The following is a 286,537-nucleotide window of genomic DNA, read 5'->3' as shown; positions in this document are numbered from 1 at the left end:
GCAGAGACTGAGCTAAGCAGTGACTATGATACAAGCAATATTCCGCTATGTTGTACATAGTGGTGATGCCCTATACTGTGTCTAGAAATGATCTGGACATGGGACCTAATGTATATGTTGAACAGGGGAGATAGGGTTCAAGGTTTTAGCTTCACTTGCACTCACTGCTAACTTAAAAATTAAGTCACTAAACTCCTCAGAGCAGGGGTCTTCTCTTATGTGTGCTGGTGGATGTTTTACCCACTCTTGGGTGCTGTTAAAACAGTTAACAATAATGGTAACCAGATGCCTTTTGAAATCCAGTCTTCAGCTCTGCGCATCCCCATTCATGGAAGTTGAGCTGGTGCTTAAACTGAGAAATGGGACCAGGGGAATTACAGACTCTCACAGATGGGGAGAAACTGAATTTCCATTTGGGATCCATGTTCTGGAGCAGTCTGCAAGGAGACTTAGCCCTGGTCTACACTGCGGGGGGGGGGGGGGGGAGGGAATCGATCTAAGTTATGCAACTTCAGCTACGTGAATAACGTAGCTGAAGTTGATGTACTTAGATCGACTTACCATGGTGTCTCCACCATGGTGAGTCGGCTGCTGCTGCTCCCCTGTCGACTCTGGGCAGCGATCGATCCAGCGGGGACTGATTTATCGCGTCGAGTCTAGACATGATAAATCGATCCCCGAGCGAGCGCCCATCGACTGCTGTACTCCGGCGCCGCAAGAGGCGCAGGCAGAGTGGACGGGGGAGCGGCAGCAGATGACTCACTGCGGTGGAGACACCACGGTAAGTAACCCAGTTATTCACATAGCTGAAGTTGCTTCACTTCAATTGCTTTGCCCTCCCCACACGGCGTAGCCCAGGGCTCGGACTGGAGCTCTTTCCTATTGTGAAGTAAAGGTTGGTTGAACCTTTATTTTTTTTCTGTTCTTCTTACAGGAGGCTGCATCTTTGCAAGAGGTGAAGGAGTCGATGAAAGATTCAGCCATGGAGCCCGTAAGTAATCTCCCAAGGCCTGCCTGGATTTTGTCTCTGCTGGAGCTGCACCTTGTGTCCATGTCCAGATGGCTAAGCAGGAGCTGGAAGTGCTCCATCAGTTCCAGGGCATCTCTCTCCAAATAATCTGAAGAGAGAAAATCAAGGCCTTTTGATCCCTAAGCCTTTTGCTTAGGATCCTCCCCTTTCTATTGTTCAATGTGATTTCCCAAAGAGTGTGGAGTCAGATTCAGCCCTGGGGTGACTTTTCAGTAGAGTTCCCCCCCGGATGCGTTTGTTCCATTAGCATTTATAAAGCAGTTCATTCCTATCTGCAGAGAATTTGCCTTTGTTGTGAGGCTCTGTGTCCCTCCTTCCCCATTTTGGATTTTAGTTTCTAGATCACTGAGCTAATGAAATCATTTCCCCCAGCTAATTAGCTAATATGATGCTCTGACTGCAACTTGGTGTCGTATTTGACTTCCTCCTCTCCATCATTCCCAGCTGGGGCACCTTGTTGGAGGTAGGGGAGCCTGATTTGTATCTTCCACTGGAAATGGGTCTCTCTTTCTCTCTCTCTCTCTCTCTCTCTGTCTAGTAACTCAGTCTCTTTCATGCTTGATTGTATGGTGCAGGCTTCCAGTGCTCATCATTTTTAAAAATCAACATTTGCCAACAGTTATCACTCCCTGGGAATGAAAGGCCACCATTTCCCCCCCTACTTAACAGGAAATAACTATCGTATCACACACCACCAAGTAGTAACTCTTGGCAAATGCTGATAGTTTAATGGCACTGTTAGTCTCCCACAGAAGGGAGCTTCGTGTTCTGGAAACTCTGAGATGAGCAGTTGGTATTTAAATAAGGACCAAATCACGATGTTCTTACCCAGACAAGACTCCCAATGAGTCACAGAAAGTTCTGCCTAAGTAAGGGCTTCAAGATTTGGCCCTAAAAACAACCCCACCAATGATTAGATTTGTTGTTAAAAAAAAAAACATAAAGATGACAAAACACATTTAGTTTCCCTCTCAACCTTTGGTTCACACACAGCTTCCAAAATGCCTTTGGGAAGCAGCAGTTTTCAGTGGCTGCACATTATACAGATTTACTGTAATTTAGGCATTCGTTTTTACTACAAGAAAATGATCAGCCTGTCAGCTGTTTACGAAGCCATTTCCTCTGTGGTTCTATTTTTTTAATGAAGGAGCTTGACAAACTTGGCCTCTATGAAACAACCACCCAAGAAATAGAAGATAAAGCTGCCACAAAAATCCAGGCTGTCTACAAGGGATACAGGGTAAGAGAGACAGTGAGGAGACTGAAAGAACTAGGTCAGGATGCAACAAACCCCATGGAAGAAATCTAATGTCATTAGACCTGCCAGTGTCATGATTTCCAGCCTAGATGCAGGTGAATGAATGGCTTGTTTGTCAGTAGGTTTATTTTTGTTTAATAAACATCACATTTTCAAAATGCACCTGAGCACTGTGTGATTAATTTTTTTGAGTCTGTTTGCAGAGCTGCTCGCTCAGTCTGTCATCGGCACAGACTCGTTTGGATGGGTAAACATTGAACTTCTCTAGCAAGTTGGCTGTGATCTGGTAAGCCACAGAGAACTGACTTTCTGCAAATGTTAGTTCTAAAAGCAAAAAGTCCATTGCCTGTACCATGTCATTTATTGGCTGCGTGTCAGGGTCACTGTTTCCAAACTGTCCCCAAAGGATGACAGAATGGGAAGGGGGCTAGGGGAGCAAACACCAAAGATGTGTTCTGCATCCCGTCACTTCTGCTCTGCTCCACCTTCTCCAGGTGTGCTCTTGCCCTCCGTCCTCAGGTCTAGAGCACAGGGACTAGACCTGGGGTCTTCCGCCTCCAAAGACTGGGCTGGACAATGGATTCGGTCTCCCTCTGGCCTGATGACTCAGTATTTGTCCACAGCAGAACAGTCATTGGGCTAGAGAGACTGAGTGGGAATGACTGTCCTCCAGTGATTTGGGCTTCCATCTAGGAGGTGGGAGATCCCAAGTCCAGTCCCCCTGCTGTACTCACTCTTTCATTATTTATCCAGAGTGCAACAGCTTCAGCAGGAGAGAGTGGGGGAGCCCCGCATCCGAATATCCCATAGCTCAGTGGTTAGAGCAGTGGTCTCCAAAGTGGGGTGCTCAAGACCATCCCTGGGGGTGCGCAGGAGGAGGAGCGCCGCTGAAGGAGTGTTGCTGGAATGGTGGCAGCAGTGCTCCTGGACCTTTGATTCTTCGGCGGCACGCCGGTGGCAGCTCGGCTTCGTAGTGGGGGGCTCTAGGCAATTAAACTCTATTTGTAAAGTAGCTCGATATTCCTGGTTGAAAAGATGCTTTAAAAGTACAACATATTATTAGTTTTATGCCTGGGAAAACAATGAAGAAAATCAAGAACAAACGACTGTATTCAATATTTGTGAGGACTGGGAAGATTCAGGACTGGTAATGCCATACACAAGCTTGATTCTGCACTTCTTAGCCCTTGTGTTGTCACTTAACCTGTGTACAAAGCGGGTATGAAATGTTACCCAGTGGAATGTTGGCATTTTGCACCCAGTTTGCATGGCACCTGCCCAGCGTGTGAGAAGCAGGGGTCAGGTCAACGTCCTTTCTGTTGGAGCTCACTAGTCTGAATCCAGGCCAGGTGAGCACAGCTGATTAATGTATAGCTCTTTGGGTCCCTTTGTGAATTGATTGGGTCAATCTCAGTCCAGGTATTAGAGGTTTAACTGGCATGCTAGGCTGATGGCTAAATTCTGTTTATTCTAGTATCCTTCTTAAGTACTAAACTTAGGTTTATTTATTTTTTTTAAGGCAACTCTTCTGTTGGGACAGAACCTGACAGAATTCAGCACTGAGGCTGTTACTTTGTCTTGAATCAATAGTTTAGAAATATTGTAACACAAAACGGAAAGTAGTGATTGAAGAACAAAAGCTCCCTGCCAGCCTCCCCCCTTCCTGGGGTGGAGGATTATCTCATCAGTTGGGATCAAGACACTTTTTAATGAAAACTTAATAAATTGGCCCCAATAATTGGGTGTTATTTCCCAAGGTCCCTGCAGTTATTATAATGGCTCACCTGAGACTTCTTACTCATTGCTCAACTTTTTAGGATAAGAATGCTCGTGCGATTGTCTTGAAAGTCCCTGCCGGAGCGTCTGAAGGAGGAAGAAAAGATATGTAAATGTGCACATCTCTAGATTATATTTAATGATCTATTTTTAGTTTTCTTGTATCCCTTGAGGTTGTCACAATTTAGTACAGATCCCTGCTTGAACGAGGGATGTGACATCTGCTATCATTACAAACCCCATCAATATGCTGGTGGGGGGGGATGACGACGAGGGGCAAGGCACTGTGGTGCTGCAGTTAACATATTTTACAATCTCAAAGTAACTTCTAACCATCTTGTTTTGATGTGCTGGGTAACACATGGCTGCTTTGTTTCAGTGAAATGCCAAAGGGGCATCCATTCATGTGAGTGAACTTAGCACTTGATTGATAAAATTAAATGTTTCAATGTACTAAACTAAGTTCAATCTTATTTATTGTACCACTCAACATGAATGCTGGAAAAAACATACCCCAACCACTGAAAATTAAGCCATAGCATTGAGTCTTTAGGTCTAAGGCTTCAGTACGGGAGATGGTGAACAAAGCTGCATTGAATTCAGTGGGGTCACTCCTGGTTTTCACTAGTGTATGTGCAAGTAGAATGAGCAGGCCTGATTCCTCTTGCCTTGCTCCTTGGGTAGTCATTCAGTGGTGTAAAATGCTACCAACCCAGGATATCTCACTCATGCAAGGCTGTGGAGAATCTCTCTCTGGTACATAAACGCTCTCCGTTCCCATAGTATTTGAGCACCTCACAAACTCTAATGTATTTATCCTCCCACAGCCCTTTGAGGCAGGGGAAGTGCTATTATTCCCATTGTACAGATGGAGAACTAAGGCACAGAGGGACCATGGCCTGGATCCTCAAAGCTACATGGGCTCCTATTGGAATCAGTAGGAATTAGGTGCCCAAGTACCTTTGAGGATCTGGGCCTAACTCAAAGTTCCACAGGAAGGGCTAGATCTACAAAGGGATTTAGGTGCCTAAGTCCATGCTCAGCTGCCCCCTAACCTGAAGAGTTTCTGTCAGTGAGTATATGCACAGGTGCCTAAGTCCTGATGCCTGGAGCCTATCTCACAGCTAAGCCCCTGTGGGGTGCTCAAACAAAGCATGGCCCTGCCCACCTTGCCTGATCTGGTAGGCATTGTCAGAGGTCACCTAACCGATTGGGCCCTACACAAAACACCGCTGGAGGAGGCCTCAGCAGCAGCCCCCTTATTTTATTACCTCTTGCCCAGTGGTCAAAGCGCTCACCTGGTACGTGGGAGATGCCTGTTTCAGATCCCCCGCCTTAGGAGAATGCCCTAGCCACTGGGCTATGGGATATTCTGAGGTGGGGGTCTCTCCTAGTCTCTCCTGCTGAAGCTGTTACTAGAACAGGGTCTTGACGTTGGGTCTCCCCATGCCAGGTGAGTGTCCTGACCAGTCAGTTACAGAGTCAGGCACATGCTGTCTCTGCCCCAGGGACATAATTATTCATACCAAATGGAACTCATGGGTGGCAGGTATAATAGGCCAGGGCACACTCTACCTCCCCTGGCTCTGCTGCTGCTGCCGGACCCCTGGTTGCAGGGTTTTGGGGGGAAGTTTTTGCTTTATTATGCCCCTGCAGGTTTTGGGGTGGCTGAAGAGACTGTATATGCTACTCCACTTCCTGGGTTCATCAGTAATCTCCTTGAACTCCAGAGAGATTACTGATGAACCCAGGAAGCTGAGTAGCAAATACGGCTGCCTCAGCTGCCCCAGAACCTGCATGGGGCATAGCAAAAACATCTTTGGATGAGAGTGAGAGACTTTTCCCCGCAGTGGCTTGGGGTCTGGGGCATGGCTGCGGTTGGCCTGGGGCTCCTTCAGGCTAGTTGGGGGGTGGCTCGGGGCACCTCTGGGCAGGTGGGGTGGGGAAGCTTGGGGCTTCGGCTGGCCCGGGGCTCCTCCTGCCGTGGGGGTGTGTGTTCAGGGCTCCTCCAGGTGGGGATGGAGAGAGGACTCGTAGCTGTGGCTGCGGGGGAGTGGCAGGGGCTAGCCTCCCCTAAGGGTGGCTCCACCCGCCACCCATGATGGAACTCTTTCAACAAGAGAGATTGAGGGAGCCCCCCATCAGAACATCCCATTACACAGGGACCAGGGCACTCTCCTGAGATGTGGGTTCAAATCTCTTTTCCAACGCCATCAGCAGGGATTGAACCTGGGTCGCCCACCTGGACAAGGGGAGTGTTCTAACCTCCGTGCTAAAGGCCTTTTTGGGGAGAACTGCACAGCCTGCTCTTCCATCGCCACGTCTGATTTTTTCAAGAAGGGGCACAAGCCCCTAACTCCAGGAGAGGGTTCGCGGCTGCAAACCCAGCGCAGAGATAGACCTCCCTCCTCCCGCTGGCATTTTCTACTCGCTGGTTTAGGCAGCGATACGCTCAGCTTGCTGGCTCTTGTGGATCCCATTCTTCGATGCCTCACTCCCGGTACGTTGCAGAGGGAGCGTGGGTGCCTATCTTGGGGCTGTGACTTCTACTAGAAGGCAGGTTGCCTAAAGTTAGGCTTTGTAATGCTGAGTCTAAGTCTTTGAAGCTCTAGGCTAAAGCCTGTGGCCGTTCTCCCAAGTACCAGGTTAGTGCTCTAACCACTGGCCCGTCCTTCCTCCGACAGCCCATAAAAGGCACAGCATGCGCACACAGTCTAATTTATTGTAGATATAAGCAAAGAATCACTGAGACGTCTCTTCTCTCCACTGCAAATCCTTTCCTGTCACTGAGGTGAGTGGATTTAACAGTATCAGAGACGGGCCCAACAGGCCCCAAGCCTCCATCCTGCATCCCCTCCCAACCCCCACCCTCCCACAAGCAGATCGACAGACTTAATCAGCCTGAGTTTTCCTTCAGTGGGTTACACTACCGCAGAACTGGTAGGATCTGGTAGAGAATCAGGCCTCCTACTATTTAAAGGTGCCAAACACAGAAAACTAAACGGGAGCTACACCCACGGCCAGGGCTTGTCAGCCCCCAGCTGTCATTGCTGATGGCAGGGGGAAAACGATAAAAGCAGGGAGGAAGAACTGAGTTGGCGTAACCCTCCCTTTCTTCCAGCACAGGCAATGCTCCCGCTAGCAACTCTGACTCTGGCCTGCTAGGTTTGCCTGCTGTCATGTTATTTGCTGGGCGGTGAGAAAGCTGTTTCTGAAGGGCTCTCCCCCAGCTTCTTCCAGTGCTGCTGCCTTAGAATCATAGAATATCAGGGTTGGAAGGGACCTCAGGAGGTCATCTAGTCCAACCCCCTGCTCAAAGCAGGACCAATCCCCAACTAAATCATCCCAGCCAGGGTTTTGTCAAGCCTGACCTTAAAAATATCTAAGGAAGGAGATTCCACCACCTCCCTAGGTAACGCATTCCAGTGTTTCACCACCCTCCTAGTGAAAAAGGTTTTCCTAATATCCAATCTAAACCTCCCCCACTGCAACTTGAGACCATTACTCCTTGTTCTGTCATCAGCTACCACTGAGAATAGTCTAGAGCCATCCTCTTTGGAACCCCCTTTCAGGTAGTTGAAAGCAGCTATCAAATCCCCCCTCATTCTTCTCTTCTGCCGACTAAACAATCCCAGTTCCCTCAGCCTCTTCTCATAAGTCATGTGTTCCAGACCCCTAATCATTTTTGTTGCCCTCCGCTGGACTCTTTCCAATTTTTCCATATCCTTCTTGTAGTGTGGGGCCCAAAACTGGACACAGTACTCCAGATGAGGCCTCACCAATGTCGAATAGAGGGGAACGATCACGTCCCTCAGTCTGCTGTCAATGCCCCTTCTTATACATCCCAAAATGCCATTGGCCTTTTTGGCAAGAAGGGCACACTGTTGACTCGTATCCAGCTTCTCGTCCACTGTCACCCCTAGGTCCTTTTCTGCAGAACTGCTGCCGAGCCATTCGGTCCCTAGTCTGTAGCGGTGCATGGGATTCTTCCTTCCTAAGTGCAGCACTCTGCGCTTGTCCTTGTTGAACCTCATCAGATTTCTCTTGGCCCAAATCTCTAAGTTGTCTAGGTCCCTCTGTATCCTATCCCTCCCCTCCAGCGTATCTACCACTCCTCCCAGTTTAGTGTCACCTTCAGTTAGCAGCATTCTCCAGTCTGTGCACGAGTGAATTGCTGAGCAGTTTGGCAAGTAGGGGGCATAGCGAGCAGATCGAGGGATGTGATCGTTCCCCTCTATTCGACATTGGTGAGGCCTCATCTGGAGTACTGTGTCCAGTTTTGGGCCCCACACTTCAAGAAGGATGTGGATAAATTGGAGAGAGTCCAGCGAAGGGCAACAAAAATGATTAGGGGTCTGGAACACATGAGTTATGAGGAGAGGCTGAGGGAGCTGGGATTGTTTAGCCTGCAGAAGAGAAGAATGAGGGGGGATTTGATAGCTGCTTTCAACTACCTGAAAGGGGGTTCCAAAGAGGATGGCTCTAGACTGTTCTCAATGGTAGCAGATGACAGAACGAGGAGTAATGGTCTCAAGCTGCAGTGGGGGAGGTTTAGATTGGATATTAGGAAAAACTTTTTCACTAAGAGGGTGGTGAAACACTGGAATGCGTTACCTAGGGAGGTGGTAGAATCTCCTTCCTTAGAGGTTTTTAAGGTCAGGCTTGACAAAGCCCTGGCTGGGATGATTTAACTGGGAATTGGTCCTGCTTTGAGCAGGGGGTTGGACTAGATGACCTTCTGGGGTCCCTTCCAACCCTTATATTCTATGATTCTATGATTAGCACCACCTCAACCACTTGAACTCAGCCCTTACAACCGCCCCAGCACTGGCATGATTTACTGCAATTTAGGATTTCCTCCCTCTCCAGTATCTCCCTGAGCCTCCCCCCCAATCTACATAGAATCATAGAATATCAGGGTTGGAAGGGACCCCAGAAGGTCATCTAGTCCAACCCCCTGCTCAAAGCAGGACCAATTCCCAGTTAAATCATCCCAGCCAGGGCTTTGTCAAGCCTGACCTTAAAAACCTCTAAGGAAGGAGATTCTACCACCTCCCTAGGTAACGCATTCCAGTGTTTCACCACCCTCTTAGTGAAAAAGTTTTTCCTAATATCCAATCTAAACCTCCCCCACTGCAGCTTGAGACCATTACTCCTCGTTCTGTCATTTGCTACCACTGAGAACAGTCTAGAGCCATCCTCTTTGGAACCCCCTTTCAGGTAGTTGAAAGCAGCTATCAAATCCCCCCTCATTCTTCTCTTCTGCAGGCTAAACAATCCCAGCTCCCTCAGCCTCTCCTCATAACTCATGTGTTCCAGTCCCCTAATCATTTTTGTTGCCCTTCGCTGGACTCTCTCCAATTTATCCACATCCTTCTTGAAGTGTGGGGCCCAAAACTGGACACAGTACTCCAGATGAGGCCTCACCAATGTCGAATAGAGGGGAACGATCACGTCCCTTGATCTGCTCGCTATGCCCCTACCTATACATCCCAAAATGCCATTGGCCTTCTTGGCAACAAGGGCACACTGCTGACTCATATCCAGCTTCTCGTCCACTGTCACCCCTAGGTCCTTTTCCGCAGAACTGCTGCCTAGCCATTCGGTCCCTAGTCTGTAGCTGTGCATTGGGTTCTTCCGTCCTAAGTGCAGGACCCTGCACTTATCCTTATTGAACCTCATCAGATTTCTTTTGGCCCAATCCTCCAATTTGTCTAGGTCTTTCTGTATCCTATCCCTCCCCTCCAGCGTATCTACCACTCTTCCCAGTTTAGTATCATCCGCAAATTTGCTGAGGGTGCTATCCACACCATCCTCCAGATCATTTATGAAGATATTGAACAAAACCGGCCCCAGGACCGACCCTTGGGGCACTCCACTTGATACCGGCTGCCAACTAGATATGGAGCCATTGATCACTACCCGTTGAGCCCGACAATCTAGCCAGCTTTCTACCCACCTTGTAGTGCATTCATCCAGCCCATACTTCCTTAACTTGCTGACAAGAATACTGTGGGAGACCGTGTCAAAAGCTTTGCTAAAGTCAAGAAACAATACATCCACTGCTTTCCCTTCATCCACAGAACCAGTAATCTCATCATAAAAGGCGATTAGATTAGTCAGGCATGACCTTCCCTTGGTGAATCCATGCTGGCTGTTCCTGATCACTTTCCTCTCATGCAAGTGCTTCAGGATTGATTCTTTGAGGACCTGCTCCATGATTTTTCCAGGGACTGAAGTGAGGCTGACTGGCCTGTAGTTCCCAGGATCCTCCTTCTTCCCTTTTTTAAAGATTGGCACTACATTAGCCTTTTTCCAGTCATCCGGGACTTCTACATTATTCTAAGCATTTCCTCCCTTAAATTCCCACTTTGTGTTTAAGTTCTCCTAAAACAGATTTAGTCTGGGAACAGAAGGGAGGACTAGTGGTGGAATTCGCTGCTGCTAGCTTTGTCTCTGCCCTAGAAAGGAGCCTGAATCCTGTTGCTGGCTGGATGCATGGGAACTTCCTCCCCCAGTGCAGGCCAGGATGAGGTCACTGTTCTTTTATTTATACATTTGTTTGCTGTTGCTTCTGGGCTCTTTAAATACATCAAAACAGCATGATTAGTCCGTCAGTTAGAGACTTGCCATTTTAAATGACTAAGGTGTGAGTTCTGCCCTGCTAGCTGTCTGAAAGCCGTGATAAAACAGCTTTCCCTGTGCTCACCCAGCATGGGCTCTGGTAGATTACTGGACAGCAAATGTTGCAAGGCAGAGGTTCTCAGTTGAGCATGCTTTGCAGCTGGTTCTGCACCATAACCTTCAAGAGTGGGCAGCAAAGCCAGCCCAGCAGAGCTTCATTCCCAGAAAAGACCCAGAGGAAGAGACAGTCTCTCAGCCCATTGGGTGCTAGACTGCTCATTCCCCAGCTGGGCCCTGGAGCACTTGCTGGTGCATTGCAGACTGATCACAGGTTGCTGACTCCACCTTGACTCTGGTTCATGAATGCACAGAAGAGCCTGGATGCCTGCAAAAGCAACTGGTGGGGTGGGAGGAGGACAGTGTCTCGCTAATAGCCACTCCTGCATCAGAGGAGAGGAAACAGAAGACTGCTGGCCAAAGGCAGACATGCACCCCTAGTAGCAAGTGCAGGCAGAGGTCCCATAATCCCTACGCCTTCCTCCTGATGCTCCCCTCCAACTAGCACCATTTCCATTTTGGCCAGGCAGAGCATCGGCAAGTCTCCTCATCTCTGTCAGCCACCGGGAAAGCGCAGGCTCTAGGGTTTGGGGTCCACACTAAGGTGATGGTGAGCTAAGTTTCATCCACATTAACTGGTGACACTGCAGCCCCAAATGTCCCCTGTTGCTGTTAGCAGTGGTACTTTGATGTCCACGGGGATGGCAGAGAGCAGTGACGGTGCATGCATGGGTTAGTTATACTGCATGTGGAGTTCAGACTGAGAGGGAGATTACCTGGCTCTATTACTGCCTCTACCTGCATTAGACCCATTCCCTTTAGTCACGGCTAGTTTGTTGGTCCTTTCCTGCTTCCTGGAAGGGGCAGAGAAGGTTGGGAGGGCAGGGGAAGATAATGGGATTAATAGCCAGTTAAAACAAAGTAAGAAAGGGTACAGCCGTGGGTAGGAGAATGGCTATAAGGAGGAAGGGCAGTGTGGATACCAGTCTAATTGGTCATACTGGCTGTAGAATGACCGTGCCTAATAGGGTACAGAATGTGAGTGAGGCCAAACAGCAAAAATGAAGATGTTTGTACACCAATGCGAGGAGCCTTGGTAACAAAATGGAGGAACTAGAGCTACTGGTGCAGGAAGTGAAACCGGGTATTCTAGGGAGAACAGAAACAGGGTGGAATAGTCGTCATGACTGGACTACGGGTATTGAAGGGTATGTGCTGTTTAGGAAAGACAGAAATAAAAGAGAGAGGTGGTGGAGTAGCATTGCAGATCAATGAGGAGGTAGAATGTAAAGAAATAAGAAGCGATGGAATGGATAAGACAGAGTCCGTCTTAGCAAAAATCACATTGGGGAAGAAAACTATTAGAGCCTCCCCTGGGGTAGTGCTTGGGGTGTGCTATAGACCGCCGGGGTCTAATTAGGATATGGATAGAGCCTCGTTAATGTTTTTAATGAAGTAAATACGAATGGAAACTGCGTGATCATGGGAGACTAACTTCCCAGATATAGACTGGAGGACGAATGCTAGTAATAACAATAGGGCTCAGATTTTCCTGGATGCGATAGCTGATGGATTCCTTCATCAGGTAGTTGCTGAACCGACTAGAGGGGATGCCATTTTAGATTTGGTTTTGGTGAGTAGTGAGGACCTCATAGAAGAAATGGTTGTAGGGAACAATCTTGGTTCAAGTGATCATGAGCTAATTCAGTTCAAACTGAACAGAAGGATTAACAAAAATAAATCTGCAACTAGGGTTTTTGATTTCAAAAGGGCTGACTTTCAAAAATTAAGGAAATTAGTTAGGGAAGTGGATTGGACTGAAGAACTTATGGATCTAAAGGCAGAGGAGGCCTGGGATTACTTTAAATCAAAGCTGCAGAAGCTATCGGAAGCGTGCATCCCAAGAAAGGGGAAAAAATTCATAGGCACAAGTTGTAGACCAAGCTGGATGAACAAGCATCTCAGAGTGGTGATTAAGAAAAAGCAGAAAGCATACAGGGAGTGGAAGATGGGAGGGATCAGTAAGGAAAGCTACCTTATTGAGGTCAGAACATGTAGGGATAAAGTGAGACAGGCTAAAAGTCAAGTAGAGTTGGACCTTGCAAAGGGAATTAAAACCAATAGTAAAAGGTTCTATAGCCATATAAATAAGAAGAAAACAAAGAAAGAAGAAGTGGGACCGCTAAACACTGAGGATGGAGTGGAAGTCAAGGATAATCTAGACATGGCCCAATATCTATACAAATCCTTTGCCTCAGACTTTAATAAGGCTGAAGAGGATCTTGGGGATAATGGTAGCATGACAAATGGGAATGAGGATATGGAGGTAGATATTACCATATCTGAGGTAGAAGCGAAACTCAAACAGCTTAATGGGACTAAATCGTGGGGCCCAGATAATCTTCATCCAAGAATATTAAAGGAATTGGCACCCAAAATTGCAAGCCCATTAGCAAGAATTTTTAATGAATCTGTAAACTCAGGAGTTGTACTGTATGATTGGAGAATTGCTAACATAGTTTCTATTTTTAAGAAAGGGAAAAAAAGTGATCCGGGTAACTACAGCCCTGTTAGTTTGACATCTGTAGTATGCAAGGTCTTGGAAAAAATTTTGAAGGAGAAAGTAGTTAAGGACATTGAAGTCAATGGTAAATGGGACAAAATACAACATGGTTTTACGAAAGGTAGATTGTGCCAAACCAACCTGATCTCCTTCTTTGAGAAAGTAACAGATTTTTTAGACAAAGGAAATGCAGTGGATCTAATTTACCTAGATTTCAGTAAGGCGTTTGATACTGTGCCACATGGGGAATTATTAGTTAAATTGGATAAGATGGGGATCAATAGGAAAATTGAAAGGTGGATAAGGAATTGGTTAAAGGGGAGACTACAATGGGTCCTACTGAAAGGTGAACTGTCAGGCTGGAGGGAGGTTACCAGTGGAGTTCCTCAAGGATCAGTTTTGGGACCAATCTTATTTAATCTTTTTATTACTGACCTCGGCACAAAAAGTGGGAGTGTGCTAATAAAGTTTGCGGATGATACAAAGCTGGGAGGTATTGCCAATTTAGAGAAGGACCGGGATATCATACAGGAGGATCTGGATGACCTTGTAAACTGGAGTAATAGTAATAGGATGAAATTTAATAGTGAGAAGTGTAAGGTCATGCATTTAGGGATTAATAACAAGAATTTTAGTTATAAGCTGGGGACACATCAATTAGAAATAATGGAGGAGGAGAAGGACCTTGGAGTATTGGTTGATCATAGGATGACTATGAGCCGCCCAATGTGATATGGCTGTGAAAAAAGCTAATGAGGTCTTGGGATGCATCAGGAGAGGTATTTCCAGTAGGGATAAGGAGGTTTTAGTACCGTTATGCAAGGCACTGGTGAGACCTCACCTGGAATACTGTGTGCAGTTCTGGTCTCCCATGTTTAAGAAGGATGAATTAAAACTGGAACAGGTACAGAGAAGGGCTACTAGGATGATCCGAGGAATGGAAAACTTGTCTTATGAAAGGAGACTCAAGGAGCTTGGCTTGTTTAGCCTAACTAAAAGAAGGTTGAGGGGAGATAGATAAATATATCAGAGGGATCAATACCAGGGAGGGAGAAGAATTATTTAAGCTCAGTACCAATGTGGACTCAAGAACAAATGGATATAAACTGGCCACCAGGAAGTTTAGACTTGAAATTAGACGAAGATTTCTAACCATCAGAGGAGTGAAGTTTTGGAATAGCCTTCCAAGGGAAGCAGTGGGGGCAAAAGATCTATCTGGCTTTAAGATTAAACTCGATAAGTTTATGGAGGAGATGATATGATGGGATAACATGATTTTGGTAATTAATTGATCTTTAAATATTCATGGTAAATAGGCCTAATGGCCTGTGATGGGATGTTAGATGGGGTGGGATCTGAGTTACCCAGGAAAGAATTTTCTATAGTATCTGGTGGTGAATCTTGCCCATATGCTCAGGGTTTAGCTGATCGCCATATTTGGGGTCGGGAAGGAATTTTCCTCCAGGACAGATTGGAAGAGGCCCTGGAGGTTTTTCACCTTCCTCTGTAGCATGGGGCACGGGTCACTTGCTGGAGGATTCTCTGCTCCTTGAAGTCTTTAAACCATGATTTGAGGACTTCAGTAGCTCAGACATCGGTTAGGGGTTTGTTACAGGAGTGGGTGGGTGAGATTCTGTGGCCTGCATTGTGTAGGAGGTCGGACTAGATGATCATAATGGTCCCTTCTGATCTTAGTATCTATGAATCTATGAAAATATGTAGAGGAAGGTTCCTCAGGTTTCAACAGATTATTTCAAACAGAACAGCAATATCGGGATCAACGGGAAGTGATTGTTCACACAGTCACCATGAGTAATGCAGTACGAATAAAATGCATCTCCGGGAACAGGATCATCATTATATTAAGTATTAGCAATGTTCTGGCATTTGATGTTCCTCCTCTGCTAACAAACAGTGCCATCGGCATCCTTGCAGGCCATGCAGGATTTGGTGGCTCAGCTATGTCACTCAGGGTATGTTTACACCACAACGGGAGGCATCATTTCTGGTTTGGGAAGCCACACCCGCCCTACCTCTGACCGAGTGAGTGTTCTTAAAAGAGCAGCGTAGCTGTGATGATGCAAGCAGCAGGTCGGGCTAGCTGCCCTGACTATGAACCAGTCTGAAACCCTAGAGATGTACTCCAGCAGCTAGTCCATCCCATTGTTGCTTTACACTATTGAGGTAACAGAGGTCTCCTCAAGCTGGAAATTACATCTCCAGCGCCAGTGTAGCCGTATCCTCAGCAGGTGTCTGCATCAGGAAAAAGGGTGGATTTTTTTTTAAATCAAGTGCTAGCTAACATATAGAACATAAGAACAGCCATACTCGGTCAGACCAATGGTCCTTCTAGGCCAGTATCCTATCTTCTGACAGTGGCCAGTGCCGGATGCTTCAGAGGGAATGAAGAGAACAGGGCAATTTTGAGTGATCCATCCCCTGTTGTCTAGTCCCAGCTTCTGGCAATCAGAGGTTTAGGAACACCTAGTGCATGGGGCTGTGTCCATGACTATTTTGGCTAATAGCCCTTATTGATGTATCCTCGATGAACTCATCTAACACTTTTTTGGACCCAGTTATACTTTTGGCCTTCACAACATCCTCTGGCAAGGAGTTCCGCAGGTTGACTGCGCGTTGTGTCAAGAACTACTTCCATAAGTTAGTTGTAAACCTGCTGCCTATTCATTTCATTGGGTGACCCCTTGCTTTTGTGTTATGCGAAGGGATAAAAAAACCCTTCCCTATTCACTTTGTCCACATCAATCATGATTTTATAGACCTCTGTCCTAGCAGTAGTCTCTTTTCTAAGCTGACCAGTCTGTGCTTTTAGTAACTAACACATGGTAACATCCCATCGTGGACAAGGCAGGTTGTAGTTTTTACACACATTAGAAGGGCAAGTGCTCACTTTGACCTGCTCCATGATAACTACATACTACCTTGTCCGCACTAGGATGTTACCACGTGTTAGCTAGTGCAGTAAAAAAAACACCTTTTTTTCCTAGTGAAGACAAGGCCTTGGCCTCTTCCTCTGCCTCCAGTGGGGCCATGATACCTACTCATGTAAACACTGTGTTTGTGGCAGAGCAAACCCAGATAATCATATATTGTAGTTTAAGGGAGTTTGTAGAAGAAAAGGGTCCGGCAGCTCCGATGCACTGAACTATGCCAAATGATCCTTATGGTTGTGGCCCAGAGATTCCAGCTCAAATGTGCTCAGTTTACAAGTACAACTAAATTCTGATCTCAGTTACACTAGTGTAAATCCAGAGTAACTTCCATTGGTGTAAATGAGATCTGACTGCTCTGTGTTTTTACTGACTGCTGTCCTGCAAACTCAGACAGGGAATGAGAGTCAAGCTGGCTCCTTTCTGGCTTGCCAACATGGAAAATCTGCGACCAGAATTTGGTTCACAATCCTGTTGATGATGCATGAGCTGGAACAGAATCCAGCTCTTTCCCTCTTACCTGTGCTATTTCTGCAGGGCCAACAGGAGGAAAAAGCAGTTAAAACGTATCTTTGTTACTAGAACAAAGAACTGTTACTCTGATACAGGGAGCAAATCAGCTGAGAAGGAAGTTCAGTTTTAACATAGGTGCCTGTGAGTCAAGCTGAACTTCAAACTGGCCCCACTTCAGGATTATAACAGCTACCAAGGGGAATTTATCTGGTGAATCAATCCAGCGCTTGACAGATCAAACAATGCTACATCTAAGGGTTTAAAATGGTCACGACCCTCAAGATTAACACTGAAAAGCAGCCCCGGCAGACCTGGAGGAGTTAAAAGCATCTTCACTTAATAGAGTTTGAATTTTTTCCTTCCCACTGCAAAAGCCCTAAAGTAGGATAGACACACTGGGCCTGAGTCTGTTCTACTTCCCCCACTAAAACTGGTGACTGTGAGAGGAGGATCAGGCACACGTCCTGAGTTTGACTCATTGGCTTGTGTAATTTAGACACAGGCACAATAATCACGTGGATTTTGTAAGTGAGAAGTGTAATTTGCCAGCTAGCGTAATAATTCCCTGGGGGAAGGAGAGGAGAGGGATGACATCAGAAAAAGGGGTGTGGCTTATTCAAATAAGTGGTGGTCACCCTGTCAGGTAGTAGCAATCATGCAGTGTGTATAGTGTCTAGAAGAAAATAGCCCCACTCCCAGTTTGACTCTGGTGAGCTGCTGTCTCCCAGGCAGGGTCCAGGGTCCAGCCCAGCTCAGACACTGCCGTTTGCAGCAGGTGGCTATGGAGCATCTATTACAGAGGCAGGATATAGTATAATTATTAGCTGCTTATGGTGCAGTTCGACTCTGTAAAGTGACTGTGTTGCAATAGCATCATCTTACTCCACAGGGGGGCACGCCCGTGTATTCAGGGGCTGATCTCCTGCCCCTAATGACACAGATAAGGTTTTTCTGCTTTTTACTCTTGTGTGCATTGCAGAGCCAGCCTGGAAGAGAGAGCTGGGATCCATTTGGGCATATGCATGAGCAACAGAACAGTGAACTAAGGGCCAATTTCAGGGCCTTAGTCTGCCCATCCTTGTAGGCAAGGGGGGTCGCATGGGAATAGTTTGTCCTGCAGAATGTTAGTTACAGGTGCTGATGTGTGAGAAAAAGAGAGCCCAGAGTGAGTAGGAAAAACAAACTTTTTACGCATACATAGGGAAGAAGTGATCTGGAGCCCCTACTAGACAATAAACATGGGACCCCATGTATCACAATTGCTATCTCACCCTGAGGAGTAGCCCCAAAGTGGGATTTGCTGTTTGAACAAATTGTGCAAACCAGCCTCCCCCCAACCAGGAACACACTTATTTAACACCAGTGAACATCACGGGACTCTCATTTGCAACGGAGGAGCCCTTTAAATGTTCAGTGTACATTGTGATTGTACGCTATTGAAAGGCAGAGTTGTCATTCTGTTCCCAGGGGCCTGCTCCTGTAAATTCTTGCTGTCTGCTCTGGAGACAGCTGGGAGGCAGTGGCCATTTTGTGTTCCAGTTCATAATGTCACAGGGTGAGTCACACATTTGTGCTCTCTCTCATGGAGACTTTACTTTTGTTCTTCGTTTCCCTTAACCTGATGTAAAAGCCATTTGAGCAACAGGGGCAGGTATTGTAAAGAACAAAGAGCTCAGAAGAGGTGGAGCAGCTTTCTGGCTCAAGAGAATCAAAAGAGAAAGGAAACATGGCTTCCCGCTTAGTGAAAGAGGAAGGCGATCAAGCCTTTATTTAGAGGCTGGAAGAGGATTTTAATGTAAATGCTATTGGAGGCAGTGGTAAGAGAAGAGCTATTTTTTCCTAACACTGGTGGGAAGAGTGACATTTGCAGTACTCAGAAGCTTATGCCTGCCAGAGGAAGCAGGTGCGATGGAGTGTAAGGACTCAAGAGGTGCTTCAAAAACAGTATGTTCCAGAAACAAACTTTCTGCTGAAGTTCCAGGACAGAAACCACGTGGGTGGAGAGGATGTTGCAAAATGTCTACTCTAAAGAAAAGCTTTCCACTACCTGCTATTTTGCTGACCTTAATAGTCTTCGAATACAAGCAACTCTGGGCCCTGGGGATTGGCGCTGGCTTCGGATGCTAGCAATCCTGGGTTCAAATCACGAGCGTGCCCTGACAGTTGGAGATAACAACTATGGCTCCTTTAATTTTGATCATAATGGCCTTAAAATCTATGCATATTTGTCGACTTATGTCCCCTCTTAGCTCCAGTCTACATTACAAATGCAGCTATGTCAGGGAACCTGGTTACACCACTGTTGCTCACTAAGCCCATTACAACCATGGGGCCAATCTGTAGTGTAAACTGGACCTTTGTCATTTGAACCTTGGCTCTTCAATTCTAGTGTGTAGATATCATGGTGATAAATGCTTTATTTAAAAATCCTGAGCTAGGTAGCACTCAGCAATGGTTCATAACCAAGCTAAGGACTTGGTGTGACGAAGCAGAGTGGCCCCGCACTGGTACCGCAGGGGTTAACCCTTCCTGCCTGGCAGAGGAAGCCCCGCCCCGGAAGCCCTGCTGGGCGTGCTCCAACTGGAGACGAGGTATAAAAGCCTGAAGAGCTGCTGAGTCTGGGCTGACCACCGGAGGAGAAGGAGGCGCAGCTCCCACGGAGGGACAGCCAACGCGCCATGGGCCAGCCAAGCTGGGACGCACCCGGCCTCCCAGACAGAGGTCTCGACCAGAGGACCCCGTCCCCCAGAGGGGAGAACACAACGTTGAGGGTAGGAAGTGACCCGGGGAACTTTAGCGACAAGCGGTGTTAAAGCTGCACTGACGCTCAGCGTGTTGCAGACAGATCCCCGCCGAGCTAAGCGCAGGGGGGAACCCTGCCAATAGGTGAGCCCTGGGTCAGGACCCAGTGGAGAGGGTGGGCCCGGGTCCCCCTACCACTCCAGCCATTAGGATACACTTCCCCGTCTGAGACGTGGGGCGAGCTGTATGGACTCTGGCCGCTGGGCCACGCTGCCCTGAGACGTGGGGCGAGCTGTATGGACTCTGGCCGCTGGGCCACGCTGCCCTGAGACGTGGGGCAAGCTGTATGGACTCTGGCCGCTGGGCCACGCTGCCCTGATACTTGGGACGCGACACATGGACTCTGACTGTTAGGGCCCTTTACCCCAACCGAGGGGCGAGCACGGAGAAACCGGCCATTGGGCCACATCGGGACGCCCTTAAAGGGACGGGCGTGGGAACTTAAGAGTGGCGAGGCTCCGACACCCCATCCACCCCTGCCACAAAGGGGCGCTGCAGTGCTGGACCTGTCATACTTGGTCTGACCTGAGGTCTAGTCTTCACTACACAGGAATCCTGTGTGGCACGGAGGTTCCCTGAAATGGTTGTATTGTAGGAGAGGAATAACTTTTGTGCTAAAGGAGCAGAAATATATAGGATGGCACATGAGGGCAGAACTAGTAGTTCTGAGCTAAAATTAGGAAAGGAAGCATCTGGGTTGAATGTTAGAAAAGTTGTCCTTACTGTGCGATAGATCAGGCTGTGGAATTGCCTTCTCGAGGGAAGGGGGAAATGCACCATCCGTTAGGACTTGTAAATTCAGACTGCTCAACGCACTAGAAGGTGTGCTCTAGCGAGCAACTCTGACCTGGCCCTGAGGAGATGGGCAGACTGGCCTAAGTGATCTCTTCTATTTGGGATTGGATGGCCTGTTGACACCACTTCTCTGCAGCTTCCAAAAAGCTATGGCTGAATCCATCTCACCCAGAGATCACTCCTGTCTCTTCCAGCAGATACAGTACTGCACAGATCAATTCTCCCAGGAGAAAATGCGGCACTGATATGTCAGGATGTGCTAGACAAGGACCAGAGCCTGCAGGAGGGAAACATCTAGCATGGCTGCTCATAGAAGGTGATCCTGGCAGTTACAGGCCGGTAAGCCTAATTTCAGTAACAGGAAAGCTGCTTGAAACTGTAGTAAAGAATAGAATTATCAGACACATAGACGAACACGATACGTTGGGGAAGAGTCAAACAGCTTTTGTAAAGGGAAATCATGCTTCACCAATCTATTAGAATTCTTTGAGGGTATCAACAAGCATGTGGACAAGGGTGATCCAGTGGATGGACTTTCAGAAAGCCTTTGACAAGGTCCCACACCAAAGACTCTTAAAAGTAAGCAGTCATGGGATAAGAGGGGAAATCCTCTCCTGGATCAGTAACTGGTTAAAAGATAGGAAACAAAGGGTAGGAATAAATGGTCCATTTTCACAATGGAGAGAGGTAAATAGCGGGGTCCCCCAAGAATCTGTCCTGGGATCTGTGCTGTTCAATATATTCACAAATAATCTGGAAAAGGGGATGAACAGTGAGGTGGCAAAATTTCCAGGTGACACTAAATTGCTCCAAATAGTTAAATCCAAAGCAGATTGGGAAGTTACAAAGGGATCTCACAAAACTAGATAATTGTGTAATAAAATGGCAGATGAAATTCAATGTTGGCAAATGCAAAGTAATGCACTTTGCAAAACATAATCCCAACTATATATACAAATCATATGGTCTCAATTAGCAGTTACCACTCAAGAAGAGACCTGGTGGATAGTTCTCTGAAAATATCTGTTCAATATGCAGCAGCAGTCAAAAAAGTGAACAGAATATTAGGAACCATTAAGAAAGGGATCGGTAATAAGACAGAAAATATCATAATGCCTCTATATAAATCCCTGGTGCGCCCACACCATGAATACTGTGTGCAGTTCTGGTCACCCCATCTCAAAAAAGCTATATTAGAACTGGAAAAGGTACAGAGCAGGGCAACACAAATGATTAGGGCTATAAAACAGCTTCCGTATGGGAAGAGATTAAAGAGACTGGGAATGGTCAGCTTAGAAAAGAGACAACTAAGGGGGGATAGAACAGAGGTCTATAAAATCATGACTGGTGGAAGAAAGTGAATAGGGAAGGGTTTTTATCCCTTCACATAACATTAGAAGCAGGGGTCACCCAATGAAATGAATAGGAAGCAGGTTTACAGCTAACATCCAGAAGTACTTCCCACAATGCACAGTCAAGCTATGGAATTTGTTGCTGGGGATGTTGTGACAGTCAAATGTATAACTGGGTTAAAAAAAGAGCTAGATAAGTGCATGGAGGACAGGTCCATCAATGGGTATTAGCCAAGAGGGTCAGGGACACACCCCATGCTCTGGATGTTCCTAAACCTCTGGCTGCCAGAAGCTGGGAATAATAGCTTGATAATTGCCCTGTTCTGTTCATTCCCTCTGGGGCACCTGGCATTGGCCACTGTCGGGATCCTGGGCTGGATGGACCATTGGTCTGACCCAGTCTGGCCGCTCTTATGTTCTTATCTCGCTTCACTAGCAATGATTTCCTTCCATCTCAGAGTTCTTAATCGGTCAGATAGGCACAGTCCCACCCTCTGCTGGAAGCATTGCATGGGGGGTGGGACAATACTAAAGAAAGGAGAGGATGAGCAGCATCTGATGACAGAGGTGTGAGGGGGCAGGTATATGTTTGCAAAGGTGACCCTGCGGGCACCCATGGCAGAATGGAAATAATTCTAACAGAGGCTGTCATCAAAGAATGATGAAGGAACAGCAGCCCTCAGGGAAGAGGCCACGTGGCATCCCCCAGGGGCCAGCATATAAACCAGGTGAGTGTCTTGTGGTTAAGGACCTTAACTGGTATTCAGAAGCCTTGGGTTCAACTCCCACAGACTCCTTGTGTGTCCCTGGGCAGGTCATTTAATCTCTCTCTGCCTCAGTTCTCTGCAAAATGGAGATTAGATTCCCTTATTTCACACCTTTGTCCATCTTCTCTATTTATGGGGCAGGCCCTTTGGTGCAGGGCCTGTCTCCTGCTCTGGGTAAGTACCCAAAAGGGTCTTGATCTCAGCTGGGGGCTCCAGCTGCTACAGAAATATAAATAATGCATAATGGTGGTGACTCTGATACCTGGGCCCAAGGGATTCCCGAAAAACTAGTCCCATGTATCCCTGGGCTGTGTACAAGAAGGGCCAAAAAACAGCAGCACATGGAGAAGGAGAATAGGAAGGTTGCCTAGCAACTTCCAAACTGTATTTTATGGAAGAGAAAGCTAATGCAAGCTGGGAGCTGGGAGCTCTGCATAGAAAACACATAGTAAAGCCTGGCTAATTTTCACCCCCTTACTTAGTTCTCAGACACAAATCCAGAAGCCTCACCCCACTCCCTCTGCACAGATCTAATAGCAGGGACAACACTGCAGTGAGGTTTCATGTGACTAAGGTGTTGTGACTTTATATAAACATTCCATACAACAAGTGATGTTCAAAACATGTTAAGGTTGCAAAGCAAAGCACCCTGCCGGCAGCAAACACCAGTGTAACCTTAACTCTGCCCTATTGTGCTAATACATTATTACACAGGGAAGTCACTTAGGGCTAGGCTTTGGGAGCTGTTGGTTGTTAGAAATCTGACCACTCTCCTCTCTGTGCCTCAATTCCCCTATGTAAAACGCACATAACACTTCCTATAGTTCAGAGGGTTGTCCCCTCAGTAGAAGGGGGACCAATCTCCCTGGGGACAGGCTGGCTAGAGTAGTCAGGAAGCAGTTCAACTAACAGCTAAAGAGAGGGAAGATCTAAGCACTCAGTGTAAAATTGAGATGTTCAGAACAAAATTAATTAGGGAACCAAAGGATATGAAAAAAAAAAAAATCTTGAATTGCCCGTACACCAATGCTGGGAGCCTGGGTAACAAACCAGACAAATTGGAATTGCTGCATTTAGGAGCATAAATTCGATGTAGTTGGTATTACTGGTGGGATGATCCACGTGACTGGAACATTAAAAACAATGGTTATAGCCGATTTAGAAATGATTGAATCAGCAAATGGGGACAGGCAGTGGCATGACCTGTTTAAAATAGCATGACCTGTTTCCGAGTCACTGATAACACAGAAGAAAATGGTCTTGAATGCTTATGGATCAATGTCCTAACAGATAAAGCACGAGATGGAGTATTGGTGTCTGCTACAGACCACTAAATCACACTAGGGAACAGGATGCCGCCTCCTTACGCACCCATCTATAATGTGTAAGGAAAAAACAGTGTGTGATTGTGGGTGACTTCAATCTGAGTGACCTATAATGGAGGTCCCATGCTGCCAGTCCTAAAACTTCTTTGGAATTTCTATATGTTATAGATGACAATTTCCTAACTCAAAAAGTGTTGCAGCCAACACAAGGAAATTCTATATAGGACAATGTCCTAACGGATAAAAAGGAATGATCACAGGACTAAAATGTAATGGGAGCTTCGGGACAAGGGAGCGCGACTTGACCACATTTATAACGTGCAAGCAGAATAAAGTCAGACCAGTAATGTCTCTACTTGGAGCTTTAATAGGGCCAGTTTCACAAAGCCAAAACCAATTATGAGCTAAATCAGCAGGGAGGAAGAATTTAATCAGAAAAATATAAATGATAATTGGGAATCCTTTAAGAACACGACACTAGATGCCCCAAAAGCCACAATTGAGGAAGGCCATGCTGGTTAAAAAAAACTGTCCTGGTTTTAGAGGGGAAGTGACGGAAGCTATAACAAATAGTCTTAAAATATACAACAAGTGGAAGAAAAGGGAAGCTGATAGTCATGAATATGTCAGAAGTTAGGAAGTGTAGAAAATTGATAAGGTAAGCAATGTTACACAAGAAGAAATCTATGTCCAGCAGAATTAAGGGCAATAAGGAGGAGTTTTTAGAAATGTATTAGGAACAAAAAGAATCCTGACAATGGTATTAGTCCATTACTAGACAGAAAGGGTAGAATTATCAATAATAATGCAGGAAAGGCAGAAGCGTGCAATACACATTTCTGTTCTATATTTGGGGGGAAAACATAGATGTTAAAGTCTCATTCAACTAGTATCTCTGGAGCAGTGGTTCTCAACCTGTTTACCACTGTGGGCCGCATATGCAGCTCTCTACATGTTATATGGGCCGCATCCACACCATATATATCTTACCTATACGGCCCTGAGGCTATCACATGGCCTCAGATGTATGCTGATTGAATCACAAGGGGCCTGCTGGCCGTGGGTTGAGAACCACTGCTCTGGAGGATGTTATACAGAAGCAACTAAAGATATGTATGCAGTGTCGTAGCTGTGTTGGTCCCAGGATATTAGAGAGACAGGGTGGGGGAGGCAACATCTTCTACTGAACCAACTTCTGTTGGGGAGAGAGACAAGTTTTCGAGCTACTCAGAGCTCTTCAGGTCTGGGAAAGATACTTCGCGCTTCCCAGCTAAATGCAAGGTGGAACATATTGTGTAGCATAAGTAGTTAGCACATATTCTAAGGGACCGTTCAAGGTTGGTAGAGTAGCCCATTGTCATCTCTGCAGTCATAGGACAAACAGGGGGGTTAGTAGGTTATGGGTTGTTGTAATAAACCAGAAATCCAGTGTCTCTGTTCAGTCCATGATTTTTAGGGTCTATCAGAATGATAAATTTAAAGTCCCAGACTTGTCTTTTGAAAGGATTGTGCAGGTTTCCTTTGAGGGTAAGGATTGAGAGGTCAGATATGCAATCGCTCTGTGAAAAGTGGTCACCCACAGGTGATAGGGTGCTTTTGTCTTTTGTCATTTTCCTGTGTGAGTTCATTCAAGAGTTCACTCACAAAGCGATCACTCGATATCAATATATGAGGTAGGCCATACGTACAGGATGGGGGACTCTATCCTGGGAAGCAGTGACTCTGACAAAAATCTGGGAGTTATGGTGGATAACCAGCTGAATATGAGCTCCCTCTCCCAATGCAAAGTGGTGGCCGGAAGAGCTGACGAGATCCTGGGATGCATAAACAGGGGAATCTCAAGTAGGAGTAGAGAGCTTATTTTACCTCTGTATTTGATACTGGTGTGACCTCTGCTGGAACCTGTGTCCAGTTCTGATGCCCACAATACAAGAAGGATGTTGAAAAATTCCAAAGAGTTCAGAGAAGAGCCATGAGAATGATTAAAGGATTAAAAAACCTGCTTTATAGTGATAGACTAAAAGAGCTCAATCTATTTAGCTTAACAAAGAGAAGGTGAAATGGTGATTTGATCACTGTCTATAAGTATCCGTATGGGGAACAAATATTTACTAATGGGCTCTTCAGTCTACCAGAGAAATTTATAACATGATCCAGTGGCTGGAATTTGAAGCTAGACAAATTCAGACTGGAAATAAGGTATATATTTTTAACAGTGGGGGTAATGAGCTATTGGACAATTTACCCAGTGTTTGTGGTGAATTCTTCTTTCCTGACAATGTTTAAATCCAGACTGGATGTTTTTCTAAAAGCTCTGCTCTAGGAATTATTTTGGGGCAGGTCTCTGGCCTGTGTTGTGCAGCAGGTCAGACTAGATGATCACAATGGTCCCTTCTGGCCTTGGAATCTAGAATCTTTCTCAACTTCTCCCCTTTGTCTGTCTTGCCTATTTAGACTGTGAGCTCTTCAGGGCAGGGATTATCTGTTACGTGTATGTACAGTACCTAGGACAACGAGGCCCTGCTCTCATACGGGGACTCAAGGTGCTATTGTAAAACAATAATAAGTTTCTTTCCATGGCGCCAAAAAAATAGCATTCATTGTTTTTATTGTAATATAATCTGACAGCATTTTGGTGCAACTCTAAGTTATAAAAATGGCACCATGGATCTCCATGTTTATTGTGACTCCTGAGCAAATATAGTCAGTCACAAGTAAAGTGATGTTTGGCCTGGCTTTCTACTCTGTGAATGGAATTATACCAGCCTCAATCTGTTGTAGCAGAATGATGAATCAGGCTGTTGTTTCTAACTCCCCCAGCCCAGCAAACTCCCCCAGGGATCCAAGAGTCATACTGGGGTCTTCCTTTCTCATGCATTCTCACCAGCAGTCAAGAGTTTGCAAACCAAACTATGCCTAATACCTGTTGAACCCAATGACCTTCTGTGGGTTTGTTTATGTGTAAATGACTGGGAATGGTGAACCACTCCGTTATGATGCACAAAAGGAAGAGACGCCAGCTCCCCTCGACAAAGACAGCAGGAGTACAAAGCCGAACCAAAAATAGGAATCTGAATACATACAGGGAGCAGATTTGCTGAGTCAGATGGTGCCATTTTTGCACAGTCACTCTTCAGCACAGAACTACTTTTTGGTGTCGAGTCTAGCAGACGCCTGTGAGTCAGCGCACGTGCTCTGAACCATAGCCGTATTTAGGAATCTACTATAGCCATAACGAATCACTTACTCGCCGATCACATCGGGACATGCGAGAGGGTTTGAGAGAGTTTCTAATTCATTGGCGGCTCATCATCCGAAGGAGAGCCGCTTAGCGAGGATGAATGGAGTCCTCAGCAGTGCAAACAACATCAATGCAATAGAAGAGCAGGTTTGGGAACCTGGAGGTCTCATTGCCTTACAGCTCTAGTTTTCACCACATAGAAACTTCCTTACATTTCCTTCCATCCAAGCACACCCCCCACCCCCTGAGCTTGCCTCTGAGCTCCCACATTTGCTCTCTTCCAGTCCTCCCTCCAGTACCCCCCCATCCCATCTCCCAGTTTGCAGTGCAGAGAGCAGCCAAGGGCACAGAGTGCAGTGTTGTTGCAACAGAGGTAAGTTCTCTACTAGTAAACCCCAAGAAGTGGCTCACAGAGAGAGGCAGCCCTATATCCAACAGTGGGAGCTACACTAGGAACCCCTTCAGCGCCTTCCAGCACAGCTCCCCTCTTTTAGCGCCGGAAACACTCATACTGAAAACCCATCCAGGCCTCACTGCACACGTTAATAGGATAGGATAGGCCACCACTGGGATTTCCAACCCCAGCATTCAAAAATCATGAACTAGGCTTAAAAATCCCGAGATTAAATAACGATAATAATCAGTTTGGGGTTCTTTTTATGGAATCACATGACTCCAGGAGCTGGTGATTTAAGCAAAAGATCAAAGTTTAAAGGGGTTGGCAACACTGTCTCTTCTCCCTGAGCCGGCTGAGCAGGTGACTCCTCCTCTCTATTAACCTCTGTGATGCTCTAGGCACAAGTTCTCAATCAGTCTGCACACCAATGGGAGCTAGGCACCCGCATGCCTTTGAGGAGCTAGTTCCTTTGGGTGCTCTGCTTTTTGCCTGCAGCAACTGCTCTGAAAGTGGCTTCCTTTCCCTCGGTCTGTTCGGAGCCTTCAGCTCCTTTCTCTGCCGTGCTGGGCAGTCCTAGCAGCACCGCCTGTTGTGAGAGCTGCTCCAGCCTGGGCCGAGGGAGGAAAACAAACCCTGCCATCTCCCTGCAGGGCAGTCGGCTGTGCCCTCCTCTCTCTGGAGTGGGGGTCCAGCCAGTTCTGACACTGGATTGAGATGTGGGCAGCAGGAGTGTGGCGATCTCAGAGGCGAGCATTTCATCAGTGAAAGTGCCAGGTGACAGAAGACTGGATGCCATAGCCAGCTGCAGTGACACCAATGGCCCTCCCTCGTTCAGGACCTGCTAGCCCAAAGTGCAATCTCCCTATTACACGTCCCTCCCCTACCTACTCCCGACTGCTCCCCAATCCCTTCCCCCAGTCTCTTCACCTGCTCCCCCCTCACACTGCCCCCCACCCACTCTGCACCTCTCTGACATCCCTCCTCATCACACACTCCCTGCAGGGGGTCTCCCAGACCTCCCCCCATGCCCCGGCCTCACCGTCCCCCAGCAGAACCCCCCTGCCCACTCCTCCATCAGCCACCCCTTCCCCAGCACGCAGCCTCCCCTCTCACATCTGACACCCCTTCCCCAGCACGCAGCCTCCCCCCCATCCGATACCCCTTCCCTAGCACACAGCCTCCTCTCCCCTGTCTGACACCCCTTCTTCACCACTTCAAAGGGGGAATGAACTATAAAAGTGAGGGACAAAACACCCCAAGTTTTCTCTTCCCTCTCCAGATCTCCCTTTTCGTCTCAGAAGACAAAAGAAACAGACGTTAGACTTTGGGAGCAGATCCTGGCCTGAGAGTTTGGTTAGCAGTAGCGCTGGAAATGTGGTAAGGGGACTTAACTTTGAACCAAGTCTAGTGTGTTACGGTTAGAACGCGTTTTATCTTTATTTTTCCTGCAGCCTTTTCTGCTTTTAGTTCTGACACAAACCGCACTGCTGCATGGGACGTGCTGAACGTTGCAAGGTTGCATGAGGGCGCCATCCATTTATGCAGTGAGCAGCCTTGCAATGGCTTCCTTGCTTCAGTGCAGACACACAGAGTACATGCGCGTCTGTATATCCCTCTTTCTGTATCTCTCTGAATTCACGTCCCCGGGTGGGAATCTAGTGGGGATCCGTGTCTCGGGGGTCTGTGAGCAGGTGTGTCTGTAGCAATGCATCATTGGGTGAAGTGCTGGATTAAAGAATTTTGGGGCCCTGTTCACTATGGCAATTGAGGGAGACACCCACCTTCTCTACCAGGTCCTGCCTCCTGGGGGCTGGGAGGCATGGGGCTGGGGACCTGTCCCAGGGGTAGGAGGCCCCACGGGGGGAGGGGTCTGTCGGGGAGTGAGGCTGCGATTCATGTCCTGTGGCAGGGCTGGCTTGGTTCCCCACTCCAGCCCATTGGCCCTTGCCACAGCGTGCAGCGGGGGCCCTTCCTCTGCGATGCCTTGCCCTGCCCCCTTCCTGGCCTTGGGTTGTTTTTGTTGGGAGGGAGGTCTTTGGGGGCCCCCTCGAGATGGGGGCTCTGTTCAAATGTATCGAGTGCACATTAGTTAATCTGGGCCTGCTTGTGTGTCTCCCAGTGTGTTTGTGACCCTGGTGTGGGTGTACTGTTAGTTGTGGGGAGGGCTGTGTGTATTGAGGGTAATGATGTCTGTGTGACTAGTGCTCTAGGTGGGGATAATTCTGAGTTGGGGGTATGGTATAGCCATAGGTGCTGGAACTAGGGGTGCTGGGGCTGTAGCCGCACCCCCTGGTTTGAAGTAGTTTCCATCAGATCCAGGACTTACTCAATGGCTCTCGGCACCCCTACTACACAAATTGTTCAAGCCTCCCTGGGTATCTCTGTGCTGTGTGTGGGTGTCTGTGTAAGTAGGTCAGATGCAGTTTGCTGTGCTTCATTGTGTGGGCAAAGTTCAGCTTCACAAGGCTCGTTGAATGGGTGGGTGTGTTTGTCCTGATTTTGTGGTTTCAACGCACCAAAGGATTTAATGCTCAATTTAGTTTAAAAAAACAGTTCTGGAAAAGGGCTGTGTCCCTCTCCTAAGAGCCCAGCAGTTAGGGCAGGTTTTACACCTCCAGCTTACTCCTGCTCAGCTCTTCTTTCACAGTTCTGTTGGTGACACCTCAAGAACAGCCTGTCTTGTGGCTTGAAACTTTGGTGATTGCCAGATAGCTAGATGTGTCGCAACAGCCAAGAAGCATCAGAAGCTCTGACCAGAGCAGGAAGAACACAGGTGATAGGATTGTGACGAATTCCCTCTGGGGTGCCACCTGGAACTAGGGTACCACTGCGCCCCCTCACCCACCAGCCTGTGTTCCCTCTCACACTGTACTGCTGTGACAAGCTGTGACAAGCTGTACTGCAGACAGCCTGCAATTTCACCAGCACACATACAGGAAGGGACACACCCAGCTGCAGTTACATGCAGGCTGTCTGACCAGCCCCTGCAATGAACCAACAATGGAAAGGCTACAGCTAAGGCAACTCCCAAATCCCCATGCACCCCCCCCCTCCCCCCGGAGAATAAAACCAAAATTATACCATCTTGCGCTGCACAGGGAACTGTACAGCGTAAGCTCATAAAATTCACCCCCTTCCTCAATGTGAAGAGGAAATGCAACAGCCTTTCCCCCTGAGTTATGATTCCCACACATTTCACTCCAACTCACAGGTTTAGATAAAGCAAAATCAAGTTGATTAATTAAAAAAGATAGATTTTACGTGATTATAAGTAATAGCCAACAGATCAAAGCAAATTACCTAGGAAATAAAGAAAAAAAAATGCAAACCAAGCTTAATATACTAAATAGATTGGATATGAATAGCAGATTCTCACCCTAAGAGATTATACAAGCAGGCTGCAGATTCTTAAGGGGCAAGCTGCACTTGCTTTACAGAATCCCTAGGTGTTCCATTCACAGGCTAAAAATCCCTTTAGCCTGGGTCCAGCACTTCCCCCAGTTCAGTCTTTTTTCCTCAGGTGTTTCCAGGAGTTTTCTTGTAGGGAGTGAAGAACACCAGATGATGTCATTCCCTGCCTTATGTAGCTTTTGCATATGGCAGGAACCCTTTCTTTCAAAGCTTGTTCCCAGACCAGTCTGTGGAAAAATACCGTCATCCCAAGATGGAGGCTAGAGACATATGGTCACATCATGTCTTTGTAGAGTCCTAGCAGCCATTAGTTGGAGGCTGTCTGTAGAATTTCAGGAAGGCTCCCCAGGTGGGAGATAAGCTTCTCCTAAGGCCTATTGTTTTGTCCTAGTGGCCCATTGCCCTGAATAGGCCCTTCCCCACCCGCTATCCAGATTGAAAGCATCTTGTCTAGTGGGCGTTATCCAGGTGTAATTACATCTGAAATACAGGTACATAGTCAATATTCATAACTTCGGATACAAAAATGATACATGCCTACAAATAGGACGATAATATTTAGCAAATCATAACCCTTCCAATGACCCCTCACATGACTTATCTTGCATAACATACATTACAATTATGTCATGATCATATCCTAATATCCCTGTGAAGAATATAAGGTGCAGTGTCACAATGATGATCTAGCCAATATCCGTGTGAAATAAGAGAGATGGCCCTTAATGTTTCCAGGCATTAAGCCTATGGATGGGAAGTAACTCCCCTCATGGGATTTGAAGCATCTGGCCCCCGCCCTGTTAGGGACAGGAATGGGGCTGCTTGGACCATAGCTTTGATCTGAAATGGTGATTCCTGTGACCTTGAGGTGATATATGGGAAGCTACGTTGTGTAAATGTACATTTCTCCCCCTGTTGCTATTAGGTTTCACAACTGTATATCAGTCTAATCTATGGGGCTGCTTTTCCACTCACCCTGAGGTCAGGCAGGAGTAAGTCCACTAAAGTACATGTAGTTACTAGGCTGACCAGATGTTCTGATTTTATAGGGCCAGTCCCAATATTCGGGGCTTTGTCTTATAGTGGCGCCTATTGCCCCAAACTCCAGTCCCGATTTTTCACACTTGCTACCTGGCCACTGTAGTAGTTACACTGACATAAATTCAGTGTAAGAGAGAAGAATCCAGCTCTGTCTACTCTTCTCTTCCAGATCTAGTTTTACAGCAGATTGGATCAGACTGGAACAAACTGAAAGCAGAGAAGCAGAAGGGCACACATTTACATGCCCTAATGACAGAGAATCATAGAACTTTCCATGTACCATTAAATATTTGATACTATTTGGTCTGCGGGTGTATTTATGGTGTATTTATAGTGTATTCCAGGCTGCGTGTCCCTTTAAGTATTTAAAGTGTGTTAGAAGCAAGGGGAGTTGCTGTGAAATAAACTGGAGAGGAGGAAAAAAAAAAAAAAGAAAAGCATGAAGAGAACTGGAGCTGTGTGAGTAAGTCTGATAGGCTCGGCAGCCAGGAGGAACTGGGTTACGTAGGCAAGAGACTCTGTTCAACTTGAGCACCTGCAGAAGGAGCTGATCCGGAGAGAGCAGGGCAAAGCCAAGTTACAAGTGGAGCAGAAAGGCAGATCCTTGCCGTCCCATTGCTTAAACCTCCAGTTGATTGGAAAGCTCCTAATCGGATTGGCGCCAGGGATGGACTGCTGCAATGTATGTACAAGCCTGTTTGCTTTTTAATCCAACAACAAAAAAAAGGCAGGTTACTAGTCCCTGTTGCAAAGGGCTGAAATCAAGGTGCCCTGGTAGAAGGGGTGCAGGGTCTGTTGCCATTGCTGAACTGTTCTCAGCAATCTAAGGGTGCAGACACACCTTCCTTTCTCTAGGCACTGAGGTGTTTGTGGGCAGGCGGTGGGGAGTTCTACACTAGGCATGTTACACTGTTACATGCACATGCTGTGACTAGTGGCATGGAAGCAGGCTGATTTGTAAAAAGCATGAGGCTGTAGACTGAAATGTGTCTATTTCATTTTCAAATGAGTTGTTTTAGCAACCAGCTCTAGACTCTTAAATCTGCTCCACTGCATGGCAGGGTAGTTTTTGTTGCGAGGTTTTTGAACATGAAATAATAATGGTACCAGCTGAAAAGCTAGTTTGTGTGTGGGAGTCTCTCTGCTTATTTCTGTTCCGGCACTCAGGAGAGGAAGAGAGCTGGGAAAACAAAGTCCTTTCCCATGGTGCTGGGGGAAACAGCAAGTGCCACTTAAGCTGCCTTTTATTTATTTATTTGTTTATTTGTTTTTTGAAAGGAAAGCCACCAGCCCAAACCTGAAACTCTGAACTTTGGGCAACCAGACACCTTTTCCTTCTGAGCACTTAGGAGAATTGCACTTTCTAATGACAAAAGCAACTAATTAATTGAAGCCGTCTGCAGTTAGATCAGCATTTAGACAGAGATGGGGTTCATTCAAGAAGGATAGTGATAAATTGGAGAGGATACAGAGAGGAGCCACTAAAGTAATTAAAGGATTAAAAAACCTACCTTGTTGTGATAGACTCCAGGAGCTCAATCTGTTTAGCTTAACAAAGAGAAGGTTAAGAGGTGACTTGATGAGAACAAATATTTAACCATGGGCTCTTCATGATCTAGTGCGGGTGGGAGGAAGCTGAAGCTAGACAAATTCAGACTGGAAATAGGGCACACATTTTTAACAGTGAGAGTCCTTAACCTTTGGACCACTTTACCGTGGGTTATGGTGATTTCTCCATCAGTGGCAATGTTGAAATCTAGACTGGATGTTTTTCTAGAAGCTCTGCTCTAGGAATTGATTGGGGCAGTTCGCTGGCCTGTGCTCCGCAGGAGGTCAGTCTAGATGATCACACTGGTCCCTTCTGGCCTTCGCATCTATGCATCTTTGAAATGTAACAGGAAGCCCCAGCAATCTGTGTAGCTAGCTGATGCTGGGTTTGCAATGCTCGCTCCGTGCTGTAGTACAGTGGTAAAGTGGAATTATCCCATTACCCTATTAGCAAAGCTGGGAGATGTTGGTATTTGACATATTACCGCTTCCCATAGGACTAGGTTGTTTTCAGCAGCTTCAGTTAGGAGAAGGCAGATTCCTCTTTTAATGGACTAAATGGGATCAAAACCCAATGCACTTGTGTCAGAGCAGCACTTCACACCACCCTGGTGTATCCAGGGCCTGGTTGTTCCTTCTAAAGCCACAGCCCCTTTTGGAGACGGGGATGCTGAGTAGAGGGACATTTCCTAGAGTCTTCGTGCCTACGGAGAGCATGGAACGGAGAGCAGGCAGGAGTAGTAACTGCTACACCTCTTTGAGAGTGTAATAGGTGTGCTGGTCACACAGCTGATGCAAAGTGAGTGGGGTCCTGGCCCTTCCCCTTCTCCGTATGGGGTGCTTGTCTCCACTAGGATCTTGGACACTAAGGGACGGGTTCTGCTCTCACATACACCAGAGTAACTCTAAGAACTCCAGTGGAGTTACTCCTGATTTACAGTGGGATAAGTAAAAAGGGCTTTTGGCTGGCTCCTGCGGGAGAAGAACCCCCCAAGGCACCTATGGGAGAGCAGCCCATGTCCGCTGTGCAGCGTGAAGGATGGATCTGGAATAAAACACTAGTTCACAACTGATTCAGGCTTGTGAGTTTTGAATGGTGAGTCCTCAGAAGAGCTCAACTGGCCAGAACATAAAAGAGTTCCCTCGAATCCTCCCAGCTCCTTTCTGTGCCAAGCCTTATTACTAGTTGATAGATGCTGAAACTGAGGTCGGAGGTTAAGTGACTTACCCAAGACCAGGGAGGGAATTGTGTGGGATCCAGATCAGAGTGCAGGAATCCCTGAGATCTAGTTCTGTGCTGATATGATAAACTATGGCCACAGACACGTTCTGATGCCCCACAGTTATTCGCTAAGGTTGGATTTGGAACCTTCAGTCCCAAAAGCTACTCTCCCCTGAGCTCAGGGAGAACTCTGGGTGTAAGCAACAGACTTCCCCGGGGACTGGGGCCAGCCGCTAGAAGGAGACATGAGGTCAAACACTAGGCGAGTCTATAACACCCAGCCCTCTGGACACTGAGCCATCTCTGACTCCTGTAACGTCACACATTGCATAGTTCATGTTAGAGCACCCTGATTTTGTAAAGAACCCTCCATTCAAACCAGACCCCAAAATAGCATCTAGAGCCTGCTGTGGTGTAACTGATAGAGTATCTTGTGACATTTAAAGGAAAGGATGCTGCAGCCAGAAGATCACTGACAAGGAGACATTAAGAGGCATAGGTAAGGGTGGAGAGGGATGATTTAAGATGAGATTTGACAATGATGGGAGGAGCTGAGATGGGGAGATGCAGAGCAGCAGCTCCAAGTGGTGGGGGTGTGGTGAAGAAGACACTCCAGGGCCCATGGACTGGGGTGTTGAGAGACGGCTGTAATACCCCTGAAGAAGGTCATTAACAGGATGCTCTGCACAGGGGAGAACCCCCTCTAAATGTGGTAGCTATGGCTAGGGTTAAACAGCCAGATTCTGAGGTTTAATCCTTTCCCCCACTTCTCTAGGCTCCCAGTGTGAATGCTGCACCTTATCATGAGCTGTGGTGGGGCCTCTGCCCAGCACGCCCAGCCAGTGCTTTGTGCCATAGCCCCACTTCTCCCAGGCCTCCCTGCGGGGAGTGCAGAGACTGTGACTGGGGCTTCTGCGTGGGATCAACACCCTTTTCCCCCTTCCTGTGCTCACTGCAGTGGCCACATCCCATCTGACCCTCAGTGCACCCTGCACACACCCTGTCTCACACCCAGAAGTGAATTAGAGACAAGGGTCCTCTGCTAAGGTGGCTGCCTGGCACCCCCAGGTATTCAGATCCAGAGAGGTCCTCCCTGTATGCGATCAGCCCTTAGATATGCCAGCTGAAATCAGGGCTCTGTACAAATACACAGCGAGAGACATGCCTCAAACTGCTCACCAGCTATACAGGCATGAGAGAAAAGGAAAGATTTGTATCTCTCTATTTTATTGATCCAGAATTGAGGTCCAGTGTGACTTGCCCAGGATCGTGCAGCTGCCCTAGTTTAGCACTGAACTCTGATTTCCTGAGTCCCTGCTGCATAATTTAATCACGGAGCTATCCTAGGTTAAGCTCCCTGATCTGCTTCTGACAGGCCAATACTTGACATTTGGGACATCTGAGCGTTTCCTTCCATGACCCACCTTGCCAGCCTTGCTAACGAATGGAGCTCAGCTGTTAACCTGCGGGAGATGGATGAACAACATTCTCAGCGGGGGACCTCAGGTCCTGGAATTCCATCCTTCAAGACTCTTCCTGATTTCCTTTTCTCACCACCTTCATCAGTAAAACTGGCCTCTTTCAGCACAACAGCAGCGGAAAACACGGAGGAATGCTCAGCGCACAAGTCAACCATTCAAATATAGATCAGGCTAGAGCAGGGCCTTTCCCTTCCGGACAGAGGCCAGCCCATTGTGTTGGCAATGCAGAATCAGCACTTTAGGAAGGAGCTCTTCTAAGAAGAGGTCACAAAGGTAGTTTATTAGTATATGACGAACCTCATGCCTAGTGATACACTTCAGGTGCTCAGCTGTGGTAGCGGTGGGCAACATGTTTATGACAACGTGGAGTTCTGAAAGCTGTGAAGTCTAGTGAACTCTGTGGGCTCCTATTGAATGAGCTATCATAGACCAAATAACTAAAATGGTAAATAACCCAAATAGCGTCCAGCAGTGCTGGTCTGTACAGAAAAGGTCCACAGCTGTGTGAAGGCATGATGGTAAACTGGTCTTTCAGCATTGCAAAACCTTGCTGAAATTTTATGTGCAGGTAGGCATGAACATCTGAAACATGAATGTAGAGATTAAAATGATAAATGCCTTTAAAATCAATTAAATGTTTGTGACCAGGCAGATGCTAAAGCAAATAGTCCATTCATAGCACGAAGATCTCTAGGAACTGCAGGAAAGGATGTGTCATTTTAAAAGTAACTTTGAGCAGAGCATGTATGTGATAAAATTTCAGGAATGAATGTCACATACATCCTTATGAGTAAGTATTGGTTAACAGCTCTGTTGGCAAGTCATGCTGGCAGATAACCAATTATCACATTATGGTGTTTAAGAAACTTCAGTTTAGTCTTGTCTTTACTCTCATTCAGCTAAGACTCGGAGTGAATAAGAATCCGAGGTAAAGTTTGGGTTTGGTCTGGGTTATGCAGGTGTGTATTGAGTATACCCCAGCTTGGGTTGGTAGTCTCTGGATATGGCTTATGTCCAGTGAGCAGGCTAAGGTGGGTGATGGGTAGACCCATGACTAGCTCCACCATCCCTCAGGTCTGGTCTTTTCTCAGTGATGTTCCTGCTTTGGTGGTGAAGTTCTTCTTCGGTCTGTTAGTCTGGACAATGGATGGCGGGTAATGGAGGCTGGGCGAGGCTAAGCCTCCCCAAACCTCCACTAATGTTCCCTGCCACAGCCCTGGAACCCAGGCTCAGGGCTTGGCCCTGGCCAGCTGGCTGTGGTTCGGGGCTCCTATGGACTGCTCTGGGTGCTGGAAGGCTGGATGGCATTCGGGGCTACTCTGGGCGCCGGCAAGCTAGCCTGGGCTCGAGGTTGCTCCGGGCACCAGTGGGCCAACCAAGGTTCAAGGCTGCTCTGGGCACCAACTGGGGTTCAGGGCTGCATCGTCGGGCTGGCCAGTGAGAACAGGGGGCTGAAGGGGTGGAGCAGGGCTGGGCCTTGGGCTGAAGATGTGGGGCAGTGTGCAAGCCTCCCCAAACGGGGGTGCATGCACTGCCCATAGTCTGTACATCAAAGGCTTGCTTCTCCAATGTAGCTGGTTTCTCAGGTGCAGCATCCTTCTCAGGTACATGGCATCTCAGAGCCTCTTGCTGGTCACAGCTGGTCTCTGACTCTTCAGGAATCAGTTATTTGAGCCCCTTCTCCTCCTAGGATATTAATAAACCCTCTGCAGTTCTGGAGAGAACAGTTCTGTCTCTCTCTGTTATTCAAATAATATAACGGTTTCCAGACCCTCTTAGTTATTGGTCACTAGGAAGGACTTCTAGGGCTCCCTTCTTGCTGAAAGCTGTTTTCCATAAGTCACAAAGATTATACTTCTCTGCCTTTCCCAACTGAACTGGTACCTTTGGTAGAACTTCCTCAACACACCAGAGTTACTGCTGCTAGTTGTTACAATTTCAGTTCAAAGACTTCCGAGGAACTATATTAGTGTCAGTGAAGTGTTTATAACCCCCCTCGACCCCCACAATGAGACAGACTGATGCCTTCAGGTCTCTGTCCAAGATGGGTGCAATCTTGGAGGCTGTTTTAGCCTCTTTATAGCGCAGTAGCAGTTGCTCCATAGTGTGATGTATGGGTCAAGTGTGGATTTTCCTCAGAGCTTTTTGATTATTTTTTTTTAAATAACCAGAAATTAAAAAAGATGTTTAATTTCTTGTTCCCCCTCCTATTTTGGCCACTGGAGCAAAGAGCATCTGCCTCTTAAATATCTCTTTTGCTGCTCCAGTTCCTCTCCCAGTTTGTGCTGTGCTTTGTGTCTCCTCATTTGCATCTCTTGTTTACTGGGTCTGTACATGATGAGTCTGCCTTAGCTTTGCATATGTCATTGTACGGAGTCTGCTTAGTGTCAGGGCTGGCCCCAGACCCAGTGGCTCCCCAGGCGAGAAGCGTCTTCAGCGCACCCCCTCCACTTGTTAAACTTTTGAATACCTCATTTTCTATTGCATTTGTAGCTCATTTCACAACTTGGATGCAAGATTTGCCTGCATGATTTATCCCTGTCCTATAAGACAATAAATTTGCACACTAGGATCTGTAAATCTGTATTTATTCATGCCGTATATCTGTGAGGGCATGGCTGACAACATCCTAGGAGGTTGGAGGAGAATGTCGTTCTCAGAAAGTCTGGAAGGTTCCATATGATTCTACAAAGGCCCAGAACATTCTAGGACGTTAGTGGAAAACGACTCCACATAAAGAATACCTGAAAGATTTTACTTCAAACCTTCTATTTTCTCCTTTGTCCCGAACAACAAAAACAGCCCCCCGAGCCAGCTCCCCAAGCCTAGCATGCCAGGTGGTTGCCTGAGGGGCCTGCCCCTAAATCCGGCCCTGCTTGGTGTCCTAGTTCTGTGTGGGGATCCAGAGCAGTCCAGTTTGTTCTTCTGGGTGACTTGCCGAGGGGTGTCTCAGGCATTGTTTGAGTTTCACTGGAAAAAAATCCCAGCTCCAAACAAATGTCTTTTGATAAGAATATTTCTGTGTTTCAGCTGGCTCTGGTTTGGGGCGAGATCGCTCGCTTGTCCCTCTCGTCAGGCTGGTACTGTTGCAGCCTGGGAGTGATGTTACCTGGGAGCAGGTGGCCCTTTCATTTGAGTGGCATCCTGGATCCTTTACTGCTGTGCAGGAGAGGGAGGGTTTGCTGTATTGGCTGATGGGGCACCGGAAGCCATATGTATCCTCTGTTCTGCTCTCCCAGCCACTGTTGCTGGAGTTCCTGTGACCACGGGAATAGCTGCTGAAGGCCTGCAGATGTGGCGTGTCATCCCAACTAGTGAAGATGGCTGTTAAGGTTTGCCCCCGGATTTCCTTCCCATGTGGTAGAACGGATTGATATACTACTTTAGCAGCTGTTTTATCAGAGGCTCTCAGTCGAGTAGTTTCTTTAATGCTTAGAAAGCCTGCAGTTAAGTTCATGCAGTTAAGTTGTAGCCCCAGTCAAGCTCCCTGAGCATTTATTATGAGAGCCTGGTATATATATAACTTAGTTCCCTTGTCCCTGTAACCAGATGCTATAGAGATGCTGGTGCTTTCAAGTTACTGATGCTTCTCTTTTCTGTTGTCTTTGCTTACATCCTCTTGATGCCGTTGGTTTCAGAGGACACAGAGTTTAAGGCCAGAAGGGACCATCAGACCATCTAGTCTGACTTCCTGTATATAACAGGCCACCAGCATCACCCAACACCCGCACACTAACCCTAGCAACTGAAATGAGACCACCCGCCCCCCCAGGAGACTGGACTGTTCTGTGCCACAGGCAGAGAATTGGAGGGACCAAGGCACGCCAGGCCCAAGGCCCTGTCACGACAGTTAAATGGTTACATGAGAGAGACCCAGTTAATCCTGGCAGCTCTAGGCTTTTGCTAGCTCTGTTTTCACAGATTCTCAGCTTGCCGGGAAGGGGAACATCCTCCATTATGTCATGCAGATAGCCAGGATTGTACAGGTTTGGAACAAAACAACTGAATAACTCTGCTCTGCTTTTGTGAAAAGATCACTGGTATTTCCTAGCCTTGTTCCTCTAGCTTGATAACTTTAGACAGATCAAGCTGGGTGGTAGGAGGAGAGTGAATGTTATTGAAGAGGAACTGAAGGTTGCGAGAGGCTTTTCCACATGACCCTGGTCATGTATTTTTTTTTTTTTCTTTTTCTGGGCATAACCTGTAGACAGGAGCAACACCTAGGAAATAAACTGGTCAGCAAGAGACTCAGGCTGAACAGAACTTGCTGCTGTTATACTTGGCATGTAAACAGAACTGCACCACAGCTGACAATAAGCAGCAATCTGGCATCTCCCACTAATATTACAAGCTTAATACAGCTCACTATAAGGAAAGGGTTTTTTTTTGCAGATATTCAAAGGATTCCCACATTTTCCCCCTTCTTAATTTCATCCCATTAGTTGTAATTGCACCCTCACTCCCCAATTCTTTCACACACACCTTTCAAATGCTCATATGTATTTATCATATATTCCCTTCTACTAGTGGCTGAGATGCATCACATTAAAATTCATGCTTAACTTGCCAAGCTCTGTCACCCTGGGTCTCTCGTAACCTCCCTACTTTCTAGGATTTCCCCTAGTATAGGATTACAACAGCTGTGCTTATTTGCATTTGTCCAGGGTGATTCTGTTTCTTCCCATCCCATATAACTAACCACTCTAGGTCCCTTTGTGTTATTTCTGCCTTCAATGGTGTTTGCAACACCTTCTAATCTGATACAAACTGTGACTTTCATTAAGAGAATTTAGGCCCCATCCACATTCAAATGAGGTTTAAACCAAGGTAAATTGGATCAGATTCAACCACCAGACAGTTTCTCAGCTGGTGTCAAACCATTAAGCTATACCTGCCGGGATGCTGGCCCCATAAGCTCTTTGGGCAGGGACCATGTTCTTGTTCTTTGTATAACTGCATAATGGGGTGTGGTCCAGTGCTTGTGCTCCTAGGTGCTATCACAATACAAATAATAAATTAGTTAATCAATGCTGGCTTGTGCATCGGGAAGGATAGGGTCTAATTACACTTTGTTTTTAACATGAGCAGCTATAGGAATTTGTTTTGACCAGTTACTATATTAGGAATATTTGACCAATTAATTGGAGCTGGAGACTATTTGGAGCTGTAATATCATAGGAATTTCCAGACCAGATCAGATCAATGGGCCATCTGTGGAACTCATTGCCACAGGAAGTCATTCAGGCCAAGAATTTAGCAAGATTCAAAAAGAGATTGGACATTTAGGTGGGTTACCAAGAATATGTAAAGTATCATCATTAATTATGATACAGTTGTGGAAGGGCTATTAAACCTCCTGCTTCAGGGCTTAAGCCTATTAGAGACCAGGAGAAGGTGGCCACTCATGTGTTCCTGGAATACTGGACATTCCATCACATCTGGGAATGGCATGACCCCGCTGCCCTAGCTGGTGTGATGGTACAGTACGGAGGGGACACATTTTCAGGAGTGCCCCACCCTGCCCCGCCAGCTTGACCTTGCATGCACAGCATGGGCAATGTCATGCCACGTGGGGGAATGCCATTTTCAGGAGTGCCCCAGTGAGGTCACGCCAGCAGGGGCGGAGCAGCATGCTCTTCAAAATGGTGTTCCCTGTCCAATACAGGACAATGCCATGTCAGGTTTTGTCCCAGTACTGGATGGGGGACAAACCAGCCAAAAATAGGACCGCCTGGTATGAAACCAGATGGGTGGCCTCCCTAGACCAGCATGATCCCTAATGTAGGGGAAGATTGCCCTGCCTCTGGGAAAGGAGGTAAATAGTGAGGTGGCAAAATTTGCAGATGATACAAAAGTACTCAAAATAGTTAAGTACAAAGCTGACTGTGAAGAGCTACAAAAGGATCTCACAAAGCTGGGTGAATGGGCAACAAATGGCAGATGAAATTCAGTGTTGATAACTGCAAAGTAATGGACACTGGAAAACAATCCCAACTATACATACAGAGTGATGGGGTCTAAATTATCTGTTACCACTCAAGAAAGAGATCTGGGAGTCATTGTGGAGAGTTCTCTGAAAACATCCACTCAGTGTGCAGCAGCCATCAAAAAAGTGAACAGAATGCTGGGCATCATTAAGAAAGGGATCGATAATAAAACAGAAAATATCATATTGCCTCTATATAAATCCCCGGTACGCCCACATCTTGAATACTGCGTGCAGATGTGGTTGCTCCATCTCAAAAAAGATATTTTGGAATTGGAAAAGGTTCAGAGAAGGGCAACAAAAATGATTAGGGGTATGAAATGGCTGCCATATGAGGAGAGATTAATAAGACTGGGACTTTTCAGCTTGGAAAAGAGACGACTAAGGAGGGATATGAGCGAGGTCTATAAAATCATGACTGGAGTGGAGAAAGTGAATAAGGAAGTGTTTACTCCTTCTCATAACGCAAGAACTAGGGGTCACCCAATTAATTTAAATAGGCAGCAGGTTTAAAACAAACAGAAGGAAGTATTTCTTCACACAATGAAAGTCAACCTGTGGCACTCTTTGTCAGAGGATGTTGTGAAGGCCAAGACTATAACAGGGTTTAAAAAAGAACTAGATAAATTCATGGAGGATAGGTCCATCAATGGCTATTAGCCAGGATGGGCAGGGATGGTGTCCCTAGCCTTTTTTTGCCAGAAGCTGGGAATGAGCAACAGGGGATGGATCACTTGACAATTCCCTGTTCTGTTCATTCCCTCTGGGGCACCTGGCATTGGTCACTGTGGGAAGACAGGACACTGGGCTAGATGGACCTTTGATCTGACCCAGTATGGCCGTTCTTATGTCTGCTTACTGCTTCCTTTGTAGCAGCTGGTACTTAGGAGACAGAGCTAGATGGGCCATGGGTCTGATCCAGTCTGGCATTCCCTGTGTTCCTAGTCCAATATCCTGTCTCTGATGGTGGCCAGCCAAATGGTTCAGGTGAAAGTGCAAGGAACCCCCTAATGGGCACTGATAGTTTAACCTTCCCCTACAAGAAGTTCCTTCCTAACCCAGGCAGTTAGTGTTTGGCTATGCCCTGGAACATGAGGGGTTTACCCAGTACAGGTTTTGTCCCCTATCTGATGTAGCTACCTGAACACTGTTTATTGTCGCCAACAACAATAGGTACTGTAGTGAGATTTGTTTAACTCAAAGTTTATTTTTATAATGCCACTTTTTAGCACCTTTTCACTTTGTATTTATAACTTCTTTGGGGCGGGGCTGTCCATTACTGTGTATTTGTGCAGCACCTAGCACGGTGGGGGCTGACCTGGTTTAAACCACAAGAGAAACATTAAATAATAGAAGGTGAGACGCTCAGCACAGGCATTTGGGTCCGATTCACTGTAATCGGGACAGCGGCAGCATTGCAGTGCAGTTATTTCCTCCTCTCTCCCTCACCACCTTTTAAAATATTCCGGCAGTTCTTTCTTCCTCCCCGAAACCAAAGAATTTTTCCACACGTCTCTGGCAAAACAAAACAATCAAGTGTAATGAACCTATTGCTAATTGCAGTTTGAAGAGACGGTGGGCTGACGTTAGTCAAACTGTAATTAACTTAGCACAACTCAACACCTTATGGAAGATTCAGAAAACAATTGTTCATTTCTGTTTGGTTTCCTGTTTTTCAGTTGCAATGTGGTAATCTTGGCCCCGATTCTAATCTCAGTGCCAGTGTAAAGCTGAAGTAACTCTGCCGATTTCAGTATAGTCATGCCAGGTCTCTGTTAGTATAACTGGGCTCAGAATCAGGCGAATGGCTGTCTGCTGGAGCCAGCCTGCAATGCCAGCCCGGCGATGAGAGAGTGAGCTGGGCAGGTCTAGGACTGGGGCACTTCTGGAACATCAGCTGGTTGTCTACTCCAGCAGTTCTCAAACTTCATTGCACTGCAACCCCCTTCTGACAACAAAAATTACTACACAACCATAGGCGCTGACTTCCCCTCTTTCCCCTGGGTGCTCAACCCCCCTCTGCCCCTGGCGCTGCTCCCACTTCACCCCTTCCATGAGGCCCTGGCCCTGCCTCTTCCCCGCCTCCTCCCCTGAGCGCGCCACATTCCCACTCCTCCCCCTCCCTCCTGGAGCGTGCTATTGCCGCCAAACAGCTGTTTGGCGGCAGCTGGGCAGGAAACGCTTGGGAGGTAGGCAGAGGAGCGGGGACGCAGTGTGCTCAGGGGAGGTGGAGGAGGAGAAGGAGATGGGCCGGGGGGATGAGGGGAGCTTGGCTGCCAGTGGGTGCAGAGCACCCACTAATTTTTCCCTATGGGTGCTCCAGCCCCAGAGCACCCATGGAGTCAGCGCCTAAGTACACAACCGCAGGAGGGGGGACCGAAGGCTAAACCCGCACCAGTCCTGCTGCCCTGGGCTGGGCGGGACAGGGGCGGGGGAAAGCTGAAGCCCTTGCCTGACCCTCACTGCCCCAGGTGGTGGGGCTCGGGCGTCAGCCTCAGCCCCGGGCCCCAGCAAGTCTAATGCCAGCCTGGGCAACTTCATTAAATCAGGGTCGCGACCTCTCAGTTTGAGAATCACCGGTCTACTCCATTCCAGATCGTCACATGTGTGCAGGCCCGCTGAAGGCAATGGGACTGTGCCGGTCCCGTGGGCCCTACAGACATAGGAAGGCAAGAGGAGTTGCACAGCTGTCTTGACGGGAAGAGCCTCGCCTGCAGACCCTGTAGCGCTCGTGATGTGCGAGGAGGAGTGAGGCTGAGATCCCAGGGGAATTTGCAGGGCAGGCACTTACAAGGTTACAAGCTGCTTTGTGTAAACTGAGAGATGATAAAGGTGGAAGCCAGTGACGCCATGCTTCCCGAGTCACTGTTCATCACAGAGCTGCCTTTCAAGGGGATGCATTGCGAACGTGTCTAGCATTGGCTGGAGCCCATGTCGCAAGCCATAGCAAGCAAGGAGCCTGTACAGAGTCCAGCCCCGGTGCTCCAGGGAGCTCCCCGGCTGGACAGAGGGAGTCCTCAGGCCTCCGTGCAGACGTGGGACCGGGTGGTATACTACAGGGCAGGGGTCTCCTGTTTTGCTCATGGGTGTGAGAACCCTCACCCTAACCCAGGCCTCCCCACACTGTGACCCCCTCTGTCTCTTCTCTGTGATCTAGCCCCCTTCCCCCGCTATCGGGACCTTCCTATCCCCTCCCCTGTGGTAGAACAGCCTGGTGGCGTACAGCCCCCGTGTGTGTTGTGTTGACTCTGGCTCTGCCTCTGTTCCAGGAAGGGGCCTGCACCAAGCTGGACGAAGACATCTTGGATATCCCGCTAGACGATCCTGACGCCAATGCAGCAGCAGCCAAAATCCAGGCCAGTTTCCGTGGTCACATGACTAGGAAGAAGATAAAAGGGGGAGAAATAGACCGCAAAAGCAAGGACCCTGAGTGTGCGAGCAGCACCCGTGTAGGGGACCTACGCAACGGAGACTAGACAGCCAGGTGAGCTCCCAACCACGCTGGCTGCTGTCCCAGGGGCTGGAGCGGCTTGGCCTGCCATCCTCCCCAAAATGGGTACATCAGGAACGCTGACCTGCACATGTGTGCTGTGGGGCAGTGACCTTCAGGGCACAGAGCCCCCTTGACTCCCAATGGGCCAAATCCTGACATCCTTGTTTGAGCTGATTCCTGGACTTAACAGCCCATTGACTTGACTGGGACTGAAGGGTGCCCAGCACCGAACCCCAGGCAAGCTGCTGTAACCCAGCAGAAAACGTATACAGCTTCCCCGCCCACCACCAGCCTGTTCTCTTTGGGAGCAGCGGCATGGGGGTGATCTCCAGGACAAAATGAAAAATGGGGGTTTCCTGAGCCCTCATACAGCACTTTCCCTCCAGGGCCCCAAAGGAGAGGCAGGATCATTATCCCTGTTTCACAGAAGGGGAAACTGAGGCACACAGGGGCAGTGACTTGCCCAAGGTCACCAACCGGGGCTGTTGCAGAGCTGGGAATAGGGCCTAGATGCTCTCCGGACTAGGGATGGAGAAGTCTGTTTGGGTAAGGTCAGCTGGCTGAAGCCTTCACCCCACCCTGAACGTGTATCAAACCTTCCAAAGTTTGAGAAAGTTCAGCAAACTTTCTCTGTACGAAGTTTTGGCTTTGCGCTGCTGCCAGAGCATTGACTGGTCCCGCCCTGGGCACAGAAGGGGTCAGAGAGAGACAGTTTCCATGGAATTTCTGACCTGACTGAAAACAGCAAGTACCAGAAAGTCATGGGTTCTGGGAAATTTCTAGTTCAGGCTTGTAGAGCAGAGAATCCTCTGGTTCGGGACATGTCGGGGGGCTGATCTGAACGGTACCTCCAGACCTGAGACTGTCCCATGCTGATCTCAATATAACAGACGCTAGTGTCTAGCCAATGGGGTCATTGATAGTCGGGCTTGCTGGGGATGTCTGCACTGCAGCTGGGAGCCTGCCTTGCAGCCTGGGTAGACAGACGAGCGCTTGCTCGGCTTGAGCTAGTGCGCTAAAAATAGCAATGTGGATGTGGCGGCACGGGCTAGCCACCTGCGTACGTGCCTGCCCCACCTCCTGGGTCCACGTGTGGGCGGCTAGACCGTGCCGCCAAGCTGACAGTGTTATTTTTAGCACACAAGGCTGAACGGAGCTAGCTCATGTCTATCTACCCGGGCTGGGAGGGACACTTGTTGTGGCCCCCCACGGGAAGGAATAAGGGGTCTCTAGCGGAGGCTATGGAGCCTGGCTCCCTCTCCTCCTGCTCCAGGCAGATCAGCAGAGCGGGGGCCCTGGTTGAATCCGTGGAGCCTCTGCTGCCCTGTCCCTGGCTGCAGGTGCCCCTGCTTGGCTGGCCTGGCAGAACGTGAACGTGGGACAGGAGGTGGGGAACCTGGGGGGAGGGGGGGGGAGCCTAGGCAGTATAGGGTTGAGGCTGACAATCCCCATCCCTGACCCACGCAGACAGATTGACACTCCTGGCAGGGCAGAAAAGTTTGACCCTCTCTCTTTTCTGTTGTGCTAGACATCACATCAAAAGCAAGATTTTCTATTTCCCAGGCCCCCCCACTGCTCCCCCACCCCCATTATCTCCCTTTGCCAGGGCTCCTCTTCCCCACAGCAGCTTTCCACGTGGAGGGGTTTGGGGGAGCAGCGGGGGATCGAGAGGCAGCACTGGCTGGTGAAGTGAGAACCAGCCAGGCAGCTTGAATAGAAGCATTCTCGCCTCCCCTAGTGTCCCTCTCTCCAAGCAGGATTTGCACAGGCCAGGCTCTGGCTTCCTTCCCACCAGACGCAAAATGGACCCAGTGACTGGGTGGCTGCGGAGCAGGGAGGTGATCACGGGCCAAGGCCAATGTTCAGGCCATGTTCTCCAAGGCCTCCCGCCCACTGGGGTGTCACCTTGTCCCCCCACGCTCTTGTACCCCTCCCCTCATTGAAAGAGCGACTGGTGTTTCCTGTGTCTCTGGGAGGGGCCCAAGGTGCTTCTCTGCAGGCTGCCAGGTATTGCTGTGGGCTCCCCAGGCTGCAGGCTGCAGTAGCCGCCTGTCTTCCCTCTGCAGGAGCGTGTGCTGTTTGCTGGCACCATTGCACGGCCAGACCCGGGCGGCACGGCCCCCTCCTCACCAACGGGAAGAAAAGAACAGTTGCTGGGAGGAGGGGTGCAGAATGAGGCAGAGCCAGAGTGACGCCACCAGGCCAAGAGGGGTCGTTAGCTCAGCCCGACCACCACGAGGGGGACACTGAGCGACATCGGGCCAGCCGTGCGCCCCGTTAACAAAATGGCCGGATGGCTGCAGCGCGTGGCCACCCAGATGCCCCCGCCCTGGGCTGTGCAGCCCAATGCCGATGGGACGGGGCTGTGTGTGCAGGGACATGCCATGTGCAGTGTGCCAGACCAGGCTCTGGGGAGCTCGCTGTCTGCCAGAGGGGCACAGAGACAGCAGGGGGCGTGGGGAAGCCCAGCGCCTGGGGTTCACTCAGTGCTGTTTTCGCCTTTTCCCCTGGCCTGCTGCTTCCCTCTTCTCCTCTATGCTAGGTGGAGAAGGGACTTGAGTGAGGCAGGCTGGACTTTGCAGGCTCCCAGGGCCAGTAGGGTGTCAGGAGGGTTTGAATGAGGAGGGGGTTCCCTGGCAGAGGGCAGTCATGCCCTGCATGTGGGGGCCCAGAGGAGAGAGTGGGAGATGGACATGAGTGGGGTGCTGAGGCTGCTGTCGCTGGGGCGAGAGTGGGCAGAATGAGAAATGAGATCCCAGCTATGGGCTGTGATGGAGGGGGATGCAGTGGGGGGTTTGGCGGAGGCCTTCCAAGAGGGAGGGAAGTGATGTGGTCTGATTGACTGTCACCTCCTGCGAGCTGCCTTTCATACTACCCCTCCCTTGGCACTCTCGGCGTGCATGGCCCGTGTGTGTCACACGCCTACCAACTGCCAATATAATGGAAAACAACCTACCGTGCTCCCTGTTCCCTAGGCAGTCTGTATCTTACGCCACCAATGCACTTGGCCCGAGGTGACCATGGAGCTCGCCGAACCCAGCAGACTTACAGCAGGGATGTCTGTGGCTCACTGTATGTCTCCCGTAGGTGTGCTCCTGGCTCTGGTCCCAGACCACCCCCTTGCTGTCCCCTTCTGGCCTGGTTTGTCCTGAGCCTGCCTGGGCACTTGCCCCAGTTGTGTTATGTCACTCAGACTCGCTGTGGGGACCACAGTGCTTTTGCTGTTTCTAATGTAAAACACTTGCCTGCAGTGGGTGCTGAGGGGAGGCTGCGTTTCAGAGGGGTGGAGGGATCCCTGTACTGTAGTACGTGGTTTTTAAGCATGTGGGGTCTGAAGAGTGATCTAAATGCAAGCTGGGATTGTTGTTGATTCTGCATATGAACTAGGCAAGTTATCCACTTCATGCCCGGCCCTGCAGGGAGACCATGCATCTGCCCCTGGGACCAACCTTGATGGGTATCAGAATTAGGGCAATGAGCCATCCACCTGTTTGGCAGCTGGCTCCCTCTGCCCACTTCCTTCCTCTGCAGAGCACCTGCCACCCCCTCCAGCTCCTCATATGGAGCCTTCCCGCAGCTCTGCCTGCTTGCCTCCTGCCAGTTCTACCCGCCTACACAGCACCGCAGGGGCCAGCTGCTTCTGCCTCAATTCCCAGTCTCCCCCCTGACCTGAGCACTTCTGCTCCCATAAAGGCCATTCTGATTCCCTGTGTCTCCAGCAAATCAGGCTCACCAAACATCATGAAATTGGCTTAAAAATCATAAGATTATGTAAAAATAACAGATTTGGGGTTATTTTTAGTTACCTTCTGCTTTTTGAGCCTTTAGGGTGCACCGGGGTCACCTTTTGAAGCTTTCTCCACAACCATGAGGACGAGAAGCTTCATTTTTCTTTAAGAATGAAGGCTGAAATCATCACGTATCCACCTAACTCCAGGAGTTGGGGCTTTAAGGAAAACAATTATCATGAGACTCGTGACAAAATCGTGAGAGTTGGCAATACTGCATTTTACTTCTGTTTAAAGGCTAGTTACTTTCCAGAAGGCTCTTAAACACAACACTACAGTGACTGAACTGTGGTTCTCGCAGAAGAATATTTAAAACCAAACACCAAGAAAATACTATATTGTAAAGTTGAGAAAAAAACAGAGACGTCTGAGGTATATGAGGGCCACGGCAGGCAGGAAAGGAAAATAAACAGGCAGAGGCGCTCCGGACAGCTCTTCCTTTAGAAAGAAAGTTGGAGGGTCAAATCTTCTAGTCCTTAATCAACTAAAACTTTGATTGTCATCAGTGCCTCCACTCAGAGATATAAACATCACAGTGACTGTGTGATAATATGTGCGGTCAATAATGATACGTCATACTTAAATATCTGAGCCATAAACTATCAGGGTGGGAAGGGACCTCAGGAGGTCATCTAGTCCAACCCCCTGCTCAAAGCAGGACCAATCCCTCATTTTTGCCCCAGATCCCTAAGTGGCCCCCTCAAGGATTGAGCTCACAACCCTGGGTTTAGCAGGCCAATGCTCAAACCACTGAGCTATCCCGCCCCCCGATATCTTTGAGGACCTGGGCCTTAGAATCCTATCGGGTATAGCATGGGGTAGCATAGCTTCAAAGAGTTTGTGAGCCCACTCTTGGTGCTCTCTGGGTTTGTTCAGCAGGAAGCCCGCCGGGACAGCATTGTGTGTGTAACTAGACCAGGCCAGTTGTGTGTCATTAGGGTAGCTGGAGCCCATGGTGGCCGTATGATTCCGGCATGTTACACTCATGTAAAGAGCGAGAAACACAAGCTGGCCTGTTGGCAATGGGATGGCTGAGCAGCTGAGGCTGGCTTGCACGAGCGGGCGTGGAAAGCAGCTTTTCAGCTGACTCACTAGTGTATTTGCACCGGCAACGGTGCAGCGTGCACGGTTACTGACGCTGCCCCCCTCCCGCCCACCGCTGCTGCAGCGAGGCCATTAGCAGAGCCCGCGGAGGCCCTGGCTGCGCCTTTGGGAGCTAGGATCCCTCCAGTGTATGAATGTGTTGAGACAAATTAACTTCACTCTGCACCTGCCAATACATTTTACAGCAGCTTCATTTTGCTGGGACTGGTGCCTTGGGCAAGGCCTGCGTACCCCACCCCCCACACACCCACACACACACCCACACACACACCCACACAGAAAGTTTCAAAATTTCTAAAACTAGCTGATTGGCTTCCCCTCCCTGAACGGCTCCTCCTGGAGGGATTCAACCCTTAGTGGCTTCCGCTGCCCCCCCCCCCCCAAGAGAAACAGTCTAATCAAGGGGGGAGGGATAGCTCAGTGGTTTGAGCATTGGCCTGCTAAACCCAGGATTGTGAGTTCAATCCTTGAGGGGGCCATTTAGGGATCGGGGGCAAAAATTGGGGATTGGTCCTGTTTGAGCAGGGGGTGGGACTAGATGACCTCCTGAGGTCCCTTCCAACCCTGATATTCTATGAAGGGGCAGGAGCAGTAGCTGGTGACTGATGTGACCAGATCAGGCTACTGGTCACTTAATTCTCTCTTGGGTTTAGAAACTGGGATTATTCATCCCACACTGACTGCAGGGCATTCCGTGCCTACCCAGGCAGGGCCTGATCTTCAGGACCAGCTGTGTTTGGATCTGTTATTCTGGGAACATAACCTCTGCTTGTGCACGTGGGAATTGGCATCTGGAATAGATGACCACACTCCTGCAAGTGTTGTACGCCGATATGGAGTCTGCAAACAAAATGACTTCTGCGCAGAGCTCTGGCTGGGGTGGTGGGGGCAGGGCTGGCTCCAGGCACCAGCTTTCCAAGCAGGTGCTTGGGGCGGCAATCAGAATGGGGCGGCCGGCCGTGTGCCGCGGCGGCCATTCGGCGGTCGCTCCGCCGCTCTTCTGGGGGTGGCGGCAATTCAGCGGCGACTGCTTGGGGCGCCAAAATTGGTAGAGCCGCCCCTAGGTGGCGGCCCCTTTTTTCTGGCTTCTGACAAATGTAAATAATATTTCACGTAAAAGCACTTTTTTGGTCTCTGGCCCCTGGGCCAAATCTCCTTATTCTGAACTGGGAACACACTCCAGCCCTGAGAGAGAGACAATAAACTTAGCGGCTGTAGGGGGACATAAAATACGAGTCACTTACTAAAACGGCTTTGTCCCTCTTTATTACTTGTGTTACCTGGGAGCCCCAGTCATGGAGCGGGACCCGTTGTGGCAGGCGCCGTACAACCACAGAACAAAAAGACAGTCCCTGCCCCAAAGAGCTCGCAGTTCACGTTACGGTGTGTGAGGCAGGAGAAGTTAAACAACGCTATTCAGACCAGCCTCCTGCCGCGTCATGGGATGTGGGACTGTTGCCTTGCAGCAGCTGGGGCTTGCAAAGCAGGGGGGTACACAGCAGGCTTCAGGACTGAGGCCTTGGCATGGACTTTAGAGATGTTAAATGCATCCCGCTTCCAACACACTTTCAGCTGGGGTTCACGCAGTCTCCCAGGGAGCAGAGCCGCGGGGTTTGTGAATTGGTTAGATGCGCTAGACCAGCCTCCATGTGACACACAGCACAAGCAGATTTCTGTGCCCTGCTAGCAGGTTGGGCTGCAGCTTTCTCTTGGGGTGTCTCACTTTTATTCTCCCCACCTGGCTGTGTTTCTCAGCAGCACCCACGGGGGGGCTGGCTGCTCAGTCACAAAGCCAAAGGTTTGCCTAGAGAGGGTTTCCTCATACACTTCCCTCTGGGGCCCTAGTGCAGCCAAGTTACCAAAGCTGTTCGCACCTTCGCAGCCGTACCCCAGGTCACAGCCGGGTTCCTGGCAGCTGGCTGTAGATTCTATCCATGGTACTTACCTGGCCTCTAGTACCCCTGCATCTGGGCACTTCACAATCTTCAGTGCACTATGCACCAGGGCAGGGCAGTTACCCCATTGCACAGGTGGGAAACCGAGGCACTGAGTGACTGGCCCAGGGCCACGCAGGGGCAGAGGGGCTCTGTAGCAGAGCAGAGAATTGATCCCAGCTCTCCCATGGCCTAGGGTAACTAGGCTCTCCTACCCTCAGTGCTGCCCTTTGCAAAGGCCACTCTCCTCTCTGGCTTGCAGGACGCTGGCTTCCTGTCTCATCCTCCCCAGTGTGTCCGATCTGTGTCCCTTGCTTGTGAGAGACAGGCTCATGGTCTGCTGGGGTCCTGCACCCGCTTCATGCTCTGATGCTGGAAGAGGTTCCCTGGCCGGATTCTCCTCTCACGCCAGTGTAAATCGGCAGTAACGTCAGTGCAGCCAGCAGCAAGCTTTGTATGCCCGGGGAGGCCCCCGTACAACCTGGTGCTTGTACACTAGGGCCTGAATCCTGTTGTCACCACTGTAACTCCTGCCGTACTCCAGTGATCAGAGCAGAATCGGGCCCAGCGGGTCTGGTCCGAATGCGAGAAAGGCCAGAGCCGCATTCCCTGCTCTTCCCTGGCTGAGTTAGCGGGGGCGGGGGGTGGAAAGGCAGCGGGGGCAGCTGCCTGCTGCTAGTGGGTGTGGGAGGGTTTCTGTCCTGCAGGCTCTTGCCCGCTGCACCTGAAGTCAATCCAAGGAGGAGGTGCAGCTCTACGCCCTAGTTTTGCATTGCAGCAGAGTAGCAGTTCGCATGGAAACCAGTCGTAACTCCCGAGAGGTGGCAGAGGCCCTCGATTGGAATTTAATTTCTCCCTTAGCAACACCGTCCTAACTGCCTCACATCAGCCCATGCTATTTTTAAAAGCCGGGTTACAGTCTCCTGGCAGGAAAGGTAAATATAATGGAGACAATTAGAGCCGGCTGCAGTGGGCTCAATCTTGCCCTGATTTCCCGGGCTGCAGCCTGCCGCCTTCAGTGAGGTCCCGTGAGGGGCGCTGACTCAGACCCGGTGCCGCCTTGGTTTCAGGGTTAGTTTTAGTTTGTAAATGGGGCGGGCCAAATTCTGAGCTGTTCACTGCTGTAACTCCCCGGCTGTCCACGGCCTTGTCGTGGATTTACACCACTGCCCCTGAGATCAGACTCTGGCCCTTGGCGGTGGAGCCGTGTGCCATGGGAGTCCACAAGTGAGCACTGACTCTGGCTACCCCTATACAGATGGGTGGGGGGTGGGAAGTGGGGAGTTCACGGCACACCTAGACAGTGGCAACCAGACTCTGGTGCTGATTGTAGGGCATATCACCTTCATAGGCAGGGGTAGTCACTGACTGCCCCTGGATTGCTACACTCTGCTTCACTTCGTTATTATGCCACTTAGGGAAGCAGGGGCTAATTTTAGGCAAGTGCACCCTGGCTGATAATGTAGAGTTTGCCTCTTCTTGGGTGTGTTTTTTTGCTTCACAACTGAATTAAGCAGTGCTAGCTGGTGACTTTGCCATGGTAACGGCCGAGATGGGGAAAGAGCGCAGGGTTGCGAGAGAGAGAGAGAGAGAGTGTGTGTCTGTGTGTGTGTGTTTGTGTGCAGGGTGATGCGAATGCAGGGCCTTGGGTTGTGTGATAATAAATAAAAGATGAACAACGAAAGGCGAAGCTGCAGCTGGGTATCCTGCTGAACGAGGCAGGTTGTTTCGAAACTGGAGTTGAGCAGCTAAGTCAATGCCCTTCCCCTGCGGCAGGCGGGAGCGTTGTGGAGGGCCTGCCCTGGTGGGCCTGGGCTATGGGAAGTTTGTAGGGTGACAAGGAAGGGGAATTGCTATGCTCATGAGCCAGTCGGTGCGTCAGGATCATGAGTACAGTGCTGGAGTTGCATGTGTGGGGCGCTGGTAATTGCTTATTAAGAACAGTTTTGATCCCTTCACTCCCGGGGGGGCCAGGGATGGCGGCGGAGTTTCTCTTGATTTGTGCTGGTGAGAGAGCAGGCTCATGCCCAGGGCCACAGCGAAGGAGCAGAGAGTGGAGTGGGCAATGCGGAGCTGTGCGGCCCTTGACACTGGGCAGAGGAGTTGTCTGCGGCTTTGGCCAGTGGCAGGAGTAAAAGCTGGCCCCTAAAGAGCCCCCATTCTATAAGTGGGGGAGGCAGGAGCTGAAGGAGGGAACAAATCCTTACCCAGGCCAGCTGCAGCAGGGCAGAGCCAGGCTGGTAGCCCCTTTCAGACTGCACAGAGCCAGGGGACTCACCCGGGAAATCTTTGCACTGTTGTCACTCAGCCCAGCCCTGTTCGGAACGTCTGTCCCCACTAACTGCCCTGGTGGGATTTCTGCTCTGTGGGCACGCTCACACCTGCCCCGAGTGCTGCAATAGGCCCTGCATCCCTGCCAGGGGTGTGTAGTACCTGGGACACCGAGAGGATGCTCCAGTCTGAAAGGAATGTGGCAGGGTGGCTCGGCCCCAGAGCATCTCTCCAAGGGCCAGGAAACAAGCATTCCAGGTCATGCAAAGTGTCACGGTTCTGCGAGCTGTTTTTCTTTCGCTGAGGAATGAAATAGAGAGTGAGTGCGAGCTGGTGAGGACTCCCCCGCCTCGAACGTTGGCTGATTAGGGCCCTCACGTGGGCTGTGGCAGACTCGAGGTCAAGTCCCCTTCTGCCCCAATAGACAGGTTATAGACACAACCTCCCTCTCCTGTTGGAGCTGGTCCACTTTGTATAAATCATTAATAGTCATTGCACCAGAGATGGAGCCTGACCAGGCTACAGCATCTCTCTGGGATTCGATGAATAGTTAATTATTTATACAAAGTGGCCCAGCTCTGACAGGAGACACTGACTGACTCAAGCGCAGGGTGGCTCACCTGGGACGTAGGAGGTTCAAGTCCTTGCACGGCCTATGCATCACCGGCTCTTAGCTATTCTGGGGTGGGCCCCTCTCATCTTGGCCAGAAATTCCATCCTTGGCTTGAGCATCCTCCCCAGGGAAAGTTCTGTCATAACCGCAGGGCTGGCTCCAGCCACCAGCGAACCCAGCAATGGCCCGGGGCAGCAAATGTAAAAGGGCGGCAGGTCGTTGGACTCTGGGGTGGCAATCCGCCCTCGGCGGAGGCGGGACGCGACTCTTCGTCAGTCGCCAGCAGCAATTCGGTGGCCGCACCATCACTCCGCCTCCGTGTTCGGCGGGCAGGATTCTGCCTCCCCGTTCGGCGGCAAGTTAGGGGTTTTTTTTTTTGCCACTTGGGGCGGCAAAAACGCTGGAGCCAGCCTGCAAAACCACTATGTTTCTGGGAAGGTTTAGCGTTGATGAATCGGCATTTTGCAACCCCCCCCCCCCCCCCAAAAAAAAAAAAAAAACTTTGGCAATTGGGCTCCCTAACCAATCTAAGTGCCTGACAGCTTGGTGCTCGTTTCTCCAGCTCGTCACAGCAGTGAGGTGCCCGGAGCTGAATGCAGGGTAGCGATCCGGCCACTTCAGAGCACTGTAGATCAGAGGCCTGAGGCCTGAGTCCATAGGCTGGAGCTTCATTCAGCACCTCAGCTGCTGTAAATCAGCACAGCTCCACAGACATTGATGGAGCTGGTTTACACCAGCTGAGGATCTGGCCCTGTTCCTGGAAAGCGTCCCATGTCCGTCCCTGCAGCACTGCCAGCAGGTGGTTGTCTGAAAGCTAACAGCACCATGCCACCAAGCAGCTGCCAGCAGCCATCTGGAGCCAGAGTCCCTCTCTGCCCACACAGCCTCAGTGGGAACGACACCCAGTCCACCCTGTGACTCCAGCTCGTGATGGAAAAACAGCGTCACTCAGCCCCTAGAGCACACCTGCTTCCGCCGGCTCAGCCCCTTGGCGCTTGCAGCCCGACCCAGTCTCTCCTTCCAGCGCTGAGGAACACAGGCCTGCCTCTCCCCAACCTCAGCCCCAAACCACAGGGCTCAGCCTGTGGCCCCAACACCTCACTGGTGCAGCTCCAGTCTCTGCTCCCCAGGGATGGTGCTCACCAGGTGCGATAGCTCCACCCAGAACCTCAAAGGGGCTGGGACCTCTTCTAAGACCCAGCGTTAACAGCCGGTCACGTTTGGGTGGCTGTACCTGGCCACTGTCCCTGGCTGGTGAGCTGGCAGAGGCGGGCTGCCTAGCCACTGCTACTGCAGCCCCTCTGGCTGCTGCCTACCCTGGCATATGCCCCCACTCAGGACCTGTGTCTCTCGGGCTTATGCTCATGCTGGGTCCCTTGCTGCCTGGCTGGCTGCAGGTCACACGTTGGTCCTGCATTTTCCTGGAGTGACATTCCTACAATGAAAAAAGAACAGGCGGACTTGTGGCACCTTAGAGACGAACAAATGTATTAGAGCATCAGCTTTCGTGAGCTACAGCTCACTTCATTCCTACAATGGTTGCTTCTTGGCCGCCCCATCCCGTATAACACCTGCCGGAACAGTATTGCAGGCCTTTTCCTAGGGGCAAGGAAGCCAAAGCCTGGTGGGGTTTTCGTTTGAGGTTCTGTCCCTTTTAACTGTGTGTATGTGGGGGGTAGGGGGGGGTAAAGCAACGGAAGGGCGGAGGGGGACACCACCGCGCAACCAGCGGGAAACGCAAGGAGAAGACAGCCCACTCAGTGACTTTATGCAAAACCAAACCCGGGCCCAGCCAGTCTCTAGGGCAAACGCTCCCCCCCCTCCCCTCAGCGCGTGTTCAAAACCTGTTGCTAGTCTGCTGGGTCCCCGGGGACTTCATTATTCTCTGCCGAATGTCAGCTTTTTAATTTCAGAACAGCTTCGTTGGCGTCGGTGAAGAGACGGCAAACAGGCTGGACGTGCAGCGATTGCCAATAGAAACGGCTCCAGGGGCCGCTGGGTGGAGGTGCTGGGGGTGTGTGTGTGTTTGCACGCGCTTGTGTGCCTGAGTGTGCAAATGTCACCTGCACGCTGGCCTAGCAAGGTGCAGTTTCTCCCCCCCCGGCCATGACTTCTTTAATAAGGGGCGATTAGCTCCAGCTGTGAGCAGTCACTTAGCAGTGCCATTAAGTAAACTCCTGTAAGGGCCCTGCTGCTGCCCCGGCTGTGGAGGATTTGGGCAGATTATGCTGTAATAGCCACCTTGGGGGCCTGGCGCTTGTAACTAATCCAGCTTTTCCTATCCCAGCGAGGAGCTGTTGCCTCAAGTGCAGGGTAGAGTTGAGCAGGAGAGACAGGCCAGCAGTGGAACAGGGGAGGGGGCGAAGTCGCAGAGGCCTTTGGGGAAGGGAAGCGACACAGACAGGTCCTCGAGAAGGGGGCTAGAACAGCCTCCCCTCCCCTGGTCTGGCAGGCCGGGGGGGGCGTTAGTGCTGGGAGCCGTCGGACCCATGTGGAGCCCTGGAAATCCCGTGGCTGGGGAAGCCACCTGGCGAGAGGCTGATGGGGGGGTAAAGCCTTGCCCTTGAGGCTCACAGGCAGCGTTCCCGCTAATTCGTCCCACTCATGTGTGCAATGAATTTTGTTATGTGTGACACATCACCTTCATCTTGGGGCACATAAAATCCATGGGGTGGGGGTGAGGCTGAGGGGTTTGGAGTGCGGGAGGGGTTCAGGGCTGGGGCAGAGGGTTGGGGTGTATGGGGGGGTGAGGGCTCCGGCTGGGGGTGCAGGCTCTGGGGTGGGGCTGGGGATGAGGGGTGCGGGAGGGGTTCAGGGCTGGGGCAGAGGGTTGGGGTGTATGGGGGGGTGAGGGCTCCGGCTGGGGGTGCAGGCTCTGGGGTGGGGCTGGGGATGAGGGGTGCGGGAGGGGTTCAGGGCTGGGGCAGAGGGTTGGGGTGTATGGGGGGGTGAGGGCTCCGGCTGGGGGTGCAGGCTCTGGGGTGGGGCTGGGGATGAGGGGTGCGGGAGGGGTTCAGGGCTGGGGCAGAGGGTTGGGGTGTATGGGGGGGTGAGGGCTCCGGCTGGGGGTGCAGGCTCTGGGGTAGGGGCAGGGATGAGGGGTGCGGGAGGGGTTCAGGGCTGGCGCAGAGGGTTGGGGTATATGGGGGGGTGAGGGCTCCGGCTGGGGGTGCAGGCTCTGGGGTGGGGCTGGGGATGAGGGGTTTAGGGTGCAGGCTGCCCCAGGGCTATGGCAGGAAGGGAGGACTCCCCCCAGCTCTCTCCCCCCGCAGCAGCACCTGGGCTGGTAGGGAGAGGTGCCTGTGCCCACTGCGGAAGCTCTGGGGCTGGGACCGCAGGATAGACGCCTCTCCCCGGCCGTGGCAGGTCTGGGGCCAGGGCTGGGTTGGGGCCAGGGGAGGGCGCCTCTCCCCGGGCCGTGGCAGGTCTGGGGCCGGGGCTGGGTTGGGGCCAGGGGAGGGCGCCTCTCCCCCGGCCGTGGCAGGTCTGGGGCCGGGGCTGGGTTGGGGCCAGGGGAGGGCGCCTCTCCCCCGGCCGTGGCAGGTCTGGGGCCGGGGCTGGGTTGGGGCCAGGGGAGGGCACCTCTCCCCCGGCCGTGGCAGGTCTGGGGCCGGGGCTGGGTTGGGGCCAGGGGAGGGCGCCTCTCCCCGGCCGTGGCAGGTCTGGGGCCGGGGCTGGGTTGGGGCCAGGGGAGGGCGCCTCTCCCCCAGCCGTGGCAGGTCTGGGGCCGGGGCTGGGCCAGGGGAGGGTGCCTCTCCCCCGGCCGTGGCAGGTCTCCCCGCCACAGCCCTGAGCGCCTGCGTGGCACTTAATAGGCTGCTGCACGGCCACGCAGCTTAGGGGGAATTTAACTCCCAGGACAGCAGCTGCTGCAGTGGAAGCTCTACCAGCCTTTGACAGGATACAGCCCCCATGCCAGGCCAGCTGTGACAAAGTGGGACTGTTCTTAATGTTTCCTCTGAATAGTGTGGGGGTGCCTCAGTTTCCCCTAGGCAGTTCTTAAGTATCTAGGGGGTGGGGTAAGGGTGTATGATCATTGCAGAGCCCTAGAGGGCAGGTGTGTGCAGGAGTCTGTGGCTCAGAGAATGGCCGACACCCTGTTTCCTGGCAACTAATGGCCTGGGCCCTTCCCCCCCTGCAAGGTGAGAGCTGAAGGGTTGGAGAACAAAGGAATCAGGTGACCACCTGGCCCGGGAAAGGAACAAAGCCCAGAGGAGGAGGGGCTGGAGGGGGTTTTCAGTTTGGGGCTGGCTGGGACATGGAGTGAAGTGCAGACGTGGTTGTCTGGCTCACTGCCCCCCAAAATGGACCCAGCTGAGGGGTCCCGTTCTCTGCACCTGCAAGCTCTGTTTTAGACCATGTTCCTGTCGTCTAATAAACCTTCTGTTTTACTGGCTGGCTGAGAGTCACGTCTGACTGCGAAGTTGGGGTGCAGGACCCTCTGGCTTCCCCAGGAGCCCCGCCTGAGCGGACTCGCTGTGGGAAGCGCATGGAGGGGCAGAGGATGCTGAATGCTCCGAGGTCAGACCCAGGAAGGTGGAAGCTGTGTGAGCTGTGTGTCCTGAAGACAGGCTGCTCACAGAAAGGCGACTGCCCCAGAGTCCTGACTGGCTTCATGGGGAGCAGTTCCAGAGCATCGCCCAGGGACTCCGTGACAACTGGTGGCAGTGGTGGGATGTACTGCACCCCGTGGATGGTGCTTCCTGCAGTAAGTGACTGGGGAGCAGTAACACGAAGGGGGATTGCCGAGGACCAGGCCTGCTGAAGGCTCAGAGAGGAGCGGTTTCGGGGGGCGGTTAACCCCTGGGAGTGTGTGACCAGCGAGAAGGATTGTGCAGTCCCCGGGTTGCTTCCTGCAGTAAGTGACTGGGGAGCAGTAACACGAAGGGGGATTGCCGAGGACCAGGCCTGCTGAAGGCTCAGAGAGGAGCGGTTTCGGGGGGCGGTTAACCCCTGGGAGTGTGTGACCAGCGAGAAGGATTGTGCAGTAACAGGGTTCCCCTGGGGACTGCAGCGAGCAGTCCAAGGGGCGGAGGAGTCTGCAGCTCGACCCTGGCAAAGAGGTGGTGACCTCGAGAAGGGCTGGCACACTAGGGGTTCTCCCTGGAAACCGTGGGGAGCTGAGAGCACACGGGCCTGTGAGTCCACAACAACTTGGGAGGAGCGGAGTGATGGCCTGTCACCGTCTCCTTAAGAAGGACATTGTAACCCTGTGCAGAAAGAGAGGGTTGAGCGTTGGAAAGTTCACCAAAGCAGAGTTAATCGTGCAGCTGGAGGAGGATGATCGCTCTAAGGAACAGATTCCTGACCCCAACTGGGGCTATAGCAGGATCTGGGAGCAGCTGGAGCGGGAGCCAGGCATCGCCAAGACTCCTGTCCCCGACCAGACGGGGGTCTTCACGATCGGGTTCCCCATCGGGGGATCGAGACGGACGGGATTGGAGCGGAGTCTGAGAGAGCAAGAGGACCGTGGGAGACAGCGAGAGCCCGAGAAAGAGCTGCAGAAGCAGCAGCAGGATGAACTGGCGGTGGTGGGGCGGAGAGGCCGAGGGGACCTCCCCGGGGTGAGTGGGGATAGATCCCGGGGGGCCAGTTCCGCAGGGAACCTCGAGACTAAATTGCTGCCCCTAGTTAAGGGGGGGGGTGTGGATGCCCACCTCACTGCCTTTGAGCAGGCTGGCAATTTGAACCAAGGGGACCCTGCGGAAAAGCCCCGGTGTCTAGCTCCCTTGCTGGGTCCCAAGGCCATAGACTCCGTCAGCCAGATGGTTGGGGATGTGGACAGGCTCCCACTCCTGACCCCAACCTATATGTCTGTGTGGAGTTTCCTGGGGCCAGGCCCCTCGGACCTCCAGTGGGAGCAGAAGGTGATGGTCAATGGGGAGACATTCTTGGGGTGGCCAAAGGGCATGGGCTGCATAAACCTTCCCACATGCGGCCTGCGAGTGCTATCGACCACCCCTGACCTAAGGGAGGGTGTGAAAATGGAAGGGCCTGGTGTAACTCCTACCAAGGAATGGGAGAGATGCTGGGGCATCCATGGGAACGTTGGTGGCTTCAAACTTCCCCAGGTCACCGGCTAAAGTGACCCCGCTCAGTTCGATCTCGAAGGGGGGAGAGATGTGACGAAGTGGGACTGTTCTTAATGTTTCCTCTGAATAGTGTGGGGGTGCCTCAGTTTCCCCTAGGCAGTTCTTAAGTATCTAGGGGGTGGGGTAAGGGTGTATGATCATTGCAGAGCCCTAGAGGGCAGGTGTGTGCAGGAGTCTGTGGCTCAGAGAATGGCCGACACCCTGTTTCCTGGCAACTAATGGCCTGGGCCCTTCCCCCCCTGCAAGGTGAGAGCTGAAGGGTTGGAGAACAAAGGAATCAGGTGACCACCTGGCCCGGGAAAGGAACAAAGCCCAGAGGAGGAGGGGCTGGAGGGGGTTTTCAGTTTGGGGCTGGCTGGGACATGGAGTGAAGTGCAGACGTGGTTGTCTGGCTCACTGCCCCCCAAAATGGACCCAGCTGAGGGGTCCCGTTCTCTGCACCTGCAAGCTCTGTTTTAGACCATGTTCCTGTCGTCTAATAAACCTTCTGTTTTACTGGCTGGCTGAGAGTCACGTCTGACTGCGAAGTTGGGGTGCAGGACCCTCTGGCTTCCCCAGGAGCCCCGCCTGAGCGGACTCGCTGTGGGAAGCGCACGGAGGGGCAGAGGATGCTGAATGCTCCGAGGTCAGACCCAGGAAGGTGGAAGCTGTGTGAGCTGTGTGTCCTGAAGACAGGCTGCTCACAGAAAGGCGACTGCCCCAGAGTCCTGACTGGCTTCATGGGGAGCAGTTCCAGAGCATCGCCCAGGGACTCCGTGACAACTGGTGGCAGCGGTGGGATGTACTGCACCCCGTGGATGGTGCTTCCTGCAGTAAGTGACTGGGGAGCAGTAACACGAAGGGGGATTGCCGAGGACCAGGCCTGCTGAAGGCTCAGAGAGGAGCGGTTTCGGGGGGCGGTTAACCCCTGGGAGTGTGTGACCAGCGAGAAGGATTGTGCAGTAACAGGGTTCCCCTGGGGACTGCAGCGAGCAGTCCAAGGGGCGGAGGAGTCTGCAGCTCGACCCTGGCAAAGAGGTGGTGACCTCGAGAAGGGCTGGCACACTAGGGGTTCTCCCTGGAAACCGTGGGGAGCTGAGAGCACACGGGCCTGTGAGTCCACAACAACTTGGGAGGAGCGGAGTGATGGCCTGTCACCGTCTCCTTAAGAAGGACATTGTAACCCTGTGCAGAAAGAGAGGGTTGAGCGTTGGAAAGTTCACCAAAGCAGAGTTAATCGTGCAGCTGGAGGAGGATGATCGCTCTAAGGAACAGATTCCTGACCCCAACTGGGGCTATAGCAGGATCTGGGAGCAGCTGGAGCGGGAGCCAGGCATCGCCAAGACTCCTGTCCCCGACCAGACGGGGGTCTTCACGATCGGGTTCCCCATCGGGGGATCGAGACGGACGGGATTGGAGCGGAGTCTGAGAGAGCAAGAGGACCGTGGGAGACAGCGAGAGCCCGAGAAAGAGCTGCAGAAGCAGCAGCAGGATGAACTGGCGGTGGTGGGGCGGAGAGGCCGAGGGGACCTCCCCGGGGTGAGTGGGGATAGATCCCGGGGGGCCAGTTCCGCAGGGAACCTCGAGACTAAATTGCTGCCCCTAGTTAAGGGGGGGGGTGTGGATGCCCACCTCACTGCCTTTGAGCAGGCTGGCAATTTGAACCAAGGGGACCCTGCGGAAAAGCCCCGGTGTCTAGCTCCCTTGCTGGGTCCCAAGGCCATAGACTCCGTCAGCCAGATGGTTGGGGATGTGGACAGGCTCCCACTCCTGACCCCAACCTATATGTCTGTGTGGAGTTTCCTGGGGCCAGGCCCCTCGGACCTCCAGTGGGAGCAGAAGGTGATGGTCAATGGGGAGACATTCTTGGGGTGGCCAAAGGGCATGGGCTGCATAAACCTTCCCACATGCGGCCTGCGAGTGCTATCGACCACCCCTGACCTAAGGGAGGGTGTGAAAATGGAAGGGCCTGGTGTAACTCCTACCAAGGAATGGGAGAGATGCTGGGGCATCCATGGGAACGTTGGTGGCTTCAAACTTCCCCAGGTCACCGGCTAAAGTGACCCCGCTCAGTTCGATCTCGAAGGGGGGAGAGATGTGACGAAGTGGGACTGTTCTTAATGTTTCCTCTGAATAGTGTGGGGGTGCCTCAGTTTCCCCTAGGCAGTTCTTAAGTATCTAGGGGGTGGGGTAAGGGTGTATGATCATTGCAGAGCCCTAGAGGGCAGGTGTGTGCAGGAGTCTGGACACAGAGAATGGCCGACACCCTGTTTCCTGGCAACTAATGGCCTGGGCCCTTCCCCCCCTGCAAGGTGAGAGCTGAAGGGTTGGAGAACAAAGGAATCAGGTGACCACCTGGCCCGGGAAAGGAACAAAGCCCAGAGGAGGAGGGGCTGGAGGGGGTTTTCAGTTTGGGGCTGGCTGGGACATGGAGTGAAGTGCAGACGTGGTTGTCTGGCTCACTGCCCCCCAAAATGGACCCAGCTGAGGGGTCCCGTTCTCTGCACCTGCAAGCTCTGTTTTAGACCATGTTCCTGTCGTCTAATAAACCTTCTGTTTTACTGGCTGGCTGAGAGTCACGTCTGACTGCGAAGTTGGGGTGCAGGACCCTCTGGCTTCCCCAGGAGCCCCGCCTGAGCGGACTCGCTGTGGGAAGCGCACGGAGGGGCAGAGGATGCTGAATGCTCCGAGGTCAGACCCAGGAAGGTGGAAGCTGTGTGAGCTGTGTGTCCTGAAGACAGGCTGCTCACAGAAAGGCGACTGCCCCAGAGTCCTGACTGGCTTCATGGGGAGCAGTTCCAGAGCATCGCCCAGGGACTCCGTGACACCAGCTTTGCCCTCCTCTGACCCCTGGCATTCCAGCACAGCCTGGCTGGGTCTCACGGACAGATGGCTCCTTGGGCTGACTACACGCTCGCCCTAAACTCCTTTTGTTGCAAGCGGCCACCTCCCTGCCTTGGCCAGGCTCTGCAGAAGGAGTGGAGGCTGGCTGGGGTTTCCTTCCCCCACGGGGGAGGCTGCAGCACAGTGCCCAGGGCTCACAGTCTGTTTCTACTTGCAGAGGCTGAGACGGGATGGATGGAGCATCCCCTTTGCAGAGAAGACACCGCCCAGCCCCGTTCCTGATTCCCCCCGACTGACACCCATCACCATTCAGAAGAAACATTGTCCCATGGAGCCTGGGCTTGGAGACATGCAACTCTCCGTCCTCCCCAGGAAACCCCTTTGATTTCAGTGTCCCCCTTCACTTCCGCTTAGCCTGGCAATGTGACATCCTGCCTCCTCCCAGAGTATAGACCCCCGCCCCCCCTGCATCTCCCACTCCTCCTTCCCCTACAGCTCCATCACCCCCCAGAGGGTGCACATCCCCACCCTCACCCCCATTCTGCTCTGGCAGAGTCCAGGCTCTCTCAGGGTATGTCTACACAGCAAAGAAAAACCTGGGGCAGCCAACTCGGGCTCATGGGGCTCGGGCTGCGGGGCTGGTTCATTGCTGTGTGGACTTCCGGGCTCGGCCTGCAGCCCAGGCTCTAGGACCCTGTGGGGTGGGAGGGTCCCAGAGCTCGGGCTCTGGAAGTCTACACAGCAATGAAAGAGCCCTGCAGCCCCACGAGCCCGAGTCGGCTGCCCCAGGTTTGTCTTTGCCCTGTCGACATAGCCTTAGGGGCAGCCTGTATTTCTGACAGCCCCCCTTGGCGGGCTCCTCCCGCCAGCCCCAATCGGTCACAGAGGTGGACTGCCCAGCCTGTCAGCTGCAGCCTGGCGTCCGCAGAGCCCCCTTGCATGCTGCATGACACTTCGTTCTTTGCACTCGCCTTCCTAGGCCAGGTAACGAGCCTGAATTTCCCTCAGCCACCCAGCCCCACTCTTCGCCCCACCGCCAGTCAGGGCTGGGACTCTGGCTTTGAAAAGTCTCAGCTGCTTTTCTAGCATAGAGTTTGGTTTGGTTCGGTTTTTTTAGCCCCCTTTTTAATAGTAACCAGGGCCTCACTTGAATTCCTATTGCCCATATATTCCAGACTGTGTGTGCTATTCCCACCCGGCCCCCCACCAATCATCAGCCCTCTTAGCTCCTCCAAGCTGATCTTGTTTACTGCAGAATCCCCTGGAAGCCTGACTGCATGCTGCATACAAAATAGCTTTCTGGTGAAGGGCCACGAAAGAGAGCGATTGCAAAGCAGCATCATATGAAAATAGCCCTCCATGCCCGTTTGCCATGTTCTGGCCGTGCACCCCTCCTGCCCCCAGCTTGCGCGTGCCTCACTCCCTCCCCCTATGCACGCCTCACCAGCCTCGACACGGCTGGAAGGATCTAGTACCGACGCCCAGTGGTTTTTCTATAGTTCTTTTCGGTTTTGCATGTGATTTCTCCAGCAAAGTTGGAATGTCAATAAAGGAATGTTGCTATGAAGCCTGAGTGCAGAGTAGTCCTTTGCCCGGATGGTGTTTCCATTCTCAGGGAGCTAAAGCATCTGCACCCACACCCCACTCTGGAGAGCCCAGTTTCATTGCTGAATCTTCTCTCCCCCTGCCTGCAAGCAAGGACCCCTCATCCCATAGCCCCCTACCCGTAGCTGGCTCGTTCTCACTCCCTCTGCAGAGAGAACACCCCCAGTGCCCATAGGGCACCCTTCATGGAGCTGCTGTGGCCTGGCCAGGGGAGTCAGGGCAAAGCCTGAGCAGATGCTCCTGGGGCTTACAGCACACCCTCCCCTTGGCGGGGCACTGCCGGGCAGTCTGTCCCCTGGAAAGGGGCTGGGCCCCTGCTGTTGAGAGGCGGTACACTGTGGGTACTGACCACAGTACTGCAAAGAGAGGATGGTCCGCCTCCCCTCCAGACACAGTCCGGGGGCGCTGGGCACCGCTACTGGCCCTTTGCTCCAAAGCTCTCAAAGCATTTTTCAGCTCAGGGCACAAGGGGTGGCTGCGACTCGGGCTTTCCCTGTGGTTCTAGGCCCGTTATTGGGAGCAACTTGGGAGAGTTTCAGGGACGAGCAGTGCCCTTGTGGGGCTAACAGCAGCAGGCCTGGGCCAGGCCTGCGAGCGACTGGCAGGAGGCCCCACCGGGTCGTCCTCGCTGCCCCAGAACGGCTCGTTTACTTGGCACATGGGGATGAAAGAAGGAGCAGGACAAAAGGAGGGGGCTCCGCGACACAGCTGGAGTGGGAGTGTTTAAAGAGTTAATGACTCTTGGTCCTCGGTCCTCGCTCCCCACTTCCCGCCCCCGCCTGTCTGATCGTCGCCCCTCTCCCCTATGGCTCAGCAAAGCAGGGGCCCTGGACCAGCTGCCGTAGGCAGCACCCCCAATTCCATTGTGAGCCAAAGCTGGGCCGGGCTCTACCAGCATACACAAGGCTCAGTTCGGTCCCCCAGAGCCCCGTGCCTAGAGGGGCCTCCCGCACATTGCCCGGCCCAGTGGAGCCCTCTGGGTGGCAGCAAGGGGTTGCTGTGTGGGGTGTAGCATGCACATCACCCTCCCCACAGCACCACAGCCCCCAGCCATTCCCCGGGGGGAAGAGCTGCAGGGCCTCTCTGGGGTGACGGCCCGCCATGGGGCAGACAGCCATGGGCCGGTGCAGGGCAGTGCCTGGGGGTAAGAGCTCCGTGGAGCTGCCGCAAGGGGAGGAATGAAGCCAAGTCCCTCGCTGCTCTCCCCCTGCAGCTCGGCTGGCTGCGATCTTCCCCCCACTCCGGTCCTGCTGGCCTCTCTCTGCCCCAGCTGCACCAAGGAGGCAATGAAAGTACAAAGGTATATGGATTTGCATACTCAGTGGTTACGTAGACATACTGATCCATGCGTCCCAACCCAGGGGAAGTGTACAACAGGGGAAGTGTTTACTAGGCTGTTCGACAGGGGTCCCTGCATGGTCCCCCCATGCAGTAAATGGGAGACAGTAAAAGCCTTGATTATTTTTTTTAAAAAGGGTCACGTATCAAAATCCAGCAGAGGTTTCTGAGGGGAACTGGAGCTAGTGCCGCCCCCCCGCTCACACAACCATGTTGAGTCTGGACTTGGTGGTGCTGGCAGACTCTGGCCTCGACACCGGCTGCTTCAGGAGGCGGCTCCCGGGGTCGCTGCCGTGTCTCTGCAAGGAGGCGTCTGAGATCCCCGGGGCAGTGGCATCCTCCCTGTAAACAAACAGGAAACGAATCAGCTAGATCTGGCACCATCTGGCTGAGCTACATCAGCATCCATGAACACGACTGACCCCAGCGAAGGATGGGCCCTCCCTCCCTTTAACAAAGCTCTCTCCGCACACTGGTGCAGAGTGACATCTTTGTACCGAGGGGCTTGCCAGCCTCCCTATGGGAAGCCACAATCACTCCATCAGATCAGTTAGAGACAAAGAAAACCTATGACCCCATCGCCTGTCCCATCCTTCCTGCCAGCCCCACAGAGCAGCATGCTCTCCAGTCTAGCACCAGGTAGAGGGTCCGTGCTTCAGCGGCTGTGTCTCTTGCCCAAAGACAACAAGCCCCAGGGGGCAGGATGGAAATGGTGGGAGTTGTCAGCAAGAGCCTTTCAACTTTGCTCACTGGGTTAAATCTGCCCTGGATCAGCAGTGACCTACGGCCTATGAACACTGCTCAGCGGCCTATGTGAAATGAGCTGGTGGGTCACTGGCGTCCACATCCCCACAACAGAGACTAGCTTCCATCCGCAGCCTTGGCAGAGAAGCTAAGCACAGACGGAACTCCCCTCTGCGCCCTAGGTCAGGGAGGAAGTGTGTGGGTGGGGGACGGGGAAGTTTGCACTGATGCTGCCTGGGGTGGGCCTGCCTTTGCTCAGGGGTTCTGTAGCGGGGTGGACAAGCAGAGGGGTTTAAGGTAGCCCTGGGAGAGGGCTGGGGCAGGGGAAGAGCTGGGCTGATTGGCAGAGGAGCCGCAGCTGGGGGCCATGCCCCAAACAGACCCAGTGGGCCTCATAAAAGCCAGGGAAGCCAGGAGCAGAAGAGAGAGACTCTCACTTCTGAGAGGGAGGGACCCGGCTGCAGGGACCCAAGCAGAGTACCTAGATTGGAGCAGGGCTAGGGAAGGGCCTGGGGAGCTCCAGCCAGGAAAGCCCCAGCTGTGGCCGAGCATTAGGCCCAACAGGTACTGGGGTTGCAGCCTGAGATTAGGGAGAGGCAGCAGGTCCAAATCCAGCCTTGCCGGTGATGAGTGGCTCACACTGCAGTCTGCCCCAGGGCGTTGGGGCTAGCTGGGGACTGGCAGGAGCCTATGACTAAGGCGAGGTAGGGATAGTGGGTGGGGGGTTCCCCTGGGAGGGTGAGACCCAGAACTGTGGGGTACTGCCAGGGGGCAGCACCCAGTGAAAGGGACACTGGGGTCCTGGGAGGGACATGGGAGCCAGCAGCAAGGCGAGACACCTCCCTGAAGAGGGCGCTCTGGAGGCTGGAACGCTAATTCCCTGAGACCACCAGCAGGAGGCGCCGCCAGTGAGTCTGCGCCTGGTTACAGGTTCTAACCTTATATCGTTCCCAGTGACTGTGGACCGGGACTCCTCCTTTCTGTACCAGAACAGATAGATCGCAGCTGCCCCGAGCAGTAAGACCACCAGCAACACTCCTATCACAGCTCCTGCGATCACTCCAGCTTCCCCAGTGCCTATGGGGAACACAAACCCAAGAGGTGGAGGTTGGCTTAGCAGGTAACTCTGGGCTTTCCACCCCCTGTGGCTAGATTTCTGTGATCGGCAGCCAGTAATGAGCCCCAAATTTGGCCCTTAGTGACTTTGAAACAACTGTGGTGTGCAAGAGCCCGAAGGAAGAGCCCGGAAAGGAAAGCTAGAGAAAAGCATTGGGAAGAGACCTAGGGAGGTAGTGGAATCTCCTTCCTTAGAAGTTTTTAAGGTCAGGCTTGACAAAGCCCTGGCTGGGATGATTTAATTGGGGATTGCTTTGAGCAGGGGGTTGGACTAAATGACCTCCTGAGGTTCCTTCCAACCCTGATATTCTATGATCCTATGAGACAAAGGAAAACAGAGTGACCGAGTAAGAACAGGGAAAGGACGGCCAGGAGAAAAAGCTAGAGCAGTCAAACATTCCTAACCAACATAGATCTGTCATGGGTGCAAAGGCTGCAGGCTCCTTTGCTTGGTCATAACACAATTAAATCGACTCTCTGTGATGCCCTTGTTTTTTCCAACCCCCAGACGTTCTTGTTAAACCCTGGATTTGTGCTAGAAATGGCCTACCTTGATTATCATACACATTGTAAGGAGAGTGGTCACTTTAGATAAGCTGTTACCAGCAGGAGAGTGGGGTGGGGGGAGATATTTTTTCATGCTTTGTATGTATAAAAAGATCTTCTACACTTTCCACAGTATGCATCTGATGAAGTGAGCTGTAGCTCACGAAAGCTTATGCTCAAATAAATTGGTTAGTCTCTAAGGTGCCACAAGTCCTCCTGTTCTTTTTTTGATGCTCTGGAGTTTGTTCTGTCTCCTCTCAGCCAGGCCTGTTCACACCTATCCCAGCACACCACTTTTTAAAGAGGGCAGTGCAGGAACCTTCACACCCTTACTCAGTAGAAGGACCAGCACCAACTGCTCTCCCCTGGATCAGTAGGCCCATGAGTCAGTTCCAGCCACATTCTTCTATCCACAGATAAGCTATTACCAGCAGGAGAGTGGGGTGGGAAGAGGTATTGTTTCATGATCTCTGTGTGTATATAATGTCTGCTGCAGTTTCCACGGCATGCATCCGATGAAGTGAGCTGTAGCTCACGAAAGCTCATGCTCAGATAAATTGGTTAGTCTCTAAGGTGCCACAAGTCCTCCTGTTCTTTTTGCGAATACAGACTAACACGGCTGTTACTCTGAAACCAGAGAGGGAAACTGAGGCAGTGACTTGCCTGAGGTCACAGAGTGAATCAGAGTCAGGATTAGAACTTGAGGCCTCCCAACTCTGCATTATCCCTCCAGCCCTTTATCACCAGACATTTCTAGAAGATGAGCCAGGCCTGGGGTCTTCCTGGGAGAGCTCTCTGCGTTTCAACAGAGCAGATTTGTTTTGATGGAAGGTAGTCTCAGAAATTGGACACAGAGAAACCCTTTCAGATCACTTCAGGCCGGGCTAGGAGCATTCCCTGTTGGAGCATTTTCTAAGGCTCTGCCCTTTTAAAGGTCCCCATGAAGGCACTCCCACCCCTCCTATGGGAGAGACTTCCCCAGTCACACACTGCTCTCTCTCGCCCAGGGGACTGCCTCGCTAAAATCGTCTTTCCTTCATTTCATCCCTCCCTCCTGGCGCACCATACTGCATCTCCAGCCGAGGCATTTACACCCTTCCCACATGCAGATGGCTCTCACCCTGTCCCTTTAGGCCTCGCTCGGTCAGGCTGTGAAGCCAGCTAAGAAGGGAGCTCTCACAGATGCAAGCACTAATTAACACAGGGAGCCAGACCTGAGCGGGATCCATGTGCCAAATGGGACCTGACTCGTGGAGGCCGGCGTTAAAAGCAACACCTGGGATACAGTCCTTAGCAGTGAGCAGGTTCACCGGGGGTGGGGGGGGATTCTTAGCCCAGCAGGGGCCAAGGCCCTAGCAATCACCAAGGGAGAAGATTTCCTTGAACACTAACTCCAGAGCCAGAATATGGGATCTGCTTGGGAATTTGTCATCAAACATGGTTTGTCATTGCAAAAGGCAGGTTTGTTGAAACCAGAACTTCTCATGACAATGGATAGGTCAAAACTCGACTCCCAAGAGAGCTCTAAACCAGGCACAGCAGGGATTTGAACCTGGGTCTCCTACATAGCAGGCAAAGGCCCCAAACACCGTGCTGTTGGCTATTTAGGAAGGCAGTGCTTTCTCTGTTTCACAAGCATGTTGCACGCTCAGGTGTGTTCTGGAATGAAAGCGACTGTCGGAACCTCCACGTTTTTCACAAAGCGGCATTCGAGTTTCCTGACCAGCCCTCAGGCATTCCTGACCGGGCCCTGGATGAATCTCTAAAGATCTACGCCCAGATCCTCAGCTGGTGTCAGTCACTTTCCTGGCTAGTGGGTTGAAATCTGGGTCTAGCCTCCCACTAGACTGCTTGAAAACCTCAGCTCAGGGCTCCCTGCAACAGGAAAGAGGAAGAAGAGGAAATGCAAAGGAGCCCTCAAGAGAAAGGCTGAAGGAGACAAGAGATGCACCAAAAACTCCTCACTGTGAATCCTACTGACTGAAGATGGGTGAGCATGGTGGCCCCAGGCTGTGGACAGACTCTAGGCCTCAGCATAAAGCAGCTGCAACTTCCCCCAGGGTGGGTAGGAGCGAACTCTCAGCCAGAGCGACAAAAAAGCCTCAGCCCTAGGAATTCAGAGAGCAGCCGGCACGTCAGCCACTAGATGGTAGCAAAGCCCCATGGTGAGGGGCTGAGCGAGAAGAACCAGCTCCCATTCCCCGAGCCTTGTGTCAGGACCCAGGGCGTTGCAATCGACAGGGCACACAGGTCCCGCCCCTTTGGGAAGAGGGAGCAATAAATGCTCCCCCCCCCCCGATTCCCCAACCTCCTGTGCCACCTCCAGGAGGGAATGGGACAATGCGAGCAGCCCCACACCCCAACACTGAACCATCAGCAAGAAAGCATCTCGATGCTGACGGTCCCAACAGTTGCTGCGCATCCCAGATGTTCCCTTTGGGGGCACTGCAGCTGGGAAGTCCTCCAATCCCCGCCCCACCTGCCCATCAATCCAGTTTCTGGGCTGCACCTGGGATGGAGTTGGCCTGTCTCTCTCCTGGGGAGGGGCACAGAACAGCTATTCATGCCTTCACCGGATCCACAGAGAAAACAGTGACAGGCGAGGACAAGCCCCACCTTACCGTGGCTGTGGGCAGCACAAGTGCTAGGAATAACCGTGGCAATTTCTGCCGATTCTCCAGTGTTGCAGCTAGAGCCCTCAATGGTGCCGGCTAGATAGCACGCAGTAGAGAGGGGTAGCTGGGGAGGTGTCAGGACAGTGGCATAAAAGCCAAGGGGAGGGAGAGGTGGCACTTGCAGGGGACCTTGAGGACAGTAAGTTTCAGTGGAGAGAAGAGGGCAGAAGGAGAGAAGGACAAGGCAGAGTTGTAAATAGCCCACGGGAGGGTCTTGTAGGAGAAGCCAATGCATGGAACCCAGGCCTCGTTAGCGGGGGATGGCTCATTTGAGGCTGTGCTCTGAGATCTGGGCTCAGAAACAGGGACACCCCAGGAACAGATTGGATCGTTTACCTTAATTGAATCAACCAACACTATGTGATATTAATAGGTTGCCATGGTGAAAAGCTGCCTCGGAAATCTAACAGCTTGAAAAAAAAAAACTTTGCCCATAGCAACAAAGAGAAACTTAGAAACAGAGTCCAGCCTCGGAAGTTTGCCCCTGTCTTTCCATCGGGGAGTGGGGTTTGTCTCCACGTGGAATTGTTGGTGGGTGGAGCCCAGCCCCCAAAGCCCACTGCCACCCTGAGGACTACACAGATTTCAGAACCTGCATGGAAATCAGTGTCCTCTTCCCTGCTTCCAAGTGCACCCTTTCCACCACAGCAGCATGGCTTTGGCGGGGACCCTGCGGGGGGGACTGTAGGCTTTCAGCTACTTCCCTGCACATCCAAGCTGCTCCGTTTTCTCACTAGCTCCTTGCAGGACTGTAAAGATTGTGCTGGTCCCATGTGACCTCTGCCCTTGCAATCATTGCTGTCTGTCAGCGCGCCAGTCTCCTGGCATAGCAGGGAGGCACCAGCAGGCATATTTCAGAGGAGGGGTTGGGCCATGTGGGCAGAAGGCAGCACTCCTGGTGGGCAGAATAGGGCGCACAGACACAACGAGGGTGGACATCTCACCTGCCACATTGACTGTCACTTGGCAACTGACATGGCCAAACTGGTTGGAGGCCACGCACTGGTAGGTCCCTGAGAATGCCAGCGAGAGGTTCGTCAGCTGCAGCTTCCCGGTTTGGTCATCTGTAAGGAGAAAAGCAGCAGGACCATCGTTAATGCCAGAGGCACCTGGAGGAACCCCCCTGTGCTGGCAGAGGGAGCGGGCGTGGGGTAGAGAGAGCATAGCAGCCCCCAACTCAGCACTGGGCTGTGGCAGCCTTTCCAAAGGGTGAATGAACTGGACTGTGAGATGAGCTCTACCCCGCACAAGGAGAGACAGGGAGTAGCCAACCGTGAGCGCATGGATATGACTGTGGTCAGCAGCAGGGACTGACGCTGGGACTTTCAGCTCCCAAGGCCGCTGCCAGGTGAGCTAGAGGAGAACTCCACTTGCTGCGAGCAAGTAGCAGGCTGTTCTCCTCTCTAGAGTCAGCCACTAGAGGGAGACATGGGCACATGTGCTAGGCCAGTGTAGTTCACACAATTGCATGTGTGCCTAGCACCCTGTGCGGCAAGGCAGCTTTGCAACCCGATTCCCTACCATGTCATAAATAGTCCATATTGGCCACTGGGACCCTCTGAGTGATTGATTGGGAAGGGCTTCTGAAAGGCCAGAGTTTGCAGTCAGCCCTTCTCTGTGTGGGGGTCGGGGAAGGTTCGGTGCTCAAGCTCTGGAGATGACTTGGCAGAAGCAGCCTGTGATGCTTGCAGACCAGGTGCCAGTTCATGCCAAGGCTCACTGAACACTGACAAATGCACAGCTGGAAACCAGCCTGGCTCACTTGTGAGTTAGCATTGTTACAACAGATGTTAGAGTTATAATGTGTTCAGTGTTGGGACTTTATGACACGCTTGTGAGTTGCTGCATGCATTGATCACCTTATAACATCTGTATCCCAGACGGTAAACTTATATTGAGTGTTTGCATTGTTAAGCTGTGTACCTCACCAACCAGGAAAGAAGCATTAATTAATGAAAAATTAATGGTCCTGCACCAAGAAGGCCCAGATGAGCCATTGTGAAACACTGAAGAACAAAGACTTTGTTTCAGAGTGATAGCCGTGTTAGCCTATATCAGCAAAAAACAATAAGGAGTCCTTGCGGCACCTTAGACTAACATTTATTTGGGCATAAGCTTTCGTGGGCTAAAACCCACTTCATCAGATGCATGGAGTGGAAAATACAGAGGCAGGTATAAATACACAGCATATGAAAAGATGGGAGTTGCCTTACCAAGTGGAGGGGTCAGTGCTAATGAGCCAATTCAATTAAAGTGGAAGTGGGCTATTCTCAACAGTTGACAAGAAGGGGTGAATACCAAGGGAGGGAAAAAAATAACTTTTGTAGGGCCACCTTGATTACATTGGCCTCATTAGCACATTTCAAACAGTTGACAAGAAGGTGTGAGTATCAGCAGAGGGAAATTGGTTTTTGTAATGACCCATCCACTCCCAGTCTCTATTCAGGCCTAATTCGATGGTGTCCAGTTTGCAAATTAATTCCAGTTCTGCAGTTTCTCGCTGGAGTCTGTTTTTTGAAGTTTTTTTTTTGTTGAAGAATGGCCACTTTTAATTGCCAGTGTTGTTGAGTGTCCAGGGAGATTGAAGTGTTCTTCTGCTGGTTTTTGAATGTTATAATTCTTAATGTCTGACTCCAACGAGAAACTGCAGAACTGTCATACGTGGCTTAGAGGGCCAGTAAGTCTGGCCACCCCTGCTCTACAGTAAGGCTGTTTTAGAGCTTGAGGAGCTCACACTTGATACTTGGTTGGTGAAGTCTAAGTGTAGAACACCCTGCTTCTTAACAGTCTTCCCTGAGGCTGGCACACATGGTTGTGAGTCACTCTAGACCCAGCCAATGTGAATCGTTCCACCCAGTGCTCATCCGTGGTTGTGGAACTGGGCCCTGGATTTGCTCCTCCCTGTATCTCCTACAAGCTCATGCTCATAGATCAAGACAGATAGCCGGAGGCTGTCTTCAACAGGCCATGTGCCTTCTATGCCCCAGGGCTTAACTGCCCTAGAGTGAGTCTGCAAAGAGACCGGCCCTTGAAATAAACATTGTCATTTCAGTCACTAAGTGCATTAACGGGCAAGATGCTGGTTTCCTGCCCTGAGTCCAGAGGAGAGACAGCCCCAGAGCGGAGACTGCAAGACATCAAGGGGAGAGATACGGGAAGGTGAGACTCCTTAACCCCGGAAAGGGAACAGTCGGCTCCACTTCCACTGAGAGCTTCACCAGCAACTCTCCCCCAGCTGCTGCCCCAGCATCTGATGGAGGATTCAGGCCTCTGATCAGACTCTGTTGAAAAGGACTCAAAGGGGCCTTTGAAGAGGAGGTTTTGCTTCTAGGCTGTGTCCTTTGGGGTTTTTCTTTAAGATCTATTTTAAAGATCTAGTCTGGTTCAAACTTGCTGGAAGAAATCCTGGTGAAGAGCAAAACCACTGCTCTGAAACTGAGGAGCAACTCCTCTTCAGCTTCTGTCTGAGACGTTAAAATATATTCAAACAAACAAGGACATGGTATTTGCCTCCGAAACTGATCCACAGGTGCAACCTACTGGTAGCAAAGGAAACTCCAAATGGCACTGAAAAATGAGTTTATACAGCTAAGATTAAGGGTCTGATCCTGCAAACTCAGACTCAAATAAGTAGTCTCTACTCCGGTCAGTGCTTTCATTTAAATCAACGAGACTGCTCCTGCGTGTCGGGACTGTGCCGGTTGCAATGTATTTACATGCAGTATATTATTCAGCCACCAGATGTCGCTGTGTGGGGTACAGAGTTCCAGAGGGTGCGGTTCTGGGTGAACACGGCAGACAAAGCTGGACCTTGAGCTGTGTGACTCTCTGATTGGGTCTGTAGTTTACAGCTGTTTTCTTTAATAAATGGAGTACCTTCTGATTAATGGGGTCTGTGACTCCATATGTCAGGATGCATGTGAGAGAGTTTGTGGGACTGGGCCCTGACCTTTTTTTTCCTAATTTCTAAAATATTCCCTTTTCAGCCAGAGAATTACTTGAGACTCACAGCTGGTTACTCCAGACAGCATCTGGCCACAAGAGCCTCTGGAATTCATACAATCACAGGAGGTCAACATTAAATCTGATACCTGGATTTTAAGAGGGACTGGTTATTCCCCAAATCACAACAGAGTGTACCTCCATGCTTCAGATATAAACTTATCTGACAGGGGAGGAAAGAAGCTTCCCCAACCCTGGATAGCTTTGTACAATGGGTCAGATCCTTTTTTCACCTTCCTCCAAAGCATCAGGCCTAGGTCACTGCTAGAGCTGGGATACTGGATGGGATGGACCACTGTCTAGTTGGCAGCCGGTGTCAAGTGGAGTGCCCCAGGGGGTCGGTCCTGGGGCCGGTTTTGTTCAATATCTTCATAAATGATCTGGAGGATGGTGTGGATTGCACTCTCAGCAAATTTGCGGATGATACTAAACTGGGAGGAGTGGTAGATACGCTGGAGGGCAGGGATAGGATACAGAGGGACCTAGACAAATTGGACGATTGGGCCAAAAGAAATCTGATGAGGTTCAATAAGGATAAGTGCAGGGTCCTGCACTTAGGACGGAAGAACCCAATGCACAGCTACAGACTAGGGACCGAATGGCTAGGCAGCAGTTCTGCGGAAAAGGACCTAGGGGTGACAGTGGACGAGAAGCTGGATATGAGTCAACAGTGTGCCCTTGTTGCCGAGAAGGCCAATGGCATTTTGGGATGTATAAGTAGGGGCATAGTGAGCAGATCGAGGGACGTGATCGTCCCCCTCTATTTGACATTGGTGAGGCCTCATCTGGAGTACTGTGTCCAGTTTTGGGCCCCACACTACAAGAAGGATGTGGATAAATTGGAGAGAGTCCAGCGAAGGGCAACAAAAATTATTAGGGGTCTGGAACACATGACTTATGAGGAGAGGCTGAGGGAACTGGGATTGTTTAGTCTGCGGAAGAGAAGAATGAGGGGGGATTTGATAGCTGCTTTCAACTACCTGAGAGGTGGTTCCAGAGAGGATGGTTCTAGACTATTCTCAGTGGTGGAAGAGGACAGGACAAGGAGTAATGGTCTCAAGTTGCAGTGGGGGAGGTTTAGGTTGGATATTAGGAAAAAATTTTTCACTAGGAGGGTGGTGAAACACTGGAATGCGTTGCCTAGGGAGGTGGTGGAATCTCCTTCCTTAGAAGTTTTTAAGGTCAGGCTTGACAAAGCCCTGGCTGGGATGATTTAATTGGGGATGGGTCCTGCTTTTGAGCAGGGGGTTGGACTAGATGACCTCCTGAGGTCCCTTCCAACCCTGATATTCTATGATTCTATGATATGTTGGTGTCTGGATTCCTTCAATTCTGTTTCTATCAGATCACTCAGAATCCGTCAGTGGCGGCTTTACACATCTCTGCACAGGAGGTCTATAAGGGATGGCACTCTCCACCTACTTTGCACCATATTGGCCAATGGCAATGAGGTCTTGGAGTCCACCCGTGACCAGGTGTAAGTAGGGGCAGGCACCCCCTCCACGGAGCTGCAGGTCAGCGTGGCATCACCCCCAATCCGGGTATATTCTGTCCCTTTACAAACAGGGGTAGATGGAGGCACTGAATGGGAAATGAGAAGAGAAAACAATGGATTTCTGTACTAGGAGCATGCACTATCATTGTGTAGCACGGCACCTGGCTGTCTCCCCTGCCACTGCGGTCAGCCGGCACCCGCTCACTGCTGACATTCCTGTGTCACTACCTTGTTTAACTGAGTCTCATCTGTTTGTTCTCCTGCTCCCCACATCCACCAGCCCCTCCTCTCTTCTTCTCCTTCCACCCACTCGTCTCCCTGCCATCCGTCTAGCTCTCTGCAGAGTGCCACGCAAAGGCCAGTGAATGGGAAGCTACTGTAATAATTGCTCTTCTCTGCCACTTCCCACCCAGAGATCCCAAAGCACTTTCCAAGAAGGTCCAGGTCATTACCCCTTTGTACAGATGGGAACACTGACTCATGCGATACAAGGGGACCCGCAATATCCCAGCCCCAGCTCCAAGGCCAGACAGACAGGATCCTAGCTGCTCTCGGGCCTGGCCCAAGATCCCCCTTCCGTGGCGGGCCATGGAATCGCAGTACCCAGACTCACTCAGCACGGTGAAGTGGATGAGCCCCGAGCCACTGCCGTAGAAGTCCGGAGGGTTGTTCACCTCGCAGATGTATGTGCCGTTGTCCGAGGGGCGGACGTTAGCTAGCTGAAGGGTCGCATCCCCCATGGTGGGAGGGTTGTGCAGGAAGCTGAGTCGTTTGGCCTGGGAGCCGGGCTTGTACAGCTTGTCATTCGTGAAGTAGAGGATCTGCAGGGAGAGGAGAACGTTTGCTGGGGTCCCCTCACAGACAGGGGTTTGTCCAATACCGACACGGTGAATGAAGGCGGATCGGACGAGGGAGGCACCGGAGTGTCACGCAGCGCCAAGAGCAAACCTGCCCTCCGGCTGGCTCTGCATTGTCATTGCAAAGCATGTGGCTTGGGAGAGCAGGTTATGGCAAAAACTTCAGAGACTCCAGCAGCCAGTCGCGGGTCGGGGCTCAGGGCTCATGCAAGGGGGAGACGAGGGGTTTGAGAGATTCACCAGGAGACAGAAACACAAAAGAGGGAGGGGCTGATAGTACACAATATGGGACGTGAAGTCAAAAACTGGGAGGAGAGGTAGATACGCTGGAGGGCAGGGATAGGATACAGAGGGACCCAGACAACTTAGAGGATTGGGCCAAAAGAAATCTGATGAGGTTCAACAAGGACAAGTGCAGAGTCCTGCACTTAGGACGGAAGAACCCAATGCACCGCTACAGACTAGGGACCGAATGGCTCGGCAGCAGTTCTGCAGAAAAGGACCTGGGGGTTACAGTGGACGAGAAGCTGGATATGAGTCAACAGTGTGCCCTTGTTGCCAAGAAGGCCAATGGCATTTTGGGATGTATAATTAGGGGCATTGCCAGCAGATCGAAGGACGTGGTCGTTCCCCTCTATTCAACATTGGTGAGGCCTCATCTGGAGTACTGTGTCCGGTTTTGGGCCCCACACTACAAGAAAGATGTGGAAAAATTGGAAAACATCCAGCGGAGGGCAACAAAAATGATTAGGGGTCTGGAACACATGACTTACGAGGAGAGGCTGAGGGAGCTGGGATTGTTTAGTCTGCGGAAGAGAAGAATGGGGGGGATTTGATAGCTGCTTTCAACTACGTGAAAGAGGGTTCCAAAGAGGATGGATCTAGACTGTTCTGAGTGGTAGCTGATGACAGAACAAGGAGTGATGGTCTCAAGTTGCCGTGGGGGAGGTTTAGGTTGGATATTAGGAAAAACTTTTTCACTAGGAGGGTGGTGAAACACTGGAATGCGTTACCTAGGGAGGTGGTAGAATCTCCTTCCTTAGAAGTTTTTAAGGTCAGGCTTGACAAAGCCCTGGCTGGGATAATTTAGTTGGGGATTGGTCCTGCTTTGAGCAGGGGGTTGGACTAGATGACCTCCTGAGGTCCCTTCCAAACCTGATAGTCTATGATTCTATGGGACAACACACAGTCCTACCCGGCCATACACGGCGTATCCCAGGGGAACGCACAGGCCCAGCCAGAAAGCCTGTGGCAGGGCTAGCAATAGAGCCCAGATCTCTTGCACCCAGCCCAGGGCTTTAACCACAAGCCCATCCTTCCCCCTCGATGGATGAGAACATCCCATTGGCTGTTCCCACTGGCTGTCGGAAACAACAGTTGTATCTGCAGTGACACTCATGATTGTACATGCCTCTGAGCTTCTCATTCAATTGCCTCCACGGGTCCTTCCCCAGCCTCCCAGTTGACCCTGGTCCCATCCCTGCTCTTGGATACGAGGCCTCACTGGTAGCAGACATACATCACTTGGATCTGAGGGCCCCTCTGGGCTGGCTGCTCCCCCCACATTCTGCAGTAATGTTAGAGCCACTCAAAAACCTCCAATTTAATTTCTACCAAAAGTTGGGAATGAAATGGATTCAGCTGGCATTGCTTCGGAAGCGGGAGTGAGCGCCCCTTGCGTTGGTTCAAATTCTTTTTGTTGCTGCTGGAACCATTAAAAATTTGGACCAGCCTGAGCCGCTTTCAGGAAACATTTAGACAAAACTTCATTTTTTGACTCAAAAAATATTGGTTGGGAAAAAAGCAACAGCCAGCGCTTAGGTAGAGTGTTCAGAGTAACAGCCGTGTTAGTCTGTATTCGCAAAAAGAAAAGCACGGTATGCATCCGATGAAGTGAGCTGTAGCTCACGAAAGCTCATGCTCAAATAAATTGGTTAGTCTCTAAGGTGCCACAAGTACTCCTTTTCTTTTTAGGTAGAGTGTGTCCTTCACAGATCTCAAAGTGCTGGACAAAGGAGGGCAGCAGCATTAGCCCCATTTTACAGATGGGGAAACTAAGGCACAGGGAGGGCAGTGACTTGCCCAAGGCACCCAGGGTACTAATGGCAAAGCTGAGAGCTGAGTCCAGGTCTCCCGAGTCCCACTCCAGTGCCCTGTCCACTAGGCCAGGGGTGGCCAACCTGGGGCTCCGGAGCCACGTGCGGCTCTTCAGAAGTTAACGTGCGGCTCTTTGTCTAGGCACCGATTCCGGGGCTGGAGCTACAGGTGCCAACTTTCCAATGTGCCGGGGGGTGCTCACTGCTCAACCCCTGGCTCTGCCACAGGCCCAGCCCCCCCTCCATCCCTTCCCGCCCCCTTGCCTGAGCCTGCACTGCCCTCGCTCCTCCCCCTGCCTCCCAGAGCCTCCTGCATGCCACAAAACAGCTGATCGGGAGGTGCGGGGAGGGAGGGGGCTGCCTGTGGGCAGGAGACGCCGGGAGCGGGGTGGGGGAGCTGCTGACATGTTACTGTGGCTTTTTGGCAACACACATTGGTAAACTCTGGCTCCTTCTCTGGCTCAGGTTGGCCACCCCTGCACCGGGCCCCCTGCTCTAACGACGAGCCCATCAGCCTTTAGGGGCTTTCCCTTGGCCTCACTCTTGTTCCCTGGTGGTGATTTGCCCCTCAGCCTGGGCTGACAACTTGCAGCCCCGCTTTCTGCATCAGCTCCTCATCCAGGCCTCAAGAGGCTTGAACGACCCCCCCGCAGGCTTTCCCTGGGCCGGAAGCAGCCACATTTTGAAGAAAGCCCCCCCCGCAAGCTCCTCCCCTTGGCACCCTGGTCCTCCCCTCACCGGCTCGCCCTGCCCGGGCGCTGCAGAGCCTGGCGCAAACCTCCACTCCAGAATGAAGTTTTTGTCAACCGAGGTTTTATAGTGGCAGGGAAGTTCCACGCTGGCCCCGCGTTCCTGCATCACAGGGTCCTGTGGTACCGTCACCTCCACACACGGCCCAGCACCTGTGCAGGAGAGCGAATGAGGCCTTCAGCTCTGTCGCTGCCTCTTCCCCACGGCAGCATCCTGCTCTCCGGCCCCCGCAGCTGCAGCCTCCCTGCCCACCAGGCCATGCAAAACGCTGAGGCTTCAGTAGGGTTGCCAACTCTCCCAGACTGGCTGGCAGTCTCCCGGAGACGGCCTCGATCTCCTGGGGACTATTAAAAGCAATCTGGGAGATTTTAAAAGGCCAAAAGTCGGGTTGGGGGTGCAGCGGGGGTAAGGCAGGCTCCAAGCCCGCACTGGCTCTGCGCAGCTCCCGGAAGCGATCGGCATGTCCGGCTCCTAGGCCCAGGGGTGGCCAAGGGCTCTCTGCACACTTCCCCCACCCCGAGCACCGACTCCACAGCTCCCATTGGCTGTAAACCACAGCCAATGGGAGCTGCGGGGGTGGTGCCTGCAGGTAGGGGCAGTGCGTGGAGAGCCCCTAGTCCCCCCGGACCTAGGAGCCGGACATGCTGATTGCTTCCAGGAGCCAACCAAGATCAGCGCCGCGTGGCCAAAGCCTGCATCCTGAACCCTCTCCTGCACCCCAACCCTGGCCCCACCCCCCAGCCCAGAGCCCTCAACCCAACCCCCTGCCCCAGCCCTGAGCCTCCTCCCACACGCCGAACCCCTTGGTCCCACCTCCCAGCCCAGAGCTCACACCCTCTCCTGCATCCCAACCCCCTGCCCCAGCCCTGAGCCCCCTCCCACACTCCGAACCCCTTGGTCCCACCCCCCAGCCCAGAGCTCACACCCTCTCCTGCATCCCAACCCCCTGCCCCAGCCCTGAGCCCCCTCCCACACTCCGAACCCCTTGGTCCCACCCCCCAGCCCAGAGCTCACACCCTCTCCTGCATCCCAACCCCCTGCCCCAGCCCTGAGCCCCCTCCCACACTCCGAACCCCTTGGTCCCACTCCCCAGCCCAGAGCCTGCACCCCCTCCTGCATCGAAACCCCAGCCTGATGAAAGTGAGTGAGGGTGGTGGAGAGCAAGTGACAGAGGGAGGGGGAATGGAGTGAGTGGGGGCATGGCCTTGGAGAAAGGGTGGGGCGGGGAGGCCACGGTGTTTGGGTTTGTGCGATGAGATAGTTGGCAACCCTATGGGGCTACGATCGGTTTCCTTGCTCGCCTGTCTCACCCTGCCCTCCTCTGCAAGCCCCTCCATTGCCTACCCCTCTTCCACCACCACCCCAGACACAAACCTCTCATCCTAACCCCCAAAGCCCTCCAGGATACAGCACCCCCCCACCCCCTTCTGCGCTGTCACACTGTCATAACACTGACCCCTGGCTTTGCTCCTCCAAGCATGGCAACCTTGGACGACCACGTCCCCCACATCGACCTTGGGAGAGCGTGTGGGGCAGGGATCATCTCTTCCTGTGTTTGTACAGCGCCCAGCACAAGGAGCCCCAGTCCTGGCTGAGGACTTTGGGCACTACATTTGTACCAATACACACCGTGACTCCGAACAGAAACGAGGGATCAGTAACAACATGTCAGGTTCATCTTTTACTGCCCAGACACTGGTTTTTCCTTCCTTTCATTTTCCACTTTGTTGAACTTTCAGGCAAGTGTTAAATGGACCCTTAGCAGGGGATGGGTGTGGTGGGTGGACAGGAAAGATACCCCAGACCAAAGGGAGCTCATGGAGTGACAGGGTGCTCTCAGCTCCTGTGTGTCTGTCAGTCTGTTTCTCATCCTGCAGTTTCTCCTTCCAGGTGCCTGCTAAGGACCTGATCTAACTTCTGTTACAGTCAATTGAAAGAGTCATGCTGATTTCTGTGGGCTTTGGATCAGGCCCTAAGGGAAGAGAGGCTGGAAAGGATTGTGGAGAGATGTGGCCTTCGGTGTCTATCACAAGAGTCACTAGGGAGGGACTCTGCACAAACAGGGGTGGAGGTGACTTCCAGGGGTGAAATGACGGTCAGTCTCCACCCTGTGCTCCTTGTGGGGTTGGAGACCATTTCCCCAAATCTCCAGCCATCTCAGAGACAATGCCCAACATGAGCCCACAAAACAGCTTTTAGTAGCCAAGAGGATATTTACAAAGCAAGAGTGGTGTCAGGGTTCCCTCCCCAATCTGAACTCTGGGGTACAGATGTGGGGACCCGCATGAAAGACTGCCTCATTTTATATTCCACCAGCTTAAATTAAAATATTCCCCAAGGCGCAAATTTCTTTCCTTGTCCTTGGACGGTATCGCTGCCACCACCAAAGTGATTTAAACAAACATTCAGGGAGGGGCCACTTGGAGCCCTATCCCCCCAAAATATCCCCCCAAGCCCCTTCACCCCCTTTCCTGGGGAGGCTTAAGAATAACATACTAACCAATTGGTTACAATGTGAGCACAGACCAAACTCCTAGTTTTTAGGACACTGAAAATCAATCAGGTTTTTAAAAGAAGAATTTTATTTAAAAAAAAAAAGTAAAAGAATCACATCTGCAAAATCAGGATGAAAGGTAATTTTACGGGGTAGATAAAAAGATTTAAAACACAGAGGATTCCCCTCTGACTCTGCTTCCAAGTTACAAAACAGGAATTAAGTGACCTCTTAGCATAGGGAAAATTCACAAGCTAAAACAAAAGATAATCTAACACATTTCCTTGCCTTACTTACAATTTTTGTAATTTTAGATGCTCATTTTAGGTATGTTTGTAGGAGATGTTTTTCCTGCCTGGACCCTCTCTCTGTCCAAGAGGGAACAAACAAACAAAGAGAGCACAAACAAAACCTCCCCCCATCCCTAGATTTGAAAATATCTTCTTTTCCCATTGGTCCTTCTGGTCAGGTGCCAACTAGGTTAATTGAACTGATTAACCCCTTACAGGTAAGGGGATTCTGTACCTCTGGCCAGGAGAGATTGTATGTTACTGCATACATAAGGATTGTTACCCTTCCCTTTATATTTATGACAAGTAGGGAACCCAGACCCCCAACCAGCCCTAATGATCCACACTTGTGTGTCATGCCCAAGAAACTTGACTATCAAGAACATTATTTAGCAAATTGTGAAAGATGTGAAGTGAGTTTAGGAATCTCTGTGGAGTGTGGGAGGAATTCTAGAGAGACTGCACCATGGCAGGTGTGAACTGGGTGCCTGGGACAGCCCTCACTGAAAATGCCAAGGTCAGGGCAGGCTGTAAAAGGGAGAGAAGATTCTTCCAAAACTAGTAGTTAACCTGAAGTTAGATTTACCGACCATTCACAAACTGTGCTCCTGATCCCCACACTGGTTTTCAGGAAGCTGAAAAAAAAAAATCACACAGCCCCCTTTATTGCATTCCAGTTCTCTGGCTCCCAGTCTGCACCTAGGTTCAGTACAATGAGAAGTTATTTAAAAACTCTGTTCACTATACAACATGTTCTTCTGAACCCCAAAGAGCCAACCACCTTGCCAGGCCAATATTAGTTTGGATCTTACCCAACATACCATGTTGCCAGCCAATCCTTTAATGTCTAGTACTAAAGTTTATTATAAAGAAAACAGAAAGAACAAGAAGAGAGTTATTAAATGGTAAAGCAATCAGATACATACGGAGACTTCAAAGTCCATATATGAGGTTTTTAGAAGTATTGGTTGGTTGCTGGCTTGAAAGTCCCTCTGGACAACATCCGCAGCTTGGATGGGTCATTCAGTCCTTTGTTCAGAGCTTCAGTTTGTAGAAAAGTCACTCCAGAGGTAAGAAGCAGGAATGAAGACAAAATAGAGAAGATGCAGCTGCCCTTTATATTCCTTTTGCCATCTGGCTTGTACTTCCTGTGTCCCAAACACAAGCTTCACAGCACATGAGCATGGAACAGCCTTCGAGTTCTCTGTCCACAGGCAAGCCCCTACATGTCTTGCTGACTCTTATGGAAAGGAGCCAGTGGATACACCTTGGGTTCATTGTACCACTGATGACCGTTGATGGGCCATCGAACAGGCTAGGCAGTGCAGATGCCAATCTGTCTGGGGGTGTCACCCAGAAACACAGCACAAGTTTGGAAATACAGATAAACCCTACATATCTCTAAATCACAATACAAAGGTGACACAAACATATAAACAAGATTATCCTACTTGGCAAATTATAACATTGTCACAGGTACCTCGCACGGCATATCAGGTCTGATTCCTTGCAATTTTATAATGTTGGTATCAACAATATCATGAAGTGTCCCACATATTCCATACAGTGTCACAGCAGGTGAATGGGCAGCATGGTGGCTCGTGCAATTCAATGTTGGCAAATGTAAAGTAGTGGGAGTACTCCTACTGGCTGAAAATAACTGTAAGCTCTCAGGAAAAAGACCCATGTGTCACCTGGGTGCATTCAAACAAATTGCATTTGAATACAGCCAACTCAAAGTTCTACATCTAGAAAGAGGGAATGCAGGCCACACCTAAAGAATGGGAATCCATCTCCTGGAAAGCAGGGACTCAGAAGAGGATGTAGGGGTCATAGTGGACAAGCAAGCCAGCATGAGCTCCTGGTGTGAACCAAAATGGCTCAAGGGCTGGAGCAAATGCCTTAGAGTGGGAGACTTTAAAAGAGCTGAATCCATTTAGCTTATCGAAAAGATTGAGAGGCGACTTGATTATGTAGCACTCACAAGGGAATGTCAGGGTTCAGTTACCTGTGCCCTGCCCCTTTAATTTGGAGAACACAGTCGTGCCATCAGGATTATTGTTGTTGTGTCCCAAAGAGACTGAGCTGGTATGAGGCTTATGCTGGCTGCAGACTGAGCTGGTGTGAGGCTTGTGCTGGCTGCACTAGATATTTCAAGTTTAAGAAAAGCTCAGTTTTAAACCCATGATCCCTGGATGGGAGTGTGACACTCGGTGAGCACAGGCGGGAAAGACTGAACTGCAGTGAGCTGACCAGAGAGGCAGCTATCTAGAGCCATTGCGGGCTGTTCCAGGAAAAGCTGCCAGAAGGTAATGCCAACAGAAAAGTGATTTTGCATAAAGAAAGTTTTCTCTGGAAGTAAGAGGGGGAAGATTTAATTGTTTGCAAGCACTATGACTGGCTGGGAGAGAATTAAAGTACATTCTTAGGAAGGGAGGAGGAAAAGATGAGCATTTAAGAGAAGTTTGTGACTCTCTGGGCATTTCTGGGACAGGTCACAGTAAAAATGCATCAAAAAGCCATTTGGTTTTAACCAAACATACAACAAGCCACCAATACAGTGAAGAGCAGGGGGAGTTGGAAGATCAGGGATTGTCTACATGACTGGCATTAAGAGATCTGATTTTACAACTAATTGCTACAGCAAGAAGAGAGCAGATTGAAGTTCCTAAAGTAGAAACAGTTCAGAAATAGCATACTGCAAAATGAAAGGAGCTCGAAACACATCAGGAAAGAATGAAGGAAATTACAACCCAAACCCCTGTGAACATGTGGAACATTGGAAGTCAAATAGAGGAAAATAGAAAGGAGCATAAACTGTGGCAGCCAAGCGTTAAAGTATCATTAGGCAGGAGGCCAAAAAGGAATGTGAAGAGCAACTTAGCAAAAGGCACAAAAACTAACAGCAAAAAATGTTTTAAGTACATCAGAAGTGGGAAGTGAGGCCACTGGACAATCGAGGTGCTAATAAGGAGCACTTAAGGAAGAAAAGGCCGCTGTGGAGAAGCTAAATGAATTCTTTGCATCGGTCTTCACTGAACAGGATGTGAGGGAGATTTCCATATCTGAGCCATTCTTGTTAGGAGACAAATAAGAACACAATATAAGAACATAAGAATGGCCATACTGGGTCAGAACAAAGGTCCATCCAGCCCAGTATCCTGTCACCGACAGTGGCCAATGCCAGGTGCCCCAGAGGGAGTGAACCTAACAGGTAATGATCAAGTGATCTCTCTCCTACCATCCATCTCCACCCTCTGACAAACAGAGGCTAGGGACGCCATTCCTTACCCATCCTGGCTAATAGCCATTAATGGACTTAATCTCCATGAATTTATCCAGTTCTCTTTTAAACCCTGTTATAGTCCTAGCCTTCACAACCTCCTCAGGCAAGGAGTTCCACAGGTTGACTGTGCGCTGAGTGAAGAAGAACTTCCTTTTATTTCAGAGGAACAGCCGTGTTAGTTTGTATTCGCAAAAAGAAAAGGAGTACTTGTGGCACCTTAGAGACTAACCAATTTATTTGAGCATGAGCTTTCATGAGCTATAGCTCACTTCATCAGATGTATACCGTGGAAACTGCAGCAGACTTTATATACACACAGAGAATATGAAACAATACCTCCTCCCACCCCACTGTCCTGCTGGTAATAGCTTATCTAAAGTGATCAACAGGTGGGCCATTTCTAGCACAAATCCAGGTTTTCTCACCCTCCACCCCCCCACACAAATTCACTCTTCTGCTGGTGCTAGCCCATCCAAAGTGACAACTCTTTACATAATCAAGTCGGGCTATTTCCTGCATAGATCCAGGTTTTCTCACATCCCCCCCACCCCCATACACACACAAACTCACTCTCCTGCTGGTAATAGCTCATCTAAACTGACCACTCTCCAAGTTTAAATCCAAGTTAAACCAGAACATCTGGGGGGGGGGGGGGGGTAGGAAAAAACAAGAGGAAACAGGCTACCTTGCATAATGACTTAGCCACTCCCAGTCTCTATTTAAGCCTAAATTAATAGTATCCAATCTGCAAATGAATTCCAATTCAGCAGTTTCTCGCTGGAGTCTGGATTTGAAGTTTTTTTGTTTTAAGATAGCGACCTTCATGTCTGTGATTGCGTGACCAGAGAGATTGAAGTGTTCTCCGACTGGTTTATGAATGTTATAATTCTTGACATCTGATTTGTGTCCATTTATTCTTTTACATAGAGACTGTCCAGTTTGACCAATGTACATGGCAGAGGGGCATTGCTGGCACATGATGGCATATATCACATTGGTGGATGTGCAGGTGAACGAGCCTCTGATAGTGTGGCTGATGTTATTAGGCCCTGTGATGGTGTCCCCTGAATAGATATGTGGGCACAATTGGCAACGGGCTTTGTTGCAAGGATAAGTCCCTGGGTTAGTGGTTCTGTTGTGTGGTATGTGGTTGTTGGCGAGTATTTGCTTCAGGTTGCGGGGCTGTCTGTAGGCAAGGACTGGCCTGTCTCCCAAGACTTGAGAGAGTGTTGGGTCATCCTTTAGGATAGGTTGTAGATCCTTAATAATGCGTTGGAGGGGTTTTAGTTGGGGGCTGAAGGTGACCGCTAGTGGCGTTCTGTTATTTTCTTTGTTAGGCCTGTCCTGTAGTAGGTAACTTCTGGGAACTCTTCTGGCTCTATCAATCTGTTTCTTTACTTCTGCAGGTGGGTATTGTAGTTGTAAGAAAGCTTGACAGAGATCTTGTAGGTGTTTGTCTCTGTCTGAGGGGTTGGAGCAAATGCGGTTGTATCGCAGAGCTTGGCTGTAGACGATGGATCGTGTGGTGTGGTCAGGGTGAAAGCTGGAGGCATGCAGGTAGGAATAGCGGTCAGTAGGTTTCCGGTATAGGGTGGTGTTTATGTGGCCATTGTTTATTAGCACTGTAGTGTCCAGGAAGTGGATCTCTTGTGTGGACTGGACCAGGCTGAGGTTGGTGGTGGGATGGAAATTGTTGAAATCATGGTGGAATTCCTCAAGGGCTTCTTTTCCATGGGTCCAGATGATGAAGATGTCATCAATATAGCGCAAGTAGAGTAGGGGCTTTAGGGGACGAGAGCTGAGGAAGCGTTGTTCTAAATCAGCCATAAAAATGTTGGCATACTGTGGGGCCATGCGGGTACCCATAGCAGTGCCGCTGATCTGAAGGTATACATTGTCCCCAAATGTGAAATAGTTATGGGTAAGGACAAAGTCACAAAGTCCTTTTATTTGTTTTAAACCTGCTGCCCATTAATTTCATTTGGTGGCCCCTAGTTATTATATTATGGGAACAAGTAAATAACTTTTCCTTATTCACTTTCTCCACACCACTCATGATTTTATAGACCCCTATCAATCAAAGGAGCTATCCCAGATTGAGTTATCAATAGAGGAAGTTTTGGAACAAATTGATAAATTAAACTATAATAAGTCACCAGCACCAGATGGTATTCACCCAAGAGTTCTGAAGGAACTCAAACATGAAATTATAGAACTACTAACTGTGGTATGTAATCTAGTCCTTAAATCAGCTGCTGTACCAGATGACTGGAAAACAGCTAAATGTGATGCCAATTTTTAAAAAAGGCTCCATAGGTGATCCTGGCAATTACTGGCCAGTAAACCTAACTTCAGGACCAGGCAAATTGGTTGAAATTATAGTAAAGACAATTATCAGACACATAGATGGACATGATTGTTGGTGAAGAGTCAACATGGCTTTTGTAAAGGGAAATCCTGCCTCACCCATCTATTTGAATTCTGTGAGGGGATCAACAAATGTAGACAAGGGTGATCCAGTGGATATAGTGTACTTGGATTTTCAGAAAGCCTTTGACAAGGTCCCTCACCAAATGCTCTTAAGCAAAGTAAGCTGTCATGGGATAAGAGGGAAGGTCCTCTCATGGATCAGTAATTGGTTAGGAAACAAACGGTAGGAATAAATGTTTTCAGTTGAGAGAGATAAATTGAAGGGTCCCCAGGGACCAGTGCTATTCAACATAATTCATAAATGATCTAGAAAAAGGGGTAAACAGTGAGGTGGCAAAGTTTGCAGAGGATACAAAATTATTCAAGATAGTTAAGTTCAAAGCTGACTGTGAGGCATTAAAAATGGATCTTACAAAATTGATTGACTGAGCAACAAAATGGCAGATGAAATTCTATGTGGATAAATGCAAAGAAATGTACATTGGAAGACATTCACAACTATACATATAAAATGATGGGGTCTAAATTAGCTATTACCAGTCAAGAAAGAGATCTTGGAGTCATTGTGGATCGTTCTCTGAAAACATTGGCTCAATGTACAGTGGCAGTCAAAAAAACGAACAGAATGCTAGGAACCACTAGTAAAGGGACAGATAATAAGACAGTAAATATCTTAACGCTACTATGTAAATTCTTGGTATGCCCACACCTTGAGTACTGCTTGCAGTTCTGGTCATCCCATCTCATAAAGATATATTAGGATTGGAAAAGGTAAAGAAAAAGGGCAACAAAATTAATTAAGGGTACGGAACAATTTACATCTGAGGAAAGATTAAGAAGACTGGGACTGTTCAGTTTGGAAAAAAGACAACTAAGGGGGAATATGGTAGAGGTCTATCAAATCATGACTGGTGTGGAGAAAGTGAATAGGGAAGTGGTGTTCACCACGTCATATAATACAAGAACCAGGGGTAACCTGATCAAATTAATAGGCAGCAAGTTTACAACAAATGAAAGGAAGTACTTCTTCACCCAACACACAGTCAACCAGTGGATCATTGCATGGGGATCTTGTAAAGGCCAAAAGTGGCTTCAAAAAAGAATTAGCTAAGTTCACGGAGGATAGATCCATCAATGGTTATTAGCCAAGATGGTCAGGAATGCAATCCCTAGCCTCTGACTGCCAGAAGCTGGGAGTGGACAACCTGGCATGGATCACTCGATAATTGCCCAGTTCTGTTCATTCCCTCTGACGCACCTGGCATTGGCCACTGTCAGAAGACAGGGTACTAGGCTAGATGGACCATTGGTCTGACCCAGTATGGCCGTTCTTATGTGTTGGATGGAAGATAATCTCCCAGTGACCCATTTTAGGAAGCTTGAAGAGTTACTAGAAATAAAAGATGAGCTTGATCTTAGAGCTTGCTATGGAACTGAAATCCCTTACAAGTCCAGTTCCAATTAAGCAAAGATGACGACATCTTGACTATTGCTGTGCTGGTCAGTCCACGAAAACTGGAGAACTGATCACTGGTAACATTGTTATTGAGGAGATAGTCAAACACCACTGCTGCAATTCATCTGAAGCACCAGCACCTAGTCTCATTACCAATCCTTCACAGTTTACAGCGATAATAACCCATTAACCTATGTCTTCACTTCTGCCTGACTGAATGCCAGAGCACACCAGTGGGTTGCAGAATAAGCTGACTAACTTCAAAATCAAATATCATTCAGGGAAATCTAACGTAGAGGCAAATGCTCTATCCAGAACGCCCCCAGGAAAACAATATGATGGGCTGCACAGAAGAAACAACTAATGTCATTAATGCTCATTACAGCCCTTGGATGTACAAAGAGATGGCAAGGTAGCTTGGTTAGCAGCAAGGTAGCTTGGTTATTACTGCCAATTCTTTGGCTGTAGGAGACTTCTCCATGGGCATTAAATCCACCCTCCAGTCTATTCCATAAGAAGACATTTTGGCGGCTCAGAAAGACGACCCAGTGATTGCTAAAATTCTCCATTGTAAGTCCAGAGAGAACAAGAGAACGCAGGAGGATGTGGCAAGGTCTTTGCTTTGAGGTGTGAGTGATATTGGTTGCATTTTGATACTTTATCCGAAACCGAGTTACAAAATCAACTGGTATTACCTGAAAAATACAAAAGGCAGATATAGGGAGAACTGCCTGGAGAGATGGGACACTCAGGAGCAGAGCGGTAATAAGTCTCACAAGAGATGGGTTTTACTGGCCACCGACTAAGGAGGAAATCAAACGTTATAGCACTAGATCTGTACCTATTTTGTTAGCTGACACGTCAGGCCGACATTATATTTATGAGGGGGAAATGTATCACTCACAGGGGAATAATGGTTTGAATTGACCTGTGCCCTGTCTCTCTACGGTCTGGAGCCCTACTGAAGAGAGAAAGAGCAGTCGAGAAGCGAGGGCTGGTCCCAGAGAGGTTGTGGTGTCCCGGGGAAATTGAGCTGGCTTGTGCAGGCTGCCTGGTTTTGGAGTTTGGTTTTTATATTAAGTTTAATAAAACATCAGTTTTAAAACCATTACAGTGTAATTGTTACAGTGTACAGAGAAAACAGCAGGTACTAAATGGCTCTTTAATGCAGCAGAGAAAGGCAGAACAAGAGACAATGGCTAAACGCTGAAGCCCGACAAATTCAAATTAAGATCCAAACTTTTAACAGTGCAGGTGATTTACCATTGCTACAAACTCCCCAGGGAAGGGGAGGATTCTCGGTCTCTTGCTGTCTTCTCATCCAGATTGGCGCCTTCTGGAAGATGCTTTAGCCAAACACCAGTTCTTGGTCTCCATACAGGGGTAAATGGGTGACAGATAATGGCCTGTGCCATGCAGGAGGCCAGGCTAAATGATTTAATGATGCCGTCGTCTGCCCTTAACACCTGTGACTCACTGTGGTGAGCACAATGAGAACCTCCATTCACATGTGGTCAGAAAAGCATGAAGAGTGCTGTAAAACAATACTGCGATCATGCTGCCATTCTCAGCAGCACCCCTGCCCACTGCGCCTAGTTCTGGTCACCCCATCTCCAGAAGGAGACAGCTGACATGGAGGAGGTGCTCAGATGCATGACAAGAATCTTGTTCCATCCTCTGAGGCCGCTGGCTCTGGCCACTGCTAGAGACAGCATACTGGACTAGATGGGCTGGGAGTCTGGTCTGGGGGCGCAATCCCAGTGCTGCTGTTTTGATCATGTTTTATATTAACTAGCTTTTGGACTTTTCAACTCATCACATTGTTGATTTTTGGCATACGGAGGCTCCCATACATCCCATGCTAGGTCTGTGTCATGTAGCAAATACTCGTCGATTGCAAACATGTATCAAGAGCTTCACCACCACATTTACCAGTATTTCTGCAAAAAGGAAAGGAAGGCGAGGCACATCTGCAGCGCCTGTGAGCCAGGTCCAGCACCATGGAATGACGGTGGCGCATGGACTGAAAGTCAAAGGGGGATGGAGAATGGATGTCCAGCAGGGCAGAAAGGGAGTGATGAGGGAACATGCTTGGACCAACTCATCAATAACTTTAAGCCCTGGGATACTGTGACGTTCCCCTCTGGTGTTATCTGGAATGGTGATCTGCTAGGTCACTCCAATCCTTGACTCTGGGAGCCAGCCTTACCTTGCTCTTCTGGGAGAACCCCCACTCCTAGGCTGGTCACGCGCAGCCTCTGGCATGTAAGCTGCACCCAGCTACTTGCAAGCGAATGACACTAGCCAAAATCTCCGGTCCCAGACACAACCCTAGGAACCTCCATCTTGCAGTGTCCAGTTATGCCTGCTGGATGCTGCCAGCTTACATGAGTTCATCAATTTAACAAAGAAATTGATATGTACCAGGCTTGTTATCCCAAGGGGAGACTCTGACATACTTCAAACCAAATGCACTGCTTCAGGTAGAATAAACAAAACAGATTTATTAACTACAAAGATGGACTTATAATCACTTAAAATCTAAGCACAAGAAGTCAGATTTGGTCAAATGAAACAAAGCAAAATGTATTCTATGCTGATCTTAACAGTTTCAGCGCCCTTACAAACTTAGATGCTTCTCACCACAAGCTGGCTGGTTGCCCTTCAGCTAGGCTCTCCCCTTTGATCAGTGCTTCAGTCGCTGGGTGGTGATGTCTGTAGATGGAGGTGGAAGAGAGAGGAAGAGCATGGCAAACATCTCTCCCTTTTATCATGTTCTTTCTTCCCTCTTGGCTTTACCCCACCCTCTTCAGAGTTAGGTGAGCATTATCTCATCGCAGTCCCAAACTGACCAAAGGAAGGGGGGTGCCTCACTCGAACAGATCCTTTTGTTGCTGCCTACCGGCAGCGACATTTGTTCCTGTGAGGCTGGGCTGGGTTTGTCCCATACATGCCCTGATGAGGTGTGAACTGCCTCTCTGCTCTTGGAGAGCTTTTGCCTGGGCTTATTTTAAGCCACGAGGATACATTTTCAGCCTCATAACTAGATACAGTAATGTTATAGTTTATAATTTCATGTAACAACAACGCTCAGTGCATCGTGAGCCTTCCAAGGACACCCAACATGACAAACTTTGCATTGGATATCAGACAATCATTTTATAAGGATGAACATGGGGGTGTAGAGTGTTCCCATGAGGTACAGAACGTCACAGATGCTGCACATATTGGGGTACATGAGCCAGCTGCTTCCCACGCTCCTGGGCTTCACTTCCTTCCCCCATCATCTCTTTCCTTACATAGCTCACTTTCTAATCCCTGACTTTGGTTCCCTCTTTGTCTCTCTTGCTGCCCTTCCCACCCTGCTTCTGTTGTTAGGGAGAGGCTCAGCTCGCCATGGTTACAGTTGCGATGAACTTGCCAATCTGAGCCTGTTTTCCCGGTGCCCGCACTTCACACACAGCTCCTGCTCAGTCCCTGCCCCAAAAGCTTGCAATCTAATTGAAGACAAGGTGCAATGAGGTGTGTTGCAAATATCCCTTCTTTCCCCCAAATCACCCCCCCACACTCACTGCTGCAGTCTCACCCTCCCCCACCTGCACACACACACCCCCACTCCTCACCAAATCACTCTCCCCACCCGGGCACACCCGCACGCACTCCTGCTTCCCTGGCACAATCCTCCCCACATCTCGCTGGTGCCTTCCTGCTCTCACCCCACAGCCACAGGCCTGGCAGGACCCTTCCTGCTTTCCCAAGTCTGCGCCGCCCTGCTTGCTCTGCGGTTTGGGTGACTTGGGTGTGGCTGGCCCATAAGGGCTTGGCAGCTGGAAGGCAGCCAACTCCAGGCACCTCCAACGTGGGGATTGTAAAAGACTCCAGGACTATGAGGGCTTGGAAGGTCCTAGCTCAGGCCAGCTAGGCCCCGGCTGATCTGGGCTGTTGGATTCCCAGATTTTCAGCCTCCTCACAAAGGGTGGAAGATGCACAATCTGTAACTGTACATGACAAGTTCCTGAAACGAGGATGTAGAGTGAGCTACAGAGCGTTTCCCAGCATGTGACCGAATGTGAAGAAGTTCCTGCTCTGGCTGGAGTGTATCGGGACATAGAGGGTTAGCTGTGGGTTGCTATAGTCAGCGTAACTAGGGCACAAGGCAGGTGTCCCAGGGAAGCACTAGGGTTGCCAGCCCTGCAAGCCTTCCCGTTAAGACAGGAGGAGGAAGCTGCGGGACTGTGCCGAGGATTTCCGCATTCTGCCCCAGTGCCGAGGCTTCCAGAGACACCAGCCAGGCTCAGCAGCCCTACTCTACTGCCTGCTCTGGGCAAGCGGGAACAAACAGAGCTGAAACCCAGCCCCACGAACAGCCCCAACTGAGATCCCTGCAAGAGGAGTCCCTGCCTGGGCTAAATGCACCCTGGGGCAGCACCCACACCCATGAAAAGCCAATGGCCACAAGCCATTGATTCCTCACCAAAGAGTGCGGAGAAGGTCAAAGCCAAGCAGCAGAGTGAAGGGCTGGGGAGCCGGGTCCTGGCCATGTCGCCTTTCTGCTCAGAGCTGAAATGGTCCAGTGAGCATGACAGCTCTTTATCTTAGACCTCAGCTAAAGCAAACAAGTGGTGTGAAGCTCTGACTCACGCAAGAGGCGGCCACCGCTAATCGCACGCTGTGCCACACTGACCACGCTCTTGAGGGCCTGCCTCAGCAACGCCTTCAGCTCCCCGACTGCCCCGTGGCACAGCCCAGGGACCCCTCGGCACTGACAGGGGGTTTCTGGGGAAGGGGCAGTGCGCGTGTGGAGGGAAGGGGGAAGCAGGAGTCCCAGAGGAAGGCCTTGGCTCGAAGGACGGGACCCCTTCTTCCCATACAGCATCAAGGGCCCAAGGGAGAATGGCCATTGGAAGACTGGGGTCGTTCTGAAAAGGGAAAGCTGGTTCCTACAGCCAGGAAAGAACTGTGCTGGGCTGGTTAATAATTAACAGTGCTCCAAAAACCGTGCCTGCCGCTTCCACCCAAACCCCACCAGCGCAAACAGCGCTGCCCAGATAAGCCAGGAAACGGAGGGCTGGGAACAGAGTTACTAAATAATACATGCTCGGCTGGGTGGTAACGTGCAGCTTTCCAGACAGAGCTCGGCTCCTGCTCAGCGGCGTGCAGAGGAGCGGGGGTGACCTCCAAGGGACTGGTCCGGCCCGCAAGCAGCTGAATGATCCTGAGTGGGATCCCTGGGTGCTTCCGGGCCTGGCCTGGCTCCTTCTCAGGCTCAGGTTGACCATCCCCGGCTTCGACTCTCCAGGTTCTGTGGCTTCCATAATTTGGTTCAAGCTGGTCCTCCTTTCCTGCCAGCCCCTTATCTCTGAACTTTTTTTTCTTTGATTCAGACAACACTGGTTTGGGGATGAAGCAGGATAGACTGCAGTTCATGTGCCTTGGGCATCTGACCTGGCGGGGGGAGCAGTGTTGTTAACGTGGGCGATGCTGGCAGCTACTAGCGCAAAGTTTGCATACAGCTTTGTTTGCCTACAAAGAGAGCCAGCGAGAGGAGGTGGCAAAGATCCTGAGCGCTTCCTGTTTACCGCTTGCCCCGCCTCCCAGAATCACAGCTAGCTCGGCCCTATTTTAAATACAAAACCAGGAACACTTTTAATGATCACTTATGAAAAATATTACATTTTGAAATTGTACAGAAAAATAATCGTTCAGTGCCTCCCCATCGCACCCAACAGAAGGGTCTGATGGACATCTAGAAACAGCCAGCATGAGATGGATTAGAGGGTCCAGGCTGGAAGAGTGGTTAGTATCTACAGGAATAAATTATGTTATCAAAAAATAAAGCAAATACACAAGATTTAAGAAGTCCATTGAATAAATCAAAATAATAATTGCACAGTATGATTTCAAATGCTGAAGGCGTCCTTAGAAATCAGTCGTTAGGATATTAGGCTATAAGGTTATTCTAGAGTGTTACACGCAGGTTAATAGCACATGCTCACAACCATCTCCTGAAGGGAAGCCGCAGAGGCCCCGTTACCCAGGGCAGGGCCGGGCCTCGGGTTCAGGAGCCTGGGGGATCTTTACAAAGTGCAGCTCCACTGAGAGTCCCAGCGGAGGAGAACAGACCCCAGGGGAGACTCCGGCCTGCCTCCCAACACCAGGAACAGGCGGCTCTGGAGGACTCAGAGAGCAGGCGATGGGATGGGGCGGGATCCCTTGGCCTAGGCAGAACAAGTCTATGGTGTCAGTCCGGGCAAGCAGAGCCCGACACCTACCAGCCACCAGGCTGCAGCTACAAGCCCGGGGAGACCCAGAATGAGGGCAGGTCTTCACAGCAAGACTGGAGGGCAAAGCCCTTGAGTCCACACAGCCCTCCCTCAAGGACCTGCGCCTCCACCGGCTGGTGACAGGGAAGGGACTCTCTCCCCCCCCCCGACCCCATAGCTCTCGGGGACTCTCCACTAGGTCACCTCTCCCCCAGCAACTCGCTTCAGCCCCATGGCTGCTGCTCCAAGCAAGGCGCAGGCCGATCGCCACTCTCTGTGCCCCTCATGGATGCCATTCGCCAGCCACGGGTAAACTCCCTCCAAGCACTACCAAAGTGGCACCATGTGGGGTCGCACGCGGGAGGTCCCTGTCCAGCCAAAAGGTCAGAAGAAGAAGCTTAAATCCCACAGACACCATTGGCCACGCAGTCCCATCTCCCCCCAGCTAGCAAGTGGATCTTTCAAGCCCTGTGGTTATGGCTCCCTCAGGCTGGAAATAACCCAGCCTATACTGGGGTCAGCTCAGCCTTGCCCTGCCCTGCGCCAGCCCGAGGGAAGGGCAGCTCTATGTCTACAGGTTCCAGTTCTACCTGACGCTGAAATCCCTGGGATGGGTTCAGACCGTCTGATCTCAGCAGGGCTTTTCCTACAACAGTGGTTTTCAACCTGCGGTCCGCGGCCCCCTGGGGGCCCACAGACTATCGCGAAAGGTGACGATGAAAACAAGGTTCCGGACCCCAGAAAAGGCATTCTGTTTTTCTGACCAACCAAAAGTATGTGAATACCCACACCTACAGGTCAAACCCCGGACGTGCTGTTGTTACCACGCAAGACCAGGGCCTTTTGCAGTCTAAGACTTCTATGGGAGGAGTCTGTGGACATAGGTGCTGGAGCTACGGGGGTGAGGGGGGATGCCGCACCCCCTGGCTTGAAGTGGTTTCCATCATTTACACGGCTACACTGGCTCTCAGCCCCCCGCACTGTACAAATTGTTCCAACATCTATATCCGCAGAACACCGTTTGAATTTCCAAAGGGGCCCGCGCCTCCATCCAAAATTTGTTCGGGGTCGGCAGCTGAAAAAAGGTTGAAAACCCCTGTCCTACAAGAAGCGGCAGGGGCTGAAGTCCACGGCAGGAACTAGCAACACCAAAAGCAGCAGCATTCCTTCAACAAACAGTCTGCTGGCCAGCAGCCTCCCCACACGGAGGGGACCCGGGCTGGCTCCTAGCTCTCGGGGGAGTGGGCCGGGGCCGGAAGGCGTTTGGAAGGATAACCCCGGGAGCTGGCAGGGTGAGTATCTGAGGAAGCCTGTCCCTAGGAAGCTCCCGCAGTCTGTGCGTGATGCCGTGCGCACAGCTCCCCCTCACATGCTCAGCCCTGATGCCCAGGAGCTTGGAGGTGGCTTGGTCGCTATGTTTCCAGTCTGCTTTGCTTGGGATTAATAGCCATTTCCCCAGCCACTCCAGCAAACAGAGGGCACCCAAGCTGCTGGACGCTTACACCAGGGACCCTGCTTGGCTCTGGGCAGGTACCATGACGGGCACCGCACCCATTCTGGTAAGGGTAGAGGTGGTCAGCCCTTGAGGGACAGTGGGCTCCTGCCGGGGGGCCTGCGGCTGTGCCCCATTCGTCCTGTGCAGAGTGTTCCTATTGCTTGGCACAGTGCTGGGGTAATGGCTGCCGTTCATTCCTGGTGGGAAATAGAGGGGCAGGCTCTGGCTGGACAAGCTGGGAGTGGGCGTTAGGGTTCTGCTCCTCGGGTGGCTACAGGGAGGTTTGTAGCCCACTGTGCTGCCGGCGGCGGTGGTGATGGAGGCTGTGTCTGAAGCGGGCTTGGACGGGTACAGTTTGTGGTCCCGGGTCGTGTGCACGGACGACAAGGTACCATTTTTGGAGACAATGTCAGAACCGGAACTTTTAGCCCAAGAAGGGGTCTTTGGAGCAACAGCATCTTCCCTGAAAAGGAAAGCAGAGATGGAGTCAGTGCCAGGAGCCAGCGACGGCGGGCAGGGTCTCTGTGTTGTCACACTCCCTGCTGGCCTCACTCCTAGTCATGGAAGGAGCCGAGCATTACTGGAAACTCGACCTGAGACTTAAAGTACCAACATGCCTCCCAGAAAATGCTCCAATTGGGCCATTCCACCAAGGGGGGACGTATAAGCAGATGACAAATGACTGGCAAGCATTGGGTCCAGTGATCCTGAGCACAGGCTGCCTGTAGACTGGACTGCTGGGGGTTTGGACTCTGAATATTTGGTTCTGATAACAAATTACATTAAAAACATCAAAGGGACATTCAAATTGCAAAGTCAAAGCACTCAAAGTTGGGAAATGTTCGACTGAAAGCTGCTCGTGCAACCTAAAAGTTAACCTTGAGATCCATGGCACAGACCTCTACCACCCCGGCTCACAGAGCAATCGGTAGCAGTAGTTGGCTGTTATCCTCCATAGAGCAAGCACCAGTGTGTGATGAAAGAGACTTTGCCAGCAGGTTTCCCAGCTATTTTCTGGCAGCAGAGGAACGTAGAGACTCAGGACTCGTGGGTTCAATTCCAAGCTCTGGAGGGAGTGTTCCCTAGTGGTTATAGACCCAGCTACCCCCCACCCTGTCTTTCCCCCTGTCCCACTGTTGCCCCGCATTGTCTCCTGAATCCCTCTGCTTCCTCCGCACTCTGGGCTCTTGCCCCTCTTTTCCTCATGGCTCCTCCAACCTTCCTCTCCCCATATCCTGCCCCTGCCTCCTCCCAGCATTCCAATCAAGCTGGTTCCTCCCTTTCCTTCTTGGTGCCTGGGTGCCAGTGAGGGAGGATGGGACTGATTGCACAGGGAGACAGGCAGTCTGCTCTCTGCTCCTGTGCCCAGACTGCTGCAGGCCCTGGCAGCAAGAAGGAGCAATTGCAAAGAAAACCTTGCTCAGCCCCCGCAGCCCCAGGATGGAACATGCGAGTCACACTGTGCACATAGGACGGTGCATGTGAAATGTGCTCACACGTGGGAACTGTGAGGGGATGGCTCCCCCCCTGCAGGCTCCTCCCCTCCTGGGGCCAAGTCTCCCTTCCAAGGATCTAGGTCACTTCAAGCACCAATGCTCAGTGCAGATGGAATCTTCAGTGACATTAGCTGGTAAACTAAGAACTTGACTCAGCATCGTGTGAATTGAGATTTTTCACAGGCTCCTCAGTTGGCCAAGTTTGGGTAAATGTTCATAGGAATAGCAAAAGGCACGTCCGTGACCCCTAAGCCACATTTCAGACCCCTGCGCCAAAGCATGGAGGCACAGGAGCTTTTCAACTGAAAGGTTGTATGAATTTCTTTTAACATGGCCAAAACAATGTATTTTCCCCAAATCTCATTCTCAGAAATGGCTGAATTATTTTGGTTGGAACACACTTCAGTCTGAGGCAAACACCTGTCCTGGGAAAATTTCAGCCCACATGATATAAGTTTCCCATAGTTACATGCAACTGAAAACAGGGTCTTATAATGGAAAGTGTCAGGTAACCTTAACTACAGGCAGTGCTACTCGCGGTATTCATAGATTCCAAGGCCAGAAGGGACCTTTGTGATCATCTAGTCTGACCTCCTGGATAGCACCGGCCAGATAATTTCTAGAGCAGAGTTCATAGAGAAACATCCCATCTTGATTTAAACATTGTCAGTGATGGAGACTCCACCACGACCCTTAGTAAATTGTTCCAATGATTAATTACCCTCATGGTTAAAAATTTACACTTCATTTCCAATCTGAAATTTGTCTAGCTTCTTTGCTAGACAGAAGAGCCCGTTATTAAATATTCGTTCCCTTTGTAGGTACTTATAGACTGTAATCATGTCACCCCTTAATCATCTTTGTTAGGCTAAATAGATTGAGCTCCTGGAGTCTATCACTATAAGGCATCCTTTAATCATTCTTTTGGCTCTTCTCTGAGCCCTCTCCAATGTATCAACATCTTTCTTGACCTGTGGACACCAGAATTGGACACAGGATTCAAAAATAAATAAATCTGGGTTTTAAAAAAAATTGTCGTCTGTTTAACCTTTAGGTGTCTGTTTTCAAGCTTTTCTCCTCACTCCAGAGGGCTAGAAACGTTTTTTACATGAAAGCTGAGAGTCTCACAATAACTGCATGACTCTGGGAGCTGGGACTTTATTACAAACACCAAATAGCACAAGGCTCCTGAGAGTTGGCAACTCTATAACAGCATCCCCAGCCTCAAAGCAAATGGTGGTTTTGTGCCCGTGACGCCTTTCCGGCAGTTAACACTCATCTTCCCTTCCAGCAGGCGGGTCTGCGCATGCAGCTCTGTGACCCGCTGTCAAGGGGCCACGGAGGGACTATGTTTGGGACGTTTCACATGGGCTTTGCCAAGCAATGCGGGGATTCTCACTTGATCTCGTTGGCCATTTCCTCCTGCGGGTCTTTCTTTTTCTTTCGATAGACGAACATTTGGAGAACAAACAAGATAATTAAGCCGACTCCAATGAGAGACCCCACCACGGCTCCAGCAATCACGGCTGCACTGACCGCTACAGAGAACCAGAGAGAGAGAGAGAGAGCGTAGAGAGAGGAATGCCAGGGCCAGAGCAATGCAGCACCCAAGCCAGCGTGAGAGGGGCCAGCCTGGCTGGCTGCTGCACAGCAAAGCTGGGCTTCTCCCACTTGTCTCGAAATGGGGCAAGGGGAAGTGGTGGGAACAGCCCATTGCTTCAGGAGTGGGGCCATCCCACAGTACAGAAGTCCCCTTCTTTGATGTCCTCCAGGATCCTACTGGCCTTTGCTGCCATCTGAGCAGGGTGTGCTAGTGGAAACACTCAGCCAGTGTTCATTAAAGTTACGATTTGGTCACGGATTCCGTGACTTTACCGGACCTCTGTGACTTCTACGCTTCAGGAGGAGGAGGCGGGACTGTGCGCCCCTGCCCTGCAACTGGGGCTGGCTGGAACCAGGACCCTGCAGCCCCAGCCCCGCGGCTTCCGCCAGTGGCTGCAGCCGGGCCGTGCGCTCCAGCCCTGCAGTGTCCCAGGCTTGGCGGGACTGCAGCCAGGACCATGCGCCCCAGCCCTGCGGCTTTCACCAGGGAATGCAGCGTGTGGCTTCCAAGGGCCATTGCCTCCCCGCCCCCGCGGCCATGCACCCCTGTCCCGCAGCTGGGCCAGCTCTGCCCACCGCTGCAGCCACTGAAGTCAAGGCTATGCCGGGCTCGGCCTGTCAGTCCCCCCCTCCATGGGACTCCATTCCTCCCCCCTATCGAGCCCTGCCCCCGGTTATTTGTAGTAAAGTAAAGGACAAGTCATGGCCTCCATGAATTTTTATTACCCATGACCTGTTTGTGATTTTTACTAAAAATAACCGTGAAAAAGATCTTAGCCTTATTAATAATTCCCCAATCTTGTGCATGGTTCACACACTCCAGGTCTGCAGCAACATCTCCCAGGTCACAAGTACATCACATCCCTTTTGAGCAGGCTGGCATCCCTCAGCCGTTCCCAGGCTCCTCCCCTCCTGGAGCTAACTCTCCCTTCCAAGGATCTAGGTCACTTCAAGCATTAATGGCAGGTCTAATGGCCACGTCTCCTCCCCACCGAGGCTCCAGGAGTGCAGAGCCTGTGCTCAGGGAGCATACTCACGTGAATTCACCTCCAGGGTGACGTTGCACTTGGAGCTGCCGGCCACATTTGCTGCCGTACAGACGTACATCCCAGACATCTCCTTGGAGAGATTGGTTAGCATCAGGGTCCCTCTTGTGAGGTCTGCAAAATTCAGAAGAAAGAACAAGAGATCCAGAGAGTCTAAATCACTGCTCAATGACATTTCATCCCACCTGCCAATGGCGTCCAAGGGGCGCAGATGTATTAAAGCTATCAGCTGGGAGGCCGGCATCTCTAAGGGGGCAGAGTTAAGGTTGTGATCATAGAATCATAGACTATCAGGGTTGGAAGGGACCTCAGGAGGTCATCTAGTCCAACCCCTGCTCAAAGCAGGACCAATCCTCAACTAAATCATCCCAGCCAGGGCTTTGTCAAGCCTGACCTTAAAAACCTCTAAGGAAGGAGATTCCACCACCTCCCTAGGTAACGCATTCCAGTGCTTCACCACCCTCCTCGTGAAAAAGTTTTTCCTTATATCCAACCTAAACCTCTCCCACTGCAACTTGAGACCATTACTCCTTGTTCTGTCATCTGCTACCACTGAGAACAGTCTAGATCCATCCTCTTTGGAACCCCCCTTCAGGTAGTTGAAAGCAGCTATCAAATCCCCCTCACTCTTCTCTTCTGCAGAGTAAACAATCCCAGTTCCCTCAGCCTCTCCTCATAAGTCATGTGCCCCAGCCCCCTAATCATTTTTGTTGCCCTCCGCTGGACGCTTTCCAATTTTTCCACATCTTTCTTGTGGTGTGGGGCCCAAAACCGGACACAGTACTCCAGATGAGGCCTCACCAATGTCGAATAGAGGGGAACGATCATGTCCCTCGATCTGCTGGCAATGCCCCTACTTATACACTCCAAAATGCCATTGGCCTTCTTGGCAACAAGGGCACACTGCTGACTCATATCCAGCTTCTCGTCCACTGTAACACCTAGGTCCTTTTCTGCAGAACTGCTGCCGAGCCATTCGGTCCCTGGTCTGTAGCGGTGCATTGGATTCTTTCTTCCTAAGTGCAGGACTCTGCACTTGTCCTTGTTGAACCTCATCAGATTTCTTTTGGCCCAATCCTCTAAGTTGTCTGGGTCCCTCTGTATCCTATCCCTACCCTCCAGCGTATCTACCATTCCTCCCAGTTTAGTATCATCCGCAAACTTGCAGAGGGTGCAATCCACTCCATCCTCCAGATCATTTATGAAGATATTGAACAAAACCGGCCCCAGGACCGACCCTTGGGGCACTCCACTTGACACCGGCTGCCAACTAGACATGGAGCCATTGATCACTCCCCGTTGAGCCGACGATCCAGCCCCTGATCTAGTGATGTGGTGTGCAGTAGCTGTGGCGGGGCATGCGTGTGGGTGAAGGAGGAAAGGGGATGGACTGTTCAGTGGCTTAACATTACAGTGCTTTGCTTTTGTGGGTCTGTGACAGGTATGGGGCATCTTTCGCTGCTTCACACTGAAGCGGTGTGTGTAAATGTACTATATCGGAGCTTAGCCATTTTCATAAAGCGTCATTATTGAACAGTGCAATCAAATAAACGCCCCATTTGCCCAGCACTCTGGTTCACGGACCAAAACAACCCCCGTTTATTAGGGCAGCGCACAATAGTTAAAGCTAAATACCTCTTCCCCTGCTTCGAGAGCCCAGCTCCTAACAGAGCAGAGAGGACCACGCTGCTGCATCGCGAAGGAGTGCTTTGGCAACGAGGTGCTGTTTGAAGATTCATCCCAGGGCTGTTGCATCTCTGATGACTGCAGTATTCCCTGACCCGGAGCTCAGGGCATGAGAAAGAGGCCACCTGTACCACAGCGAGAGGTGTAGGTGCTTCTATGTGAACTGAGGCTCGTGGGGACGGAGCTTGTGGCAGGAAATGTCAGAAATTTAATCCCCCTTCGAAAGGGCAGAGTGCGCGCTGTGGCCCTTCCTGGTGCAGAAGGGGTGTTTAGCCACTTTATCCACAGGTGCAGGAGCTTGCAGCCCTGCTAGCAGACCAGTGAAAGCGTCCAGCGTCCCACACCGCTGGGTTTCTTTTAAGAGAGATGTTCTCTAAACCATGCAGACACTGCGGGACAGGGCGGGGGGGTGGGTGGGATGTTTTCCACGAATCCTGCCCATTGCCAGCTTGGCCTAAGAGGAGACAGCGCTTGCAGAGCCCGTGTCGCCTTTCCGTCCCTGCGGCGGCACCCAAAGCGGCACCCACGTTTCCGACAGAGCCCGTCTGACACGCTACGTATCGGTGTAAGCCTCGGGGCAGCCTCGGAACCCTGCACCGGGGACCACAGGCTCGGGGGGCTGGGGGGGTTGGCCCTCCCCAGAGCTTTGGAAAGGAGCTGCAAGATGGCAGCGATCGTCTGCCGCTGGAAACAGGCCACAGCAGCAAGTGCCAGCCTGGCGGACAGCCATTCACACAGAACAAACCTTCCAGCATGTGGCTGCACCCAGGGCACTCCTCAGCTTCCCATCTGCTCCAGTACAGAGCACGATCGGGAGAGGCAACATCCCCAGTCAGTAACCAGAGCCAGCTGCCAAGGCAAGACCCTCCCTGCCAGCATCAAGGGAGACCGAACCAGGGCCCTTCGCTCTACAGTTTGCTTCCTCTGTCTGACACAGCCCAAGCCTGTTGGCCTTTAGCACTTGCAATCAAGCCTATTTATTCTGCCAGGCTTTTCGGGGGAAGACGGGAGGGGCAGAAAGGAGGTATCAGTCTGGGGTGGGGAGTAATACCCCGTGGCATAGTGATTTCTCAGGGGGTGAATTACTCGATTAACGGAAAGGCACACTAATACATTTCTGTTGGCCTCCTTAGGTTTGCTTTGTATTAAGTTTATTGTACACATCTGGCAGCTGCAGGGTTTATTTAGATTTCTGCGTGTGCCTTAAGCTGCAGACCGCGGTAGCCAGATGGGTTTGGCACCACGGTTAAACTCAGACTCTAGCCAGGGCCACGAGATCGGAGCCCCATCAGCAGCCTCCAGCTGTCCAGGTCTCGCCACGTCCACACCGCAATTAAAGGACGGAGACGCACCGGAGCTAGCTTTGATCTCGCTAGCTAGGGAAGCATAAAGCACAGGTGGCCATGCGGGCTCTCCAAGCCCTCCCGAGACCTGGGTATGTACTCGAGCGGCTAGCCCATGCTGCCGCAGTCACACTGGATCAAAGCTAGACTGGGGCCATCTACGCTGACTGCAGTGAAGACAGGCTCCTAAGGTCTCTCTGGCTAATCTCAGTGCCGTGCGGAGTTGTGCAGTCAGAAACCTAGGGGAGTCTGAGCAGCGCCAACCGTCCTGGGGCCCACAAAGGCAGACCGTCAGAAACCTAGGGGAGTCTGAGCAGCGCCAACCGTCCTGGGGCCCACAAAGGCAGACCGTCAGAAACCTAGGGGAGTCTGAGCAGCGCCAACCGTCCTGGGGCCCACAAAGGCAGACCGTCAGAAACCTAGGGGAGTCTGAGCAGCGCCAACCGTCCTGGGGCCCACAAAGGCAGACCGTGCCGCACTCCCCCACGTCGAAACCTCAGGGAGCAGCAAAGGCCCGGCTTGTGGTGACTAGCCCGAGGCACAAAGGCCGCGCCGTGGGACACCCCCCTCGCTTTACACTGCACTCAGCACGTTATTAAGCTACGCTGACGCCAGCGACACTGTTTCCATAGGAACTGATGTATTTCAAAGAGGAGAAGAGGAAGGGGTCTGAGTGGGAGGGGGGACAAGAAAGGACCCACATAAAACCAGCTGCACAATCACCACAGGCGATGCTGGCAGCGAGAGACTACACCCGCGTCCCCGCCTCACACCTGTGCTGGCTCTGCCGACTGTAGGGGCTACGGGACACAGGGCCCGAAGGGTGCGGCTACAACGCAAATTCAGATGTGACTGTCACGTGGTCGGCACACCCGTGTCCGCGTGAATCTAGCGAGCACAAGTAACCAGAGCGGAGTGGACCCTGCACCAGGCTAGCGACCCGAGCAGATCCACAGAGGGGGTTTATATGGGGGCAGATAGCCCACGCTGAAGCCTGTGCCATCGAATCAGCACTACCCGTGGTTATTCGTGCTAGATTACAGCTGGCACGGCTATGCCAACCCACGCGACGATCACAAGCCCCTGCGCAGGGCAGATGGACCCGGAGTGACTTGAAAATTTCACACCTTCCCCACCCCCCTGGCAATAGCCCCTCCCCTCGTCACACTTCGCCAGTTAAAAAGCTGTGCCCGTGTCTCCTCTGTTCGTACAGCACCTAGCGCCACAGGCTCTGATCCTAACGGAGGCCCCGAGGACTGCGGTAATAATGAATAAGGCTAGTGATGCTGTGGTGACGGGGTGCAGACCCTGATGGGAAGCAGGATACGTTTTCTGGCTGACGACCTGCTGGATGAGTTACCCAGGGCTGTACCTAATCACCCACGAGTCTCTGGGAGCCATCCGAGCCGTTCAGCTGTTTTCCCCAAGAGGCTAGGAATAGAGGAAACATTCCGCAGCCGGGCCTTGGAGTCAGGAGCCCAGTTCATCCCAGGCACAATCTCACCGACTCCAGGGGAGTTATGCTAGCGATGCATTTGGCTCCAGATGTTCGTTCCCTCTGCACCAACCTGGTAGCCTGATGGTTTGTGCTAAGCATTGGCACTTGTAACGCCCCTGCAAAGCAGTCTGTGTCGTCTGTCCGGCCCACTGAGCCTCCACTGCTGTTTGCAGACATGTGAGGAGGGGAAGATCCCGACAAGCAACCCACCCTCTTAGCATGGCGTAGAGCCCAGCCGGGGGCAGGCACAAGAGATGGCAAGTGGCAGCGAATATTGAAGCTCAGGGAAGTGTCCTAGGACAGGCCCCATCTACAGGGTTATTGCCTGGAGGGCTGAGATGCTACAAGTCAGGAGGTAGTAAAGGAAAAGGAAAGCCAAGAAACAGCTAACGTGCCGTGGCTGTAAAGCGGGACACTAGTAAAAATAAACAGAGCAGGTTTTAGGGAGCCAGGGCTCCATGTGAAGCAGCAATGAAGGAACGAGTGTATTTCAAGACGGCTGTGAAATGTCAGAAGTTCTGTTGTCAACTGGAATGACACTCATCCCGGAGGTCAGCCAAAGCGCTCCCAACCCTCTCTTCCATGGTAACAAGAGAAGCATAATTAGTGTCACTTTGGCCAAGCGGTTAGTGTAAGGCTGATGGTGGGGGGACAGCCAGAGACAATGAGCCCGCACTGACGCTTGCGTGGGGTTGTGACGAATTATGTTATCTGCCAGAATTGTTACTGTGCTAAAAACTAAGTAGAGACACAAGGTGGGTGGGGTCATTTTTTTACTGGACCAACTTCTGTTGGTGAGAGACACACTTGGTCCAAGAAAAGCTATGACCTCACCCACCTGGTCTCTGTAATATCCTGGGACTGACACACCTACAACCACCATGTAGGGCAGTGACTCTTCAAGAACCTGGCTGGGAGTCAGGCCTCCTGGGGTCCATTCACAGCTTTGCCATCTACTGTGAGACTCTGGGGTGTCCTTTCACCTCTCGGAGGTTCAGCAACTTCCCTATGAAAAGGGGAGAATCCCTGCCCCACTTCACAGAGGTATTAGCTTAACGGCTATGGAAATGCTTGGAGATCCTTCGGTGTAACGAGCTATTGAGTGCACGTTGTATTCTCCTCCCAGGCTGACTCAGGAGTCACACCCGTACCTGTACGTTTCCATGAGCATATTAAAATAATTTGTTAGAGAGGCCCAAGCTAAACCCCCAATCCAACAACCCCAAACCTTTCCTAGCGGGGGTTGGGAATACTAAACATCCAAGGCTGACTCTGATCTCTGCTCTAGAGCCAATCAAGAACGGAGATCAGAGAAAGGCAGAGAAGTCCAGGAAGCCGCTGCATGCGGAGAACCAAGCATGGCAACGGTATGCAACCGCCTGACAAGCGACCAAGGATGTGCTGCACGCCAGGTGGGTGAGCGCGCGCCACCAGGGGAGGGCACGTTGCTGTGAGAACCTGCCCTTTTACATTTCCTGACTTCTTCCCTTTATAAAACAGTCATCCAGTATTTAATTAAACACAAGAGCTGACATCAGGAGCAGGGGGGGACAATGCGAATTAGAAGGAACGACAATGACTAATAGAACTCCACTCCCGAAGAGGTCCAGCTTGTGTAAATCCCCAGGCAGTGGAAGAGGAATGCCTGCTACGCTATGCTGTGTGCTTGACAGAAATCTAACTAGTTCAAATGCTAAATTCACTCATCTGACGTCTCTTCCCCCCGAAAGCCCCACTCGGTGTTGGGAGGATCAGTATCACTGCAGCGTCAACTTAGATCAGAGACCCATCATGCTAGGTGTGGGATACGTACACATTCATCGTCGAGCTTGCAATCTACATAGACAGGACAAAGGGTGGGGGAAAGGAAGGGTTGGGAGCTGAGGCCAGAGACATTCAATGACTTGCCCACAGCCACTCAGGGCGTCGGTGACAGAGCTGGGAATTCAACCCAGATCTCCCTCCTCCCAGTCCCTGACTTAACCACAATGCTGCCCTTCCCCTCTGTTATACAGTCACTACCCTTCTGAATCAGGGTCCCTGTAAGGAACACACGTGACTTCCGACAAGGCAGAGAGAGAAGGGAGGATCAGATCAAAAAAGGGAGTTTGAAAGATTCCATCTGTTACTGAGTGAGGACTCCCTGACCTTTTCTTCACCCCTCTGCAGCTCTGGATGTGGCAGCTCGTGAAGTTCCCAAGCAAATCCCCTGACTGCGTGTGCTCAGAACAGTCACTTCCTGGGCTGCCGTTTTCCGTGCTCGGGCTCTGCCCAAATGGGGATTTTTTTAGCTTGAGAATTCAGCCCAGTGAGGTCCAGCCGTTTCAGAGCTGGGAGGGAAGTCAGAGTGAACACAGCATTCTCCCCAAGTGGTGGGGACGCCGAGAGATGCACATTCCCCCACGTGACTGGCCCAGCTGGGTAGGAATGGAGCCAGGTGCACACACACAGGAGAACACACCCGTTAGTTTAATGCTGCAATGCTACCCCCTGTGCCTGGTACACGTGTGCAGCTGTTTGATAGCACGGAACGCCTAGTCCATGGACCTGCTCCAAGCTGGCCACAAGCCAGGCAAATGCCACAGGGAAGCCAGCGCCTGGTGATAATGATCCTCCTCCCCTTCTCCCACATTGCCCCAGCCTCTCAGACCCCTTGGTGAGAGCATCAGGGTTTCCTGCCTGCACCCCGGCAGTGCCACGATCCTGGTGCACTCAGGGTGGGGATTCCTACCTTGGGCTGGTGCGAAGAAGACCTGGGTGTTGGGGGCAGTGCGCTGCCAGCTGTACTTGGGGCTGGGCTTGCTGAAGGATGACTTGCAGCTCATGGTGACGTTGCCCCCAAGGTAGGGTTTCCCCTGGATCTGGCACGTTGGGGGGGATGGAGGAACTGGGGAGAGCAGGAGGAGAAGACGGGTTAGTGCCTTCCGAATGTGGACATCATTACAGGGCCTATTTCCAGCTGTAACTTGCAAAATGAAACAGCGCCATCTATTGGCCGCAGGCAGCACGAACAAATCCGTACTGACAGGTTTCAGAGCAGCAGCCGTGTTAGTCTGTATTCGCAAAAAGAACAGGAGGACTTGTGGCACCTTAGAGACTAACCAATTCATTTGCGCATAAGCTTTCGTGAGCTACAGCTCACTTCATCGGATGCATACTGTGGAAAATACAGAAGATGTTTTTATACACACAAACCATGAAAAAATGGGTGTTTATCACTACAAAAGGTTTTCTCTCCCCCCACCCCACTCTCCTGCTGGTAATAGCTTATCTAAAGTGATCACTCTCCTTGAAATGTGCATGATAATCAAGATGGGCCATTTCCAGCACAAATTCAGGTTTTCTCCCCACCCTCCTCAACAAATCCACTCTCCTGTTGGTAAGATGACAGGTTTCAGAGTAACAGCCGTGTTAGTCTGTATTCGCAAAAAGAAAAGGAGGACTTGTGGCACCTTAGAGACTAACCAATTTATCTGAGCATAAGCTTTCGTGAGCTACAGCTCACTTCATCGGATGCTCAAATAAATTGGTTAGTCTCTAAGGTGCCACAAGTCCTCCTTTTCTGTCGGTAATAGCTTATCTAAAGCGATCATTCTCCTTACAATGTGTGTGATAATCAAGGTGGGCCATTTCCAGCACAGATCCAGGGTTTAACAGGAACGTCTAATCCAGAGCAGTCACGTAAGCTTGAAGCCTGTGCCCCCAGGCCCCACTATCCTAGCCCTGGCTCTGCTGTCACCGTCTGTTATTGTGAACAACCCAGAAAAGCACTCTGGCTCCAGAGGGATCTGCAATGCCCAGGAATTCGTTCATTTCCCTAAAGCACCAATGCAAGCAAACAGCACAGCATCCGCGGTATCCCATGATCCAATGGCAGGTTTACTGCAGTGAAACCAACCTCTTATCTGGTCAGGTGAGAGGTGCCTCACTGTGCCAGGCCAAAGGGCAGCAACAGCCAGATCCTGCGAGCTGTCCACAGACAACAGCAGGGGATGGAGTGGTGCTGAGGTTCTGTTTCAATGTTTATTTCTGAACTGTCAAGACTTCCCACACATTCAATATTGCTACAGTTCAAGATTTATGCCAGGCCTAGTGCCACACGGTGCAACAAGCCACTCAGGTAACTAGAATGAGAGACATGCTTCTAAATCTCCTAGGCTGTTTGGAAAGTCTCAGTTACAACATCAGAACACAGGCATTGCCAGACCGGATCAGACCCAAGGTCTAGTTAGCCCAGTATCCTGTCTCTGACAGTGGCAGAGGGTGGTGTAAGAACCTCACAGCATGATGCTGTGTTGTGATCTGCCCCCACATTAGGTCTCATCCGGATCACTAGCAGTCAGAGACCAGCCCAAGACCTGAAGCAGGAGGTTTAATACCTTCCCAGAAAACTTCTTGGCATTAACTATGGTAACCCTGGGTATTCTAGGTGTCCACATAAATGGCCAATCCCTCTTTGATTCTTGTTCAATTCTTGGTGTCAATGCCATGCTGGGGCAGCAAGTTCCAATGGCTAACTATGCACTGAGTGAAAAAGTATTTGCTTTTATTGGTTTTGAATTTGCCACCTTTAAATTACAGTTACTGTCCCTTTGTTTGTGTAGAACAGAAGCTCTCAATGTACCTTCTCTAGACTATTCATTATTCAATACACTTTCTGTGTCCCTCCCTTATTCATCTCCCTTTTAACATAACAATCCCAAACTTTAGATTTTCTTTATAGATTCTCTGTAAGGTGTACGAATAGCTTACATTTCTCCCTCAAATTTAGTACCATTAAATTTAATTGGACTTCATGTTACCCCTTCCCCTAAGCTTGGTTTGTGTCTCTGAGATGTCTCACAATCCTTTATGGTCCTGAACAACCCAAATAACTTTGTCTCATCTGCAAATTTTGTTACCTTACTGCTCCCCCCCACCTTCGCTTTCTGGATCATCAGTAATCGATTCGGGACATATCACCCTGAGGCACTTGCTCTTTACCTTCAGCCATGAGGTTTTATGTTAGTGCATCGGGCTATGGGGTGTGATCATGACAAGAGACCCTGTCCAATTCTCCTTTTTACATTGCACTCATCACCATGGTAACCGACTGTCTTAGGGCTCCGGACCACAACTCTCCATTTCTAGACAATTAAACTCACGTCTGTTTCAGGAGCAGTTTTTAATCTTTCATCTCTCCCCCCCCCCCAGCAGCCAGCCAAGACGCCCACTGCAGGAGGTGCTGTCACTGACTGCCCAGCATGGAGCTGCACGTCCCATTTGGGGCCACCCTGGTGCCTTGCATCAGCCCCCACAGCCCCAAAAGGGCACATCTGGGGCTGGGAGGGAGAGCGCGAGGACCCAGAACTTACCCAGAACGGTGAGGTTGATGAGTCCAATATTTTTTCCGTTGATGGCATCTTCGTCCAGAATGTTGACCGTGCACATGTATTCGCCAGAATCCATTTCCTGGGTGTTGTTAATGGCAATGGAAATATTGAAGGAAGGCATGGGGTGCACAAAGCCAGTCCGGTTCTTCAGGTATGTCTCCTGCACTTTCACCGTCCCGTCCATGTACGTCAGTATCTGAAAAGGGAGAGAGGAGAATACAATGCACCTGGGAGTCCTGCAGCCGTCAGGGGGCAAAGGAGTGGTGCAAGGGAGTTGCTTTGGCTTCAAGAGGCTCATCTCCAGATTGCATCCGAACCGCTAATCACCTGGGCCAGCGGGCGTGAAGAGGCAGCTTCACGGCAGTCAATCCTCATGATCAATCCCTCTGTGGATTAGGGCTTGGGAAGCACACAAAACACAAGGGAAGCAAAAGAGAGCAACAAGCATGACCCATGGAGGTGAGGGTAAGGAATGGTGGAGGGACTAAGGGAGCTAGGACAGAGGAGACTCTGGGACGGGGCTGATGAGGGCACCAAATACTTTCCAGGGATCAGCATCGCTGAGAGAGGGCAGGACAAAGAGTAAACACGGGGAAGCCAAGACTATGCAGCGTGCAGCTGAACATCCCGACGCTCCCCAGAGTGCTGCGCTCCCAAGGTTCCAGTGAAATAGAACAGGAGAGGGAGAGAGAAGTGGGCCAGGGAGAAAACGCCCGGTGCTCAGATGGCTTCTGGAAACAGGAGCGGTGCAGAGATTTCGGAAGGCTGTTCCAGAGAGTGGCAGGAGCTGCAGGGAAGAAGACTCCCGCACCAGTCGGGGGAAGCCCAGGGCTAGGTCAGGGGAGGGAGTGAGGCAGGGAGTGAGTGAGAAGATCTAGTAGGTCACCTGGGCTTTAAATCAAGGAGGGGCTGGATCTCGCCATGACCGTGCAGTGCCACCGAGGATGGGGTCACACGGCTTTCACACGACAGAAGGTGGGCACAGCAGAAGCATTTTGCACATGCTGCCCAATGGAGAGCTGGTAGGTGGGAAGGCCAGTGAAAGGAGCTCCTGGGAGAGGAAAGCCAGCAGGAGGACACAACAGAGGTGGGGCTGAGGCGGACGCCCAGAGGCGATGGTAGACAGTGGAGTAAATTTAACAGCCATGACCAGCACAGCAAAAGCACAGACTCCCCAAAGGAGGCGCCGGCGGCCGAGCCACCATCGCTGCAGGGCCGCGAGCAAGCACGGCTGGTGAGCAGCGTGGCAGAGTGCAGGATGGAGCAGGAGCCACACCTCTAACAAAGGTCACGCGAGGCCTGAGCTCAGGTGGGGGCAGAAGGAAAATGAGAGTAGAGAGAAGCTGGGGGACAAAGCAGTTTCTGCTGGACTTCAAAGGGCTCAGATCCATGGTGGCCGGGATCCGGAGAGTCCAGAGCGACCAAAGCCACTCACGGGACCGAGCCATTTCAACCAAACCCTCCCGCTGGACGAGCGAGAGCTCTCCTCTCTCAGCGTATGGGAAGGAGTCACGATCCAGGCTCAGCAGTTCATCAGCTCCTGCAGCCTGTTCCCCACCTGACGCGGTAACAGTCTGGCACCTCACAGCGATGACGCTGGGTTGCTGTGGGGGTGGCAGGACCATCACAGGGACGGGGGAGCCTGATGGGCTCTTGAATCCAAACAAAAGCAGAATAGCTGCCTAGACACTGGCACCATAACGTCACAGCTGTTCCTCCAAGAGTCCCAAGGTGAGGATGCTGCTCTGGACCGGTGTGTGACTCACCTGTGCAGGTACCGTTGGGTCAGCACATATTTAACCAGCCAGAACACTAATATTTGACTATTGTTGCCCACAAGTCAAGCTACACTACAATGTGTGGCAAGTTCTGTTCTCGGGGCTGGTGACTTAGCCATGAAATGTGCTGTGGGGTTGGTGCCGAACCAAGATTTCATTAAAAAAAGGGCAGCCATCAAACTTCGGAAGCATCCGTATATTTCTTGGCTTAGGGGACCTTCCTAGCTTCTGAGCTGGTTTACTTTTCCAGCTCCTGGTTCATAAAGACCCAGTGCTGCTTTATCGGTGTCATAACTGCTGTTCTCATGAGTTTTTCGTGAAACACGGCGGTTCTGACACCATCCCTCCCCCTCGTTATGGGAGAAACCCACGTGAGGATAGGGGGCAAACTGGAAAAAAAAGTGGTAAAACTCTGCCAAGCTCCACCCACTTTATTCAATATCAGCCCCCACTGAGTCACTGCTGATGACCGAGTCCTCACAAATGAGCTCCCAAGATAGTGATGATCTCTGACCCTTCCTCTCCTTTCCTACATGAGGAATGAAGTAGTTAACAATGGTGACCATTAAATCTCCATCACTGGGCACTGAGTTAACCCTTCACTGGGAACAAGGGGACAATTCACATCTCTACAAGTGATCGCCCTTGGTTCTCTGCGGACTCAGGTAGACATCTCTGCATCAGTCACACTGGTGACACATCAGAGGCAAAGAGCATCCCCTGTCTCTCAGCCATGCTTTCTTTACTTAGTACACACAAGACATATGTTAAAAGAACATTTCAGTTGCAAAGTCAAGAGCCCAGGAGTTGGGAAATGCCAGAACGAAGGCAGCCCATGCACAATGGGGCAACCCTTCAAATTCTGAACATGCACCAGGAATCCACAGATTACAAAATTCAGAGACGTCAGTGGGACAAACCTGGTGACACAGATCACAGCAGCTCTCCGGCTGCCAGGGGCTGCGACTAACGTATTGCCTCCGCTCTAGGACTGGCACAGCCCGGCGACCTGGCAGTTCTGGGAGTGAGGGAGGTTGACTCTCTAGAGGGCGAACCCTTGGACAACACCAGGAACCCTCAGCACACCGTCAATGTTGCAATGGAATCAGCTCCTCCCTTGGTGCAAGCCAGCGTCGTGACAGGGACCGCGGCGGAGCGATGTCTGTTTGTGCAGGCAGAGTCACCCCCAGCAGGTAGCAAAGGGTGGGCAGGGAGGAGCAGCATGGCCTGAGGGCAGGAGACCGGAGACAGGAGGGTGGCCTGCATGCAGCACAGGAGAGGAGGACAAGACAGCCTCAGAGCCTAGAGCCCAGGGCAGCTTTTAGTCAGGCCAGGTACCCATAACAACTGGGGGGTGAGGGAAGGGAGCACTTTGAAAGGGCAGTGGCAGAGCAGGTCTGGTACAGCACAGGGAGGTCCCTTCCCTGTGCTCTCCCGACCCCTTCGTGCACACACTAGCCTGGCCCAGCTCCAGCTGTCCCTGCGCAGAACCCTTCCTATGGGCTCCTCTCACTTCTCACAGGCCTGGTGAGGCTGTAATGGGTCCCTCCCATCCCTCTCCGGCCCCAGGAATCTCTGCCCCCCCGGCTCCTCCTGGCGACGTAATACACTGCTGTCTGTGTCAGCGATCTGGTGAGCTTGTCGTACACCGCTCCCCGTGGAGATTCCCCCAACAGACACTCCTTTGTGCTTGAAGTCAGAACAAGCAGATGGAAATAAAAGCTAGTCAAGTAACAAACCGGCTCTGTCGAAACCGGGCGGTGCAACACCAGGAGTCGGCAGCACTTGAAAAATGCCACCCTCCCCACCCTCACACACACACTTTCCTCGGCGTTTGGAAAGCCCTGCTCACACCAATGTGTTGCAATGCCTGGGACAAGGCCTTTTGTCTCACTGAACAGGCTTCTCCTCCACAATGATTTATCCCCAGGGTGTACGGGAGGCCCAGGTATTGCAGATGCACCCAGGACATCTTTTGGGATGACGGGAGCCCTGTTTTCTAGGACTAGGCAAGGAAAAGTACAAGGGTTTCATCAGAAACATGCGTGAACCTGGGTCGCGTTTACCTGGGAGGAGCCAGAGCGGTTCCGTGAACAAATCTCACCGTTCTTGCATGGACATTTTGGAAAAGTTTCTGAATGGGAGGAGCTGGTGCCTCCAGAATCCACATTGTCCAGTCCTGGAATTGAACCCAGGACAGGAAGCTGGAAGACCCCAAGTTTTATCCCCACCTCTGCTGCCGACAGCCTTCTACAGAACTTGGCAAATATTTCCTTGCCTCCCACAGCCCCAGTGACATACGTGCCCACCTCCGTTTTACAGACAGGGTCCCAGACTCAGGGGCGCGGGAATAATTTGTATAGTGGGGGGTGCTGAGAGCCACTGAACCAAACTGTAAACCACGTCTATGATGGAAACCACTTCAAGCCAGGGGGTACGGCAGCTCCCCCTGCATTCCTACTTCCAGCGCCTATTCCCAGACCGAATGACCTGTCTAAGATGAGCAGAGCTGGTGCAGCCGTGTCAGTCCCGGGATCTTAGAGAGACGAGGTGGGGGAGGTAACATCTTCTATTGGAACAACTTCTGTTGGGGAGAGAGACGGTTTTAAGCTCCACAGAGCTCCGCTCCAGATCAGGGAGCATCACAGCTAAATACCAGGTGGAGCAGATTTATTTAGCTGTGACGCTGAGAGTACCTGTCCCAGCCCCGAAGAAGAGCTCTGTGGGGCTCTAAAGCTCATCTCTCTCCCCCACAGAAGTCGGTCCAATAAAAGATATTCCCTCCCCCACCTCGTCAGTCTAAGTTGACACAGAGACAAGAGGAGAAGCCAGGCCCGTGTCTAAGCTCCTAGGCCACTTTCCAGGCAAACACCTAGCTTCCCCGAGGGCTTGTGGGCACCAGAGCACGCAGCTAGGCAGGGCTCCATGACCTATGCCACAGCAGCTATCGAGAGAGCCCACACTGGACGCACTCATTCACTGTCACACTTGCCCCCCAACGAGGTGCGGGTCACCATCACTGACTGCAGCTCCCTTAGCTCCCAGCTCCCCCTCCCAACCGAACAGGAGCACGGAGGAGCCAAGGGAGGGGAGCTGGTAGCTGAAGTGCAGCCAGCAGCTGACACTCTCACCCTGTGGTCACCAGTGAAGCATCTCCTCTCGCTGTGAGGCTCCTCGCCAAGCCCCCAGAGCGCCCCAGTCAGGCACAGCCGGAGCCCTGGGCTCCCCTGGGTGGTGTCCGCCTCTCTGGCCCCCATGCCTTTTACCTGCAAACGATTGGCTCCAGGTCTCTCAAGGACCCACGAGACATAGGGACTCTTCTGAGAGGTGCTCGTGTACCAGATCGGCAACACCACCCTCTGCCCTTGGATCGTAGAGATAGAGGCTTGTCCCACTCTGACTTCCAGTAGCGCCGAAGAGAGACCTGCAGAGAGAGAGAGAGAAATTCAGTACTAAGGGTGCATCCTGACTCCCAGGAACCAGCCCTACTACATCCAAAACTGAGCATCAAACCCCAGAGCCCCCGGGCACCCACTGAGATCCCAGGATCTTGCGGTGCACCAGGCGCAAGAGAAGGGGACGCTCCACAGCTGACATCACTGACCACTCAGAACGACGTGAAAGAGATACCGTAAATGATACCTCGCACTGCAATAGCACGTGTAATCGGAGGCTCTCAAAGCACAGTACTGACCCTAGGTAGCCATCACCGGGGTGCCATGCTTAAGGGCTGCACTGAGTTTGTGCAGTATGACTCCTTTGTCAGGCTTGAAAACAAGCGTTAAGGGGACGTGGGTGGCATGTAGGGTCATGTGTCCCCCCAGATTTGCTGCTTGGCTTGGACTGAGCATGCTCAGTAACACTGCTGAAGCGGGCTGCCCTCACTCCGCTCCCCCACTATTGGGGGACACAGGTCGTCTCCTACCCTCCCGGCACTTCCTCTCAGGGTAACAATTTCGTTGTCTGGAAAGTTACGAGCAAATCCGTGCAGGAGTCTACGACCTGCACCTGAAATTTCAGAGCTGGAGCCCAACATTATTTTGCGCCTCACTAATTTACACACAGATTTTGTTTTTAAACACATGAAACTGTGGACGGGTGACTCCTCTGAACAATAAACCCCAAACCTAGTTTATGCATGGACTAGTTTTATAAAAACCATCAGAAACAAGGAAGCCGTGAGCATCGGTCATGATCTATCTTGTGTGTACCCATCACTGTAGTAGGTGAGTGCCTCACAGTCATCAGTGTATTTACCCTCCAATCGCCCCTGTGAGGCAGGACAGTGCTGCTGTCCTCATTGTACAGATGGCGAACAGAAGAATGAAGAGGCAAAGGGTCTGTTTACATCAATCACATTTATAACATGGAAACAGAATGAAGTCCAAACCAGGGATATAGCAATAAAACAAGCAATTTAAAACAAGCAATTTCACAAAGCTGAAAACAATTATGCGCCAGATCCACTGAGGGAAGAATTTAATCAGAGACACATGAATGATAATTGGGAATTGTTTAAGAACACTTTACTAGAAGCCCCAAAAGCCACAATCAAGGAAGGAGGCCATATTAGTTTAAAAACTGAGCTGGTTGAGAGGGAGAAGTGAAGGCAGCTATAAAAATAAAATATATAATAAACAGAAGCAAGGGGAAGTCAACGGTAATTAATATAAATCAGAAGCTAGGAATTGTAGAAAATTGATAAGGGAAGCAAAGGACACAAGGAGAAATCTATGGTCAGCAGAGTTATGGATGATATGAAGGAGTTTAAGTATATTAGGAACAAAAATAATCCTGCCAACAATATTTGTCCATTGCTAGATGGAAATGGCAAAATTATAAATAATAATTCAGAGAAGACAGAATTGTTCAATAAATATTTTTGTTCTGTATTTTGGGAAAACACAGATGCTGTAGTCATATCATATAACAAAACTCTTTTCATTCCACTGGAATCTCTGGAGGAAGTTAAACAGAAGCTAGTAAAGTTAGACATTTTAGAATCAGCAGGTCCAGATAACTTGCATGCAAGAGTTTTCAAAGAGCTGGCTGAGGAGTTGATTGGACTATGAATGTTGATTTTCAACAAATCTTAGAGCACTGCGGAAGTTCCATAAAACTGAAAGAAGGCTAATGTTGTGCCGTTATTTAAAAAGGGGAAACGGGATGACACAGGTAATTATAACTGATCAATTTGACATCAATCCCAGGCAAGATAATGGAACATCTGACATGGGACTTAATTAATAAAGAATTAAAGGAGAGTAATATAATTAAAGCAAATCAATATGAATTTATGAAAAATAGATCCAGTCAGATTAACTTGATATCTTTTTTTTTTGGCTGAGATTACAAATTTGGCTGATAAAGGTAACAATGCTGAGGTAATATACTTCGATTTCTGCAAGGTGTTTGACTTGGTACTGCATGACATTTTGATTAAAAAGCTAGAATGATATCAAATTAACACGGTACACATTAAAGGTGTTAAAAACTACCTAACTGGCAGACCTCAAAATGGAACTGTAAACAGGGAATCATCATAGAATCATAGAATATCAGGGTTGGAAGGGACCTCAGGAGGTCATCTAGTCCAACCCCCTGCTCAAAAGCAGGACCCATCCCCAATTAAATCATCCCAGCCAGGGCTTTGTCAAGCCTGACCTTAAAAACTTCTAAGGAAGGAGATTCTACCACCTCCCTAGGTAACGCATTCCAGTGTTTCACCACCCTCCTAGTGAAAAAGTTTTTCCTAATATCCAACCTAAACCTCCCCCACTGCAACTTGAGACCATTACTCCTTGTCCTGTCCTCTTCATCACTGAGAATAGTCTAGAACCATCCTCTCTGGAACCACCTCTCAGGTAGTTGAAAGCAGCTATCAAATCCCCCCTCATTCTTCTCTTCTGCAGACTAAACAATCCCAGTTCCCTCAGCCTCTCCTCATAAGTCATGTGTTCCAGACCCCTAATCATTTTTGTTGCCCTTCGCTGGACTCTCTCCAATTTATCCACATCCTTCTTGTAGTGTGGGGCCCAAAACTGGACACAGTACTCCAGATGAGGCCTCACCAATGTCGAATAGAGGGGGATGATCACGTCCCTCGATCTGCTCGCTATGCCCCTACTTATACATCCCAAAATGCCATTGGCCTTCTCGGCAACAAGGGCACACTGCTGACTCATATCCAGCTTCTCGTCCACTGTCACCCCTAGGTCCTTTTCCGCAGAACTGCTGCCTAGCCATTCGGTCCCTAGTCTGTAGCTGTGCATTGGGTTCTTCCGTCCTAAGTGCATAAAGCAGGTGTATTTCTAGTGGGGTCCAACAGGGGTTGCAAGGTGTTGACCCAAAGCTATTTAAAATTTATCAGTGACCTGGAAGAAAACAAAATATTAATTGATAGATAAAGTTGGCAGATGACATAAAAATTGGCAGAGTGGTACATACTGAAGAGGACAGGTCACTGATACAGAGCAATCTGGATCTCTTAGTGAGCCAGGCACAAGCAAAGAATACGTGTTTGAATACAGCTAAATGTAAACGTATATATCTAGGAACAAAAGCTCTAGGCCATACTTGCAGGATGGGGGACTCTGTCTCGGGAAGCAGTGAGTCTGAGAAAGATTTTGGGGTGTTGGTGGGTAATCAGCTGAACGCGAGCTCCCAGTGCGAAGCTGCGGCCAAAGACCTAATGCGCCCCTGGGATGCATAAACAGGGGAGTCTCGAGTAGGAGAGGAGAGATTATTTTACCTCTGAATTTGGCAGTGGTACAACCATGGCTGGAATCCTGTGTCCAGTTCTGGTGTCCACAGTTCAAGAAGGATGGGGTAGGATCTGAGTTACTACAGAAAATTCTTCCCTGGGTGTCTGGCTGGTGAATCTTGCCCATAGGCTCAGGGTTCAGCGGATCGCCATATTTGGGGTCGGGAAGGAATTTTCCTCCAGGGCAGATTGGCAGAGGCCCTGGGGGTTTTTCGCCTTCCTCTGTAGCATGGAGCACGGGTCACTTGCTGGAGGATTCTCTGCTCCTTGAAGTCTTTAAACCACGATTTGAGGACTTCAATAGCTCAGACATAGGTGAGAGGTTTATCACAGGAGTGGGTGGGTGAGATTCTGTGGCCTGCATTGGGAGGAGGTCAGACGAGATGATCAAAATTGTCCCTTCTGACCTTAATATCTATGAATCTAGGCTGGTGATAAATTGGAGAGGGTTCAGAGAAGAGCCATGAGAATGATACAGGATTAGAAAATCTGCCTTAGAGTGATAGGCTCAAAGAGCTCAATCTGTTTATCTTAACAAAGAGAAGGTGAAGGGGTGACGATCACAGTCTGTAAGTACCTGCATGGGGAACAAATATTTAATAATAGGCTCTTCAGTCTCGCAGGGAAAGGTCTAACACAATCCGGTGGCTGGGACTTGAAGCTAGACAAATTCAGACAGGAAATAAGGTGTGCATTTTGACAGTGAGAGTCATTAACCATTGGAACAACTCACCAAGGGTTGTGGTGGATTCTCCATCACTGACAATGTTTAAATCCAGACTGGATGTTTTTCTAAAAGCTCTGCTCCGGGAATTATTGTGGGGCAGGTCTCTGGCAGGTGCTATGCATGGGGTCAGACAAGATGGTCACAGTGGTCCCTTCTGGCCTTGGCATCTATCCCCACTGCAGCAGGGAGCTTGTCTCCCGTGCGGGTAGAGGTACGCGCACTTCCTCTGCTCGAGTGCGCTAAAAAATAGCAGTGTGGTCGTGACAGCCTGGGCTAGCTGCCCGAGTAGAATCCCGTCCAACCCCAAGGGCACGTACTCGGGAGGCCAGCCTCAGCCCGAGCTCGAGCAGAGCTGGCATGTGTACATCCACCCGAGCTGGCAATTCCAGCTCCCAGCTGCAGTGTAGGGAGTTTATGGCACAACAGGGAACTGAACCCATGTCTCCAGAGTCCCAGGCAAGTGCACTAACCACTGGACCATCCTGCCTCTAATCTGATGTTTTTATTCTGATCACAGCATCTCATGAATAAAAATGCCTTAAAAGATGCTTTCTATGAACTCTGGGTACATAACGTTCTTGATGCCAAAGCTCCTGTCAAAGGGTTTCTACGTTAGCTGTTCCAAACAGGCACTCCTGCACTGTCTCCAACTTCACAGCAACAAGATTCCACAGCAAGATGGGAGAGTCGCAGGACACTGAGCTCAGCAGCAATTGGGTCCCTGCTCCCAAGGTATTGAAGAGCAATGCAGGCAGGGAGCTTCCCCTGGAGTGCTGCTTCATAATCCTGGAGTGCTGCTTCATAATCCAGCAGGGCTCCCCCTCCCACACCTCCTAGGAAAGCTGCAGAGATGTATTTGAGGCTGCCTGGTGCAGTTGCAGGCAGAAGTTCAAGGGCTGAGCTGGCACAGGGGATGGGTGGGGCAGGGAAGTTGGCAGGGAGCAAGGTGGTGTTTCATACCAGCTCAGCTGGAGCAACAGCAGAACAAATCAGGCACTCAGGTGGATGCCAACACCGTTTAAACTATCTGACCTTTAAAGTACTGTATCATTATTGGGCTTCAGAGTTAACAGCCCTTTTGAGATGAACAGGGGAATTCAGCTCTCTTTACAGCTCTGACTGTACCAACCTGTATGGGATTTGCAGGGCGAGAACAGGCTATAGGACGGAAGAGTTTGGAGGAGGCACTAGGAAGTCAGTCTGTGTGCACATGGCCTGAATGCTAGCAGCAGCCCCTCTGTAAATAGTTCTCTTAGTAAAGAGCCACTTGAGTTTGACAATCTGGAGCCCTCTCGCGTTACAACTTAGCATGCAGTACATGCAACAGTGACAATGCTAGATAACGTCAAACTAAGGTTCCCCTCACAACCACAAGGGCTGGAAACCCTGGTTATCTTTAGATGAAAGCTTAGCTTCTCCAGAATCTGAACAAGTCTTGGGGGGCTGCATCGTTGCCGGTCCGGAGGGTTCAAAAGTCATGAGTGTGGCTCCTCCCAAATCAAGAGATTGGTTTAAAAATATATGCGATTTTCGGAGTCCTTAGGGGGCGCTTGTGTCACATTTCAACCTTTTCTTTACAACTGTGAGACCAACTTATTTTTAATTGAAAGCAGAAGATTCTCACCTAATCTTCTGACTCCAGAAGGCGAAGTTTTAAGAAAAAATAACTGCAGTGAGACCAGAGAGAAAACAGAGAGTCGGCAATACTGGATCCGGCTGAACACCTCCCTAGAGTTGGGCGGGGTTTGGCATCCCTGATCCATAGCATTTGTATTCTTCTGTCACAGCTGAGGAGGGGAAACTCCCAAGACAGTGAAAGTGAAACGGTTTGCAGGACAGTTTGTGTTTTTTGGATGAGGGCTGTGGCCAATGGACCCGTCCTTCTGTAAAGACACTGGAAACATTTCTGTTTGTACTCTCACTGCAGATAGGCACTGGCTGCTTCAGCTCTTCTGGCTTCTTAATGTTTTAATTGTAGTGGCTCTCACGGAAACATTTCAAATAGAAACTAATGGCTCCTGATAGTGACGAGCCCGATTCTAACTGTTCCGATTTGTATACAGCAGCTACAGGGTGATGCATCAGCTGAGATCTGACTGGCTGAGATTATGCTGCATCTTTCTGACATTCCAATACCACGAACATGCCAAAGAGAGAGGCGACTTGCCCACAAGGGAAGGGGAATCATCATAAAGCCCTTGGACTTTGCCCCCTGCCATTTCCGTTGACTAAATTCCATAAATAACCTGACTGCAATGTTTGTTAGCATCAGAAATACAATCTATTAGCAGGAGGCCTTGTATAGAGGGGCTAGTGACCAGAAACAAGTTGTCCGATGAATTTTAATGCACCAGCTCCCTTGGGATTTATTTAGAAATGTTGATCATGTGTGTTTACATTTGTGCCAGCAATGATGAAGCTGGATGAGTGGATTCTTGGGGCTCTGTCTCTGCAATCAACCAGGGCTCTTCCGTCCACAACATACATGCAGGCAGGGCTGCCAGCTAGATGCAATAGATTTCCGAGCTATAGGCTCTTCAGGGCAGGGGATGGCATTTTGTACAGCATCAAGTACAGCACTTGGGCTCAGGGGAAAATAGTCACTGTGTTTGTGACTGAAAATTGGTGTTTTACAGTCAGTCCTACACACTTCTGGCTGCCTTCTGCTGTATGTCAATTGCGCTGCAGGGGACAGAGGAAGCCGATTTCGTTCCTGCCCATCCTCTTGGCACCTGGCAAGGTGGTTTGCCTAATGTCACGTGCTCCAGTTGGATGTGTGTAAACACTGGAATTTATAGGGGCCATAAAAATTCCATGTGATGAAATGGAAAAGATTGGAACTGTTTAATTTAGAGATTAAGCGAACATCAGAGATACATACAAAAAAAAAAAGTGACAGCTGATAGAAAACTGGCACCCTTATGTAGCCCCCGATACAATGCAAACGCAAGAGAACAGTCACTGAAAATGAAAGGCAACATTCAAACCTGATCAAAAATTCCTTTAACACGGTGTATAATTAGCTGGCGAAACTCCCTGACCACAGAATATCAGAAAGGCAGCTCATATGCAGAACCATATCTATCTATATCTAAGAACATCCATAGTTATAAACTGACAGGACAAAAGTTACATGGGACATAAAGCCTCATGGTTCAAGGCACAACCCACCACCAGTGGCCTGGAGTCAGAAACATCCCATATGGGCAGGTTATCCCATAACTGTCCACCAGGGAGCTCATGCACTTGCCTCTGAAGCAGCTAGTCCTGGCCACTGACCGACAGGATTATGGGATAGATAGACCCTGGAATGAAGCCTCCAGGCGTCTTTGGAAGCCCCGTTTCACAAGCTATTTGAACCTGAACGGGGCCAACTGAGCAGACTGGTTAGCTGGCCAGCATGCAATGGGCCAAATGGCATTGACAGTTTGCAAAAAGTGCTCTCACCTAGCTCCACGAGCAAGTCTCCAGGGATTGACCCCTCTCTAATCCCTTCTGCTGCTCGCTCAATATTTGCTGCTTTTCCAAGAGAAATATCCGTACCCAAAGTCAGCCGGTCCCATTAGTTAGCAGCCACTGCAAGGCCCTGATTTTGCAGGGTAATTTGGCATGCACTTAAGCACCCTGCAGAACTGGGGCCTCGAACACGTATGGGTTACCCATCAAACAATGCATGTGGTTGGAACGCTGGTCCGGACCAGAGGCGCACAGATCTGGAACAGCCACATTCAGTGCTAGTCTCCTTCCCACTTAACCAATGGCTGAGCCATTTCCCCCGATAAATTTAGCAAAACCAAATTTGCTTCCAGACTGGATCTGATCATCGCAACAAGAGTGATGACGGCTCCTCCCTCTTGGGGCTCCTGCACCCCAGAACAGCACAAGGGTCTTTGCTACATGTTTGTGCTCCTCAGGAGCGCCGAAGGATGTGCCATCTGTCTTCAGAAGGGAAGGATTTCCGGGCTCTCGAGGTCGAGCATTCGGTAAGAGGATGCAAGACAATGGGAGTAAGACATTTCCCTGCACACAGGAACAGCTCTGACATCAGGACCAGCCATTTCCACAGGACCCCGCCAAAAAACAAAGCCCTGGAAATGCTCACGACAACAACAGGAAGTTGCACTCATGGCCTGTTTGATAAAGCATCTAGATTTGTTTGAGTCTTGTTCCCATCTACTGGCATCCCGCAGGCTCCTCCAGCTGGTTGTTCCTGCCTTACCCTGGCCTTTTCCTCCTGCTGATAAGAGTGCGAAGAGTCCTGGGCAGCTGGTTTCAAACCCCCTCAGTTCTTCTGCACACGCTCCTGCTACTCACGGCTGGGGACTAGGTGGGGTGACCTCTGAAATGAGTACAAGGCTATTCACAGCAGGGGACCAAAGGTTTGACGACAGCACCCCATCAGAGGGGACTAACAGAAAAGCCAGCTCCAGGACCATTCATATGACTGTCCACCTTAGCATGCACCTAATGGCCTCTTTCCTTGGAGGGAGGGACTAGGTGACATTGGGCAGCATGTCAGAAGACGACCCAGCCGACGTAGTCTTCATTCTGGGCTGCAGAGGGGAGCTTGGGTACGAGGTACATGTGCACGAGGACTCTGCATCACAGAACTTACAATGCTCTTCACAAGAGAAACGCGGGGTAAGACGCACCCCCTGAACTGACAGAGAATGGAGCAGCTCAGTGCCCAGCTCAGCCAGATTTCCCTCCTCCAGACAGCGGACAGCCAGAGAGAAAAGCTGGAGAACAGGCAGAGTAACATTGCATTGAGGCAATCAGAAGATTAAACACCTCCTGCAGAAGAGTTCTTAAAGGGGAAAGTGGGCCAGGGAGGGGGATTACGAGGTCTAAACATGGCCCCTCAATATGGTGACTGGAGTGGGCAAAAATACCCCTGAATTTTCGGTTTGCTAAGTTGTAGCCATGTCGGTCCCCGGATATTAGAGACAAGGCGGGTGAGGTAACGTCTTTCATTGGAGCAACTTCTGTTGATGCGAGAGACACGCTTTCGAGCTACACGGAGCTTGCCTTCAGATCTCAAGAAGAGCTCTGTGTGACTGGAAAGCATCTCTCCCCCAAACAGAAGTTGCTCCAATAAACGATATTACCTCACCCACCTCCTCTCACACCAATTTTCTGGCTGTTACAAGAGCAACCTAATCGTGTTTAAAATTGGTTGAGTGGCAGAAGAAGGTCTAGAAATAAACATTCCTTGAGCCCCAGCTTGACCGCCCTGGCTTGAGTCCCTTTTCAGTTATTAGTTGTCCACATGCCTAGACATGCCCGACCCAGGCAGCGGGGCCCACTCTCCTTGATGGCATATTAGTGCCTCTACCACAAGCCTATGAACCTGGGAGACTGTAGATGGCACGTCAAGGCACAGACACCTTCTCAAATGGCAGGAAATAAGTTCTTCCAAAGGTTCTTCCTGTCTAAGGCTCCCAAACTTGCCCCGGTCCCAGCACCGAGTTATATGGGACCAGTCTAGCAAGACCATAATAGGACTGGGTGAAATCTCTCCACTCGCTCTGCTGCCATTTGTCAGGTGTTAAATTTCACTTCAGCGTTTCAGGCCGCAGCCCAGCCAGACCCATTGTTTGGACAGAGGCTTCCAAATGATCTGTGCCGATAACAGAGATCCAGCAGGGGACCCGACTCCACTTGCAGGGTTTCCAACGTGGGGACAAGTCATAAATAGTCATTTTGTAGTTTTAATCCTCCCCGCTCCGTCCTCCAAGGTGCTGCCTGTCAGAACAGCGGCAATTAGTAGCCTTCTAAAATTAGCTTAATCTGATCTCCAGTGCAAGTGCTAGAGATCTCTCGGTGCGAGGCTCAATCTCTCTCTCTCATTAGATCTCATGGCCTGGAATAGAAACATTGCCCAGAGAGGCTCAGACGTACACTGGTCTGTGATCTGTGTCATACCTATGCAGAGGATGTGAATCGGGCCCTCTAGGGCCAATTTCTCAGCATGCTCAGGCTTTCCATCTCATTGGATTGTTATTTTCTAGAGTCACTTATTACTATGTAGCACCGAGAGGCCCCAGCTGAGCTCGGGGTCCATAAGAGATGGTGTCCCTGCCCCGCAGAGCTGACAATCCAAGGGTGGGAGAAAATGGACTGTGCAGCCAAGGTGCATGGAGATTAAGTGACTTGTTAAGGTCACACAGGCAGAGCAGGGAATTGAACGGGGGTCTCCTCAATCCCAGTCTGGCCTTAACCATGCAGGCCCGCCTTCCTCTCTGGAGTTTATTAAAATGCACCCAGTTTCCCCTTGTTAGTCTCCCTCCAGTTGGGGTTATTTATGGAGGGCTCCGTTACTGAGACCCCTCGCCCCCCATTTTAACGCTGCAAACAGACAGCTGGTTTCCAGGGAGAACGCCCAAAGCAAAAGGCGGCTTGTCCCTGCCACGTTCACGGCTGCAGCAAACACAGGCCATGCTCACCGGATTAGGCACGGGTGACGACACAACCAAGAAGCAAAGCACTGGGGAATATTAATGGGATGGAAGCGCATCCTTGAGTCACACTCGGAACTTAAAGGCATCCCAGGGAGAACGCTGCTGCCCCCCAGGCCCCCATCACTGATGAGAGCTGCTTTAATTGCTGGAGTTACAACCCAGGAGATTATTTTCCAACTCTGCAGAAGGAGGATCAGCTGGAAAGTAATCTACTAGAGAGGTCAACAGTGCACTGTTGGAAGGGGAGAGGCAAAGAGCTACAGCCGGAGAAATACTTGCCTTTGCTTCCTCTAGCATCTGAGAGAGGCTGGGTCACTCAGTCACATCTAAAATGTTTCTGGGCCGCGCTGCCAGATCCAAACAGGCTCTCCCTGGGGCTGATCTCGAGCTGAGCATACCAGGAACCCCTTGTTAGAGTCCAATCCCTGCCCTGCCCTTCTGCCCGCTTCCAAACAAGAGTTAAAACAGGCTGACCCTGTCTGATCCGCCGTGACAGCGAGCAGCTGGCTTTCTAGCAACAGCCCATGTGCTGTCTCTGCACTGGGTTTCCAATACGTTTCCAAAGCCCATTCCCATTTACATAAAGGGCTCTAATAAGGGCATTGATTACCTGCCACCACTATGGATCAGTTATGTGACTGCTCTGGCAGGTCAGGTCATGGCACTAAGCCATAAATTAATAGCTCCATTATTTCATGCATCCTAGCGTGCCCTAGGAACAGGGCATTCACTCTTCCATTGGCTGTGACATCTACACATTAGCATGTGCTCCCAGCTCCTCGCCCATTATCTGCTTGTACCCACCTCTGCACCCTCAGGGAGGAGGAGGGGGAGGTGATGATGGACGAGGAAGGAGGACTATGGTGGATGACCATGATCCAGCTGTGCAGCAAGTCAGGACCTGTTCCATCTGCTACATCTGTCCATCTTGCTTCTTCAGTGCAGCTTTCAGTCTGGCCTCGCTATGCTGGGGCGAGCTCTGCATGTAGGTCCAGGGACGTGGTCTTGCGCATCTGAAAGTTCGGCAGCCACTGCTCATCATCCCAGACCTTCATGACGACGCGATCCCACCGGTCAGTGCTTGTTTCTCGAGCCCAGAACAAGCATTCCACCACCTGCAGCTGCTCTGTGACAGCCACCAACAACTTGAATCGGTTCTCGCTATGTCCCACAGCAATCTGTCTCCAAGGAACCGTCATGTCCCCGACTGATTCGCTTCTTCTCATAGCTCTGCAAATACTTCAAGATCATGCGCCCTGTGCTTGCAATGCTCATAACAATGCAGAGCTGGGCAGGCTCCAGGTGTCTGTCAGAGATGATGGACAGCAATGGGGGGGGGGGGCACGTGGGTTCGTGGGGTTTTGAAAAAAAAATGGAGCGAGAATGATTGATGCAGATGACATTACGTGATGGAGACAGTTGCAAACTGTTAAGCTGGTCCCTTGCTCCCAGTCACCCCTGCGTGACCTGTTTCAGCCCCATCGTGCATTGCCAACACTTCTCAAAAGACAATGTGCTGGATGATGTTGAGTTGCACACTGGGATACCTACCCATGGTGCACCATACTTCACATCGGTACAAGCACGCCTGGTGAGTTCGCACACCGCTGACACAAGAAGCCAAGTATGCATGCGCACAAGTGATGTATTAACTGTGGCAGCTGTATGCCCACGTAACTTGAGTTGACGTAATTTTGTAGCGTAGGCATGGCCTAGGAGTCTGGTGGGAGAGGGCCTTCTGTGGCCTAGTGTCCGTTGCTTGAGTAGAGGTTTAAGTTAAATGGGGAAAAGCTTCTCTCCTACTGGACTGGGGGTTGGGTTAGCCTGGGATCACTAGACCAGTCCAATGGAGCAGGCTCTCCCATATAGACAAGTTCTCAGTCACTGCCAGGGCGCTAGGGGTGAACAGAGTGAAATTTCCCCTTGGGCAGAGGGCCACTTCCAGTCCTATACATCCCTCAGGTCCCTCTTACGAGGCCTGGGGCAGGCCCTCTCCACTGCTGCAGTTTCACCCAGAGCCAATACCTAGGCATGTGGTGTCTAGCAATTTCATCACAGTCTCTTGTTCTAAGTGCAGCTACCAGGCTCCAGGTTTGCACAGTCTGGGCATAACCATTAGTCTTCATAAAACCTCTGGGGCTTAGAGTAATTTCAAGCATGATATTTTATGACACATGAATGGAGAAATGGTAGCAATAAATCTAGCTCATCCTAAAGTCTGAGAAACCTAAACTGGATGTGCATGCATCACCCTCCATATCTCAGCCGGTCCTATTAAAGATAGCCAGGGACAGTGACCATCAACACAGGGCTCCTTTACCCAGAGAATCCCAGACAAGGGGACTGCCAAGAGAGCAGCACAGAGAGCTGGGAGGAGGGTGTATGGCAAAGAGGGCCCTCCCAGAGGGCAATGGGGAGGTGGCTCCCCTGGGGGGTTACTATCTGCATGCATTGACAGCGGGGCTCTGTCTGACATAACACAGAGGTAGATGATACAAGTGTAACACCAGTAGACCCCGGTCGTTGCCGGGCGGGATCGAACCTGGGACCTCTGGAGCTCAATGCAGAAGCCTCTACTGCATGAGCTAAAAGCCACGTGACACTTAGCTACGGCTATAGAGCAGACTCATTCATTTCGAAGTGGTCTCGATGCCACCGTACGGGACAGAGCACCACAACCAGGAGGTATAGGAGTTACACAAGGCCCAGGAACACTGCCAGCATCTGCCAGCCGCTCCAGCTCCACCGGCTGGAAATGGCAGCTTTGGTGAAAGACGGTCAGATTGTGGGCGATTCGAGTGATGTCCCTCAGTCAGTCAGGGCTCTGAGCAGGGCTTTGCTGTTTTGTCAGGAAGAGGCATCCCAGAGGTCAGAGCGCAAGGCGGACAGCCACTCCAAGCTCTCGTCACTGGGGAGCTCTTCACTCCCACGGACAACGGGGGGGACTGCAGCACACGGCCTTTCACCAAAGGGCAGATTGCTCCGTGCAGAGAAGAGAGACCCAACCCAGGATGGGCCTTGGGAGGAGGGCTCGCTCTAGTCCGCGGTGGGCAAACTTTTTGGTCCAAGGGCCACATCGGGGTTCCAAACAGTATGGAGGGCCGGGTAAGAGGCTGTGCCTCCCCAGACAGCCTGGCCCCCGCCCCCTGGACTGCCCCCCTCAGAACTCCCAACCCATCCAACCCCTCCTGCTCCTTGTCCCCTGACCGCCCCCTCCCAGGACCCCCCACCCCTAACAATCCCTCTCCCAGACCCCACCCCCTATCCAACCACCCCGCTCCCTGACTGCCCCAACCCCTGTCCACACCCCCATCCCTAACTGCCCCCCAGGACTCCATGGTTTGGTTTTCCCCGTTATTGGCTTGCAGAGCACATGCCAAAGGCACCCGTTAGCCTAGGTCTTCACGACAAAAAAGCAGCGTTTGTAGACTCCGCCACCAAGCTCAATGTAAACCCTGTAGAGACACGGCATTGTCAGTGTAACAAGTCCAAGTAAGCCCCTAGGGAGGGGGCTAGCATTGATCTGGGCTAACTATAACTAGCTGACACAAGCTACTGAGCTCAGTTCAGCAGTAACCAGGTGAAATGTAAGGGCTTGTGAGGTCCGACTTGATGATCTAATGGTCCCTTCTTCCCTTAAGCTCTATGAACTAAATTTGATGACAACGTAAACACACAGCCTGGCTTGCAGACACAGCCACTATTCCAAGAGAGTGGGTGGGGTTAAAACGTTTGGGGAAAAATGCAGTAAAGTTGCACAATGGAACCTGTTTCTCTGGCCCTGCAATTTCACCAGGGCATCCCGGTGCTCCACGACACAGAAAGAAGCTGGTGATTCCACAGAGAGGGGATCACAACTCACTAAACCCAGCATCAAGGAGCTGATAACAGTGCCGTAAGCGCCGACTGTCCCTCCAAATAAGCGTACAACATCCGGCGATGACTTCGGAATTTACTGCAAAGTTCTTCATATTTCACAGGACATAAACATGAACACATGTGCTTGGATATTTTTAGACTTCTTAAGATATCTGTTTTTCCCCAGACACAAGTAACATTTCCTGACCATTCCTTGCAGCTCCTAAGCAGGAAGTACCTGCTGCTGGGCGATAACTTAGTTTCTCAGGAAGACAATAGATTCCAAGATTTCTACAAGGCAATTTGAACAATGTAAAGGGAATCGTCTCCACCTAAACAGACCGAGCTGCATGTTGAATTCAAGGTTCAACACAATTCCAGTCCACGCGGCTCTCATTAACTATGGCTCCCCTGGGGAAAGCTGCGGGTTTCACCCTCTCCATGTATGGCTGAGAGAAATTAGCCTAACATCACTGGGCACGTTAGGGTGAACAACTCATAGCCTAAGAATAGCTAACTCCATTGTAAGAACATAAGAACTTAAGAAATCCCAGCAAGAGGAAAAGGCCACTAGGCTAACAAGGCGGGCTCTTTACAATTGCGTGGGCAGGCAAGTGTCTGAAGCTAGCCTTCAGCGGGTGTTTGGCAATGAAGCAATCCGCTGTCAGCTTCACAATGGACCCAGGTTGATGGTATTCTTAGTAAATGGCCATTCCTGGCACCTCCTGTGCTGGCAGTTTGCCAAGAGTCACAGTGGGGCTAGAATATAATGGCTGGGATCACGGAGGTATCTCTCATCATGTTGCTTACCAGAGCCAGTTATGCTCCTGGCTGACATCGAAACCCAGCCACTGCCTCCCTGCTAGAGTGATAATTCACCACTGGAGTCTCCATATCACTCACTCTCGCACCGGAGATTAATCATCTCCGAACAGAGGCTTTGTAAATAAACCGGCGAGCGAGCTCAGCTGCTCCACAGTAGGCAGCCTGGGAAGTGAGGTTTTTCCCATTATTGTTCCCAGCCCTTTTATTTATTTACTCCCTCAGGAAAAGAAGGGAAGCAGCTCCCAGTTTGCTGGCCGGATTTCAAGTTAAATACTGAAACTCCCCAGCAGCGTGGGGCTAACATACCAGATGCCTTTACATGGAGAGAGAAACTACTGACTCCTGAAGCAGTTCCCTGAGGAGGATGGAGAATCCCCTCCCTGCACACAAGCAGCCCACACTGCCTGGAGGCGAGCATCTCCTGGCCACAGGGACCACTCCAAACGCCCCTGCCCTAGGAGAGGGGGACTGACTGTCTGAAAGTCACATCCCCTACAGGGAAGCAGCAAGGTTCAACCTTCCCTGCGAACAGGAGCCCCAGCAGTGCTCACTCTCCACAGAACAGCTGGGATGAAAGCACACCACAGGGCAAGTTCATTCCCTTAAGCTGCCACCATTTGAGTTTCACAGAGTTTAATGGCAGAAGGGACCATCAAACCATCTAGTCTAATGGCCCAGGCCATTACATTTCACCCAGTTACCCTGGCATTGACCCAATAACTTCAGTTAGACCAAAGCACTACGGTTCCCAGGCAGAGAACCAGAAACATCAATGTGCCACCGATGCCTGCGGCCCCTGCAATGGCGAGGAACTGATCAGGTGAGACATAAATCTTAGGAAAAACTTCCTAATGGTAAGCAGAGTAGGACAATTAACAGGCGCCTAGGGAGGTTGTTGGAGGTTTTCAAAAGGAGGCTGGAGCCATCTGTCTTGGATGGTTCAGACAACAAATCCTGCAGCTTGGCAGAGGGTTAGACTAGATGACCCTTCTAGCCCTGTGGTTCTATAATTTTAGGCTCAGATGAGCCCAGCAAGTGATCCCAGTCCCATGCTGAAGACGAAGGTGAAAAACACAAATGTCCCTGCCAATCTGACCTGGGAGGGAAAGTCCTTCATGACCCCAAATCTGGTAACCAATTTGACCCTGAGCATGCGCGCAAGACACCAGCCAGGCATCTAAGGCAGGATTCTCCGTATCACCCCATCCCTTTCCCATCTCCAGCTGTGGCCATCTCTGATGTTTCAACATAGGAGTCTCCATATGTATCATTCACCAGGGAGAGAACTCAAAGGAGGATAACATAAGGATGGCCATACTGGGTCAGACCTATAGTCCATCTAGCCCAGTATTCTGTCTTCTGATCGTGACTAATGCCAGGTGACCCAGAGGGAATGAACAGAACAGAGCAATTATTGAGTGATCCATCTCCTGTCGTCCAGTCCCAGGTTTCTGGCAGTTAGAGGCTTACGGACACCTAGAGTCTGAGGTTGTGTCCCTGACCCTCTTGGCTAATAGCCATTATCGACCTATCCTCCATGAACTCATCTAATGCTTTTTTGAACCCAGTTATACCTTCGGCCTTCACAACATCCTCTGGCAAGGAGTTCCACAGATTGACTGTGCGTTGTGTGAAGAAGTGCTTCTTTTTGTTTGTTTTAAACCTGCTGCCTATTAATTTCATTGGGTGACCCTTGGTTCTCATGTTATGTGAAGAGGGTCACATCTTTCAAGGAAATTCACCATCTGAAAACAGATGCTTTGTAACTAAACTGGCAATCGGGCTAATGACAGAATTTGGGTTTGCTTGTTTTAAGTTCTCACCAACACACTGGGTTTGGAATACTCTTCCTACTTGCCAGTGAGAACAAGCATGGTCAGATGTTCTTTGGATGCACAAGCTGAAGGGGCAGAACAGTCCTCCAGTCTTACACAAGCAGGTTTCAGTCACTCACTTCCAAAGCAGCTATGCTGAAAGACACAGAGGTGACCATGAACATGCTGGACGTCAGCTTAGCAAAGCCATATGGTGGAAATGGAAGCCAATCTGATTTTGGGATGCACAACCAGAGCTGTCATGTTATGGGTGGGAGATGAGAGAGCGTCTCCCTTCAGCCTACAGATCACAGTATTCGGAGACCCAGCGCCTTGCTTGGTCATCCCTGCTGTGTGGCCAGCAGCCCTAACTGATGTGATGTGTCTGGCAGGGTAGGAGCAAAGACAGGAGAGGATTCCCTGCAAATCTAGATCCCAGGGAAACAGGAGACCCTGTTCCCAAAACTGGTCTAACCACGGGCTTGGAGAATCCTCCTGTGGATGGGGTGGAAAGAGGCCAGACCCTCTCAGGGCAAGAGGGAAGAGATGTTGCTTTTCAGGCTTCTTCCAGCATGGTGTGTAGAACAGTCCTGCTCAGACCCTCATGGGACAGGCTAGATGGGACTGGAAAGTTCTTTCCCATCTCTAATTTCTCGTCCAGATGCCCAAGGTCAAAGCTTGAGTCTCCAGCTCTTTGATTCCCAGTTTCCTGCTCTTACCACACTTATTGGAACTAAAACTCGGTGAATAACTGGCAGAAAACACACACTGAACGCATTCTCCTCCTGCTTGAGAAATGTTGGCAAAAGAGTGACAATTCCTTGGATTCACTGGGCTGTTTGATGAGCACTTGACGGTCTGTAACAAACTCTAATGAACTCAATACATCACCAAGCCAACGCTAGGACAGTTCGCAGATATGGACAGTTTGGGCGATGCCATTGGGATGGTGGCTTTCCCTAGAGTTGCACTGAATCTCCAAGTTGGAATACAAAGCCGTTGCCAAAGTAACCTGACTCTCTTCAACAGACTCACTCCTTGGACGGGTGTTGGACCTTCAGTAGTTCTGCGGCCAAGGATCCTACACCCCAGCAACACCCTGGAACAGCGCAACAAGGAGCCAAGGGGCTCTCTTTACACTGCGCACCTTCTCCCTTTGCTGGGCATAGCAAGAGCCCTGCCCCTCCCCAAGAACTCTCGCAGGAGCGCACCCAGATAGGCCCAGCCTGACGACTCGTCATGTGGAATAAGGGGCAGAAACAAAAAGGGAGCTCCCTACACAAGAGGAACCAGGCCAAGGCAAGCGGGGTGGAGATCACTGCTTCTGCAGAGGGGAGACCCTTGCCCGAGGGCAGTGGCTTCTGCACATCTTCACTGCTCCACCCGCTAGCCCATGCAGTGATACTGGCGGGTGCTGCCCGGTGGAGCCCTCCCTGCGATGCTGACAGCGTTCCTACTACTAGAGAGGATTTCCCTGCTGGCCCAAGGGTTACGGTGCAGGAGCTGGAGACCCAGCCGTGCCACTGCAGAAGCGGCCAGGGTCGCATACCACACCTTCTCCTGAATGCATAAAGGCATCACTAGGGTGGAAGAAACCCCCAGTCTCCAGGCTGACAGGCAGGGGCGTATGGTGCTCATGCAGGTGCATGGGGAGCAGGGGAGGAAAGGTACAGGTCACTCCCTGCAGCGTGACTCCGCACAAGACACGCACTCAAGGTGCGAGGACCCTGTGCGTTCACTGCCAATGGCAGTATTCTGTGGAGCGGGCAGTGCCCTGGCCCCATCCTCCTCCACAAGCCACCTTGGTGCGGCACGAGCTGTGAAGAGCAGAACAAGGAGCGTGGCAACAAGTCCCCGCACTGGGGTGGAAGGATTACAGCAGCTGGCCCTCGTTGTTTACAAGATCCCCACCCAGAGCGGAGCTAAAATTTCAGGCAAAGTTCTTTCCGGGGGAAACATGCAGATTCAGCAACGTCAAAATGTTTTGAATTCGTGTCACTTTCACCAAATGGTTTGAGTAAAAAACAACCTAACTCACTTCTGAAAGACCAGAAACATTTCATTTGGTCATTTTCTAAATGTTTCATTTTTTCGTTTCCAAAGGAGTGGGTGTGTCACTTAATTTTATTTTAAAAAGGTTTAAAATAGGGTTGAAGCGGAAACAAAACATTTTGAGTTTTTAAAAGCAAACGTGTTGTTCGGTCTGAAACGATTTGTTTTCAGCTTTTCAATTTGCCAAAAAAATTAAAAAATGAATGGTTTTGGTTCACCCGCAAATGACTTATGACAACTATATTTTGAATATGGGGCGGGGGAGGGGGAGGATGGATAGCTCAGTGGTTTGAGCATTGGCCTGCTAAACCCAGGGTTATTGAGTTCAATCCTTGAGGGGGCCATTTAGGGATCTGGGGCAAAAATTGGGGATTGGTCCTGCTTTGAGCAGATGGTTGGACTAGATGACCTCCTGAGGTCCCTTCCAACCCTGATATTCTATGATAATGGCCGGCAAACTGAAAAATAAACTACCACTACTCCAAATGCTTCTTAACACCCTCAGGCAAAGATCTGCCGTCAACGCCAACATGACACAAAGGGTCTATCTACACTCGAATACAAAATCCAGGGCCTCAAGTCTCAGAGCCCGGCACAATTGACTCAGGTTCATGGGACTTGGGTTGTGGGCTAACAGCCGCAGTTGGGCTTCGTTTGGGCTTCGGCTGGAACCCGGGCTCTGAGACCCACTCCTCACACAGAATTTCACAGCCTGGGCTCCAATCCGGACGTCTACACGGTTATTCCCAGCCCTGCAGCCCGAGCCCCACGAGCCTGAATAAGCTGACCCAGGCCAGACATGGATCTTTTATTGCACTGTAGATGTACCCAAAGTCTCAGAGGATGAAGGAGAGGCAAAGCTGCCCTGGCCATGTGGTCACCATGCAGAACACCAGCTCCTGTTTGTTTTCCCATACTGGCGATAGTCTCTTGTGATTCCTGTAAACCGCTGTGCCAGTGTCTGACACTAGCTCCAACAGGCTGCTGACTTGCCCCAAACTCCCTAGAAGCCTGCCAATACTCCCCAGTGAAATGCTCTTTATCTAAACGAACGAACGCAGAATGGGTCACTGCAGCACCTGGACCAGATGCACCCTCATCCAGAAGCAACTCGGAACTGGCATAAGAAACCCAGCTGGAACATGCAACCCTTACAGTCCTAAGTGACTGAGTCATTGATCTTCCAGGACACTGCATTCCTGGGTGCTATTCACCAGGCTTGCTTGAAACAACACTGGAATCATTAACGCCTTTGGAGATCTACCTTCAACAGAACCACATCGTCAGGCAGAGTCTCACCTAGGAAGTTCCAGCACACCCTACGATCCTACTGTAGCCTTGTGCTGCTTTCCATAGAATAACCTTGCCCCCTCCTGAACCATTCTGAAGGAGTCCTGGGGTTCTAGATCTATCAAAGGCTGCTGGGGTCAGGCCCAACAGCCCTGGTTTTCAGTGGTTTTGAGTAGGAGGGTGAAGGGGGAAAAAACACAACTTTTAAAAATTAACTGTTTTAAAAAATTTAAAATAAATTTTAAAAATATAAATCTGATACAACCTAGCTACTATCTGGTGGGTGCAAAACTGGTTGGAAAAACCATCACCAGAGAGTAATCATCAGTGGTTCACAGTCACGCTAGAAGGACATATTGAGTGGGGTCCCGCAGGGGTCAGGTCTGGGCCCAGTTCTGTTCAACATCTTCATCAATTATTTAGATAATGGCATAGAGAGTACACTTAGAAAGTATGCAGATGATACCAAGCTGGGAGGACTTGCAAGTGATTTGTAGGATAGGATTAAAATTCAAAATGATCTTGACAAACTGGAGAAATGGTCTGAAGTAAATAGGGTGAAATTCAATAAGGACAATTGCAAAGTACTCCACTTAGGAAGGAACAATCAGTTGCACATGTACAAAATGGGAAATCCTAGGAAGGAGTACTATGGAAAGGGATCTGGGGGTCAGAGTGGATCACAAGCTAAATATGAGTCAACAGTGTAATGTAGTTGCAAAAAAAGCAATCTTTGTTCTGGAATGTATTAGCAGGAGTGTTGTAAGCAAGGCAGGAGAAGTAATTCTTCTGCTGTACTCCACGCTGATTAGGTCTCAGCTAGAGTATCGTGTCCAGTTCTGAGGGCCACATTTCAGGAAAGATATGGACAAATTGGAGAAAGTCCAGAGAAGAGCAACAAAAAGGATTAAAGGTCTAGAAAACGTGACCTATGAGGGAAGTTTGAAAAAAAATTGAGTTTGTTTAGTGTGGAGAAAAGAAAACTCAGAGAAAACATAACAGTTTAAGTACACAAAAGAGGAGGGAGAAACATTGTTGTTACAAAGAGGAGGGAGAAAAATTGTTCTCCTTAACCTCTGAGGATAGGACAGGAAGCAATGGGCTTAAACTGCAGCAAGGGCAGTTTAGGTTGGATATTAGGAAAAACTTCCTGTCAGGGTGGTGAAGCATTGGAATAAATTGCCCAGGGAGGTTGTGGAATCCCCATTGTTGGAGATGTTTAAGAGCAGGTTAGACAAACACCTATCAGGGATGGTCTAGATTATACTTAATCCTGCCTTGAGTGAAGGGGACTGGACTAGATGACCTCTCAAGGTCCCTTTCGGTCCTACGATTCTATGATTCTATCTTTATATACGTGTCACTGGTTCTTTACTTTTTTCCCGTTTGAGAGTCAAACTGCAAACTTGGATGGTTTGTACTTGTTGCTTTAATTAGTATCCTAATTCCTAGCAGAATATAGAATTTTTCCCCCTAAAGTTTCACACTTAAAATGCTTAACTTTACCAAAACACCCCACGCCACCCAATGTCCAGGGCCTTGTTCATTTCCTTACTGAGAGACCTCCACAAACCCAAAACAAGAAGGAGAACAAAGAGCCCACGCTGTATTTGCAACCAGCATCACTTTCCAACTGATTGATCTTCCACGAGCCAAAACACCTGAAATGCTTTCACCAGGCTATACTCTTCCATCAGGGTTTGCAGTTCAAAGTCAATAGGATTTGTGCTCCTAAGTCACTGAGAATATATCTACACTGCAAAGAACTCCGGCAGTGCCGAGGCTCAGAGCCTGGGTCAACTGACTTGGGCTAGCAGGGCATGGTCTGCAGGTCTAAGATTAGCAGTATAGACATTCCCCTTTGGGCTGGAGTCTGGGCTCTGAAACCCAGTGATGGTGGAGGATCTCAGTGCCTAGGCTCCAACCAAGTGGGAATGTCTACACTGATATTTTAGGCACCACAGCCTGGCCCCGCAAACCCAAGTCAATTGACCTGGGCTCTGAGGCTTGGTGCCAAGGGTTTTTCTTTTCAGTATAGACATACTCTTAGGCACTTTTGAGATATCCCTACCCTTAGGTGCCTAAATATGAGTTTAGGACTTCAGGCTCCTACTTTTGGAAACTTTGGCCTCTATAAAAAAGTTTCACTACATTAACACAGTTATTGCGGAGTCTAGATCACTTTTCATTGTTAGCACTGGAGCAATGTTGTTTTGAAGTTACCAAGATTTCATGCCACTAAAAATTCAATTTTGACCAATACTTATGCACATGCTAAATTTTAAGCACATGAGATTAATTCTAGTGATGTCAAGAGGACTATTCATGTAAGTAAAGGAACGCAGCTGGTTAAATGTTTGTGGGCTCACGGCCTTCATCTTTAATATTTTGTTTTTACCTGTAGCAGTTATGTAAAATTCAAAGACAACACCATATTAGGAGAGACTTTGAAAAGCAACATTTAGTTCTTTATACATTTAATCTAATCTAAAGCTGCAAGTTTTCACATTAGTTTTACAAAGCCTCAACTTCTTTTAAATCAAGGAATCTTTTTAGAAATTGAGTGACTTCAATGGTTGATGTAAGTTGCATCCAGTGAGCATCTGGGGCTTTACCTGGAGGCCGCAGGAGCTGCAAGTGCTCCTTGAGAATCTGAACATCTGTGTGCATTTGTACAGTGTTTACCCAAGGGCGGCTGCAAATCAGGATTGTGCTTCTGGTCACTTTGGCTCCAAATAATATTCAACTGTAGACCTGAAACGTTGTGCTCCCCGCCCTTGCTCCCAAACCTGGTCGCAGGGTTGCAAACCCCAAGCACCCAAAAAATCAAGAGTCAACTCCCCCCCCGGGGCAAAAAGAAGATTTTGGCTTAAAGATTTCTTCTTCTTCTTTTTTTTTTTTTTTTTTTTTAAGATAAACGACTTGATTTTTCCTCTGGTGCTTGAAAAGTCAAGATTCACATTTCCCAGCTCTCTGCCCACAGGAAGGCTCCAAACTTTCATTTAAAAAAAGAAAAAAGAAAAGAAAAAAAAGCTAAAATTCTCATGCATTCAGGGGACTCCAGGAGTGGGGGCTTTGAAATAAAATATCAAATCTTGCGAGGCGCACAACAAACACTGAAAACACAATAAACACTCCCACAGGCAACGCGGATTTTTTTGTTTTTTAAACCAGACAGGCAGTTTGTTTTGCAAATGGTCTAAGTTCCACACTTGCTTAGCAAAGCCATAGATGGCAGCAAGGGCTATTTGGCAAGAGGGGATTTCAGTTAATTCCTTCATTCCATTGCCTTCTATTGCCTGAAACAAATGGAATTAGATTTTTCTTGCAGTTGCTGTGAGCCAAGAACAACTCTTAAGTAGGCACTGAGGAGGGGGAACAGTTCAGCAACCAAGCTCAGAAATGTTCTTACAGTCTGGACATTGAAATGTAGATATGAGTTGGCCTACATAGCCACATCTCACACATGATTTATTGATTACAACTCATCATGTGATGATAGGCCATCACCTGGGGTTATTAAAACTGCCATGTTTAGAAGCTTCTTGCTGGAATGAGATGTGACAGGGTTGTTAAGTCCCACATGACAGCTGGCAAAACAGTGGGATAAAACTAGAGGTTGAGGAGGGAGGAGGGGGAAATGCTGGTGAAATATTCACTAGTTTTTGCTAACTTTTTTGCATGCCACAAAACTTCCAGGATGCATGGCTTTTTCCACTTGTCAGTTTGCACAATCTGATCTTAGGAGCTAGAAGAATGCTGTTTCCATGGGACCAGCCAAACATACCTGAGATTTTTTTAAAATTTTAAATGAAATGGCAATAAAAATGGGTTGTGTAAGCTTGGAAGACTTGGGGGAAGGTGGTCAGATACTTTGGGAGCATATTCTATTTCTTGCCTTTTGGAAACAATACCATAGATCACAACTTGTCACTCAGTTCATACCAAATTTTGATACAGACATTGGAAAACAATACTCCAGTGTATATGGCTAAATACCTGTGTATTCTAAGTGCCCACCCAGACCACCTGCTACACCCTGCCTTCTCTTGCATTTTAGCTACGTTTCTAGGATACCACGATGGTCCTTGTTATTTTGTGAGCGCTACTTAGTGATGGGCATCCGTCCCCCAGGACCACTGCTCTTAGCAGCCAGCTTTCTGCATCATGCCTGCTGGGGTACAGGCCCGTGTGCTAAGTGTGTGGATCTCCACCACAAACAATCGCAGGGGAGCACTAGAGAGAACGGGGAAAGAGCTCCACAGACAGGTTCTCCCCCATCTCTCTTGGCAGTGTGGGAAGCCATTCACTGAAATAAACTGGAAGGGTCAGTTTCAGGAGCTCCCCACATTCCAGGCTGTGTTTAAGGTTCCAAAGAGCCAGCCGTATTCTAGCCAGCACCATCTCCGGGCAGGGCAGAGCTGGAACTCGCCTGACACAGAGGAACCTCCGGACGGATCCGACTAGGGCCCTTCTACATGTATTATCAGCAGTTCCATGGCACCTCACCCTCTTGAAGAATGTACAGCAAAGAGACACAGAATCCTGGGGAGTTTGCACAGAAAATACCCAAGAGAGAGAAACTCAATTAGCAAGGGGCTTTTTAACGAACACCACCAGGACCTTCGTCTCCTGGGACTCAGCCTCTTTTCCCATCTCACCAGAGCGCTGGCTGACTTTTCTAGGACAGCGTACAAGGCTGGCCATCCTCTCCTGTAAGCTGCTGTTGAGGATCCTCCCGAAAGAGACGGAGCCCACACTTGACACTTGCCGTGTCGGCTGGGGAGTGATTTTTTAAAAAAAACAATATTTCTACACCAGCAAAAGCCCTAACATAGCCTCAGATATACCAGTAAAAGAGTGTTTTCGCTGGCCTAGATTCTTTCGTTCTGGGAGCTGGCACAAGCTATCCTGGCAAAAGCACCCTTGCCAGTACAATCTGTGTCTACACTAGGAGGGTTGCCAGGAGAGTTGTACCTTTTCTACTAAAGACGAGGTCTAAGTGAGCCTCCCTGAGGCAGGTGCAGCCAGTTCTACTCATGGAGATAAAGGGAGGTGGGAGTAACCCTCTAGCCAGAGCGCTTTAGAGCCCAGACAGAGGACTGAGGATGTGGGCTGAGCAGTCCTGAGGCAGGAACCAGCCTGGGGCGAAGGCTTAGGCTGGACCTTGTGACTCTCTCTCTTTGTTAGTAGCGCACCACTCCTGCCTGGGCTTGGACTCCCCACAAGGTGCAGGCTGGAATGGTAACCCCTGGCAACCAACAGCACAGGTAAGACAAAGCAATGCGAACAAAGTGCTAAAAGCAAAGGCCTACGTTAACACGACGCTACGGCTGCATGTGTGGACAACTGAGGCCGTTCCGGTTCTCAGGGGAACTCTCTACATCACCCATACTGGGGTTAGGGACCCCAAGCAGTAACTCTGTCGTTAAGGATAGAAAGACAAATTACCAGTCTAACGCCGATTCGAAAACACCCACTCGCCCCAGCCCTAATGCAAGAGCATCACGCCAGCTGGGAACTGGTCCTGCACCAATGCTTTGGTTGGTTTTTAATTAAGGTTCTTGGAAAAGCAGTTTCTGAATTACAGTACTTAGAAAAAACCGGTGGCACGTCCCCCACCCACTTCCTGAGCATCCCATCGGAACTCACAGAGACTGGCCTACAGCCTTCTGCACAACTGAGATACCAGGGTGACTGGCAGACTGGACATACGCAGGCAGAGAGAAAACCCACCGCATGCATCAGCTCAACCTTTCGCAGTCCGTAGCTGTTGAAGTTATTTCTCCACTGACAAGCTCTGTGGTTATTGTCTGTTACGCAGTTTCCAAGGGCCTTAGTCCTTTTCTGGAGAGCTCACACAGGTCGCAGATATGGGGCAGAGGAAGAAAGAGCCTGCGTTCTCAGGGCTGAGGGCTATTTGTACTGGGTATGGCTATAAGCGTTTTGGAGCCTGTGGGAGCAAAGCTCCCAGCCCTGGCTGACTGATTTGAGCTAGAGGGTCGCTCGCCAGTGCTCTAAAAAGAGCTGCATAGACAGCGCTATGAAGGTGCAGCTTGGGTAGGTGACCGGATGTCCCGATTTTATAGGGACAGTCCCGATATTCAGGGCTGTGTCTTATACAGGTGCCCATTACCCCCGCTCCTCATCCCGATTTTCCACTCTTGCGATCCATCCATTAAAGGGATTTTGCTATGGCTAATGACTTTACATGGAAGGCAGTCAGATACTGCGGTGATGGGCAGCAGCATAAAAAGTTAAGGTAGATTAGATCGATAGGTAGATAGCCAGACGAACAACAGTAACACCATCTTCCCTTCAGCACTGATTTAGTTGGGGATTGGTCCTGCTTTGAGCAGGGGGTTGGACTAGATGACCTCCTGAGGTCCCTTCCCACCCTGAGATTCTAGGATTCTGTGATCTCATATTGCTTGTTAAACGGAGATCACCTTTTCCGAACATGCCAGGTGAGAGGCCTTGAATGCCACTCAGCAGCGTTAAAGCTGGTTTGCTGGCTTGTGGTATCTAGCCATGATTCTTCTGGGCTGTGAACATGCCTTAAGCTTGGACACGTCCCGTGTCTTACTGGTGCCTAGAATACCCAAAGTAGGGTGGTCTTTGGGGAGCTAAAGACTATAGGCTTTTGGGGGCAGGGATTCTCTCGTACCATGCTGGTGCAGCTCCTAGTGCAGGTGGGCCCTAACTTGGCTAGGGAATCTGGGCACCCGGCAGTATAAACACAATCACAAACACAGATCATGTGCAAAATACGAGACAGATGCCACAGGGCAAATACCAGAGCACTGGTGGGGCATTAATTCACTATTAGCCCTTCCACATTGCAGCACCTAACGCCCTGCTACATCCCACCAGCCTGTGGATGGGGCCTTGTGAATACTGAACAGTCTTCCACCGATGAGATCCACTAATCCTCATTAGGTTGGATTTACACGGGGAAGGGGAGGGCTTGGACACTTATTTTTAGATTCCAGCGGAAAGACCCAATGAACCAAGAAATGCACCAATCCCCTTAACAGCATCAGACTCTGCTGGTTAACACAGCCTTCTTCAGCTCCGTGGGACTCAAGGCAGGCATCACACACAAGACTGCAGATCCTTTTCTTTCGTGCCTAGGACCAACAGCAGTTAGCAAGAGGGTACGCTGGAGAGGTGCCCCCACCTGCTAAACTCCAGCTAATTCCTATTTGCTTTCTGGAGCACGTTTAGTGTTTTGTTCTGATGAGAGGGGGCTATTTAGATGAGCTAAAGCAGGGACACTGCTTACGTGTACTGTGCAACAGAGCAACAAGGAGCGTTCAGGTACAAGGCAGCTCCTCCACACGGTCAGGTTTTGGGGCCTCACAGCCTAGACTCCCTGCAAAGAGCCAATTCTCCAACAGACCCGGCTGCTGCTGCACATCCAGAAGATGGTGGTAAAAGCGCTGCACTTGAGGCTGCCCGAATGGTCTGTGAGGCACAATTTAATTATAAAGGATTTAAACACAAGCTTGAAGCTACTGGGAACAAACTGAAAGCCAAGACCAGAGCAAGCAGGGTTGTGGAGGCCAAGTCCTGGTAAGAGAGAAGGTTTAGGGGATCCCTGAGGTTCTGGGAGCACATTGTCTTGCTGGATGGTATTTACCTGGATTCAATAGGACCCACAATGCGATGAGACACGGGGGACAAGGGGGTCTGGTCTGATCGGCAGTATTACTGAAGCCAGACAGGGGCTAGGAAGGGAAATAGGATTGTGTGTGCAGGAGAAGGAGTTAGTGTTTATCTGACCTGTGCTACACTAGTCAAATGCTGGGGACTCTACAAACCCCTTTTCAATGCCCACAAAAGATATGGGCGGGGAGCACAGCCTTTGCTCTCCTGCCATTCTCACCCTGGGCACACTCGCACATCAGGAAGAAGCTAACCTCTTTAGGAACCAACAGATGCCTCAGGGAGCTATTCCAGAATTGCAGTCAAAATCCCCAACTAATTTCCTTTAGATGCAATGTTCTACTTCAAACCCTCCCTCACTCCTACCCCAATCTAGAGGTGGCTGCATTCAATGATGAGGAAGAGGTTCATATAGCCATCTATAATCTCGATACAGTACACACACACACACAAACACCAGTGGCTCTTGCTGCTGGATTAGGAAAGGACTAAAACACTTCATCGTTGAGAAGATTAAGCTGGGGAATATTTGTGATGAAAACACCTAGCTTCCATTTGTGCAAGCCCTGCTCTGAGCCGGTCTCCCTTTCATGTTGCTCGCAGACCACCAAAGGGTTGGTTCTCTCTCTATTTCTCCCACTGGTGGACATTTTGGACGCAGTACTGTACAGCAGTCTCTCTCTCTCTTCACCAGGAGTCTCTCTCTTTTGGAAGTTTCTCCCAGCAGGGAGTCCAAGATGGCAGGTCAGGAGGAGGCTACAGAACGCAAGCAGGGTGCAGAATAGCACACGCAGCTTGATCATTTGGTTTGACAGCCTTTTGGACCAAGTGTAGCAGATTAGTGTGATGGCACCCCTCAGTCTGGTTGGTCTTACCTCTGCTTATAGAGCCATTTACATTTACACAAGCAGTGTTACGTCGCCTCGCTTATAGGGACATCCTATCACGGTGCATATCTGGTAGGGATAGCAAGCATGTAAATATTTTAGGATGTAGCAGTTGAATTGTAGGTCCGGTCAGGACCAGGCCAAGGGCAACACTCCTGTCTGTAGCACCCTGGCTGTGGGACTCCATACCAGGAGTGGTCTGTTTGAGTCTGACTGTGGCTACATGCAGGATCCAGAGCAGCCCCACCGCTACTCCAGATGGCCTGTCCCAAATTTATCACTGCCACTGTAACCCTTTCACTTGCTCAAAACTCTGCCATGCTCTGAAGCGAAGCTTTACTAGCTGTGTCTTAACCAGAGAACCAACTTTTTGCGACGTTAAGACTGCAGAGTTAAAGTCCCCCAAAGCCAGCAAATTTGAGTTTGCATGTGCAACCTTCACTCCTTTTTGGAAGCAAGCATTACACTGTCGGGTGAGTCTACACTGCAAACAGAGGTGTGACTGCAGCAGGTGTAGACAGACCCGCGCCAGCTTGAATAACGCTAGCAGTGAAGCCATAGCAGCACGGGCTGTACGAGGCCGTCCCGGACCCTGGGTATGTACTTGAGTGACTAGTTCACGCGGTCACAGCTTCACTGCTATTGTTATTCAAGCTAGTTAGACCAAAGCTAGCGTGGGTTTAGTGACATTTGCTGCAGTCACCCCTCGTAGTGTCGACGTACAGAGCGTGGGTGAGCACGGGCAGTTAAATCGAAACGAATAGAAAAGAGATGATCTAGGTGTATCACCTGGCAATATATTTTTGACATATCAGGCTTGATTCTCATTACACCGTGGCCCTTTATCTTTAGAGTATTAAGGCCTTAGACATTTTATATTACGTTACCTTTTCTATTAGGCTCTGTATTGATTTTGTCCTAAAGCATGACCCAGAAATCTCTTTCTGATGCTAGAGATAGATCAGTGAATCCAAAATGTTTTATAATCCAGAGAGTTCACTGTGGCATTAGCTAACATTTTTGGAATAAGCACTGCATAGCATCATGGAGCTATTTAGTGAGCTAGTTTGTATTTCCCCTGGGATATAACTTCAAGTTGTCCCAAGATAGCCAGCACAGAGACTCAGAGGCGCTTTTTCCAATAAGCATTGTAGAACTGCTCCTTTCTAATCATGTGAGAATGTCATGGGCTAAACTTATACTCGCACGTAGCTTACTTGAAATGGAAAAGAAGAAAAAAAGATATTCACAACTCAATCTAAACAGACCAGTGGGCAGTCACCAGCTGGGAGAAATGAACAACACCCTCACCCACAGCACAATCCCAGTCCCTTCCCTCGGAAGTCTCTTACTGATTTACAGACAAAGGATTCCAGACAAAATCAAGCCACTGGGACCGAATTGCCAAAGACCATTCCAACTTACTAACCAGCTGGGTGCGATAAAGAACACCCTTACTAGGTAGCTGTTGCCACAACCACTTCCCCGCCACCTTCATATTTGAGTTGGGTGGGAATTTTCCATCAAAATATGTGCTCAGTGGAAAATGTGGTTTCCATAAGTCAAGACTTTCTGCCTGAAAAAGTTGATTTTGCGGAAAATGTTGATGTTCCACCAGGAAAATCAAAACAACGTATTTCATGCGGGGTCAGGTCATCCTGAATTGAAACAGCGGGGTTTGTTCAATCAAATCAAAATGTTTAGTTTCAGCCCAGCGTTAATCTGCGTTCACCTGAGCTACTGCAGTGCCATCTCCCATGATGCCTCATGGTTGCCTTTCTGGCTGAGTTGCAGTGATGCACTGTGGGAGTCTTTTGACCAGAGTACATCATGGGAGATGTAGTCTGGTTGGGGAGCCTGGCCATAGGCAAGAATGGGGGAAATGAAGCACCCCAAATACAATCCCACAAGGTGCCCTGGTGGCTCAGGCAGACAGCTTAATGGTGAACCGAGCCAAAGGGGAAAAACAAAACATTTGAACACTCCCAAATCAAAACTTTTCAGAATTTTTTGTTCCACGAAAGATTTCGATACTTCAGCTTTTCATTCCAATTTGGGACAGAAACAAATATTGAAGTTTCCTCTGGGATGGAAATTCCAAATTTTGATCTGCTCTGCTTTATAGTCCCCTTCGATCACCAGGGTCACAGACAAGGTCTACATTAGCCCCTCATGCGATGGAGCTTTGGGAGGGCCTTTCTTCCTGAACACAGGACTACTGATTTGTCCCATACGCTGCAAAAATGGCATTTGTCCTAAATAGAAACATTTTCAGTGAATCGTATGAAGAAAGCACGACACAGAGGTGTTAAGAGATTTCTTGTTCAACTGCAAACCTTTCTCCTTTCAGATGTACCCTTCTGATGTTTGGATTTCACTGCATTTCACTTTTGAGTGCTCATCTGAGTGACTTTCATACATTATTTACCGTTGCACTGAGAAATAACATCCACCCCACCAAGTACCAACACCCTCACTCAACTCCACTGAGAATTTTTTGGGGTCACTCCTTGCCTTTATCAGCCTAGGGGCCTGGGAGAAGAGCAGTGAACAGGTGCCCCAGTGGCGCAATTGGTTAGCGCGCAGCACTTATAGGGCAGTGCTGAGAGGAGCGATGCTGAGGTTGTGAGTTCAAGCCTCACCTGGAGCACTGGTTTTCATTAACCAAATGGCTTCACCCCCCTCACCTGGCAATGTAGAATTCCAGCCCAGAGGAAGCAAAAGTGGATGGGAACCTGGGAGGCAGTGACCATGAGATGGTCAAGTTCAGGATCCTGACACAAGGAAGAAAGGAGAGCAGCAGAATACGGACCCTGGACTTCAGAAAAGCAGACTTTGACTCCCTCAGGGAACTGATGGGCAGGATCCCCTGGGAGAATAACATGAGGGGGAAAGGAGTCCAGGAGAGCTGGCTGTATTTTAAAGAATCCTTATTGAGGTTACAGGGACAAACCATCCCGATGTGTCGAAAGAATAGTAAATATGGCAGGCGACCAGCTTAGCTTAACAGTGAAATCCTTGCGGATCTTAACCACAAAAAAGAAGCTTACAAGAAGTGGAAGATTGGACAAATGACCAGGGAGGAGTATAAAAATATTGCTCGGGCATGTAGGAATGAAATCAGGAAGGCTAAATTACACCTGGAATTGCAGCTAGCGAGGGATGTTAAGAGTAACAAGAAGGGTTTCTTGAGGTATGTTGGCAATAAGAAGAAAGCCAAGGAAAGTGTGGGCCCCTTACTAAATGAGGGAGGCAACCTAGTGACAGAGGATGTGGAAAAAGCTAATGTACTCAATGCTTTTTTTGCCTCTGTCTTCACGAACAAGGTCAGCTCCCAGACTACTGCACTGGGCTGCACAGCATGGGGAAGAGGTGACCAGCCCTCTGTGAAGGAAGAAGTGGTTTGGGACTATTTAGAAAAACTGGACGTGCACAAGTCCATGGTGCCGGATGCGTTGCATCCGAGAGTGCTAAAGAAATTGGCAGATGTGATTGCAGAGCCATTGGCCATTATGTTTGAAAACTCATGGCGATCGAAGGAAGTCCGGGAAGACTGGAAAAAGGCTAATGTAGTGCCCATCTTTAAAAAAGGGAAGAAGCAGGATCCTGGGAACTACAGGCCGGTCAGCCTCACCTCAGTCCCTGGAAAAATCATGGAGCATGTCCTCAAGGAATCAATTTTGAAGCACTTAGACGAGAGGAAAGTGATCAGGAACAGTCAGCATGAATTCACCAAGGGCAAGTCATGCCTGACTAATCTAATTGCCTTCTATGATGAGATAACTGGTTCTGTGGATGAAGGAAAAGCAGTGGACGTGTTATTCCTCGACTTTAGCAAAGCTTTTGACACCGTCTCCCACAGTATTCTTGTCAGCAAGTTAAAGAAGTACGGGCTGGATGGATGCACTACAAGGTGGGTAGAAAGTTGGCTAGATTGTCGGGCTCAACGGGTAGTGATCAATGGCTCCATGTCTAGTTGGCAGCCGGTATCAAGTGGAGTGCCCCAAGGGTCGGTCCTGGGGCCGGTTTTGTTCAATATCTTCATTAATGATCTGCAGGATAGTGTGGATTCACCCTCAGCAAGTTTGCAGATGACACTAAACTGGGAGGAGTGGTAGATACGCTGGAGGGTAGGGATAGGATACAGAGGGACCTAAACAAATTGGAGGATTGGGCCAAAAGAAATCTGATGAGGTTCAACAAGGACAAGTGCAGAGTCTTGCACTTAGGACGGAAGAATCCAATGCACCGCTACAGACTAGGGACCGAATGGCTAGGCAGCAGTTCTGCAGAGAAGGACCTAGGGGTGACAGTGGACGAGAAGCTGGATATGAGTCAACAGTGTGCCCTTGTTGCCAAGAAGGCCAATGGCATTTTGGGGTGCATAAGTAGGGGCATTGCCAGCAGATCGAGGGACGTGATTGTTCCCCTCTATTCGACATTGGTGAGGCCTCATCTGGAGTACTGTGTCCAGTTTTGGGCCCCACACTACAAGAAGGATGTGGAGAAATTGGAGAGAGTCCAGCGAAGGGCAACAAAAATGATTAGGGGTCTGGAACACATGACTTATGAGGAGAGGCTGAGGGAACTGGGATTGTTTAGTCTACGGAAGAGAAGAATGAGGGGGGATTTGATAGCTGCTTTTAACTACCTGAAAGGTGGATCCAAAGAGGATGGATCTAGACTATTCTCAGTGATAGCAGATGACAGGACAAGGAGTAATGGTCTCAAGTTGCAGTGGGGGAGGTTTAGGTTGGATATTAGGAAAAACTTTTTCACTAGGAGGGTGGTGAAACACTCAAATGCGTTACTTAGGGAGGTGGTGGAATCCCCTTCCTTAGAAGTTTTTAAGGTCAGGCTTGACAAAGCCCTGGCTGGGATGAATTAGTTGGGATTGGTCCTGCTCTGGGCAGGGGGTTGGACTAGATGGCCTCCAGAGGTCCCTTCCAACTCTGTTATTCTATGATTCTATGACACCGAGGAGGGGGGAGGACTCAAAAATGCCCCCTTCAATTATTCCCTCCTCTTCAGAGTGCAGGTCAGAATCTACAATCCTTTCTCCCCCACCAGCCCCTGTGCCAGGATCCCTCAAGCAGAGCCTGGCGTCCTGCGGATCCTTGACGCCTGGGGAGGGAGAGAGTCCACAACCGATATGACATAAAGCATGCCCTTGAGTGCAGACTCAGGGACCACCAGGCCAGCTAGCAGAGCGTTCGTACAGCCCAGGCCCTGGGTGTCTGAGTATGGGCAGCCACAAGGCTGGGGTGCTCACACCTCGGATCAATACAAGGTGAAAGTGTACCTTTGGGGCGTGGATGAAGGAAGAATGAGAGTGCTGGGGCTAGACAGTCTCCTATGCAGGTTGTGAAATGAGCCCCTAACCCGAGACTCTCAGCACCGTGTGTTGGTCTGTAACCGGGACATGTGGCCAAGATTTAGGTATTTTCTACAGCACACACTCAGCACAGTCAGACACTAATTCCTGCGGCGGAGCCAGCAGTTTCTCTGCTTGGGGGGCCACAACTAGTCAGTGCATTCATCATATCCCAGACTCGTGAACGCCGTTGACTTGTGCCACCGCCCTTCCTCTGCAGCTCAGCCCCTTGCTCCAGGGTATCTTCCGATTATCCCAGTCTGGCATCATGCTTTCAAACTTATTTCAGATGCTCCCTGGCCTGGTCAAAGTACAGGGTTGCTACTGGCTCAGTTAAAAATTTGGCCTCAGGCCACTAAGCTGCAGGCCTGAGTCTCCCTGTGGATCAGTTCCCTGGCTCAGCCACAGGTGGCCGGGGGGAGGGGAGGGGGCCGGAGAGGCAGCAGCCATCCACTCAGCTTGTCCCTTTAGGGTATGTCTACACTGCAGTTAGACACCCACAGCTGACTCAGGCTTGCGGGGCCGTTTCATTACAATGTAGACCTCTGGGCTCAGGCTGGCACCCAGGCTCGAGGGCCCCAGAGCTCGGATGGCAGCCTGAGCGGGGAAATCTGCATTGCAATGAAACAGCCAGGCAACCCAAGCCCCGCAAGCCTGCGTCAGCTGTAGGCAGACCCTTAATGCTGCAGGCGTGCGTAGATGAGAGCACAGCACCGAGAGCCTGTGCTCCGCTCTGAAGAGAAGTTTCACCTCTCACCTAACGGTTTCGGTGACTCAAAGCGATTAACTAGAACGTAGTTTTATGGGCGTGGGCTGCAGAAATGCATTCGGAGGGAGATCAATTTGAATAATACAATTTGCAGTACTAATTCAGGGGCGATTTCACACACTTGGTGATGGACAGTCAGTCTTTGCTAACGCGCACTCAAGTCTTGTCGACACTAAGCAGCACAGTTAAGCCAACATAACCCCTGGTATAGACAGAATTCTTCCACCTCCCCAAGAAGGGATCGCTAGGTCGAAGGATGACCTACGCCGGGGGGAGAACCCATCCCGTTGGTGCAGGTAGCGTCTACACTGCAGCGCTTCTAGTGTCGACAAGCCCTCAGACTAAGAGCTCTAACAGACGCCAAACTGCATTTAAAACCAGCGGCTGTGGTGCGTTAGCAGGCAGAAGTCAGCAGCAGCAGTGATCTGTGCATGGGCGCTCTCTTGGCTGGAACAGCGTTACATGGAGTGCGAAGAAAAGGCAGGGCCACAGGCTCAGAAGCCAAATTGCAGTCGGGACCCACCAATGCTAGAGACCCCGCAGAATAGGCGAGAGGAATTGCCCTAGCGCACATCCACCCCGTGGTCCGTCTAGCCCAGTATCCTGTCTCCGGCAGTGGCCGGCCCCAGCTGCTTCAGAGGAAGGTGTCAAACCCCTGGAAAGGACAGTTACACAGTAACCCACCTACAGGGGAAGGGTCTTTCTGACCCAGCCAGCAGTTAGTCATTGGCTCGTGCTGTGAGTCAGGAGGGCTGAGATCTCCCATTTCTGTGCTCGGATGAGGAACTGGGGATTTTTATGACGTCCGGCCTTTGGGCTCATGGTGTGCAGCGACAGTGCACACAGGCACAGCAAATCCAGCAGAAGGAAGCTGGACCAGGATCCCATTACCGACCTGTCCCCGCAGCACCAGTGCCATGCACAGGGAAGCTCCGCGTGGCCAGTTTTCAGGTCCTTGTATGTGGCATTTGCACTCTTTGAACGGATCCGTATCAACACATTAGAGCTCAATGGGTGCAACAGAACGGGGTAATCGAGCCAACACTCATCGCTTTCTGCCACGTTGTGTGTGTCTCGGATGAGGGAAAGCTGAAAGAACAAGCACCCTTCTAGCGTTCCCTCCTGTCTTGCAGCTTGTTGTCTCTGCGGGGAGTGATAGCTCAGTGGTTTGAGCATTGGCCTGCTAAACCCTGGGTTGTGAGTTCAATCCTTGAGGGGCCCTTTTAGGGATCTGTGGCAAAAATTGGGGATTGGTCCTGCTTTGACCAGGGGGTTGGACTAGATGACCTCCTGAGGTCCCTTCCAACCCTGATATTCTACGATTCTATTGTACCCTAAGAAGTCACTTTCCCATCCTAGCTTCGTGCACTGGGAAGATGGCATCACCCTGCTAACGCTTGGCTCCACGAGCTTGCTGCATGCTCTCCGCCAGTCCAACCAGAAGCGCTGGGAACAGAGGAGCTGCTGCTGCTCTGGGCAGTTTGTCTGGCTGCTGCTTCATAACTCACCTGCTTTGCATGGGAAATTCTTTGCTACCTGCATTTCTCTCTTATAGTTTTGTTTTGTCAGTGAATATTTATAGGTCTGATTTAAAAGGAGTTTAGCAGAAATCTTCCCAGTGACTTATTCACTCTAGATCAGAGCATGTAAATTGCCTAAATCTGAGGATGAGGCCATGTCCCTTTAAGAGTAGCTGAGTTTAGCCACACCTGCAGTGCTGGATGAACTGACCCCTCCACCCCTTCCCGCCCCCCGCAACCCCAACCCCCATCCCCATCCAGTCCTGATCAGCTGGGTGATTTCTTTAAAAGGGCTTGAACTCAGGGTGGAAATCTGGAGAGTGGGCAGGCAGTTGTCAAAGGCCCTGTGCTAGGCTCTGCAGGAAGCTGAGGGGACTCCAGGGAAGGAACCTGGGAGCCAGGGCTGTATTCCAGAGCCAGAGCCTGAAAGATAACCCAGAAAGGAGTGGAAAGAGCCCATGTGGGGAGAAAGTACTTGGTGTTTGTTTGGACTTGTGACCGTGAGAGGGGATTGAACTCAGAGCGGCTGGAACCTGGGAACTGAGCTGTGTGAATCTCCAGGACAGACAAAACCTGGGTGAGAGAAAACTGAGGCAGGGAGTGCCTGCAGTGACACACTGGGCCAGCAGGGGGTACTGTATCATAGACTGCCATCTAGACCCATCCCCTGCTCAAAGCAGGACCAATCCCCAACTAAATCATCCCAGCCAAGGCTTGGTCAAGCCGGGCCTTAAAAATCTCTAAGGATGGAGATTCCACCCCCTCCCTAGGTAACCCATTCCAGGGCTTCACAACCCTCCTAGTGAAAAAGGTTTTCCTAATATCCAACCTAAATCTCCCCCACTGCAACTTGAGACCATTGCTCCTTGTTCTGTCATCTGCTACCACTGGGAACAGCAGAGCTCCATCCTCTTTGGAACCCCCCTTCAGGTAGTTGAAGGCTGCTATCAAATCCCCCTCACTCTTCTCTTCCGCAGACTAAATAACCCCAGTTCCCTCAGCCTCTCTTCATAAGTCATGTGCCCCAGCCCCTGTAGAGCAGGCATGCCCCATGACAGGCACATTCAATGTATTAGACCCCAAAAAACATATATTCATCTAATATCATGGCAAATGCAAGTCAGGAAATACAAAGGGAAGGTTCTGGCAAGTCTGCAATAGGGCCCATCTTGTATCTTCATGGGCCACATTTCACAGCATTAACCTGCACATTGACACTTACAGGAGGAATAAAAAACATGCACAGGAGAGCGGAGGAAAAGTGGAAAGGCTGCACTTCCTGACTTGGCAAGAATAACCACGGCAACCACAGGAGGAGCGTGCATGTCTCCATTTTAAAATCCTCGTTACATGAAGGAACGAGAGAAAGCTAAGGGGCTCTTTCAGTCTGGATCAGTGCTGTCTCGTTTTCTGCAGTGACGCCTGGCTCCCCGTGCACAGGCTGGAGTCCGCAAATGTTTCAGCATAGGAAAATCCCTAAGCAGAAATCTCTCTCTGCCATGTTACTCTTGTTAGGACACTCGTTCGCAGCTCCAGTGGTAAGCTACAAGTTGTATCAACCTTTCAGACAGTTATTTTTATGACGACAGTTAAGTTAAGGAAGTATGGGCTGGATGAATGCACTACAAGGTGGGTAGAAAGCTGGCTAGATTGTCGGGCTCAACGGGTAGTGATCAATGGCTCCATGTCTAGTTGGCAGCCGGTATCAAGTGGAGTGCCCCAAGGGTCGGTCCTGGGGCCGGTTTTGTTCAATATCTTCATAAATGATCTGGAGGATGGTGTGGATTGCACTCTCAGCAAATTTGCGGATGATACTAAACTGGGAGGAGTGGTAGATACGCTGGAGGGGAGGGATAGGATACAGAAGGACCTAGACAAATTGGAGGATTGGGCCAAAAGAAATCTGATGAGGTTCAATAAGGATAAGTGCAGGGTCCTGCACTTAGGACGGAAGAACCCAATGCACAGCTACAGACTAGGGACCGAATGGCTAGGCAGCAGTTCTGTGGAAAAGGACCTAGGGGTGACAGTGGACGAGAAGCTGGATATGAGTCAGCAGTGTGCCCTTGTTGCCAAGAAGGCCAATGGCATTTTGGGATGCATAAGTAGGGGCATAGCGAGCAGATCGAGGGACGTGATCGTTCCCCTCTATTCGACATTGGTGAGGCCTCATCTGGAGTACTGTGTCCAGTTTTGGGCCCCACACTTCAAGAAGGATGTGGATAAATTGGAGAGAGTCCAGCGAAGGGCAACAAAAATGATTAGGGGTCTGGAACACATGAGTTATGAGGAGAGGCTGAGGGAGCTGGGATTGTTTAGCCTGCAGAAGAGAAGAATGAGGGGGGATTTGATAGCTGCTTTCAACTACCTGAAAGGGGGTTCCAAAGAGGATGGCTCTAGACTGTTCTCAATGGTAGCAGATGACAGAACGAGGAGTAATGGTCTCAAGCTGCAGTGGGGGAGGTTTAGATTGGATATTAGGAAAAACTTTTTCACTAAGAGGGTGGTGAAACACTGGAATGCGTTACCTAGGGAGGTGGTAGAATCTCCTTCCTTAGAGGTTTTTAAGGTCAGGCTTGACAAAGCCCTGGCTGGGATGATTTAACTGGGAATTGGTCCTGCTTCGAGCAGGGGGTTGGACTAGATGACCTTCTGGGGTCCCTTCCAACCCTTATATTCTATGATTCTATGACAGTCCCTGGAAGCCTGGTCCAACGCACCGTACAGCCACATGGCGAAAGATCGCCTTGTGCCACAGAACTGACGGTTTCAATGGACCAAACGAAGGGTGAAAGGAAGGATTATCATCCCCACTGTACACAGGAGGGACTGAGGCCAGAGAGATAAAGTGACTTATGCAAGTGCACATGGAGTCTGTGGCTAGGGCGGGAACTGAAACTATACCTCTTGACTTCCAATCAGTGCCAGGGAGGCCACCCTTCCCCACCAGCAGATAACAGCTGATCAAGAGTCCAAAACAGGCTAGTTCAGGGCTCAGCTCTATTTGCTCTCGAGAAGTGAGCAGCTGCTCTGGCATTTGACAAACAGCCGGCTCCCAGGGCAGATGAAAAAGTACGGAATATGGAAAAGACCGCCATGATGGGTCCAACGCCAACCAGTGCCTAGGCCACACCCCCACACAGCCGCAGGATAAAAGCCATGGAGCCTAACATGCAATCCCAGCTCAGTGCTCCCAGAGAAGGGGACAGTACGGCCACACCCCTGCCAGCATACCCCAGGGAAACTCTCTCCCAGCTCCAGGTTTGGAGATCAGTTCTTCATTGATTACAAGGCAGAAGTGACCATTGTAATCATCTTGTCTGGCCTCCTGCCTAACACAGGCCAGAGACCTGCCCCACAAGGATTCCTAGAACAGAGCTTTGAGAAAAGCATCCAGTTTGATTTAAACATGGTCAGTGATGGAGAGTCCGTCCACTGTTTGTTCACAAGCACTTTTGCCTACTTGCCCAGCGTTCATCACCTAACCCCAGCCACACCCCAAGGCGCTGCAGGGGTTTGTCCATTTATTCTTCATGCCTATTCAGGGGATTCTGCTAATCACAAGATGGGAGGGGTTTGACCATATGTGCTAGAAGGGAAGTTCTCCGAACTGTGGCTCTGTTTCAGGAAGGGGTACCAGGAAGATAAATGAGTGTCTGTATGTTTAAGCAGCTTTTTCTAGTGCTCCAGGGCCTGACCTGAGCAGCCATGCTGCGCATTCCAAGGAAACGTCATTCTTATCTGACTGCACTGTTTCTTGGTCTCGCGCCACACAGTTCCCCTGATCACCGATCACTTCTTGCTCCGGTAGTGCCTATGGCAATCCCCACTACTAACATCTTCATTTATCTCCCAGACTACAGCAAGCATGGAAGGGACAGATTTGCCCATTTCCCAACAGGCTCTGCCTTGAGCCAGTACTCAGTGAGGCTCGGTAGCCGCATTCACAGGCTGCCCAATCAGGGCCTGCATGCTATAAACTCTCTTTTAAAATGGGAATTAACCAGCTGTCGCTGAAGGTTGTGGAAATAAACTTTCCTGTGGGAATCAGAGGCAGAGCTGTAGGAGTCTGCCAGTAGCAGGAAGGACCGGTTTGAAGACCGGCACGAACTCCCCTCGTCCATCTCAGCAGATCATTAAATCTGAAGCCTGACGACAACAATTTGAAATGTCACCACCAACTTTTGCACCGCTGGTCATTTTAGTCGAGCTGCCCAGTTATTCTTGGACTGCAGGCAGAGTAGGAGTGCCATGATTTCCACCACCACAGCTCTGGTCCACAAGGAACAGCAAAGACGTCTTAAGACCTCTGCAGAACCTGCTGAGATTGTCCAGTGGAGGAAAACACACCCTGGGTACAACCAAGATTACTCGCTTCCCCAGGGGGGATGCAGGATATTTAAAGCCGCTAATCAGATGGACAACATTCCTATCTCCAGGGGCCAGAGCAGCTGCCACTCATCTGAGAGCCCCACACCCTGATAAGGGTGGGAGACAGACTGAACACCCTTCCCACTGCAGAGCTCACAGAACTCAGGAAATGACCACAGCGTAATTGTCTCATGCATAATTGTCTCCTCAGCAAACCGGAGGCAGAAAATTCATTTCTGCAGCATGCCACACTCGGAGCTGAGCAGGAAGTTGGACCCAGACGCGTTTGCTAGGAGTCTGCAAGGTGCCATCCTTAACGGCTTGTTGCAAAGACACAGTGGCATTGGTAACCCACCCGGCTCATTGGTACGGCCCGAAAGGAGCGGAGATTGTGCACCTTTTCACCATCACAACCCCCCTGCTCCTCCCCATCAGCACCGATCGCCCAGGTTCTGGGGCAGAAATCACCTGCGAACCAGTGGACGGGAGCAGAAACAGCCAGGGCGCCCAATGCTCGGTGTTTTCTCCTGCGCCCGCAGAAAAGGGTGGCCATCTCCGGGGCCGGCTCCAGGCACCAGCGCTCCAAGCAGGTGCTTGGGCCGGCAGTTCGCAAGGGGCAGCAGCGTTTCCGCGTGGCGGCAATTCGGCGGCAGCTTCTCCGTTCCGCCGGCCGTGGTGGCAGGTTTTTTTCACTGCTTGGGGCGGCAAAACCCATAGAGCCGGCCCTGGCCATTCCTATCCAGGTTTGGGACACTGCAGAGCCCTGCATTTCATGCTGCAATCGGCCTCCCCCTCCCATCCCTTCCAGGGCAGTTGGGCTCCACACCAGCTCTCTTCCCAGGAGAGGAGGGCCAGTCCAGTGGTTAGGGCACTAGCCCTCAACTTGGGAGACCCGGGTTCAAATCCCTGCCCTGCTCTTGGGCAAGTCACTTAGCGTCTCTGTGCCCCAGAATAATGGTTCTTCCCTGCCTCACTGGGATGTGCAAAGATAAACAGAGTAAAGATTGGGAGGTGAGGGGGATCATGTAAGTACGTGATACATCAAGACTGCCTTTGGATTTTGCTAGTGAGATTCCTCCATCCTCATTCATCTCTAACCACTAGGTGCATTCCTTTGACTAGAGGATGGCTAGCAACATTTGCAATCTCTGCCGGTCCTGTATTATTCCTGTGCTGACATCAGTGCTTCTCAGTGGAGGTTTCCAAACAAACCGGCACAGGCCTAGGGAGAGGACAGCACCTCACCCGGTTCGTAGCATCGAGGATGGCTGGAGTCAGTCTGGCCCAGCAAGCACTCAGACTGACTGCAGAGAAGATGCCTGGCGGAGAGGAGATAGCATCTCCACTGCCTCACACATCGATGGCCTTAAAAATTATGAATCTATGAAAATGCACTTTAATGCATCCCTTGGTGAATTGCAAAGATGTTCCTAACCTCTCCCCCTTGTCTGGCTCTGGAATTGTTCTCTGAGCTCTCGGGGTCACTGGCATTTGCTACAGACTTAAAGGATTTGAAACAGTTAGGTGGTGAATATCTTAATCAGATCAAAAAATTAATTTACTACAGGCATGCATATGCCTAAACATGGCGAGTGAGTGAGCCAGACCTACCAGAAACACAGGCTGGAGCAAGAATATTTATCTGTACATTACTCAGCACAGACCTAAACTGGAGCTGGTGACGAAAACTGTATCCTTCCCCCAACACACACACACACACACCCCACTGCCTGTTTCATCAAGGCACAAGGGAGAAGTCTGCTGTTGCCAAGACTGTCAGTAAATGGCCCATTTCAAATCTGATCTCTATCCTCAGACACTCGACTATTCCAAGTACCCTGTAACTGCTCACAGACTCCTCACTAACTCAATGGGAGTTTGTGCCTACTAAAGCCGACCGACATGCAACAGAATTCTGTTTGTGGGGTTTGCGTCCTTTTGGCTTCAAATGTGGCTCTACTAAAGAAAGTGACTAAAAAAGGCATCATGAGATTCCATAGCTTCAAGTTGCAGTGGGGGAGGTTTAGATTGGATATTAGGAAAAACTTTTTCACTAAGAGGGTGGTGAAACACTGGAATGCGTTACCTAGGGTGGTGGTAGAATCTCCTTCCTTAGAGGTTTTTAAGGTCAGGCTTGACAAAGCCCTGGCTGGGATGATTTAACTGGGAATTGGTCCTGCTTCGAGCAGGGGGTTGGACTAGATGACTAGATGACCTTCTGGGGTCCCTTCCAACCCTGATATTCTATGATTCTATAGCTGTGACTCAGTGATCTTGGTATCAAATCTGTCACATTTACAAGTAAAGGCATTATTTTATTCCAACTACCAGCCCCGCAAACTTCCCTGGAATAGGTGTTATGCTGGTGTGTCTCCTTCTGATGCTTCATCCCGAGAAACAGAGGTTCTTCAATTCACAGCATGCCTAACACCGGTGGAATCTCTTCAGTGGGTTTGCACAGGTGTAACTAGGCTGTAGGGCTGGACCAGTCACAAGTGTGCACTGAAATAACGAAAGAGCTGTTATTTCAATGCAAATCTGCATGGGGACAGCTGCTTGAATCTTAGCAAAATCAAATTAGGACACCTGCCAGAGTGTCCGCACCAAAATCAAGAGGAGTGAATTAAAGTGGCGTTTGCTATTTCACTGCAAGTTCGGGTGTAGCTCAGCACTTACTAAATCCATGGTATGGCCACACCTTGAATAGCGTGTGCAGTTCTGGTCGCCGCATCTCCAAAAAGACACGTTAAAATTGGAAAAGGGGCAGAGAAGGGCAACAAAGATGATTAAGGGTATGGGACAGCTTCCATACAGGGCGAGATTAATAAGACCGGGACTGTCCATCTTAGAAAAGAGACTACTAAGGGGGGATATGATAGCGGTCTATAAAATCACGAATGGTGTGGGGAAAGTGAAAGTGCTTTTCAACTCTTCAGATAACACAGGTAGCAGGGGACACTCAATGAAATTCAGAGGCAGCAGGTTTAAAACAAACAAAAGGAAGCATTTCTTCACACAAAGCGCAGTCAACCTGCGGAACTTGTTGCCAAGGAATGTTGTGAAGGCCAAAAGTATAACCGGGTTCAACAGATAAATTCATGGAGGATAGGTCCATCAATGGCTATTAGCCAAGACAGTCAGGGATACAACCCCATGCTCTGAGTGTCCCTATACCTCTGATTGCCAGATGTGGGGAGTGGACAGCAGGGGATCATAGAATATCAGGGTTGGAAGGGACCTCAGGAGGTCATCTAGTCCAACCCCCAACTAAACCATCCCAGCCAGGGCTTTGTCAAGCCTGACCTTAAAAACCACCACCTCCCTAGGTAACCCGTTCCAGTGCTTCATCACCCTCCTCGTGAAATAGTGTTTCCTAACATCCAACCTAAACCTCCCCCACTGCAACTTGAGACCATTACTCCTCATTCTGTCATCTGAATACTTACAGTATTTCATTGTGTGGGATGGATCACTCAGTCATTGCCCTGTTCTGTTCATTCACCACGAAGCAGTCACAGTTTATTAGACCCTGCAGAACTCTGCAGCTACACAGCTTGATGGTAGCTTGACCAGAGACTGCCCTCGGAGAGGCCATCGTGCAGAGTAACAGTCGGCTAATAAGAAGAAAGAGCTCATGGGATTGTCACAATCATCAGCTGGGCCCTCTGTCCGAAAGCAGCGGGCTGGGACAAGCAGATCTCCATCCTTACTCTGTGTGTGTCTCTGTGTGTGACACCCAGAACTTCTGAGGGCCAAAGGGAGCGGCCTCCCCCAAGTGGAAAGGAAAAAGCTCCTGTATTCCAAGTTGTCTTTTCCAGGGTTAAGGGCATTCACGTTTTAATCATGGAGCATACTTCCCAGCTGCCTGCGACAGCTCTCACCTAGCGCCTCCAAACTTAGCGCCCCCGAATGGCTGCCCTATGCTCTCGGAACGCTCTGGATGAACATTTAATCACACAGAAATCAGCAGCTGACAACACGGAATGTGCAACTCTAACTCTGACCCCCGTACACACCCCACTGTATGGCCTTAATTACCTGATGCTCTCTTATGCCTTAAAATGCCCAATCTGACCACGTCACATCACAGGCGCCGCCCTTCCAATGTGCCGGAGAGTACTTGACCTCCGGCTCTGCCCCTACTCCATCCCTTCCTCCATGGGCCCGCCCTGCCTCTTCCCTCCCCCGCTCCACCCCTGCCCCGCCTCATTCCTCCCCCTGCCCCGAGCATGCTGTGCCCTTGCCCCTCCTCTTGCCCCCCCGCCCAAGCACCTCCTGCATGCCACGAAACAACTGATCGCTGCAGGCAGAAGGCGTGGGGAGGGGCGGGGGGGCGCTGATCGGCAGGGCCTGCTGGTGAGCAGGAGGCACTGGGGGGGGGAGGGGGAGAGCGGATGGGGTGCTGCTGGTGGGTGCTTCAGCCCCGGGGTACACACAGGGTTGGCGCCTGTGCATCACACAACTTTAGATACGCACAAGTGCGGCATCTCACAGTACTATCGGGCGGCTGTAGGTCGCTAAAGAGTAGTCCCAAACAGAATTCACGGACTGCTCCGATCATCTTGTCTGACCCACTTACGCAACATGTTACAGTGTCATTATAAGACAGTAGAGTAATAGCGTGTAGTGTGATGTGTTGACCCATATAAGGGTTAATTCTGAATCATGAACTCTAAATAGTGACAGGTTTCAGAGGAGCAGCCGGGTTAGTCTGTATCCGTAAAAAGAAAAGGAGGACTTGGGGCACCTTAGAGACTAACCAATTTCACGGAACAATTAGCCCAAACCCTGCAATTCTCACTTCAGCAAGATTTGCAAGGACTTTGAAGGGGTTTTGCCTCGGAATGGCTGGCAGGATTAGCCCACTGTAAATACACTGTTGCTGTTTAAGTTGATTATAGATTTTGCACTTGGGAAGCCACAATTACATCATCTTAGAGAAAAGTTAGCTTTCGTTTGACTTGTGAAGGAAGAGCTGTGTGTCTTTCAGATCGATCCTGGACACACATGCTCAGGAAATTAGAGAAACCGTTTGAATGAAGCACATTCGAGAAGGTTAACGGCTACTGTCACTCAGGGATAGGACACCCGAGGAAGGAGTATGGGGGAAGCTGTCCAGAGGCCTACACTCTGCATTGTCCGAGGTGATGAAAGGCAAGTTGTTCAAAGCTGTCCGCCTGGGACAGAACATGGTCTCCAGCCCTTGCTGACTAAAACAGACCGTTTAAGCTTGCTGAAGTGTTTCAACTGGTTTAAGTTACAAGAACTGTGGTAAGGGGTCTGCAAGGCTCCGGGTACAGTCACAGGTTGGCATGGCAACAAGCTGAAAGAGTCTAGAAATGGGAGGAACTGTTAGAATAGAAATCACCAGAATGTGCTGTGACTGGACATGAATTAGGCACCACTGAACAGCAAGGCAGGGGACGGATGGCGGGCTGGCGATGGATGGATGGAAGGAGTGAGCTTTCCCATCATGGCTACCACGGTGAGCCTGAGACCAGAGAGGCAGCTAAAAGCAACAACCTTAAACAGCCCGACGATGGTACAGGTTTGCCAGGTCTCAGAGCGGCTGAGCCAACCGTGGGCTGGGCCCTGTGCTTCTCTGCAGCAGCGAGGCTGCAAGGGAAGTCAGCCCCAGAGACAGAAGCTGCCTTTTCTCTGGGCTGTTCTTTTCTCTCCCCTTTTGCGTGTTTCTCTTGTTTTGTCTTAAAGAAAACGGGATCGGATTGAAAGTACAAGAACAGCAAGAGCACCAGCTGCCGCCCAGCTAACGGCATCTCTTCCCCAAAAGTACCATTCTAATTCTGACAACAGGCTGCCAAACAGGGTTTCTTCCGACAAGAGACTCTGCTGCCACAGGGAAAGGGAATAAGCGGTCCTGTTAAGTGATAACCTGGTGTAATACTTTACATTTCAGAAGCTCTAACTGCTTTTCCTTCTGTGTGTTTAATAAAAGGTTACGACGACTTTTCACGGTAGTTGTTACAGCCAGAGCTGCCACTGATAATACGATATGAAACCCCCAAATCACACAGAACTATGGAGCATTGGAACAGCGAACGGCACTTTTATTAACACCTTATCCCTTGCTGGGCCCTGTGTCACCGCACCAAACAAAACTCTCAGCAGAAACTAGTGAAACTTTGAGAAACACCCTTTAGAGGCACTTTACAGTACTGCCCAGAGATGTGTCTGTGTGGGGAGGTGGAGGGAAACAGGTTTAACAAAGAGCTGTTTTCTTGTATGGTGCACCTAGCACACCGGGGCTCAGATCCTTGCTGGGCCCTCTGGACGCTATAAGAGCACGAGTGCATATATTTTATAGCTACCCTCAGTGCGCATGTCCCCACCCGGCATGAGACTCCCAGGATGGCGTTAAAACGGGACGTGTGTTTATGAACAGATTGCCGCACTCATGGCCCAGCCCCTGGCCGACTTCCATGGTGATGGTGGAGTCACCACGTTCCAGCTGCTGACGATATGTGCACTGAGCAATGGTCTCATGGCAGCCATGGGACAGTCCCAGATCCCAAGGCCGGAAGGGACCATTGCGATCAGAGCCTGACCTCTGGCAGAGACCTGCCTGACAATCATTCCCTTTGAACGAGAACAGATCTTTAAATAAAGCAGCCAGTCCTGTTCACGACCATTGTTAAATCAGGACTGGAAGTTATTCTAAAAGCTCTGCTCCAGTTCCAAAGGAACTGCCTGGGGGCAGGTTTCTGGCCTGTGCTATCCAGGAGCTCAGGCTAGATGACCACAGAGGTCCCTTCTGGCCTTGGAACCTATGACTGCCCCATGGCGGCCATGCGACGCTGGCTCAGTGCACGTGGCTGAGCTCAGCCTGGGTACAGCCGAGGAGCGGGGTTGGTTTTCACAAGGGATTCAAATTCAAAATCAAGTTGTGATTTGACCAGGTCTGCACTCGCGTGTTCCCTTCGCAGGAACTTTTGCACTGCAGCGGCACGAATACCCCAGTGAGGGAGATTTTAACTCATGTGCCCGAGTATTCCCAGAACTGATTACGCAACTGTGAAATTCCTGGGTCACACTGTGCTGTTCGCAATCCCGGCCAGCCAGTCAGGGAGCAACAGGGACTCCAGGCGAGGCCCTTACCAGCAGTGTGAATGATCTGGGCTATGATAACACAATCCCATCCATCTGCAAAGCATGAATTATTCACTCACGCAGTCTAACGTGCTGTGTTTATTGGGGCTGCTCAGTGCTTGAGCAGAACGAACCCCGCAGGTGCCAGTAGCATGCCAGGCAGCACCGTAACTCGGTGCTCTGTGGGTGCTCCAGCAGCTAGGCCTTGTAGGGACTAGCCCTGGCGGCCCCAGTAACCACTCAGACACACGGCGAAGGGAAAGGTTTCCCTACGGCTGGCAGGAAAGGGGAAAGCAGCAGACACGCTGGGTACAGAGGTGTGGACAGTCACAGTTCAAAGTGAACCACAGCGGTTCCTGTTCGGGCCCTGGGGCAGTCCCATCAAGAGTCAGGGCTTTTCTGGCCCAGTGCCGGGGGTGCCCCCTTTAGCCCAGTCTCTATTCAAGCAAATTTTGCAGGTGCCCAGGCGAGGCTCACTTCCTGTCTCTCACTGGAGCCCCTGGGCATTGGCTCCCAGCCCAGCTGCTGCTGCTCCCCCATAAGTCCCACTCAGACCTTCACCCAGCTGTGATGTCCGGCAGTTCCACATATGGCTCCGCGCACAGTTCCTGCCCTTCCACTCAGCCCAAGGCTTCTCTCCAGCTCCTGGCTCGCCATGCAGCCACAACTTCCCCACAAAGCCTGACTGGCCTCTGCCTGGTTCATGGCCTTTCCCCTACCTAGCTAGGATGAAGGGGTTGCGCCGTGGGAGAGAGGGGCTCTGATGGGAGCTGTAGACCCCTGCTTAACAGATCCATCGTCGCTTCTTAGAGCGACATGAGCATGGAAGCAGTTCGCGCCACAAGCAATAGCCATGCAAGTCATCTTCCAATTGGTTAATCAGCTAATGTGACACAAAGCTCTAAGGCCTTGTCTTATGGAAATTTACAGGTGTGCGGGTGAGAGGCGTTGGCTAACGCATTCTAACTAACACCTCCTAAAAGCCTAGTAACCTCGAGCACTGGGCGAAACTGGTTGAATTGAGATTTCAGTTCAACCAGCGAGGGGCCCTGCTCGAGTCTGCACGAACGCTATGGAAGGCGTCAGCCAGCACCCTCCAGCCACACACCTTCGAACCCGAGCCAAGCCAATTGCAGCTAGGACTGCGTCACTGCTCTCATCTCACCTGACGAACGCCCGTGTCCCCTGTCCGTAGCAGGCAGCTCGTGCCATCACTCCAATACTCCATAACGCCGCCCCCCGAGAGCGGCCTAACCACCCAACACGGCCTCTCTGCCGTACAACGTTCACAGCCCACCTGGCCCCCTGCTCAGCTGCCACGCAGCAGGCTGGGTTAGATGTCAGCACACAGTGGCCCTGAGCTGCTGCTCTCCCTCTCTAGCGTGAGGTCACGGTCTCAGGGCGTCCCCAGCCCAGCGTCACTGTGCTCCAATTAATATGCAGCAGCGTCTCCCCCGCCCTCGTGAGAGTGCTCCGTGCACACAGGTGACCTACAGCACCAGGTTCTCTAAGCCGCCCGCCTCCACAGACCGGCATGGGCACCTTGCGCTTCCAAATTCAAGCTTCCGTAGGTGCCTTAATCCCCTTAGGGCACTTACACACACACCTGGAACCTTCCCGAAGAACCGGGACGGCTAATCCCGCTTCAGTCCTCCTACGACCCAGACCAAGTGCGGGGTGCAACTGCCGCGGTCTCTCTACTCCCCAGCCAAGCTGGGAAGTGCAATGCTACAGTTACCCAGCAATGGGCCACAAGCAGCCCTCCCTTCCTGCTCTGCCTCAGCCCCCCTGAGACATCACCCGTCACAGTCAGCTCATTGCTGGCCTCACCTGTGCTTTATGTTTAACTCCTGCCGCCTTTCACCGCCCCCTCCCCACAGCTAACTGCAGGTGCCATTACGACCGGCGCTGCTTGGAGGCGGAGAGCTTGTCTCCCTATAAGGCTGCCTTGAAGAGCCAAGAAATCTGTACAAGTGTTCGACGAGATCTGGGCATGCACAGATATCGTCGATGTTTAGAACTTGGCTACTTCCAGTCCAGCGTCCTGGAGTCTTAGCAAATATGGTCTACTCTGCAGAGGCTCGTGACATTTAGCCGTCTGATTTACCCTCCTACCACAGGGTGCTCTATTCACCACTACAGCACCTCCTTCTGGCCAGGTTTAGGGATTAGCTCTGCCAGGCTGACACCCCTTCCTGCAGTTGCACTCTGTCACCCTCAGTCTCGTTCTCTCGGGACTCAGATGCTCCCGCTTGGGGGCTTGGCCCTCTGGCCTGGTCACTGTAGTCCTCTCCTTCCGGGGTGTCAAGTCTCTCAGGACCCACTGTCCCAGGCAGGTTTTCCTTGCCCTGCCCCTTAATCGCCCCGCAGTCCAGTGGCTGGAAGGGGAACCCAGTCCTTTTCCAGCCCAGGGACCCTACAACAAGCAGTCAAGGTCTGCACAGTCCTGACCCTTACTGCTGTATCCCTGGGCTAACTCCCACCTTGCCTTCGCTCACCCTGAGTGTCCCTGCAGCCTCTCTCTCTCTGCAGCCCCCTTCGGCTTTCTGCTACTGGGCTTTCTACAGGCCCCTCCTGTCCCTGGGCAGCTGAGCCTCCTCTTTAATTAGTCCTCATTGCTCCCTGGCTCCTCCTCCAGGTGCAGCCGAGGCGGTTAATTGGCCCACCTGGCCCCCTTAGCCCCTTCAGGCCTTGTGTGGGGCAGACACCCATCCCTCCCCCCCCCCCCAAAAAAAAACCCCATAGGGTCACAATTATCAACAGACATTTCAATATCTATTGAAAATCACAAATAAGCGTTACGAGGAAGAGGCTGTACCGTCCGATTCTCAAAGCTCTCCCCCAGCCTTTACAAAACACCTGCCTTTTGGTTGCAGAACAGCTCGTAGTGAGACAAGGCGGAAGGAAAACTCACGAATGCAGCTGGGCTGCAAGCTCGCTGGGGCAGGGAGCAGCTTTTCGTTCGGTTTGTACAGTGCCTAGTGCCTGACCTGTGCCTGGCTCTCCAAGGCGTTACCGCACTACAAGGCGGTCAAGAATCGTTGAGCACTTGGAGATCTGCTTACAGAAAGTATTAGAATCGTTATTAAATAATAATGTGATGAAGGTGGTCACTTGGCAACATCCAGCTCTCTATTTTTAACATGTTTATTCAGAGTCTGGAAGGGCACGGAGGAGAGCGCATAATAATGAAGTCCACACCCAACGCTCCACTGGGGTACCAGTGCAGGACAGGAAGAACACCGAGGGACCTAGACAGGTTAGAAACTTGGGGAGGCACCAGAGAAATTCCAGATAGAGTCAGTCGAGCTAACATATTGGAGGAGAAAATCAGCCAGGACAGATATTCAGGGGAAGGGAGAAGTTAACAACTAAACTGGAGGAGGCTGGTGTGTAGGGTGTGAACAGCAAGTGAAGAGGGAGCAGGGAAGGGCTGGACCGTGCTCAGCAGCGTGCCCTTAGGATCACCGATCTTCTGACAGTGGAACACATCCTAGGACAGAAGCAGGGGGATTCCAGAGGAAGGCAGGACATGCCCGATCTCCTCCGACTCGAGGCTCCTGATCAAAAGCATGGTGGCTTTAAAAAACTACGTCTGTGTTTACTTTAAAGCAGTGCAACAAAGCTGCACACAAGAACAAACTACGGTTAAGCGAGCTCACAGTGTCCAGGACTGCTACCCACTCCATCCTCTGGCACCTGCCTGTTGTCCTTTCAATAAGAGACGTGTTCTTCCTCCTTCCATCAGAATCCCCACTTTGGTTTTTGATCTTTTCATAGAATCATAGAATATCAGGGTTGGAAGGGACCTCAGGAGGTCATCTAGTCCAACCCCCTGCTCAAAGCAGGACCAATCCCCAATTTTTGCCCCAGATCCCTCAATGGCCCCCTCAAGGATTGAGCTCACAACCCTGGGTTTAGCAGGCCAAAGCTCAAACCACTGAGCTATCCCCCCCCCCCCACACTTTTAATTAAGGCCTTGTGACGAAATTGCTTCCCATAAACACAGGGCCAGTCTATAATACGCCACTGCCCGACAACAGGGGTGTCGATTACAGAGCACACCGAAATGTGGCACTCGAACTGCCCCACGTGGATGCTGCTGGCACAAACCGAAAGGTACCCAGGGCTGCGTTAATGCGACCTCTCTCAGCTTCATGCAAACTGGGGCCCTTTTAGTCCGCACCACGTGGGGCAGTTAGATTGTAACACGCTAGTGCACTCTACAATCCACACCCCCATAGTCTGTACTGCGGCTCAGAATAATAAGTAAATTCTTATAGATGGTGACCAGGAGCAACCCTGCCCCAGAAGGGTGAATCACACCTTACAGCCAAGGGAAATTACAGAGGGTATTTGCAGAGAGACTTTAGCCCTGTGTAGCAAACATCCCTATGCCTCTGCTGGTAATTTGCGACGCTGGGCTATTTCAGTAACATCACATCTGACTAAAGAGTCTCCTGTATCAGCCGCCTGACCTTCCTTGGTAAATTGCCCTCCTGACCCCCACATCAAGATTGGGCTGCCCACAGCTCACCTCCAGACAGTAATACCCTATGCCCCAGGGGGAGAGGAATTTTGTGTGATATAACAAGGTATCCAGAGATGAAATAAAATACAAGACAACGTAGGGTAGGTATCTGGGAAACCCAGCAGGAAATCAATGACCCTTCACTGCTCGACATTAAACAACAGCCAAAGCTCTGGAGACCAAACCTCAGAGAGCAGTCCTGCACTGGGCAGGAACTGGAGTGTCCCATTGCTTTTCTGGGAGGACGCTTGCGGGTAGGGCTGGGGAAAGGCAGCCTCCCACCTCCAAAGAGCCAGAATCACCCGCTTGTTTCTCAGTCAGGTTGGGGATGCTGAAGTACCAGTGACATGATGGCAAGAGCCTGCATTCAGGGACTGCTCCAAGGCCTCTGACCCAGAGCACGTCCCCACATTGCTGCTCTGGATTGATCACCCCCTCCCCCGGCAGGGGGTGGCCTCGCTAGACGGGGGGAGCCCAGGAAAGAGTTTGATGCATCTGAGAAAAGCCGAGCCTTGGCCCTGCAGCCATGGATCTTTGGCGTTGCTGATGCATTTACGTAGCACATGACAACAGCTGGTGAGACCCAGACCCAGGTCCCCAGGCAGCCGGGTTGCCCTGCGGGGCTTGCAGGAACAGGCTGTTCGCTGGCGAAGGTTGGGCTGAGATGCAGAAGGCCTGATTTGTGACGTGACATACATGGGGTACCCCCTGGCTTGCCCAGGGCGCTTTCCGACCAGAGCTTGGCCCTGCCCAATATGATTTCCGTTCCCGGGATCTGATCCAACTGCTCACATGCTGAGCTTTGGGGAGAGGGCACAGCACATCACCCAGCCGAACTCGCCTGGTTGAGGGAGAATGAAAACTCACCCCTGCCGTAATTCCAGGGGAGAGGGCAGGAACCGCTGAGCCACTGGGGCCCCTTCCGGCTCAGAGGGCTCTAGGACTGACGCAGGAAGGCAGATGGTACAAAACATTAACTATCAAACCCATCGGAAACCTGCTCCACCCTGCTGCTGGAAACCACCACAGCCAGACGCAGATTTAGTGGGCAAATATAAGCAGCAACCACCATCGCCAGCAGAGCTAATTCTTTCACCACCTGCGTGGTCTTTGCGCTGATGTGCTCAGGAGCAGCACGGTTTTTATCCACATGTATGGGCTCTAAGCACCTGGCCAGCTAAGGGAAACTCCTGCCTCGGCCCCATCCGCCAGATGGAAAACGCTTTCTCTTTAAACAACAGTTGCCCCCTGAATTTCTGATTTACACAGAGGCACCCAAATGCACGTGCCCCTCAGCCCCACTGTCCCCTGCCCTCTGACCCCAGCATTTCTCATTACTTTGGCGGAGGGAAGCAGGTACACCGGATTAATGATTTCTTTGTGGGAGACAGCTGCCAAGCAGGTCACATGCTGTTCCCCAGCTGCGTGTTGTGCCTTTCTGAGCACGGGGGTTTTAGCAGAGGTTTTGTCGTTAAGGATATTAGAGTCACTAAAAACTCATTCCAGCATCCAGAATAAATCCAGGGGGGATTGCAGAGCTAGCCAGCCGGGTACCTCAACCGCAGCTACTGCGGGCATCTTGCTGGGCTCCAGAGCAATGCTGGGGAAACGGCTCTCCCTGAAAGCAGGAACAGGTGCTGCCCGGACACTGCTTCTCGCCTGACACAGTAAGATGACATTAGCCTCGCATTAGCCTCAGTTGACCACCCTGATCTCACTTTGTTTTTCCTTGTGACCATATGGACACTTTATCCTTCACAAGAAGGAAGCAGACTGCAAGTCCCCAAACTGCCTCCGTGTTAAAGGGGCCAGGTCAGCTGCTGAAGATTGTTCTCTCCCTCTTTCTCTCTATTTCAAAGAGGGACAGTCTTGTCGAGTGACAGTGAGCTACTTGTCAAGAGATTCTCCCTTGCCTTTCAGGGGTGCCTTGTCTCACAATAGCCAAGGTTTTCCCGAAGCTCCAGCTCCTGGAATCAGGGGATGATGAAAGACTCTTGGTTTTTGTTTTCAACAAAGTGTAAGTTTTTAGCCATCCTGGTTTCACAGAAAAGCCAGGAACAATGTCCTGAGAGGGATCTAGCAGCTCCAGAACCAGAAGGTTGCCATCCCCTCCTGTTGTTTGCACCTGTGTACGGCGGGTTCCCAATGCTACCCGGGCAGAATGCTGATGCTCAGGAGTAGCTTTGCATGCTGGAGAGGGCCACACAAGGGCAGGGCAGGATTTTTTTCCTTTCTCCATGGACTCCTAGGGGCCAACCCTTCTCCCAGCAAAGGCAACAGGAATTTTGCCAAAGACTTCAAAAAGAGCAGGCCTAGTTCCAAGACCTATCTGCTCAAAAAGCAATGCAAAAAACTCCAGCTACCCTGAGACTGACCAGGCCCTGGGTCCCCTCACCAGAGTCACAGCCTTCTCTGCTCCTATGGCTCATGTGCCCCAACTCTCCCGAGTTCCCTCCACTCCCCCAGCCTGCCTCTCCTTCCCATCTCACCCTCCTCATCTTTCTGGTGGGCTGCCCACCATGCTTGGGTGGAAGAGGAATTTGGGGGGCAGGCAGTTCCCAGGACTGCAGCCCCACTCTGCTGAGCCCAGCTCCTCCCAGCCTCACTGAGGGTGAACCTCACAGGGCGTTCCATGGATGTAGGTTCAGAAACGCTTTGCATCCCCACCAATTCCATGGGGAGTCCCCAGCCTGTCATCTCAGTCTGCGGTGGTGGTGACAGTCCCTCTGGCCGAGGAGCCAGGAGGGAATCCTAGAGACACTCACTCTACTGGCTACAGCGTCACGTTTCCAGACCGGCGCAGGGCACGAAACAGCGACAAGCAAAGAACTCCCAGGCTGCCGCTCACACGCTCCCCCACCAAGGTTTGCGCATCTAACAAAAACCAACTGAAACCTTGTACTGATCTCACGCTCCCCTCAGAGCTCCTGCCACAGTCACATCTGCAAAGAATCCCTCACCTCCACTACTGCCTCGGATATGCTGGAAAAACATCTTATTAAATCCAGGCCAAGAGAGACTTGAATGGAACGTTAGCCACTCAAAAGCCAGGAAACACTGTATTCAATATTCCAATTGTTGGCCCCTTTGTGACCCAAGCGGCTAATTGAAGTTCAGGGCCCCGAACGTTCCCATTGGTAGGAGAAACTGAAAGAGTCTGGTATTCTCTTTTACGCAAGCTTGTTTATTTACAAGGAACGTACAAAGTCCTGGGCCTCCGAATGCAGAAGGAACCAGGAACAAGAGGACCCGTTTCTTAGCTCCAGCCCCAAGGCTCTTGAGCCAACACCAAAGCCAAGAGCTCTCTAGCTTGTTCCAGGGCTGCACTGTGCTCCCAGGCTCCTGCTCGGCTTTCTTGCCTCTCCCTCTCCCTGTGTTCTTGTCACTTCTCTTTTGTCTGTTCTCCTGGGCACACAATACCCAGCCCAACTCTCTGCCCACCCGAAGCTAGTTTCTGGGCAGGCTTTGAAGGTTTGTTTTAGGTGTGGCCCCTTACCTGCCTTCCAACAACTCTCTTCAGTGATCTCATTCACACATCAGTTTGAATGAGGTTTTCACTCAACCCATAACAAGGTTTCATCCAGCTTTTACCAGTCATCAGCCGTAATTCTGCCCCTTGTGAGCATGCACGTACAGTACAGCTCACATGCTACTTCTCATACAATTTTGCATACAACTGTAGATAACACATCGTGTGTCCAGCTCCAGGGTATTGTATCGCAGTAGTGGGTAGAAGTTCCCCCGACAGAGCACAGTGCCCCATTGTGCTAGGGGCTGTACAAACACAGTGAGACGATCTCTGCTCCAAAGAGCTTGCAGTCTGAATGAGTTTAATGATAACACAGGCCTTGCCTGCGCTGTACTGATGAGGCACTGGTAGAAATAGACCCAATCACTAACTAGGATGCACATCTGGCTATTTAAATATGAAGAATTATTAAACCTCTCAGGGCAGGAGGAATAGCCCTGGAATCTAGCTGTACTATTTCACCCCCTTCATTCTGGAGATCCCCACTCCTTTCTAGCCAACCTCTCCTTTCTGCGAAATACCTCCCACGGGTCCCCTCTCTCCTGCCATCAGCCCTGCCCCTCACGTCTCAGGGTTCAGAGGAGGCCTGGAAAGATGGACTTACTCCATCCATGGGCTAGCTTTTTAGACACAACAAATCCTGCACCTTGGCAGGGGGATACGTTCGATGACCCTTCTGGTTCTCTCTCTGCAGAGGGGCAGAGGACTTGTTACTCTCTCCCAGGAGAGGGGACAACAATGGACTCTCCCCTTCCCTGTGCCTGACCATGGCTGTAAGTGCTGGGCAGGAAGGGGAGTAGCAGAGCTAACCGTCCAGCCCCTAGCCGCACACTCTGCTGAGGGCCTGGGGAGAACCAGGGTTGATTCACATCCGGCCTCGGGAGCTGTATGTCCCAGACAAGTCACTGACCTTGCTGACATCCCAGCCCATCTGCTGGTTTAAAGCCCTCTTCCTGGCATTGGCACTGCTGGGAAGGGGTCAGAGTTTCAGTTTCACAGCGTCAGCAACAGGGGTCACTGCAAACACAGCCAAACCAGTGGGGCAGCAGCAGCCCTGGCACCCCACAGCCTCAGCAACTCTCCCCATTTCATCAGGAGCCTCGCCACATCCGGCCTTTTCCTTGGAGCCCCAGCTCCTGGAGTCAGGGGATTAGGGGAGACTCTTGGCTTTCCTTAATCAAACAGGAATATCATGGTTGCAGAGAAAAGTTTCAAGTGTGAATGACCCTAAAGGCTTCAACACAGAGACAATCAGCGCTCAAGGGTTATTTCTGAAGCCTTGTGATTTTGAGGAGCTTACTCAATGTCTGAACCCTTGGGGCTAGTGATGCCGCCCATAGGGGACTTCTGGCAGCTCTTTGCAGGGGTTATTTGCTTATGCCCATATAAACTAAATACAGCTTTAAAAAGTTCACAGTGTGAATTATGTCCGAGGTGCAGCAGAGCACACTTTGGACTGCTGACTTCAGCGAAGTCAAGGCAGTCAGAACACCACGCGTGCCCGGCCCTTGCTCCCTGGTGTGACTTGCACTCCAGACCCAGAGAGGTAGGGCTTGTTGCCAGGGGAGTTATTCCTGACCACGTCCCTGTGTGGACGCTCTCCTTCTGGAATAAGAGGGTCCACACAGAATGCTGCTTTAAATGCATGCACTACCTCCGTCTGAATTAACTTCCCTGGGTGGGCAAACCCTACCAATCAAGCATCTGCCTGGCCCATGGGAAACCTTTAGCGAAGGCTGGACAGACAGACAGCAGACAGGTACCTTCTCTGCACCGCGAGCAGACAGCACAGAGATCGGACACCTGGGTTTTTAAAGCCAGGCGGATGCCCTTCTAGCCCCGTTTCCTTCATGGATTCGGCATGTCCCCTTTTCGTTGGGCTACTGGGCCCTACAGCAGCACGTGGCGACCCTGCCAGGGGACCGGGCTGGGCACTGGCGTGCTAAACAGACCCGGCCGAGGTGGAGCGGGGCAAGAGCCATCACCCCCATTTCACAGATGGGGCCCAGAGAGTCACCCCAGATTTTCACAAGTGCTCAGCACCCAGGAGCTCCTATGCCATTTCTCTCTGCAGGGTGTCTCTCCCTCTCCCCGGAGGGAAGGGGGGCCTGACAGGAAGACAGGTCTGCCTGTAGAGGACAGGAGATTCCCAGCTATGGCACCTTTTCCCCACTCAGAGGCTGTTGCTGGGAGCCCCAGATACTCTCTCCCAGGCACCAACTTCATGTGCAGTGCCCAGGTCAGATTCACCTACAGCCAGGGGGAGGAGAAATCCCCATCCCACTCCACCTTGCCTCAAACCCTTCCTTCCCAGCCATGGTTCTTCAGGCCCCTGGCCTCCAAGCTGTCTGAGCGGAGCCTCTGTGTGCAAGACCTTTCTGCCCTCCCTCGGAGGGCCTGGAACCAGCCAGAACAGGGTAACCCCAGCGGGGGCAGCGAGGTCAGTAGAGGCAGGAATGCCTCTGGAGTGGCAGCCCTAAGGCTTCAGCTGGGGGCTGCCTGCAGGCAAAGCCCTGCTGAGGTCCCTCTCTCGGACCAGCTGCGGCGCTGGTACCATCTTGGATGGCCAACTCCAATCCCTGCTGGATTCAGCCAGGCCTAGTCCAACCAAAATAACAGAACCCACGGATACAGATTGACCCAATATTAGGGCATGGCGATACGGGCCACCCCTGGCCTGAACTGCATGCAGTGAAGACAGATGGGGAATCCCCACCGCTATATTACTGGCCTCTACCCGCGGGAGGCAAATGGCCCAAGTTTTCAAGTGACCAGAGATTCTGGGAGCCCAATTTTACACCTTAACTGCACTTGATTTTCCAGAAGTGCTGAGCACCTCTGCTCTGCACATCAGGCCCCTTTCAAGGGTTTCGAGTTGGAGCCCCCCAATCACTGAACGCTTTGGAAAATACAGGTCTATACAAACGATGCACAGCTTGGTCTCCTTCCTGCCCAGGCACTCACCCTAGGGGCCTCCCCTGCCCGCAGTGTGCGTTTGCTTTGCTGGGATTGGACTGGACTGCGGCGTTTTTTACAGCAGTTAACGCGGGCTAGATTCTGTTCAGTCTCTCTCTGCTGGGTTTATTTTCCTTAAAAGTCAGAATTACAGACGTGATGAGAACTCCAGGCATCTGTCAGCCCCTGGGTGGTGCACGGTACCTTGTTGGCCAGCAAGTGTTGCCCCCCAGCCCCCAAGAACCAAGCCACACGGGATGTAGTGCTGCAGCTACAGAGCCTGGCTCTTTAAATAAAGCTGGAGAGGCTCCTTTCAGCTCTGGAGGTCCCTGGTTCAGTCCCCAGTGTCGGCCATCGTGGCAGCTGTCACACTTCTCAGCGTGCCAGGAAAGCGTCTCAGGGCCAGGGCCAGGACCAGTTCTGTCACACAGCACAGAGCGAAGCTCCGGCCATCGCTCTAGGAGACACTTACAAGAGGAGAGACTGCACGTAACGCCACAGGAGAAGCTAGAATTGAGACGGAACTCTCTATGGTTAGACTTCTCACTGCCAGGTCGCCAAAAACCTCAGCCTCCTGCATTCCTTGTGCCCTGGGGTCCTATCCACAGAGATCAGCTGATAACCACATATACTGACAGCAAGTAGCTGTCCAGGGCCCCAGGTGTTTCAATAGGACAGAGCTCCTAGTCCCTGTGCACAAACACAAATTCATCCAGGGGCACAGTGGCCTGTGAGGCCCTCTAGGGTCAAACAGGGAGGGAGAGAATGGGGCTCTAGGGAGCAACCTCCCCAGCCTACTCCCTCTCCCATCCCCTGCCAGCTCCTTGCTGCCTGGCCCAGTGCTGAGAATGGAGGAGTCACTCTCCCTGCCCTCAGTACCACAGCAGCCTCCAGGGGCACGAGGTGCCATCACAGGGCAAACCCCGCTCAGGGTCTGGGTGTGTGGCAGGGTTTGCAGCTGGCCTGGGGTGAGCATGCGGGGGAAGTCAAACAGAGCCCAGGCGGCCACTGGCATTTCAGACAACCTCCTCCCTCACAGATGGCATCCAGGCCCCCAGCACTGAGGACACCTGTCTGGCACAAGCTGCGACATGCCCAGAGGAAAGGCACATGCTCTCCAGCTCATGCTATGGCCGCTGTAGGGCATCAGCAGGATTGGGAGGGCACAGAGGGTAGATGCCACCAGCCAATGGAAATGGGCATTTGCAGGGCAGGCAGGAAATGAGAAGGACGTGTAAACCCAAAACACAGCATAGCATCAGGCTGTGGCCACGGCCCCTGGCATCACACGCGACTGACGATGCTCCGGTAAATATGGAGAATCTCAGGAGCCCAGGGCAAAGCGCTCCTCCTCCACAGAGCCAGAAACAGCCTTAAAGACAAAGTGCATGATCTACCAAGTTAAGCAGAATTAAATAAAAGCCAGGGGAGAGGGTGAGCTATTGGGGTACTAGTTTCGTTACAGCCTGACGATATTGACTCCTGCTTTACAGGGTCTGGGTTTGAGTGGCCAGTGCAGTAGCGATCAATGCCCTTCAGCGTTTGGCCGGGTCAGTTACCAGTATCCATAAGAGGAACTGCACTGATGCGTGTGTGTGGATTATATAACGTATCACACTAGGCGTATCATTTAGTTGCAAGTGAAACTAGGATTAGTTAACAAACCAGCTCTGACCCCATCTGGCTGAACGGTAGGAGCAAGCCTCCTCTAAGATTTTAAACGGGGACATCATGCTTTGGATTTCTGGTCCTGAGACCAGTCGGGATATTTCAAGGTCCAACAAAAGCCTCACCCCATAAAACTGGAAAGGTCACAGAAAAGAGACTTCCGACATTTTGCAGTGCTTCCTGATTCCGGAGTGCACTCCCCCAATCAGATTTCCACCCTATAAGCTATTAAACATTTGGGAATTAAAGGATGAAGACGGATTTCTTTTGATGACCTCGCTCTATAGGATTAAGATGATTACGCGATGTGAAACCGAGACAGAAATTAAACCAAGAGACAAGCGCTCTCCTAGAAGCACCGGTATTAGCATGATGGACCCTTGCTCAGGAGCGAGCATCACAGGAGACCCAAGTGGGGGAAAATCCTAAAAAAAAGGACTTTGAGGGAGGCCAAAGTGATGTTTTCTGGAATGGACCCCGTTATTAGCCTTTAAGAAGAGGAATATGCACTAACAGGAACCTCCCTTCCCTGACTCAGGGGCGTAGAAAGTTTGGCTGTTTGTGGGCAGTGACTATTTATAAATGAAGATATGAGGAGCTGGCCTTAGGAGCAGTGCATGTTGAGAAAGTCCCCCACTGCATTTCTCACGACCCTGGGGCAGAAGGAGCATTATACTCAAGAGAGTAAAATTCATGAAAAATGTGACTTCTCTACTCTAGATAGAAGTTGGCTGACTTGCGTTAACTCTTGCTGCGCCAAACGGAAGAAAGAGACAATTAGTTTGACACAAAGTTTAATTCTGTTGTTGCATTTTCCTTGTATTTCCAGAACAAGGAAATTGGTGAAGCACTGGGACGATTTCATCTGGAATCTAGGCTCTCAGGCAGGCCAGCTTCAGAAGTGATGCCCGTTTCCCTTACTCCATTTTTGCGTTGGTCCCTCCCCCTTTGCAGATGGATGAATTCACAATCTTTCTCTATTCCAGGGAATTTGAAAGAAAAATGAAAACATTTCTACAGACCAGGCTTTTGAATCAGCATTCGCAAGTCTACAGGAATGTGGTGATGAGGTTCTCAAACAATAAAGAACTGTCCCTTGTTACGATGGCACCTAGCGCCCCAGCCAGGGGTGGGGGCGGAGCGGGGAATGACTTTATGCTAGGCATTCATTGCACAAGGAGCTGGTTGAGCTCAATATTTTTACATTGGGGTGGAATTTAGGCTCCAGTTAAGCACAGATACGTTGCAGATATAATGCAATGCCTAGCCCCCATCCCAGCCCTTGCAGGTACTACAACCAGTGTCAATCTGGTTTCCAGGTAACTGACTTCAAATTGCAAACAAGACCATGAAGAGAGGGGCTCTTGGAAGAAACAGCAGCCTCTGGTGAGGGTCTGGGTGTCCCTGGGATCTGACTGCATGTACATTAGAGATGACTGAAAAGAGCTTTTTAGAGTCATTTAGAGAGACTTATATTTGAAGCTGAAAACCCATTACATCGATGATGCACCTGCCAGCTTCTGTCCTTAGTGCAGTGCTAGCTGCAGGAAGGGGCCAGAAACAGTGCCACAAGGAAATAACTCCAAACAGGTTTCAGAGGAGCAGCCGTGTTAGTCGGTATCCCCAAAAAGAACAGGAGGACTTGTGGCACCTTAGAGACTAACAAATTTATTTGAGCATAAGCTTTCGTGAGCTACAGCCCACTTCATCGGATGCATTCAGTGGAAAATACAGTGGGGAGATTTTTTATACACAGAGAAAATGAAACAATGGGTGTTACCATACACAGTGTAAGGAGAGTGATCAGGTAAGGTGAGCTATTACCAGCGGGGGGGAGGGGGGGGGAGGGGAGGGAACCTTTTGTAGTGATAATCAAGGTGGGCCATTGCCTGCAGTTAACAGGAACGTCTGAGGAGCAGTGCGGGGTGGGAAATAAACATGGGGAAATAGTTTTACTTTGTGTAATGACACATCCACTCCAGTCTCTATTCAAGCCTAAATTAATTGTATCCAGTTTGTAAATTAATTCTAATTCAGCAGTCTCTCGTCGGAGTCTGTTTTTGAAGTTTCATCTCGTGCGGGTCTTGCCCCTTTGCTAGAAAGTACGGATCAGGCTTCGCCAGGGAGAAAACTCATTGAAATTTTAGACCCCCAAGCCACGGAGGGCTCTGGCTATGGAGTCTGCCTTGTCACAACCATCCCCCTCCCTGTCCCCCCCTCCCCCGGGTTAAACCTTGGAACTTTACACGCTCTTTGCGCAATGGCTCTGGACGTGCCTCAGAGCGTTACAACAGGATCATGGAAATTAGAACTGGAAATAGACAGTCACTCCCATTCCCCAGGGCCCAGTGCAGGACTGTTCCTTACAGCACAATCTTGTTAACATCCTAAGCTACTGCCACGACCTTTGGGGGAGGGGGGACTCCACAGCCTGGTGCAGCTGGCTCTTAGGAGGAGTTTCCTGATTCTCTTGTTCAATTCTCCTGTGTTGCAACCATGTATCGAACCAGGCAGTCCCTTCCGGAGAGCAGAACCCCCCCTCCAGCACCAGAGAGGCTCCGAAAGGTCCTTCCTGCGATAGCTAAAGTAGGGTAGCTCAGCATCAGTTACCACGGGCCAGTCACATGGCGTTAAACCTCGTGGGAGGGTTACACTGCATACCCACCCCAGCCTCAGAAGGCTGGCTCCTGTTTTACAGTCAGATCATTGCAATGGTCCAGACCGTTACTGGAAAGATTATGGCAACCAATCATCAGCCTGGGTCCAGGACATAGCCTGCCTCCCGGCACCTGCAACACTGGAGAGCTGGTGGGACAGGCCTGGTGTCGAGGGCCAGGGGTGAAGGAAAGAAGCCAGCAGGAGGTAGGGCTGCCTGAGAACTCACCTCTTTACACTAGCGAGATAGAAACCCCACTCCAGTACACGCACAGATTTCACCAACCATGCCAAATGAAGGAAAGTGACAGACTTCACGTTTCCCAAGCGAGCCCACACGGAATAGGATTGCCAATGCTGTGATCATCACAGATGTGAGCGCGGTTAATTCACAATTAGCTTCAAAACTTTTCAGTTACTAAAAAGTAACTTCCTTTCCCAGCTCTCGGTGATTTCAGCAATTCCAGGGTGGGAATCTGTAGGGTAGCATTTTTAATGGGCTTAGCGCTGTCACGGACTCTATAAGATAGAGACTTATATTTGAAGCTGAAAACCCATTACATCGATGATGCACCTGCCAGCTTCTGTCCTTAGTGCAGTGCTAGCTGCAGGAAGGGTCCAGAAACAGATCATTTATAAATCGTCACAAATCATTTATAAAGGCCCAGACACACTTACACAGTGCCCTACAAACAGATTAACCACATGCTACGTCCTGCAGATTGCCATCTAAATTAGATCAAGCCAAACCAAGACAAGAGAACATTTCAGGCAAGGGAGGGTTGTGGGAACCACAAATGGTAAAAGGCAAAGCATAGTAAAAAGCGGCACAGCAGAAATGGCGTCTATCACTGCAGCCTCCACCTGCTCTCCAAGCGGCCTGGTCTACGCTATACGGTTAGGTCGACACAAGGCAGTGTAAGTCAACCGAGCTGTGCATGTGTCTACACCAGGGGTGGGCAAACTTTTTGGCCTGAGGGCCACATCAGGTTTCCGAAATTGTACGGAGGGCTAGTTAGGGGAGGCTGTGCCTCCCCAAACAGCCAGGCATGGCCTGGCCCCCACCCCCATCCGACCCCCCCCACCGCTTCTTGGCCCCCGAGACCCCTGCCCCATCCAACCCTCCTGTTCCCTGACGGCCTCCCCGGGACCCCTGCCCCGTCCATCCCTCCCTGTCCCTGACTGCCCCCCGGACCTCCCGCCCCTCTCCTTCCTGCCTCCCCCCCCCCAGGACCCCTGCCCCCATTCAACCCCCGTTCCCCACCCCGACCACCACCCTGAACTCCCCTGCCCTCTATCCAACCCCCACCCCCCGCCCCCTGACCGCGCTGCCTGGAGCACTGGGGGCTGGGGTTGCTACAGCCGCGCCGCCCGGATGGAGCCAGCCACGCACCGCGCATCCCAGAGCACCGGGTCAGGCCGCGGCCCTGCAGCTGCGCTGCCCGGCAAGAGCTCGCAGCCCCGCCGCCCGGAGCATTGTGCCAGCAGCACCGTGAGCTGAGGCTGCGGGGGAGGGGCCGGGGGTGAGCCTCCCGGGCCAGGAGCTCAGGGGCTGGGCAGGAGGGTCCCGCAGGCCGGAGGTGGCCCGCGAGCCGTAGTTTGCCCACCTCTGGTCTTCACTTACATTTGGCTCCCACAGACATAAGTGCCCTGGTACGCTGACTTAATAACATCACCACCCAGAGCAGCGGAGAGTCACGGTCAATGTAGTTTGGTCAACAGGGATAGTGTAGACACTGCCTTACTTACACTGGCTGTTACTGGCCTCCACGAGCTGTCCCACAATGCCCCGCAGTGACCACACTGGTCACAGTTGTGAACTCCACTGCCCTCCCCATTGAAGCCCTGAGTATTTTTGAAATCTTTGGTTGCCTAGTGTGGTAAGCACCTGGCACTTCTCCATTGTTGAGTGTAACCGCCCAGCTGACCATGCCAGCTAGACGCTGCAGACGCGCTCCTGCCTGGAGCGGACAGAAGATACTGCATCTCCTGGGCCAGTGGGGAGAAGAGGCTGTGCAAAAAGAGCTCTGACCCAGCCACAGAAACATGGACATCTACGAGCAGATTGCTTGGGGGAGGCAGGAGAACGGCTACAACAGGGGCCCGCAGCAGCACTGCGTGAGACCCAAGGAGCTGCAGCAGGAGTACCAGGAGGCCAGGGAGGCCAACAAGCAATGTGGTGCTAAAAGAGGAGGAGGAAGAGGACTTGGGGTCACATGTTCCAGGAGATTCTGCAAGCCAATGCTGCATCGGGGAAGGAGCACAGGGCCTGGAGGATAGCCTGGAGAAGGACGGAGTGGAGAGGAGAAAGGTGCAGGTAAAGGAGAGGAATGTGCAGGAGGAGGTGCTTGTGCAAACAGATGCTGTAGACTCTGGCAGACTTGCAGATTCAACAATCCCATGCTCGCGTCCGCCTGCAGCCCATTGAGAATTCAATATCGGGACCTCCCTATACCTCCCTGCCCCCAACATCCCAGGTGGCAGCAGGGGTCAGTGCATTAACCTTGCCAGTCCACCTTGGGAGACATTAAAGACATTCACAGCATCACATACACTGACCTGTGAAAGCCACGGTTGGTTTATATGTACCTGAAATGGAAACGAGTGTTCTTTCCCCTTCAAAAGTTCTGTTCCCTTAATTGATTAAGTTTTGTATTTTTTTTTTAATTTCCTGGTTCATGTTACGGAATAAAATTTTTGGAACAAAATTAACCTTTATTAGTTCACAACAGTTGCTGTCTGGTGCTGAGCAGGTCTGACACTCACCAATTTCCTGTTACTTCACTTTGTCACAGAACCCATAACATCATCCACAGACATTATTTATAGGTGCATTGACAATGTTACAGGCCTACGTACATAGCACTCACTACAAGATTCATACCGGGCTGAAAATGAGCAGGGCCAGGCAGAGCACCCTTCAGCAACACACACTCCTCTGGCACACTATTAAAATTGTCTTTCAAAGCCTCCCTGAACCATATAGCTTCATGTTGAGCTCTTCTAATAGCCCTGGTATCTGGCTGTTCACATTCAGCAAACAGCCACTCCACCGCCACCCTTTTCCCCTGTAGCTTCACAGATATTATGCAGAACACAGCTGGCAGCTATAACCATTGGGATATTTTTCTCACTGAAGGCCAATCTTGTAAGCAAACAACGCCAGCAACATGGGCAGCCAGTGACACAGCTGTTGGGGGAGGCTAGCCTCTGGCCCCTCCCGTTCTGCCCACCCTTCCCTTTTGCCCCCCTCCCCCGCAGTAGCACCCCCACCGCAACCCCAGCAGCAGCGGCCAGCCCAGGAGTGCCGTTGGGCGGCCAGCCCAGGAGTGCCGTGCAGTTGTGCCCCCAGCCCCGGTGCTCTGGGAGGCCGGGCGGTGCGGCCTCAGTGCCCACAGTGCTCCGGGCAGCCAGGCCATCCCCAGCCCTAGTGTTCCAGGGGGCGTGGGCCCGGCCCCAGCCCCAGCCGCCTTAAGTCCCTGCGGGAGTGGGAGGCAAGCCAGCCAGGGGAGAGCACTGGGATGTGCAGGAGGGGGCAAAGCACGGCTACACTAGGCTGTTTGGGGAGGCACAGCCTCCCCCCGCCTACGATACCTGCCGCCCACGGTCAGCAACCCTTCAGATACTCAAAGGCACATTTGACTGTCATTCTGCACCTGCTGAACCTGTATGTGAATTGTTCCTTGGTGCTGTCGAAGTGACCGGTGTACGGCTTCGTGAACGAGGGGATCAAGAGACAGGCTGGCTTTCCCACGATCGCTATTAGCATTTCAACATTCCCAAAGGTAATTCACCGATCAGGAAAGAACGTCCCTGCTTGCAGGTTTCTGAACCGTCCTGCGTCTTAAAGAGGCGAGCATCATGCCTGACCAGCTCACACGGACGTCAGTAAAGCAGACTGCATCGGTGTAAGCGCTCCTGGTGAGGACGTGCACCACCAACACCAGGAGTCCAGTGTGCACATGCACCAGCCATGTAATAACCGCAGCGGCTGTACGCGGATGTAGCTTAGGTCGACATACGTTTGCAGTGCAGACAAGGTCTCTGTCTGCCTGTCCTTGCCAGCAAGAAGATATATCCAGGGGCACACACTGCACGTCTGCTGTGGGCTGCCCAGGCAGACTAGGGGCTTGTCTACGCTTAACACACAACAGCAGCAGAGCCGCGGTGCTGCAGCATTTCAGTGTATGCTTCCTACGCCGACGGACGGGGGCCTCCCGTCACCATCCATAGCACTGTCTACACAGGGACTGAGGGCGGCATCACTACGCCGTGCAGGGGGGTGGCTTTTTCATACCGCCGGCGGACGCGGCTACACCAGTGCAATTTGCTCGTGTTGAATGAGCCTAGAATGCAGCTCATTCTTCCAAATCTCACCCGCTGTTTGAGACAGCGGCCGCCGCAGATTGATTTGGAAGACCTAGGCTGCTTTAGCAGTCAAACCCAGAAAAGCATTTTGATAACTCCATGACTGGACCTCAGAGATACACCAGGTACAGAGCACACCGAACCCCACGCTAAATCAGACAGGACTTAACAGGCTTGATGCAGGAAACTCTGGGCGAACTTTTGTGGCGTGGGTTAGGCAGGAGATCAGACCAGATCCTAACAGTGCTTGGAATCAATCTCTCATTCAGGGAGGGTCTCTAGGACTACGACAGTTAAGGTTCCCTAATGGGTCTCATTCAAACCCTGTTTTCAGTTGCTTGTAACTTTCCAAAACATTCTCCTTTCTGGTTGATATTTCTGGGGCTCGGTCGCTTTCCATAAAGGTGACTTTCCGTTTGGAAAGTTTGAACAAACCCAGTTCAGGGAACAAACAGGGACAACGCACACTCACCGCACTACAAACAACGGAGACTTAAATAGAAAAGTTTGACCCACAGCTGGGAGTAGAAAGCTCAACTTGGCCAGGGCGACAGCCTGTGCAGAGAAACACTGTGGCGTGTTTGATGAAAGCTCGGCTCAACTGGACCCAGGTAGGGGTCCAAAGCCAGTGTACTTCTTGTGTGCAGCGCACAGGGGTAGAGTGTTTAACCCTTTCCAGGGCGGCGGGTGGTAAAGGCAGGCTATGCTGTGCACACAAGTGATGCTCAGTAAGGAAGTAAGGAAGATGCTCAGTAAGCTTCCCTTACCCCCTGTATTTTGGGTCCTCCGGCCCAGGCAAGGCGAACATCCACAGCTACCCTTAGACCAGGTGTTGAAAACGCCAGGGACACCCGCTGTCCTGCTTCAAGGCAGGACCCAACCCGCGGGCAGCCTGGGGGCAGGGAGGCGCTGCCCCTGGGGATCCATTATCCCACCCCTGGCGCCCTCACGGGTTTTTGCCCTGCGGCTGAAGCGCCCGGGGCTGGCCCCGCTCAGAGCCATGAGACGAGAGGGCGCCCAGGCTGGCCCGGAGCTGCAGTGTCCGGGGATGGCTCCCCCAGGCGCAGACCCCTCTCCCCCGCCGCAGCAGGGCCAGGCGGACCTGCCCAGGGGGTCCGGGGCCCTCCGCGGCCGGCTCTGGGGAAGCGCCTCCAGCTGCCCGGGGGCTGGAAACTTGCGAAATGGGTCGGGTCTGCCCGGGCCGATTGCGGGGCTCCCGGTGGGGAGCGGTCACCCCAGCCCGGAGCGGGGCTGCGCCCGGAGCCAGCCCGTGCCTGGCGGGGGGAAGCGCCAAGACACCCCGCGGAGGCGCGGAGCCCCCCGATCTGGGGGGCCGGGGGCTGAGCCACGCCCGCCCCCTCCCCGCGCCTCGCACCTGCTGGGACGCCGGGCGAGCTCGGCGCTCGAGGCTCCCCTCCCGGGACCGCTCCTGTCCCTGCCCCGGGGCAGAGTCCGGCCGCCCAGCCGCTCGCGATCCCCACCCCTCGGGCTGCCCGCGCCCGGCCCGGCCCGGCCCAGCCCGGCTCACTCACCCAGCAGCGCGGCCAGCCCCAGGGCCAGCGGCAGCGGCTCCATCCCGCCGGCTCCCAGCACGGGCGGCTGCAGCGCCGCGCTCATCCCGCCGCGGAGCAGAGCCGAGCGCGGCAGGTGCCGGCGCGCAGCCCGGGGCGGGAGGAGGAGTCGGGGGCGGGGCCCGCTGCCCAGGTGGGGCGGCTCCAGCAGGTGGGGGGAGCGGTGGGGGCGGGGCAAGCCGATCAGGTCGGGGGGGGGCTCCCCAGGCGGGGGAGGGGCTGGTCCTGTGTCCCGGGAGAGCCCGTGGGAGGGGGGAAGCGCTGAGCCCGGCGCTGGAGGGGGTCCCCGCTCTGGCACTGCCCAGCCAGCATTGCCCGGGAGCCGGAGCCTGCTCGATCGTCTCCTGGTTTTGCCCCCCCCTCCCCGCCATCAGACACAAGGCTGAGAGGAGGCTCCGGGCGGGGACTCAGATCGAGCCGGGCTCTAGTCCTCTAGCCCCAGCTGCAAAACGCAGAGAACAACTTTCCATTCCCTCTCCCCTTCCGGGGGGGGGGGGCGGGGGAGCTCTTCAGGGCAAGGGGGGGTCTCAGCGTGGGTGCAGGGCTTGGCACCCTGCCTCCCTGCTCAGCCCGAAGCACTGCTGGCATCCCCACATTATACACCTGGTCCTAATAATGTACCTGCTGCAGGATGCTGGCTGGGAGGTAAGCCCTCACCCCCAGCCGCACTAGCTCAGGGGCTTGGCTCCCCCGTCCTGGCTGATAGCTGCCCTTCTAGGGAAACCCTACCCCACACAATACAAACCCAGAGAGACAGGGGAGGGGTATAGCAGGTGAGCTGAGGGGCTGGGCCTGGCAGGCCTGAACTTTGTGACTTACAGGAGTGGGAGGGCTGGGTGTGAAACATTAACTCCCCTCCTCCCACCACAACGTCCCTTCTCTTTCACCCACACCAGCTGCCCCTATCCTTTCCCCAGCCCAAACGTTCAAGCCTCTCCCTGTCCCTATCTGGCGAAGAACAAGTCACTCACCCCTAGCTGGCCTAGACCCTGGTCCTGCCACAAACACCCTGTGAGATCCTATTGTAGGATCAGAGTCAATAGTCAGTAGCCTTCAGGTGCTGGCAGCTGAAGGGCTCTTGAGCTTGCTGCCATTAGACCAGGCCGTGGAGGCAGCATGTGCCATTCTGGGCACCCGCGTTCAAGAAAGAGGACTCCAAAGAAGGGCTGCAAGGATGCTCAGGGGAACTGAGAGATCGTGTTGTGAGGGGTGTTTCACAGAAGATGGGATCCTGGTTCCACTGAAGCCAGCCAGCTCTGCAACAGATTAAAAGGGAGGTTTTGCCCCAAAGTTCAAGCTAGGAAAGGGAACTGTTAGTAGGTGTCACTCCTAGTTCACATTTTATGATTTTGGTTTGTAGTGTAGCCATTTGTTTCCAGCACACTCTCCTGTTTCCAGTGGAATCTCCGTCTTTCCTTAACTAACCCTTCGCTTGTTTCAGTACCAGGGCCATGTGTTATACAGGAGCACCCTGGAGGCAGGCGGTAACAAGATGACTCTCAGGCCTGGGCACACAACCTAGCTAATTTTAAGGTGGAGCTTGGTAAATTTAGGAAGAGAACTATACGACTGGGCTGCCTGCAATAAATGGGGCTGGACGTGAGGAGCCAGAAGGTCCATTTCAGTCCTATGTTCCTAAGGGAGAGGCTTACACAAAGGGCTCCAACTTTTGCCCATCCCACCTGGAGTTGCTGTGCATATGCAGTTTCTCCTTAGTGACTGACACATAGTGTACGTAGCTCCAAGGTGTGAGCAGCTGTCCTCACACCAGCCTCGCATTCCCACTCATTTGCAGACACGCTGCTTGGAGCTGTGTTCTCAGTCTGGCAAGTTTTACTCTAAATTAAAAACAAAACAAAACAACCCTGAGACTAAACTCAACAGCACAGAGAAGGGGAAACAGCTAAACAGAGCGAGCCAGAACAAAGCTTAGTGCTTCTGCAATGCCTCCACGCAGGACCTACGAGCACTTCAGAGTCTGGCACAGCTTCCCCTTAACACTGACCTACTCAGCACACAGGATCTGTCTCGCTCATAAACACCACAACTTTAGCATGAAAAAGCAAATCAAGTCCCTGATCCCCAGTGAAGATGTTACACCTTCTGCATCTATGGCAACTCCTCCAGCTGCAGCCAAAGCAGAAACATGCCTTGGTCCAGAAGTTACAATACAGTGATCTCAACCGCATGCAGTGTTGCTGTAGCCATGTTGGTCCCAGGATATTAGAAAGACCAGGTGGATGAGGGAATAGCTTTTACTGAAGCCACTTCGGTTGGTGAGAGAAGTTTTTGAGCTCCACAGAGCTCTTCTTCAGGGCTGGGACAGGTACTTCAAACTGCAAGGTGGAACAGATTGCCTTATGACTGCAGAGGTATTAAAAGGCCCCTCTGCCTTGAACGATCCCTTATAAGATGTGCTAACTGCTTGTGCTAAATAATCTGTTCCACTCTTAAGAAGAGCTCTGTGTAGCTCAAAAGCTTGTGTCTCTCCCCAACAGAAGTTGGTCCAATAAAAGAGGTTACCTCCCCCACGTTGTCTCCATAATGAGCTGAACTGGTGTGTTCACATACCGACTTTCATAGACTTTAAGGTCAGAAGGGACCATTATGATCATCCAGTCTGACCTCCTGCACAACGCAAGCCACAGAATCTCACCCACCAAATGCTGTAACAAACCCCTAACTTATGTCTGAGCTATTGAAGTCCTCAAATCGTGGTTTAAAGACTTCAAGGTGCAGAGAATCCTCCAGCAAGTGACCAGTGCCCCACGCTGCAGGGGAAGGCGAAAACCCCCCAGGGCCTCTGCCAATCTGCCCTGGGGGAAAATTCCTTCCCGACCCCAAATGTGGCGAGCAGCTGAACCCTGAGCATGTGGGCAAGATTCACCAGCCAGACACCCAGAAAAGAATTCTCTGTAGTAACTCAGATCCTACCCCAGCTAACATCCCATCACAGGCCATTGGGCATATCTACTGCTAGTAGTTGAAGATCAATTAATTGCCAAAATTAGGCTATCCCATCATATCATCTCCTCCATAAACTTATCAAGCTTTGTTCTGAAGCCAGATATGTTGTTTGCCCCCACTGCTTCCCTTGGAAGGCTATTCCAGAACTTCACGCCTCTGATGGTTAGAAACCTTCAGCTAATTGCAAGTCTAAACTTCCTGGTGGCCGGTTTATATCCATTTGTTCTTGTGTCCACATTATATCATTTCAGGCTGCCTCAGACTCCAGCCCTGGTTACACTCAATCACACTAGTTACTCAATAGCCACACGAGGATTAGAAGTGTACTTTTTAAAAATATGAAATGATAGATTCTGTGGCAAGTTCCAGGTTCTGGAATCAAGGACTATGGGAGCTCCAGGTGCAGGCAGGCTTCTTCTCCCACCCACAGGGCATTTTTCTTCATTTCACCAGCAATGGTGACGAGTGCAGCATAACCCCGCTCATCTCCCAGGTGGTCTCGTTTGGGGCCCAATCCTGCACTTGGAGCCACACACAGGCATGCTCCATTGATTTCAGCCAGACTCCATAGAGGCACAAAGGTTTGCAAGTGTGGATTCAATAGCAGGAGCGGGGCCTGTCTTCGCATCAGCTGCACAGACTGGGCTCAGCAGGCAGAGCTTTGCAGACAGTGATTCATTTTGCCATGCAAGATGGGGCAGGGGTTATGGTGACAAACACATTCTTGCACCATGCGATAGGCAGCAGCAGCATTGGCAGGAAATCCATCGGCTGGCTCCTCCCAGCAACTGCGACAGAGTCCTGTCGCCCGCCCCTCCAAGGACCCCTCTGACAGTGACGGGAGCGGTGACCTGTATCCCCTCCACCTCAGGCCTTTGGCTCCCCCATCCCTGGCTTCATGGCAACTCAGCACTCCTCTGTCCAGGGTCCTTGCCTGAGACCTTGTCCACACAGAGGGCTTAGCTGGTTGGTGCGCAGTACTGTGTGCATGGGGTTGCTGTGCCCTCTTTCAATGTCCATCAGCGTGTACTTATGGTTCAGGCTACGTTTTAGTCACGGGTATTTTTAGTAAAAGCCATGGACAGGTCATGGGAAGTAAACAAAAATTCACAACCCGTGATCTGCCAATGACTTTTACTACATATCCCTAACAAACTTGGGCTGGGGGGCTGAGGGAGCTCTGTGAGGGCGGTCCAGGACCCACGCTGGTGCTGGGAGGGAGGGTTGGTGGGGCTCGAAGGCTCCCTACCCAGCTCCAACTGGTATGCCCCTGCAGCTCCTAGCGGGAGGGGCAGCCAGGGGGGCTCCGCACGCTGCTCCTGCCACAAGGGCCCGCTTCGTGGCTCCCATTGGTCGGGAACGCAGCCCATGGGAGCTGTGGGGGCAGCGTATGTAGTCATGGGCAGCGTGCAGAGACCCCTGGCCCCTCCACCTAGGAGCAGCAGGGACATGCCGATGGGAGCCAGGGAGCCCCCCACAAAAGGTAAGCACTGCCCCGCACTCCAACCCCTTTCCCTGAGCCCCCTCCCACACCCAAACCGCGGCTGCCCCAGCGGCTGGCCGACTTGGGCAGCCCGAACCAGCTGCTGCAGAAGTCACGGAAAGTCACGGAATGCGTAACTTCCATGTCAGACACGCAGCCTTATTCATGCTACACACAGCACTCTAAGGAATTACATTGTGTGCACACAGGCATCTGCACACCGACGAACTAGAGTTAGTGCGGACAAGGCCCCTGGGTAGACAAGCCCTGAAATGGACAGAGGTTGTAGCTTACAAAGACTCTCCGCCTTTCAGCACCTCTCCTAAAGGCTGCAGGGTTCTCTTCTCCTTGGGGATGTCTGTGCAAAGTTATCCAGACACAAGAAATCTTAACAAAAAGAAGAGCTATTACAAACAGACAATGGAATTAAAAAGAAAAGAAACCATTTGCTTAATGTACCCAAGATAGCAGGGGATGGAACCTGGGACCTTTGGATCGCCAAGTGTGAATTTCTGCTGCCTGAGCAGAGACCCAGCCCCTGTGGCTCACACCCACTCACAGGCCAAGGGGTTGAGCCATGGGAGGGCGGGGGGGGAGAGCGTGCCACACTGTGGAAGCCTGGGTTATATCTTCATTAATGATCTGGAGGATGGTGTGGATTGCACCCTCAGCAAGTTTGCGGATGACACTAAACTGGGAGGAGTGGTAGATACGCTGGAGGGTAGGGATAGGATACAGAGGGACCTAGACAAATTGGAGGATTGGGCCAAAAGAAATCTGATGAGGTTCAACAAGGACAAGTGCAGAGTCCTGCTCTTAGGACGGAAGAATCCCATGCACCGCTACAGACTAGGGACAGAATGGCTAGGCAGCAGTTCTGCAGAGAAGGACCTAGGGGTGACAGTGGACGAGAAGCTGGATATGAGTCAACAGTGTGCCCTTGTTGCCAAGAAGGCCAATGGCATTTTGGGATGTATAAGTAGGGGCATTGCCAGCAGATCGAGGGATGTGATCGTTCCCCTCTATTCGACATTGGTGAGGCCTCATCTGGAGTACTGTGTCCAGTTTTGGGCCCCACACTACAAGAAGGATGTGGATAAATTGGAGAGAGTCCAGCGAAGGGCAACAAAAATGATTAGGGGTCTGGAACACATGACTTGTGAGGAGAGGCTGAGGGAACTGGGATTGTTTAGTCTATGGAAGAGAAGAATGAGGGGGGATTTGATAGCTGCTTTTAACTACCTGAAAGGTGGATCCAAAGAGGGTGGATCTAGACTGTTCTCAGTGGTGGAAGAGGACAGGACAAGGAGTAATGGTCTCAAGTTGCAGTGGGGGAGATTTAGGTTGGATATTAGGAAAAACTTTTTCACTAGGAGGGTGGTGAAACACTGGAATGCGTTACCTAGGGAGGTGGTGGAATCTCCTTCCTTAGAAGTTTTTAAGGTCAGGCTTGACAAAGCCCTGGCTGGGATGATTTAGTTGGGGATTGGTCCTGCTTTGAGCAGGGGGTTGGACTAGATGACCTCCTGAGGTCCCTTCCAACCCTGATATTCTAGGATTCTGTGATATTAACATGTGTAGATTTATGCACCTCGGAGTAAACTAGAGAAGGCACTTCTCAGCTGAGCTACCGAGGAAAAAGGATACATTTCTCTGACCGCTTTGGGAGTCTCCCTCGCTGTCTAGATACCAACTGCCCCAAGCCACGTTTTGCCAAGAAATATGACTGGTGGGCAGGACCCCCAGATCCCACCCCCGTTGGGTTTTAACACCCGCATCCAGAGCACACGTGCTAGCTCGAGATGAGCAGACATCCATCTGTTCCCTGGGCTAACAAAAGGCCTAGGCACAGATGGGTGAATTTCACCCCATGTGAACTGGTCTAGGGAGCTCTCTAAAGTAATCGCTTTGCAGCTTCCCTACCACTGGGAGAATGAATATGCCCCAAATAATTACTAGTTAGGAAAATAAACCTCCAGATGAACATGGGCAATGTTAGCTTGATGCTTAATCAGATTAGAACTGCAAAGTAACAACTTTAACATGTTCTTAAATCAAATCAGGACTTAACCAAAGCCCTAAATATGAACAAACCGATTAGATTTGTGTGGGGGCCCCAGCAATAGATTAATCTATTTTATACCTGCAGAGAAATCTATTTCCTGTCCTCCTGCACCCATCCATGTCTTTGGCCCCAGTTAGCCAGAGATCATTCCAGCTGAACCAGAGAACCTAGGGGAAGGTGGAGTCAGACAGCCCACCCTGGTCTGGGTGATTTCAGATCACGCCCCACCCCGTTTCTGCACAGCCAAGGAACACAACAAACTCAGTGCAGCTTTACACCAGATATCATGGGCACAGCCTACCTTGCAGCCTTCGTGGCCCTGGGCCTTCCTTCAGCAGGAGGCACGATGTTCCCCCATCAGTATCTGGATCGGTCTGATAACGCCTGGGCAATGGAAGAAACCAGGTAATCGGGTGTTCTAGCGAGATGGGGTGTTTAGGCACACCCTGGAAGGGACCCCACCCCAGCACTGTCCACAGGAAGTGGCTCCACCAAGCCAGCCAGTTGCCTGGGTTTTGGAGGGTTCTCATCTGGAACTCAGGGAGGCACTGCCAGCTGGGAGGGATTTAGTGCAGCTGAGGGTATTTAGGAGCCAACACCCTGAAGAAGGGTGCCCTGCCAAGGGACCTGTACTCCCCAGGGCCGGAGCATCAAGGCACCGGAGCAGCTACTCTGCGGGAAGTTGTACGGAGAGGACAGGCAGCTGCTGGGACAGACGTGTGCATGCATGCAGGCGCAGGGATAAGGGATGGGAAATGGGAAACCGGCTTCCTTAGAGCCATAGGCCTTTCCCCAACAGGTGTGATTTACACCCGCACAGAGGGGGACTGTTCAAACCGGAGCCTCTGCTGACCTCATTCCACACTGGCCCTGTGATAGCTAGGTACAAAACACCAGATGAACAAGTTGTCCTGGAATATTTGAACAGACAAAGTGTGTTTTTTAGTGGTTGCCAGCCATCTCACTAGAGAGTGCATAACTTGTGCAGTGCCCCCCATGCTGCTGGCCTCCAGCGAGGTAACAGTTGATGAGCTGCACAGGCCTGGAATCTGGTCTGGTCTGGTCCACGGATGTGAATCCAGATTAACTCCTGAAGTCAATGGATTTCTTCTGGTGCAGCTGAGACCAGGCTCTGGCCCAACATAAGCCTGTAGCACAGCTGGGTGCTTGTTTAAACCTGAACAAGATCCGGCACTGGCTCCCCTAAGCTTTGTGAGCAGCAGAGACAGATCATTCTTTGCAGCCGGGCTCCCTCTGCTGGAGCCAGTACAAATCATGCAGGATCCAGTCTGGCTGCCTACACCTTCCATTGAGCTCAGCAGGAGCAGAGGTTGCCAGGCAGAGGCCCTGAGCACCTCCCAGGCCCAGTAGAAAACCTTGTACAGTGATGAGCTGGAAGAGCCGGTGAGTTTAAAGCTGGGTGGGGACTACACTCATCTCTTCTGACTCCTATGGTTGGATGGAATTCTCTGGCCTGTGTGGTGCAGGTCAGGCTAAATGATCATTGCGATCGTTTCTGGCCTTAAAAATCTAGATTCATGGCTTAGAAGGTCAGAAGAGACCACTGGGATCATCTAGTCTGATCTCCTCTAAAACAGAGGCCAAAGGATTTCCCTCAATTGTTTATTTGAACTAGAGCAGATCATTTAGGGAAAAAAACAACCAGTCTTGATTTTAAAATTGCCAGGGATGGAGAATCCACCCCAGCCCTTGGTGAGTTGTCCCAATGGCTAATTACCCTCACATAAAGAACCTTATTTGCAGGCTGAATTTGTCTGGCTTCCACCTCCAGCCACCTGATCTTGGTATACCTTTATCTGCTAGTTTGAAGAACCTATTATCAAATATCTGTTCCCCATGTAGATAATTACAGACTGATCAAGTCACCCCTTAACAAAGAGAAGGTTAAGCTAAACAGATCAGACTCCTGCCAAGTTGCCATTTCAGCCCTCAGTGTTAAAGTTTTACTCACCACTGCTCTAGGTGGCTTGTCAGGCATGCTGGGATCTTGAGTTAAATGGGCTATAGCCATTTTAAATATGAGTGTAATAACGGCAGAATATTGATGAGGCCACACTGGTGAGTGACACATGGAATAGCTGATTTCCAAGCAGCTGCCCATCTATGGAGCAATGACTTGGTCTCAGAATTTTGGGCGTGACTCCTCCCACCTGCTAGTTCCCAAATTTGAGACATTTTCATGATGGAGGAGCAGGAGAATGCGCTCACCCATATCCTGGATGCATAAACGAGCCAAGCCAGATACGTGTGGAAGGTGCAGGCAGAGGCCACTGGCTGGCGTGGTGAATCTTGAGGCCCTGAGAGGTCACTTGGTGGCTGCTGTAGCTTCTCTCAATGCTCATGGAGAGGTTGACTGTAGGTCTTGGTGCCTGGGGAGGAGTCACTGATGTGACAGTCTCTTGGTGCGCACACAGGAGGTCAGTGTGCATTGCTTGTTGCAAGGTGGGCCAGTCGCGTGATGCACACAGAGATCCAAGTCCGTGTACACTGAATGCACTGGGTGCACATGGTAAGGTCTCTGGGCACAGCAGACACTTCACTCCTGACGAAAATGGATCACTCAGCCTCTAAGCACGAAGGAAAGGGGATGCTGAGTGTGTATGGAGGGTGCAGACCCTTAAGGGCATGGTGCACTCATGAAAGGGTCACTGGTCAGTCTGGCATGCACTGAGAGCTTGCTCAGCATGCCCATGCAGCTCGCATGGTGCAGTGGGTGTTCCGCCATGGCTGCTGAGTGCCATGGAGCGGTTCCTAGGGAAGACAGGTGCTTGGTGCCAGCACCAAGGAGACGTGCAAGGGTAAGGAGAGGGAGTGCATTGGGAGGGTGCACAGGTGGCATGCTGGGCACAGAGGCTGCTGGCCATAATGGTAGCTTAACAGAATCACTTGGTCTGAGGACTGCTGGGCAAGGCTGGGAGTCTCAGCACTCATTTGGGAGGCTGAGTGCCATGGAGAGCTAGTCCAGTGCTCAATACACGCCACAACAGGTCTTTAGTGCATGGGTTCAGGATCTGCACGTGGAAGGGCTGGTTTACAGCAACATAAATGTTTGCTAGGCGCTGTGCTTATGTTGCAGTCCCTGGGCGTGAAGGGTGCTCCATGCACACATGGCTCAGTCCCTGGGTGCCCCATAGGCCCAGGAGCAGTCCCTGGGTGTGATGGGTGCTCCATGCACACATGGCTCAGTCCCTGGGTGCCCCATAGGCCCAGGAGCAGTCCCTGGGTGTGATGGGTGCTCCATGCACATGGGGCAGAGCCTCTAGGTGCCCTGTATGCGTAGGGAGTGCTAACTGGGTGTGATGGGGCACTATGCACACAGACAACTGTCCGTGGGTGCTCTGTATACGCAAGGAGCAGGGGCTGGATGTTCCCAGATGTGCATACAGCCTTGCCTGTGGACCCTGAATGGGCACTTCCACTCCCCAGAGTATCCCGTTGTGGACTGGCGCCTCTGCTTCCGCTGTCAACTCGCTCTCCAAACCCCATTCTACCCTAACCTCAACACAGGATGCCTGAACCCAGCCAGTTCAAAGGATTTTTAGCTCCACACCCCTGTCTAAGCCTCTTTGGGCTCAGCGAGCTGAGGGTGGGGGACTGTGACCTGTCAAAGCACAGCCGGGGCAGGGCAGAGAAGGGGATGAAAACTTGCCTCCACCAAGGATTCTTCTCCAGAGCAATGGTGTTCAACGAAACTAAAGGAGCCAAGTGGCCATTCGCTCTGCTAGAAAAGCCTCTGGATGAGGCTGGTGTACTAGGTGGATTCTCAAGGTGCTAGTTTGAACTTCTGTTTACTTTACAATGTGAAACCCCCCACTAAGGTCTCTGCAAACCAAGGGCCCAGTCCTGCTGTCTGTGAAATGAAAATGGGACATTAGAGCAGCTTGGTCTTAGCTGATTTCTCTCTCCACACCCCCCCTCCCCCCCAGTTCGCATCACCTCTGCATGTGGCCCAGAACATCCACCCCTACACAAACACTAGTACAGTTCAGAGAAGTAACAGCCCTTCTGGCATTCAGTGCCTCTGACTTTGGCAGGGGTGGGGGTGGGGTAAGGGAGGAGCAATGGACTATGAGATGCAGGTTGCGTACACTGATAGACAGTACTGTGGGGGGACGATTTGGCCAAAGATACTAGGTCAAACCCTGACCTAGAAGAAGTGATACAGCATCTTTCCTGTCCCCAGAGAGCAGACAGGACCTTTCATTTATGATCCCGTCCAACAGATGCAGAGAGAGGGTAAACTGCCCAGGGTTCAGTGCATCATCTTCAGCAGGCTAAGGTCAGGACTGAATCTCTGCAGAACTCCAAGCCCTGAGGTATTTCCCCACTTACGAAGCAAATGGTTATTTTGTACAGAACATCATGAGTCTCCTTGCTGCATGCCTAATTTAAACGCCACTCGGTGAAGGCACGTTCCAGTCTTTGTTCTCCTCCAGACTCGTCCTGTTCCGATTGCCACAACGGTTAAACACTTCTCCACCCCAATCAGAAGCACTTCTCTGGCGCTACATTATGTAACTGATCAGTCTAAAGAGCAAAGCAACCAATCCAAAAACCCTCTCGCGAGGACACAAGTTGTACAGCAAGTGAGATGTGAACAGACACCGTCCAAACTTCTCCCAAAACAGAACCAGGCCACGCTGTGTTGGTAATTGTGACCTGCAAGAGCCTTTCGGAAAGTTGTGCCTTCCTTGGCATTTTAGTGTCTGGTGCCTGTAACAGATACGATACAGAGAATGAATGCTTTCCCACAGTACCTGTGGCAGGACATATCGTGGGATGCTGGCCAGAAGATGAGGGCAGTTTTGAGTAACTGGTGGTGATCTTACCCCAGGAGGCCGGAGGAGGAGGATGCCCTGGGGGAAGCACAGAGGTTTGGGGCTCATTGAGCTCATTGCTCGTACAGACACAATGGCCAGAAACGCGCTCCCTGCAGAAGACTGATCTTCCATGGTGATACTGGCACCTCCCTGCTCCAAGCTGTCTCCTGCAACGGCAGAGCCTTGGGTTAGTGGGGCAGGGCACTATGAAACAGCTGGGTGAACACCCTGCAGCTGCCTTTTGGCCTGGCGGGAGCACATGGCACCATTTCTTTGCCCTGGTTCCATATCAGATACCGCACCAGTCTCAGGGGCCTTTCAAACCCTTAACAGACAAGGGCTGGTGTGAGATAGTTTGTCTCTCCCTCCCCAGGCCACTACGATAGCTGCAACCAGTGGGAACGCTGCGGCTGGCAGACCTTAGGTAGAACAGACATTGGGTCTCCAGGCGCAAGAACTTTGCCGAACTGAGCCCTTAAATTCTCAGCGCCTCATTGAAGAGGCTGACAGACTAAGGGCAACACCACAAGTGATTGTGGGGGGAAGGATGAGGAAACGTAAGAACTAAATCCGTGTGGATTGGACATGAGCTAGCCAAGGATGGGGAGGGGAAAGGGCAAAAGCCAAGGAGGAGAGGAACTGTTTAGTGGAAGGGAAAGAGTTCGAACTGGGGTAATGAGAGGCAGAGAAAAGGGACTGTTCAGGCTGGATATTAGGAAAAGCTCAGGGAAAGAGTGGGAGCCCAATCACCCGCAACACTGAACATGAGCTGAACAAATTGCTGGTAACCGACAATACTCACATCACTTGTCCTTGCAGAGACGGATGGTGCAAGCGTTTCTGGTACACGCCGCCCTTCTCATCACATCTAGCCAGGCTCCCAGGAGGCCAGATTTTATGCTGTTCTTTATCTGAGTCAGATCTCTCAGGTCAGCCTCCCCCTCCATGCAGGAGGTGCCGCTCAGGATCACTGACAGTGGTTCCATTGTTCTATGACTGCCTCTTTGGTTTGGCTCCTTACCACCACCACCCCCGCCCCCACTTGGACCTCTCTCTGTCCTCCTCTATCCTGGAAAGGTCAGACTAGCTCTTGCAGGGCAGTATAGCTCCACTTTCCCATTCTGCTCTTAGCAGGCCAAGCTTGCAAGGCCTTACGCCCAACTTGTGGTCCGTCATGCCATCACTTTTCAAACACTGCACCCCATCAATTCCAGGTTTTCAGGGAATGTTCTAGGCATCAATGGGCAGACCCCTATTGATTCGGGAGGAAATCTGAAAATGGAAAGGGGGAAATAGGGTACGCACAGTGCCTCAGCCTCTGTTTAACATGGCCAGAGCTTCAAGAAGCTCTGCAACGGCCTATAGATTAAAGAGCGGTTGATGGCACCCTTTACTGCCTTCCAGCATAAAAATTACCCCCACCTCCACCCCAATCTCAGCTCTGTCCAGCTTCTCAAGAGTTATTATACATGGACACACTGAGTGTCTGATCTCCTAAAGAGAAAGGAGACAAATAACAATGTTGGGTGGGGAAGGGAGTTATGTGCCCTGCCCCTGGCAGGCCGGGGAGGGGAGGGGGGAGGAGTGAAGGGGAAATTGAGGGACCCTGGTATGGGTGTACTCAGTCTTTGGCACACGGGGGAGGAGAATGGATGACTTATGGGAGGAAGGGGGAATAGGGGGCACACAGAACCCCTGGCAAGGGGCGACTGGGGGACCCTGGCATGTGACAGTGGGAAGAGTGGAGGGCACAGTGAGACTATGCCATGGCAGGGGAAGGGAGAATGGGGACACAGTCCCAGGCATGAGGGAGGGAGGGAGTGGTGGGAGTAAGAGAGAGTCCCTGCAGTAGAGGGGGAATGGGGGGCAGGACCCAGGGAGGCGGGAATGGAGGGTTGCGTGCGCACGCCCCCTGGTGGGTGCAATGAGATCAGCCAACAGAAGCTGTGATGTGTATGACCCCCTAGTATTTCTAGTCTTCATTGTCACATTCTTCCTCCTCCACCCCATCTGCAGTCTCGGCCTCCCCCTCCCCCCATGCCCTTATCCAATTTGGTTTCTCAGCCTTGTCTCTAAAGCTTTGGCTGTAATTCCAGTGCCTACAACTGGTCCGCAACTAGGACCAGCTAGCACTCAGAAATACGCAGCCGTACAATCATGCTGTACGCACTCCAAGTGCAACTTGTGGGCCCTTACATAACCATGCTCCAGCCCAGCCTCTGCGTTTCCCTTCAAGGAGGTTTCTTCCTGTTGGAACCTGCCAGCATCAAGCCACGATGCTTCCTCAAGAACGTCTGTCTGCAGTATCCACCTAGTAGATGCTGGAGGACTGAACCTTGCCAGGCTTTCGCATTGAAACTGCAGCTTTCTATTGGTGGACTGTAATAATGAAGACGACAGAGGGATCTGAAGCGCTTGGCAAGCTGGGCCCATTCAAACAAATGTATTTTAATACAGCCAAAAGCAAAGTTGCACATCTAGGAACAAGGAACACAGAATGGGGGTGGGGGCCTTATCCTAGAAAGCAGTGACTCTGAAAAGGATTTAGGGGACACAGGGGACAGGGAACTCAATGTGAGTGCCCAGTGCAATGCCACACCACAAAGAGCTGGTAAGACCCTTGGACATACAAAGAGGGTGAGTAGCCATACGGAGGTGATTTTCATCTCGGTACATGGTATTGGTGAGACAAATACTGGAACCCTGAGCTCAGTTCTGGTGTCCACATTTTAAAAAGGATGTTGAAAAACTGGAGAGGGTGCAGCAGAGAGCCACAAAAATGACTTATGGGCTGGGGAAAATACCTTACAGTGAGACACCAAGGCCTGGTCTACACAGAAAATTAGGTTAACTACATCACTCAGGGGCTTAAAAAAAATCCACATCCTTGAGTGGCGTAGCTAAGCCAACATAAGACCCTGTGTAGACAGTGCTAGGTCGACGGAAGAATTCTTCCATAAGCTATTGCCTCTCGGGGAGGTGGATTACCTATCATGACAGGAAAACCCCTCCCGTTGGCATAGGTAGTGCAAGCTCAAGCTGTTTATCAAAAAGACGTTTGAGAGGTGATTTGATTAAATACAGTAACTCCTCACTTAAAGTCATCCCGGTTAACACTGTTTTGTTATTAGGTTGCTGATCTATTAGAGGACATACTCATTTAAAGTCATGCAACGTTCTGTTATAAAGCTGTTTGGCTCGTCCTGCTCCACCCATTGCTCCTGCCAGATAGTGGGGTCAGGGCACAGGGGCTTGCCCCACTCCGCCCACTGGCATTCCAGCTGGGGAGTGGGCAAGCCCCCGACCCCGCTCCAGGACAGGAGCGCCAGACGGGCGGAGTGGGGCAAGGCCCTGCACCCCTACCCCACTACGCCCCGCATCAACCAAGCTTCACAATCATTGGTGAGTACAGTATTAAATAGTTTAAAATTTAAAAAACGTATACTGTATATGTATATAATGTCTTTTGTCTGGCAAAAAATTTTTTCCCTGGAACCTAACCCCCCCATTTACATTAATTCTTATGGGAAAATTGGATTCACTTAACATCATTTCTCTTAACGTAGCATTTTTCAGGAACATAACTACAACGTTAAGCGAGGAGTTACTGTACCAGGTACTAACGGTCTCTTTAATCTTTCAGAGAAATGCAGAATAAGAACCAATGGCTGGGAGCTGAAGTCCCAGACAAATGCAAATTAGAAATTAGGTCCATTTTTAACAGCGAGGGTGATTAACTGCTGAACCAAGCCGTTGGTGGTGCCGTCACCATCTCCAGAAGTCTTCAGACAGAGCCTGGCAGCCCTGCTGGAAGAGGCTTTAGCCAAAACACAAGTTATGCAAATTACTGGCCTCAACACAGGGATAACTGGTGAAATTCAGTGGCCTGTGCTATACAGGGGGCCAGATCTAATAGCCCCTGCTGACCTTGAAAGCTGTAACATAGAAAACGGTACATGGACGCTTCTATTCCATCCCCACAAAGCTCCCCTGAAAAGGTGCACAGATGGCAAGCGTATAACGCACATCTTTTAATCCCATATTTAAAATATATTGTATTGGTTTCTAGTGGTTTGTAGTCCCAATGGTTTAGGCCAGTGGTTCCCACAGAAGTCCAGAGAGCTTGCTGGTCACAGGATGCTAACTCACCTCATTTCCATGCCCTAAAAGTGCACTAAAAGGAGCTAAAACCACCATAATTCCCTAACATTACCTTTCCATGTAAGCAAGTGATTTAGTTGCCACAGGGATGTTATTCTGTTGCCTTTGGGGGGTGGAGCTGGGTCTGTATGGTGGTGAGCAGGAGGACAGGTGTCAATGAGACACTCAGAAGTGGGTCACACAAATGATAAAGTTTGGGAACCCTGATTTAGTGAACTGATTTGTTGTGGCCCGAGAACTTGCTCATACGTCCAAGGTGCTATGCGCTCACAAGCCAACAGCATGATGGCAGGGATCCCTATGGGTCTATTTCCAACTCTGGGCCTCGCATGCAGGAATCTACCTCCACAAACTGGAGGAGGGGCATGCAAATGAATTGCTAGGTAGTTCACATTTTTTTCCCCTTAAGACTTTACCCATTTTCACACTCTGCCCCAGTCAACATCCTTAGCTTCCAACGACAACTGCAGCTTTACCACTCCTGTACATGTGGGAGACATATTAGTGGCTGGAAAGCCATGATTGATAAACCTAGTTTGAGGTTTCAGATTTACTGGGGTGTGACTTCGGTTACCTGGTGCTTCAGCGTAGCCTGCTACTGTTATCTTACATCTCTGTGGCATCTGGCACTTTGCAGATTCTTCTGCCAGCTGCAACACCAACCCTGCATTGCAGGAAGGTAAGATTTTTTTTTTTCTTCTGTCAGTCAGATGCAGTGGAAAGGCCCACTCCTAAGAGATGCTCGGCATATGGGCCACATGCAAGTTTACGTGATTTCCACACAGCTGATGTATACATACCTAAACACACAGGGCAGGAGAATCCGTCAATAAAAAGGCAAGTGTTACTAAAAACAGTTGGTTACAAGCTCTCCAGCTACACAAACATTTCATAGCAAGCGTCATATTATTTTAAAACTAAAATAGATTGAATCAATACATTTTGCTTATTGTTCATAAGGGGCAACGCTGGGGGAAGGAGAGACCATGCAAACACACAACCTCTTGTCTTAGCTGGACTGCTGCAACAAGGCTGGGGGGGGGGGGGGGTGAAGACGACAGGGCAGCAAGGTAGGATTTGAGTGGAACTAAGAGCACCCGAGTACGGCTTAGGGACACTAATTGAAGGGGCCAGGTAGAGAGCTGGGCCTCAGTGCCGCCATTGGCTGTTCTCCAGTCTGCCAGAACCGTCTGAATTGAAGTGATGCGGGCAGAGGCGTCTCCAAGATTAGCACTGAGATGGTGCCGGGGCACCAGTATGTGGAATATCTGCGCGATGCTCGGTGCACCGAGTGCTGTACAATGTTCCACGTGCCTGGACCAGGATGGGGGCCACCAATATTCTAATGCAGACAGGGCTTCAGAGGCTGACCCGGCCTCTTACCACACTGTCTCATTTCACCTGGGCTCCTCCAGCATCTGAATTCACACCTCAAACCCCAGTGACCTCAAGATTAATGAAAGATGCATTCAAACTAACAACTGGTGAATGTACTTATTACAAACTCACTATTCTCTTAATAGTGCTGAATAAAACCATCACCCCTGCTTACTCACACACACTGCTATGTTGTTGCCTTCATGGACACTGGCCTAGTAGAATCACAGTAAATTCCCTCCTACACCCACATTTGAAAGAGAATGAGTGGTAATTCTGAATCAAGATCCGGTAGCTAAATGGACCATTATGGTCCAGATTAGATTTAGCAGTTCAACAACACAATTGCAAGTGCCCTGCTGGCGTACGTAAGATTTACACATGCCCAGCTTTCTACAGCATCATGTACAGACAGATTTATAATCTTACCTCCTCCTCCCCACAGATAAAAGAAAACCAGCACCCAGGACGGAAGGACCGCTCCAGCCCATGGAACGAAGCCCAGGTGCAAGGTTCCACAGGTAAGATTGGTGACCTCAAATGAACTCAACATGCACATCTCTACTACAAACCCGTCCAGGGGAATCAGGGTTAGTAAGAGAAACACATTTCTAGAAGTCCATAGGCGTTTGGTTTTTTTATTAGGACTGACACATTCATTGTATGTCACAACTTCCACTGATCAATGAGTCTTAGAAAAATCAAAATGCCAGCACCAGCCAGCAGGAGGATGGGGCTTATATAGTAACAGTTCTGAAAAGGCATTAAATGTTTACTCCCCCTCCATCTATAACCCCCCCCTCCCCTCATCCCGCCCCTCCCTGTCCCCCAAAATTCTCACAGCTTTGATTGTATTGATAAGCATGGTTTGACAAAATGTTTCCCAGCTGTCAGGTTATTCTCACTGCCACAAAGAGGCTAACTAGAACTCAAAGGCCAGGAATTACTTTAATGGTAAAAAAGAGCTGATTTTGCAACACTACTAGTGAAGTGGGATACATCACAGAAACAAAAGTCTTCGCAGGCAACACTGGTTGGAAATAGTAACACACTTGATGGGTGAAAAAAGTGAAACTCTAAATTATATACAATAGTAGCTAAGGGTGGCATTGAAAAACAGTCTCATTTAATGTGACCCAAGGTTTAACTTGCCATTATCTATTGCTTATTTATTCAGATCGGTAATAACACTTTATATAGAGACAGATGTGTAAAAATGAAACATTGTGGAAAAAACAGCTTTTCATATGAAATGCAAAGTATAAGCTCTGTCCAATGTGGAATGTACCTACAGTCATTTTTACAAGGCTCGCCTTCATCTCTTTATAAAACCAGTTGACCTGCCAAGCAAGTTAGCTGTACATTTCACTTGCTCAGGACAAGTTGTTTTGAATCATTTGCAAGCATCTTTCACTCTGAAGTTCATTTTCACTCTGAAAGTCTTACTTGCCCCACTGTGAACAGACAGGATCTGTAAGCGTCTGCTAGCAACATGGAAAGGAGGCAGAAGCCCTAATCCTTATGAAGGACGAGATTCAGTTGTTAAACTTCAATGGGTATCCAATGGCTTTTTCCAGGCACTCTACCAAAGAGCCAGCAGAAAGAAAATCCCTCTCCACTTCCACAAATTTGATGTAGATGGATTTAGGCGACACCCCTGGTTCTACGATGCAGTTCTGAGATAAAAACCCATTGATTCCAACCCACTCTTTGCTGAAGGTTTTGGTGTTGGCCTGAAAATGTAAAAACAAGCACTGCTGGAGAGTTCTAACCTCAGCAATGCCAAGGTAACAATAGATAATTCTGGCAGACTCCATCTCCACCCTGAGAGAGGCCTGTGGTGAAGGGACATCTACCTCCCCCTGAGTCTCTTTCCCAGGATCTGGGCCTCTGCGGTCTGCATGAGGTGAGTGGGGTTTCTCCTGGCAATCTTCATAACCAATGGCATACAGGCCAGGGCTTTTGGGAATCCCCCCTGGTAATAAATACTGAACAACATTTCCTCCAGTTGGCTTAGAATGAGCTATAGGTATCCAGTCAACTTCCATATGCAGCTCCAGGCATCTTGCTTCACTAATAGTAATCTCTAGGAATTTATAGTAAACGTTTTTCCAGTTCATTTTCTGTACTCGCGTCATGATGATCCTGCCCTCTGGCTTCTCCGAATTGAAATATTCCCTAAGCCGTTTGCCAAGAGGCACCTGGGAACTGATCTCAGCGTAGTGGTAGCGAATATCCTCCTTCCAGCGTGTGTTATAACCAATGCCAAAAATGGCTAGTTTGTTAGAAAGATGTAGCCTGGAGAAATCTGTCCAGCTCTGAAACAGCTCCCATTTTAACTGGACGGATTCCAAGATTTGCACAATGTTCTGCATGACGTCTTGCTTCCTAGAAAAATTAACACAAATGTAAACCATAAGATGGAGCTCAGCTCAGACTGGAGTTTTTTGTTTTTTTTTAAGTTTTGCTTAAGTTTGAAAGAGCACATCAACTTTAAGAAAACATTAACCAAAGTAAGAGCATCTATGATCTGAGATACTGGTAGCCAACTGAGAAAAGGTAGCCATCAAAAATGTCATAGTTAGCTCTAATTTATAGAATTCATCATTAGCATTTAACTCTTTCAAAATGCTTTAGAAATGTCTTCAAGAGCTTTGTGAAGCAGATAAGTATTATTCTATGTTAATACAAGGACAAGAATGGGCATTTATAGTTTCCTAAAATTCAGAAGCCTACAGGAACATTTAACCTACACATATTACACACAACATACACGTGTTCTAGAATGCTCTTTCATCAGTTAGATACCTAACTCCCATTAAAATCTTCTTCTATAAGATCTGCTCTAGAATTGGTTGGGGATTGGTCCTGCTTTGAGCAGGGGGTTGGACTAGATGACCACCTGAGGTCCCTTCCAACCCTGATGGTCTATGATTCTATTAATTATTTGGGGGAAGTTCTCTGGCCTGTGTCATACAGGAGCTCAGACTAGATGATCATAATGGCCCCAGCTGGCCTTGGAATCTATGGGGAAAAAACAACAACAAAACACAACCCAATGGGAGATAGGCATCTAAATACCTTTAAAAATGTAGCCCCATGACACATCATATACACATTCTGTGCGAAGAGGCCAAGTTAATGTTGCAGTATGAATATTACTTTTGTATCTGTTTAATCTTAACACTGCAGTAAATTTATCATTTAACGTGTCCTCCCTTTCCCCCAAAACACAAACCAAAACAACACACAAGCCAAGACACCAGAATTTTTTTTTTTTTTTTTAAAGCAAACTAGAGTCTCTGCTGACAAGCATAATTTTCTGCAAAAGCTGAACGGTAGTTAAATCGGTAGAGAAAAAAGTGCATTTTTCCCTTACTGATGTATTTCAAGTTCCACTTTTGCGCAAAACTTCATCTCCCCCCACCCCCCATCATATTCTCATGATGACATGCAAATGGGCAGTGCAAGAACAAAACAGTTTAACTTTACTGACTAACAGTGCTTTTGAGCAAACATTCCTCTGCTGCTATGGCCCGGGAGTTACGCATCAGCACCACAATCTACTAAGATATTACTTATTTGCACATGCTCAATTATGTAATTTTAAACATAGTAATTTCAAAGGTACAAAGCTTTCCCCAAATTTAGCCTTCTAACTTCTTCACTGAGGTCCATATGTATGGAATTGTGAAGGTTCAACAATTTGACTTCATCTTATAAAAGCAAACAGAACTTTTTCTTAAACCAAAAGATTTTTTTCATGCTCCCATAATTCAAAAGGAACAATGAATTTTGCACAAGCATTCCAAAGAGTGTTTATTTCTGGGCCAAGACTAAGCATGTGGGACATTTCAGCCAAAATGGAAAGCTTGAGAATATTCCAAACAACCAGGATTAAAGAAAAATTTCAAATGCCTATCTTACCATAAATACACTGCCTTTCCTATTATCTTAGGTTCTTACTTCTCAGCGATTGTACTTGGATATATTTTTCTATCAATCATTTCTAAAAAGAACAAATAGCTTTCTACTTCTGCAACTCCCAGTTGGTTTCTTGACTTTGAATGAACTAGTCACTGAACTGAGCTAGATGAATAAACTGAAATGAAGAAAATATTTTCTCTGCCCTGTAGAAGACGCTACTGTTTTGTCAAAAGCTGGTTTAACGCTTCAACAAACTCTGGTTCAGTGGTTTGACTTTCTTAGTACATATTTGCTACCAATTTTCAAATTTTTTTTATTTAATGTAAATGATTTAAATATGAAACCTTCATTTCAGTTTATTCAACTAGTTCAATTCAGTGACTACTTCATTCAGTTAAGAAACCAACTGGAACCCTTAAAAGCAGGATAGCTAGTTTTCCTCTTCCTCTCCCACACAAAACTTAGATGCAAGAAGACAAGCTCTACTGTTACTAAAATCTTGAACAACATGGTGACCAGAAGTAATCAGTTAAATTTTGCTACAGATAACTACTTTGTTTAATTAACGTTAGTTTTAAATACAAAACATGTTTTGAAACACTTTTATAAGCTTTTTTCTTATGTTTCCAGCACACTTAAGGTAATTTTACATACGGTTTCTGTGGATTGATTTTGAATTTCCAAATAGTCTCTCACAAATCACAAGTAAAAAAGTAATTAAAGAAATGCATCATTCACCATCCTCTAAAAATAATAAAAATTAACCATTTAAATCAATGTAAATTAAATTATATAATTGCTTAAATAAATGTGTACATAGATATACCGTGTCCTCCTCGTTAGTAAAAAGAAACACCAAATTTACCGTAAAGACTATATTTAGTTGGAAATCATCATGTTTTAATGGTTATCAAACTTTCTGTAGAAAAACTAAAAAATGCAAAACATGATTAAAATCAATGTTTCCTGCTTACTGATCAAAATCATGGTTACAACTGGTGATTTAAATCAATTTGATTAAAATCAATCCACCCTGTTAGCTAACAATGTCAAAGCAAAAAGAAAAGGAGTACTTGTGGCACCTTAGAGACTAACCAATTTATTTGAGCATAAGCTTTCGTGAGCTACAGCTCACTTCATCGGATGCATACTGTGGAAACTGCAGAAGACATTATATACACAGAGACCATGAAACAATACCTCCTCCCACCCCATTCTCCTGCTGGTAATAGCTTATCTAAAGTGATCACTCTCCTTACAATGTGCACAACAATCAAGCTGGGCCACCTCCAGCTATTGCCAGCGGGAGAGTGGGTTTGTGGGGGGCGGGGGGCGGAGGGTGAGAGAACCTGGATTTGTGCTGGAGGTGGCCCAGCTTGATTGTCGTACACATTGTAAGGAGAGTGATCACTTTAGATAAGCTATTACCAGCAGGAGAATGGGGTGGGAGGAGGTATTGTTTCATGGTCTCTGTGTATATAATGTCTTCTGCAGTTTCCACAGTATGCATCCGATGAAGTGAGCTGTAGCTCACGAAAGCTTATGCTCAAATAAATTGGTTAGTCTCTAAGGTGCCACAAGTCCTCCTGTTCTTTTTGCGAATACAGACTAACACGGCTGTTCCTCTGAAAAATGTCAAAGCAAATACCAATAAGAGAATTAGTACTTCTATAACTAATTAGCCAAGTCTATTTGCACACATCTGATGCAAGCGTAAGCAGCTTCACACAGGGTAGGCACTCTATTTGTATCAGCAGTAAAGAACAAGCTAACATATCAGAGCCACAAGCAGGTATTACAGCGCTCCTTTAGTAACTGAGAAATCCATCTCAGTCCGCTAAATCCCATTTGCGAAACACATGCCATTTTAACTCTTCTCATGCTTTGATCAACTGTAGTGAATTTGTATTTGGTCCCCTACAATTGGGCACAAGCAGGAGAGAGTGTGTTTTGGATCTAGTGGCCATCTCCTTTCTCCGCCACCATGAGGAAATTCTCTTCTGAATCTTCAAACTTGCAGAGAATAAGTGCTCTTTCTGGAGGGCCCAAGAGTGCTCGCCCAGAAGTGCTCTCCCTTCTCCTACAAAGCACGGAGTCTCTGCCCCACCTCCTGTGGAGAAGGAAGGCACTGCATCAATGCGTTCTGGTGTGCAGGCCTTGCACACGTGTCCCCTATTACTACAGGGCTGGGGATAAGGGGAAGGGACCTCTTGGAAACAGGTGCAGAGAAAGGTGAGACAATAAGAAATGAAGGGGAGAAATGAAACAAAGTAGCATTAGAAGGGAAGGAGACAACAAAGTCTGATCAGAAAAAACTTAGACCGACTGGCTAAGCAGCAGTTCTGCAGAAAAGGACCTGGGGATTTCAGTGGATGAGAAGCTGGATCTGAGTCAGCAGCACCCTCGTTGCCAAGAAGGCCAACAGCATATTGGGCTGTATTAGTAGGAGCATTGCCAGCAGATCAAGGGAAGTGATTATTCCCCTCTATTCGACACTGTTGAGGCCACACCTGGAGTACTGCATCCAGTTTTGATCCCCCAATACAGAAGGGATGTGGACAAATTGGAGAGAGTCCAGCTGAGGGCAACGAAAATGATTAGGGGGCTGGGGCACAATTTATGAAGAGAGGCTGAGGCAACAGGTTATTTAGTCTGCAGAAGAGTGCGGGGGGGGGGGGGGGGGAAGGGGGAGAATATGATATCAGCCTTCACCTACCTGAAGGGGGCTCCAAAGAGGATGCAGCTAGGCTGTTCTCAGTGATGGCAGATGACAGAACAAGGAGCTATGGTCTCAAGTTGTGGTGGGGGAGGTTTAGGTTGGATATCAGGAAACACTATTTCACTAGGAGGGTGGTGAAGCACTGGAATGGGTTACCTAGGGAGGTGGTGGAATCTCCATCCTTAGAGGCCTGGCTTGACAAAGCCTTGACTGGGACGATTTAGCTGGGGTTGGTCCTGCTTTGAGCTGGGGGTCGGACTAGATGACCTCCTGAAGTCCCTTCCAACCCTGATACTCTATGAAACTATGCCCCTGCATCTGAGAGAAGCAGCACCGACTCTGGAAAAGCCAACCTGGTGCTGTGAAGTGTCATGGAGAGGAATTAGCAAGGGAGACTCTTGACAGGCCAGTGGCTAGAGCACTAGGCTATGCCCTAGCAGCTCTGGGTTCAATTCCCCCTCTGCTACAGATTCCCTGTACCAACTTGGGTGGTGGAGGAGCTATGGTGAAATGAGGCAGCCTCAGCTCCATATCTATACAATGGGGGTAAGAGCATTTCTCTATGAAGACGCTGAAAATTGTGGGGCATCCAAATACTACAACAGGGCCAGGTAAGTGCCTGAGATAGACAGAGAAAGGGGACATGGGGAGGAAACCTAAATCCTCGCCTTAGGCAGTCCTTTGGACATGCGCTATGCAATTGTACTTTTTCATTTAAAAAAATATCTGAGAATTTAAACACAAAGAATCTTTTGTATTTAGATAACTCGCTAACCACTTTGTTTTGAATTTCAAACTCAGCGTGTACACCTAGTAACATGCTCTGTACTCCGTCCTCACACAGAGCGTCTCTGACTACAGACATTCCATATTGCATAGACTAACAGGACTAGGTGGTGTTTTCTGGCTGCGGATCAGTAATGTTTCTATAGCTGAAGCTGGTATTTCAGCAGTGGGAAAGGCCTACAGTGAGCTCAGGAGAGCTCTCAAAAGGAGACGGCAGAGTCCCCGATCAATCATTTCCTCCAGCAGTACATTTTAAAATGTTGCCATTTTCCACATTTGGCCACTAGTTACATAAAAACCAGAAAACTCATTTATTTTGCAGATTCTTCCTCGCGTATCCCACAGATTTCAGAATTTAAAGAGCTACTGATGCCTCCCTGAAAGCTTCATACGTACTCTGTTGCAAAAGGAAAATACTATATATGCAGACTGTGTCCACCAAGGTAACTGGCATGGAAATTCAGGTTAGAGTACAGCTGTCAGAAACCACAGCATAGCTCCAGTGAAATCAGTGGGGCTATGCCAATTTACACCAACTGCGGAGCTGGTCCAGGCTCTTTATTCTGAGCCTGGGCCAGCTCCGCAATGATTTATTATTTTCTTCTCCAGGATGGAGATCACTCCACTGAAGGCTACACTCCTCAAGATCAGATTCTCATAACATCTGTAATTTGGGGCTGTTTCAAGATCGCTTAGAAGTGGAAATGAAGGAGACAAGCAGCAGCCTGAGTATTAAGTAGGCCTACACGCCAAGAGAGCATCACTCCACAAGCCGCAGACAAGTGCAGCTGGGTGAAACTCAAGGTGGTGCTTCTAACATTTAAAGCCCTACGTGGACTGGGCCCAGGTTACTTGAGGCCCCCCTTTTCACCCAATGGCACACTGCCACAGGTGAATCAGCAGCGGTGCTTGACCTATAGCCCGCCTTATACAACCAAGAGGAAGCCAATCTCCATGGAACCTTGCAGCTCTGGAATTCTCCTCTTCTGCACCACCAGAGCCCAGATTTGCCAACGTCTGCCCGAGCTACAGAGGCCATATTTTTCTCCAGACGTTTGGGGACAGGATGGGTCACAGGCTGAAGGGGTAGCACGATGCCCAAGATGAAGGGTAGTGGGAACCCAATTCACCACTGGCCTACACCTTGTGTCATTTACACCAGTGCAAAACAAATGCATTTATGGCACTTTGCACTGGTGGGAGTGATGACATGGCAATGAGGAGACAGGCTTCCCTTAGTTTGCTAGAGGGTGTTGGAGAACTAACTCCATCAGGTAAGAGTGGGACACAGATATTTAACCTAAACTGGAGCCTTGGATAGGCACTCATTGAATGTTTTACCAAACACAATGCACACGCCTCTACTGAAGACCTCAAATAGTTGCAATACTTGGGTTATACACAGGAAAGACATTATATAACCACTGTTCACGGATGTCATAGTAAGCATTTGTAAATGTGAGCCTTAAGGCTGCACAAGTCAGCCAGGACCCCTTCCACAGGGGATGTAAGCTGGGAATGGGTGCAACAGCCGATTCTGCCACTTGCACTTTTAGAATAGTGAATGGTGCCTGGCTGATAGCCCTGGAGGTCAAGCATTAGTTCACACCCTAATGAACGGGAATGGCGCTTTCCCCACAGTATCCACCCCTGACCTACGGGGGCCAATTCCAGGTGAGAGGGTAGTGTGTGCCCAGCTCCATTCAAGCCTTGGAGCCTTGACGAGACTATGAACAAGAGGGTGATGGTGCAATTTTGGTGGAGGATTTAATGATGCAACAGCTCTATTAAGAGTAGTCAGACCACTCACTTCACAGAGCACTTAATAGCCAGCACAGCAGTGGCTTTATGTCATTAACATCCAGTGTGTCTCAGCCACACATCAAGAGTAATTATACCATAAACGCACTATGATTTCTGGACAGTTTTTTTAATCAACATTTTACTCAGCTGCACCTAATTACGAGAAAGCCATTGAAAGAACCCGCTGAGAACCCACAGGAGCAGAGTTATGACTCAGCCAGCCATTTGCTGCTGTGCCAGGGCTCCCATTCTCATGCTAGAAGCAGTGTTAATGGCGGCTGGGGGAGTACCTGGACCTGCTCAGGTTTAGCAGTATGGAACAGGAGGATAAAGATATGCACCTTTACAATATTCCTAAGTATTTATACAAGATACACATTTACACTTACACATGAAAGACTATAGCATACAAGCCTGTACTTTTGCAATGGATAAAGATGGAAAGACAGCCTTCTATATATGGCTTTGCTGTTGGTTCTTCAGATTCCAAGCCTCAGAGATGCTGAGCAGCACTGTGTCACTTACAGCTTGGAATATGCCATCTCAAACTTTCACTTTAGACATTTGGGACTGTAAGTTCATCATCTTCTAGGGACAAGACAGACAAGGTGATGTTATAATTGGCTGTCTTATTAAGTACATTGCTGTCTGAGTACAGAGTTATGCTGGCAGCAGCATTTATACATTTGTTTGTTAAAAGGCAGCTGATAGCCTCAATTTTCTCTTAGAGAAACACTTCTGTTCAAAACCTGATAAACCAGAACTTGTAATTTTCAACTGAACAGTGGAAGAGACAGCTTAGAATAAAGTCTCTTGTAAAATAGTACTACACAAGGTGATTAATAAACTAACTTCAGATGAATTCAAAAGGAGACTCCTGGTGAAAAACAACCAACAACATCATCTCCTCTTGTAATAGGCCAGTGCTGGCAGGCACCAGTGTGACTTCACTTAGGACAGTGATAGGTAAAGAAGAGCTTTAGAGAAGACGCAAGGATTGCCAAGGACAGAATCACCAACCCAAGCACTCTGAAAGCTACAAGGATGACGGAAACTATTTTGACACCCAAAGTTTGACATCTCCCTGAGGCTCAGATGGTTCAGCAGTGGTTCCTTCTAACTCAGGGTTTCTACGATTATATCCAGCATCTCAGTCTGACTTGAAGTCTTCAAACCAATAGGGAAGTTATAAATAGGGATCATGCAATTTAAAAGGCTGTACTGTACCAACTACCTGTGAATTTCAGATTCAGATGTAATAGTGACCACATGTGCACACAAAACAGAGAAAAGTGTGCTACGCTGCAACTGCTTCCCCAACCACTTTATAACCATGAAATAACGCTCCAAACAGCCAGTGAGGTAGGTCACTCAGTGACAGATAGGAGTTCAGTAAGCTTTCCCAAGGCCACGCAGCAAGTTACCGGTAGAGCTGGAATTCCCAACTGCATGGCTGCAGGTAGGACACTGACCACTGATGGTGGAATGGCTCCCTTGGTCTTGCTGAAATCTTACATGATTCAAATGAGTGGTGATTCAAAGCTTGGTGGGAATTTTAAACCGTTTCTGTACAAATCAGACTCCAAGCAGAAGAGGCTAGCACAGCTGTTTCAGTGAAGGAGCCAACATGTTTCAAAGCTCTCTATTTTGTCTCACAAGAGAATAAAAATAGCAGAACAAATTCTTAAATATTTTCCCCCTTCATTTTATTCTGAGACAGTAGCTCATGGAGTTAGTAAGTTCCAATTCCTATGATGGTTGGGCCCATATCAACTAAGAAAGGGTCCCACTGAACGTCAGACTTCACATACAGAGTTCCAAGCAGCACAGCAGAAAGCTAACACTGCACGATCACATGTGCACTTCCTACCCTGTGATCCTGTTGTAGGTACTGCAGAAAAATTTAGAAAGCCAGTCCTAGGCACTATACTGGTCTAGCAAGAGAAGCACAAGCACGCTATGCCATAAATTCAGTACATTTTGGAGTAAAGATATTATAGGCCCAACTGTCAAAGCTAAGTTTGGAAGAGACAGAAAATGGCTTACTGACAGAGCAAGGGACTATGGGAGGACTCCTGAATTCTATCACAGATGTTCTTAACTTAGCTGTGTAACCTTGGACAAGCCACTTCACTTCTGTTCCCTACTTCCCACCTCTATAAAAGGGGGAAAATTATCATTACCTATCTCACATAAGAGCTTGGAGGCATTTACTGTCTGACACCCTAACATATCAAAAGATGGTCTAAATTAGCTGTTTCCACTTAAGAAAGATCTTGGAGTCACCGTAGATAGTTCTCTGAAAACATCCACTCAGTGGCAGTCAAAAAAGCAAACAATGTTGGGAATCATTAAGAAAGGGACAGACACACAATAATACAGAAAATATATGGTCTCTATATAAATCCATGGTACGCCCACATCTTGAATACTGCGTGCAGATGTGGTCGCGCCGTCTCCAAAAAAAAAAAAAAAAAGATTGGAATTGGAAAAGGTTCAGAAAAGGACAACAAAAATGAATTGGGGTCTCTAATGTGGAGATTAGTAAGACTGGGACTTTTCAGCTTGGAAAAGAGATGACTAAGGGGGGATAAGACAGAAATCTATAAAATCATGACTGATGTGGAGAAAGTAAATAAGTGTTATTTACTCCTTCTCATAACACAAGAACTAGGGGTCACCAAATGAAATTAATAGGCAGCAGGTTTAAAACGAATAAAAGGATGTATTTTTTCCCCACACAACACAGACAACCTGTGGAACTCTTTGCCAGAGGGTGTTGTCAAGGCTCACTATAACAGTTCAAAAAGAACTAGATAAGTTCATGGAGGACAGGTCCATCAATGGCTATTCGCCAGGATGGGCATGGATGGTGTCCCTAGCCTTTGGTCGCCAGAAGCTGGGAATGTGCGACAGGGGATGGATCATTTGATCCTGTTCTGTTCATTCCTTCTGGGGCACCTGGCATTGGCCACTGTCAGAAGACAGGACACTGGGCTAGATGGACCTTTGGTCTGACCCAGTCTGGCCGTTCTTAAGTCAAGAGAGGCAGCAGAGTCAGTGTGATGAGTCGTGTATTTACACAACTGGTTTAGTGAAGAGAGACTATGTATTAAACCTATGCACCGGGTCCCTCTACTGGAACAGTGCCCAAAGTGGAGCTGTTCCATTAATTCACAGAACAGGGTAGAAGCGATGTACCATTTTCCTTGCTTCTGCAGGCGGTTGATGGGAATGGTGTTTTCATGTATGTACGTGTGCAGCCACAAAGGCTTAGTCAGAACCCCCAGTGTCCAGAAAGTGCCATACTAATTCCAATGCATGGTTCAGTGACAAGTCTCCTAGAAAGTTGCCCCTCGCTAGCTGCATTGATTTCCTCCACTGCAAAGGGCCATTGTCGGAAAAACCTCACCATATGTGTTATGGTGTGTCCTTTCACTGTAGGACTGCAGAAGGGGTATGAAGGCCTTAGGACACCACACAAGGTATACCCTGTGGAATTTTCCCCCAAGCTTCCCTAAAGGAAAAGTACATAGGTATGGCACAGCCCCCTAGATCTGCAGAGCAAAGAATCAGCTCCTCCACACTACTCTTACAGCTGCTTTTGGCCATGGAAGTATGCTACTGCTGGATGCCTACCCTGTCCCACCTGTCTCTGATAAAAGCAGCAGTCATAGAATTAACATCTACCTGAAATTCAAGCTCAATCTCCAGGGTCTGCAGGGGAACATCCCCCCAGTCCCACTTTCCTAAAATCAGGGCAATCCCAGAGGAGCAGAGTAGACACAGGTCGTCTCTGAGCTAGGGGGAAAAAGGAGCATACTACACTGGCTTTTCTCCCTTCCTTTCCTGGGTACTTTAAGCTGACCTGTGGAATGGAAGAGAGGCTAGGGCCAAGAATTAGGCTCCTAAACATATACTTAGGTACTAAGTAAGTGGCCCAAGGACCCTATTTCACCCATTTTTTAAAAAAAAGGTTTGACCTATGTCCTGATTCAGCAAAGTACTTAAGTATATGCCTATCTTTAAACATGTGATTAAGTCCAGTGATTTCAATGGAATTACTCCTGCTTAAATTAGGCATGAGCCTAAGTACCTTGCTGACTCAGGGCCCCAATGCTCTACCAACCATACAGCTTAAGAACACTGGCTATTCCTAATACATGATTAAAAATAACATTCTTTAGTTTTCTATTTATGTAGCTTGTTTTGTGCAATCTCATTTTGGACCATGCAAATAAAACTAATCTCATTTGTGTTTCTAGTCAGTTTCACGAATTCTCATGCATTAGCATAGCATTGCTAACATTGCAGAGAAGAGTTTAACACACTGTACACTTTAATATTATACAAGTTTTTAGATAAGCGTCAGGCTGTAGCTCACGAAAGCTTATGCTCAAATAAATGGGTTAGTCTTTAAGGCGCCACAAGTCCCCCTTTTCTTTTTGCGAATGCAGACTAACACGGCTGCTACTCTGAAACCTGGCATTTCTACATGTTAGGCCAAATTTTCCCAGACTCTGCTCTAACCATTCCAACTGGAAAGCTTATCTTATTGTCTTATTTCCAAAAAGAAAGCGGAGACACTGTTTGATACATAAGCAAATACAAAAAAGGTTAGCGTGTGTGATCATGAGAAAGCCGTGCAACAGTAGATATGCAATTTAACTTTGTTAGCTAGTAGCTTTACAAGTAGCCAAGCTATCTCACAGTTCTGCATTATTTTATATGAAATATGTTTGAACTGCAACTGCTGTAAAATTAGAACGTAAGAATGGCCATATTGGGTCCATCTAGCCCAATATCCTTTCTTCTGACAATGCCCAATGCCAGGTGGTTCAGAGGAAATGAACAGAACAGGCAATCCAGTGGATCCATCCCGTTGTCCACTCCCAGCTTCGGCAGTCAGAGGCTGGGGCACCCAGAGCATAGGGTTGCATTCCAGACCCTCTTGGCTAATAGCCATTGATGGACCTAGCCTCTATTAACTTATCCAATTCTTTTTTGAACACCAGTGTAGTTTGGCCGTCACAACAAGGCAACAAGTTCCACATGTTGGTTTTGCATTGTGTAAAGTACTACCTTATGATTATTTTAAATCTGCTGCTTATTACTTTCATTGGATACTCTGGATCTTGTGTTATGCGAAGAGATAAACAAACACTTTCTCTTAGTCGTCATTTTCTCCACACCATTCATGATTTTATAGACCTTTATCATATTCCCTTTAGTCGTCTCTTTTTCAAGCCGAGCAGTCTCAGCCTTTTAAATCTCCCCTCATATGGAAGCTATTCTATTCCCTTATTGTTTTTGTTGCCCTTCTCTGTACCTTTTCCAATTCTAATATAGCACTAATTAGCCCTCAGGAGAAAAGAATGTGGAAGTTAAGGCTAAATGGACAATGTACGTGCTGCCCTAGTGTGACTGTGAGCATTATGCTACAGCCTCTAGTTCAGACCCTGTTTTTCTACAACTCTACATGCACACCCATTTATGATCATCCCTAGCAACCCAATTACAGCCTACATCGTATTCATAAGTACAAAGGACAGAGTGAAGGATGTTCATTCAGAATTTGATTGCTTAATGTAATGCTATCAAAATTCCAGCGAAGGTTGCAAATCCCGTTAACTGTGTATTTATTTAAGCCTGTTTTAAATAAAGAATTAAAGCATAATTAAAAGGCTCCTTGGCGAGAGGAAAAAAACCAAACTCCCCCACAATCTCAGGAAAAGTCTGGCTATGGAAGATGCTTTACACCTCTCAGTTGTGGAGCTCCTGAAGTGCTTCAGTGCAGGTCTACTTCCTATGCACTTTGCAAAGTGTGCAGGGGTTCAGAGAAAGCTCCTCTGCTTTTTATGAAAAGGTATCTTAAGATATGAAGGATGTAAAGCCACTGTGTAATTTAGCCATGCATCTGTGAACAAATCAATCTTCCCAGCCTTGTATGAACAGTGTCAAGTGTACTGTTATCATGGAGAACATGTCCTTCAAAGTCTGAGCATAGTAAAATGAAAGTCCATTTTCTAAGGAAATGACACTTCTCGGGACTATTTAAATATAAATTTTGACCTCCAGCTGCAGAGCGGCTCAAAAAGAGGCCACAAATGTTTACATGGGGGAAAATGAAAATTCCTAATTCACGCTCCATCTGCTAAAATGATTCAGATCAGATTTGAAGTTCACTTTGAGGCATACACCAAGTCTGGAAAATCCCAGCCTGAAAGCTTGAAAAATTAGAGACTGAAAACAGGGTAGTAGAATGAAAATCACGGTGCTTACTTTAATAGGAGGGGCATTGACCTCTACAGTTAAGCGTATAGAGAAATATGTAAGGTAGTCATCACTTAGTCACCATGCCATTACATAAAAATGCTGCCCCAAAATAAGATTAAACTATTATTCCACACTGGCCCATTCTCCAGCAAAGAATATCCACACATAGCATGTGCGCCCCGGCCCCCAAAATAGGGGGTGGTGGAGAAAGTGAGATTCATGTGTTTCCCGCAAGAGCAAAGGCACATTAAACGTCCCACCATTTGCCACGTTAAACCAATGCAGCAAAAGATTACAATCTAGCTTTGCAAAACTGCAGAAAAAGTTACCATCTAGGCACAGAGTAAACTTGCCCATCCCTTACAATGCTAAACGTTTTACTTGCCTGTTCTCAAGTATAAGCCAAGTAAGGCTCAAGGCCAACAGAAATGTATATTGCTCAACTAGCAATACCCCTCTCCTCCTTGTCTTGATTTTCCCCCCTCTTCTAAGCTATTTTCTGTATTCCCCAGTATTATGCTGGTATTAGATAGAGGTCTGTGTACTAATTTTAAGCTACTATAGTTATACTCATTAGTGGGAATACCCATACACTTTAATGAACATCTACATTTCAAATAAAAAGAAAAAGGAGGACTTGTGGCACCTTAGAGACTAACAAATTTATTCGTGAGCTACAGCTCACTTCATCGGATGCAGCTTATGCTCAAATAAATGGGTTAGTCTCTAAGGTGCCACAAGTCCTCCTTTTCTTTTTGCGAATACAGACTAACATGGCTGCTACTCTGAAACCTACATTTAAAATGCTCCTTTTCCTGCATGCCCAAAGAGACAAAACTTTAGGCAGATGGAAACCAAATTACAAATAGATCCAAGAGTCACGATTTTTGCCAGCGCACCCCAAGACCTGCCCGCCCACATCCCCAAAGGTTAGGATGTGTCTTTTACACAGTTCAAATTTTTGCATTCATGTAAAGAGAGTTCTGTTTCATGTGCTGTATAACAGAGCCAAAAGAGACTTGAGTTGTGAAGCTTTCCACATGTTTTGAGGTAACTGGAATGATGCAAAAAGCAGATTCTTCAATAGTCTTGCACAATGTATTTATAATTATAGTCAGAAGTTTCAAAAATCTCTCCTCCCGCGCAGCACCCCTAGGGAAATGCACTCAATAGCAAAGCATTCATAAGTTACTTACTGTGCTTCTTCTGAAGATTCCTGTTTTATCTTTAATGTTCTCTTTGTGGCAGGCATTTCATCTGAAAAGCAAAGTTCAGACAGATAGTTATATATTTAAAACTTTCCCAAAGCTTTTTACTTTGAAAGGTAATAAGTTGTTCACTTCGTGCTTTCCAGTAAAATTCTGACGTCACACTCTGAGAAGACTGCTTCAGCTCTTAAAACCAGCTACTATGTAAGCTACATCACCATGACTGAATTTTTAGCTACAGGATCAAAACCTGGCTTCACGTGTGCAAGATCGTTCAAGGACAAGAGTAATTCCTGCTATTAAGTCACAAGTTGATTTCATTGTAAGCTACATTCTGAAAAAGGCCATTCTGCTTTCAGTAGCACATCTGAAGAGCAAGCACCAGAATAAATGTATCTGTATTCCATTTAGACTGTGTGCACCATTCACTGAACATAAAGAATATTGTGAGCCCCAACTGCATGTAAATGTTGCTGTAATTCTTCTGAAGGATAATGGTGACAAACCATCAGAGCAAAGCCTGAGTCACCAGAACCCCTATATGGAATTACAGTCCTCATTTATGTACATTTTAAAATACATGGTTTAAGAAGCTCCTTCCCTTTTATCTCAAGTAGCTCCCTTTTATGCGTTCTTCTCCCCAAGTCCCCCATACATTCTGATCCTCTAAAGAGCTAACATTCCTAGTTTTCTCATACTTCAGTTCGTTTGAGGAGGTTTGCTATTTTCATTTGAAAATACAATTTAATCCATCTCTTGGTGAAAGTCAGAATTTACCAGTCCCCTGAATACAGCTACAGATGGAGGTATATTTGTGTGCCTTTCCCCTCACCCCCCAATCTAACCTACAAATAGGATAGAAAAAGCAAGAACAGCGCTTTTATTCATCTTCCCCTGTAAATGTTGCCTCACTCTTACAATCCCACTGGAATCATTTTTTAAATTAACTTTGATAAGCTTCCATAGACTCAGTCAATACATAAACCTTTTCCCCTCCTATTTATTGTAGGCAAGAATGTACCTCTGTGTAAAATACTCAGACGTTAAATGTAAGCATATTTTCAGGAAAGTAGATCTTTCTGTAATATCTATCTGTCAGGGCTGGGCAACAACAACATTTGGAAGACTAGGGAGTTTTTTTTTGGAAAAGGCAAAAATTTGGCAATTTTGCTTGCACAGCATAAAAGTAGTTGTGGCGTGTGGCTTGCTAGCTTTTTAGGTCTCCTAACGAATTATGAGTTTATACTGAGATCTACCTGCAAGATTTTTGTTGTTGTGTGACCATGAGCATCAGCAGTACAGATCAATTAACATCAAGTTCAGCAATTCATATTTTCTTCCCTCCCACCCCTCATTCAAATTAAAACTCAAATCTCAAACTTTAAACAAAGGGCCACTCTAGCATCTTGTCAGGAACAAAAGAGCTACTGTACCTGTTTTAAAATAAAACAATGCAAACAAGTTAAAGTCTACTTATTTCAAATATTCTACTTGTTAGAATTCACTAGCAGTAAATCAGTTCAGTCCACAATTTACAGTTACACAGAGAAGGTGTTTGACAGCTTTAGGGAGCCCTGCAAATTATGCACCTTAGATTTATACAAGTTATAGGAATTCGTTTCCCCTCCTTCCCAATAACTGTTCTGGCTTGTGACAAGTCTTAAGCCAGCAAGTATAAGAAAGGCACAGAAGTAGGTACAGCAGCATTATGGCATAGGATGGAGTAGGATCAGCACTAGAGTGGCTACAAGCACAGGCAAAACCAAAACATACAGAAGGATCAATAATCAATTTCTTACCCAATTCTGGGTCTCCTCCCTGGTAGCAGTGAAGATCCTGACTGTGGTTCCCCCAATCCTCCTGTGAATATTCCTCCATAGTGCTGCCATCCGATTCCAGCTCCTGGTACAGGCCGCTACTATTAATGAGTACAGGTTGGCAGGGCTGCGAGTCCCATCCTCCCTGACCAAACACCTGTTCCAATTGTTCAAATGTGTAACTGCTTTTCCTTTTCCCAACACCATGTTCTTTCACTCGACTGTAACACCTGCGAAGGGTCTAAGACACAAAACCTTGTGTTACTCAGTTGGTGCTAGCTTTCCAGAACGGCACACACTCACGTGCAGATAGAATAAGAATGCTAGACAATCTATTTTTACTTATACTGCTCAATCTTTGTCACATGTGTTCAAGTACTATAATCCAATCACCAAACTGCCAAATTAACCTTTGTAAGACAGGAAGCATCACAACTTTGATGTTCCTGACACACGATGCTTTAGCTTGAATATCAATTACAAAGAACAAAGTTGTATAGCATCTACAGGTTCACCAGTTTCAAAGTTGGGGATTTTGAGGGCAGGGGAGAGAATACATAAATCTGCTACATATTACAGGAAAACAAACACAAATCCCATCCAATATACCAGCCAGCCCGTAGAATGCACACACCTTCTACAGGAAGGAGAGAGTACAGCTGTTGTTGTGCCCACAGTTTGGAGAAGGTGGGGGAGGGAGAGAAAGAAAGAAGAGTCCCCAAAAGCAAAGACAGTCCAACCTTCCTTATTCTAGTAAGGAGATACAAGGTAAAAAATGTTTGCCTAAACTAGTTAGCTAGTAAAATTTATTACTTACATATTTTGCATTCCTTACTAACTCACTCTGTCTCTTGGGAAGCTGCTGAAATTTAAAAGAGGTCAAATCAATAATGCTCCAAATTCCCAGACTCACACATCAAATCATCAAGAAACAATACTAAGATGGCCACATCTAATAATCCATTACAACAGAGTCCAGTCTAGATTCTGAAGCCTCCAATAAAGACGTATCACCAAGTTTAGACCAGGTTTTTTGTACCTATTTGATTTCTTATTCTAGTGGCTAAGTACTATGCATTATTATAAGATACAGTATGAAATCTAACTCTTCTGCATCTGCTTCCAATTTTCCAAGTCAAGGAGGATTGGTTTAGAAAGTCTTTATTCATATCCCTTAATGTTTTTAATTCAAAGTGTGGTTCTACTTTGAAAAGTGACTAAAAATTGCTTTGTAGGATTCCATATTTACTGTATTTCAAGGACTTCCTATCAGATGTACTCAATTTACAAAACATTTTTCTTGTAACTGCCATCACTTCAAACTGAACCTTGAATAAGAAAATCAAGCTGCGTTCTCTCTCACAAAAGCAACCATTAGGGCTTGAAAGATGCACTCCTGGGCCCTACTATGTCACCTTCTACAGAGCCACCAAGTTTCTAGCACCTTTGGTTGCAAAAACAACCTTCCAAGCCAAGAATGTACACTGATGTCTCTTCCTGATTCTCAAGACAGCTCCAGTGTGGCTCTTAGCTTGCTCTAGCCACAGCAGTGGGAAACGAACAACTCTGATCAGTTCCAGGGCTGATATTCAGAAATCTGGAGGGAAGGAGTGCAGCTATCAAAAACCCATGCTAGTTCCATGCTGCTGCTTGGGAAAGCTACAAACAGCACCAACAGCAGGCGCACCATTATTCAAATGGTGAAGAGTCAAAAAATGGAAACTGTGACAGTGCAGAGTAGCAGAGATCTCATCCCACCCAAGATGCAACAGCCAGGAGACCCGACTGGAAGAGAAACTCCTTCTCTTCCATAAATGGAAAGAGGTGCTTTAAAGTGTCAGAGCTATAACCCCCGTCTCTCCCAAGCAAGGTTGTAGGACAATATTCTAGTTGAAATACGAGCAAAGGTGGCAGAGGCATTGGCCTCTCAATGGGGTACTGATCGCAGGGCTACTGTCCCCCTTCCACTTGTGTCTTTCGTATCTACTGCTGGTTACTAGGCAGAGTCCTCCATTTCGTAAATTTTTCAAGTGTTGATCATCACTTTCTACCTGTCTAACAACTCTGTGTTCAGTGGGGCTGGATGAGTAATTGTGGGTAGAACTAGATCCTGCATTTGATGCTTAAATCTGTTGATGATCCACAGGAGAACTGCATCCCTCTTTTTTTTTTTTTTTTTTGAGGGGCAGGGCAGGGCAAGAAGGCACTGCAAGGCTAAAGAAGTAAACACTAAATAGGTCAGTGTTTAGACCAAGCAGGTAATACCCAGGTGCAAGGAGAATACGTGAGTAGGAAGTACCAGTTTTAAACAGTCACTTTGCAGAGCAGAAGTACATTTTCAGATAGATACTTTGTCTCACTCTAGACTAATGTTCCACCTCATTTATTACAGTTTCATAGGGTAAAATGTAAACTACTATATCATTTGTAACCTGAAGAAGAGCTCTGTGTAAGATCAAAAGCTTGTCCTTTTCATCAACAGAAGTTGGTCCAATAAAGGATGTTACCTCACCCAAATTGTCTCTCTAAGATCCTACAACTGACACAGCTACTCCACCGCTGCATATCATTCTTAGAAATCAGTGTACTCAAATTTTAAAACAGTTGTCCTAACAATTTTATGTTCTTACAAGCCTTACAATATTTCCTTATCCAACTGAGAAACAATGTTACAGCAGTCTCAATTTTAAGGCCCAAGAGATTCTAACTGCTTTATTAATAGCCAACCTAAATAAACACAGTGTTGTCTCCAGCAAAGTTAACTGAGAAGCGTCCATATTCTCTGATTAGGTCCTTTGGGAGCCCTCAACATCTGCAAACATTGGCTTAAATGCTTAAAACTCAATTTTATGTTTCAAAAGAGTTCTCCCTTGCACGGATGTTACCAAATTATCCATTTAAGACTTGAGCAGAGGCAATCTTATTAGCAGCCATTTATTTCATTCAGCCCCCACTCTAATGTTATTTTGCTAAGACCATGGCAGAAGTTCACCAAGCACCTACTCAGCAGAGACCAATGCAAAAGATGAAGGAGGCAGTGCCCTGGTTAGAACACATCTCCAGATACTTTGGTAGGATGGAAAGCATATGCTGAGATTACTGCCAAAAGGACCCAGGACCTTGCTAGGATGATTCCATCTTTCATGTCCACCTCTGGTTAGTAGAGGTCTGATAAATTCAAAGCTTTCTACAACCCCACTAGCTTCTGAAAGAAAAGGTTCCCTCCTCCTGCCAACAACCCATAGCTAAAAACGGTTGGTGGGACCTCTATTTTCTTTCCCTGGAGAGAGGGGACTTCCACTATTTTCTACTCCACACAGGCATTTTCCATTCTCTTCATCATGGATATCTCTGTGCCTCTACAGCACACGGTTTTAACAGCATTGAACTAAAACTGGCATATTCTGGTCTGGTTCACTGCTGCCCCACATGATTCTGCATGACCACCTTGACGCTAACAAGAGTTATTCATTTCACTCTGCAGGTGTTTGCAGGCTCAAGAATGCAGCACAACATCCTGCAGATTTTCTGCATAATTATTACAACTAGGAGTGGGGGAGGGGGTGGTTTTGAAAATGAAGCCTTAACTCTCCCTACATCTATAAGGATTCCTGTGTTATCACTGGAGAGTGGCTTTTTCAAGCGTTGTAGTCCCTCCCAGAATGCAACTGGACTCCTGCTCAAGGGCATTAACAATGCATCTCCATATAGTGTCCTGTCAGCACCTTTATGTCATCGTAAGTCTTTTCAGAAGGGAAAAAAGTCTATTTTTAATATAACTATTCAATGTCTGGTGCTAACCATCAGATGCCTTCTCAGATTTTATTACTAAACAAATACTGGGACTGGGGGCCCTATGCTCAGAAAATAAAGACCATCTCTGCTCAACATTTATAACTTAAAAGCCATACATAGAAAATGTGACACAAGGAAATCCAGAGACGCTTGCACTTCATGCTCAGCCACACTGGAAACAGGTCACCCCTCGCCGCTGCTGCGGCATACAGGTACCTCCAGTAGTTTACCCGCCAACGCTGGAACCAAGCTCCCCTCAGCAGCTACAGTTTCCAACCAGTCAATATGGGCACTGATGTCCTTATCCCCACCAGTCAGTTTCCCACTGCAGCTATGTTTTCTGAAGCTGTATACCTGACTCACCTGATCTCGTTATGAATCACCAGTGTAGCTAAGCAAAAGTAACAAGTTCCCTGGAAAAGACTGAAAGGCAATGGGCTGAGGAGCTGCTCAAAGTATTAACAGAGAAAAGCTCACACAAGTCGGTGATCCTCAGCTTCTCGTTTATTTCTCCAACAGCAAGCAACCGTCTCCAATTAAAGGGAAAAAATTCAAAGGGAAGGTCTTTTGTAGTGCTTGCTAAAAGTCTATGTATGACCAGGTAATGGTCTTACAAATCTTTGCTGTGAAATACTCCAGATCTTGATCAAAAATAGATTTATGACCCTTTGTTTTCAGTTTATTGATTTTTACTGAAAATTTCCCAGATTTTGCCAGAGCTATTATTCAGTTTTTACTGATTTTCACCCATATTTTGGAAGTGCCAGAACTCTCTGAACACAGCTTCCCACTTTGGAAGGAGAGATGGTAGCTCATTAACTGGTCTCTCTCCTTCTGGAGCCAGGAGCCAGTCCAGACTTTGGGGGAGACAATTCAGAAGTATCAGAATGACTTGAGCACTGGTGTATGTATTGTTTTCAATCCAATGCTCAGCACATACATGTTACCACTGTTGGAGATGGTTATCCGTGCTATCAGCATTCAGAGCAAATGAAATGTTAGTGAACTACTTTTCGTGCTAAAATGGGTTCAAAATGAAAAGCTATCCAGTTACATTTCAGAACGTGGAAGTTTAAAACAAACAAACAAACAAACAAACAAACAAACAACTTCAAACAAAAGATACAGGAGAATAATATTTATCCAGAAAATGCCCTTTAATTTTGTAATAAGACACTAAAATTACCAGGAAGTTTTAAACAAACAAAAACACCCAACTGAAAACAAAGAGCCCTAGATATGTGCTAGCCCAAGCAGAAATTACAGGCTTGATGCAAGAATTTCTGGGTGAAATTCTCTGGCTTCCGTTAAGCAGGTGGTCAGTCTAGATGATCATAATGGTCCCTTTAGGCCTGAAAAAAAAAAATCTATATACTGGATGAAAAACATGGATGATCTGAATTTTTGTTCTGCTCAGGCGGGTTGTGCAAGCAGGTTTTTATTTTATTTTTTTTTAATAAAAGACAGTTTGGTTGAAAGAATGGAATTGTTTTCTGAGACCAGTAAACTCTATTTCTGGTATAAAGTTCGGAACGGTGGGTAGAGCCCATTAAACATCTTTATATTACTAAACTTCCCATCTCAGAAGTCCTCTTGCCATGGTAGCAGATACAAGCAAAGCAACACAGAGGGGACTGAAAGGGTTTGGAGTTTAACATCTCTGTACTAGAAATGCTTTCAGTAACTAGTGCCCTGAAGAACTTTTTAATGAGAGGATGATTCAAGAGACTGGAATTAGTGTCAGAGTCCAACATGCTTTTGTCACTAGAGCCTATAGGGAGCAAATACCAAAATCCAGTTGAAAACCATCCTGGCAGAACAAGAAGTTGTAACACTGATTCTTCAAATTATTCATCTAGATCTACAATCTTGATAGAAGTGTGCGCTCAGCTCAGAAGCTTCAAGCAAGCAGTTTCTATTGGGGACACTTGCCTCCTCCCCATTGCTCTGGAGTTATAAGGCACAAAAGGGACAGATGCCAAAACCACCATCAGTTCCATCTATTAATTCAGGAATCCTTGCTGACCCTTTGAGAGCTAGCCATATGACTCTCTCTCAACAAATAAATAAGTAGTAGTCAACCTTCTGCAGGCAAGCAGGGCTTAGTTAAGAGTGTCCAGAACTTGCCATAAGACCACCAAGTCCAAGTTATAATGCTGAGTAAAGGACCAGAGTTCCAAAGGACCAGAGCAGCCTTGCATAGTTCAGCAAGAAAGATTTTGAAAAAAGCAAGTAACAGAGGCTGCCTTACACCTATCTGAATGTGATCCAACCCCCAGAGGTGGCTGAACATGTGCCAAGTCGGAACAGTCAATTATACACAGACTGTGAAAATAAATCACCCTGTGGGTTGAGCAGGACTGACCCTATCTCTTATCCCTATGAACCAGAGTGACCAAGGATGTTTGGATTGTTTTGGTCTCATTTAAATAGCTAAGAGTCTTCTGTCCACACTAGGGACCCTGATGTGAAAAAACACTTCCCTCGATGCTACTAAGGCTTGGAGAACAAAACCAGCAGGTTGATGTCCAGCACCAGAGATCACTTGAGACAGGAATCTGGGGGGAGGAAACGGGACCACTCTATCCAATGTAACAGTGTAAGGGATGTCCACTATCTTCTACAATAGCGGAGAGGATGCTGTCTTTACAGAGATAGAAGAGATAAGGGGAAAATGACCTCATGAGCTCCATTTGCCTCTGTCCTGAGATCTGAACTTTATGCAGTCCATGGGAACACAGCTCAAACCCATCAAAAATGGTCATTTGTATGGTAAGTTAAGACTAACAACCCACACACAAGAAGATAGAAAGCTGAGATAGCTCTGACTTATTTTGGACCACCTCAGATCCACCACTTCTTGATTTGCTCTTAGGACTTATTTGGTCACCAGATAGCCCTCAGACATGCTGAACTTTTCTTCCATCCTCAGTTCATTTAACTAAAGCAGTAGTTTGTTAGTGATTCTCATCTGCAATGGCTGAGGCACATGCTTTAGACCCCAAGGAGATCCAACTGGCTTGATTTTTTCCATCAGTGGCAGCAGCAGTAGCCAGAGCTGCTGCGGAGTAAAACCATTCCTATCCTCTGAGGGACTTGATATTAGTAGTGGAGACATTGTCAGCTAAGGAGCAATGAGAAGTCCACAGTAATGTCTGAAGAAAATTAGAATGATAGGAAGTTTTGAAGTGTCTACTTACTAACCTATCATGTCTGAGATGACAGCTCCGGAGAAGCCAAATTGGAAGCAGCAGAATAGCAGCTAGACCTCATCACCTTTGAGGATGGAGATCTAGACCTCTGTCTAGTCCATTTCCACAAAAGTTGAGGACCCATGGCTCCATAAGGATGAGGCAGTTTGGAAGATCTCCACAAGTACAGAAGGCTTTAGAAAAAAAAAGGGCAAAGATGGGGCAGATGCATATTCAGGGAAGAGACCCTTGCTTGTTATCCAGCCCAGTGGAGCAAGCAGAATAAGTCCCAACTTAGTCAAGGCACCAAAGAAGTCTGGCATGGACTGTCAGTGCCACCCCTCATGGCAACACAACCATCAGTGTTCCGAGGTGCTAAGGCTCTGGTGGCAAAGCCTGAAGTGGAGTAACAGGGGAAGGATTCCTGCTACAGTCGAAGACAGACAACAGAAAGTCTTACTGGTACTAATGGAGGCATTAATGAGTACAAAAAATGCTTCAAACTTGGTATGAGGAACCCATCTAGACACCAATATCATGGCAATAAGCACTAAACAGATCTAGATCTGAGCATGTGACTGTAAAAGGAAGGGAAAAAACTAGACTCCATAACAATGAATTACTTGAACTTCAACACAGCTACCATTAAAAGCATTCCTTCCTTGTGTCAAGCTGTATCTCAAGATACAGCTCCTTGAGCAAAAACAAAGCCATGGTGCATTAGCTCATGCATTTGGGGCGAGCTGGAGGGGACGATTACTTTCTTCACCAGATCTTTGCTACTGCACTCTCACCTGCTGACCAAGACATTGTGCAGACTACTTAATAACAGTCCTTAAAAAGCACTAATGGTGATCTTTAATGAATAAGGGCATCCCAGAGTGGATTTGCTTGCCTTCAAGGAAAACACCCTCCATACTGTTCAAGGGCCATCAAGGATTACTATTCAGATGCATTCCTCATCCTAGACTGTATTAGGGCCTCCTTTATACCTTCCTATCAAATTCCTTCGGTCTGGTCATGCAGGCAGATTTCAAGGGCAGCTCCCAGTACAGAAGTGACAAAAAGCACTGCTGATAGGTCAAGCCTCTTGGCTAGCAGCAGAATATATGGCAGTAAGGGCCAGCATCATCTAAGAATTGAGAAGTGGTGGATCAAATAGAACCATGAGAGCAGAAGCCACTTTGGCAAAAAGCTGAAATCCTCTGCAGATGTTGCTTCCATCCATTCCTCTAAGTGCTTCTCTCTAGCATGAGATCAGCTGTTTCTGACCTGGGTTGAACCACAGCTGGTTCATCATCCAGACCACAGTCCCTGAAGCACCGGAGAGCAAAGAGACTGCCGAGGGCAGGAATGACGGAGAGGTGACATTGTTGCCTAGGTGACACTACATCCTGTTGTGTCTCACTTGTAGCTTGTCGGGAAGCCAAAGAGAGCAGATGTAACAGAACCCATGCACTTCATGGCTCTTGGCAGTAAGTAGACCAGCATTAACCTCTGAAAGAAGGCCTTACTCCAGCATGAGGCTCTTTCATCCACCCTTAGAAGAACCTAGAATTTAGTCAACACCATCAAGAGCTGCTGACATACTGGGATAAGCATTGACACTTTGACCTGAGGCATCACTAGAGAGCGATTAGCCTCCATTGAGAACATACACATCTGAAACCAGATTGTCTGAGATCATGGAAATGTGTGGAATTCAGTTAATGAAAGAAATTACACCAATACCACCTTCTCAATCTTGCCCAAAACCAAAAAGTTAGACAGGAAAAGGTAACAGGCAAGACCACAGTCTTCGCCATCCTTGCTCAAGAAACTAATGTAGATGTACATTTAGCCATATAAACAGAAACCCACAATTCCAGTGTACCACAGTTAACTTTGCTCTGAATTTGTGGGTTTCATTAGTTTCAGGTGCATCCAGTAAATTCTGAAACACTTCACAGAATGTAGAAGATGACAGAACAGAAACATTCAATCTTCCAGCAGCAACTATTGCATCTTGGCCATTCAGATTTTTACCTACCAACAAAGTAATCCGGAACATCATTGTCAAAGACAGGAGGCCCAAATAATCGTCTGCCTTAATTAGTTAAGGACACATAATTAAAAAAGTGAACTAAGTGCCAATAGACCAACACTTACGGAATTATTCATGTGATTTTTGCCACCTGGGACAGACTATACTATCCACTTGGAAGTGACTAGTGCAGATTACCCTGTATATTTCAATATTCTTGTAGTCAATTTCCAGAAGAAAGATTCCTCCATTGTATATTTGCGTAAACAGACACGGCTCAGTCACCTTGGAGAAGTTTATACTTTGAAAACCTTAATATTAAGAGTTCTGAAAAACAGGATCTACTCATAGTTTGAGGACATACAACAATTATCAGCAATAGCCCACTGCAATCTCCAGGAGCTGCTCCTCCAACATAGTTCAAAAAGATGTCCATAAGGAAGTTCCAAAACTCATCCCAAACATTGCTGTATTTGTCTATTGTAATTTCCCCCCACCTTACAGGTGCCACCAGGAAGAACTATTCTCATATATTCAGAGATACGGGAGGTTTAGAAATTGGTGATTATTCAGAGGAGAGCTACAAGAACAATCAAGTCCTGGAAAACATCTCACACTGAGAGACTTAAGGCATTTAAATCTATTCAGCTTATTGAAGAAAAGGTTAAGAGGTAACTTGAACATGGTCTATAAGTATCAGCCCAGGGAGGATACGATACAGGGCTCTCATCTATCAGACAAAAGGGGTAAGAGCCAGTGACTGGAAGTTGAAGCTAGAAAAACAGAAAACAAGTTTCAAATTTTTAAAAGTGAGTAACTCGCCACTGGAACAGCTGAATAGAAGATGTGCAGGATCACGATTTGAAATCTTTCATTTAAAATGGGATGCCCAAGAGATGTGTTCTAGAGTTAGTGTTGGTCACTTTAAGTTAATATTCAAATACAGATTGTTGTTTCCCCCTTACTTGTATCTCTCAGTCATCTAGCAGAAGACTTTCCAACGCCAGACTGGACGTTTTTTTCTTCTGTGATTTAAACCACATCTGGAGATTAAATGGATCAATCATAGGAAAACTGTTTAAAAGATACTCTTACAATTAAAAAATAAAATGTCTGCTGAGAATATCTGAAGACCAGCAGAAATCCACCAAACAGTTTGGAGCGCGGGGTATGATTGCTAGACACAAGTATTCAGCTAAGATCATGGGAATCATGTGGACAGATCAGTGGAGGTAGTTACTCTGTAATACAACTCAAGTGATGATTAGGTCATAAGTTCTCTTCCTTCAGATCAGCATTATACAGCTAGAGATCAACACTAGGTTGGCCACGCAGGGCTCAGTCACAACAGTGGATAGATATAGCGTCAGTATTTTGTAATGGATTCATACCCTAGCTGAAGCCAAACAGTGTGAAGTAACATCTTATTGGACCAACTTCTGTGGGTGAGAGAGAGAAGTTTTTGAGCTTTCTTCTGACCTGAAGAAGAGCTCTGTGTAGCTCAAAAGCTTGTCTCTCTCACCCACAGAAGTTGGTCCAATAAAAGACGTTACCTCACCTACTATGTCTCTCGAATACAGAGGTGGGCCACATTTGGCCCGCAGGACCATCCTGCCCAGCCCTTGAGCTCCCATATGGGGAGGCTATCCTCCTGCCCCTCTCCTGCTATCCCTTCTTCCCTGAAGCCTCAGCTTGCTGTGCGCCAGCATGGAGGGGGCTGCACTGCAGGGGCAGGGGAGAGCAGGAAGGGAGGCTCACCTGCAGCCACAGGGGAGCAGGCAGGCGGTGGGAGTGCAGCAAACACAGGCGGAGGACTCAGGAGGAGCATCGGGCGGCCGCATAGCCAGCCGGAGAGAAGTGGCACTTTGAAGGGGAAGCCACCGCTTCTCTCCGGCTGCGCAGCTGCCCCTGCTCCTCCCGAGTCCTCCGCCCATGTTCGCAGGGCCCCATTCTGAAAGGGGCTTTGGGGGAGGGGGGGTTGGATAGGGAGTGGGGTCACAGGAGGCCTGTCAGGGGGCAGGGGTGTGGATAGGGGACGGGTGAGTCAGGGAGCAGGGAGGATTGGATAGGGGACGGGGGTCCCAGGAGGGGGTGGTCAGCGGACAAGGAGTAGAGGGGGATTGGATGGGTCGGGATTTCTGAGGGGGGCAGTCAGGGGGCAGGAAGTGGAAGGGGGTGGATAGGGTTAGGGGAGGCACAGCCTTCCCTACCCAGCCCTCCAAACAGCTTTGGAACCCCAATGTGGCCCTGAGGCCAGAAAGTTTGCCCCCCTGCTCTAATATCCGGGACCAACATGGCAACACTGAATACAACAATGGCAGATAAATAGTCCATTTATTAAAAAACTGAGACAAATTCAGACAAATTACCAGCATCAATACAAAGTTAAGTTGCAACTCTGAAGGGTACTGTCCACCTGGAAAGGCACATTAATCTGAAAGATGGTGATAGTTGTCGCTACAGTAGGTACAGATAAACTGACACAACTTAACATGAAAATTCTGTCTGTGAGTCAAACATATAAACACAATGCTGTCAAATGCACAAGATAAACAATTTTTCCTTTGCTGAAGAGTGTAAATGTTACTGGAGGAGAAATTGTTTAAAAGGATTTTAAGATGTATAAGATTACTGCAAAGTATTTTTTTAAACTGATATAGGTATACTATTTAACAGTACTCTTTTTCCCTTCTAAAAAAGTCTAAAAGCAGAACCTTTGAACATTTCTGCTGTTTTGGCCAAAGGAGATTGACTGATCTAAGATTTCACACACTGTGCCCACTGTCACAGTGCATCTATATGTATTGTTTTCAGTGATGCATTTAAATGTTAGGACTGGGATGAGACCACATAACCCAAGTATTGTAACTCAGTTATAACTAATCCTGAGGAACACCACTTTCACGAACACATCAGCTTTTGATCTTCACATTATTGTACATACATCAGTCTGACAATGCAAAGCACTATATAAAAGCTCAGTTTTTAGGTAGTTAATCTCTGTGCTTTGCGATTCAGGTTAAGAACTAAGCTCTTGTTCACTCTCTAAAGCAGAGAGAGTTTTAGGTGAAGGGAAGATACAAAGTCTTAAAAAATAAATTTGTACTTCATGAAGGATGTGGGATGTTTTGTGATAGCTATATTCTGGAGAAAGTTTTTTTTTTTAATTCTGAATCAAAATCAAACAGTAGAGACTCTCTCTTCACATTACTGCACCAGGGTAGCTAGGCCAACGCCATGTAAACCACTTTGCCTGGTTTCTCTACTGAATAATTTTTGTTCACATACAAGTGAAGAGTAACTGTAGTACAGGGCAACAACCACATGTATATTAGCAAATAGTTCTTCTGTTAACATGAACTATGAGACCACAGGCAATTTGAACAATCAGTAGAAAGTATCAATGACCAAGAAATGATAAAATTAAGGATATCATTTAAAATTTATAGAAGAGGGAAAATACGTGCTCAAAAAAAATCTTTTGGGATATCATTGATCTGGAAACTAAGATCTGAATTTTCTGTGCTTCGTGGTTACCAAGCTGATTGGTCCAGAGAACTTCCTAGACTGCAGGCCAGATGTGCATATGTGGAGAAAAGTATATGCAGATGTTAAAAGACAGGCGATTTGAACTGTAATCATGCTTTGCATTTTACCCTAATTCAAACATGATGCATGTATCTGATACAACTGAAAAAGGGAAAACACTATTCTTCAGAAGAGTGGGCTAAATGAGTTCGTGGGTGGAGGTGAATCAAGATTCTATAGATTCCATGGAATTTAAGTGTTTGAGGAAAACCAAAATAAAGTTTTTGTTTAAAAACAAAAAGAAAAGTACTTGTGGCACCTTAGAGACTAACCAATTTATTTGAGCATAAGCTTTCATGAGCTACATGCATCCGATGAAGTGAGCTGTAGCTCACGAAAGCTTATGCTCAAATAAATTGGTTAGTCTCTAAGGTGCCACAAGTACTCCTTTTCTTTTTGCGAATACAGACTAACACAGCTGCTACTCTGAAACCTGTTTAAAAACACTAAACATAAATCTTGACTTAAGTGGCATCCCAAATACTTTATGTTTATACACTATAATTGCAACATCATTAATTTTATTTTTTGTTCAATGCATGTCAAGGGATACCAGTCAAAATAGATTATAAAAATCAAAGTGGAGGTTTGGCTATAACTTCATTTAATTAAGTAATTTAGGCCGACATTTCCAAAGGAGCCAGGCATCCACATCTCACTGAAATTCCATGGGAGTTGGTACTTTAAAGCCAGAAAGTACAATTGTGATAATTGGGGATCCTAGAAATCGGACTGCCCGGGGAGGGGCGGGGGGGAGGAGACGACACGAAACATAGAATGTGTGTTTTTACGGAGAATCTTTAGTTTTTACATTTTGTGGGGGAAAAAAATCCATACAGTAGAACCCTGTTTATCTGAGCCTCCATTATTCAGCTCTCTGTATTAACTGAACTGGGGCCGAGAGCCCGAGTCCTGTCACCTGGGTCTTAGCTCTCTGGGTTATCCGAATTTTTGATTGTCTGAGCTGGGCCTGGTTCCAATTAGATCAGATAAATGGGGTTCCACCGTATCAATAAAACATTATGTTCAACTAATATAGCGTGGCTACGAAAACTAAAGTTCAGACTGTTTTTTCCATCAGAGAATTTTTTTTTAATATTATATCATGGAAAACTAGAATCCCTGTGATCATCTAGCCTGGTGTTGTGCATAAACAGTCCAGAGAATTTCACTCAGTAATTTCTGCATCAAGACCAACACTTGGCTCCTTTGAAAAAAAAAAAAAATGCCAGCCCTGGCTGATGCTGGATAATTAGTGAGAAAATTCTGGTTTTGAGCACCCCAGCACTATCCTGAATGGTCCTCTGAACAGGTTTTCCATATGAGACTCTCATCCTCCCAGATGACTGTACTGAACAGCATCGTAACAGCAGGGTTCCAGGATATGCAGAAGATTAGGTATCGGCATGATCTCACTGTCACGCATTAAGCGCCGTTATGGAATGTGTTCAAGATGTAACAAGAATGCACCAAAAAAAGTCATCGTCGTGGAGTAAGGGGCAGCAGCTGAGTCACATTACTGGACAGCAGCAACACTTAACTGCTGTTCTTCACCTGTCCATTTTGGCAGCAAGCCTTAGGCTTAGCCTCTCACAGAAAGTGTATCAATGGGAACCACTCTCACAAAAAAAGTAAATCAAATGGTTTTAACAGATACTAAGGGTGTATCTTCACTGCCAACGTGAAAGTGCTGCCGCGGCAGCTCTTTAACATGACTGTGTAGTCGCGACACCAGCGGTGGGAGAGAGGTTTCCCACCACTGTAAAAAAACAAAGAACTACCCACCCCCATGAGGGGAGTAGTTCCCAGCGCTTGTGCACCGTCTACACTGCCACTTTACAGCGCTGAAACTTGCATCACTCAGGGAAGTGTTTTTTCCACACCCCTGAGCGAGAAAGTTTCAGCGCTGTAAAGTGGCAGTGCAGACAGGGCCTAAGTGATACTTTCTAATGCTTAGAATAGCCTACGCAGTTCATTATAAATGTATCAGATTGATCCAGAAGGGTCTATAGACAAGTATCTGACAAAAATGCTAAGTGATGCTGCTGGAGATATCGCTACATGACAAGTCCAAGCCTGATAACAGAAAACCTTTAGTTTTTCTCAACTGCTTATCACTGTGATACATAAGCGTGAAATAATGTAGCTAATTCATTGACTTTGCCAACCTTGATCGTTTCAGGCTAACAAAGTTCTGTTCAAAACTTTCAGTCTAATTGGAAGGGGCGGGGGAGACTCTTCCTAGAAATTAGCTTAGAACAGTGTACGTGAATGGACTTAATCATTAAAATGTTCACTCTGGTATACAGATACTTTTTTTTGGCAATCTTTTGACCTGTTCAAACCAACAGGCTCACCCAAAACAAGTGCCCCAAATGCCACTAAATGTGACAGCCTTTCACCACAGAACCTACTATGTAATGCTCTTAGGAAACATTACATTTACTCCAGAGTGTGTAACCAGTACAGCTGAATTAATCCAACAGTCTTCCGCAGTCACTGCATAAGGTTCCCTCCACATCCTGTAGCAACCAAGGCCTGGTCTACTCTGAAAAATTACATCGACATAGCTATGTCTTGTAGAGATCTGAAAAATCCACACCTCACAGATGTATTTAAGACAATCTAATGCCTGTGTAGACAGTGCTAGGCCGACTGAAGAATTCTTGTTTTGACCTAGCTACTGCCTCTCAAGTAGGTGGACTGCCTACAGCAATGGGAGAATCCCTCCCATTGCTATAGGAAGTGTTTATACTTAACGCTGTAGCGTTTTAAGTGTAGACACAGCGGAAGACTGTCATGAAAGAAAGCTGGACAAACAATGCAGCCCTAGTGAGGAGTAGTTTTAATTAATTTTTCACCAGGTCTAGTACCTATAGTAAAACTAGAAATGCACATGTTGCAGGGAAGTCCAGTTGATTTACACAGCAAATCCTTGGAAGATGCCCAAGAATAAGGGACTTAAAGAAGTTTTACAGTGCATCAAATGACCAAGTAGAAGCATAAAACCAGCACCTGCTTCAAGAAACACAGCTATTTTCACCATATTTATGACCTGACTAAAACTCTTGCAAGAAAAGTAGCCTGCAAGAGATTTCCCGCCCCATGAGAATAGGATGGTTATCTGAAGTTCAGGATGCTCCGAAGCAAGACACCGAGCCTGCCTCTGGAGTCTCGCTCATCACGACATGTGCATGCCCATTCCCCTGTCAGTCCCAGACAGGGGGAGAAAAGCCCTGAGGGGGGAACACTGCCTCCCCGCCAAGCAGAAAATCCGTCCGTCCGTCCGTCCCTCCATCCATCGCTCAGACGACCACAAACCAGACACGACTCCGCCGTCTGCGTAGCGGCCGGCTCGCAGCCCAGCACCGGGGCTCCCCGGTGTCTCACCGCGGGGCCCACCGGAAGCAGCCGCCCGCGGGACGGACCCTCCTCCGAGCCCCGTGACGGAGCTGCCGGCGCCGGCCCCGGGAGCTGTCCACGGGGTCAGGGCCCCGGGACGCGCCCCGCCAGCCCCGGCGGAGGGGGCGGGGAGAGGCCGCGCTGCCCAGCCCCTCCCGGCCGCGGGGCGCCCCCCTGCCCGCCCGGCGGGTACCTTGATGCGCTCGCGGCACTGGGACGGGGTCCGCTCGTAGCCCAGCTCGGCCAGGGCGCGGGAGACGCGCTCGTACATGGCGGGCCCGGGGGCCTTGCTGCCGAAGACGGTGCCGGCGCCCTCCAGCTGCTGGTACCGCGCCTCCACCAGCCGCTCGTTGCCCCACACCGCGATCAGCGCGTTGGTCTCGGCCGGCGTCCACGACATGCCCCGGCAAGCGGCCGCGGCCGCCGCCGCCGCCGCGCCGCCGCCGCCGGGAGAGAAGGAGACGGAGGGCGACGCGCCGCCGCCGCCGCGGCCCCCCGCCCCGGCGCCCCCCGCCCCGGCCCCCGCGGCGCTGGCAGAGCCCGGCCCGCCCGGCCCCAGCGGGGAGGCGCCGCTGGGCGTGGAGGGGTCGGAGAGGCTGGGGTTGCCGTCGCTGAGCGCCCCCGGCGAGCCCGGCGACAGGACCTCCATCTTGGGGATCTTCAGCGGCGACTCGGCGGCCGGGAGCTGCGAGGAGCCACAGGGCGCCGCCATATTGGAGCTGCGGAGCCGAGCGGGCGGAGATGACGCGCGCCCGGGGGAGGGGCTTCCGGCAGAGGGGAGGAAGGCGGGAGACGGGAGGGAGAGCGCGCGCGCGCGCGCGGGAAGCACGTGCCGTGGGCTGGGGAGCGGGTGCGCGCGCTCGCGGGGCGCTCGAGGGCAGGGCAGGGCAGGGCAGGGCGGGGCTGCCTGGCCGCGGGGCGGGGCTCCAGGGCCGCCGGTGGGGGAGGGGGTGTCTTTGGGCTTGGCTGCGCCCGCTCCCTGCGCCCGTGTAACAGCGAACCTGAGACCAGCGTCGCGCCTCCAGGCGGGGCACCCCAAAACCCTCAGAGAAGGGGCGGGGCACCCCAAAACCGCCCCTGCCCCGCCCCTTCTCTGAGGCCCCGCCCCTTCTCTGAGGCCCCGCCCCTGGCCACTCCATTCCCCTTCCAGGGGGTGGGGCCGGGGGTGGGAGTTGGGGGGCAGGAAGGGGGTGGGGGTGAGCCTGTCAGAGGGCAGGAGGTGGCTCGGGGCTGGGGCAGGGGGGTGCGGTGCGGGAGCCTGGGCTCCGGGAGGGAGTTTGGGTGCGGGAGGAGGCTCAGGGCAGGGGGTTCAGGGTGCGGGCACTGGATGTCTTGGCTCCCTGCGCTGCCCCTGTCTGCGGGCGCCGCCCTGCAGCTCCCAATGGGCGCGGTTCCTGGGCAATGGGAGCTGCAGAGCCAGCACTTGGGGAGGGGAGCCCCCGTTACTGTCCTGGGAGCCAGGGGGACATGCCAGCCACTTTCAGGAGCCACGCAGAGCCTGGTAGGGAGCCTGCCTGCCCCGCTGCGGGCGGCAAACCAGACTTTCAATGACTTTCAGCAGTGCTGACCAGAGCCGCCAGAGACCAGGCGATCTGGTCGAAAACCAGATGAGTGGCAACCCTACACCCTGACCTCAGGATTGGGGCCTTCTGCAGCTGCTAGCTAATGTCCTGCAATTCAAGAGGTAATAGTCTATGCTGCACTGCTGACAGTTCGGGGTTGAAGCCCTACTGATAGTGTGGGGAAGTTGTTGCAGGTGCACATCATAGAATTTGTTTTTAACCTTCTTTTCGGGGGCGGGGGGAGGTAAACATTCCATTGAAACACTAACAAAATTATTTAAGTTGCAAGGTGAAGCACTCAAAAGTTAGGTAATACCAGAGTTTAGGTTGCCTGAGCAGTGCCAGACCTGCTCCCTGGTGCCTATGCATTGTGATACAATCATTAATGACAGGATCAGATCCCCAGTCGCATTCAGGGTGGACACATAAGGGGTAGAACTAACATTGCACTGGCAACTATAAATCTGGCATTTCCTAACTTTCAAGGGCTTGATTTGCAACCTAAGACCATTCCTTTAGTGTAGCTTTTTGGGTGTAATATTTTACATACATGGAGTGAAGGGCTCTGCAGATGGGTATATTGTTGCAAAAGTCAGGTGGTTTTTTCTGTCTTGCCACACTCATCCGTTAGCATCTGTCTTTGTAAATCCCACTAATTCTTTAAAAACAAGAACAGCAATTTTTCATCTGTCTTTTATTTCTCCTTGAAGTTTGCCTTTGGCCTCAGGTAGCCCAGGAGGGATGGTGGAGGAGGGAAGGAAAATGCCACACAGCACTTTAAAAGTTTACAACTTTAAAATTTATTGAATGCCAGCCTTCTGTTTTTTGGGCAATCCTCTGTGGTGGAGGCCCCCCACCGCGTTCTTGGGCGTCTGGGTGTGGAGGCTATGGAACTTGGGGAGGAGGGCGGTTGGTTACACAGGGGCTACAGTGGCAGTCTGTGCTCCACTTGCCTTTGCTGCAGCTCAACCATACACTGGAGCACACTGGTTTGATCCTCCAGCAGCCTCAGCATTGAATCCTGCCTCCTCTCATTACGCTGCCGCCACATTTGAGCTTCAGCCCTGTCTTCAGCCCGCCACTTACTCTCTTCAGCCCGCCACCTCTCCTCCCGATCATTTTATGCTTTCCTGCACTCTGACATTGTCTGCCTCCACGCATTCGTCTGTGCTCTGTCAGTGTGGGAGGACGGCATGAGCTCAGAGAACATTTCATCACGAGTGCGTTTTTTTTTCTTTCTAATCTTCACTAGCCTCTGGGAAGGAGAAGATCCTGTGATCATTGAAACACATGCAGCTGGTGGAGAAAATAAAGGGACAGTGGTATTTAAAAAGACACATTTTATAAAACAGTGGCTACACTCTTTCAGGGTAAACCTTGCTGTTAACATTACATACATAGCACATGTGCTTTTGTTACAAGGTCGCATTTTGCTTCCCCCCCACCGCGTGGCTACCCCCTCAATCCTCCCCCCTCCCTGTGGCTAACAGCGGGGAACATTTCTGTTTAGCCACAGGCAAACAGCCCAGCAGGAACAGGCACCTCTGAGTGTCCCCTGAAGAAAAGCACCCTATTTCAACTAGGTGACCATGAATGATATCTCACTCTCCTGAGAATAACACAGAGAGATAAAGAAGGGATGTTGTTTGAATGCCAGCAAACATACACTGCAATGCTTTGTTCTACAATGATTCCCGAGTACGTGTTACTGGCCTGGAGTGGTAAAGTATCCTACCATGGAGGACGCAATAAGGCTGCCCTCCCCAGAAACCTTTTGCAAAGGCTTTGGGAGTACATCCAGGAGAGCCGCGAATGCCAGGGCAAATTAATCCTTTCATATGCTTGCTTTTAAACCATGTATAGTATTTTAAAAGGTACACTCACCGGAGGTCCCTTCTCCACCTGCCGGGTCCAGGAGGCAGCCTTGGGTGGGTTCGGGGGGTACTGGCTCCAGGTCCAGGGTGAGAAATAGTTCCTGGCTGTCAGGAAAACCGGTTTCTCCGCTTGCTTGCTGTGAGCTATCTACAACCTCATCATCATCATCTTCTTCGTCCCCAAACCTGCTTCCGTGTTGCCTCCATCTCCATTGAAGGAGTCAAACAACATGGCTGGAGTAGTGGTGGCTGAACCCCCTAAAGTGGCATGCAGCTCATCATAGAAGCGGCATGTTTGGGGCTCTGACCCGGAGCGGCCGTTCGCCTCTCTGGTTTTCTGGTAGGCTTGCCTCAGCTCCTTCAGTTTCACGCGGCACTGCTTCGGGTCCCTGTTATGGCCTCTGTCCTTCATGCCCTGGGAGATTTTGACAAAGGTTTTGGCATTTCGAAAACTGGAATGGAGTTCTGATAGCACGGATTCCTCTCCCCATACAGCGATCAGATCCCGTACCTCCCGTTCAGTCCATGCTGGAGCTCTTTTGCGATTCTGGGACTCCATCATGGTCACCTCTGCTGATGAGCTCTGCATGGTCACCTCTGCTGATGAGCTCTGCATGGTCACCTGCAGCTTGCTACGCTGGCCAAACAGGAAATGAGATTCAAAAGTTCGCGGTTCTTTTTCTGTCTACCTGGCCAGTGCATCTGAGTTGAGAGTGCTGTCCAGAGCGGTCACAATGGAGCACTCTGGGGTAGCTCCCGGAGGCCAATACCATCGAATTGTGTCCACAGTACCCCAAATTCGACCCGGCAAGGCCGATTTAAGCGCTAATCCACTTGTCAGGGGTGGAGTAAGGAAATCGATTTTAAGAACCCTTTAAGTCAAAATAAAGGGCTTCATCATGTGGACGGGTGCAGGTTTACATCGATTTAACGCTGCTAAATTCGACCTAAAGTCCTAGTGTAGACCAGGGCTTATAGTCCATTATGACCAGATAGGCTATTTTCCTAGAGCAAACAAATCAATTCAGATTCTGACCCAGGGAAGAAATTCTAGGTTGTCTATGCTGTGCCACAGACTCATACCGTTGGGCATGCCTGAATCTCAGGTGGGTTCCACTCTTGCTCGCCATTTTTATCAATATCACTGTTCATCTGTGGCCAAAATCCAATTTATCCCGATCTTCCTTTGGATTGGCTCATTCCAAGGTGCCCTTCCTGTGTTCTCACCACCACTTCCCTTCTTAGCACTGAGGGAACGCAGTTATTGTTCCTTTCCCAAATAGGCCTGTAGCAGTAGCTTTAAGGGCAGTCCCTTGGGGACCAACATGGTGCTACTCACACGGGACTCCAATGCCTGGTCACCATGATGTGCCAGGAGCAGGGCTGTGGAGCTGTAGCCCTCTGGCTAAGACACACGGCAGTTCCAGTCTTTCCAGGGTAGCCAAGTCCAAAGCCAAGTTACAACAAGGGTCTCCAAAGAGAAATGCCTGGTGAGTCTTCAGAGGGTGTCATGGGGTCCTAGGTCCGGTCTATAGCCCAGCTCTGACAAGTCTCTTGGGAGTGACCCCTTTCATGCGCCAGATCCCAAGGACCCACACAGTCCCACCGAGGCAGGCCTGTGGCCTCCTCAACTCCAAGATGGGGCCTTCAGCCCCAGCCATCCCTGTCTCTCCCTGTGATGAATGCAGCACAGCCAGATGCTTGTTTTGGGCCCCTCCAAGGTGCAGTGCTTTCACTGAGTATTTACAGGCAGCCTTTTCCAAACAAAGGGACCATTTCTTAGTCACCTGGCTACTGACTCTGAACATCCTGAGGTTAGCACAGAGAGGCAGAGTTATGCCAGAGATCATCCTGGTCAAGCCAGTGTCATGAGGGGCCAGCCAAGCTGTGATGGAGTCCATCTCTGGCTCTCTCTCCATCCTCTCCATCTCCCCAGGGCCGCAGGCTCCTGAGACCCTCCGGACGAGCAGTCCTCATTCCAGTCCCCTGACACCTTGTTTTTCCGCTTGGTTCCCAAGCCCTGCTTGCAGTCTTTATGTGCTGATTGTTCAGTCATTGGGGTGTCCCTTGGTCTTGCTGGACCTTCTGTTGGTTTGGGTTGGTTTCAGCCAGTTACATAATAACTCTCTTCTTTCCGCCCAGACAGCGAGGTCTCACACACACATACACACTCCTCTGTCTCTTGTGCTGGTCCAGGAGCAGTGTTAACACTTTTGCACCCACTGGGTAACAATGCAATGTGCAGAGGGAAACTGAGGCAAGCCAAGGATTTATAAAAATATCGCAGAAAATTCCTACTTCATCAGAGTAGGACACCACACTTCCCTTCAGTGCCTGTCTTTGGACAAACAGTCACCCAGTCAGTCTCCCTGGGCCCAGTTTCTTGGGCCCGAGGGACGAGTGTCTAGCTGGCGAGTGGACTTAGGTTCCTGGCTGTAATCAGGCAGAGATATGTTCTGTTCTCCTTCCTGTCTGACCTACATGTATGGCAGATGTAGCAGGGCAGGGTTAATAGGGCCCACAGACCTTCGTTACCCCCTTCTGGCCAGTACGCCCCATCACAACCCCTTAAATCACTGAAAGCTCACTGTTGTAGTGAGATTGGGCAGATGGGAAGTGTACATCACTTAGAGCTTGTTTATTGCTTTAGCATTTCATTCATAGCTATTTATCATCGCCTATTCCTCGCAATGCCTTTATCATGCTTACCTTTATTGTCACTGCTTGTTCCAGATCCTCGGGTTGGGTTTCATCAAGTGGAGCACATGACATTTTTTATACTGCACCTGCAATTCCTAACTAACATGCTATTGCAGCTGAAAGGTCATCTCATGCTTGTGTGCTTCCAGAAGTAATCGCTCTATGCTTGCTGGTTCTTACCCAAGTTCTTTCTTGTGTATTGTAATCGGTTATTATCATTTTTATTTATTCTTCGTGTTGTGCTAGAAATATGTTCTTGAAATAAGTGTGGGAGGCAGAGTATGAACCCCACCTGCTTTAGACAAAGGAATGTGTATTTACCTGTCTGGCCGGCATGGCTGCAGGTAGAAGACAATGAAAGTACATTTACTTATAAGGTAAACAAAGCCATCAGGCTGAATGAGTGTGAGAGAAGAGTGTTTAATAATCACACCGGAGGACAGAATCTGCACCCCAGGAAGGCCTCCTGCCTCTTGAGACAGAGACAATGGACTTTGGGTAATAAAAAGGGAGCAAAAAACCTTTTAATTATCCATCAGAGGGCACACAGGGTACAGCACCTTCTGAGCCTGTGAAAGTTGGATCCCCTAGTCTGGCAGTCTTGGGATGCTGGTAACTTGATGTGAGTAAGGAAACTGGTTAGGCAAAGATTGTAACTTGCTAAAATTATGTTTCACTTGCTAGAAAGCATTTTGTTTTGTTTGTAACCAGACATGCCTTTTTTGTTCTTGCTTTGTATCGTTTAAATCTCTGTTCTTCATTAATAAACATTTTCTTAGTTTTACTGTAAACCATCTCAGTGCTGCTGTACTGAAGTGGAGTGCGAGTTTTCAGTGACCCTAAGAGGCTGGGGAGTGCTCTGTCTCTTTGGAGGCAGTGAACTTGATCATTCCTGTGAGTGCTGCAGGGAGAGGGGCTGGACACTGCAGGGAGACATCTCGGGGGAACTCAGGAACTGGGGTTCACTGATTGTCACTGGCAAGGCAAGGTTTGGACGGGCAGTGTCCCGAGGAGTTGGCTGGCAAAGCAGACAGGCTGATATGCAGTTTAGAAGCTAAGACAGAATGATAACCATGGGCATAGTTTGGAGGGTGTTAGGGGGGTGTTGCCCCCTCAAACTGCAAGCCTCAGGCAGGTGTGGAATTCCCCTCCCCACCCCCAAACAGCCCTTGTGGCCTGACTGGAGCTGTCCCCGCAAATACAGAAGCCAAACTACACCTATGACTGTAACATGGTGACTCTTGGTTCTGGGTGCCCTGAGCATGATGTCACAGTGGCATAGTCAGCAGGATTTACACACAGCTTGCTGGTCGAGGGAGGTTCACACTTCAAGCACTGCTAAACTAAATCCTTACGTAATTCAGAGTGACAGGCTGGAAACAGAAAAGGTTAGTTTGTGGTTGTCTGGTTATTTCAGGTGAGGAAACAGAACAAATAAACCTATAAAATGAGCAACAGCAAAGCAACCACAAAGTTAGAACTGGCTAGATTAGAGGCTGCTTGAAAAGATATAGCACAAGAAGCCAAGCAAGCGGCTGAGCTCGGAAGCTGCACAAAGAGAAAAAGGACGTGAGCACCAAAACCGAGAAGCTGACTCAGGGACGGACAGAGAGGGGCAGAAAAACAACAGCAGGAGGAAGCACACCACCAAACCGTGGAACTGAAAGAGAAGGAAGCCCAAGGAAAAGAGGAGGAAAGGCAGCACAACCTGAGCTAGTGGGGAAAGGGACCCTGTGAGAGCCCGGCGAGTCCCCAGAAAACCAGGGAGCCCCAAACTCGGCATTCCTGATACGTCTAAGGGTTAAAACGGGCGAGATTTTTTAACAAAGCCTTTCAGGTCATCTTTATAGGGAAAAACAAGGGCCCATCTCTGACTCTGGAGGACACTGCAGAGGAAGAAGAAAAGATTGTCTTTTGGGTCCTCTGCAGGTGCAGTCCCAGCCCATAGGCCTGAGAGCCACAGCTTATGCCAAGGCTGCTGATGGAACTACTAGATTTAGCATGGATACAGCATCCGCCCCTGGCGCTGCCAGAGGGGTAGGGTGGGTTTGTGGTTAAAGACGGGGCCTAGAACTCAGGAGAGCCCCATTCAAGTCCCTGCTCTGAGACAGCCTCCCTGCCTGTCCTTACACATATGGGCATAAACCCCTTAGCCGTCAGCTCCTGAACTGAGACCAAACTCCTGGGGCCTCTCACTGCAGGGCGAGCATTCCAATCCCGCAGTCATCCTCGTGGCTCATCTCTGAGCCCTCTCCCGTTTATCAGCATCCTCACTGCACTGTGGACACCACAAGATGGGCTGGCCAGGGGTGGCTGCCCCCAACCCCAGGATGACTCCAGGGCGCTGACTGCCCTGGATTCTCAGGCCAGCTGGTGAGACTGAAATATGTTATTTGTTCCCCCAAAGGAAAGCCAAGGAGACTTCCACAGACCTCCTGGGCCTGGCAGCCTCCCAGAAGGTGGCACTTCACCTGGATAAAGCCATGAGGGGGTGTCCCTTGCCCAGTCATCGCACGGAGACAGATTGACTAAGAACAGAGAACCTCACGACATGCATGTGTGTCGATGAGTATCCCTTGGTGGAGACAAAACAGCTCCCTTTCCCGAGTTGCCACTGGCCTGGTTTTCAGACAGTCAGGCCCAAGTCTGTCATAAGCGGGGAACCCAAACACTGGGGTACTGCCCACTTCTGAAAACGTGGGCTGGAGTATTTCCTTCATTCAGAACATGGGCGCGCGGTCCTGACCCTGACTGCTTCCCTGGCCTTTGCTCCTCTGCTGTTAGACCCCAGCTGTTGGAGGAGCTGTTGATGCATGTGCCCCACCATGCACAGCTCCCAGGTCTTAATTCATGGAGTGTAAGGTCGGGAGGGACCTGTGTGATCATCTACTCTTGAGTCCTGCGTTGCACATGCCAGAGAGCCCCACCCAGCGAGCCCGGCATGAAGCCCATGTCTGGCTGAGCTGGAGCCTATCTTGGAGAGCCCTCCAATCTTGATTCACCTCCCAAAGAGCTGGTATGTCCAGGCTGGGGTTGGGGACGAGCTCCCAACCCCTGTGAGGTCTGGAAGATGCCCCAGCCTTGGACACAGGCCCTGATGATTCCTGTTTACAAAAAGGAGGAGCTCGCTGTTTGTGACAATTACCAAACAGTCTTGTTATTGCCACTCCCCAGCAACACAGCGCTGTGCGTCAGCTGGAAGAGAATGGCACCCAGGAGAGAGAACTTCCTGGCTGAAGGGCAAGCTGGGGTTAGACCCAAAAGCGGTACGGCAGAGCAAATATTCCATCTGCATGTGCAGTGAGAAAACATTGGGGAATGATGGGAAGGCGGTCCCTGTTTGGGGGAATTTTGCTAAGGCGTTTGACAGCATATGGCACAAACCTGGTGGGGCAATCGTATGTCTGGGTGGAGCTGGTCCAATGCAATAAGGCATATACAAAATCTTTATGGAACATGATGCTTCAGTGTTTGTGGGGTGTGAGCTGCGTAGTCGGTTGGAATCGAGGGCAGGTGTCAGACAGAAGAGCCGCAGATGGAAACCTGCATGAGTGTGTACCCATTGTTGCGGGGGAAATTAGTCACCTATGCATGACATTAGTCATTAGGTGCAAAAACTGCTAGAAGGATTAGCAGTGGAAGCAGAGAAGTTAGATCTAAAGATATCCCACAAATAGACAAAGACAATGGTCACATCTAAGGCGAAGATATTCTTATCCAAATCTGAGGAGGCACTGGAGTGCGCTGAGCACGTGGAATATCTGGGCAGCGTGACTACGAGGGACGCTGAACGTCACTTCGAAAGTGACTGAAATGCTGCAGGTGATTGCTGCGCGTTAGCTCTACCTCACACACGTAATCGCCCGATTTTACAGCATACCCAGAGGGAGACCTGACATTGTCAGGACGAGTGGACGAAGGAAAATTGAGTTTGTGGGCCAGGCGGGTGGATGAGCGGAGGAAGTTTGCTGAAGCTAGTTTTGCAGGGACTGGTGCCACATGCCAGGAGCAGGGGACACTCGCGATGAGCGTGGGTCCAGGAGGTGGCTGACTGGACAGGATGCTCTGCAGCGCTTCTTGAGGCTGCGTGAAGACCACGAAACATGGAGGAAGATTGGCGGCCAAAGGCTCCCGTGTTCTGGGTCACTCTTCTAGGGGACAATGCTGCCACCTAGTGACAATGAATTAAAGTGTTAATAACCAAATAAGCCCATCTTAATTAATTAGCCTCTTACAGTTTGTATGGCAACTTCCACCTTCTCTGTATGTGTATATATATATATATCTTCTTACTATATTTTCCATTCTATGCATCCGATGAAGTGGGCTGTAGCCCACGAAAACTTATGCTCTAATAAATTTGTTAGTCTGTAAGGTGCCGTAAGTACTCCTGGTCTTTTTGTGGATACAGACTAACACGGCTGCTACTCTAAACCTGTTGTATGTTGTGTGTTCTGTCTTTTAATTACTTGTACGCATTTAACTATACAACAAATCAAAGTGCCCATCCAAAGCTCTCGGCACGTTAACAATTCATATTCACAATAATTAAACTATAACCATCAGCACTTAAGACACAGTACAATAACATACCAATAGCCTGCCCAGATATCTCTAACCCACCACCATTCACCAGCAGTAAAATAACCCATGTTGCCCCTCCCCCCACGGCCAAAGCAAGTCTTGCAGCCTGTTCATAGATCTGGGCTGGGCCACGGGAGGGAAGCACATTCCACCTGCCTTCATGGAAACCACCCTGTGTTGGTCCCCTTCCATCTACACCAGGGCTGCTCCAGCTCAGGGGTCTCCACAGATCCCGCCTGTAGCCGTGTGGCACTGGGCACAGAGGCATCACTCAGGCAATTCACGTAGGGTCAGAAGCTGTCACTTGTGCAGGAAGGTTCAGCTAGCACGACAGTGGCAGAATCTGGCACCTAGTGTTTGCGCTTTGCGTGCGGCCCAGAGAGAGGGTGTTTGCTTTGCTCTCATCTGGGAATCACTGATGCTCTCGTGGAGATTATTTTTCACTGAGCAACCCCATCAGAGGCTGGAAGGATTTTACATTCCATCTGATTAGGCCTGGGTGGTGCTGCGGGGCACTGGGTGAGGACTTTGAGACACACACACAGTGGGCGCTGTGCTCACCAGACAAGCGCCCCAGGGAAGGGAATCCTAGGAGAAATTCACCCACTGCGGTGCTTGGACAACATGCTGCAAGTGCCGTATGACAAAGTCAGACCTGACAGTTCTGGCGGGGCAGTCGAAGGCAGGTACGTCCATTGTAGAATGGTGAAAGCCCATTTTCCTATGAACCGCAAGAGGTAACCTTGGGTTAATATGGGCACCCGAGTTCAATTCAGGGCTGCTTGTGACCTTGCAATACCTCTGCTGCCAGTGAGCGAGAGGGGAGAGGAGGGATGAGAAGCAAGGTGCCGAAGGGTTGTGTGCAGCCAGGGGGAAAGGCCTCTCTGGGTTAAGAACTCCCCTTTTCTATCAAGGGGACAGTTTGTGTTTATGTCTGTTTGGGGGCCTTGGTTCCCAGCGTGGCTGGGCTTAGAGTGCATTAGAGCGGGGGGCTTGCAGTGGGAGTTCAGAAATCTTCGTTGTTTGCTGTTGTCTGAAGAAATCTCTTTGGCCAACTTTTGGGCCTACCCTGTAAATGAACCAACCTTATTAATTAAACCTCTGGCAAAGGACGGATTTACTCCAGCCCGTCCCCCCACCATCGACAGAGGGAGAAACACTGAGTTTTGGCATGAGGAAAGAGGTGTGTTGCCTCACACCCCCAAGAGCAACCGTGGCCACGTGCTGCTACTTGGAGGGGCTTGGGATCAAAGGACAGCGGGAATTCTTTCAGTCCCTACAGGCTCAGCACCCTCAGGGGAGCTTCATTCAGGCATCTTACTATAAAGACACGGGGAGGGGCTAAATGGCAGGAAATCTCCAGGAGGGTCTCCTTGCAGGGCCCCGTGTGCTAGGTGCTATACCTACAGTCAGTGAGAGCTGGTGGAGACCTCACAATCCACACAGGGTGGGGAAAAGGAATGAAATATCCCCCCTCATTTCACAGCCGTGCCTTAGAGCTGGAGGGACTTCGCCAGTGAATCTGTGACAGAGCTAGGTGCCGAACCCAGATGGCTGGAGTCTTTTAACCACAAGCCCACCTCCCATCTTACAGGCCAGGCTTCTGACAGCAAACTTCCTTTCAATAAAGAAGAATCAGACCGGTAAGGTGGGAGGCTGCACATGCATAGCGAAGCCAATGGAAGGAATTGTCGGAGGTTGCATTGCATTGCTCGATAACTAGTGGATGATCCTGTAATTAATGACGATTGCAATGCAGATAGGGCAGCACTAGTGCTGTCTGAGTGGTGGCCTTTCCTCGCTTCCGAGTGCAGAACTGGGCAGCCAGCAGATTCTCTTTGGATGGCAATTAGTCCAGCTCTCTTCAGCTGCTTTGGAACTGCCCCGCCGTACTGCAGCACTGGGTACGGCAGTAATGTGCATGCAGCCTTCAATAGTCTTGCTGTGCTGTTTCCCTGGGGTTTTTAATCACATCGCCACTGAACAAGGACAGGACAAGGAGTAATGGTCTCAAGTTGCAGTGGGGGAGGTTTAGGTTGGATATTAGGAAAAACTTTTTCACTGGGAGGGTGGTGAAACACTGGAATGCGTTACCTAGGGAGGTGGTGGAATCTCCTTCCTTAGAAGTTTTTAAGGTCAGGCTTGACAAAGCCCTGGCTGGGATGATTTAATTGGGGATTGGTCCTGCTTTGAGCAGGGGGTTGGACTAGATGACCTCCTGAGATCCCTTCCAACCCTGATATTCTATGATTCTATGAAAGCCACGGGATCGCGTACTTGGCCCAACTTCATTCTGCTAGTTCAGAGAATACTTGTAAAATCTCTTGAGCGTGGCAGAACCTTGACCTCTGCTGGTCACCCATCCCCGTGGGGATTGCTAGTGGCTATGTCACCATATAGCTAGATATATTCAAAGAGCCAGCGCCCCAAGAACCCCATATGCAGCCATTTCTTACTGCATTTTCCTCTGGGGTTGAAATGGCACCTGCTCTGTCTTGACCCAAATTCTGTTCACCCATTTCTCAATTATATGCATAGGTCAAATGTATTGGGTCCTTTAGATAATGAAAAATGGCTGTGGCTTGAGATCCCCAATTTGGCCTGGACCCATCACCTTGAGCGAGGGGCATGGCTGAACCACGGGTGGAGGGAAGTGGTTAACCAATAAAGAATTCTAGGTGACTGGGAAGAACCTTCCACCCATGTGAAGTGCTTCTTTTCCCGTAAGGGAATAGCTCCCAGGTCACCACAATAATGTCCTTTGTCCCGGTCTGAAAGGAATCATAGAATCATAGAATCATAGAATATCAGGGTTGGAAGGGACCCCTGAAGGTCATCTAATCCAACCCCCTGCTCGAAGCAGGACCAATTCCCAGTTAAATCATCCCAGCCAGGGCTTTGTCAAGCCTGACCTTAAAAACCTCTAAGGAAGGAGATTCTACCACCTCCCTAGGTAACGCATTCCAGTGTTTCACCACCCTCTTAGTGAAAAAGTTTTTCCTAATATCCAATCTAAACCTCCCCCACTGCAACTTGAGACCATTACTCCTCATTCTGTCATCTGCTACCATTGAGAACAGTCTAGAGCCATCCTCTTTGGAACCCCCTTTCAGGTAGTTGAAAGCAGCTATCAAATCCCCCCTCATTCTTCTCTTCTGCAGACTAAACAATCCCAGCTCCCTCAGCCTCTCCTCATAACTCATGTGTTCTAGACCCCTAATCATTTTTGTTGCCCTTCGCTGGACTCTCTCCAATTTATCCACATCCTTCTTGAAGTGTGGGGCCCAAAACTGGACACAGTACTCCAGATGAGGCCTCACCAATGTCGAATAGAGGGAAACGATCACGTCCCTCGATCTGCTGGCTATGCCCCTACTTATACATCCCAAAATGCCATTGGCCTTCTTGGCAACAAGGGCACACTGCTGATTCATATCCAGCTTCTCGTCCACTGTCACCCCTAGGTCCTTTTCCGCAGAACTGCTGCCTAGCCATTTGGTCCCTAATCTGTAGCGGTGCATTGGATTCTTCCATCCTAAGTGCAGGACCCTGCACTTATCCTTATTGAACCTCATCAGATTTCTTTTGGCCCAATCCTCCAATTTGTCTAGGTCCTTCTGTATCCTATCCCTCCCCTCCAGCGTATCTACCACTCCTCCCAGTTTAGTATCATCCGCAAATTTGCTGAGAGTGCAATCCACACCATCCTCCAGATCATTTATGAAGATATTGAATAAAACCGGCCCCAGGACCGACCCTTGGGGCACTCCACTTGATACCGGCTGCCAACTAGACATGGAGCCATTGATCACTACCCGTTGAGCCCGACAATCTAGCCAGCTTTCTACCCACCTTATAGTGCATTCATCCAGCCCATACTTCCTTAACTTGCTGACAAAAATACTGTGGGAGACCATGTCAAAAGCTTTGCTAAAGTCAAGATACAATACATCCACTGCTTTCCCTTCATCCACAGAACCAGTAATCTCATCATAAGAATATCTGGGTTGGAAGGGACCTCAGGAGGTCACCTAGTCCAACACCCTGCTCAAAGCACGACTAATCCCAATTTTTGCCCCCGATCCCTAAATGGCCCCCTCAAGGATTGAACTCACAACCCTGGGTTTGGCAGGCCAATGCTCAAACCGCTGAGAACACAGGCTTAGAGATCATCTGACACACTAGAACTGCGCCGAGACATGGCTCATTGCACTTGCTGGTCCCTTTCTTTGGTGCTGCTGGGGTTCAGGGACATACCAAGCAGTGCTCTCAGATACTACAGCAAAGAGGGCCAGAGGGTAGCTACATAGGCAGTGCCCTGACGCATTCACGGTTTCTCAGCACACCCACCAGCCGTGGTGCTTTCAGGAAATGTCCTTTTCCTGATGATATCCTGAGAACATTAACATCTGAGCCCTGGTCTACACTAGGACTTTAGGTCGAATTTAGCAGCGTTAAATCAATGTAAACCTGCACCCGTCCACACAATGAAGCCCTTTATTTCGACTTAAAGGGCTCTTAAAATCGATTTCCTTACTCCACCCCTGACAAGTGGATTAGCGCTTAAATCGACGTTGCCGGCTCGAATTTGGGGTACTGTGGACACAATTCGATGGTATTGGCCTCCGGGAGCTATCCCAGAGTGCTCCATTGTGACCGCTCTGGACAGCACTCTCAACTCAGATGCACTGGCCAGGTAGACAGGAAAAGAACCGCGAACTTTTGAATCTCATTTCCTGTTTGGCCAGCGTGGCAAGCTGCAGGTGACCATGCAGAGCTCATCAGCACAGGTGACCATGATGGAGTCCCAGAATCGCAAAAGAGCTCCAGCATGGACCGAACGGGAGGTACGGGATCTGATCGCTGTTTGGGGAGAGGAATCCGTGCTATCAGAACTCCGTTCCAGTTTTCGAAATGCCAAAACCTTTGTCAAAATCTCCCAGGGCATGAAGGACAGAGGCCATAACAGGGACCCGAAGCAGTGCCGCGTGAAACTGAAGGAGCTGAGGCAAGCCTACCAGAAAACCAGAGAGGCGAACAGCCGCTCTGGGTCAGAGCCCCAAACATGCCGCTTCTATGATGAGCTGCATGCCATTTTAGGGGGTTCAGCCACCACTACCCCAGCCGTGTTGTTTGACTCCTTCAATGGAGATGGAGGCAATACAGAAGCAGGTTTTGGGGACGAAGAAGATGATGATGAGGAGGAGGTTGTAGATAGCTCACAACAAGCAAGCAGAGAAACCGGTTTTCCCGACAGCCGGGTACTGTTTCTCACCCTAGACCTGGAGCCAGTACCCCCCGAACCCACCCAAGGCTGCCTCCTGGACCCAGCAGGCGGAGAAGGGACCTCTGGTGAGTGTACCTTTTAAAATACTATACATGGTTTAAAAGCAAGCATGTGAAAGGATTACTTTGCCCTGGCATTTGCGGTTCTCCTAGATGTAGTCCTAAAGCCTTTGCAAAAGGTTTCTGGGGAGGGCAGCCTTATTGCGTCCTTCATGGTAGGACACTTTACCACTCCAGGCCAGTAACACGTACTCGGGAATCATTGTAGAACAAAGCATTGCAGTGTATGTTTGCTGGCATTCAAACAACATCCGTTCTTTATCTCTCTGTTTTATCCTCAGGAGAGTGAGATATAGTTCATGGTCACCTGGTTGAAATAGAGTGCTTTTCTTCAGGGGACACTCAGAGGAGCCCATTCCTGCTGGGCTGTTTGCCTGTGGCTAAACAGAAATGTTCCCCACTGTTAGCCACAGGGAGGGGGGAAGGTTGAGGGGGTAGTCACGCGGTGGGAGGAGGCAAAATGCGACCTTGTAACGAAAGCACATGTGCTATGTATGTAATGTTAACAGCAAGGTTTACCCTGAAAGAGTGTAGCCACTGTTTTATAAAATGTGTCTTTTTAAATACCGCTGTCCCTTTTTTTTTCTCCACCAGCTGCATGTGTTTCAATGATCACAGGATCTTCTCCTTCCCAGAGGCTAGTGAAGCTTAGAAAGAAAAAAAAACGCACTCGCGATGAAATGTTCTCCGAGCTCATGCTGTCCTCCCACACTGACAGAGCACAGACAAATGCGTGGAGGCAAATAATGTCAGAGTGCAGGAAAGCACAAAATGACCGGGAGGAGAGGTGGTGGGCTGAAGAGAGTAAGTGGCGGGCTGAAGAGAGTAAGTGGCGGGCTGAAGACAGGGCTGAAGCTCAAATGTGGCGGCAGCGTGATGAGAGGAGGCAGGATTCAATGCTGAGGCTGCTGCAGGACTAAACCAGTATGCTCCAGTGTATGGTTGAGCTGCAGCAAAGGCAGCTGGAGCACAGACTGCCACTGCAGCCCCTCTGTAACCAACCGCCCTCCTCCCCAAGTTCCATAGCCTCCACACCCAGACGCCCAAGAACGCGGTGGGGGGGCCTCCGGCCAACCAGCCACTCCACCACAGAGGATTGCCCAAAAAAAAGAAGGCTGTCATTCAATAAATTTTAAAGTTGTAAACTTTTAAAGTGCTGTGCTTAAAGTGCTGTGTGGCATTTTCCTTCCCTCCTCCACCACCCCTCCTGGGCTACCTTGGTAGTCATCCCCCTATTTGTGTGATGAATGAATAAAGAATGCATGAATGTGAAGCAACAATGACTTTGTTGGCTCTGCAAGCGGTGATTGAAGAGAGGAGGGGCGGGTGGTTAGCTTACAGGGAAGTAGAGTGAACCAAGGGGCGGGGGGTTTCATCAAGGAGAAACAAACAGAACTTTCACACCGTAGCCTGGCCAGTCATGAAACTGGTTTTCAAAGCTTCTCTGATGCGTACCGTGCCCTCCTGTGCTCTTCTAACCACCCTGGTGTCTGGCTGCGCGTAACCAGCAGCCAGGCGATTTGCCTCAACCTCCCACCCCGCCATAAACGTCTCCCGCTTACTCTCACAGATATTGTGGAGCACACAGCAAGCAGTAATAACAGTGGGAATATTGGTTTCGCTGAGGTCTAAGCGAGACAGTAAACTGCGCCAGCGCGCCTTTAAACGTCCAAATGCACATTCTACCACCATTCTGCACTTGCTCAGCCTGTAGTTGAGCAGCTCCTGACTAGTGTCCAGGCTGCCTGTGTACGGCTTCATGAGCCATGGCATTAAGGGGTAGGCTGGGTCCCCAAGGATACATATAGGCATTTCAACATCCCCAACAGTTATTTTCTGGTCTGGGAATAAAGTCCCTTCCTGCAGCTTTTGAAACAGACCAGAGTTCCTGAAGATGCGAGCATCATGCACCTTTCCCGGCCATCCCACATTAATATTGGTGAAACGTCCCTTGTGATCCACCAGAGCTTGCAGCACTATCGAAAAGTACCCCTTGCGGTTTATGTACTCGGCGGCTTGGTGCTCCGGTGCCAAGATAGGGATATGGGTTCCGTCTATGGCCCCACCACAGTTAGGGAATCCCATTGCAGCAAAGCCATCCACTATGACCTGCACATTTCCCAGGGTCACTACCCTTGATATCAGCAGATCTTTGATTGCGTGGGCTACTTGCATCACAGCAGCCCCCACAGTAGATTTGCCCACTCCAAATTGATTCCCGACTGACCGGTAGCTGTCTGGCGTTGCAAGCTTCCACAGGGCTATCGCCACTCGCTTCTCAACTGTGAGGGCTTCTCTCATCTTGGTATTCATGCGCTTCAGGGCAGGGGAAAGCAAGTCACAAAGTTCCATGAAAGTGCCCTTACGCATGCAAAAGTTTCGCAGCCACTGGGAATCGTCCCAGACCTGCAACACTATGCGGTCCCACCAGTCTGTGCTTGTTTCCCGAGCCCAGAATCGGCGTTCCACAGCATGAACCTGCCCCATTAGCACCATGATGCATGCATTGGCAGGGCCCATGCTTTCAGAGAAATCTGTGTCCATGTCCTGATCACTCACGTGACCGCGCTGACGTCGCCTCCTCGCCCGGTATCGCTTTGCCAGGTTCTGGTGCTGCATATACTGCTGGATAATGCGCGTGGTGTTTAATGTGCTCCTAATTGCCAAAGTGAGCTGAGCGGCCTCCATGCTTGCCTTGGTATGGCGTCCGCACAGAAAAAAGGCGCGGAACGATTGTCTGCCGTTGCTCTGACGGAGGGAGGGGCGACTGACGACACGGCTTACAGGGTTGGCTTCAGGGAGCTAAAATGAACAAAGGGGGTGTCTTTACATCAAGGAGTATTTCAGGCAGGACTTCACGGAGGGTTCCAATAAGAAATGGTGCACCTAAGTTATTGTTCTTATTGGAACAAGGAGGTTAGCCTGGCCTCTGACTGATACATGCCTAGATTTACCTTGCTGCACCTTCTCTGTGAGTGACTGCAGTGTGACCTAGAGGAATGAGTCCCCTAGACAGGGGAGGAGGCAAATGAGTACAAAACAAATCTGGTCTATTTCTTGTTTTGACCCACTCCATCTATCTTTTACATCTCTGGCTGGCAGCAGATGGTGCAGAAGGACTGCATGCCATCCACGTCTCATGGCTGCTCGGCAGAAGATGGTACAGTACGACTGCTAGCCATCCTCATCTCTTGCCTGCCCGCTCACCATAAGACGGTTCAATAGGACTGACTGCAGGCAGGACTAAAGAGAATGACCTGGTCAAGTCACTCCAAATTTAGTCCCTGCGCCCATGTCTGCCCAGGCGCTCCCAGCCGACGTGGCCAGGAGCACCTCGGACATGACGATGACGACTACCAGTCGTACTGTACCGTCTGCTGCCACAAGGCAAGGGGTTGCTGCTACTGTGTAGCAATGCCGTACCGCGTCTGCCAGCACCCAGGAGACATAGGGTGACGGTTACCTGAGCGGGCTCCATGCTTGCCGTGGTATGGCGTCTGCACAGGTAACTCAGGAAAAAAGGCGCGAAATGATTGTCTGCCCTTGCTTTCACGGAGGGAGGGAGGGAACGGGGGCCTGACGATACGTACCCAGAACCACCTGCGACAATGTTTTAGCCCCATCAGGCATTGGGATCTCAACCCAGAATTCCAATGGGCAGCGGAGACTGCAGGAACTGTGGGATAGCTACCCACAGTGCAACACTCCGGAAGTCGACTCTAGCCTCGGTACTGTGGAAGCGCTCCGCCGAGTTAATGCACTTAATGCACTTAGAGCATTTTCTGTGGGGACACACACACTCGAATATATAAAACCGATTTCTAAAAAAACGACTTCTATAAATTTGATCTTATTCCCTAGTGTAGACATACCCTTAGAATCTCAGTGCAGCAAAGCCAACAGATTCAAAAGCTAGGTGCCCCAAACTGGGAAGAGAGAGAGAGCAGGGGACAGTGCAGGGGCAGGAGGCCGCAAGGGAAGAAGAGGGGTAGAACGGCAGCTACCCTGCCCATGGGAAGAGCCCCCTTGCACCAGCAGGCAGAGGGACTGTGCTTGGTGTGTAAGTTGCAAAGATCACGTGTCAATTGAGGGCAGGGAGCATTCCTGGAAAGGTTAAAATATCAGAAGGCAGAGCCAAACCCCGGCGATTTGCCCATTGTTTAACTCCCCGATGGCCTATTGCCCTTGTAGGGTGGGCATCGCTGCACCCTGGGCTCTGAATGAGGCACGTGCCCTCGTTCACAACCACAGTGAGCAGCACCTGCTCACAGACTGCAGATTCCAGACCCTGCATGGCCAGCCTCCTCCGAACAATGGGAAGCTGCCTTGGGGCCATGTGCAATTTTTGCAGCGGTGGCATTCAGGGCTCGATGCTGCAGTGTGCCTGGGTGGGGCATTGAACGGGGCTGAAGGTGCAGAGCAGGCGGGGAGCACAGAGGGACCTGTGCAGCCCCGAGCAGAGCAAGGCCCCTGCTCTACGGCTGCTCCCTCTCGTACCATGCGCAAGGCCTGGCAGCATCATGTGTCATTTCCCGCTCTGTGCTAGGCTGAGCTGATCGCACCGGGTTTTTTCCCTTGCAAAGAGCATGGCTCACTGGTGCCTGTGGAGAGGAGGCATGGCAGGAGCATGTCTGGAAGTGCCCCCGGGATCTCACTATTCCAGAGTTTATGAAGTTGGGGATGTTCTGTCCGATGCACTGCATGGGGACAGGGTAAGGAAGGGGCTATGCTAGCTGAGAACTCTAGAGGGAGCTCTTACTCTCTGGAAGACACTGAGCTGGAGGGAGGATTGCTTCGTAGGCATTGCCTAGTTCTAGCCGTGACCCTGTCCTGGCCCAGGCACCCTGCGCTCAGAGAAGGGGTTGGAGGAGAACTGCTTCTCCTCTCTCACCCTCTCTCCCTTCATGCGTGGCCCTCCTGGTTGCAGGGGTGGGCTTGCTGCTCTGGGGGCCTGGAGTAGATCAGTGCTTTGGGAAGCAGCTGGTTGGAAGCTGTGTCTCTAAGTGACGCCCCAAAGATGACAGCCATGTGCAGAGGGCTGGATCGGCAGTGAGTGGCTCATGCCGTTTCCCCATGTCCACACCGCACTGAGCTGCATATTTTAAACCTTTGGCGGTGGCTGTATTTAGTGACGAGCCGCGGAAGGGCTGGGAGGCCCCAGGGGAGGAGCTGGCCACATTTTGATTTTATTTTGGGGTGCACGGCGCTAGACTGACAGCCCTGGAGGGCAAGGGCTGCAGTTTTGCCACATGCCAGCACTGCCCCTCTCCACTTTTCCACATGCCTCAGCGCTCAGGGCCTGTCTGGGCTAGGACAAAGTAAAAGGGCCCCATGTGGCTGGCGGTAGGAGCACCGGGCCCCCAGCCCCCCTGCAGTTGTATAGCAGCTGGGGCAGGGGTCACACAGCCACAACCAGACAGGGTGCCCAGGGGGATGGTAGTTTTTCTGGTGGGGACCAGCTGCTCCCTGGGGACTGCCAGCTCCTTTCGCATGCTTGCAGCACGGTTCAGAGGGCAGCAAGCCCGGCTCGTGGGAGGGAACCGGGGAGATGGGCTCGGGTGAGGGGAGGGAGGAACAGATTCTTGGCACTGCAGTTCTGTGTGGTGCGTGAGGCTGCCTCACCTCGAAAGCCAGCGTGCCAGCCCCCAGCGCCTGCCCGCCCTTGGACGTCACTAGCTCACTCTCAGCTACCCCTGCCCCCGTCTCTTCTCACAGCTCCTGGGAGAGCATGGGGGAGGGCATGGGTTGGGTCACCATCTCCCAGGGAAGGAAAGCTCCCCAGGGCTGGGGGCATATCCAGCATGGGAGGCTGCTCTCAGGTCTACCCTGAGCCACTGAAGTCTTGGCATGTGCCACCCCCAGGGCAGCGAGTGGGCATGGGGAGGGCAGCACGAGATGTAGGGGAGCCCGGTGCTTCTGCATGGCACGTGTCTCCATGGAGCAGACAGGGCCGGGCTGGTGCTGTCTTCTGTCCGGCAGGTGCCAGAACTGAGCCCCGCGTGAGAAGGAGAGAGAATCACGAAGTCAGGCTACCTCCTACAGCACAGGGACTCAGTGCTTGGGAGAGCCCTGCCCTACTGAGCACTGCCCCTCTCTGGCCAAGCCACCCTTCGTCTCCTGGGAGCAGCCGAGGCCCGTCCGTGTGGGTACTGCTGCCCCATCACACGCCAGCTGGTGAGGCCGCAAGGCTGGACTCATGGCGGCACAATATCAAGCTGTGGGTGCCCTAACCACTGCACCATGCTTCCTTCTGCAGAGTCACTCTCTAACCGAGGTCTAACTTCACAGTGTCCCCTGACAGCAGGCGACGTCTCGCGCTGCCTGCCTGTGCTCATTTCCTTGGAGCTCTCTCTGTCTGTCCGGGGGTGCCGGCTTCCCTGGGGATCTCACCCCTGTCTTTTCTATGGTGCTTGGAGCGCCTGTCCTTGTCTGATGCTGCAAGTAATGTCTCTGCCCTCATTCTAAAGCTGAAGCCAGCAAACCACGGTGGCCTGAAAGGCTTTGCCCTTCCCTGAGATCAAGAAGAGTCCGCAAGGCTGGAAACCGTTTGATCTCTGCGGATAGCATTTTGGAGACTTCCTGTGCTGTCGGAAGGGAAGGACCAAAGCTGGGGGCTACACACTACACAGATCAGAACTGTTCGCCCTCTGCTTCCTGTGACACAAACCCAGCTCTGCCAGGCAGATTCACGCCGGCCTTCAGCAGCTGCCTAGGGGCTGCCACGAGCAATGGGAAGGGGCAAGCCAAAGGGATTTTTCTTCTTCTTTTTAACAAAGTTAGGGTCTGTCTGAAGCCTGGTGAGGTCAGTGGAAAGGCCCTGCTGGCCTCCCGGAGGCTCTGGATTGACCTGCACAGAGATTGAATTCCAGCACCGTACCGACAACTTGGGTACTGCAGTGTATTGAAAACTGTACTGAAATTGTCAGCTGTCACTATCAGTGCTATGGGGTTTCCTGTTCCTGCTTGCGCGCTAGATATGCATGTGATCTGGACCTAGCAGCAGTCAGTCTGCAGACAGAGAGCCTAACAGTAAAGGTGGAGTGAGCTGTGCCTCTCTCTCTTAAGGAACAGCTTGCTTTCTCTCTCTCTCTCTCTGTTTTTGGTTCTTATAGATTCATCGATTTCAAGGCCAGAAGGGACCATGATAATCATCTAGTCTAACCTCCTGTATCACACAGGCCAGAGACCTGCCCCCAAATAATTCCTAGAGGAGAGCTTTTAGAAAAAGATCCAATCTTGATTTAAACACTGTCAGGGATGGAGAAGCCACCACAATTCTTGGTAAATTGTTTCAGTAGCTAATTACTCCCACTTAAAAATTGACACATTATTGCCAGTCTGATTTCATCTAGCTTCAATTTCCAGCAATTGGATCGTGTTAGACCTTTCTTTGCTGGATTGAAGAGCCCATTAGTAAATATTTGTTCCCCATGTAGGTACTTATAGACTATGATCAAGTCACCCCTTAAGATTCTCTTTGTTAAGATAAACAGATCGAGCTCCTTGAGTCTCTCACTCAAAGCGTGTTTTCCAATCCTTTAATAATTCTTGTGGCTCTTACATGAACCCTCTCCAGTTTATCAAAATCCTTCTTCAGCGGCCGGCAACAGAACTGGACACAGGATTCCAGCAGCGGTCACCAGTCACCAGTGCCGAATACAGAGGTAAAATAACCTCTCTACTCTTACTCAATATTCCCCTGTTTATGTAGTCTAGGATTGCATTAGCCCTTTTGGCCACAGCATCATCCTGGGAGCTCATGTTCAGCTGATTATCCACGAGGATCCCCAAATCTTTTTCAGAGTCACTGCTTCCCAGGATAGAGTCCTCCATCATGTAAGTGTGGCCTGCAGTCTTTGTTCCTAGATGTATACATTTACATTCACTTATATAAAAAGGGTGGGGAACTTTACCTGCAAGACAAGGTTTGGATGAGCAGAGTCCTGAGGAGCTGGCTGGCAGCAAAGCTCTCACTCACTGAGCCAGAGGGGTAACACCGTGGCTCACAGTTCCGGGTGTCCCAAGCAGGACCTCACAGTGATGTACTGGGGTATCGGCAAGTGTTTGATTCTGGATCCCACAGCATCTTACCTGAAACCTTAATTCACAGTGGCTTGGATCTGTCACTGGAAGCTGGCTAAAAGGCTGTAAACAAGGGGACAGATAAAGAGCTATGGATCAGCTTGCAGGGAGGTGTGTAGCAGGTCCTGCAGGGATCAGCGTTAGACCAGTCTCATTAACAGGAGAGCAGGAGTAAACAGCAGGGTAATGAAATTCACAGATAATGCAAAACTGAATGGAGTTACAGACAGCGGGGACCACCCAGAACAAAACAAAGGGGCCTGCGGCTGCTGGAAACCTCAGCGGGAGCTAAGCCTGGGAGTTTTAAGACAAATGTTTCAAAAGCACCTGAGCAATGTACAAGCTGGTGTCCCATTTTCACAAGCAACATTGGCCCTCCAGAGCCTAAATCCCACTGGCTGTCAGTGTCATGCAGCATCCTGAGCCCCATCTCACTGATAAAATGGGACTGAGGTTCCTAAACCACTTAGACACATTTGACAACAGTGTGCTGGGGCCTGGGCTGCACACAGTGTTTGTTCTGGTGTAATGAAGTGAATCGAGCTGTGATTTTTTTACGAGAATAGTTAAACTAATAGAGCCCCGTGTGTGGATGCTGCTGTACCAGTCCAAAGGTGCTTTATACCAGTAGAGCTTATTCCCCTTCCTTCCCAGGAATAGCTACACCGGAATAAGCACCTGTAACCCATATAACTGCAGTTGTATCACTTTCTCTGTATCAGGACAGTGAAATCGATACAAGTGGGGGTGTTAGGCGTCTTGCAGCCAACACAGATGGGGGAAAATCATTTACATTCCAGCTACCCCAGGGAAGGCAGAAACCTGGAAAGGTGTAACAGCTGTGAGAAATCTCCGGATGTCAGCGAACAAGTTATAAAGGAGTTTGCAGTGCTCTTTGGCAGAACAAAAGACCAAGGCAGTTTTGGCCTTCATATCAGAGCCATGCCATCACCATGCAGGGAGGTTGTCAGGCTGATTACAATGCCCTGGGGGCCCCTGCCCTGTTGATATTGTGCTTAAACACTGACAAGGTGGAGGATGTTCAGAGACGAGCCACAGAAATGATCAGGGGCTGGATGGACTGATGGACGCACAAAGAATGAAACAACTAGCTCTGCTGAGTTTGGCTGAGTGACAGGTGAGGGGGGACCGGGTGACACCCTCTGCATGCTGCGTGAGTGTGGAAGCTGTTCGGGTACCAGGGTGACGAGCATGGTACAGACAGTGGCCTGCTGTGTGGGGTGTCTGCCACCTTCCGCCTCATACAAACAGAAGCTGCCTCAACGCTCCCCTGCCACCTGGCAGAGCTGCCAGCCCTGCGTGGACCAGCGGGACCTGGTCCCCAGCAGAAGGTGGGCAGGGAGCTGCAGGCTGGTCCTGCTGAAGAGTCTGAACGAGCCTGAACGTCCCCCCAGCCTGAGCCCCTGGCAGCCGCTGTCCTGTCAGCCAGCTCATCGGACAGCATCTGCTCCAGATTTATTGCTCCTCCCTTGTTCTGGTTCAGTGTAAAGGGGGAGTCTAGCCTGGCCGCTCCTCTCTGCGGACCTCTTTACCAACTGCAGCCCCAGCTGAGCCTTGTCTCAGGGGGGCCGGTAACACCTCAGGCCAGGCTGCCCCAAAGACGGGAAGAGCAGGTGCTGAGCGAGCTGGAGACAGTGGAGTAATTCTCTGGAACATCCCCAAACACACCCATGGGCATGCAGCGTGCCACGCCATGCTCCCATCACACGGCGCCTCATTAGCGTGCTGCGCCGGGCTGATTGCAAAGAGGGGCTGCCGGGAGCTCGGCACGGAGAGCACGCAGCTTGCCCCGGGGCTATTGGAGCCAGCCCAGACGCTAGGCATCTCGCAGGGCCAGCATAGGGGGCATTTTGAGAGGGGCAGTTAGATTTTGGGGTGTGAGCTGCTTTCCCCGGCCCCACAGAGCCCTCATGAGCTTCCACTTCCCCCACCTCACTCCCCAGAGCAACAGCCAGTGCGAGACCTTCTACCATCAGTGCGGGGCAGGAGCCATCTCCACGCTTCCCCGAGGTGCGGAGCCCATCTCCACAGAGACGCTATCTCACGGACACTGTCCCTAGACCCCCTTCCCTCCTCTTCCCCCATTGCCCAACCCCTTCCCCCTGTTCCCCTTCCCCCTGTTCCCCTCTCCCTCATTCCCCTTCCACGGGGGCTGGCAAGGCCCAGTGGCACATGGCCAGTGAATGTGGACATGCCTGTCCTTGGGAATGACCTTGGTTTAACCCTGAGTGGGTCTAGTGGCTCCGCCAAACCTCGCCTCGCTCCCCATGGCACAGCGTGACTCCCCTGGGTAGCTGGGGCAGGATTCAGAGGGAACAGGCTGGTCTTTGGAGCCAAATGGTCTGTCGAGCTGCGGGGGCCAAAATTCCAATGGGATTCCTCCCCGCACCCCCCAGAAAGAATATCACCCTCCGCTGAGTGACGGCTCCATGTCCCCCACCCTGCTGCAGAACCCCCTTTCCCCAAGCTCCACTCACACTTTCCTTTCAGGTTCCTCTGGGGCAGGAGGGATACCCTCCTGCGCTTCCCATGTGCAGTGAACTGGGCCCCTCCCCAGCTGCCTACATGCCCAAACCCTTTCTTCGGGGGGGGATTCTTCTCCGTGGGAGGTGAGTGAGGGAGGGGCTGGGAGAACACAGGGCACATGGAAGCGGCCGGGTGAGTGCAGGGAAGGGGAGGTGAGCGCAGGAGGGGCCGGGTGAGCGTGGGTGGGCTGGGTGAGTGCAGGGACACGTTTAAGCTGCCGGGCGAGTGCAGGGAAGGGGAGATGAGCGTGGGAACTGCCAGGCGAGCGCAGGGGCGTGTGGGAGAGGCCAGGCGAGCGCAGGGGCGTGTGGGAGAGGCCAGGTAAGCGCAGGTGTGTGTGGGAGAGGCCAGGCGAGCGCAGGGGCGTGTGGGAGAGGCCAGGCGAGCGCAGGGGCGTGTGGGAGAGGCCAGGTGAGCGCAGGTGTGTGTGGGAGAGGCCAGGTGAGCGCAGGGGCGTGTGGGAGAGGCCAGGTGAGCGCAGGGGCGTGTGGGAGAGGCCAGGCGAGCACAGGTGGGGCCGGGCGAGCGCAGGGGCATGTGGCAGGGGCCGGGAGAGCTCAGAGGGTGATGTCAGAGCAGCTCATGGGTCTGTCAGCCTGGGGGCAGGGGGAGCTGCGGCAGGCAGCGGGAGGTCTGAGCAGCTCTTTGATATATGGCCCACTTTATTGTCTGCAGTAGCTTAAAGCACAATGACCGCTGGACAGTGACCAGGTGCAGAACAGATGGCAGCCAGCCCATTGCCCAGCTAGTGCTCCCAACAAGGGATGCGCTGGGGACTGGACACGGCCCTGGCTCCAAGCCGAGGGGAGAAAAGGGAGCCTAGAAAACGTCTTGTAGACGCCATGCTGCAGGGCCAGGGGGAGCGGGCGAGGGGCAGACTGGCAGGTCTGGGGCCTGGTGCAGCATGGGCAGTGGCAGGAGGGGGGAGCAGGTCCAGGTTCATGGCCCCATTCACTCCTTAGCGTCTCCACTGAAGTCCTTTACGGGGGGCAATGAGTGTCTGTCCTGGGGGTGGGTTCCCTGCTGCAGGTGTCCAGTGCCTGAGCGTGAGACACAGCCAGGTCACCAGCATCTGCTCTCACCTGTGAGGGAGCCTGCGTGTCCCCCTGAGCCCTGTGTGATGGCAGTGAGCACCCCCACGCAAAATGAACCCAATCCGCAATTCAGGCAGTGCCATCCCAGGCCTTTCCCATTCGCACGAGAGGCCTGATTCGCATGTGGGGCCTACGCGGGCTGGAGTCTCCCCCAGCCCCGGCTGGCCGGGCGTCCCAGAGCCGAGACCAGCACCCCTGCCCATGCTGGCTCTACCTGGGTGGGTTGCAGTTCCGTGTCATTTGTCATTGGGAGGCCACTGGGATCCTGAGGATTGGCTTGGCTGGAGCTGCAGCTGTGTGCATGGATTTAGGGCTGTGTGCTTACGACCCTGACGAGGACGCAGAGCGGTGGCCAGGGGAGCAAGGTGCAGTGTGTGCTCCTTGACTTTGCTTGCCCTGGTGATGCTGGTGCGTGTTTGTTACATTTCCGCATTAACTGGCTCCCACCCAGAACTGGGATCCCTGATGCTGCTGCCCAGGGAAGGTGCAGCTCATGGGCTTTTGAAACTGACACACCCTCCCTGAGCACCCCCCTCCCACCCCCCCACAGGTACTTTGCATTCTCTAGTGAAGTCACTGCCAGTCCCTCAAGATGTTTGCCTCCTTCTGTGCGAATGGGATTAGGAGATGCCAGCTCCTCGCTCCAAGGGGGAGGGTGCAATAGGTTTGCCATGCTTGTAGGGGTTCTGCTGCGCAGCCCCAGTCTGTGCTGGCTCCTGCCAGTGGGGACCCTGGAGAGAACCTGGGCCTGTAAGTGCTGCCGAGGCCAGAGGCAGGGATAGAAGTGAGGGGTCCCCAGTCTGTGCTTTTTCCTCTCTGCCATGCAACCTCTGGGAGCAGGGCCACTCCTATTCCTCCTGCCTGGGACGTGCTGTAAAGCTTCCCACCACACTCAGCACTGCAGCGCCTGAGCCCCACACAAGAGGCTCACAAAGCCCCACACAAGCTGCATGTAGCCATCCCAGCCCCCCCATGTGCCCTGTGAGGTTTGCTGGGTCTGGAAAGCCCTGGCCGTTCACATCCACTCCAGAGACTGAGGGGCTAAGTGCCTGAAAATCCTACTGGCCATGCCTGACAATGCTCCTCACGCTCAGAAGCTCAGAGCTTTGCAGCCCATTTCCTCCGATGAGATCCACGTGGCCCCCCCGTTTGACTAGGGTCGGCCCCGCTGTTCCACATCTCGGATTGGAACCTGCAGGAGACGTGCGTTGGGTTGTTTATTGTGACACCTGCAGAACTCAAACCCAACTGCTGGGGCTCGGGGGGCACTTTCCCCTGTGCTTTGCCCCCGAGCAGAGAGCAGATCCGGACAATTTTCAGCCTGCGAATGAGACGAGTGGATACAATGGAGGCTTCACTTCACCTTTAACTCTAGGGTTTGCTCCTAGCCTCTGCCCCCGGAAACAGGGCTGCAGTTCCCTAGCTGAGCGTGTTCTCTATTCCAGAGACAGCCCAGCCCACTGAGCTGTGCCACGGGGTCGGAGGGGCACTCGTTGGCAGTATTAAACGGTTGGCGGTTAATGCAGCTCAGAGGCTAACCAGTGCAACTGGCGAGACCTCTGTTGTCCCGCTCCAGCCAGCTGTCTCCTTGTGGGGCTGGGGCCGCCATGGAGAGATGGCACTTGGGATGAAATGACTAATTGACTCATTCTTCAGACTGTCAGTGGGGGCACTTCAGAGCCTGGAAGGCCACATGTACTTGCCAAGTGGACACAAAGAAGAGGTCAAGATGTCTGTTTTCCTATGGCCAGGTTGTGACCTGGAGCCTTTGCGGCCAGCGTCCCTAGGTCCTCGGCAGCACAATGGGCCTGGTGGGGTGTGTGTGTGTGCAGGAAGCCCTCCCACTGAGAATGTAATTAAAGCAGGCTGGAAACAGAGGGGGAAGCCTGGTGTTCTCTGGGGCTCGTTTCATTGCAGCTTTGATTAATGAGGTTGGGTGGAGTTAATGAACAGAGAGTTTAAGCGAGGGAGTAGCACAAGCTGATACATCTCCCTTCTCTGGGGAGCAAGCTAAGGTTTGTGGGCAGCCACAATGATCCCGCAATGGGAGCCCAGGGCATCAGCTGTGTTCCCCGCTCTCCTTAGATCATTTATGCAGAGACTTCTCTCCAATGGCATTTGATGTCCTCCTTTGGCCAAAGGCACCGCTGCCCGTCGGAGACAGGGTGGGATACTCCCCGCTCATGTGTTTGCAGCCAGCAGGGCCAGTGGAGGCTCCGTGCCCACACTGGAGCTGAGACTGGAGAAAGATGCTCAGGTCTTGGGGCCCTGGGGTGCTGCAGTGTCTGTAATGAAGCTGCCCCACCCTTGCCATAGGGCATTTCCGAAGCTGTTTTTCTGAGGCCTGGCACATCAGAGCTGTGTCTGTCACTGCAGCTCCTGCCCGGCCAATAGTGAGGGGAGAATAACCAGAGTAACCAGGCCCCTGTGGTACCTTGGCTGCCCCCAGGAAGGGGGTTCTTTGGGAAACCCAGTGGTGCAGTGGAAAGCTGTGGCCAGGCATGCAGAAGACCTAGGTTTGGTGGCCTGGTCTGTCATAAGCTGACTGTCTCTGAGCCTCAGCACTATTCTGTACAGTGGGGACAGCAGCCCTTCCTTTGTTTACTGAGACTCTCTGGGGCGGGGACTGGCTGTGTGCAGCACCCTGCACAATGGGGCCCCACCCCTGGCTGCAGCCTCTAGGCCCAGTGGTAATACAAACAATAATAATCTGCTTTTTACTTGGGTAGGACAAATGGTGGGTTCTGTTTTTCTCTGCCCAGGGGATGGGCCAGGAGGAGCCCAGCACACGGCTAAGCTAGATCCCTGGTGAGCTACAGCTATCCATTGAGCAGGCCCTCAGTTACTGAGGGGAAGTCCCAAAATACTCTCCTGATCCGCTTTATTAAAAAAACAACTGTCGATCTCTGAGGCAATGCAGTGCATTGTCAGAGTTTTAGCTGCCTGCCCGGCACCTCGCCCCATGTGATCTGGGGAGGAATGCCACACTGAGGTTGGAGGGGAGATGGGGACATTTGTCTGGTGGGCTGTTTTTAAAGCGAACGGGAGCTGTCCAAAGCGGTTCAGTGGCTTGGGGGGCAGACAGCAGGCAAGACAGCTCAGGGTCCTTGGTAAACAATCCCAATATTCCTGCCGCCCATATACTGTCCCTATGTCTGTGTGCTGGTAGCCAATGGGCTGGATCCTGCCACCACTTGACACACGCGAGGAACTTGACTCTGGTAACTAGTCTCATAGGCTCAGCAAGGCAAGACAGTTTGTGGGATCAGGCCCCATGCCTATAACTATCTGGCCCCGGGAGAGTCCTTGTGCAGGACGCCGCCTGGAGCCATGGAGCGGAGGCCCGCCTCTGACGGTAGCACTGGGCCCAGGGGTGCAACAGGGCTAAACGCAGCCAGACAATCAGAAGGAGACGCAACACTGGCAAATAAGTGTGTGTGTGTGAAAGAGAGACAGTGCACACGTGTGTATGCATGTTGTGTAAGGGGCAGTGCGTGTGCATGCAGCAAACTCCCTGAGAACAGGAGAAACAATGAGGAAGGCCTTGTACAGCAAGGGGGATGTGGGGGCAAGAGGCCGGTTCCGTGCCCCGTGATCAGAGCTCTCTTACGGGGGAAAGGCAAAGGGGCCAGTGGTCTGGGAGGAAGAATATTTGTAGTTGGATAGATTTTAGGGGCCTCTTTTAGGGGAGAGCCGAGGCTTCAGAGCACGGGGTGTCGAAGCAATGCTCCCCAGCCACTGGGAACGCTGTCCCATGCAGCAGCAGTTCAATGGGGCTGCTTGCCTGATAAGCCTCAGCGCCTTGCCTGGGATGCCCCTCTCTGCACATTAAGCGAAATACTTTAATTAGAGCCATTTGTACCCATGTTGGTTAAACAAATCAGTGTTTGGAGAAAGGGGGTGTAATCTCCTCAGCCAGGAGGGCGGCTGCAGCCATACTGCCGTGATACAGAGGCTGATGCAACCGCAGCTGGCAGGAGAACAGAACGGGAGCAATCAGATAGGTAATTATACAATTCTAATTACAGGGATTACAGAGATCGTGGCATTACAAATTGCATGAGCTGCAGGCATTAGAATACATTAAATGCGAACGACTGAGGAGCCCGGGGAAGCCCTGCTCTTTGTGGGGGCAGGAGGGTGGCTGGGGGACAGGAGACAGATTGAGGGGGCAGGAGGATATGGGGGGCAAGAGGGAAGCTGAGGGGGTAGGGGATTGGGGGGCTGAAGGGAGGCAGAGGGGGGCAGGGGGATGTGGGTCAGGAGAAAGGTTGAGGGGGGCAGGAGGAAGGCTGGGTGTACAGGAGGATGTGGGTCAGGAGAGAGGTTGAGGGGGGCAGGAGGAAGGCTGGGTGTGTAGGGGGATGTGGGGGCAGGAGGAAGTCTGTGTGTGCAGGGGGATATGGGGGCAGGAGGGAGGTTGAGGGGGGCAGGAGGAAGGCTGGGTGTACAGGAGGATGTGGGTCAGGAGAGAGGTTGAGGGGGGCAGGAGGAAGGCTGGGTGTGTAGGGGGATGTGGGGGCAGGAGGAAGTCTGTGTGTGCAGGGGGATATGGGGGCAGGAGGGAGGTTGTGGGGGGCAGGAGGAAGGCTGGCGGTGCAGAGGCAGGAAGGAGGCTGAGAAGGGGCAGAGGACAGCGATGGGGTGGGAGCTGGGGGGTGGGGAAGGGGAGGCCCATCCAAGGAGCCAGGGAAGGCCGTGTCGCAGCGTTGCCAACTTGTGCACTGATCACCAGGCGCAGGATTTGGCTGCCTGCAGGAGGAGCTGTTGCGATGCCACGGGAAGCTCCTCTGAGCCCCTGATACTCCGGGCTGGGCACGTGGGCAGAGCTGTGTGCGAGAGCCTCGGGGCTGGGACGCAGACCTGCCTGCTGCTGAGCCCGGCCTTCGGTGTATGGCCCTAGAGCAGTGAGAGGGTCCCGGGGCGGGGGGGGTCGGGGGGGTGCTGCTGGGACCTGGGCAGAGGAGAAGCCCTGGGGCTGCGGGAGGCAGGGCAGTGTTGCTGCGGGGTGAAGCCGGTACCAGGAAATGGACGGCAGTTCCCCTGTCTTAGGGGTGAGGAGAGGGTTAGTGGAGTCTCCGTCTGAGCAGTCAGGGAGAGGTGTGTACTGGATGTTGTCTCTTCAAGCAGCAGGCCGCACACACGCCCTGGCAGAGGAGTCGAGGGGAGTTAGGGCAAAAGACAAAATAATCTCATGATTTTGGGGGCAATCTCATGATTTTGGGAGATTGATTTTTGAGCTCCTGGGTGTGACAATAGTGAGGATGGGTCAAGCTCGCCCGCCTCACAATGCCCAGACCGCACAGGAGCCCTGGGGGCAGCAGAGCCCTGGGGGCTGGCCCAGCTCTGGTAGAGGTGACCGGGCACAACCGTTCCGTTAGTTCATCTGCAAAGTGGGGGAATTCATAGCCCTTGAAGCCAGAAGGGACCACTGTGACCCTCTAGTCTGCCCTTCTGTATAACCCAGGCCAGAGACCTTCCTTGAATGCATTCCTGCTGCAAGCCCAACACCTGCTGCACCCGAGCAGATGTTTTAGGAACACATCCAGTCTTGATTTTAAAATGTCCATGGATGGAGAATCCACCACAACCCTTGGCAGGTTGTCCTAATGGCTAATTACCTTCACTGTTAACATTTTCCCCCTTACAGATCACTCTGTCCTAGTGACCTGTCCTTTTCATTAGTTACCCCCCACCCCCAATCTCTGTGTCGGCGGCAAACTTTATCAGTTAGGCCTTTCTATTTAATCCCAGGCCACTAATAATACCATTAAAACGGCATGAGCCCAGAACCGATCCCAGTGAGACTCCACTCCAAACACACCCACTGGATGGTGACTCCCCATTTACAAATGCATTGTGAGTATGAGTGTTGCTTCCCTCTGGGCAGGGCTGTGAGGCCTTAGTCAGTAGTAAGAAAGCACAGTAATATCACCAGCAGAAGGGGAGACTTGAATGGCTGGTGCCCAGCCACTGTGCCCTTGGCTACCGGGTCCTTGGCCTTTATCCCAGCCAGCCTGCCGACAGGCATTGCTTCCAGTCGCCTGTCCCACCACCCTGAAGAACTATAATGCATGTTGCCAGCTGGTCCTCGGTGCCACACGCTGGATCTCACAGGTCACAGTAGTGATGGTCACTCCACGCGGGCACTGCTCAGAGTCTAGCCTCTCTCTCTGCGCAGAGGAGTACAAGAAGAAAGTGAAATGGTAAAAACAGGTCATCTCTTTTGGAGTGGGGGGCCGTATCCGAGGAACCCCTCAACCAAATGACCCCAAGTTAGCACCCCAAACTCTACCCCAGGACCTCATCTGACTCAGCTGCTTTCTAGCTGACCGGGCTATGCATGTGGATTTGTGAGCTTTAACACAGGTCCTACATTGGTGCAGCAAAGTGCCAAATGGCCTGCGGGGATGGGGCAAAGCCGCATATTTCCCCATGCCAGCATTGCAGCCAGTCATGGGTTGCCGAAAGGGACTATGGCATTCACGTGTACCCAGACACTTGCCTGTGACCTTCCTTTCAGCCCCACCATACAATGACTGTAACAGTCCATTCCAGTAACAGTGACACTCCAGAGAGACAGGCCAAGGCTGGGAGTGGAAAGAGAGAGACAGTGCTGGGCCCAAGCCCTGGAGCAGGGCAGTGACAGGGACAGAGTCCAGGTCTCCTGGTTCCCAGCCCAGGGCCCTATCCATTCATTGGGTCTATGGGTGCTCGTGTCTCCTGGGTCTGTGCCTCTCTATAAGGGAAACCTCTCCCCTTGGGGTGGGCTCTGCTGCTGGTGGTCCCCAGAAAGTTGCCTGCGGGAGGAGTCGGAGGCCCCTCTGCATCAGCTCCTTGCCTGGGAGGCCACGCAGGAGAACTTGGAGGTGGCTGAGAGCCGGGGGAGCCCAGCCTGGCCAGGGAAACAGGATGCTCTAATGGGAAGAATTGCCCCTTCCCATCTCTGATCCCAGAGAGAACAGTGATGCAGGCACGAGTGTGACTTTTAAGCCGACGGTGTCCCTTTAAAAGACAGACAGACACAAGACACTGGTGCTGGCGGTTACTCACAGCAAGTGCCTTTCATTTCAAGTCAATGAATACCTGGGGTTCCAGAGGCAACTGTCCATTTAGTGCCTCATTAAAACCAGCCAACCGACCTGGGGGCCGGATCTTCGCTGCGAGGGATTATTCCACTCACATGGGCCTGCCTTGCCTTCCTCCTGCTGCGGCCACGCAATGGGGCACCGAGCCCCAGCCATCACAGCCGCGAGGGTTGCTCTGCAGCCGGCAGTGCAGTACACGCAGAAGCCAGACACAGGCAACGTCAGCTTGAGCCAAATAATCTTTAATCAGCGTTAGATCTGCTCCATTAGAAAGCGACACAAAGGATACAGCCTTGCAGGGCGCTGAGGGCCAGGAGTAACTCACCAAAATGAGCCAGCCTGGATTTCCCGGCAAGCTGACAGCCTGTGCCTGGTGCTGAGTTGGAAATAGGAAGTAAGAGAATAGGATGCGAAGATGAAACTCAAATTCAGGGGATTGGAGCTCTCCAGCCAGAGAGGAGGAGCTGTAGTTTCCTACTGCGCTCAGATAGCTCCGGATTTCCTCTGACTCCCCTGGGGACCAGCACCGCCTGCTGCCTACATCCAGCCCCACTCCCACAAATGTTATCGGAGGCCGGATCAGATTTGGGCTAATCAGCCTCCCGCTCGTCCGTGCGCCCCTGCTACGGAGCACCTGCCTTGTGTAAGGCCTGACGAAATATTGTCTGGGTGCCAGAGCAGCAGGACCCAGGGCTGGGGCTGGGAGATCAGCTCGGGGAGATGGTTTGAAAGGGAGAGTCCCATTGTGCCCTTGGTGCATTAGGCTGAATAGGAGACCTGATAATGTGCCTTTACCCTGGGAAGGTCTCTGAATGCTCCTCTCCTCCCCTCTGCAGGGAGTGGCACTTGCTGTCGCACTTGCCAGCTCCCCCAGCTGCCCGGGAAATGCTGAGTAGCAAACTCATTACCCCCAAATTCCATTTGCGATTCTAATATCTTATCCCCATTTGACAAAAGCTTCCTCTCTGGCTCTATGGACCCTGCTATCTTAGCCCACAAGAAGAGAGATTCCTGCCTTTACAATGGATTGGCTTCTCCTGCCTGCCTCAGCATCGCCTTATCTGATCCGATAGACACAGAGCTGTGTGTGGTGGGAATAGCTCACACCGGAAACAAGGGCACTATGTCGAGATGGTTAATCTGCAGTTGCTTCGTTTCACTGAGTGCAGTTCACCTGGCCCTGGGTTTGCTGTGTACACTTATGGCTCCAAACTCAAATACTGGCCATTGGGAGATTGGAGGCAGGCAAGAAATGGAGCCGTGGTGCTGAGTGTTGGTCCGCTTCCAGGGCAGCAGGGCAGAGGATGGGTCCCTCTTGGAATGAGCAGCCTCGCTCCCTCCAAAGTCGCTCTGCTCCCGTGACATCTGTGACTGCTAGTAGCAAAAATCCCCAATGGCCAGAAATGGGGCACTAGATGGGGAGGGCTCTGAGTTACTACAGGGAATTCTTTCCCAGGAATCTGCCTGGTGGGTCTTGCCCACATGCTCGGGGTCTAACTGATCATCATATTTGGGATCGGGAAGGAATTTTCCCTCGGGTCGGATTAGCAGAGACCCTGGGGGTTTTTCACCTTCCTCTGCAGCGTGGGACAGAGGTCACTTGCTGGTTTAAACTAGTGTAAATGGTGGATTCTCTGTAACTTGAATTTTTAAATCACTATTTGAGGATTTCAGTAACTCAGCAGGAGGTTTGGGGTCTGTTAAAGGAGTGGGTGGGTGAGGTTCTGTGGCCTGGGATGTGCAGGCAGTCAGACTAGATGATCATGATGGTCCCTTCTGGGCTTAAAGTCTATGAGTTATTATAGAAGCTTCTGTTACCCTCTGAATTTAAGATTATACCTCATATGTGTGTGTATGTGTACTTGGTTTCATCTTGTCAATAACTCTCATTTATTTTTTTAGTTAATAAATCTTTAGTTAGTTTATTACAGAACTGACTACAGGCATTGTCCTCAGTTTGAGATCTGAGTACAATTGACCTGGGATAAGTGACTGGTCCTTTGGGACTGGGAGTAATCTGAATATTGATGTCATTTTTGGTGTAAAGTGACCATCTATGACATAGTCCAGTTTGCCTGTGTGGCAAGATAGACTGGAGTGCCCAAGGGAATGGTCTGTGATCCATGGTAAAATGGTTACAGTACATTATGAGTTCACACTTGTTACTGGTCTGGGGAAGTATAATTATAGAGCATACCACCAGCCTGGGGTTTCTGCCCTGCCTTTCGACAGCCTGCCCAGAGGTTGGCACTCACCGTCATGAGCCAGCATGACAGGTGCATGGCCAGATCCTCAGCTGGTGCCCATCAACGGGGCTGCATCAGTTCAGACACGCTGAGGGTCTGTCTGGAAGAAAGCAGCTCCCAGCTCAGCCTGGCACAAACCCCTGAGCTGCAGGAAGGAAGTGCACCATTCCCTGGTTCTCCATGACTCTGGCTTCCTAGGCATGGCTGGGGGCAACCTGTTTTATGGATTGTATTTTTGCTTTGCTTCCATAATAAAATGTCCTTGACTTTTGGTCTTAGCCTGTTCCTGGAGTTTGAAGGTTTCTGCCGGCACTGGGAGAATTAGACAGCCAAGCTATAAAGTGGATTTAAATTAGATTTCTGGCCTCCTAATCCCAAAACATAGAGAGAGGATTTGTTTGCCACCATAGTGGCTGGGTCTTTCTTTCCATCTCCACTAAGACCCTGAGGTATCGGCACAGAATAAAAAGCTCTCTCCCGCCTCGTTCCCAGAATTGTTTGCTCTAAAGAAGGTTCATTCTGGGCACAGCCGCCTGTTTGCCTTATGAAAATATTCCTGTTGGGGAGATAATAAGAACACAATTAGAAGGGCTTTTGATGATCCAGAGTGTATGAGGAATGCAAATGAGGTTAACGGTTAATTACTTATTGAAAAATTCATTATCTAGAACAGCTGATTGAAATGCAGCCTTACCTTTACATTAGGCCTGTTTGTTCATGTTACAATGAAAGAATGTCATTTGACTCTCAGTCTATTACAGCGCTGATGTGCAGTAATGATCTGAGTCCAGTGCAGTTGGGCCAGTCACATAATAAAGCACCCTGATGAAGCAGGTAGAGGTGAAGGAAGGGACCTCTGCTCCTGCTTGTTCTCAGAGCAGCAATTAATTGTGGCTATTGTTTGAGACACACAGATGCCTTTCATCCTCCTTCTCTTGAATTTGCATATCATACATCAATCTCCCCAGTGCAGGAGGCCCCTCCACTCTCTGAAGTAGTCCTGTCCGGCGTGGCGGCGTATTTACGGTCAGGGGGACACAATATGCAATCATTCCTCTTGTATATGCAGTTACCTCCCTCTCACCAAGGATGTGGCTGGGGGCTGGGCACACATGGAGGCCTCTAGCAGAGTCCCCAGGCTGGATGGCACTGAATGCTGCTATCTGTAGCATCAGCTGTGTGCAGCTCACACCACAAATGCTCCTGACCCGAGGTGAGGACACACGTACACAGGGTTCCCTCCTAGGAAACAGCCACAGTTCCCCCATGCTCTTCTTTTGGGGTGGAAGTCAGTTATTACAGCCCTTAGATGGGTGCAGCCTGCCCCTCTGCTGCCTGGTGGCCTCCACCCTGCTCCGCACTGAGCGCTTGGTGGGACATCCTATTATTTGGTCTCACGGCACTATCATCCCAGCCAGTAGCTGGGCTGTCCCAAACATTTCAAAGTAGGGGAGATGGTTTAAAGCAGCCTCCAAGGGGATGGGTAAATCAAACAGGAGCTTCCTTTATCTTGTTTGGGAACCCTTTAGAGACTTGACCAAGCGGTTGGCAGGGCCTCTCAGGGGATGGGCCTTCAGTCCCATCCCCGCAGTGTAAATCCTGCGCCAGTCCCCCATGTCTCTGTGAATGCCAGCACAGCCCATTGGAGCAGCCTATGCTGGCATTCACAGAGATGAGGGGACTGGCGCAGGATCTGCATTGCGGAATTGGTCCTGCTTCGAGCAGGGGGTTGGACTAGATGACCTTCTGGGGTCCCTTCCAACCCTGATATTCTATGATTCTATGATTCTATGAGAAAAGGGACCCCAGACCCTGCAGCGAAGGGCCCTTTGGAGGCAGTGCAGTGACCCAGAACTGGTCTCTGAGAGAAGGGAGCCAACCCACTATAGACCCACTCCAGCCAGGTTTACAGCTGAGTCTGTCAATGGTTTGGAAAGCGGCTGATAAAGCAAACTTTAGGCATCTCTAGGAGACCATCAGTCACTGAAATCAATACAGTCCTGGCTCCATACTGGGGCCTGAGCCCCAACTGAGAAGGAGCAAAGAGATCTCTGTGGCTGGACCCAGCCAATTAATAACAGATTTTTTTAAAAATAAAACCTGTTTTTAAGGATGTTTCTGACTGAGTGAATCAAATAAGCCAGGCCTGCAATCTGTGGCCGGCTGGGTTGGGAGAAGGCCTGCAACTGTTTGGATATGGGTTATTTGATTCACCCAGTGAGGGACCAGCCTTAAAATCAGGTTTTTGTCAGAGCTGGCCAGAAAAAAGTTCCAGAATTTTTTCAGGTTTTTGTTGAGAAAACAAAAGAATTTCTCTGTGGAGGGTTGTCTTGAAAATTCCCCCAAAACCGTACATTTCCATCCACAATTCTGAAGGAAAATAAAATACATTTTGGGACCAGCTCCCATTTCTCCATTTGAACCATTCTCATCGCTCTTACGGTGCAAAGTGCAGGGTCCCATGTTTCAGTCACTTGGGAGGGGTCCCTGCGAGATGCTGGGGACTTGCTGGGGGGAAGGTCTTGCCTGAATTTCTGTGGGGTGCCTGGCAGAGAGGGGTTGTTCCTGCCCAGGCTGCCCCTATATTTGATTCAGGAAGCCTCCCTGCGCAATCAATGATGCCCCCGTCCCCCCCAAACACACCCGGGCCCACAACCAATGCCAGACACCTGCCTTTCCCCACACTAGAAATGTGGGGTTCCCACACCCACCTACATAACGGCTCCGCAACAAAAGTCTGGGCTGTGAGTATCTCAGGGCTGCTGCTGCTGAGGCTCAGGGACTCCCAGCTGCTATAGCCCCGGGCCCTCTGCACTCCCGGCCCCCGCAGGCAGCAGAGAGGGGGAGGGGCTGGCTGCTCAGAAACCCCCAGGAGTTTTCAGGTACGGGGGTGCGGGGCAGCTGTAGAGTCATTTTACCTACAAAACTGGGAGGGGACAAAGCCCCTCCCACCACCCCACAAGGCCCCACCCCCATGAGGCTTCCAGCCTCCCTCGGGCTCTATACACCCCGCAGCTTAGGTGGCTTTGCACATGCCCTGTGGCGGAAACCTAGGTACCCAGGGGACTTTACCAGCAGCCCGGGAAGTTAGGCGCCTCCAGGGTTAGGAGGCAGCTGAGTGAAGGTTTTAAGGATTTCAGTGGTGCCTAAATGTTGGACTTAGGCACCTAAAGTAGCAATTAGGCATCCAAGTCCCTTGGTCTAGCCCCAAATTGTCCCTTCCATAGTAGGAGCCAAACTTTGTCCTTCCTCTCCGTGCGTCCTGAGATTCCTTGGCTATGCTGGGCCATCAAGGGAAGTGAGCTCCAGAGATGATGGCTCCAGAATACACTGCTCCCAGCCAGTCACAGTTAGGGCTGTCACAAGAGCTAATCCCCTAGGCCTTAGGGGGAACCTGACCAGGAATAAATGTTTGAGGCGAGTCTATATTAGCATTTACAGTCGCGTAAACTGACCATCAGCTGACACAGGTTAGGACCAGACAAAACCCTCTAGCCTGGACAGGGCCTTAGTTTGGACAAAGTCTGGAGAAACAAGCTGGAGGGGAACTGTCCTGCACCTGTCACTGCGGATGGCATAGCTGGGCCTTGGTTGGTCTTTCCCATCCCTGTCATCTTCCGTCCTGTGACTCTACCTCATAGTCTCCAAGGCCCATTCCTGCCTCGCCTTTCCCCGGGGCAAAGTGGTGACACTGGGTGTAAATTCCAGCTGGAGTACACATCCCAGCGGCACTGCTGGTCAAGCCAGCACGCCAACCATAGCATGGGACCGCGGCAGCGGGAGGTTGGAGGGGGCTGGCCAGCCTGCAATTTCAGATGAGATCCCACTCAGGACAGCCAGCCTCTCCCACGGCTCATGCTGCCGCAGCCACGCACCTGACTTCATCTCCCGAGCTCAGTCACAGCTGAAAGTAAACCTCTGGCTACAGTCAAGCACACCCACCGTCCCCATCAGCGTTCTGCCCATCATTCTGGCCAAGGTTTCCCGGTTCACACACAAATCTGAAAGGGCCCCGGGGTCCAGCAGCTAGTTCCCATCCCCACTTTCCTTATTGTCACGTTGTCTCCTTTGCCACCCGCACTGCATTCTCCTGGGGTGAGGCTCACCTGGATGACAGGGGAACAGCGCACAGCTCAGACTTGTCTTAGAAGAAAATGCCAAACCAGTGACCACCGGAGAAGCGTTGGCTGGTTGCCACGGCAACCAAAGGGTGCATGTCATTAGCAACAGCCCCTTATCAAGAGAAACCCCCCCCCCATCCTTCCCTAGAACAACACACAGACACAGCTCCAAGTACAATGGGAACCTCACACCCTTAACTTTCTGCACTCTAGGAAAATGCCTCTCGTTGGGGGACAATCAGATCTCTAGCTCTGAAAAGCTTCTATACTGAATGTGTTCTTTGCTAGTTAATCTATCTATCTCTCCAGCTAGGCTTTCATACCACGCTCACCAAGGTATCTAGACAGGGTTGGGGTGGGGGGGATGCCAAAGAACAGATATATTCGAAAAAAGCTGAGATTTTCCAATCTGCAAATAACAAGGATCTGGGGGGCTCTATTTTTAGCACATACCTCTCAGGCTAACAGCTGTCCCGCAGGGCCATGAGTCAGGTTACAAAGAGGGTGAGGGGTGGGGCCACAGAGAGAAGGCAGGAGAGGTGAGGGAAGGGGCAAAGAGCTAGACTGGGACTGAGGGGAAGGGGCCATATGGGTGCATGGATGATGTGGCACATGGGAATCACATGGTGTAGGAATCAGCTGGCAAAGTGGAACTGGGTGGTTGGCATAATGCGTAGGAACTGGGTGGTTGGCATGATGCAGGCAAGTGGTGTGGGAGGTAGGCGTGACATTCTAGCATGGAGGAACTGGGTGTCATACGCAGTGTAGTATGTGATTGAGGTTCGGCTGGGAGTGATTCTGTCAGCACTGTGCAGGTGCTAGGATCTATGGGAATCTACGGTATGCAGACATAGGAATGGCATAAGGAGCTAGCATCCCACCTACTCCAGTCATCCAGAGAGTCCTCCAAGGAAAGCAAGTGGACAAAAACAGGATGGGTGGTGAGGGGGGAAGGAAAACCCTTTTTTTAAAAAATCCCACTTTCCAGACCTTCTCCGTCCACCAGGAAGAAGCAACACAGAGCATGAGCACATTGCTTTCCCTTTGGACCTTGGGTCTGATCAGCAAGCAGGTTCCTCTGCTCCTCATCCTCTGAGCAGTTGGTTGTCCACTCTCCAGTTTGCAAATTAGCTCGTACAGATGCTGGCAGTCTCAGTCTCCACATTTGGGTACGTGAGGCTGAGCCCTGGCAAGATGCCTCTGTTACTTTACAGCAGTCTCTGGAATGCTGGTTTGCTGCTCTGCTGATGTCTGTGCAGAGACAGCTGTGAGTTTCCTCAGAGCTGAACTGTGCTTTGGAACCATTTGTTTTGAGCTTTTTATTCCTTTTTCGTTATTTTATTCCATAAACTCAACATCATTCACTCCAATCAGAGCCTGGATGCTCCTCCCCAGAAGATTTTTAGATCAATGCAGGATAAGACCAGTTGATCACAATGATCCCTTCTGGCCTTGGAATCTATGAAACTGTGAACAAATTGTCCTTTTCTGATGGAAGCAGAGTCTGAATGAGCTCTCCCCTGACATCTAGTGATGAGCTGTGGAGGAGGACTTCAGGAGCTGATCTCTTGATCGGCCAGCAGGGTGGCCGGTGGAGAGGAGTGGCAAGTGAGTGCCCAGGCAGTGGAATGAGTAAGGTCCCTTCTCACCCCTCCTCCATCCAAGGCGGGAGGTGAACTCTGCAGATGCACCTCTGAACTCTGGGTCTGCACTGACCAAGAACAGCAACTGTGAGTGGGGTACAGAGAAGGGATGGGCACATTAAAGGGACTTTTTGGTTGCTGGACTTAAGAACCTGAGGGAAAAGGACACTGCCCAACTTACTTGGGGGTGGGTCTTTTGCTCATGGTTCATGTTTATGGACCCTGTTTGCAGTGTTTTCCCAAATTAATGTCGAGTTACTTCCCTCCTGTTATTAAAAGTATCTTTGCTCCACTCAGACTCTGCTTGCGAGAGAGGAAGTATTGCCTCTCAGAGGTGCCCAAGGGGTGGTATGTAATTGTCCCAGGTCACTGGGTGGGGGCTCATGCTGTATTGTTGAAAAGGAACCTCTTGATACTGAACCCAGCCCTTGTTGCTGCCAACTTTGACTGGTGGAAGGGTGACACTGTTAAAAAAAAGTTTTGTAGCAAAGTCCCTGACTAGCTCTAGTTAACAATTCTACTGATGATAAGTAAGCCCTCCTATGTCTACGTTGAGTCTGCAGGACTACAAGAAATAATCAGCTGTAAAAACTTATTTTATAACAACAGTTGGGTGGATGTGAAATGAGAGCAGGTTGAATAACTGATTTTTCAGTTCGCTGGCAGTTCCAAAAAAAAATAAAAATAAAAAATTTGGTTCAGGTCAAAAAAATGTCCATTCGACCCAAAATGTTTCATCTGGGGGCATTTTTCACCTTTTTAAATAAAAGCAAAGGGAATGGAGAGCTAGATTCCCAACAGCCCGTGAGGGGAAGGAGAGGTGGAGCTCTGCTAATAGATTCGTGGTTAGCACACTGAGTTGGGTAGATCCAAGTTCAAATCCTCCCCCTGGAGCAGGGACTTGAATCCAGGTCTCCTAGTTGCAGGTGAGTGCCATCTTATGGCCAGGATTGCGCTATAATTTCATGCACCTACAGTGATGGATTGCTCTCACAGGCATGTACCGTTAGTGACACATAGGAACACCGAACGGTCCCTAAGCCTGTGCGTGTTGAGCGGACCAAGCGCCCCCCATCCATCTCATTCTCTAATACGAGGGACCCGCAGCCACAAATTCCATGAAGATTGCAGTCGCATGTCTGTGAGCTGTAACAACGTCTGGAACACGGGGATGAAGGGGAAGGTTAGTTACCACTGAGGCGAGGTAAACACCTTGTGAAACCCAACCGGCAGCTCAACAGAGCTGTGCTGCATGCATGTGATGGGGAAGGGGCCCGTGTCCTAGGACCCCACCGCTGGGCTTGTTTGTTTAGCTTTAGCCCATGGTACCTTTTAAGGCCAAGATTTTCCTCTGCCCCCTACACCTGAGACACCCTTAGACCATCCAGCTGACTGATAACAACCAAGTTACATCCATAAGACAGGGAGCGAGACCAGCCATGTCTTCCATCCCTGCCAAGCTGCTTTCACTCCCCGGAGGAGGAAAAGATTAGGATTCTGGTTTCCCATGAGAATACATTAGCCTTGTCCCCAGCTGGAATGTTCTCAGGCTCACTGGGATCATCTCTGTGTGGCTTGTCTGCACCCTGGTTCACCCTTGGTGGTTTTTCCAGGAGAAGGAATATAGTAGGTTGCCGTGTAATTAAGACTGCACGGGCCCTGGGTGGAAGAGTTAAGGGTGTGTGGGCAACCGTCTAGCACTGCCTATCTTCCAAGTGCTTGCCTTTGCAAGCTCAGCTGCATTCTTTTAATGTTTGTTTTTGGTAAGGCCTTAATATTTATATTACAGTCACCTGAGGAGACTCCAGCCAGGGTCCCACTGTAGAAACACACACGAAATCACCCTCCCTATCCTAAGGCGCTTACAGTCTAGCACTGTGTCTTCCGTGCCAACGACGGGCCGGGGGGCTTTGCGCAGAGTCAGGGGTGTGGCCTGGTGGTTCTTGCCCTCCAAGGAGGGGGAATGCATCGGGGTGGCCAAGCACCAGAGTGGCTGACATTGCCACATCCTCCCCTCAGGCAGGGGTGTGCAAGAGCCAGGGACTGTGCTTCGTTCCGCTCCGGTCCGCCCAGTTTCACAGGCGCGACCCGTACTCTACTGAATTCGCCGATCCCTGGAGAGAGCAGCACGAACACTGAATTCAGGCCTGATCTAATACAGCCCAACGCCACTGAGCTCCACAAAGTTACAGCTCCTTGCACCCGAGGGCTGGATTTGGCCCACTGTCCTTTCCACTCCTTGCAATATACTCATCTTCCGGATACCTTTGCTCCCAGTTTGCTGGGGAAGGTGGCAACGGGTTCAGTGAACGTCAGTTCCCTAGGGAACATCTAGTCAAGAATGGTTTCAGAGTAACAGGCGTGTTAGTCTGTCTTCGCAAAAAGAAAAGGAGGACTTGTGGCACCTTAGAGACGAACCAATTTATTTGAGCATAAGCTTTCGTGAGCTACAGCTCACTTCATCGGATGCATACTGTGGAAACTGCAGAAGACATTATATACACAGAGACCATGAAACAATACCTCCTCCCACCCCACTCTCCTGCTGGTAATAGCTTATCTAAAGTGATCACTCTCCTTACAATGTGTATGATAATCAAGGTGGGCCATTTCCAGCACAAATCCAGGTTTTCTCACCCCCCTGCTTTTTTTTCAAAAACCACACACACAAACTCACTCTCCTGCTGGAAATAGCTTATCCAAAGTGACCACTCTCCCTACAATGTGCATGATAATCAAGGTGGGCCATTTCCAGCACAAATCCAGGTTTTCTCACCCCCCCCACTTTTTTTTCAAAAACCACACACACAAACTCACTCTCCTGCTGGTAATAGCCCATCCAAAGTGACCACTCTCTTTACAGGTTTCAGAGGATGTGTGTATATAAAGTCTGCTGCAGTTTCCACGGTAAACATCTGATGAAGTGAGCTGTAGCTCACGAAAGCTCATGCTCAAATAAATTGGTTAGTCTCTAAGGTGCCACAAGTCCTCCTTTTCTTTTCACTCTCTTTACAATGTGTCAAGAATGTCTCTTCCTGCTTGTTCCCAGTCTAGTCTCCATGACAGTCTCCTGCCCTCTCAACACAGTAGCAAATGTACGATCCCATCTCCCCTACTCATTTGCTACCTGGAAAAAAGGCCTTCTGAATGTCACGGCAAATACCGATCTATTCATAACACTAAATGAAAAGTCCCTGTCACTTGCACACCCTCCTACTGAACTCTAGTGGCAGGCGGTTGCTTTCCTAGCAGCTGCTCCCTGCTTGCTTTTAGGGAATGCACTGCATTGCACCGCACTGTATGCAAAATTAGAGCATTTCTATTCTGGTCTTAGTTTGCTTCCTTCTAGGATTTAAGAGAATGGGTTTTCTGATTAAAGCCAGCGCTCCTCAGCTTGGCCCAAAGCCCTCACAGACCAGCGAGAAGGTCGACCCAATTCATGTTAATCAACAGTCACTGTATATTCTGCTTACAGAATGACTGCATCACTTGGAGGATTGAGTCTTCCTCCATTTCATCCTTTGATTATCATTTCCTAATCTTCACCAGGTTTTCATTTCAATTTAAAGCTCCATTTAATATATAGCTATGGATCTATATATCTGATTATCTTTGCACAGCCCTTTCCTCCGGGAAATGGGGTGAGAGACTCCACAGGCAGCAGAAGAGTTTGTATGAGACACTTACTGCACATAGCATTAGAGTGAATTAATATTCATAATGCATTTGATCAAACTGCGCTGACTCTACAGAGTGACTCAAGGATGGCAGAATTACTCCTTTATTCCCACTGTATAAATCTGCTGAGTTTAATTTAATTAGAAGTGTTCCATAAGGGAAGAATAAATACTAGGGCCTGAAATATACCTGCAAAGTGAACATGATGAATTCAGGGGTTTCGAGTTTTTTTCAACCATTAAAAATGGGTGTCTTTATTATTGTTGCAAACAGCAGTGTTTTATTTCTAACGAAGGCTCAACCTACTAGTTCACCTATTAAATATTAATTCATGACAGGGCTGGTTGGGAAACGTTTGTTCTGGCAACACGTTTCAAATTAAAATAAAAAAAGTTTCCATTTTCCCTTGACATCTTGCTTCAAAAGATTCTGCGTTTCTGTCCAAACAAATGACAACTCCCCAAATGTTTTATTTCCTGTTGCTAAAAATGGAAAAATAGATGTGGGTTTCAGCTGCCGCAAACGAGAAGTGTTTTGGGTTGGGGGGTTTTAGGTGTTTCCACATTCCCTTCCTCGCCCCCCAAAACTAATTGGAAATGGACATTAATTATGGAAATTTTAGTCCTGACCCCCCCCCTCGCCGCCGCCCAGCAAGGGCTTGTCCACACGTCCAGTACTGCAGAGCTGGAACGGACGCCGATACATTCAGGCTGCCTGAACACTTCCTTTTACAAGACCCCGTGGGTTGGTCTACACTGGAAAGTTA

At 50.3% G+C, this 286,537-nt stretch overlaps 4 protein-coding genes and 1 non-coding gene across 6 annotated transcripts in view; 2 read left to right on the top strand and 3 right to left on the bottom strand.

Moving 5' to 3' along the window:
• The window catches only part of SPA17 (sperm autoantigenic protein 17), a 6,162-nt gene extending 3,714 nt beyond the window's left edge, over positions 1–2,448 (top strand). The window contains exons 4-5 of the mRNA XM_048827603.2: positions 935–991; positions 2,178–2,448. Coding sequence (XP_048683560.1) covers positions 935–991; positions 2,178–2,339 — 219 coding nt within the window. The 3' untranslated portion in view covers positions 2,340–2,448. The remainder of the gene's footprint in view (positions 1–934; positions 992–2,177) is intronic.
• A 64,950-nt stretch (positions 2,449–67,398) lies between these two features.
• On the bottom strand, positions 67,399–81,587 carry VSIG2 (V-set and immunoglobulin domain containing 2). The gene is made up of 6 exons (XM_048827602.1): positions 81,468–81,587; positions 78,390–78,597; positions 77,704–77,862; positions 73,224–73,343; positions 68,881–69,019; positions 67,399–67,540 (listed from the first exon to the last, which is right to left on the bottom strand). The coding sequence occupies exons 1-6, from the start codon at positions 81,585–81,587 to the stop codon at positions 67,399–67,401; spliced, it is 888 nt and encodes a 295-aa protein (XP_048683559.1).
• A 15,468-nt stretch (positions 81,588–97,055) lies between these two features.
• ESAM (endothelial cell adhesion molecule) lies at positions 97,056–187,876 on the bottom strand. The gene is made up of 7 exons (XM_048827601.2): positions 187,739–187,876; positions 118,281–118,438; positions 113,219–113,432; positions 110,596–110,751; positions 103,329–103,451; positions 102,089–102,227; positions 97,056–99,656 (listed from the first exon to the last, which is right to left on the bottom strand). Exons 1-7 carry the CDS (start codon positions 187,821–187,823, stop codon positions 99,197–99,199), a joined length of 1,335 nt encoding a protein of 444 aa, XP_048683558.1. The 5' UTR covers positions 187,824–187,876; the 3' UTR covers positions 97,056–99,196.
• On the top strand, positions 149,916–150,009 carry TRNAI-UAU (transfer RNA isoleucine (anticodon UAU)). Its single transcript has 2 exons — positions 149,916–149,953; positions 149,974–150,009. It is a non-coding gene; the product is annotated as a tRNA-Ile (tRNA).
• Positions 187,877–205,600: 17,724 nt separating the features above from the next.
• Positions 205,601–239,950, bottom strand: MSANTD2 (Myb/SANT DNA binding domain containing 2). 2 transcript variants are annotated; one of them, XM_048827596.2, is made up of 5 exons: positions 239,400–239,950; positions 224,025–224,069; positions 223,190–223,448; positions 221,379–221,439; positions 205,601–207,059 (listed from the first exon to the last, which is right to left on the bottom strand). In XM_048827596.2, exons 1-5 carry the CDS (start codon positions 239,916–239,918, stop codon positions 206,207–206,209), a joined length of 1,737 nt encoding a protein of 578 aa, XP_048683553.1. In that variant the 5' UTR covers positions 239,919–239,950; the 3' UTR covers positions 205,601–206,206. The 2 variants fall into 2 exon arrangements, with proteins under 2 accessions (XP_048683553.1, XP_048683555.1); XM_048827598.2 differs by lacking the exon at positions 224,025–224,069.
• Between the last annotated feature and the right edge of the window lie 46,587 nt (positions 239,951–286,537).

This window comes from Caretta caretta, chromosome 22, assembly GCF_965140235.1.
Source record: "Caretta caretta isolate rCarCar2 chromosome 22, rCarCar1.hap1, whole genome shotgun sequence".
NCBI lineage: Eukaryota > Metazoa > Chordata > Testudines > Cheloniidae > Caretta > Caretta caretta.
Note: the sequence above shows the minus strand (reverse complement) of the source record. Positions and strands in the feature narration are given on the sequence as shown.

Excerpts from the sequence above, each read along its gene's own strand:
- VSIG2 (XM_048827602.1), bottom strand. The coding sequence starts at position 81,587 with ATGCAGGAACGCGGGGCCAGCGTGGAACTTCCCTGCCACTATAAAACC. Across the intron at positions 73,344-77,703 it reads ATTGGCCAATATGGTGCAAA|ATGACCAAACCGGGAAGCTG; the intron begins GTAGGTGGAGAG and ends TTCTCCTTACAG. Across the intron at positions 69,020-73,223 it reads AGTGACAGTCAATGTGGCAG|GCACTGGGGAAGCTGGAGTG; the intron begins GTGAGATGTCCA and ends TGTTCCCCATAG.
- ESAM (XM_048827601.2), bottom strand. The coding sequence starts at position 187,823 with ATGAGCGCGGCGCTGCAGCCGCCCGTGCTGGGAGCCGGCGGGATGGAG. Across the intron at positions 113,433-118,280 it reads CTGGAGCCAATCGTTTGCAG|ATACTGACGTACATGGACGG; the intron begins GTAAAAGGCATG and ends CTCCCTTTTCAG. Across the intron at positions 102,228-103,328 it reads CACCCTGGAGGTGAATTCAC|CGGTCAGTGCAGCCGTGATT; the intron begins GTGAGTATGCTC and ends GGTTCTCTGTAG.
- MSANTD2 (XM_048827596.2), bottom strand. The coding sequence starts at position 239,918 with ATGGCGGCGCCCTGTGGCTCCTCGCAGCTCCCGGCCGCCGAGTCGCCG. Across the intron at positions 221,440-223,189 it reads GGGAGGAGACCCAGAATTGG|ATGAAATGCCTGCCACAAAG; the intron begins GTAAGAAATTGA and ends TTTGCTTTTCAG. Across the intron at positions 207,060-221,378 it reads GAATCTTCAGAAGAAGCACA|GAAGCAAGACGTCATGCAGA; the intron begins GTAAGTAACTTA and ends TAATTTTTCTAG.